This window comes from Peromyscus leucopus, chromosome 11, assembly GCF_004664715.2.
Source record: "Peromyscus leucopus breed LL Stock chromosome 11, UCI_PerLeu_2.1, whole genome shotgun sequence".
NCBI lineage: Eukaryota > Metazoa > Chordata > Mammalia > Rodentia > Cricetidae > Peromyscus > Peromyscus leucopus.
This window is the reverse complement of record NC_051072.1, coordinates 8,097,920-8,386,277: the sequence shown is the minus strand read 5'-3', so window position 1 is coordinate 8,386,277 and position 288,358 is coordinate 8,097,920. Positions and strand designations below refer to the sequence as shown.

The 288,358-nt window shown below is 46.4% G+C and overlaps 1 protein-coding gene and 1 non-coding gene across 2 annotated transcripts; one reads left to right on the top strand and one right to left on the bottom strand.

The window, feature by feature from the left end:
* Nucleotides 1-69,598: 69,598 nt before the first annotated feature.
* Nucleotides 69,599-283,065, top strand: Myo10 (myosin X). The gene is made up of 41 exons (XM_028868176.2): nt 69,599-70,052; nt 125,773-125,871; nt 164,061-164,219; nt 180,590-180,777; nt 189,014-189,148; nt 190,668-190,792; nt 191,711-191,724; nt 191,848-191,932; nt 193,031-193,134; nt 200,118-200,247; nt 203,915-204,033; nt 206,388-206,534; nt 206,715-206,815; nt 206,924-206,990; nt 207,514-207,606; nt 208,019-208,087; nt 209,398-209,480; nt 211,168-211,276; nt 213,224-213,304; nt 243,456-243,580; nt 243,712-243,826; nt 245,405-245,511; nt 246,880-247,107; nt 248,025-248,073; nt 248,707-249,603; nt 250,477-250,600; nt 253,394-253,637; nt 261,000-261,095; nt 263,564-263,657; nt 264,575-264,630; nt 267,070-267,212; nt 268,011-268,205; nt 269,289-269,446; nt 271,409-271,532; nt 272,323-272,620; nt 273,601-273,808; nt 274,565-274,701; nt 275,540-275,660; nt 276,095-276,547; nt 279,508-279,699; nt 281,612-283,065. The coding sequence occupies exons 1-41, from the start codon at nt 70,032-70,034 to the stop codon at nt 281,711-281,713; spliced, it is 6,195 nt and encodes a 2,064-aa protein (XP_028724009.1). The 5' UTR covers nt 69,599-70,031; the 3' UTR covers nt 281,714-283,065.
* Nucleotides 172,928-173,116, bottom strand: LOC114692465. The gene has a single exon (XR_003734421.1). It is a non-coding gene; the product is annotated as a U2 spliceosomal RNA (small nuclear RNA).
* Nucleotides 283,066-288,358: the final 5,293 nt, after the last annotated feature.

The following is a 288,358-nucleotide window of genomic DNA, read 5'->3' as shown; positions in this document are numbered from 1 at the left end:
AGATCACTTTTGTTTTAGTTGCTACTTCATGCCTGTTCTTAAGACAATACCATTGTCCTCTAGTCACTGGCAGAAATCTGATGCTGTCCTGAAAAAGTGGGACAGTCACAAGTCGGGCTCACCGAAGCAACACCTAAGGGCATATGGCTTCAGAGCTAACTGATTCCGAATAGCAATTAAAACACAGCACTGGCTCCCAGTCCAGGACCAGCATTGTTTCCAGGCTACTGATGTTGATGGGTCTTAAAGATACTGCTGCTCAGAATTGCTGAAAGAGAAAGTGGTAATTTGCTGGCCATTTCTTTCTCTTTAATGCAAAGACCCATTTGTGGAATGGAGACTACATTCCTAGGTAAGTCTAATTTTATTTTCAGCTTTTCATTATTTTTATTGTTTTAAGAATATGGTTGGCACTTGGGAGGCAGAGCCAGGCGGATCTCTGTGAGTTCAAGGCCAGCCTGGTCTACAGAGGGAGACTCAGGACAGGTATCAAAGCTACACAGAGAAACACTGTCTCGGGGGAAAAAAAAGAATATGGTTGATTTTGTTTTTTCTTCTGGTTTTCTTTGTTCTTGTTTTGAGACAGGGTCCCACTATGTAGCTTTGGCTGGCCTGGAACTCACTGTGTAGACCAGGCTGGTCTCAAACTTATAGACATTCATCTGTCTCTGCCTCCCCCATACCTAGCTTATTCTGTTTTATATTAGAAACAGCATCTCTTTACATAGCCCACACTGGCCTCATGATTCTCCTGTCTCAGCCTTTTGAGTACCAGGATCATAGACACTTGTCTCCATTCCTAACTTGATTTTTAAGTTTATAAGTTTAGCCATTGTAAGATTTGAAAAAAAATCTCTCATTGCTCAGGAAGGGAGCAGCAGACTATAAGCACAGGGAAGGCTGTCTCTTGCTCCTATTCTCCCAAGTCATCCCACCAGTGCTCATTTTAAAAGTTAACATCACAGTCACAGACAATGTAAATCATATCACCTTCCCCAGAGAACAAGCCTGCAGTCTATAAATGAAGGGAAACAGAAAGATCCACCGTGTTATCTTATCACTCAATTGAATGATTAAGTCTTGCCAGGTACCCGGAACATTGAGTCAATGACAGACCACATAAATGTTGGTGATCTCGTGGACTAAAGTGGGGCTGGGAAGTGTTTATCTCTTAGGGCCACTGTTGCTATCATAGCCTGATAGTGCAAGATATTACTCACATACCCATGGTGATGCTTGTGTTAACGGTCACACTGCCACCAGTCACATCAGACAATAGCAGATACAATTATATGGTGGGTAGTACTTGGCAATGATATTAAATGACCTACGCGTAACTACACTGTGCTGTTTTAGAGGGTCCCTTTTCTCCTCTTATTACAACAAATGCAAGGTAAGCCAGTATTCCATGTAACACTGGCAGCAGACAAATAGGACTGGTGGCTGTCATGTTCTTGATGGCATCGAAGTCCACACTGAGTCACTGACCCACACCATCTAGGTTTGTGTAAGTGTACCCCAAGATAGTCACATAATGACTAAATCACATAGTGACACATTTCTCCGGGCAGACCTCCGATATTAATAATTATATGTTCACCTCTCTTTGTTTCCTATTGCATTGACCACAGTCCAGAAAGGCTTCTTTCAGAGGACGCCATCAACTTGTCTTTGTCTCTGTATTCACTGAGACATATATATCTGGTGTGCTTGACCTCTGATCCATGAGTAGTGTGGTGTGTCCCAAATGCAGGATAAAGTGTCCCCTTTTCTGGGAGAAGGGTTAAGAGAAGCCATCAGGTTTGGAACTGGCTTGCTGACGATCCCTTCTCACAGAGCCAAGAGCAACAGCACTTCCTGGTATTTGCTTTTGGACTTCATCATCCAGACCAAATGAGGCAAAGGTCTTCTGGGGGGAAGAGGTAAAAGATGATAGGAGTAGACTCCCCACCAGTCTGACTGGATTAGAAGCCCACTTATCAGTTGGGCAAAAAATGCTGTGTTCAACAAACCCTCTTTCCAACAGGAAATGCATAGTTCAGAAAATAAAGCCATTCAGCATTCCTGACTCTGTAAATAGCTTCAGATATCATGAATGTTGGTCTGTGGAGACTAGAGGTCCAGAGGAGAAAGTCACCTGGGAGTCTCTTTCTTCTAGGAGTTAGAAGGTCTTGTGTCTTCATCCATGTTTATTATTCTATTATTCCTAATATCAAGAAAAACAGAATCAGTCAAGAAGAATGGAAAATAAGACAGCAGCATGTACACATGGTGGCAACTCACTCAGCTGTGAAGAAAACTGAAGTTATGAAATGCTCAAAGAGAATGGACAGATCTGGGAAGTACTATCTTAAGTTAGGTGCCCAGACCCAGAAAGATGCAAATTCTCTCTTCTATGCATATCTTAATTTTTAATATCTGTGTGTATGTAAATAAGGGGGTGTGAGAAGGAATATGGGATGTGACACCAGTTAGGAGGACACAAGAGGAAAACAAGGGTGTGGTATTGTGTTCCCCCAAATACTGTGCATGCTAATAAACTTATCTGGGGTCAGAGACAGAACAGCCACAATATTAAACGTAAAGGATAGGCAGTGGTAGCACACACCTTTAATCCTAGCATTCCAGAGGCAGAAATCCATGTGTTCAAGGATACAGCCAGGCATGGTGACTCATCACACCTTTAATCCCAGAAAGCAAGGCTTTAATCCCAGGGAGTGGTGGTAGAAAGCAGAAAGGTATATAAGGCGTGAGGACCAGAAACTAGCAGCATTTGGCTGGTTAAGCATTTTGGCTGGTTAAGCATTCAGGCTTCTAGCAGCAATTCACCTGAGAGCCATTCGGATATGAGGACACAGAAGCTTCCAGTCTGAGGAAACAAGATCAGCTGAGGAATTGGCAAGAGTGAGATAGCTGTGGCTTGTTCTGCTTCTCTGATCTACCAGCATTGACCCCCAATAACTGGCCTCAGGTTTGATTTTATTAATAAGACTCTCTAAGATTCATGCTACACAAGGGGTATTAAGTAAGTGGCAGGGGAGGGATTGTAACTAGAGTTTTCCTGCCTTGCCCACAGTCAGGACAAATCTTTGTCACCTGCCAGTCCCACAGGCACTCAGACCCAACCAAGTAAACACAGAGACTTATATTGCTTACAAACTGTATGGCTGTGGCAGGCTTCTTGCTAACTGTTCTTATAGCTTAAATTAATCCATTTCCATAAATCTATACTTTGCCACGTGGCTCGTGGCTTACCGGAGTCTTCACATACTGGTTGTCATGGCGGTGGCTGGCAGTGTCTCCCTCTGCCTTCCTATTCCAATTCTCTTCTCTGTTAGTCCCGCCTATACTGCCTGCCTGGCCACTGGCCAATCAATGTTTTATTTATTGACCAATCAGAGCAATTTAACATACAGACCATCCCACAGCAAGGGATAAGGACTTACATGACATGAAATTGAAAAGTGGGCTCCTGGGGGTTGGAGGCACAGGAGTGGGAGGAACAGTGAGATCTAATTATTTGTATACCGATAAAAAGTAAATTTAAGGGCTGGAGTGATGGCTCAGTGGTTAAGAGCACTAGCTGCTCTTCCAGAGGTCCTGAGTTCAATTCCCAGCACCACATGGTGGCTCACAACCATCTGTAATCAGATCTGATGCCCTCTTCTGGCCTGTAGGCATACATGCTATATACATAATAAATTAAAAAAAAAAAAAAAGTAAATTTAAAACGAAGCCTGCTGTCTCTAGGGTCAAGCTAGGCTTCACTGCTACCAGGCCCTGGTGGGGATGCTTCCTTGGACTATGATAGCCCCACCTGCTTCCTTCATGGTGTGAACCATCATCACACCCAAACCCTGCACGTACACCAAAGTCAGTCTCAAAGTGAGGGTAAAGCCCGCGTTAGAGGATTAGAGCATTGCCGAGAAAGTCCTGAGACAATTTGCCTCTCGGTGTGTTTTCCACTACATGAAGACACGGCAAGAAGGCAGCCACCTGCACAACACAAAGACCCACACCAGAAAGTGACCACGCTGAGGCCCTGATCTCAAGCTGCCAGCCAGGACACATACCGAGAAGGGCTGTGTGCTATCCGGTGGCATTACGACAGCTAAACTGACCAGTGTTGCTTTACAGGGAGCGGTTCAGAAATCTCTCTTCTTTGAGCATCGCCTGAAGGGTTTACAACACAGTCGCATTTACCAGGCGGACACTTCCGCCTAGCCATTTCCGGATCAAAAGCGTCTCTCGTAGCTAGGATACCCGGTGGGCCCGGATATCTCCGCCTAGCAAGTTCCGGGCCAAGGGGTCTCGCGTGATAAGGGTCCATGACATTGCATGGTCATGTAAGCGCGCAATGTGACCATGTGATCTACGCACACGCGTAGAGTAGTGACGTGACCTGGCCACGCCCCCAGCCGGTTTTAAAAGTCAAGCGCCATATTCCCCACTCTCCTCTTCTCCACACATGTGTCTCTCCCACAGGCCTGCACTCTCTGTCCCTTTATTTTCTAATAAACTCTTATAAGCGGATTCTGTCATGTTTCGTGACGTTTCCTTACAGGGTAAGAACACAACGCAGCCAGAAAACTAATATCGCCTGCTAGAGTCCCGGGCTCCAGGGGCAAAAGGACTTGCCACGCAGCTGGACTGACAGTCCTAGGCATGGGTCCTGAGAATAGACCAGTGAGACCGTTTGAAATGAAGGACCCCCACCATCATGGACTCTCTCATGCTCTCCTTCCTCGACATGTATAATTCAAACTTAAATTCTGGTTCCATTTCTCCCCCTCGCTTGATTTCTCTAGGCTTTTTTGTTTCATTTTCTGCATATAACATGTACCTTGCCAAAGTAAAATAAAGAAGGAAGGGGAACAATGTGTATAAAGCTGCTAGCACACAATTTGCCACATAATAGGAACACAAAAAGCCTAGCTAGTAGAGTTAAATTCTAGCGATTTCTAGCGACAAATCCCATGCCATGTTCCAAATTAGTATCCTTCCCCTGGAACAGTTCACCCACTCTCTTCCTGCTGCCCTTTTCCTAACTAACTTTGACCCACATTTCAGATCTGGGCATGCATCTCGCACGACACTTCCTTCTAGAAACTCAGGGTGTCTGTGACACTGATCTAGGTCCATGTAATAATTAACCCGATGTCTCTTGCCGACTGCTGAGTCTTCCCTCTTCCGTTACCCCACAGTAAACTCCACCAGCACTGAGACCGGAAGGTCTGAACGCTGCCCTGCCAGTGAGCAGAGTGTCCAGCCTGTTAGTGTCACAAGAGTGGGGATGTGAGTCGGTGAATAACTGAGCCAATTTCTAGTGAATCCTTGGCGCTTGTGCTTCTGTGTTCCAGCTGTCATTTCTGACCCCCTAAAATATTCAGGGGACCCCATTTTCCCCTTTGTGGACAAGACAGTTGATGGTGCCACTGGTCAACATGAATATTTGTTTATCTTAAGTCCGCCCAGTTTGTTTCCTTTGTATTTATAAAGGGTCCTGTGAATGTGACAAAGGAGCCACCGGAGAGTCCCGCACCAGCCCAGTGAGACAGCTGTGACTCCGGTCTGCGCCCTGGAGCGCACCAGGATGTTGTGACCAGCAAGCTTCCTCAAGGGTGGGGATTTTTCTCCACCGCCCTAGTTTGTCACATCTGAGTGTGACCAAAGGCCCGCCTTAGACTGTGGGGAAGGATTTTTTTTTTCCCTAAAAGTATACTTAGCTTTGTGAAAATAAACAGCATGAGTTCTGCTCCTCCCCCTTTCTCTGTATTTATTGGATTCCTTTCCCACTCTTATTCATTCTAACCGGGCATGGAGGCCCACATCTGGAACCCTAGCTAGCACTTGTGAAGCCTGAAGCAAGAAGATTGCTATGAGTTCAAGGCCAGCCTGAGGTATATAATGAGTTTCAGGCCATCCTGGGCTACAGAGTGAGACCCTGTCTGAACAAACAAATATTTGGGTGTGGGTATATGTACTGTTTTTTTTGCTTAGAACTGTAACAGCTATACACCAAACACCTGGTTATTTACCCTTCAAGAAATATAATATCCATTATAGAGTCAGCCTACAATGAAAAATAGCCCCCTTTACCTTTACCTACACAAAAAAAGTTACTCTGAAATCTTGCCTAGTAGAATTTAGTTAATACTATAGGAACAATGTAGGGGAGTGTATATATACTCGTTGAAAATTGTCTTTGGCAACTCAGCAGCAGACTAAATGTATAAACTTAATTGAGATTAAAAACTCATTAAGTCAGCCGAGCGGTGGTGGCGCACGCCTTTAATCCCAGCACTCGGGAGGCAGAGCCAGGCGGATCTCTGTGAGTTTGAGGCCAGCCTGGGCTACCAAGTGAGCTCCAGGAAAGGCGCAAAGCTACGCAGAGAAACCCTGTCTTGGAAAAAAAAAAAAAAAAAAAAAAAAAAAAAACTCATTAAGTCTCAGGTTACCCATCTATAAAATGAGGACAATAACTTAATTGATGTAAATCAACTCTGTTCCGTCCATAATTAATGGAGGTTAGCTATTACTATAATTGCCATTGCCCTAATCATTGCTAAAAGCCTACAGTTCAAAGGACAGAGTTCAAACAAAGAAGTGCTTAGGATTCACCCTTCAGTATGTAAGACCTTGCAGGGGTCTTGACTTTTTGACTCAATAGAACCCTGTCCATTGTTGAATACCAAATGATGAAGCTGTTCACAGTCCATAGTGAAAAACGACTTAACTGTGCAATGTTTAGCAAAAATCCCCAGGAGTGTGTAGGAATCCAATGACTAATGTACATCCACTGCTTGAAAACAACTCCCCAAATTGTTAGCACCTTGTTTCTGTATGATTTCAGATCAACAAATAAACTTGAATCTATAGGCATTGCTAGCTGATAAAGGTTGACTCTAGGCCTCAAGCATCGTGTTCTTACAAAACATTTTTAACTTTCCGTGGAAGGTGTGGCCCCTTGAAGCCACTTCACTGACCCCATGTTTTGGATTGACTGTAGCCAAAAGAAATTCCTAGGCATCTAGCCCCAAGCGACTATGTACACCTATGCTGGAAAGAACTGTCCCATGTCCTGAGCTCTGCAGGAGGAAAAGAACGAAGAAGAGACTTTGAAATGTTTGACCCCATTCCCTGATTCTTCTACAAAGCATGCAGTTGCTCTGTGGAATGAGTGTCTCTCGAGGGAATCCATACTCCATGCCTCCGTGTTATCTCCTGTCTCCCTTGTCTTACAAACGCATATTCCCTCTCTGAGGCCCAGCCCACGTGTAGCCTCCTGAAAGCCTTCCATACCCCTACATCTGGAATTACTTTCCTCACTCTTATTTCTGTTAAGCCTTTTGATAAAGTCTTCTGTTTTAAAACTTCCTGCAGTTAGACGTTTGCCAGGCCAAAACTCCAGACCAGTAGTATTCACATAAATATTTACTAACAAGCCTGTGACTCACCAACACTACTTTGTATTCCCTGGAAGCTAGCACAGTGCTGGACAATGGTAAGTTCTCGAGAACTCCCAGTTATTCTTACTTATTACCAGCAATCTCTTATTCAGGTTCAGTCCCCGGCACTACTAGGAAATAGAGAATAGGCTTGTCTTTGAGGCACTCTGTTTTCTGTACTCCCTGTTTCTCGAAGCATTTATACTTTCCAAGGCTCTTCCTGACAGTAAGGCCACTTCAACAAGCCAATGCAAATCAGATGTTCAGAATAAAGCTGGATGCTAACAGTTAAAGACACATACATTTAAAAGACAATGCCCATGCACCACATTGTATGGTCACAATAACTCAAGGACTTTCATATACTTCATGTATATCATTGAGGTAAATATATTGGTGCTTAGAGGTATCTCAAGTGTCTCAAGCCATATAGACTTCATTAGCAGTTATTTAGGCTGTAATGGCAGTACAATGATGTTTTCAAACTGGAATCCACAGTCAGATTTACAAACAACACAAGAGAATGCGTGTTCTCTCGGTGGAACCCTATTTAATCCTCTTGGGTTAAGCGACATTTCTAACACATCTGTAAAGCACATTGACCAAGATCCACAGTGTCCTAACAATTTGAAGCAAGTAGGCTTGCCTCTGATAGGCAAAAAACCCAGCTCACTGATAAGCTCCGGGTGCTTGTTAAATTTGATTTGATTTCAGACGGAGCTAGGGAACCCAATGCTTGTAAAAGTCAGCTGTGTTTATTTGCAAATCTTTTTCTCTAAGTTGGATTTTATTATCTTTATTACTGATTTAATTAAATCAATTAACTACTATGGAAATTAATGAAATATGAGTTGGAAAACAAGATAATCGGGTTTTTTGTTTGTTTGTTTGTATTTTTGTTTTTTGTTTTTCGAGACAGGGTTTCTCTGTGTATCTTTGCGTCTTTCCTGGGACTCACTTGGTAGCTCAGGCTGGCGTCGAACTCACAGAGATCCGCCTGGCTCTGCCTCCCGAGTGCTGGGATTAAAGGCGTGCGCCACCACCGCCCGGCTGATAATCGGGTTTTTTATGAAAACAGTTTTCATAAATAATTTACAGAAATAGAATAGAAGTGACTAACAATTTATCAAAACTAAATTTGAAAAAAAATAAATGAAACAATGGTGTCATAAGAGTCTAGAAGACATATTCTTTCATTAATACATCTTTAAATGCTGTCTCTGCCATAAATAAATTAAAGTCAGAGCTCATACGCCATACAGGAAATATATTACTCAAGAAAGTTAACACTGTACTCAATTAGTAGACTCAACCTTAAAAAATGGTTCTAGGATCTACATGAAAAAATTAGGGGTCCTGGGGATGTAGCTCAGAGACAGAGCACTTGCCCACCAACCACAAGGCCCTGACTTCAAGCCCCAGAACTGCCAAATAAACAATACGGTGAGAAAAGATTGCCTATGGAAACTACATGAACAGATTTTAGGTCAGAAGCCTTAGGAGAAAATGCATCCCTTGAAGGAGACGAGAGGCAGAGTCCTTGCCTTCCTGTCTCACTTCTTCACTTACAGGGACAGACCTTGGCTATGACGATCACATCAGAAGGGTGGTCCTGTCAACTACTCACACCTGTCCTTCCCCAGTGTCCATGAGGGTTCTTCTCTGGCTTCTTTTTTACTATTCATCCGTCTCTGTCTCTCTGTCTGTCTCTCTCTCTCTCATACACACACACCTCATTCTCAAACCCAAAAAAGGAAGACATGGCACAGTGGGACTTTCTAGTTACTGTATTTCTCTAACTCATGACTTAGCTGTTGCCACTTCATTCAAACAATTAAGAATGCTTTGGAGGGCTGGAGAGATGACTCAGCAATTAAGAGCACTGACTGTTCTTCCACAGGACCCTGGTTCAATTCCCAGCACCTACATGGTAGCTCAAAACTGTTTGTAACTCCAGTTCCAGGGGATCCGACCTACAGACATGCATGCAGGCAGAACACCAATGCACATAAAATAAAAATAAATTAAAAAAAAAAAGAATGCTTTGGAATTGAGGACCAAGACACAGGAAGCAGCAGAACCCGGTGGTTGAGAAAGGTGTGGTGGTATTGTGTTCCCCAAAATATTGTGTAGGTCTAATAAATTTATCTGGGGTCAGAGAACAGACAGCCACTAGATACAAAGGCTAGGAAATGGTGGCACTCACACCTTTAATCCTATCATTCCAGAGATAGAAATCCCTCTGGATCTCTGTGAGTTCAAGGCCACATTGGAAATAGCCAAGCATGATGACACATGCCTTTAATCCCAGAAAGCCAGCCTTTAATCCCAGGGAGTGGTGGTAGAAAGCAGAAAGATATATAAGGCATGAGGACCAGAAACTAGAAGATTTAGGCTGGTTAAGCATTCAGGCTTTTGAGCAGTAATTCAGCTGAGACCCATTCCGGATGAGCACTCAGAGGCCTCCAGTCTGGGGAGACAAGACCAGCTGAGGAACTGGCAAGGTGAGATAGCTGTGGCTTGTTCTGTCTCTCTGGTCTACCAGCATTGACCCCAATAACTGGCCTCAGGTTTGATTTTATTAATAAGAACTTTTAAGATTCCTGCTACAGAAAGGTAAACTGATTAATGGGAAGAGGAGAAGCTGATAAACAGAAAGTTAAAAAGAGGGGACCAGGCACACTCACACGCAATGGAATGGAAAGTGTGAGCGGCCAGGTGGAAGCCAAGAAAGGAAAGAGTACGACCTTTTGAAGATCCACTTCCATCAGTCTCCAAGTCTTGAAGAAGCAGGTATAAATGGATCCCAAATGACTACCACAGGCTCCCTCCAACCTCTTCAAACTCCTCATCTACTCTCATTAGGTCTGATTGAGGATTACCATACTTTGAAATGCCACAAATGTTTGAAAAGGACACAGCTCCATTCATTCAAGTAAGCACGAGAAAAGTCTCCACGAATAGAGTTTTTTTTTTGTTTTTTTTTTTTTTAATGGAAATAAAAGTAAGGGATTCTGGTCTGGGACAAGGCTGAGTTTAGCAGCTCATAGTTGGTGTTCTTGGCTGGCATGGCAGCAGGAGAATCACTAGCAACTCCCCCAAGTTCTCTCCATCCGTCCCCGTCTGAGCTGAGTCTTCCCACAGCTTTGGCACTGTGCTCTGCACAGAACTTTACCCATCAGTCTGCATCTAGGCAGTCTTCTGACTGCTTCGGTAATGTGCTTAGTGTTCCAGCACCATGCGCTGTTGGCCTGCTTCGTACAGGTTAGAGTTTTACAGTTTTTCCGAAATCAAAGCTGAAGTCACAAATTAAGATCCCAGCTGGATACAAACCAGAGTACCAAGCAAGTAGAACCAAGATCAACAGCTGGCCAGACTCAGTTCCAACCAGCCTAGAATCCTTTTTCTACTCCCATAAATCCAGCAAGTGACACATTTAAGGGAGAGGTGAGAGTTGGAAATCCCCTGAAGATAGCCGTCTCTCGTTTCTTTCTCTTGGGTAAAAGTTGCAGGTGGCATTTAGTGCTATTGTTGTGCATGATAGTGGACATGTCACCATGTCAGTAAAACCCGATAAAGGGAAAAGTGTCCTTCTGGTCAAGAGGATGGACAAAGTCAGAGAGCTAATATTACAGTTGAGTAGGTCAATAACCTGGCTAAGCAGCCGCCCCTCAGGAAGACAGGGCCCACCTTAAGCCATTTTAAAAAGATAGGAGGAATAATTAACCCTTTAAAGAGATAACCTACTCTTCCTTCCCAGAATCCCAGCCTTTGGTATAGCCAAGAGATTCTGTCTGGTCTACCCACCTTTGAAGTCCTGACAGAAAGGTATGACATGTCCTTTTTCTTCTTTTCTGTCTGGTTCTCTCAGCTGCAGGCCAGAGCCCGAAGTGTGCCTTTCTGGTACTTTGCGCTTTTTCACTCTCTCTAAGCTCTGCCTCCCATCATGTGTGACTTGACTTCTACCCCTGCTTAACTCAAATGACTTGCCTTTTCATCTTCTATCTCTGTCTTCCAAGCAGCTGAGATCTACAGCTTACTTGTTCTGGGGTTTTTCTTTTTAAACTCTAATAAAATTGCCCCCCCACACCCAGTTTTCATTTGAGTCCATTCTGAAATTACTTTATTAACAAGACAAAGAACCCAAAAAGGACCCTGGTTCCCTGGCAATATATGGTGACTTAGCCAGGACTCCCCAAGAACTCTAGTAACAGAGACATACATTCACATCCTGAATATGAGGGCTGAACTGGCCGAGGACCTAGGGTTGTTTCCAGCATCCACAGAGTGGCTCACAACCATTTGTAACTGCAGTTCCAGGGAACTGGATGCCCCCTAAGGGCCTCCACAGGTACCAGAGGCACACATGGGCATATACATATGTACAGGCAAACACTCACACACATAAAATAAAAATAAATCTTAAACAAATAAATCCTAACCATCCATCTTTGGGGAAATGGTTGGTTGTCTGTCTACGCCTGAGCTCCCTCTCATTGTATAACTCTCAGGCTTGGAGGCAGGTGGTGACTAGAAACTGTATTCCTACCCTCCCTCGTGTCTTAGAGACTGGAGTTTGGCAAAGAGTGTGGTGGAATGGTGTATGCCGCATCCTCCACAACTTGGTAAGCAGCTGTGAGTGCTCTCATCCCTCTCCTCAGTCTGCCGTCTTGACAGAGCTGAGCATAAGGACCACAGATGCTGCATAGGGAAGGCATATGGAGCCTGGACCTCTGCATCATTCTTGGAAGCATGTTATTCATCAATTAGGAATGTCTAATTTCCATTCTTCATTTGAATAGAAAATGAACTTACACTGTGGTTGAACCATTCTGTGTGTCAGGTCTGTTCGCTGGCGTTATTCTTTCTAAAACATCACTTCCTCTTTAAGCCAGGACACATTCCTGTCACTAATGGCACAAGCTTACATTGTGACCCTAAAAACAAATGTTCCTAGTGGGGAAATGTCTGTAAAAAGAAGCACTTTTTAATATGATAAAGGAGTATTTATTTTTAATACAAAACCACTCTGTCATTCCTAGAGAGTCATCCATTAGGCTCCAGAATGTTCTATAAAGCCCACAATTATTTTTTTCATTCTGATTATATATTTTCTTTTTCTTTTAACATAAACTTTTGTTGATTCTTTGAGAAGTTCACATTATGCACCCCAATCCCACTTACCTCCCAGTCACCCATATCTGCCCATCACCCTTGTAGCACCCCACAACTAAGGAAAATTTAAAAAATAAAAATATTAATTACAAAAAAAAACCTCAAAAAGCAAAATAAAAACAAACAAACAAAAAACACTTTGCTCCTCTGTCTTTCCTGCCTCTCCATCACCTCTTCATTTTTCTTAGTGGCATTGGGAGCTGCAGTGTGTCGTGTAGTATATCCTCTTTTTTGTTTGTTTGTTTGTTTGCTTGTTTTTTGTTTTTCGAGACAGGGTTTCTCTGGGTAGCTTTGGAGCCTTTCCTGGAACTCACTCTGTAGCCCAGGCTGGCCTCAAACTCACAGAGATCTACCTGCCTCTGTCTCCCGAGTGCTGGGATTAAAGGCGTGCGCTGCTAGTATACCCTTTTGTCCAAACAGCTTTGCTTGCAAATGTGTAATGAGTTGTTGGTCTGGTTCAAGGCCTCTGACTTCTGCTACATCATCAATACTGGACTTTCATTAAAACTCCTCTCCGATATCCTGCTGTTGCCCTGAATCATGGAGACTGCGGCTATGGTTCCCCAGACCAGTCCCTTCATGTGCTCCAGCACGTGGGAGATGAGGTAGATGTTGGAGTTGGCCAACTCAAAGCCCTGCTTGTGTGCCTGAGTGGTAGCTGAGTTGATCAGTCCAGCATCTACGACCACCCTCTTAGGCGAGCTCCCCCATGCCCGTGGTGAGAGATGGGGCCATCTCTCCGAGTAGAAGGGGCAGCTCTCCCATGCTGGGCAGGGCCAACTCTCTCGCAGCTGCCCACTCCTACGTCCCCCTCTCCGCTCCTTCCCATACTCAGCACAGTCCTCAGATTTCGACACACACACTGGCCACCCATAATTATTTTTAACCCATAACTTATTCTGAATCTTCCTTCAATTATTTACCATTGTCATCTCATACTGCTAGTAAATACTCTTGACAGTGAAATTTTAATGCATAGGTCCCAAAATTCCACAGTATTTTTTCTTTTTCCATATTTATATGTATGTGTGTTTGCCTACATGAGTTTAATCACAACACACGTATTCAGGAGTCTGAGGAGGATACCACATGTATCCAGGAGTCTGAGAAGGCATCACATGTATTCAGGAGTCTGAGAGGACACCACATGCATGCAGGAATCTGAGGAGAACTCCACCTGTACAGAGGAGTCTGGCAAGGGCAGAAGAGCGTGGAACTGCTATTACTGGAGGTTGTGACCCTCCATGTGGGTGCTGAAAACAAACTCCAGGTCCTCTGCAAGAGCTGTAAGGCGCTCTTAGGGGCTGAGCCATCTCTCCAGACCCCCTCAGCTTCTTTCTTTAGTAGCTTCCATTGCTCTATCATTGATACCAAATAAAGGGGTGAGCACTTGATCTGTCCATCACCAAGACATGATATTGTAACCATCCTTGTCTTCTTCCTTCTCCCTTTCTCATTTGCTGAATATGACTGTTAGCTTCATTTCTTGTTGCTGTAACAGGAAATCCTACAAAAAGAACTTAGAGGAGAAAAGGTTTGTTCAGTTCACAGTTCCAGATTACAGTCTGTCATCTCAGGGAAATCACAGTGCAAGGGCTTGAGAGAACTGGTCACATTACCCTGTTGTCAGAAAGAGAGAACAAGAAATACATACACAACAGTGCTTAGCTTAAGTCTGGGCCGGGCCCACAAAATGGTGCTACCTACATTCAGGGCAGAGTCTTCTCGTCTCAATCAACCCAATTAAGGAAATCCAATCTGATTTAGACAATTCCTCAGTGAGTCCCCCTTTCCAGATGGTTTTAGATTGTGCCAAGCTGATAGCTAAAACTAACCATTACAATCACTATGTTCTCCCCTCATGATTCTATCCCTTTGCCTGAATATTGTATCCACGTCCACAACAATAAATGAAGAAGTTCCTCTTTGTCATGCAGGGAAGACAATGAAGCAGGAGCACCACTGGAAGGATCCAGGATGTGTTAAAAGAAAAACCATCACAGATGCCAAAGAACCACAAAGCCAACTGAAAGAGCTCTTAATGGTCCAATCTGCAACAACTTAATAAATAAGATAGTATTAGATTATAATGCAAAGTAGAAAATAAAAGGCAGCATGTTCATACAGATAGTAGATGATGGATACACTAGATAGATGATGATGATGATGAAGATAGAAAGATAGATAGATAGATAGATAGATAGATAGATAGATAGATAGATAGATAGATGGATAGATGATAGATACATGATGATGGATGATAGATAGATAGATAATAGTAGATAGATAATAGATAGATAGATAGATAGATAGATAGATAGATAGATAGATAGATAGATAGATAGATAGATAGATAGAATGGGAAATATTTCCCATAGTCTCATTTATTTGAATACTTGATCTCCAGTATGTGGTGTTGTCTGGGGAGGTGTAGACTCTTGCTAGAGGAACCACATCAGTATGGGCAAGTTTTGAGATTTTTTTTATAGCCTGACCCTACTTCCTCACTGCTTCCTGTGTGTGAATGAACTGTGGTCTATTTGCTTCCTGATTGCCAGGCTAATCTCATGTTCCTGCTGCCATGCCTTCCCACCATGACAGGCTGTATCCTCTCTAGAACTGTAAGCCTAAATATTTTCTCCTGTACGTTGATTTTAGTTGTAGTATTTCAGCACTGCAACAGAAAAGCAATTAATGGAGAAAGAAAGAAAGAAAGAAAGAAAGAAAGAAAGAAAGAAAGAAAGAAAGAAAGAAAGAAAGGAAGGAAGGAAGGAAGGAAGGAAGGAAGGAAGGAAGGAAGGAAGGAAGGAAGGAAGAGAGGAAGGAAGAAAGAGAGGAAGGAAGAGAGGAAGGAAGCAAGGAAGGAAATAGGCGAATCTCCTAGGCAAATGATATCAAATAATTTATGGTTGCATTCCCCTCTTAAGGTAGTAGTATATAACTTCACTCCTTAAGTTAAGGTTACAAATAACTACAAGAGAGTATACTACGGAAGGGATTTCTATGTAGAAATCCATGTGTCTTCCCCATCTAGTCATCTATACGTCACTCAAACATCTGACTTCCCCGAGTCTGAGACACACTGCCTCAAGCAGATGATAAAGTTAACACCAGCAGAGAAGTCATGCTGATGGTATGTCCTCTTGATGTAATATGAGAAAAGTGGGGCTTGACTCCTGTGTTCTTCCTCTAACAACCCACAACTCCAATCTAATCAAGAGAAAATTATCAGGCCAAACCGAGTCGAGGGACAGTCTACCACACGGTTGACAGCAGTCCTTGACACTGTCAGAGCTGTCACAGAGAAGGTCTGAGGAGCCACGGCAGCTAGAGGGACGGTGGTCTCTGGACTGAGCTCCCCAAACAGAAAAGGACTGGAAAAACTCTAAAGAGATGTGAATAGAGCTTGGATGTTAGTTAATAATAGAGTGTCAATACTGGTTAATTAATTCTGATGCAGTTGTTACCATACTAGTGTAAGGTGTGATTAGTAAAGGGGAGTAGAGGAAAACTCCCAATATCATGCTTAAAACAATAAATCTGCTTAGGCACTAGATATCATATTTGTTCCAGCTACTTGGGAAGCTGGAGCAGAAGGATCATTTGAGCCCAGAAAATGACTGGATGGTTTTATTGATGCCTGAAGGCCAGAAAGGAAGTGCAAACAGTTTTTAAAAGCCTCCTGTTTCCAGCAGCACTGAGCAGTAGTCTAAAAATATTTGCTTCCTACCCTCCTGAGTGTCTCAGGTCCTCAGGTGAAAAAGAGGTGTGATAGATTCTGACCCCGTTTTGAGGTCTGACTGCTAACAGTTTTCCAATCCCAAGAGGCCACTTGCCTTCTCTGTCCTCTCTCTGGGCAAGTGATAAGATATCTCAAGTACTCCCTTCTTTGAACTTAAGGACAGTCCAGACAACACAAGCTCGGGACACTCAGGGAGACTCGCCCCGACTCGTCTCCTCTCCCTGCGGCTCAACCCACAGCAATTGCCTGAAATTGGCTCTGTTCTCCTGAGGAAGCCTCGGTATGCCAGCAGTAAACGTTCACGCCTCTTGGTACTCTTGTGGTGTGTCACCGGTAGCAGCTCTCCAGCCTGGTCTTGGGGAATGTGTCATGGTGACTGTAGCAGTGGTTCTCAACCTGTGGGTCGCAACCCCTTTGATGGCATATCGGATATCCTGCACCTCAGATATTTACATTATGATTCATAACAGTAACCAAAATACAGTTATGAAGTAGCAATGAAATAGTTTTATGGTTGGGGGGGCAGTCACCACAACATGAGGAACTGTACTGAAGGGTCGCAGCATTAGGAAGGTTGAGAACCCCTGCTCTATAGCATAACAGTAGAGGAAAATGTTTCTCCTCCTGCTCTCATAAGCCAAGTGCTCTGACCCAAATGTTTGTGTCCTTCAAAATTGACATGCTGAAATATAAACCCCCAAAGTCATGGTATTTGAATCTGGGTCTTTGAGGGTTGACAATCTTGAGGGGAACCCTTGTAAATGGGATTAGCGCTTATAAAGGACACCCAACAGCTGCCTTGAGCCTTCCACTGTAGAGTGACCATTACAAGACCTCATCTATGAAGAAAGGGTCTTCGCCAGATACCTAACCTGTCAATACGTTGATTTCTGAACCCCCAGTTCCAGGACTGAATGAAATCAATTCTTACCCAATAAGCTATCTAGTCTACAGTGTTTTGTCAGAATACCTCTAACAGACTAAGACATCAAGTTATTCCACTCATAATTAGTGCTCAGTTTCAAAGCTCACAGTGACAGGTGTGCCCTGCCCTTTAGAAAGAATAGAACCTTGTGCTCTACCTACCCACCTGGGTTCTTGCGGTGTATATACTCGGAACCAGAGTATATGTACAAGCCTCTTTCTGTCTGCTAAGAAACAAACATTGGGAGGGTCTTACAGGCTATGGATCCTTTACCAGCAATATCCGTCAGCTTGAAGACAACTCATCAGTCCTGAGGGAAAACACTCCCTAGGCTCTAACGATTGAAGAAAATGTGGGCAAAGAAAGGATCAGAACAGGCTTTGCCCTTAGGGCTCGTGAAACTGAACACAGCTGCAGTTTGAATTACCGGTGTGTACATTATTTAACGATGCTTTGGAACTGCTTGAGCTACAGGTGAAAAACAAGTTTAACGTTGTATTCTGGGGCATTTCCCTAACATGTGGGGGTGGGCGGAGGGGCATGTGTATGTGTTATCCTTAAAAGCCTGCTTGGAAAGCCTCAGTTAATATATCTCTGCTGAGGTAAAATTGGGACAAATATCTTCATTCTAGACCAGTATGGGAAGGGTACTCTGCCATTTAAACAGAATGTTTTCTCCTTCTTTCTGAGCTCTTCAATGCTTCTGTTTTCTACTGGTTTAAAAATAAAAGACATCATAATCTCTCCAGCAAAGAATTTCTATCAGAGTAAGAAAAGCATGAGGCCAGGGTGGCTCCGTGGAGATGATTTTATTATACAGTCATAAAAAACCACCACGTAACGCATTTAAGTTACATTCAAGTTCACTGTTAAGAGCAATATATAGTTGTCTTGTGCTGAGGTCAGACTAATCCCTATAATAAAGAAAAATGTGCTAAAAAAATAAAATTAAGAATGGAAAGGAGGACAATATTCCCCTTGTTGCTCCTTCTTCCCATTGGGACTGGTCCAGTGCGCACACCCGCTGCTTCCTGCTGGCATATTCCGGGGGTGGGAATCAATTCACTCTTTGTAGATATTAAGAAATCGTGGAAGCATTAAAAGGGGAAACACTCAATGCATCTAATGTAATTGGAGACAAAGGATTGAAGTGATGTAGAGGACGAGGGCAAGAGGAAAGCTGGTCAGGATCTGGGTTGATCAGTGTCTCATTGGTGGGACTGGGGGAGCCTGAGGTCAAAGCAGAGTCCACCCAGAAGCATTTGGCTACTCTTGTTTCTGAAGCTATTAACATTAATACCTCCAGCCAGATGCAAACAGCTGATTGCAATTAGGAATGAATTTCCAGGGGACGTCTAAAAAAATTCCTCAAATGCATGAGTGAGAGTGTGAGTGTGTGAGTGTGAGTGTGAGTGTGTGTGTGTGTGTGTGTGTGTGTGTGTGTGTGTGTGTGTGATATTTTTTCATCCTGCATACAGTGATTTAAAAACAAATTTTTTTTCTTTGCTCCTTAGGAAGAACAATCTCTACATACATGATGTCCTGAGGTACAAAGCTGGTTTAACTTCTGAATCATTTGAATTGTTCTCCGATGTACTTGATATTTGTGAATAAAATGGCGAGGGGCCTGGGGCTTTTGTTGGGTTAGGATATTTTACTGTTGTCTCTAGTTTTGTTCTGTTGCTTTTAATTTTAAGGGAACAATCAAAACATCTTGCTGAAGCTGTAAGCCTTAACTGTAAACTGTGCCTTGAAGTAAGTAGGTCACTGAAAATTCAAATGGTATCAGATGTAGTCTAGGATTTCAGTGTAGCAAGATTATCTTGTGTAATTGCTGTAAAAAAAATTTTTTTCTAAAAGCTTGGGAGACTGGAAATGTTTCTAAAGCTGTGCTATGACATAAATATCTTCTTCCTATGACAGGTGGTATTTATGGACATGCATTACCCCCTTCCAGGAAAACTGTATTCTAATAGGATTTGGGCCTTAAGGGTCATAAGTCCTATAGCAGCATGAGGCCACTGTTACTGTAGCTTCTCAGTCTGGGTCTGATTGTGCCTTTCTTAGAGGGACTGACTATACCACTGTGGTGGTTTGAATGAGAATTGGCCCCTGTAGGCTCACATAGTTGAATGTTTGGTTCCCAGGTGGTGGACTATTTAGAAGGATTAGGAGGTATGGCCTTGCTGGAGGAGGTATGTCACTAGGGATGGACTTTGAGTTTCAAAGTCTCACACCAGTTTCTCTCTCTCTCTCTCTCTCTCTCTCTCTCTCTCTCTCTCTCTCTCTCTCTGTCTCTCTCTCTCCATTATGCTGATAGGATGTCATCTCTCAGCTACTGCCCCAGCACCATGCCTGCCTGCCTGCTGCCACGCTCCCCACCATGATGGTCATGGATTAGCCCTCTGAAAATGTAAGTCAATCCCCAGTTAGATGCTTCCTTTCACAAGTTGCCTTAGTCATGGTCTCTTTTCAGGCCAGGAGTAACCCTAACCAGGACCGAAGTTAAGAAAGCAAGTAGCAACTGAAGGGAACTTTCTCTTTATAAAATTTCTCTAAAGAAAGATAGCCAGATGCAATAGCACATGCTTGCTATCCTAGCACTTGAGAGGATTAGACTAGAGGATCTGAGTTGAAGGTTTTCTTCAGCTACATAATGAGTTCAAAGATAGATTGAGCTACTGGAGACCTTGTCTCAAAAGGCCAAAAGAAAAGGAAGAGGAGGAGGACTGGAATATGGCCACAATATGACACTTGTGAAGGAATGCATCCATGCGTTGCATTTCATCAGTAGAGGCAAACAGACATTCCAGACACCCTTTACCTTCTGACAGAAGTGCACCATACCATCTAGACTTGAACTTGACCCTGATAAGCTTTGCTTTCTGCTAACACTGAGGATTGAAGCCAGAACTCAGCATGTGCTAGGCGAACACTCTATCTATACCTTCCCGTTTGCATAAGCTTTTCCATCTAACTAGATCGAAAATGCAATGTTACCCTGACACTACAGAGACAAAACCAACCAAGCCATCCATGAAAATCTCTATGAGGAAAGCAGCCATGTTACCCCAGCAAATAAAATACAAGGATTTTTTTTTTCAAGACGAAGAGGAAATCTTCAAAGATTAAGGGACAGTAAAGAGTCACATAAATCCATCATCCGGCATGATGTTATATTCATCCAGCTTCAAACAAACCAAGCAAACCAAACAGGCCCCACATGAGCCCACTGAAAACTGAGTCCATATTTGATAACTATTAAACAAGCTCTGGTGTTTGCTTTGGGTTTTAATAGTTGTATTTTGATCACATCATGAGGAATCTTCATCTTTCTGTGACACAGTTCCATACACAGATATATTTTGTTTACTTGTATTTTTAATTCTTGAAGACAAAGTCTCATGTAATTCAGGCTAGCTTCCAGTTTGCTGTGTAGCCAAGGATGCTCTTCCATCTCCCAAGTGCTGGGATTATAGACATGCGCCATCATTCTCCTTTTATGTGGTGCCTGGGATCTCTGTATGCACTAAGCGAGCACTCTACCATCTGGACTACATCTAATTTTTATTCTAAATAACACACCTGGTGTTTTCTAGGATTATTTTTTTCCAGGGGTGCTGACTTTTCCTCCCTTCCTTTGTTCATCCTTTAAACTGAGGTCCCCTCTATCACACCACGGTCATGCCTTACACCTGTCTTCAACTTTGCATCTTCATGTTGCGTGATAATCTCCTCAAGTGTTTCTACCACAGGGCTGAGCCCCATAGGATCAAGGATCACGCCTGTGCATGATACCTTCATATCTCCAAAGCCTGATGCTTGGTGAATCAATAAATAAGTGGACTGTAACCCAAGCGGTGTTTCCTGTTAGGCATGTTTATAGCAGCCATGAATTTTAAGCTCACTGTTGCAAATGAGAAATGGTTATTGATTCATAAGCAACCTAGCCACCATAGCAGCTTTTACACTCACTGTTTGGGCACATCTTCTTGAAAGGAGGCAACAATTAGTAATTAGAGATTGCTAGCTTTGTAGCTCGCCTCCTGCCCACCAGGCACTGTTATAAGCCCTTCATGTGTTTTAAATAGCATACCAGCCAGAAAACATGCAGAAAAAAATGCCACCTTGGGAAGATAAATAATAACCCATCAGGGTTATTTAAAGTGACCTCTAGATACTTAGTAGGATCAATCAAATTGCTTCACTCTTGAATCTATATGTTTTGCCTGGATGGCTAAAGAATGCCTTCTCAGGATGAGATCAGATGTGGCATTGACCCCATCCATGAGACATCCATCACAGACTGGGAACAAAACCAGATTCCCAATTTAGCTCCCTCTGTCCTGCCTTGTGACCCAGATGGGAACTCCTTCTTGTTTGGACTATCACAGTCAGCTAAGGTTAAGGAAACACAGCATTCCTTCCTCGCTTGAGGAATCTGAAGTTGGTCAAAGCAATTGCTGAACACGATACGCAACACAGAATGGCATAGACGTCAGTTGATCTGTACTTTCTGCTTTTTCTTCCAAGGCAAAAGGAGTCTGTCTGGTTCCAGGATTGTTGGCGAGCCCATTACTCAAGCCACAAATACTTCAAATATCCAATGACTCAGTGGCCTTCAACCACACTTTAAATAAAGGCCTTCTATCATGTTCTGCACATGTGTTCTGCTTCTAGTTGAGTCCTCTACAGATGCCAAGCTGCTAAAAGGCCCCTCATTACTTTCCGTAGAACTGTGTCCCAACAGTTATTTCCAAAAGATTATTGCCTATATGTTCTGGTGAAGTTCAAACAGCAGCCTTTCTGGTTTCGGTAACTACAAGCCTCGTACAGCTGATTCAAGCATGACTCATTTTCTGAGTCGTCCTTTGGAGGGTGTTTTTACGGCAGTACAATACACATCTGTAAATGCACTGTTTTAGTCATTTTGAGTGTATACGTCGGGTGATGCTAAATGAATTCAAATTGTTCTGAGGCCATCAACACCACCCACCCCGGGACACACTCATCCTCCCAAACTGAAACTTGTACTCCTAAACTGGAATCCCCTTTGTACCTACTCAGTCTCCAGCTATGATCTTCAATTTTCTTTCTCATGAAACTGTCTTTTGGATATTTTTAAGTTTTAATAAATATGATATGCACACTAGGGCTGCATATTGCTAAAACAAGGAAGTCTACTGTCTTATAACTAAAAACTTTCATTTTCAACTTCTGATTAGTAACTTTGTAAATGTTCCTTGCTCTCAATGATTCCTATTTATCCACTTGCCTATGACACGTCCTTAGGTGAGATTTTTTGGTTCTTAATAAATATATTGTTTTGTGTTTAATTGTACATATTTCAGTGCCGTGTCTTTTCTTGGACACTGTCATCCATGGCTAATTAAGCACTTTTAAGTTTAAGGTAGTCAATGGATTCCACATAGAAAAGCTTATGTATACTCACTTATACATGATGCTCCTTTCTACTGTTTAAAACAATGAATACAGTGTACAAAATAATGACTGTCATTACATCTCCCTACATGTCTATCTTTTTACCTTGCTCATATTCCTCTCCTCTACCCATCTTCTTTCCTTCCATTGTCCATCTCCCCACCAAGAGTCCCCCTTCTGCTTCCCAGGCACATCCATGTGTATGACTAGATTTCGTATATTGAACTTACATTCTACATATGAGAGAAGACATGAAGTATTTTGTTAGAGCATTCCTTGCCACCCTCGCACCACACCTCTCCCCACGCCAATGCCTCTGCACAGGCATACTGGAAAACAGGCAAAACGGTGACCCTCAGAAGAAAGCCACAAGCAAAACTTTAGTAAGTCAGAATGAGCAACCAGGGAAGCAGCATCTCAGTGTCTGAGGGGAAGGGCAGGGCAGAACCCTGCTCATTCTGAAGGCTAAGTAGGCAGGATGTGAAGTACAGCTGGCATGCCCCTGCCTTCGTGGCATGCCCAGATGCAGCCTACAAGTCCCAGTGGGCGAGGAAAGAAGTAGAACAGTTTAACACTGAGACTTTGGCCACCAAATTTCACAAGAAAAGTTGTTCCTTCTTCTCATTTAAACCGGGGAAATAGAGCTGGGGTAGTAAAATTTTCTTCCATTCCAAACCTCTCAGCTATAATAAAACTTCATTTTTCACCCAAGCTTACCAAGTGCTAGAGTTGGGAAATGAACTGTCTGCTCAAAAGATAAGTTAAGCCAGATATGGTAGTGCATGCCTTTATTCCATCCTTGGGGAGGCAGAGGTAGGCAATTCTCTGTGAGTTCGAGGCCAGCCTGGCCTACAATATTGATTTCCAGGCCAACCAGGGCTATGCAATGAGACTTTGTTTTAAAAAAGAAAAATTATTTGAGGGTTTGGAAAATAGCTGATGGATAGAATCATTGAGAACTGAGTCTCAATGAATGGACTAATCTCTTAGTAGTTCATCATTTCATGACGTTGGTGGGGTTACTTCGACTAGGTGGAAATTAAAATGAGGCCTAGTGGAGGAACTAGGTCACTTGGGTGATGCCTTAAAAGGACATTCCTGTCTACAGTGCACATCTCTGTCTTTCTCTCCCTTCCCCTCCCCCGTCCCAGCTCTCACCGAAGTCCATGAACACCAGAGCCAGTGACCATGGACTGAAACCACATGCAAACATAAAATTCTCCTCTTCTAAATGGGTTTTCTCAGGTGTTTGTCACGGTGACAAAAGTCTGATGCCATGGAAGGAATGAAGAAGTTTTCAAATGCCTCGTGGAATAAAGCAGCATTTATCATCATTTGTCGCTGGCTTTAGAAAACCGCTTCTCGTCCCGAGATCTCACTGGGGTGACAGAAAGCACACATGTAAACAACCTTCCCATTTTACTAAACAGTGCACTTCATTCAGTACAATGTAGATGTAATGCGTGGTGTGAGGGGGAAGAGGCCTCAAAGCACACCCGCGTATGCCCTGCTGCCTTATGGGTATTGCTCTATTTTATTTATTTTTTTAAAGATAGGGTATCAGTATGTAGACCTGACTGGCCTTAAACTCACAGAGATCTGGCTGCCTCTGCCCTCTGAGAGCTGGGGTTAATGGTGTGCCACCGTGTTCGATGGTCCTGCTCTCTTGAAATAAATGCTGAACATGAGGAAAAAAGAAATTTGGGCTTGACAGAAGTCAGAGGCTGGACACTAGGCATTTAACATCCCCATGTCCTTCTTTAAAAGGGAAAATTATATCCCAAGAATACTCCTGGTATGCTAATTAGCAATGAGCCCTTACAGGAACCATCTCTGCTTATTAGTCTACACTTAATTACTTTCTGAAGAGTAGGATTTAGCCCTGACATCTCTCATTCAGAAGGCTACATGCATCCTCCTGGGTAAAACATTCATCATTTGCTTCCAGGGTGAAACTATGTTACAATGCATGGCCCAGGGCTCTTAACAAGGGCAAAGGGATCATAATTTGCTGTGACTAACCCTTGAGGGCAGGGAAGAGAGTTTTGTGGAGTCTACAGACCCTTTGCCAGTGACAATCCAAAAAGCTACTGATTTTGAAAACCAATTAAACCAACAGGTTAATAGCAAATGTGTGCAGTGGACCCACCAAACACTTGCTGAATCTGAGGGGGGACAGTCACCACCAACTTAGGATTCTAAAAGGAACTGACGGAGGCAGGTGGTCACAATTTAGAGCCCTTCATCTATACCAACGGCTGGGAAGCCCAATTCAAACATTGTCCACCCTCAGAGTGGACACAGCTAGGCCACCTCACTCTCGGGGAACTGTTTTTTCCCCTTCCTTATCCTAACATCAAAAATGTGACCACAAAGAGAACACAACATCTTGAATCCTAAATGTCATTCCTCTGTGAGACCTAGTTCTCGCCCCAGCTGCAAAGTCCATCAGATCCCGATTTAGTAAGCTATTCTTTTGCAAGTCCCAGTAAACACCGTCAGAGACACAAACACGCAGTACAGGTAGTGAGAAAAACCTGCGGCCAAAAATATCACAAGCTCTCAACGGGCAAACTTCCTTTCTCCGGCTCTTTTCGGTACTTCAAGGACCCGTGTGCCGTTTGTCTGCCACACAAGGCACACTGAGAGGCCTTTTATGGAGCAGTGTCCTCTCGCTTTCCTGCTCTAACGACTGTGTGAGTGGCTGCAGGCTGTGCGTGGTGACCTGCGCCAACAACAAGGCCTTGTGGTTCAGGGACAACTGCCCATTAAGAGGAGGGGAAAGGTCACTGGAAAAGGAACTCTGCCCGTTTAGTGTCTTGCTCAGCAAGATGGAATGACTGCCCCATTCACCACAGAGAAACCAACGGTTACAGTTATTTATTGGAGAACGGGACTTGAACAGCTCGGGAGGGGAGGAGGATATCTCTGTGTTCTCCCTCCCCGCTATCTGGTAGTTCAGACTTTGCTTCCTTGTAAGAAGGAAAGGGACCTGTAATTGTCTCCCGGACCCTGGACATGTCCTTGGGATCTCCGGAGAGCCCCCAGCCGGAGCTGTGGGCTGAAAGGGATTTGTAAGGGAGCAAGGCCGGAGTTGTAAGGGCGTTTGTCAGGGTTCTGCTTATTTGAAGTGTTTGTGTTGGCGACTCTGAACAGCTGAGCCTCGCACGGAACAGGGCAGTTACAGGTGTAGCTGGCTACTTCCATCTACTCGTCTGATTTTCCTTTTTAATTCTAATGTCTCCGGGAACAGGGAATCAAACTGATTAATCTATATGGCCCCCAGGACACTGGAAAAACACCTGGACATAGGGTGCTCTGAATCAATCTTCCTCTTGTTCCATTTTTAAATATGCATTTATTTTAAGACAGAGTCTCGCTATTAGCCCTGGCTGTCCTTGAGCACTAGGATGTAAATCAATTTCAAGTTTTTGCTTTTCTTTCCCACCTTCTTCATTTCCCTTTTCCTCCCAGTTCCTAGTTCTTGCCTCTATTTTTTCTGTCACCCCTCAAGTCCCTCTGTTTTTATCAACTTCTTCTCCCTGTTTCCTTTCAATTTCTGTTTCCCAAAGTATCTGCCTTTGAGGATCCACCAAGGCTTTCAGAGCAGGGCTGACTAGAAGGAGGAGGAGGAAGCAGTGTTTTCTAGGGGATTTGAGGGGGGAAGGAATTTCCATCCAACAGGTCCAGGGCTGTTTCTGTGACTCAAAACAAAAGAGTGAAAAGGAGGGAATGAGACAGAGAAATAGAATTGTCTTGGAAAAGAAATATAATTCTGTTACAAGAGCCCCAGGATTCAGCTGGAACAGAGGACTCACTTCCCTCCATCCTGTTCTCCCTCACTGAGGGGAGGAAGAGGGGACCAGCTTATTGAAATAAGTGACAGGTCATACCCAGCTGCAGGAAATGAGCAAGCACATGAGGAAAAGTCCCTAAAATAAAAATGACAGATGGAACAGCTATATGCTAAACAGGAGCTACCAGCTCTCCAGGAAGGGTTCATTCATAAATCAGAAGCAATTTATGTTCATCGACAGAGCTTTCCATGTGTAACCAGTGCTGCTGGACACAAGAAAGGCAAGCAAAGGGACGTCTAAGAAATGATGCAACTGAGAAGGAAAATCAGGAACAGCCAAGAGGCCAGCAATCCACAGGTGCCTCATATGTAGAGAGATTTCCAACTGTCAGAAGAGATCGTATAATGAGAAACATCCTATAATGAGAAACATCATATTTATGTCAAGCAGCGGTATGATGTGCTGTCCAAGGAGGCAAATCTATTCCTCTTTTCTTTGGCTTGCAACAAAACCCATTCTCTCCTTGTGTCTTCCCACCCCAGAGCCGTCCCATGAATAGACAGCAGTGTGATGTCACCAACATCCGTCCTCCCGGCACCTCTCCACCACACATTGATGCAGTCACAGAGCTTAACGCAAGACCACATCCCCCAACCCCACCTCCACCCCCCACCTCCCACCCCCCCACCCCCGTCTGTACAGAAGCTGTCAGGAAAATCCATTTCAGGAGGCTTCACGTTCCCTTTCTCCAACTGCTGGAGTCACTGTGGTCACGTTGGATGCTGAGACCCCTCCCTTCATCTGCCTTTGAAGTAAGGCTGGCACCCAACGTGGGGCTTGAACCCATGACCCTGAGATTAAGAGTCTCATGTTCTACTGACTGAGCTGGAAGATAGCAGCGGCAGTGAAGGGTCAGGTTTTTAGCTCTTAGCTATTGCTCTGACCTCTTGGGCTTTCATCTTTGCATTGGCTCTGTGTTTCTTGTTTGATAAGACAGTTACTTCTACATTAGGCCCTGTAGGGCTCAGTGAAGTTGGAGACTGAGGAGAAAGGAAACAGGGCTGACTGGAGAGATGACATGTCTCCACGTCTTTTTCTCCTTCTTTAGTGAAGAAAGTGAGATAAATAAGTAAATAAATAATAGAAGGTCCTTTTCTGAAGTAATAGTATAAAATGACTTTTCTTGGCAAAATAAAAATAAAGACAAAATATGCCACATTTTCTAATCATTTTGCTTCTTTGCTCTAAGTATGTATTTACCCAAATCACTTTGGTGATAGGCTCATACTTCTCAATGCTTTTCTTCTAGGTAGAAGGTTGAAGTGTCACTTTTTCAAGTTTCTGAAATAAATGATGCCAGTTTCATAGGCTTTCATACAAAGCTTCCAAGGAAAGAATATACTCTCATTTATCCTGTCGTACCCTAGGCTGGTTTCTACTGCTCATGTTTCCTAAAGCCTTTTCTTATTGGCAACTCACGGGAAAAAGCTGGACACTCTCCAGGGGAAAACACTCTGCAATTGACGTGTAACTCATACTTTTCTTTTTAATAGTGAGAAGCAGAAAGAGAAGAGTCACTCAATGTGGCCACATTGGGAAGAGGTCCAGTGTGACCCCATTCCCCTCAATACGAACCCTGTCTGACCTCTGGGCCTTGGCATGAGGGTAGGGTGTAAACAGGAAGCATGAGACATTCAGAACTAAGCAGTCCTGATAAGGTGAGTCTTCCTGTCCTCTGCTGTCTGGGCTCCATGTCTCTTTTCCAGTGTCACCTGTACCTCACACTTTCTAAAAACTATGTCTCCAGAGCTGGAGAGATCACTTGCTGACTAAGAACATGTACTGCTCTTTAGAGGACCCAAGTTCTGTTCCTCCTGTAAATCCAGTTTCCAGGCTTTGATAACCTCTTCTGGCCTCCTTGGGTACTGCACTCATGTTCAAACACACACACACACACACACACACACACACACACACACACACACACACAAATTTTTACAGAAAATTTAAAACCGTGTCTCTTTTTTTTTTTAAATCAAAAAACAAACCAAAACCAAAAAGTGTTCTTTCAAAACCACTTTTTTTTTTAAGGAACTCCATGTTGCAATGGACGTAGCTAGCGCAGGGCCATTTTCCTTTTCAACATGTAAACCTGAGGTCCATGAGATGGCTCAGCAGCTAAAGACACTTTGCCCCCAAGCCTGGTAACTTGAGATTGATACCTAGAACTCACACGATGGGAGGAGAGAACTCTGACCTCCACATGATCTTGGCTCGCAAGCACAGACACACTAAACAAATAACAGGAAAAGATCAAAATCACTTCTTATTCTTAAAAAGAAAAATCAAAGGACTTTTATAGAGATGATTACTTTAAGCCTCTCAAAAAAAATTTGATGGGGTAAAGAATATAAAACTTGCTTCAAAGGGGCAACATTTGAGTTTTCTCTTCCACTCTTCCAGAACTGAGGAATGTGGAAGAAGAGACCACTGTCTTACTAGGAAACAAGCCAGGCTGGCCCACTGGAAAAGAACGACTCAGAAGGTTCACCTAAGAAACCCACTGAGGATGGCGGTGTGTCCCAAAGACTTTAGACTTACAAAACTCAGCCCATTGGCCTCCCACAGACTCTAGTTTCTTTATTGTCTGATCTCACACCTGCTTCCCCAATTCAAGGTCCTTCCTACCATCACGATTCTGGCTGTTCTGTATTTCCTTGTAACTTAAAGTGTGAGGCTTTCCCCATCTGTTCACTAGGCAATGTACCTATAGGGGGCAGGGGGGGATCTTGTAGAAAGTAGACCGAGACTCCTCTTTCTAACATACTCTCTCTCTTCCCCTGACTGAAAATAACCTCATCTATTCTTCCAATAATTTAGTCATCTAAGAACGAAGTTGAGTTAATATGCTTAAGTACTTGCGAACCTTGACTGAAAGGTCTAAGTTGGGGGGGGTGGAGTGGGGGGAGGAAACACAAGCACATCCTATAAACTGTTTCAACATCCATGTGGAGAGATTATGAGCAGGCAGAAAACAAAGGGGCCCTGTGATGGAGTTAAGGGACATATTGTGTTCGGAGCTACAACCGCCGAGCTGTTACAAAGGGTTCTTTAAATATTTCTGATGGGAATGAAATGAATTATGGCCAGCACAGGGAGGGAAGGAGGATGCAGAGGGCAGAGTGTCAGGTAAACGAAAATGGAGAATTTCCTTCTGGGCCGTTCCCACCTCACCTCCTCAATGGCTCCTTTTTCCCCTTTTTATTTATGACTTGGCAATAAACTGTCCTTCCTATCATTTACTTCTCACCTCAGCATAATCTACTTCAGAATTGTTCCTGTTCTGATCGCACTTGGATTTCATGCCTTACTGCTCTAAAGGCAGGAAAGTGCGATCTTCAGGTGCTGTGCTGGCAGACATTTTCATATTTCCTTCCTTCCTTCCTTCCTTCCTTCCTTCCTTCCTTCCTTCCTTCCTCCCTTCCTTCCTTCCTTTCTCCCTCCCTCCCTCGCTTCCTTCCCTCTCTCCTCTGCTGAGGAATAAACCAGGACCATGAGCATGCTTGGCTAATGGTCTACCACCAAGCCACATTCCCAATCCTACAGCTTCTACAGTTCAATAGAAATCCTCACATCTCATCACTCAATCATCCAATCACTGGGCTTTCAGAATCAGCCATACATCGGTGTCTGTGTGCAACAGGCTTGCTTTACTAGACACCCTAGAGTTGGACAGGCACCGTGTTGAATAACTGTAATTCCAACGCCCATGAATCAGAGCCAGGAGGGATATGACTTTAAGGATGGTCTGGGTTACCAAACAACAACAACAACAACAAAAATCCCCTGGAAATCAGTCCTTTCTGTGGGAATGTAGGCTGGGTGATAGTAAGGAAACTTTGAATTAGACGCTAGCACTTGCTTCTTTATTCAGATACCAATGTTATTAGTAATTGACATTTCACAAGCACCATCTGCCAGGCTTGCGTGACACCATTCACCTTCACCCAACAGCATTGGGGAAAACGAGCATCTTTTCTATGCCACAGAGGAGGAAACTGAGACCCTGAAGAAGCAGCCCACACATGCCACATCTATCTGACACCAGCTGCCCTTTCTCCGGCTCACAGCTCCCTCTTAGCTGGAAATACTAGAGGGAATCTGTGTCCTAGAAGGCAGTCTTCCGGTTCAACTTGAAGCAAGCGTTTGGTATGCTCAGCTAATTATAACTCTCCAGTATTCAGATTTTAAGATGACCAGGACTGTAGCAGGCTTTTCTTTTGGCCTGCCAACCAGTTCCCAAACCATGACTTATTATTAGTTACGAATGCTCGGCCTGATTTCATGCTCGTTTCTTGCTTGCTCCTATAACTCAACCTATTTCTCTTCATCTGTGCTTTGCCTCATATGGGCATTATACTTTTCTTTCTGTCTGTTTATCTTACTTTCCTGCCGTCTCCAGATCTGGCTGGCTGACAGCTGCCTGGCTTCTGGTCCCAGATGTCTCCCTCTCTTTGTCCTCTTTCTCTCCTCTTCTCTCCTACTCACTCTCTCTGCCCACCAGCCCCGCCTATCCCTTTCCTGCCCAGCTATTGGCTATTCAGCTTTCTGCTAGACCAGTCAAGTGCCTTAGGTAGGCAAGGTGAAACAAAGGCCACACATCTTTACATCATTAAACAAAGGCTGCAGAAACAAATGTAACACACTTTCACATAATTAAAGTAATATTCCACAGCATAAATGAAATGTAACACATCTTTGCCTAGGTGAAATAATATTCCACAACACAAGCCATTAGGCTTTTCTGGATTTTGCTAGTTTATGCCTGATATATTTATTTTGAACATGGAAAAGAAAAAGCTGTTTAAGATGTACACAGTGTCTTTTTTCTCTTTTTAAAGGGGCTAACAGCAGAATCGGGTGCAGAAAGTCCTGTAGACCCGCACATGCGCCAAGCCTCCTCTGGCCACACTCAGACTCATTAGCCCAGGGGTCATCAAGCCTCCTGCCGGGCAGCAAGCATTTTAGGCTTCCAGCCTTGAGGTCTCTGCCACTTTTATTTAACTGCACGTGTGGAGCCCAAAAGCAAGGGTAGACAATTTGAAAATGAACAAGCCTAGCTGTGATCCCAACAGTCTGGTTTTAAAAACAGCCCCAGGGCTCCATTCAATCCCTCTTTGACTCCACGTCTTTATAGTGAATACCCTTTGAAGTCTTCTTTGATACGCAACTTCCTAACCTGCAGTCTGTAGGCATCTGGAGTCTCTACATTGTCCTCTAAAGTCATTTGCAAGATTTTCTTTGGGCACATGTACTCCCGTGCGTGTGTGTGTGTGTGTGTGTGTGTGTGTGTGTGTGTGCGCGCGTGCGCGCACGCGCGCGCGCGTATGTGTGTGTGTTCACGTCAATATATTTGGACACAAGTGCCCATATGGGGCCAGAGGCTGACCTAGATGTTCTCCTTGGTTGCTCTCCACTTTGTTTACCGAGGTTCAGTCTCTCACTGGGTCTTGAGCTTGCCAATTGGTCCCATCTAGCTAACCAACTGGCCCCAGGGATCCCCTAATTCTACCTCCCTCCTTCCTGAGTGCTGGAATTACAGGCACGACACCATGCCCATGGGTGCTGGGAATCTGAATTCTGGTCCTCATACTTTCCACAAGTAAGCTTTATCCACTGAGCTATCCCCCTAGCCCAAAGTCTTTTTTCTTTTTTAATTTTTCTTACATTTACTTATTTATTGTATGGGTTCCAAGGCTGCATGGCAAGCTCCTTTATCCACTGAGCCATCTCACCAACCCCACAAAATCAGAATCTGTGGGTTGGTATTGATGATCCAAGCATGCACCAGGCAATTCCAAAATACAGTGAAGGCTAAGAGTCTTCTCTGCATCCTTTTCTCATTCCGGCATGGTCTCTGGTGCTTTGAAAGCACAGCAACCCAATGGCAGAGAGTTCTCCCAGCTCTAGCATTTCTTGGCTGTATCATCCCAGGAAAGCTGTTGAATCTCAAGCTTTATTTTTCTTGTTTGTACACTGAGGCTATCAAGACCCCTGTAAAGCAGTGGAAAGATGAGGTGAATGTGGTTCCCATGGGGGGCACAGGCACAACAGTGGCTGTTGTCAACATCATCCCCCTCACTTCCATGAAGATGATTCCTGCACATGGAGATGTTAGTACTTCCTCCAGTGGCCGGGCTATGCTGGTCCCAGTGATGGCGGTGATGCCTGTGAAGGATGCAGACTGAGGTTCCTTTTAGCTTAATGTCTGTGAGGATCTCGGGGGAACTTGTTAGCACATCAAGGCTGACTGTGCCTGAGGTGGGGCTTTCTGAGAGGCCGAATCTCTAACAAGCTCTTGGGGGACGAGACCCAGGACATGGTGTGGGGACCAGGACTAAATGGAAATGTTTTGCATGGAGGAACAGCTCTCTGAGTATTCCCTCGAGTGGCTTTGGGATGTGCAAAGGGCCAGGTCTGACCAGAGATCCTGGCTGAGAACCCCATGCTTACATAAATTCAACACCCAGCCTACTGATATCTGAGCTTCCCTTTCCCTGAATTTAGATGCATCTGCCTTTATTTGCACCCCAGGAAGAGCAGAAGACACATGATCATGCCCAAGGAGCCTCAGGCTGTGTCTACGGCTTTGGAGAAGCAGAAGCTCACTACCTCCTTGATGCTTCAGAAACTTCTTAGTTTTATCTTGATAATGCTGACAGCATTTCTCAGCAACAACCATGGTCATCTCCACCCTTCGAGCACTATCAGAGGGATGGTTGAATTTTGCCTGAGCACAAGCATCTAGCTTTACATACCAATCCATCTCTAAGTCAGGCATGAGGAGTTTCTGGGGGTACACATGGAGAGAATGGTGGATGCAGAAACATCACTGCCTATTTAGGGTTTCTTTCTTTCTTTCTTTTTTTTTTTTTTTTTTTTTTTTTTTTTTTTTTTTTTGGTTTTTCGAGACAGGGTTTCTCTGTGTAGTTCTGGTGCCTCTCCTGGATCTCGTTCTATAGACAGGCTGGCCTAGAACTCACAGAGATCCACCTGCCTCTGCCTCCCGAGTGCGGGACTAAAGGCATGCGCCACCACCACCCGGCTCCTACTTGTTTTCATTTCAAGATTGACTGAATCTGTGAACTCAGAATCTGAGTGTCAGTCAGATCCACTCAAGTCCACTGTGTGTAACTCTGCACTTGGTGCTGGTTGTGGGCAGAGAGCTCCTAGTCTTTTTTCTTTTTATATCTTTATGTTACTACAGCCATTTGTCAAGGGGTACATAGCTCTCAGGCTCCAAAAATCATTCACAACTCAGAGATCTCCCATTCCACCACCAGCTTGACCTGCAGCATCCAGGTCATGGCACACAGAAGAGCTCTCCATCTTGCTACATTTTAGTTTTTCCTCTTCAGTTCATGCACCGCTTACTGCATTATTTTTTCTGTCCCCAGAACACCTTGGACAATTCTCTTGCCGCTGAGCCATTGAGAATTCCTTCCAAGCTGCCTGGTGTGAACCTTCGGCCGAATCCAGTTCGGCTCATGGACAACTGTGTCAGCCCTTCCCCGTGGCCAGGCTGTGTTCAGGGAGTAAGAAAGGTGTTGCTGTCAGAGCTGGGACAGGGAAGGCAGGGAGGTCAGACGTGCACACAGTCCCCAAATCCGTATGGTAAAAAGAGTTCAAGGAACAGTCAGAACACCGAGAGCAATGCCAGACCCTGCTCCCAGGTTTCTACGCCTTCTGTAGGCGCCAATTTAAGCATGAAGATAAGCCTGCCACTTAGTGTCATCTACCTGTGAACTGTTCAGAAATGGACTCCTGGATCCCACTGCAACCTACCAAGTCACAATCGGCATTACACAGAGAAAGGGTCTGGAGAGTGTTGTGTTACCCAATATCAATTCTGTCCATTACTGACAAAGTGGCAAACTCCTAGTCCACAGGTTTCCAAAATGGCGCCAGGGTAATTACACCCCCCACCCCACCCCCAACCCCCCGGTGCTTAAGTGTGCAGGTATGGATTCCCTTGCACCTGCTTGGGCAAAACATCTCATACAGGCCATCTGGGATGCAGCTGAGGGATTTGCTGCTGCAGCAGGTATTGAAGGATTATTGGCTTTAGAGATAGTTTAGAAAACACATTTCCTGATCTCCACTTGCACACACACACACACACACACACACACACACACACACACACACACCAATCATTAGTTTTCTATTCCCCTAGCACCTTATCCTCCTTGGATTGTGGTGTTGGTGTGTATTCTGAAACTATTCTTTAAATTTATCATTTACGTGCCTGTGTGTGTTCTGAGAGGGACATGTGCCACAGCATGTGTGTGGAGGTCATGCTTTGGGAAGTCAGTTCTCTCCTTCCACATGGGATCCAGGAATAGAAATTCAGGTAGTCAGTTTTTGCACAGTGCATTAGTTTGGTTCTGTGGCTGGGGTAGAAATCAAACCCATAATCAAAAGCAACCTTAGGAAAATAGGATTTGTCTTTACCTTTCAGACGACAGTCCATCATGGGGAAAACAAGGGCGAGATCTCCAGGCAGGACCCTGGAGGCAGGAATTGAGGCAGAGACCATAGAGGATCACTGCTTTCTCAATACACCTCATGGCTTGCTCAGTTTGCCTTCTCAGTACACCCAGGACCACCTGCCCCGGGATGGCACCATCCACAGTGGACGGGCCTTCTCACGGGCTTGCCAACAGTCCGATGGAGGCAATTGCTCAGCTGACCCCTCTTCCCAGGTGACTCGAGTTTCTGTCGAGTCGACACAAACTAACCAACGCACACACAGCACTTCCTTTGACCTACGGAGCCATCGTGTTGGACCAGATTATTATCGGTTTTGGAGGTGTGTTCTTGCAAATTCATGATCCTCCTGCCTCTGCTTCTCTCCTGCTGGAACTAGAGGTGTGTACCACCCTAGCAAGCTGTAAATTTATGTCTTCCCACTTTGGCTTTCTTTAGAAGCCTGTGAGCTCTTCCCTTCTGATTTGCATGAGGTGCCAGGATCTCACAGTGCCTTCAGTCCAAGCACACCCCTGGGAGACAACGACCACCGTATGGCCAGTGGGTGTGAGCCCACGGGGCAGACCGAAGGCCAGGACAGATTAAAAACAAAAGTAGCCTCTTCGTTTAATGAGCAGTTTCTCGGTAAGAGTTTATGCTGAGTATGCAAATGGAGGCCCTTTCCTGTTGCTAGTTGAAACTGAAATGTGGCTTCATCTTCCACCTGGACATCTTCCTTCCCGAGACAGTCGTCGGAGCAGCGCGGGCCACCAGAGCCACCAGCTCCCTTCCCCCAGTTACTGCTACCTTCAGCTCAGTGGCCTTGCAGGCCATCCAGGGAAGGCGTGTCTCTATTTGACCTTCTGTGACAGCAAATTCCTCCAGCTAACCACAAGCTGCCTAGAGAAGTTATTTCCTTTGATTTTTTTTTCCCCTAAATTTTCTTTTTAACCAGTTACTCTCTTCCAGAGGAATGACGTTAGAGGAGAAATCAATACAGCTGTTTTATTGTTGGGGGCGAGGGACAAAAGTCATTTAAAAACACTTGCAGAATCTCTGGTCCAATTTTAATTTTCCTTTTCTTCCCCCTGAATGTAGAAATATGTGTCCATTTCACAAATTTTCTAAAAACGAAGAAACCAGGACCCGTAAGCAATATGCCTCTCACCACGGAGGGTGTTGTGGTTACTAGGGAAGATTTAGTGGCCGTTAGTATAAGGTCACATTAATCATGTTAGCGTTTTGGCATTAGTCAACGCTTTTGTCGTCTAAGCCACTAGTAGCCAGAATCAAATAAAGGTCCCTGCCATGTTCTGATGCCTGAATCATGACTGCCTCCCAGGCAGAAAAAGGAAGTGAGCAACAGGAAGAAGCCAAGACAGCTGCTGGAGCTCCACCAGCAAGAGAGAAAAAGTCAAGAAAATTCCATAAGGAAGTCTTACTCCTGCTGGGAAGATTTCCCCCTCTGGTTGTCTCTGGGACTGAGGAAGAAACTGGGGACAGGGGGCAGGTGGGGGGGGCGGGGGGGGGAAGCCATAGCAGGCATGAGCAATCTATCTCCCTTCCCTAACACCCGTGCATTTTCAAAAATTGTTGAGTTCTCCCTGCCCTCCCACCCTGTGCCCACAGCCAGACTCTCCTCTCTGGAGGAGATAGAGTTCATTAAATGGGTAACAGGAAAGAGCACTCACAGTGATGGGCTTTTTAATACGATGGATTTGTTTTTGATTGACACAGAATCGTTGTACGGATGTACGGAGTCCGGTGCGATAACCAGACACGCACTTGTGTTGTGCAGTGATCAAAGCCGGAATTCAGCATTCGCACCTGCAAGCCACGGCTCTTTCCCTAGGCCACACTCAGGAAATGCCAATGAGGACTTCAAAATGAGTTATTTTATGGGTGTGTGTGTGTGTGTGTGTGTGTGTGTGTGTGTGTGTGTGTGTTTGCATGCTTGTGATTGCCCTGTAGAGGCCAGAGATTTATGTCAGATGACTTCCTCTGTTGAGCTCCACCTTATTTTTTGAATCAAGGTCTCTCACAGAACCTGGAGCTCTGCATGTGACTAGACTGGCTGGCCAGCAAGCCCTCGGGATCACTCTGTGTCCGGTATCCCAGCACCGGGGTTATAGGCATGCACTACCACATCCAGCTTTTACAGAGGCACTGGGGATCTGAACCCATGTTCTCACACTTGGGCAGCAATCACTTTCTTAACACTTAAGAAACCGATGCCTTTGGACCTGAATACAACTTGACCTCAAACATCTATGTTTCCTATCCCTTCCCTCAGGACATTTCTCTTTTGCATTTCAACATTGCATTTCCTGTCAAACTATATGATCTCATTTCCTCCACCAAGGAGAGCTAACCTTTCCCCTGGATACCTAGTAAATTCTCAAAGTAGGTTTTCTTTCCTACTTTCTTTCTTTCCATCTTTTTTTAGAGCTGGGGATAAACCCCTGGGCTCTACTTCTGAGCTACATAGGCAGCCCTTCAGAATAATTTCATTGGCCCCTAATCAATGGGTTTAATCAGCTTAATAATATGTAATTTCTGCGACAACACATGGGCTTTTTTCCTGGCTCTAGATTCGGTTTTCCTTTACTTCTAAAATATTTTCTCCTGTAACATCTTCAAATGTTTTTTGTTGTTGTGTAGTTTTGTTTTTGTGTTTTTCCGCTTGCTTTTCAGTTCTCTGCTATTGGATATCTTATTTGCCTCATGCGTGTCCTCTAACCACCAACTCCTGCCAAATCAGTCTTAGAGACATGTGTGCTCCCTCTGCATTCAAAGTGATCCTCACAACCACATGGACCTCGTGTTCGCTAGGCAAGCCCTACCTCAGCATTGAAGCTAGCCATTCCACTCTGTTTGAGCCTGGTCTCTTCCTTCATTCACTCGCTGTTCCCACTGTTCATTTATCCACATATGTGTTTTCCTTGCCTTCGGTGGCCCTCTGTGCTAGATCTCTCTGTTTCAGTCAGTTGTTACTTAATTATGCTTTTGACCAACGTCTTCAGCCATCTCTGGAGTTATTGTAAAGCAGCCTAGCAAAGATGTGCAAAGCCAGGCCTCTGAGGTTGGACTGTTCAGGTCCATCTGCGACCTGCTGCTTCTGAGAGACCTGACCACAGTTGATCTACAAAATTAAGATAATAATACTTCACAGCATATGCATGGATAGAATGTGTAAACAACTTGAAACGATGCCTGGGACACATTAGACACTTGGTATGCTGTGATTACAACACAACGTGCCCGGGCAGTTGCTTGTTTGTTAGGTGGTCACCCACGTACGAGCAGTCCACATCTGTCTCTTTCGTGTTGTCGTTCCTCTTCTTTATGTGAAGTCCATTTGCTTAGTTGCTCTCCCATGCCTTGTGATTTCGCTGATGACTGATGTAGACAGCTCAGGTCTTTCATTTCTTCCCCCCCCCCCATAAGATCAAGAGAGTTTCTCTGGGCCTGTCTTCCTACCTGCTCACTAGATCCCTTTGGAGCTCCTGTCTGAGACATCAGGTTGTGGCAGGGAGACAGATGGGAGTAAAATGATGAGCTCTGTTGCGGCGGCGGATTCTGCTAGTCTGGGTCTATGCTGAATGGTTTGTCTCACTCTGCTGAGAATGTGGCCCATGTTCATGGAAGATGCCAGAGCACCATTATTTAGTAACGAGCCCTGAAAAACAGAGACAGGTGACACGGCCTTTATGTCCTGCTGAAATGTGGAATGGCTAAGCGGTGTATTAGGAACTTCTCTATTGCTGAGGCAAAACACCAAGACCAAGGCAACTTATGAAACAAGTCCTTTAACCGGGCTTACAGTTCCTGGTGGCAGAGCAAAGGCAGGGTGACAGCTCAGAACTCATGTCTTGATCCACGAATAAAAGGCACAAAGATACAGTGGGAGCCCAGCACGGTGTCGCACGCCTTTAATCCCAGCACTCGGGAGGCTGAGGCAGGTGGATCTCTGTGAGTTCAAGGCCAGCCTGGTCTACAGAGTGAGTTCCAGGAGAGCCAAGGCTACTTAAAAAAAAAAAAAAAAAAAAAAAACCCTGTCTTGAAAAAAAAATTTTAAAAATGAGGAAAAAGAAAAACAACAGCAAAATATACTGGGAATTGGGAATGGCTAGAGTCTTTTGAAACCTCACTCCAAGTGACACACCTCCTCCAAGGCCACCCTTTCCACTCTTTCCCAAACAATTCCACTAGTTGGGGACCAACTATTCAAACATATGAGTCCATGGGGGCCATTCTCATTCAAACCACAACAGTAGGATCTTTGTTCCTGCAACTTTTCTCTCATTTCCCCCTAGACCTACCCTTTCGCTGCCTTTCTCTCCAGACTTTGAAGGCTTGCTGAGCAAAGGTACAGCGGAGTCTCCTGTTCCTCTTCCGACCTCCAACCCCATTACGAAGGGAGTAGCGGGAGACTTGCCTCTCTCCTCGTTGGTCTGCTGTGACTTTCGTTTTCAATCTATTCCTTAACAAATCTACCAAGAGAAAGCTTCTGTGCTCTGAATTCACTGGGGCATTTTCCTAAGACCAGGCTGCAAAGCCCCTGCTGGAGTTGTTGTGGTACTCTGTGGTACAATCAGAGGATGCTTGCTCTTCAGTTCCCATCATCAATAACCATTGCAAGCAGGAGACAGTGGTGTATGCCTGTAATTCCACCACTCTGGAGGCTGAGGCAGGAGGATCAAGCAAGTTCAATACTAGCCTTGGCTATATAGTCAGACACTGTCTACAACAGAATACAAAGCACTAGGTGTCTTAAACACAACAGAAATTTATTCTCAAGTTTCTACAGCTAGAGGTTCAAGATTAGGATGCCAATATGAGTGAGTTCTAAGAAATTAGGTCAAGGCTTCCACCCTCATAAACCAACTATCTCCACGGAGGCCGCAACAACCAACAGCATCACATTATAAAATAGGACTTCAATATATGAATTTAGGGTGAGGGACAGCAAATACTCAATACATTCTAGTCATGGTCTCCAAGAATGCCCCGAGATCATCAGGATGAAATGGTATGTGATTTCCAGGAAGCAGCTCTCAGAACAGGGAGAAAGTTTTTGCCTCATGGAAATCTGGCAGCCTTCAAACTGAATCCCATCACGTTTAATCGACTCTGATGAATAAGTGCTTTCATCATCTATTGTACTACTTGAGATTTGATGGCGTTATCACTATGCTAAACTTCAAACTCAGGGTTTGGAGCAAAAATAAGGAACAGAAAGCTTTAGGAAATATTGTTTTCTAATAAAACAGAAACTGTTATCTAATACATTTTATCTGCCCTAAGTGTGAAAGGAAAGACAGGATAAATTAATCCCAGAGACCCTGGTGAAAATATGCAAAGGCCTAATCATTTGAGACTAGTCTTAGGTGCTTGCTGTGATGCCTGCCAGAATTGAACCGTTCTAGGCATTTCCCCAAAATCAACTCTGACAATGACTGATTCAATGTAATCAGTCATTAATTACATGTAATGACTGTAAATGATTATTTATTTTGCAGCTTCTGTGTAGAAGGCTCTGTGCTACTAGTCAATGCAAATGCAAAGAAGAAAACAACATGGTCTCTTGTCTTGGAAGGTTATGTGGTTAATTGGGGGAAGAAGTGATCAATTGAGAGTTTCTTGTCAATGCCACATATGCAATAATAAACACTTGGACAGAGCCCGGGGGGCCCACAAAGGGCGATGGGAAATCTGCATAGCCTTGCTTAGGAACTGTCACGTGTCCCTGGTAATACTGTACCAACAAAGATGGGCTGAGCATTGAAGGCAAAGCATGTTTGGAGGTGAGAAGGTGCCAGGGGGCACACGTGGGCCAGAACTAAGTGCTGTTTGTTGACGGCTTCATGAGTTATGTCTGTGAATGTGAGATACAGTATTAGTTAGGATAGGCCTGAGAACAAACCGTGAAAGATTTCCTCTGCCTTCAGAGAGACTCTCAAAGTCATCCCGTGTAAAAGGCAAGCAGTCAGGGAGCTAATGGCCTGCATCATCAAGTGATTAATACACCGAGGAGGAGGAGGAGATGTAACACTGAAGGGACCTTCTGGAGCTCTTGCAGTTTTTCAGATAACCGAAGAGAGAAATTCGAACTAAAGTTGTTGCAATTTTCCCTTGAAATAGAAGGTACATGGTGATCCTGCCAGCTCAGGGGAAACTGAACAGAGAACGCTCTTGCAAAGGAAAGATTCTCGGCTCTGTCTGGTACAGTATTGAAGTGTGAGCCCTTTTGGACCGGCAGCAGCTGGGATTTGGCCTGGGTCTCAGGAGTACTGCAACCTGCAGGAATGTAAGGAGTCCTCACCAAGGAGTGCATAAGCCGGAGACTTATTGTTACTTATTGTTTGCACAGATTTTTTTTCTCTTACACACTACATGCCAGGTGGCGTGCTGGTGAGAACATACAGGAAGTTAGAGATCTTAAGGGTGTCGTTTTTTGCAGAATGGTAGCATCTCCTGTATAAGAAGCAGAGGCGTGCCCTAGGGGTCTGGCTGAGGTTTGAGACTCTTAGGCTCCACTTCCATAAGGCTGGAACTGTGGCCAGCACTCCAGATGCTTAGGACACTGGTGGTGTCCCCAGAAATAATCTCTGTGGGTAGCCCAGGAAGATGGGGGTCAGTAACAGAGACTCCAAAGAGTAAGAGAAAAGAGGAAAGTCTTGAAAATTGTCAAGTCCCTTTTCTATATCTATCCCCAGACTTTAAGCTGTGTGACTGACTGTAGAATTTAAAAGCATATATGAGTGTCCATAGAATTCACTCGGAAAGCTCTGTCCTCCCATCCAATCGTCCGAACGCCTGCTAGTCTATGAAAAAAGTCCTGCTTGTGTCCTTCTGTAGCTTTTTCCCTGCCCAGCCTCTTCTCCGTGGAGTTCTCAGTGGGCACCTTCCTGCCTCTAGACCTTTGCACTGGCTCCTCCTCAGCCTTCTCCCTTGGACATGGGCTCTCACCCACTCATAGGCCAACCATGAGCTCCATTTTAGCACACCCCTGGCCACCTACAAGCATCCCATGGTATGGAATATTACACAAGAAAAGCGGTGGCAGGAACTTGAAAAAAAAATGTATCCAAATTTCCTACCCAACGCAAGGTTCTCTGGCAATGGGCTTGACTGGTGGTCACCCAGTGTCTTCGTGCCTCAGCCCAGCGTTAACTACACAGTCTGTGCTAGCGATGTATAGGTGTCCTTCTTGTCATGAGTCACCGGGAGTCACAAGGCCACCTGCTGATGAAGTCAGCGTTAGTGACCACATCCATGTCCACGAGACAGGTCACCTACAAAAGTCTGTTTCCTCTTGACTAAACAAAGCTTCCCTAGAGAACCAGTCTCCATTTCATTCTGTTTGCTTCTATAAACAAAAGATATGACAAAAAAGCTAGCTACTTTTTAAAAATCTCATCTTAGGTTTTTTTTAGATTTATTTATTTTTTAATATATATTGTGGGTGTTTTGCTTGCTTGTATGTCTGTGTGCCATGTGGTAACATGTGTATGCCTGGTGCCTGCAGAGGTCAGAAGAGATCATTGAATCTCCAGGAACTGGAGTTATAGACAGTTGTGAGCCACCATGTGGGTGCTGGGAATTGAACCCAGGGCCTCTGAAACAGCAAGTGCTTTGAACCACTGGGCCACCTCTGTCACCTCCATGCTAGGTTCTTATTGCTGCCAAATCAGATGGCAAAATGATTGGCTTAACAGAAATTTATGATAATTTAGTTCTGGGGGCTTTTCGGGTATGAAGTGGGTCTTAGCTAAAATCAGTGTGTCAGCAAGGCTAGACGGTTCTTTCACTCATCTCCAAAACATGGCATGTCAATTTCTTTTTCTCTCCCTCTTCCACAAGAAGATTATGAGCTCCCTCATTATCCATAGCACTCTTCACATCTCAGAATGTTTCAGTCAACCACAGTTGCAGCCTCCCTTTCGACATAGAAGGTAACATCCCAGGGGTATTAAGGCTTGGAGGCCACTGGTGGTCATTAGTCGGAACCTAGCACAGACATCCCAGTCAGGTCCCCAAGAGCGTCCATTGACTTTTTCACCAACCAACTCTGTAGTTGATGTGGCTTTCGCCATCAACTAAAACCTCACAAAGGCCAACCAAGTCTCATGACCACACCTGGAGGAAATAGACTCCTATAATGTGCTCAGGGGAGAGAACATTCATTCCTGATGAGACGGAAGTTAGATCCAGCAGGACAATTGCTCATGTGAAAAACACTTGTGAGGGATGACGGATGAAGTGTGCTCCTTTGCTGAGAGCTTTAGGAACTAATTTGAGACTGATTCTAGGCAACAGCGTTCAAATGAGAGCTTGCATGGGACTGAATCTATCCCTCTGGACCCCAGAGTGAACAGACTGGGCACCGAGGGGCCTAGATGACATGCTTGTGGGTAGGTAAGAAGTAAAATTATGTTGCTTCAGTCAACTGGATTTTGGGAGACTCCTTACCACCACACATCCTGCCTGATGCAAGCTGTCTTTGCAGATGAGTCAATGTTGGAGTTGGGGATTTAGGTCAGCGGTAGAGCACTTGCCTAGTAAGCACAAAGCCCTGGGTTCAGTCCTCAACTCTAGAAAGGAAAAAAAAAGTCAAAATAACAACAACAAAAAAAGACACTCCCCCGCAAAAAAAAAACCAAGGTAACTGGTCGGTAAGTATATGTTTAAATCTAAACGGGGCAGGGGATCAAAAAGGAATTCCTATAACATGAAAGCAGGAAGGGGGCCGACCTGAGAGATGGAAGGGGACCAGCAAGATAGGCAGATGGGGAGAGCAGTGTGGGAGGGACACAAATGATAAGAAAGTGCGGCATGTATGTATGTATGTATGTATGCATGTATGTATATATGTATAAAAGTGCTATAATGAAGCCCAAATTTGTATGCTAACTTAAAAAATTATACCAATAAAATCTTTGCATTTATTTTTTTATTAATTTCATCTATTTCATAGTGATCAAGATTTCAAGGCTATTATAATATCTAAGAATCTTGATTGATTCGTATTTTGTCATTTATAAATCTGGTAAGCCAAGGTTGGGGAGAAGGCTCCGCAGACCACAGTACATGCTGTGCTGACAGAGGACTTGAGTTTGGGTCCCAGCACCTACATCAAACACCTCAGAACTGCCTGTCAGGGGATCTGACGTCTTCTTCCAGCCTCCATGGGAGCCTGCACTCACATTTAAACATATTTTAAAGATAGTTCTGATAAAATTTCCTTATCAAAATTATTGATTCTCAAAAAAGGTTTATCAAGACAAGGTCAAATGCATTGATCACTTCAAATGTCTTCTCAGATTGATAGTGACCACAAAATAAAATTGTCATAACACACATTATCATCCAGCCTATGATTCTTCTTCTCAAGTGATAATGCACAGGGGTTTTCAAAGTACCTATTGAAGTTTGGCAGGATATTTCCATTATCTAGAGGCTCTGTATAGATCACTTTAGCATGCAACTCTACTCTTTTTGAATACAGGCTGATTCAGCGGTCAGTGTATCCTCTCACCGATGCCCCTGGATCATCTGACACGCCATCCTAAAACTCTGCAGGAGCCCATCAACTACCACTAACTTCTATTTTCTGAGACAACTGGAAACATCAGGTATTTCTAGACTCCTTCAGACTTGAGACAGCAAAAGGAAACACACTCAGCTTGAATACAACGATCCTGAGCAGAGGCAAAGAGCACTGGGCTTGTACTGAGCTGTATTTCCTTCTGGTTGTTCTGCCTTTCACAACTCAGAGGGCCTGGGGGACAGCTCAGAGGGAAGAGTGCTTGCTCTTTCAGCTTGAGGACCTGAGTTCAGATCCTCAGCGTACACATCAAAAGCTGCATGTACACCTGCAACCCCAACCCAGAGAGGCCAGAGATTGGAGCAGCACAGAGCCAGCTGGGGGATGTCGAGACCCTCGGAGAATCTCTGGGACTCATTGGTAGCCAGACCAGTCAAAACCAGTGAGCGCCAGGTTCAATGAGAGACCAGGTCTCAAGGAAGTAAAAAAAGAGCAACAGAAGAGGGCACTCAATGTCTCCCTCAGTCTCCACAGGTAACACACCCATGTATAGATACATCTCTATTTCTCTCTGTCTCTGTCTGTCCCTCTCTCTATCTCTGTCTGCTCCCTCCCCCCCCCCATACACCCCTAGTCTTCTTTGGGAAGAGAAAGAGGAAAGGCTCATCCAGAAGTCTACTTGCTAATCTTTTTTTTTTTTTTTTTTTTTTTTTTTTTTTTTTTGAGACAGGATTTCTCTGTGTAGCCCTGGGCGTCCAAGAACTCACTTCGTAGACCAGGCTGTGCTCAACCTCACAGAGTCTATCTCTGCCTCCCGAGTGCTGGAATTAAAGGTGTGTGCCACCACCATTCAGCTCATCCAAAAGTCCACTTGCTAATCTTAACCTCTAGGTAGTGAGTAAGTGAGGGTAATCCTTTGAGAGACTTAAATGGTTAAATGCAATAGACTCCGAAGCAAAGCACAGAGTTGAATTCAGTCTTTATCACTTTCAAGTTTGAGAGTTGGGATGACTTTTTCCACGGCTAATCCCTGGTGTCTTCTCTAATGTAGGATAGCTACAGGATCATCTTACACTGTCGTTGGAAAGACCAGAGACTCCGGAAATATTGTCCAAAGTGAAATAAGAGCATAATAAATATATTCACACCAAGTAAGAACCTCCATGTTCTTGTAGGACATGGAGACAGACCATCAATGAGTCAGTTTTCTGGTCAGTAGTACATGGAAACGGCTCATCTATTTCTTACCAGAGTGTTACGTAAAATCAATGAGGGGGGGGGAAGATAAAGAGTTAAGTCCGTCCGCTCCAGATGTTGCTTGCTGCCTGGGGAACGTGGCAGCAAATTCCTTGTGTGTGTTTGCTCGCCCTTGTGATCTTTCTCCCTAATGAGCAGCTTTGATTCAACAACTCAGGTCGTAAAGATCAGACACGTTTCGGTTTTATTTGTAAGTCTCACCTGAAAATTTCAGTGGATTGGAGATTAGGACCGGCAGATGTGAGGGAGCTAGGAAATGGCCCCTTTTCCTGTAACTCACCCTCCCTGGGGAGAGCCTGCTTTTCAAAGGAAAGACATACTTAGGATTCCAAACAGAAGAGGGGCAAAACCCCTTCAAAATCACCGGTCTAGGCAATGTTGGCAATGGAATACCTTTAAGGAAAATGGACTTTTAAAATCTGACAAGGGAATGAATATAAAACTACTGATTTTTGTGGGCTTGCTTAAATTTCCATAAAATATTTATGATAAGCAGTCTAAAAGCACCAGCCGTGATCATCGAGTCTATTTTTATTTTATTGATCGGTTAACCTAAATAAAATCTTCTTAGGTGCCCACAAGGCTGGCATTTGTGCTGATTTGGGGGTAGGGAAACATGTGTAATCTTTCATAGCTAGTAACATCAATGATATAGAGCCTATCGTTATTTTCACGGATGGATCCCCAGCTTTACTTTGTGGTCCTTTAGGTTTTTCTGGGAAAGGAACCCAGAGGGACTTGGCCTCCTCAGCTCTCCCTTTTCATTCTTTTTGCGTGGGATATCTGTCCTTCATTTGTTAAGAGAATGCCGGGACAGGACGTAATGAAAGCCCGGCTCTCTCCGCTCTTTCATCTTCATACTTATTTTCTGAAGTGCATTCCTTCACGAAATCGCAGTCCGCTCCGCCCTTCCTAAAATAACAGTGTGAGGCAGTGAGGTCTACCTCCACCCTCCCCTGTGACCCTAATTGCATGTAAGCCGGCTCTTGGACTATCTGAAAAGTCAGTGCTGTCAGAGCTGGCTACATAATTTATAGGGGCCAGTGCAAAATGAGAATGCGTGACCCCCTTGTTCCAAACATGGTGGCGGTGGCGGGAAGGGGGGGGGCGCGGGGAGGGGGGGGGATAGTATGGTTCGGAGAGTAAAAATAAAAAGCTTTCTCTCTCTTCCCTCCCTTGTCATACCATTTTTATTTGTCCCTTTGTCACTATGAGTAAAAATAGAGACTGTATTTTAAATTACTAGCAGAGATTTTACTATTCATCTTTGTACTGTGTAATGTCAATTTTAAATTATCAGAGCATTTAACCTTGAAGAATTTCCATATTCCATTCCCTGTACATGCATCATGCCTTTTTTGTTCTTATAAGGACAATGGAAATACTGCATAAAAACCCACTCAGCCATTCCACTTTCTTTCTTTTGGTTGTTGTTTGTTTTTTGAGACAGTCTCACTGTGTAGCCTTTGCTTGCCCGGAACTCACTTGAGACCAGGCTGGCTTTGAACTCACAGAAATCCTGCCTGCCTTTGCCTCCCCAGTGCTGGGATTAAAGGAGTTTATCATCATACTCAATTCAATGTGTTCGCTTCTTTTTTTTTTTTTTTTATTTGTCAAGACAGGGTTTCTCTGTAGCTTTGGAGCCTGTCCTGAAATAGACCAAGCTGGCCTTGAACTCACAGAGATCTGCCTGTCTCTGCCTCTGTAGTCTTGGGCTTAAAGGCATGCGCCACCACCACCCAGCTGCGCTCACTTCTTAATGTACACATTTTATTTATCTAGGATTAAGGAAAAGGAGCTATGCATGACCCATTTCCCCTTTCTTTCCATACCATCATTTTCTACACTTGTCATTGGCTAATACATATAAATAATAAAGGGGCCGGGTGTTGGTGGCGCACGCCTTTAATCCCAGCACTCGGGAGGCAGAGCCAGGTGGATCGCTGTGAGTTCGAGGCCAGCCTGGGCTACCAAGTGAGCTCCAGGAAAGGCGCAAAGCTACACAGAGAAACCCTGTCTCGAAAAACCAAAAAATAAATAAATAAATAAATAAATAAATAAATAAATAAATAAATAATAAAGGGTTTAGTGGATTTCTTTGGTTCTTTGAGTTGCTTTATTATTATCTATTTTATGTGTTTTGCCTGCATGTATGCCTGTGCGCCATGTGTATGCAGTGCCTATGGAGGCCAAAAGAGGGTGTTGGATCTCCTGCAACCGGAGTTACTAACCATTGGGGGAGCCTCCGCGGTGATCACTGGGTGGGTGATCTTAACTACTGAGCCATCTCTCCAGCCCCCTTTGAATTTCTTACAATGCCGTTCCTGAGGCTGGAGAGATGACTCTGCAGTTAAGAGTTTATCCTGCTCTTCCAGGGAATCTGAGTTCACCCCCACCCTGCTACATACATACTTTTTGAGAATATTATTGCTTCCTTTCTGCATTCCAGACAGACATGGTTTGAATGGAAGGACATCCTCTTGAGACACTGAACAGGCTTTCTTCATTCATTAGTAAACATAACATGCTTACCTTATACTCACTTGGAATTTCCCTGAAGGCTCTGCATCCTGTGTAAACTAGACCATACATGATAAGCGAATGGAAGGTCTGTTAAAACCCTGACTCCTCACTGGACATGGTAGCACATGCCTTTAATCCCAGCACTTGGAGGCAGAGGCAGGCTGATCTCTGTGAGTCCAGGGCCAGCCTGATTTACAGAGCGAGATCCAGGACAGCCAGGGCTACACGGAGAAACCCTGTCTCCAAAAACCAAAAACCAACCAACCAAACAAACAAACAAACAAACAAAAACATGACTCCTGCTCACATGGTCCATTGCCCCATCAGAATTCACTTGCAAAATTTAAGTTCAAAGATAAAACTATGCCAAATGTTAAGATGGTGGTAGGCAAGAATTAAGCCAAGCTTGAGAGACCCTATGAATCATACAAACTCAAGTCACATGCCCAAGAACGATTCTGGATGCTGTAATGTTGGTGTTCAGTGGCTGCTTGGTAAAACATCTTGACTATCACAGTTAGGCTGTAATAGCGAGTATGGAATGATGACCACACACCTACTCAGTTAAATTAATGTCCTTCTGTTGGGGATCATCTGTAACTTCCCACAATCTACTGGGAGACAAAAGAATCCATTAATTAAACATTTCAGCATTACAATTATGAACACTACACAACAATTTTGTGAGATGTACAGGAAGCAAAATCTAAGAGATTTATTGTGAATGTTCACAAGATTTTTTTTTTTTTTTTTTTTTTTTTGAGAGAGAGATTAGGTTTCTCTGTGTAGTTTTGGTAGCTTTCCTGGAACTTGCTTCATAAACCAAGCTGGCCTCAAACTCACAGAAACCTGCCTGCCTGTGCCTCCCGATTAAAGGTGTGTGCCACCACCACCCAGCCATAAGTTTCTTTTGACTTAGGCCTTTCTCACATTCACTCACTTTTTTTTTTTTTTTTTTTTTTTTTTTTTTGTTAATGTGCATTGGTGTTTTGCCATGGGTGTCAGGGCCCCCGGGAACTGGAATTACAGACGGTTGTGAGCTGCCATGTGGCTACTGGGAATTGAACCCAGATCCTCTGGAAGGGCAGTCAGTGCTCTAAACCACTGCACTGAGCCATCTCTCCAGCCCCTTCACTCACTTTCATACACACATGAATGTCCTTAGGAACCTGCTAACATATATTTTTAAGGAAGCTCCCCAGGTAGGATTTCCAGACAAGATGCCAGTGTTTCATGGAACATGCCCAAAGAAAACTGAAGGTCGATCGGGAGTTTGAATTGAACTGGGTGTCCTCAGCTTCTATTGGTCAAGTTTTCCAAGTCCATGCTTACCGGCTCCACTGCAGACATGCTGCTTATGAGCAACAAAGTGTCATGGAGCCATGCAGGAGTTCCTGAAAGATTTTGAGAAGCAGAGCTGAGAGGAGGCTGGCATGCTCTGCGAGAGCAGACATAAAAGACGTAGATTCTAACATCCCAGGAACTCCCCCGTAGCCAACAACACTGCCCTGCAGACATCTGTCTTTTGCTTCTCAGAGTCCCGTGAACCTTTCTTCTTCCTCCACATTGGCCCCTCAGCCTCAGGCTCCTTGGGGGGGAGGGGGGAGCAGATTCTGGTCTTGTGACACTCACAATCTCTGAGCATCATTTGGATTGAAACAACAAGCCAATCACCAACATAAACTTGGGTCAAAATTGAATATTAAATAGCTTGAATGAAGAAATGGTCACAAATTATACATTTGTAAAAGTTTATAATTTAGGAAGGCTGTATACTCCTTGTGCTGGTCAGTTATTTTCCCCCCATGAACTTGACACAAGCTAGAGTCCTTTAGGAAGAAGGAATCTCAACTTAGAGATTGTCACCATCAAGTCACCTGTAGATAAGTCTGTGGGGCATTTTCTTGAGTAGTGATTCATGTGAGAGGACACAGCTCACAATGGATGGTACTACCCCTGGGCAGGTGGTCCTGTGCGTTATAAGAAAAGGGGCCGAGCAAACCATGAGGAGCAAGCCAGCAAGCAGGTTCTCCTCCATGGCCTCTGATTCAATTCCTGCCTCCAGGTTCCTTCCTGCCTTGAGTTCCAGCCCTGACTTCACTTCATGGTATTTTATATATAACTTGCAAAGTGAAATAAACCTTTTTCTCCCCAGGTTGCTTTGGATCATAGTCTTTGTCACAGCACTAGAGAGGAAACTCCCGACACCCCTTGAGCATGTCTACCGAGAATAACTTGTCTGTGCTCACATTTTCTACGGAGATAGAAACGAAATTAGTCTGAACTCTAGCATGATCAGCTGAAAATTACATTTGACCATTGATAGCACAGAGGAGTTTGTCAACATCACAGGAATAAAAGCTAACACCTTGTACATTTTCAGGACTGATGGAAATTTTTGGAAGACTTCATTCACGTTTCTTGTATGCGTGACCTGTCAGATTTAGAAAAGCTTCCCAAACCTGCTTTGTTTTGAAACTAGTTCACTGCTTCTGGTACTGGGCACCATGGGCCCCAGAGGCCTTGACCTCCTGTTTCATTCCCAAGTCTACTTCCTGAGGGCATCTACCAAGCAGAAAGAGCCAAGGAAGCCATGGCTGCTCTCAGACTGTGAACAGTCCTTTCACTACAAATCCAAACTCCCCCGAACGTGGAAATACATCCCCTTTGTGATGGCTAATTTCATATTTCAACTTAGCTGGCCCACAGTGACCAGACGGTCAGACTTCATTGATGTTTCTGATAGGGCCTTTGGGGGTGAGATTTACATTTAAATATGTGGGCTTTGGTAAAAAGGAAGGCCTCCTCCCATAATGGGGTCCTCATCCAATCAGCTGAAGAGCTAACAAGGACAAATACTGACTCCATCCAAGCAAATAGGAATTCTGCCAGCAGACGCTCTTTGGACTCTACTGCAACTTTCCCCTCGGTCTGCAGCTTGCTGACCTACCTGGCGGAGTTTGAACTAGCTGCCTCCAGACTAAGGTAAGTCAGTTTCTATATCCATACCGTTACGGTTTGAACCTAGAAGGTTCCTTACTGTGGAAGGCTTGATCACAGCTGGGACCTTCTCTTTTGGAAGGTGCTCTAAACTTAGCAGAGCCACGGCTAGATGAAGTACTCACGGGAGGGAAATCCTTGGGCTCACTCTGCCAATGTTGTCTACTTGGTCCCTGCCCCTCCCACGCTGGGGATTAGGTCAGATATAGACATACTGTTGTGCTGCAGTACTAGACCCTGTAATTCCTTCTTGATCTTCTAGCCTCTAAAAAAAATTTTTTTAAAAAAAAAAAAAGTCTCTTAAATTACTCAATCTAGGACACTTAGTTATGGAGCTGTACCCCAAAGTCCCAGGAAAAATCTAAATAAAAATATTAACTTTAAGAACCTGTGGTTGGTTCAATTCTTGCATGAAACTACTTTGGATGTATACACCCTCATTCCAATGTCACAGTAATTCTCAACAGATGATCAACCTGTACGGGCACTCCATAGAACAGAATGTCAGGCCTTCAGTGAACAGAAGCTTATTTTTTCTGTAATTAAAACAAGAAGGTAAGCTGCTGTACCTGGCTGGTGGGGTGGGGGCTTCGAGTCTTTTGGATACCTCCAATTTTCTTTTTTAATATTTCCTGTTTTAATTTTTACAGATTTGTGAGTATTTTGCCACAGGTGTGTGTTAATATTCTGATCCCACCCTTTGGCGACACCCTATGCCCTGAGGTAAAAGCCTATTAAGGGAAAACTCCGCCCATTTCTCTCTCTTTTCTCTTCTAGCCTGCTTTCCTCCCACTAGGTGCCCACCTCTCTACTCCTCGTCTCCATCCCTCCCTCCCTCCCTCTCTCTCTCTGTCTCTGTCTCTCTCTTCTCCCCACCAAAAAAAAAAAAAAAAAAAACTCTTCACTGAGCGCTGTGTGCATGGCATCTCTGTCTCTCACTTGCCACGGGGCACCTTGGCTCCACCCGCCAGAACCTCCCGCCAGGACCACCAGCACATGTAAATCATAAAAATGTGTAAGTGCACCACGCACACGCCTGGTGCCCTCAGAAGCCAGAAGAGAGGATTGGATCCTCTGAAACTGGAGTTACGGGTGGTTGTGAGCCGCCATGAGGAAGCTGTGAGTCAAGCCACAGTCAAGAACAGCAAGCACTCTAAACCACTGAGCCATCTCTCCAGCCCAGGTCCCTTACTTTCTATCAAGCTGATCAGAATGAGTATAACAGAATAAAGGATGGAAGGAAAAAAAATAGACAATGCTAAGGACACACTTGCCCAGAGTTTGGTTATGACGAGACGCTGAGAAATGAAAGTACCTGGTCAGGAAAGCCAAGACCGAATTTGTTGTTTTATCACCAGTTCTGAGTCTGCACCTGAATCTACTGCTGTTTCAGCTACGGACTGCAGCTCTGCAATCACAGCCCACTGCTCAGGCAGGACTCAGTTTGTGTCCCACCAGAGCCACCTCTTGCCACTGCCTCCAAATGTAGTGTTTCACTAAATCTCTATTACTCTGTTTACAAATGAAGACCCAGGAGTCAGATGTTGGGGTGAAAACCTGCTAGCTCTGAGAGGCCGAGAAGCAGCCAGCTGACTGACCTTCCTCTTTAGCAGGCGACCCAGCCACCCCTAATCAAAAAAGACTGCCACACTCCAAGCCCCTCCCTACCACTTTCTGTGCATCTATCTTCCAGACTCCCTCTGACTCTCTATGACTACTTTCTGTCAACTAGTTGCTGGCTCCACCTCCTGACCCAGGGTTGATTTTATTTAATAAATCAGTCCCAGGGTTCAAAGTGTGATCAAATATCCTGCAATGTAAGTTCTATTTTAAGGAGACTCTGTTCCTGTCTGGATGCTGATACGATGGATCAGTTTAAAGGGAAAAGTGGTGATGATGGGGAAGGAAGCATGGATGCAAGAGTGTCTTGAGTCAAGAGGAAGACAAATGCCAACTAGAGCCTATAGTGCGTGACCTGAAGAAGGAGGGCCTTAGAGATGAAGAGAATGCCCAGCTTTGGGGGTGGGATCAGGAAACTGAACAAGGGACATGCTTAAGTTTGAGGGATTCATCTTGTTACAGTTTCTTACAGGGACTAAAGGAGGCACTACATCTCCACATTCAATAAAACTTTATGGGGTATTTTTACTGCAATTGATTTACTCTCAAGACTGTTGCACATTTCCACTGTCTGCTCTGCCACATTCTCCATGTTCAGAAGGTGCGTGCGTGAGAGAGAGAGAGAGAGAGAGAGAGAGAGAGAGAGAGAGAGAGAGAGAGAGAGAGAGAGAATGTGTGTATAGATGATCCCGGGTGGTATAAAACAGCAAGCTGAGCAAGGCATGGGAAGCAAGCTATTAAACAGCTTTCTTCCATGGTCTCTGCTTCTGTCTCTGCCTCCAGATTCCTGCCCTGACTTCCCCCAGGGGTGGACTGTGATCAGGGAGTGAAAGCCAAATAAACCCTTTCCTCCCCAAGTTGCCTTTGGTCGACATGTTTCATCCCAGCAATAGAAAGCAAATTCAGCCCTCACCACTCTCCCCACCCCTAACACACACACACACAGAGAGAGAGAGAGAGAGAGAGAGAGAGAGAGAGAGAGAGAGAGATACATACACACAGAGAGACAGATAAAAATATGTACGCACACATACACAAACACATAAAGGCACACACATGGACTTAACCAAAGTCCACCAGTTCAAAGTGTATATATATATATATATATATATATATATATATATATATATATATATATGCATGTGAAAGGATTCCTTATTCAGCATCTCAAGGTAAATGTACGTATTCATTATTTTCAAATCACTGTGACCAAAATTCCTAGCAGAAACAAGTTAAGGGAAAGGGTTGACTTTGAGTTACCATTTTTAAACATATCTCAGCCCATCACAGTGGGAAAAGCATGGCAGAGTGGTATGTTACCGGGCAGTGCCAGTTTGGGGTAGCCGTCTGCACCCAAAAGCAGGGAACCCAGGCTGGGCATGGGTGGAGCTGGGGTGTAAGGAAACCCTACAAAGGTGGATCCCTAGTGACTTATGTCATCAGCCTTAGCCTACCTCCTAAAAGCTCCACAACCTTCAAAACAGCACTGTTAGTGGGGGCGGGGGGGGGGGGGGGAGACCAAGCATTGGAAACAAAAGCCTGTGGGGAAACTTCCAGTTTGGAAGAACAGTGTGGTAAGGGCACTGTGACATTCAAGGTGAGGCCTGAGGTGGAAGCCCTACCCTGTGCTTCCTCAAGAGATCCACCGACTGTCACTCATGAATTCCTTCCTCTCCTCAAGTGTGTCACGGTTGTTTTTCATGCTTACCTCAAGGAACCCCTTTACTAATTGATAAGCTCCAAGTTGATAAGGATTGGATCCCCCGTTCGTGGGTATCCTCTGCCGATGCAATAAGCCAATCAGGCTGAAGTAGTAAGCCAAGGTTAATAAACAGAGCAAAGCTACTCCCAGGTGACTCCCGGAAAGGCAGGAGAGGAAATCACTTGGCAGGTCTGGCGACCACGTCTTAAATACCCTGTAGACGTGGTCTTGAGCAGCTCCGGGGGAGGGGCTGACCCTTGGCGGGCTTTCTGAGGGGCAAGGTCTGGAATGGACAGGTCCAGGGAGCTACTGCTTGGCGTGCTGAGGGCGGGGTTTGGAATTGCTCCCCTCCCCCCAGCTGGAGCTCTCCAACACTAATCCTAATCCATCATGTATAAATAACTCTGTCATCCTTCCCCCCATCTCCCCCCACAAATGGTCTATCCAGAAACATAGAATTATTATATTCCTAACATTAGAAATCCTGCAAGACTTGGTCAGGCTTTTCCCTGTATGTGCGATCCTCTGCACTTATCCAAACACCAGCTCAGAGACTGGGCGAGTTTTATGGCTGTTGCTTTCTGTTTAAAGTTCCCTCTTTGTCCTTGAGTAGTGATCAGCACGAGATGCTTGCTATGGGAAGGTGGAGTCCGAAGAAATCTAAACAGAAGTCTGTGCCTCAAAGAGAGAGCCGTTAAGTGACTGCAGGATTGTTCTAGACCAAGGCCGGTGGCCAGGATCAAAAAGAAGAGAGTTTGGGGAAGGGGCTGTGGTGGTTTGTGGGCGGCGCCCATGTTTCCCCAGGCTGGAGGCTGGAGGAAGAGCACCATCCACCAGGCCCCCATTCCCAGGCCTAAGGGAGGGAAGAAGGGACCCATGAACATGTCTTAACTATTGTCACACAGGAGAGAGAAGTTACCTGAGACATCGGAATACCCATTGTGTGTCCGTCACTCTCTTAGAATACCTACTGTGTGTCAGCACTGAAAGGTACCTCGTGAATCTCATCAAACAAGACCATGTAAAGCAAAGTTACCAGAGATTCGGTTGCAGAGCTGAAATGTCCCACTATGAATTTACATTGAGCTTCGTGGCCTTTGGTGAGCTAGTGAGTGAGTGTGTGAGTGAGACCACTGACGAACTAGCATTTGGGCAGTCAATCTGTTTCTTCCTGTAGGAAATGAGTAAAATGAAGACTATTCACTAGAAGATGCCAACATCCAACGCTGTAACACAAGCAAAGCGTTCGGAGCTCTCCCCAGCTCGGTCCTGGCGTCTGCTCACTCCCCTAGTCCTTGGTGGTAACAGTGGTGGTGAGGGTGCTGTGATCCACCTTGACAAAGATTCTCACTTGAGTATTTCAGTTAACAAGATGACCACTCCTCATTATTCCTCTCGTTTATGCCACAGTGACAGGGATCCTTCTGTGTGCTTGGGGACATGGCAGGAGATAAAATTGACACGCTCCTTGCCCTAAGATCAAGAACCCAACTTTTTGGAGGGAGATGGCAGACAGTAAGTTTAGACATACAGTAAACACATGTCCTGGATCAACAAATCTTTCTGAGGGGGGCGTTAAGTTGGTTATGAAGTCCATCTTAACAGCTGGTGTTGTCGGGTCTGCTACTACAACACTAAGGCGTCCATGTTCAACCTCTAAGTGAATGGCAATGGCGTGTCCCACTAACACTTCATTTCAATCAGCTTGGTGCTAGATTTTACCCACAGGCTACAGTTTGCTGATGAGTACAGACGGTCATTTCGATGAATGATAAGTACTGTGGATGAAATCAGGTGGGATTAACGTCTTACCTAAGGGCAGATGAGGTGGGCAGGTGAGCTAACATCTGTGTTGAGCTTCCAGAGAGTAGGTAAAGTGAATAAAGATGAGCGGACCTCGGAGAAATGCCGCACGACAAGGAAACATGTGCAAAGGCCCCAGCAATGTTAAACTCCATGGCTATTGCTCTCTAGTCAAAGAAGCTAGAGTAGTTGTGGAGTTGTGGCTGAGAGAGAGGTAGCAGGCTGGTCCTGTCAGGCTTTGTCAACCTCATGAACAGCTGGCACTCGATGCTAAGTGTGAGAGCGTGGCCTGGGAGGTGGAAGGGCCCCAAGTAAAGTATTGTTGTTGGTTTACTTGATTGTTCCTTTAGGACAAGTCTCATGCAGCTTAGGCTGGCCACCGATTTGCTGGTTCACGTTTTAAAGATCACTCTTGCTGTGGTGACAGGAACAGAGAATTGGCGGATGACACCGGCCAAGGAGACGAGGAGAGAGAACGCTTTGGATAGGTCTGCCTCCTGAGGCTAGAGCTGGGGGAGGCAACACCCATTTTCAGGGCTACTCAGGCAGGCTATCTGCTGATGCAAGTGTCCTGGCCAGGGAGCAGATGATGCTGTGGTAAGAAAGAATACTGGCGGTGAGAAAATACGGGCTTCGGAGAGAATAAGGGGGCTGGGTCTCTAGTGGCAACAGGAAATGATGCTAGTCAAGTTGCTTCTGTGCATCTCCCAAAGGGGTTTCCAGTTTCTGGCACCTTCTCACCTGATGTCACCTCATTTGTTAGTTGGGTCTGATCCTGGGCCTTGGAGAATGAATGCCAGGCTTGTCTCTCCCCAACCCTTCACCCAGAGGTTTGCAGTGCCCAGAATCCCTTATTTCCTTCCTTGCGCCATGAAAGCTGCAATACTCTGGACTGTAAGATAAACACTAGTTAACCTATAGGTTTACCAGTGTAAATATGCAAGCCACCTTATCTCCTCGTACACTAAGTACCCCGTGGAGAGCAGCCCTTCAGAAAATTCCTCACCCACCCTCCTCTCAGGCTCGCAGTCTGCTCCGTGCCTATCTCGTTAGAGCCCCGCCTTTCTTATCTTCCTCCTGCATTCCAAACTCTCTTCTTGAAGGCTCAGGTTAATCTCAACTCCTCCGTCATGCTCTAACCACCACTGTTAGATGGGAAGAGTCTTTCCGCTGCGGTGTCTTCAGTCTTAGACCCGTCAGTAATATCCTCACGTTCTTATTATTATTGCTGTTGTTTTGTGGTCCTGTGGATTGAGCCCATGTTTTCATGCATGCAAAGCAAGTACTCTACCAATCAAGCTATATTCCCGGTCTCAATCAAGTCTTTCTTTTTTTAGTGTTGGGATTTAGAGTCTCGTGTATTCCATGCTGGCTTTGAACTTACTTTGTTTCTTTCTTTTTCTTTTCTCTTCTTTTCTTTTCTATGTATAGGTATCATGCCTTCATGTGTGTCTATGCACCAATGTGTGCTTGGTGACTGCAGAGGCAGAAGAGGGTGTCCAGTTCCTGGAACTGGAGTTGCAGACTGTTGTGAGCCTCCGTGTGGGTACTAGGAACTAACCCTGAGTCCTCCGGAAGAGCAACCGGTGCTCTTAGTGTCTGAGCCATCTCTAGAGTCCCTAAAAGTCACTTAGTATTCAAGGATGGCCCTAGACTTCTGATTCTCCTGCCTCCACTTCCCAAGCATTGGAATTACAGTCTTGTGCTGCGAAGCCCCATCTATGTGGGGCTGGGGGTCTAACTCAGGGATCTGTGCATGCTACCCACCATTCCATCAACTGAGATAGACCCCAGCTCTCATTCTTTTTTACTGTGTGTATGAACCTCCTGAAACCGATATCCAAGTCTCTGTGTATTGCTTTATTTTCTGAGTCCTAATCCTCAAGAACAAGAACAAGGACTTATAAAATAGTCTTTGTGAAGAATGTGTGTTTATACTAATCTACGGGAGCAGATTGTTAAATTATCAGGAATTCTGTAAGCAAGTTGTTAACCACAGCCATTGTTCAAAGTTAAGTTGCGTAACTTTTAATTAGGTATATTCTATTAAAACAAAAGGTGGTAACTACTGAGAGCTCATTATTTTTAAATTGCCCTGGTTACCTTTACTAATTATCTGTGCAGTGGAGGCTATTTAGTCTATTGTAGCTCCCATGGTAGAAACCTCAATGGATAGGGTACTAACTGTGTGTGCATTTCCCCTCCACGTTTAGAGAACCACGTTGACATTTTAAACGGGTGAGGATATTGACCTCACAGGACCCACTGAATTCTGTAAACCAGGAGGGCAATTTTCTGTAGGGTTCACTTGTCTCATACCCACCTACTACTACTGATTGTAAACAGACTGGAATTTTAAAGCAGACATCCCTTGGTTGTTTCCGTTAAATCCACATGTGCACACTCAGCCTCACCCACTCACTGTTTGCTGCCTGTATTAGTCCATCCTCCATTACTATAGGAAAATACCCGAGACCGCGGAGGCTTACTGAGCTCACAGTGTTGGAAGCTGAAAAATGCAAACAGCCTGCGACCAGTCCTGGCTGTGTCGCATGTGATGGATGATATCATGACAGTTGCATGAGAGGAAGGGATCACACGTGGTGAGACAAGAAGCCAGAGCTCTGGTGCAGAGTTGAGGAGCCAGGGGACAGAAGCATCTGGACCTTGCTCTTTTATAACAGCCTTCCTGGGAGAGCTAAGCCGGCTGTCATGAGTACATTAACTCCTGTGAGGCCAGCGCTCTTGAGAATCAGTTACCTTGCACTGAGCTCCGCCTCTGAGCCCCTCCCTTGTGTTTGAGACCATCTTCCAATGTAGCCACTTTGGGGACCAAGTTCCAACACATTAGGTATTAGCGGGATGGACCACATCCGCATCAGACCAATACTCTGCTAAAATGCTTTTCGCACCATGGCTGGGATGTGCGTTTCTTTCTTCTGGCAGAGTTGTGGTTCAAATGTAGTTTTCTTTGAAATTTTCTTTCTGATTCACTTTGATGTGTTTGGTGAGGTTGCCAGAGCAAAGTGCCAGCAGGTTTTCATGGCTTAAATAACAGGATTATTTTTTCCCCCCGCAAGTTTAGAGGCTTAAAGCCCAGGTTTGGTTGGTCCCCAAGCTTTTTGCCTTGGTTAGCACATGGTACCTTTTCCTTGAGTCTTTGTATGACCTGCCTACTGTGTTCTGCATACTTGGTTCTCACTGGAGATTCAAATTCTTCTCTTTTTTAGCCGGACATGGTGGGACACCCCTCTATTCTCATCACTAAGAGGATGTCTGTGAGTTCTAAGATAGCCCGGTCTACAGCAAGTTCCAGGCTATCCAGGGCTGTAATAATGAAACCCTATCTAAAAATTTTTTTTCTTTCTATAAAATGACACAAATCAAACTGTATCAGGGCCCTCCCTATCACCTCTTTAAAACAGTTAATTGCCTCTTAAAAAGCCCTGATTGCAAATACAGTCTCAGTTTGAGGTTCTGTGGGTTAGACCTTGAACATACGAATTTTCAAAGATACAATTTAACCCATGACAGTATAACTTCATACATGCTTTCATCCCAGGAGTCTCCGCAGTCATTTTATCATCCTCTCTCATTCTACCGCTCCTCCCCTCTCTCTCTCTCTCTCTCTCTCTCTCTCTCTCTCTCTCTCTCTCCCTCTCTTGCTCTCTCTTTCTCCCCTATCCATCCCTCTTTCTCTGTAACTCCTAATGTGTGACACCAGAGTCACAAAGTAAGCATTTTCTTAACCAATAGAAACAAGAAGAAAAATGAGTATAGTTATTTCACAGAAGAAATATGCACTTTAGTCTTCTAAATAGCACTGTCTTTATGATTTTATAGGCATCACCCAAAGATCAGGAAATTGCAGAGGAGGATAAAGAATAAGTCTGGTTGTCTTTATCGTTGTCATCTATAACACCACTAGTCACTTTTGTTCTTTCAGAGCTTGTTACCCATTTAATATATGACAGGGAAGACACACACACACACAGTTGCTCCGTAATATCTTCTTAGTCCTTCTTTTAAGGAATGTTTTTTTTAGCTGAAGGAAAAATAACACAAATTAAATATGATTTTTTTGTTTTCTTTGCTACTGACAACTGAGTTCTCCTAATAAAAAATGAGAAAGTATAATTTAGAAGAACTAGAATCTTCCTTTAAAATCTGTATGTGTGCTTTGTGCTCTTGGTATCTTTCCTGTTGCTTCCTATTAGCCCAGGAACAGAGGCAAGGCCATATTGGAACATGTCAGAAAGTCCTAGGATGCAATGCCCCTAAGGGCCTTCTAGAAAAATCTATCCTTCCAGGTTTTTGTCTGGGATGAAAAATAAACATATATGTTTCAAGCTTCTTTATCAAACAAAACCCCTGTATAACAGATAGATGAAACACTATTTTATCACTTTTCTTTTACTTATTCATGTCCATAATTTTATTATTTTAGCTGCTAAATCATATGGATTAAAACTTTCTACAAAGGCAGATGCATGGTGGTGCAGGCCTTTAATTTCAGCAGAGATAGAGGCAGAGGCAGGAGAATCTTTGTGAGTTAAAGGCTGCCTGGTCTACATAATGAGTCCCAGGCCAGCTTGGGCTACAAAATGAGAGACCCTGTCTCAAAAAAGAAAAATTATTGCCTGGTTGAATTTATACACAATATCCAGGGCAGGTAAATCCAAGTAGAAAACAAATTTGTGGTATCTAGAGACTGAGGGTTTATGGAAATTAAAGTGCTGTATAGGCATTTGTTTTGGGGGTTATGAAAAACACTCCATAACTACATTGTGGTTATGTTTGCATGAGACTATGAATATATTAAATGCCACTGAGTTACACACATACGACCTGGTGTTCTGTAAATCTTGCTTCCTTATTATAGTATGGATATTAAGCATCCTCCCAACTCTGAAAAGACTCATGTGTTGAAGGCTCAGTCCCTGATTTGGCAGTATTCAGAGCTGATGGATCACAAGAGCTCTAGCCTTGTCAATGGATTAGTCTATTAGCCTAGGTCAGTGAACTCTGCAGAGGTGGTAGGAGGTAGAGGTGAGACCCACCTGGAGAAAGTAGGTCATTGAGGACATGCTCTGTAGTGACCTCCACCCCGCGGTCTCATGCATCCCAGGCCAGCTTCAAACTCATTACTTAGCTGACAGTGACCTTGGATTTCTGAGCTTGCCACTTCAACCTCTAAGTGGTGCTGAGATCAGTCCAGGGCTGTATGCGTGCTAGGCAAGCACACTTTCAACTGAGTATATGCTCAGCCCCGGGATGATATTTCTTGTTCCTGGTCTGTCCCTTTCCCCTCTTTATTTCCTGGTCACTGAGGTGAACAGCTTTGTTCCATCATCCCCTCCCTGCCATGATGTTTGCTTTGTCAGATGCCCATAGCAATACAGTCAATGACTGTAGGTTGATACCTCTGAAACCGTGAACCAAGACAAATTTTCCTTCTTTTGCACTGCTTTTCTCAACTATGTGGTCATATTAACAAGTCACTGATGAACACACTCCTCTTCTCATCAAATTTAGTCACAGATGCTTTGGACACTCTTCTGTAAAGAGGGTTTAGAGCCCCTGTTGGCCCCAGTTCAGGATCTGACCACTTACATGTGGTTAACATCATTTGACTTCTCTGCCACTTCTCAGAAAGTCTTCCAGGCTGGGCATGGTGGGGCACACCTTTAATCCCAGCACTCCCGAGGCAGAGGCGAGCCTCCTCTACAAAGCAAGTTCCAGGACAGCCAGAGCCACGTAATCGAGATAACTTGCCTCAAAAGGAAGAAAAGAAAGAAAAAAGTTTTTGGTGCATCCTGATGAAATTCCGAGACTGCCATTTCATGAAGAGACAGAGAGGGGTGTTCCAGCTGTTCCATGGAGGCTCCTTCCTTGTAGAGAACACCTTTGGATCACCAACCATTTGACTGCAGCCCCCAAGACTGAACTGGTAACAGACAAAACAAAGGCCAAGTCACACCACAAAGCTGTGTGAATAAGCCCACAGTGATATTCAGCGCTTAGCTTGGGTGGCTTGTTATTAAGAAGTAGCAACTACTCCGAAGGGTATGCTGCTGTATGCATTTGCCATTGTGTACTTAACCCCTCTGGGAGGCAGTCAGGCTGTGTCCAAGTTTTTAAATATTTCATCAACTCTGGTCTGGACATCCTTATAGAAACAACTCTGCAGTTCTCTGAATTTCCACCCTTGACACTCAACAGCAGCACACGTCATGGGAGCTTTCAGGAGGAAAAATCCAGACATGGTCTCAACTCGTTCAAGAAGCAAAATAAATGGTGGTATTTCCAGGCCAACCAACCTTATGAGAGGAAATGAGGCCTTTCCGGGTTCTAAGGAGCGCTTGCTTTAATTCAACCCAGTGATACGTGTCAGGAGTCATCACATTTCACACAAGGGTAGCCACCCTCGTGCTTTTCTGATGCAGCTCCTCAAGCCTTCCCTTTGGGTGTGTAGGGCCTATATAATATATTATATATATATAGTTTAAGATACATTACAGAGTTGATGTTGTGTATGGCCACTGCCTCCACCATGCCTTATACGGTTACCCTAACCTTTGGAATTGGATTCCTTGATTAAGCCTTGCGTACTGGGTATATCAGTCAGTAGGATGAAATGTATTTGGAGTAAGGGTGCTTTGGACATTCCTCATTGGGTTGAACAAGAGTCATAAGGTAGGATACTCTCAGTAGATGGAGATGGCCATCAATTGCTGTAGGGCAGATCTAAAGGATGCGTGACCTCCCTTCACGGTAACTACGGCTTTAACAAACACAAGGAAGTTGATAGAAGGTGATAATGGGGAGAGTGAAGAATAAAGTGTGACGCGAACCTGAGCCACTTGAATGCTTGAGCTGTGGGTTCAAGCATGGGCAGGCATCTTTTAGAAAGGAATGGTAGTTGAAGTGATGAGAACTGGTGGGAAGGACATTCGTTAGAAGCAGAGAGAAATTGTATGCTTGGAATTGATCCACTTTTGGAGAAGAGAGGAAGAAGAGCTTGCAAAAGGGCCAGGAAGAGGCTTGAGCATTTGTCCAGCATGCATGGGGCCCTCTGTTCCATCCCCAGCACCCCTGACAATAATGAGCTAACAGAGAGATAAGTCCAAGATCTAAGCGAGCAGACAAATGCAGTGTTGTAAGAGTTACAAAGGACTGGGCACATCGTATGTAGGGCCCAGGGCCAGATTAAAAGCAGGGCACTTTGTTTAAAAAAAAAAAATTACCAAGCACTTTAAGATAGCGACATCAAAGGGTAGGACGCTACAGCTAACTCTGCAGGTCGCACAGCTAGAAGTTGGCCCTGAAATTAAGAGACTAGAAAGTCTCAAAAGAAGGGCACATCAAAGAGGATGAGACTTGAAAACAGGGGCAGAGGACAAACGTCAGGCCACAGAGGACAGAAGTGTTGACAGCTTGCCAGATAGAGAGCAAACAGCAGGGGGAGGACTCTGTCCATCCACCTTACCGTAATAGAACATTGGAGGCTGGATAATGTGTAGAGGAGGACGTTTGCTTGGTTGGCGGTTCTGGTGTTTGAAGCATCCAAACAGTACGAGGCTGGCATATGGTGAGGAAAGCAGGATGGGAAGCAGTCATGCGTAAAAGACACCGAGCAGGTGGGGTAGCCCCAATTTATAATAACCTACTTTCAGGGGTGGGCAGTAATTCCCACCAACAGTGGAGCCTCTACAACAAACTGTTCCCAATTGACATTTGACTTGTTACATAGCCAAGGATGATCTTGAACTTATGATTTTCCTGTCTCTACTTACTGGGTGCCAGAATTACCAGTGTGTGCCTTCCCAAACAGCACTGCCAGCTGGGGACCAAGTGTTTAAATACTCGAAGCTGTAGATGCCATCACTGTTACATACAGTGGTCACTGTGTGTGTCTGTATGGAGGATGAGAAATGTCCCTTGGAGGTGCAGGTATTTGAACACATGGGCCCCAGTTGGTGGTGCTTGTGGGGAGGGGTGCAGCCATGCTGGAGGAGTTATGTAACTGAGGGCAGGCTTTAAGAGTTCATAGTGTCACCCCTTTCCAGTTCTCTCTCTCTCTCTTTGCTTCATGTTGTGAATAAAGATGTAATCTCTCAGCTTCCTGCTCTGGCTATCCACTGTTTTGCCTCTCTCTGCCATTAAGGATTCTCCGTCTAGAACTGTAAGCCCAAATAAACTTCCTTCTCTTATATTTTTGATTGTGAACCTAGCATTTAACTACTGAGTTATTCCTCCAACCCAGACTCTTCCTTCTCTAAGTTGCCTTGGTCACAGTATTTTACCACAGTGACAGGAAGTAACCAATACCCTTTGGTGTACAGGACACTAGGGCTCAAACCCAGGGCTTCATATGTGCTAGGCAAGCATCTTACCAGCTGAGCTACATTCTCAGGTTCTACTGCTTTTCAATACCATTCCATTATGGACCAAGCCTCCAACATAGGAACCTTTGGTAAGAACTAACCATAGCAAGGAACATAAAGAGAGACAGTTTAGTGATTCAGGGAATAATAATTGGGTTAAGGAGCAAGCGTCTTCAGGGTAGACACAATTATATTTGTTGGCCTGGGGAAAGAGCAAGAAAGATTGGAGGTACAAGAAAGGACCAAGTGAGAACTTGATGTTTAAAAAAGGTGACCTTTTTGTGAATAATAGCAGAGGTAAGAGATGATAGAATTTGGAAAGTCAGCCTGCAGCCATATTGGAATAATGGAAGACGGAGGAGGCATGAAGCCAGAACAAATCAAGGAGAAAACCATACAGACTTCCCAAGATTGTTATATGATGTACTATACTCAATGGGAACAGGCCAGGCATGAAAATAGAATCCACAGGTACCAGGCACACACATGATGCCTGGATGTATATGCAGGCAAAACACCTTGCACATAAAAATATTTAAAAGTTACAAATCCCCTTAATTTTCAATTTTTTTCCAAAGAGACAAAAAATTTAAGGACTCTGTTCTGTAAGTGAGCCAAAGGATGGCCTGCTACTTAGTTAAGCATGAGAAGAGTTTTAAATTGTGTCAGTTATTAACTTCTAATTTGTGTGAAAAAACCCTCCAGAACTTTCCCTTTCTCTAACTAGTAATTAAAGCATTAATGTGGAGCAATTAAGCATTGGGTATTTAATAAAAATAAAGATAGTGGAAATGACTCCACCTGCACACACATCCAGATAAGCATCAGCGGTAAGCGCACTAACAACAACAACCGAGAACTCCATTTGAATTTATGAAGGAAATTAAGACAACACATCTCAATTGAAAACACACACACACACACACACACACACACACACACACACACACACAGAGTGGGGAACAAGCAGGGCAAGATTATATTACTCAACTCAGGCATAGACTTATATAGCCTGCTTGAGCTAGGGAAAAATGATCCAGTTGATTGTCAAACAATTTTTTTCTCCAGTTGTGGATTAATATTTGCCAATAAGTAAGAAAGCCTCACTTTTGCCTTTGGGGTGTTTCATTTTACACCTTATTAGCCTGGCATAGCATCTTTGAATTCTGTGTAGGAGAGCTGAGAGCGAAGCTTGTCTCAGACTTGACGTTCTTGTGACTTTCATTGACAGAGGCAGGGATTGACCTTTAGCTTCGTCCGGTCAGTAGCACAGCCCCAAGAGGAAGTATTTAACAACTCAAATTAAAAACCACCCAACCAAACCAAGAAAGTAGCAAGAGTAGATATTCTTAGAAAGCTATTGATTTAAAGCACCTTCCTTTCTCTGTCAGTCTTGGAGGAGACCTTGGGAGTTTAACAGGACCTCTCAAGAAACCGATTCCATCCCAAAGGCTTGGAGCTACCCGGAATGCTTAGAATAACTTCGCTGTTTGTTCTGCAAACAGTCTTACTGCGAGGGTTTATCTTTCTACCTTCTTGAGAATGTGCATACAGACAGAAAATCTGACAGATTCTGCAAGAATTCTCCAGCCTCAGGAGGCTACCTGTGTACTCATTAAAATGCAGATTCCCAGGCACCCACTCTACCTCAGGGATTCAGGACCAGGCTTTTGTTCGCTTTGTGTTTTGTTTTTCTTTTATAACATTACCCTAGGCTGTTTGCATAAGTTGTTAAACACGTTTTAAAGACATACAACGATTGCATAAATTCAACTTCATATATGGGATCTGGTGCATAATTTTTCTACGTGAGTTAAGTAGGGGATGGTTATTAATCATATCTCAAGTGACAAGCACTAACAATATTTTTTATATGAGTTCAAACTATGAGCTGAGCATGATGTCTCATGTCTTTAGTCCCAATACTAGGAAGGCAGAGGCAAACAGATCCCTGTCTTTGAGGCCAATCTGGTCTATATAGTGAGTTCCAGGACAGCCAGGGTTAAATAAAAAAGATCTAGTCTCAACAAAACCCAAATAAAAAGCAAAAACTATGCATTCATATGGCTTCAGATTTCATATCATAAATGAACACCTTAAGGAATTTATTGTTCTGGTGTAGCATAAAGAATATTCATAACTGAATATAAAAGAATATTAAAATACATAAAAATGTGTACATGTGACCAGATTATCATTGTTCAACCAAAACAAAATGTTAAATCAGAATAAATGCAGAAGCAAATGTAATAACTCAATGTTTTCTATTAAACAAAAAAGGTGTAAGCAATACCATTTTATTTACTATAATTTTCATTTTTGACCACATAGCCGGTTTTCATGAACTGTGTTGTTTTAACATGTAGTTACTTTATTGTTGCTTTAAATTATAATAACAAACACAACAGCACTTTAAAAACAACAACACAAGCCTAGTGTTGGCCCATGTCTGTAATCCTAGTGCTCAGGAAGCTGAGGTTGGAGGATTGTGAGTTTGAAACAGGTCTGAACTACTTAGTTTGAACAACCGAGACTGGGGCAATGGCTCAGTTGGGTAGAGTGCTTGCCTAGCATGCACAAAATCCTGGGTTCTATCCCCAGCAATGCAAAAGCTGCACATGGGGCCCCAAACTTGGTAGATAGAGGCCTGAGAATCAGAAGTTCAAGGTCATCTCAAGCTACACAGCATTCTGGAATATCTTGGGATACTCAATGGAGATTCTGTCTTAAACAAAAATTAAAAGACTTTATTTTTTTTTTATTTTAAATTTGCAGAAAAGAGAAGGAAAAGTGCTGAGTGCCCATGCAGTTTGGTAGCCCCAGGCTCCTCCATTACCCACAGTTGTATTAGCATAGCACATCTGTTTCAGCTGATTAGCCAGTATTGGCTTGGATGGTGACATCTGAAAGGCCAGGGCCAAGGTTGCCCAACAAGTCTGGAGCAGGACTGACGCTGGGAACCAAGCCACACCCACACACTCCAACAAGCTCCCTAAATCATTTCTCTTGCAGAGATGTGTGCAGATTAATGCCTTAATAGCTTAATTATTCAGCTACACTTTCTGAACGCAGTTGGCGGCGAGACTCCTTTGACCAAGCACTTTGGTTGCTGCTGAGAATTGTTGATAATTTATCCTGGCTTGATCTTAGCTTTCCTTCATCCTCGTGTAAACCTGTGGAAGAAACCAATCACACAGCCCAGTATATGTATCATTAATTAGTTTATACCTCGACTGGTCCAAGTAGTGAGATGGGAGTAAGGATACTAACGCTAGTGAGCTGCTTTGGGTTACAAAGATGCTTCGATTTCCAAATGAGGAGTACAAGATGGTTCATTTCTTCAAGCATTTCATTCAGTCTTTGAGCACAATACTCTCTCCAAAAGTTTCCACTCTCCCCCAATTGCAGGTGGAGAGGACACCAAGAAAAAGTCCTAATGAGACTGGTCTTCTATCATCTGGAATAAACCTAAGAAGTGGGTACCTAACCAGGTGGGGTGCAGCTTGGGATGAAGAGGGCTGTCATTTCGCAGAAAGACTCCCCTGGAAGGAGTCTACTCTAGCTGCTAGTAGTTGGTGAATCCCTAGAATTTCTCAAACCAATTCATTGTTTGTTACCAGCCCGCTGCAGGGCCAGCTGTGGCTCCTGAGTCTGGCAACACCCAGCGAGTCAGTTCAAAGGGTTCAGGGTTCCGGTGCTTGGATGGCCTGGCCTTGCTAAACTGCTACAGAAGGAAACTCCCTCAGAGCTGTTGGGAGTTCTTTCCGCCAAGCAAGCACCACCTTTGAAGGGCCATCTGGATTCTTGCTAGGAAACAGATTCTTAGGAACCCCAGTCTGTGCTACAGATCCCCAGATTCCTGGCCATACTAAAGCTGGAGGAATTGCCTCGGTGGGAACCAGGACTGACACCCGGTAGAAGAGAGCATTCATCCCTCTCCCCTCCATCTGTTCTGTTTTCTTTACGTCCAAGGTTAGGTTTTTAAGGTGCTATAGGACACGTTCCCTTCCAGGGTACAAAACATTTCCCTGCCAAAAATTTATTTTAACCCGACTTGGAGCAGAGAAACTCGACACGGAAAGGCAGCTTCCAGAAGTTCGATTTCTCTCTGTTTTCCGCTTTCTGGCCAGGGATCGCTCACCGGCAAAGCCGAATTGATGAGACCCGCGTGGAGCAGGTTTCTGGAGCGGCTAACATTCACCGCCCTGGGGCCCCTCTCCCATCCCCCGTAACTATCTAGTCTTTATGGCCAGAGGGAAGAGTCAAATCCTCTAATGGCGCCTAGACAGGTGGCGAGAAGACCCAGGAGGAGCGCACGGCTGCCAAGGATTCTGCTGCCAAGGATTCCGAGCAAGTCTCAGTGGTAGCCAGGGACGGGCGAGCTGGCCCGGCACAAGGAAAGCGGAGGGCGGGGCTCCCGGGGGCGTGGCCCAGTATCCGGCAGGCGTGGTCTGGGTGGTAGTTGGGAGAGGGCAAGGCGTGTGGGAAGCCCGAGCCGGCTGTGGGCGGGGCTACACATGGGCGTGGTCAGAGCCCCGAGTAGAGGCGGGGTCTGGATGTAGTTGAGAGCGGGCCCTCAGTGCCGGCAGGTTGTCGGGGGCGGGGCGGGGCCGGTTCCAGAGTAGGCGTGGTCCTGTGTCGGGGGCGGGGCTTGCGGGCGGGGCGGGCGGAGCCCAGGGGAAAGCGAGACCCGGGAGCTAGCGCGAGCCGGCTGCGCCCGGGGCTGGAGTGCTCACCGTTGTTGGCGCGCTGGTGATCCGCAGTCCTCCGCTCGGGCCGTGCGCCCCCGGTGGAGCGCAGAGGGAGGCAGGCGCGTCGCCAGCCCCTTGCCGCCCTCCCCCAGCCCGGGAAGAATGTGCCAACAGCTGTTCTCCGCCCGCGAGCACTTCGCCCAGAAGTGAGGAACTTGGAGGAAGAAGAGACAAAGGCTGCGGTCGGGACGGAGGAGGTCCGAGACGCGGACAAAAGGTGCGGAGGGGCAGCAGCAGCGACCGGGGGATGGCAGCGCGGCGACTCCGCGGGCTGGAGTCGCCCCGAGGCGCGCCGTGACACACGCGTGGCTCCCCGGGACCTGCCGCTGCGCTGACTTCCGCGACTGGAGCCGCGCCGGGAAGGTGCGGGCGCCGGAACAATGGACAGCTTCTTCCCCGAGGTGAGTGGCGGAGAGGACCTGGCGGAGACCGGGACCCGGGCCGGCTCACCGCGCGCGCCCCGGCGCCTGCGCGTCCCGGGAGGGGAAACTTTTGTGGGAGTCTCCTGAAACCCCACTCCCTCCGCCGGCCCCGAGTCTCGGATGAGTAAGCCCAGGCAGGTTTGGGTTTGTCCTGCTCTCGCATGTCCCCGGGCGTGGGTGGCTAGCTGACACTCCGCGCCAGGTGAGTCCCCGGGCGCCGGGCGGGGGAGAGCTGCGGCCCGGGCGGCCCGGGTGCAGGAAACGCGGGTAAAAGGCACAGCCGGGACGCGCCTTTCTCCAAGAAAGGTCTGGTACTTCCTTTGCCGAACGTGCGGGCTTCCTGTGCAGGGGGCAGTGGCTTCCAGAGGAGCGGGCTAACGAAGTGTGAGCCGGGCCAGCAGAGCCCAAGCAATCACTGCTTGCCGATCCCCTTTGGGCCTTCAAGTCTGGGGTCGGTGCTCTACTACCGGCGCTCGGATAGAGCACGAGACCGAAAGATCCCGTATTTAATGCCATTCTTTGGCCGATCTTGAATTCAAGTTTAAATGTAATTCGTTTAAGGCAAACAAAGGTTATTTTAGAAGATGAAACCGATGCCCGTTTTAGGGTCTTTGAGGGCGGGACACCACAGATACTTGAGACGCGACTTGAAAGTTCCCTCTTCCCCTGGGATGGAGAGCCGCTCTGGTTTCTTGGCACCGATTCCTTTCTTGGTTGTGTTTATTTAATAAATTCTGTTTAAGTTTAGAGGTTTGAAGTGGCTCAGAGTAAACTTAGCTGACTTGAGGGAGGGAGACTGATGTGATTTTTTTTTTTTTTTGCTGAAAGCCAGGGCGATGTCTTGTGAATCCGGGACAGGTTTGGAATCTTCCAACAAATCAGAGTGGTGAGAGTTTGCCTCCGCATTAGCTAACTTGCTTTATCAGACTTAATTGACTATAGTGTTTCAAGGTCTGACGTTCACTTACTGTATTCTCAGACAGCCACTTCTAATGGCCACAGTGATGTATTGTGTAATGGTCGAATTGACTTTTTCCAAAGTGGTTGCCTCTGTCACCCTGAAAAGGCAGCCTGGAAAGAAATTAATCATCCATTACTTAGGAAGAAGAGAAATATGTAGAAAATTGTGACCCCCTTCGCGTTTCCTAATTCATGGGCTTTTGTTCCCTGCCTGTAGGGAGTCACTGGAACTTTTGAGGAGTTATTCTACAGCAGTAAATGACCGCTAGACTGTTTTTTTTTGTTTGTTTGTTTCTTTGTTTTGTTTTGTTTTTATCTATAAGAAAACTGAGGTTCTGTATCTAGGGCAAATAGTTCTTAACTTGGTGGTCTTTTGGAAAATTTGTAGGTAGTTGTTGAGGGATGACAAGCCTCCCTAAGCCTCAGGACCTCCGGAGTTCAAGGTCTCCCCTTGGGTAGAATTCTGCCCTCTAGTGCAAGTGCTGGAAACTTCATGATAACATGTCAGCAGTTCCTGCATCCCGGCTTCTAAGTTAGGGAACTTTGAAAGAACTCCAGGAACTCCTTTTTTTACCTTGGTTCTTTGTGGGGAGATCTCCATGACTCGGAATGATCTCGGAATAACGTTGAAGTTGTTTTCTTAGCAGTTACCTATTTCATTTTTCCTATTTCTAGTGAAGATTCTTAACCCAAAGATTAGTAAGTCAAGAATGTATTAGGGGATCCACAGCCCTGTCTCTTTCCTGCTGGTGAATGGTATTTTCTGGGAGTTAATTTTTTTTTTTTATTTGCTGGTGTGTTTATGTTATCCTGGTGATTTCTAGTCAGGCTTCAGCGTTCTGCCCCCCACATAAAGCAGCAGGGCAGCGAAAAAGCTTAAACAGTGGTGTAGCGATTGGAGACACACTCCTAACACAGACTCATTTGCTTTTAATGTCTTAGGACATCGTTTTGTTAACTGTTCTGTGAAGGTGTTCCCTTATCTTGTCAGACTAGAAAGTACAGAAATGATATAGTGTCCAAGGGCAGCCAGCTCCTGGGGTGTGTCCTCCTCACTGAGTAGTGTTCTGTTCTTTGCTGACTTTTCTCTGTGATTTAGAGACAAGGACTTGTTGCTTGTTAGCCAACAATTTGAAGCTCATGCTAACAACTGAGACATAAATAAACTGTAGGAGGCAGATAGTAAGGAGGCAGGCAGCGGGACTAGGTCTTTGCACATTGGGTACCCTTGACCTTGTGGGCCAGGCACTTCTTTGATGGAGGGGCTGTCCGAGCCCATAACAGAGAACAGCAGCATCTCTGGCCGGCACTCCCTCAATGCTTGTAGCCTTCCTCTCAGCTTGTGATACCCCAGAATGTATGCAGCTGTTCCTGAGGGCACTCCGGCCACAAAGCTACAGCCGCCCTGAGTGAAGCAGTTGCCTCCCGGTCCTAATTCCTGTGTGAGCTGCTTGTCTGCACTTGCCTGGTTTAACTGGGATCAAGCATCCAGCTAGGGGCCAGTGGCCAGGGGAGCTCGCGAGGCTTGTGCCAATCAGCTGACACTGCCACCTTCAAACTTCGCTCCGGGATTGGTGAGAGGGAGCGTGCCAAACTCCCCAGTCAAGTTCCAGCTTCTTCATGGCCTCCATTAAGTTTTTATGGCTCCTCTCGAGTTAATGGTGTGGGCTCACGCATAGGGAAGCTTGTTTTCTCAGCATTTCTTGCGAAGTTCTTAAAAAGCTGAGTTCGGGCGGAAACTAAGTTTTAGGTATGTCTGTAACCAGAAGCAATTAGGTACAATAAAATACACACACACACACACACACACACACACACACACACACACACACACCAGTAAATAGCAAAGGTTCAGCTGCAAAGTGACGAGACTTGTGCAAACATTTTGAGGTTTTCTGTGGGTTCTGTGCTCCTGGCCCCGGAACCGAGAGGGCTCTGCATGGACTCCAGCGGGACATCAGCCCTTTCCAAAAGTGCTGACCTCTGCTTCTTAGTTCAGGCATAGGTGTGGCATAGTGAGAGAACAAATACAAGACCTTGTGTGGATTAACAGCCAGACATAAATGGACACATTGATTTTTTTCATAACAAATATGTGGAAGTTGCATATACATAAATATAAATATAGGAAGCAGGTATTAATGTTTCAAGAGACAGCCTGTTAATGAAAATATGCTATTTATAGTCTGGTTCAATGTCTTAGAAGAAGTCTAGCCCCAGTGATGTTCAGACGACTAGAGGTGTAGTTTAGTGGTAAAGGTACTGAGTTTGAGGCTCAACACACTACACACACACACACACCACACAACACATATACCACACTACACACACACACACACCACACACACAGCACATACACACATATACCACACTACACACACACAGCACACACACACCACACACACAGCACATACGCACATATACCACACTACACACACACAGCCCACACATACACACACACACAGCATATACATATACCATACACACACAGCACACACATAAACCTCACACCCATATCACACACATACACACACACACACCATACACACACATGCACACACACTCCTGCTTAACTTGGGAAGGCACCATGGTTTCAGTTGTTAACTGAAGTTATTCAGAAGACATTTTAAGCTAGAAATAGACGTCCCCCCAGCTTCTTTCTTCCTCCCTCTGACTAGGGCAGTCTTTGTGTGTATGTGAGGGAGCTGGTGACATTTCCTGCTACAAGGAAGTGGACACCCTGGTATTTTCTGCCATCTGCTCCACACCTCATCAGTTCCTAATGAGTGCAGTGAGAGGTGCTGAGGACCTCTGTCCCACCACATCTTGAGGGCTCCGACATCTTTGGATGGCATTGGCTGGGTCCCCTGGACTTGTTTTACAGCGAGCTTCTCGTCTCTGGCCGTGTCTCCATAGTCCAGAAGAATTTCTATTGTCGTCTCTCCCACCCCACATCCGGGACAGCAAAGCTGTAGGAACAGCTGCAAGCGGACAGTTGTTGTAGCCCAGAGTACTGAGCTTCTGTCCAGGGGAGGCCAGGAAAGCCTGCCTCCCCCACGTCACGCGGCCTGATGTTCTAGCTGTCTCAAAACCAGGCAGAAGCTGGTCTGCGCCGGGTCTTCCGTGTTTAACCAGAGTGGTGCAGAGACAAGGCGGTGTTTGCTTTTCCAGCTCTGACCTCGTTAAGTGCTTCACCCGTGAGCAGGCGAACCTTGAACATGCTCCTCTGCTCTTGTGACTAGTAAGGTTCTTGTACCCTTTTTAACGAGTTTCAAAATTTTGGCTCCGGAGTGACTGATAACATATTTTTATGTTACAAGTTTGCAGGGGACTTCGAAGAGCAAGCCTCCAGTGAAGCCTGTGTGAGGCCTGGTACGGTTTCCCCTAGCCATGCCAGGGCCATGTAGAGGCGAATGAAAGCTTTGCATTCCTAGTATCCATCCAGCCTGCACCATCCACAGGATCAAAGCACTTGTGAGGTCCCTGTGGTTAGTAAGGCTTCCCGGGCTTTGACTGGTAGTAAGTGGGCGTCCTAGTGTCCGTCTGTCTTGCTTCATCGTTGGGCAAATGTGGGGTCAGATTTATAAAGCCCTACACGTGGTAGGTGGTGGATGTTAAAAGGTCAGTGTTCAGAGCTACACTTAGAAGTCAAAAACAAGGCTGAGGATGTAGCTCAGTTGGTAGAGTCCTTGCCTGACTTAGGTCCCCGGGACACTCAAAACAGGAAGTAGTGGCTTGTGCCTGCAGTCCACTCAGGAGGTGCGGACAGCAAAGTTAGAAGCCTAAGGTCATCCTCAACTTCACAGGTTTGAGGCCAGCCTGATGTGTGTGGAGGAGGAAGAGGAGGAGGAGGAGGAGGAGGAAGTGGCCCCTGGTGGTGAATAAATCCAGGTACACGTAGGTGGTTTTAAGGAAGGTCTGAGAGATGTGACCCAGATGGTTTTCTGGTCTGGTTGCATTGATTTGATTTGATCTCCCCTCCCCCGTCCCTTTAAACCTGATTACTTCTTGGAAATTCTGCACTTCCAGAATTCCATCTAGATGATAGCCTGTTCTTATAGCCCTTTTAGGGTGAGGCACAATTCTGCAGCTGGTGGTCAAGCTTTCTAATCTTGTGACCCTCTTCCAGATTTCTACCACATTGAGTTCTAACCTTCTGCTTGCTGCCCTGCATGCAACCCTGCTGCTCTTAGCTTGCCCCCCTGCATGCAACCCTGCGGCTCTTAGTTCTCTGCTGTTTGTGTGCAAATCGGGTGGCTGTCCTGCCTGCCCACTCCAGCAGGTCACCATCAAGCCAGCTTCCCACTCTCTCCCCTGGGCCTCTTTTCTCTCCTCTTGGTCTTTGGAGGAATTTGTTAACTGGTGGCTTTGTATGCTTTACATGACCTCCCCCTTCTCAAACGAGTGAACTGAACCTCGAGAGGTTAGATGTCTTACATAAAAATAAACTCTGCTGCCTCATGTACCTAGAAAAGAAAGTCCTCAAGGGTGGGGGTTGACCTTTGAGTAGCAGGTAGTGTCATCCTAAAGGCAGATTAAAAAATAAATAATTTTTTTTGTTTGTTTTAGGACAAAGGGAGAGATGAGGGGAGATGTTTCTAACATGTTAGTTTGTTGAAGATAATACTGAAGGCGGGTACTGTTTGTTCCAGACTTGCTGTGTGCCAGGCATGTTGTTGAGCTGTTAACATTTGCATGTTCATTTAATTCATATAACCCCGTGACCCTGACTCATTAATAGTGTGCACTCCATGGATGAAGAAAGTGAGGCAAAGAGAGAGGATAATTAACTGATTAACTGGCCTCGTGTCACACAGCTAGAAAGTGGACACAGTACGGTATTAATCCAGAGACACAGAAAGCCACGCATCAGTCTTTTCTGTCCCTTGGTCCCCTTTGTTTTAAGCTTGCTTTTTATCTTCTCGGCTGTCACTAAGTCATTTCTGAGTTGGGTAACAAGTGGTTCTCACCCTGGAAACATCCAAGACTCCATGGAGAATGTTAACCAGCATTTCAGCATGCCAATGTTTTTTATTTGCCTTGCTTTTTACATAGGGAAGACCAGTGCTTCTGTGTCCTTTAAGAGGCAGTTTCTGAAGGTGCTCATCCCAGCCTCAGGAGAGGTACAAGGTCATGTTAGGCACTGGGTACCTAGGCATCCCAGAAGTGTCTGGTCTATTAAAAATAAGGCAAGGTCGTTTGTTTCATGGTTTCTTACAGTTGCTGGAGTGACCATTGAAATGGTCTGATGGCATTTTCCCTCTTGAAAAACGATGCTGACCACAGTTCTGGTGTTTGTTCACAGAAGCTCTCTTTCCCTGGGTAGCTTGGCCCACTGCAGAGCTATCAGCTGGGAGGTTTCTCAGAGTACTCCATGGATTAAAAACAACACGCTTCTTGCTAAGAGCCGTTTTGAAAATGTGTCCCACGGGCCTCCAGTAAGAAACATGAATCTCCTATTCAACACTGGCTTCTCATGTCACATGACACCATACCACCTAACCTGAGAGTTCCAGGGAAGGTGCTGGAGTGTTCTGGTTGCAGAGGCCATGGGTCTGTGGAGATATATGTGGAGGAAAGGACTAACTTGCAATCTCTGCCTCAGTATATGCTTTTTAAAAAAATATTTTTATGTGTATAGGTGTTTTGCCTGCGTGCATGTCTGGGCACAGCATGTGTGCAGTACTCCCAGAGGCCAGAAGAGGACAATGGATCCCCCTGGAAGTGGAGTTACAGGCTTACAATTGTAAACCACCACGTGGGTACTGGCAACAGAACCCCGAGTCCTCAGGAAGAGCAGCAATACTCTTAACTGCTCAGCCTTCTCTCCAGCATGTGTCCACTCATCCCTCTTGGAGGTAGCTTCTTGGGTAGTCCCTACTGACTAGCTTGTCCCTGCTCGGCTAGCCTTGATATTAGCTGAGCATAGCCTTGAACTTCTGACCCTCTTGCCTCTAACTCCTCAACGCTAGGGTCACAGGTATGTAGTCATCACGTCACCACATCCAGTTTATGAAGGACTGGGGGTCTAGCTCCGTGCTTCCTGCATGTCAGGCCAGCACTCTATCTACCAAGTGAGCTGCGTCCGCAGCACCAGAAAGTTCTTTTATGAGTGTCAGTCTGGAGGAGGCTTGCTTTGCTGGGCCAGGCCATTATTCGTTACTGATGCCATCACAGAATTCACACCACAGTTCTTAGATTAAAAAGTGAATGGACTTGTGAGTGATAGATCAACTGATTGTATGGGGGGGGGAGGCTTCAAAATTTTTTAATTTAATTATATATGTCCTAACCAGTATTGCCATATTGTGAATTTTCACCACTTCTTAAAGCAAGCCCCTTTGTGCCCCCAGCCCTGCCCCTGCTCCCCTGAGAGAGAACCCAGGGCCTGTTGCTTACTAGGCAAACGCTCCACCACGGAGCTGTGTGCTCCAGCCCAGAGCAAGGATTTCTTATGTTGTTTCCATGCTTTTCAGTGCTGTAGAGAAAACTGAAGACAGGATGTAATCAGAAGAAAAGTCTGTCTGGAGACGAGATCATGACTTGATGTGCACAGCCAAGATAGTAGTATAGATAAGATTATGTTTGGAAGATTACACTTTCGAGAGTCCTCTCCTGTCTAGCCATATAAATTTAAAATTTTTTTAAAGATTTTTTTATTTTTATGACATTTAAAATGTTTCTTACTAGTTCCAAATTGATGATCTTCACCTCCCCTCCCTCAACTCTTCCTTAATTCACTCCCCACTTCCCTACGCACCCAACTTTGTGTCTTTTGTTGTTGTTGTTGTTGTTTTAATCTTTCAAGATCAATTTTGTGCTGCCCAGATACTCTTGGCTATGGTCTTCTGCTGGAGGGCGGTTGATTTTTCCAGGGTCGATTTTCTTTGAGAAAACTGTCTCTCGCTTTCCCAGAAGCTAACAGTTGTCAATAGCCCCTCGTCCAGGGGTGGGCTTGTGTGCCCATCCCCCCCCCCCCCCACGCTGGGATTTGGTCTGGCTTGGGCTTGCGCAAGTGTCGAGCATTGCTATTGGAACTGCTGTGAGCTCTTCTGTGCAGCTGCCCCCGCGTGTCCAGAAGATAATGTTTTCTTGTAGTCATCCACTGCCTCGGGCTACTACCCTCTTCCCCGCCCCCCCCCCCTTGCACTGAACCCTGAGCCTCGGGAGTCAGGTGCAGTCTATATGTTCCCTTTAGGGCATCTTGGCCAGTAGTGGGCCTCGCCCGGTGTTAATCACCATCTACTGTACATAGAAGCTTGTTATTAGATGAGTGTTGAGAGACGCATTGATCTGTGGGCATAATGATAAGTCATTAGGAGTCAGTTTAATACCATGTCCAGTGAGTAGCATCATAGTAGTAGGTTCTACCCTAGGGCCTAGGGCCTGTCTAGTCATAGCCTCTTAGCCTGTTAATGGGGCTAGGGATGGGTTTCATCCTGTGGAGTGGGACTCAGATACAATTAGAAAGCGCTTGGTAGGGCTGGAGGGATGGCTCAGTGGTTAAGATCACTGGCTGCTCTTACAGAGGACGAGGGTTTAATTCCCAGCACCCACATGGCAGCTCACAACCATCTGTAAGTCTAATTTTAGGCAACCCAGTGTCATCTTCTGGCCCCAGTGGGCACTGCACACACGTGGTACACATATATACATACAGGCAGATGAAACACCTGTGCACGTAAAATAAGACTTCATAAAAAGAGAAAGTGGTTGGTTATTCTCGTGCTGTTCGTGCCATCATTACACTGGTGGGCAGGTGTTTCCAGGCCAGGCACGGTTGTGGTTTGAAGGGTTCATCGCTGTATGTGATTGGTGAATACTTTCCTTCTCCAGGAACCTGCCTAACACTTTCCAGTACTATGAAAGCTAGTCCGTAGGGAAAAGCTTCCAGGTCTTGTACCAGCTTGATTTTTGCCATAAAGCATGTGATGTCTTCAGCACATGGGGTCTTACCATCAAGTTCTGGAGAGCTGCCAAGAGCAATGGCGACAGCTGTAATGTTTGGGGGCCAATGGGAAAACTCACTGGCCATCAACGGCAGAAGGTGTAGCTTATATCTGACACTGGGATTTTTATCTGTTAGCCTCTGGGACAGTGGTTCTCAGACTTTCTAATGCTGCGGCCTTTTAATACAATTCCTTATGTTATGGGGACCCCCAACCATAAAATTATTTCATTACTACTTCATAACTGTAATTTTGCTACTGTTATAAATTGTAATGTAGCCGGGCAGTGGTGGCGCACGCCTTTAATCCCAGGACTCGGGAGGCAAAGCCAGGCAGATCTCTGTGAATTCAAGGCCAGCCTGGGCTACAGAGTGAGTTCCAGAAAAGGTGCAAAGCTACACAGAGAAACCCTGTCTCAAAGGGCCAAATAAATAAATTGTAATGTAGATATATGATATGCAGAAAAGCTGATACACGACCCCTGTGGAAAGGTCATGACCCACAGGTTGAGAACCATATTCTAATGTCTGGAGGGGCATAGGAGAACTCCATTTAAACTTTTTGTTTATGTATGTAAAGCTTCTAAAGTAGCAGCTTTCCATATATAATTTTCAAAAGGTCTTTGGTGTTATTTATCTCGTCCTCTCCTCCCTGCTCCACCCTGTCTTCCACTTTCCCACCCCAATTGAACCTTCCTCTTCTATTATTACCTGTTAATCCTTTATGACAGTGCATTCTATCTCTGATGTTGTTTTTATTTGTTTGTTTGTTTGTTTCTCTGTATAGCCCTTGGCTGTCTTGGAACTCACTCTGTAGACCAGGCTGGCCTCATATCCTCTGCCTCCTGCGTGCTGGGATTAAAGGCATGCGCCACCACCACCCAGCTGTTTTTATTTTTATGAACAGTGTGTGTCTACATATGTGGATGCACACAGAGGCCAGAAGACGGTGCTGGGTCCCCTGGAGCTGGAATTATAATCAGTTGTGAGCTACTTGACGTGGGTGCTGGGAGCCAAACTCTGGAAGGGCAGCAGTCGCTCTAAACTGCTCTGCGGTCTCTCAGCCTCCTAAAACATTTTATTTATTTGAGTGTGTGCGTGTGCGTGTGCGTGTGCGTGTGCGTGTGCGTGTGCGTGTGTGTGTGTGTGTGTGTGTGTGTGTGTGTGTGTGGGAGAGAGAGAGAGAAAGAGAGAGAGAGAGAGAGAGCGCTGATGTACCAGAGCACATGTGTAGAGGTCAGGACAGCTTATGGAAGTTGATTCTCTCTTTCTCCCATGTGGGTCCCAAGGATTGAACTCAGGTGGACATGCTTGTCTGCAGGTACCTTTATGCACCAAATCATCTTGTAGGCCCATGCAAATGTTTTTTGAGACAGGGTTTCCCTGTGTAGCTTTGCGCCTTTCCTAGAACTCACTTGGTAGCCCAGGCTGGCCTCGAACTCACAGAGATCCGCCTGACTCTGCCTCCCGAGTGCTGGGATTAAAGGCGTGCGCCACCACCGCCCGGCCTTTGTTCTGATTTTTAAGGTATGTAAACACAAAAACAACCCCCCCCCAAAAAAAAAAACTTTTTTGTGCATTTCACCTGTAATTCCTTCTCCACAGAGGTAAAATTTTGTTTCTAATTATTAGAAAATGAAGCTTAAAATGGAATGAATGGCTAAATTCTCTTGTGAGTTTTTGGGAAGGTTTCATAATATTGTCAGGGACACTCCACTCGAAGTAACTGCCACCAGTGTAGATTTAAAGCTAATATTACGTTCTAGCAAAGACCAAGATTAGCATTTCTTTGATACTGTTGGTGTACTTGTCTGTTTTGACGATACATACAGCGCTCGGGAGTCCACAGCGCAGAGAGACCTTCCTAGGTATCAGGTCTAGCATAGTAGCACTGCCCATCCTTGTGGCGGGCACATCAATCCCATGGCCCTTGTCAGGATGTTGCTAGTTGTTGGCTGTCGTAACAGCACCGGAACCTTTTTTTGGGGTACCTGGCTCCTTACACGCTTGTCTGATTATTTCTCCAAGATGAAAATTTGCAGGCATGGGTGTGTGCGATCAAAGGGTTTACACAGGTTTGCTTGCACTCGCCGACTGCATCAGCTTAATGAAAAGTGTCAGTTCACCTGGTGGGAGGCACAGATGAACCACTGGCCTGATGTATTTATGAGCCGCGGGCTTTTGTAGCTCCTCATCAGAACCGATGAAATGCACAGGCAGTGTGGTGGGGGAAGTTAACACAGCATCCTGGATTTATGCTTCCCCATCTGGCTCCTTAGTTTTCCTCGATAGATCACCAGCAAGGCTGAGGATTGACACACCCTCCTCCCTATCTGGGCGTGGTTACTAGTGTTTATTTGAGGTCAAAGTTTCACAGGAACCAAGATATATATTTTCTGGGTATTTGTTTGAAGAATTACTTCTGTGGCCTTCTTTTAATTTTCTTTCCTTTGCCTTGTTCTATCTTTGGAGATAACCATAGGCAAGAGTTGTTCTGTGATTGCTGTTTTAATCTGGGGACTTAATGAACACACAGTAGGGGTGTGTGTGTGTGTGTGTGTGTGTGTGTGTGTGTGTGTGTGTGTGTGTGTATGTGTGTGTGTGTGTTGGGAGATCTAGGTGTGATTAAGCTCATTATTTATTAACTCAGAAAGTCTTTCCACAGACTCTGAAATCAAAGTGTTAAGACTTCCTACATCCCTAACAGAACCGCCATTGTCCTTTCCTGCAGCTTGCCTCTTGTCTATTTCCACCCACACTTTGTCCTGCAGATGTGACCACCAGGGACTTGGCAGGGTGAAGGCGGAGGACACCGGTCCTTGTCCTCACCTTGAGACCGGCCCTCATTTTACTACTGCATAAGGGAGGCGATGCTCTTAAAACCCGATTGTACACATGGCGAGCTAACAATCCCCAGAAACCAAACCAGACCCAGGGGTTGGATTCGACAGCTCTTTTGTCTTTCCTTGGATTTACTGGTACAGGCCAGAGCTAAGGGCCGACAAGGGCCGACAAGGTCCATCAAGGTCATTGGCCCTCTAGTAGTTTCCAGTCTCTGATTTCTGGGTGTATTCAAGTGTACTGCTTTTCGGGTCTTTCCAACCCTGGCCCTGTTGACATTGCTGGGGGTGGGGGGGCTGTCCATGCATAGCAGGGTGACTGACCTCTCAGTCACTGGGTGTCAGTATCTCCAACTCCCGCGTTGTGACAACCCACGTGTCCGGATATCAACCGGTGTACCCTGGCATCAAGGGACCACACCCCTGTGCCCTTTCTGTTCTGTTAACCGCAGTGGTGTGCCTCCATCCCGCCCCAGCCCTTCTCTTTCCTAGAGGCTTCTCGTGGCCCTGGGTGATGTGGAACAACCACATCTCTGTCGGTGCTGCAGTTTTTTTTCTGTGTGGGCTCTGGATCCGCCCTCCACTGCCAGCATTTGTCCACATTTGCAGCCGTTACTTGACCGTTTGAATCATGTCTCAAACTCCTATACAGCTGGAACCCCTGCCTCGGGCTTCGTCTGGTCCTCCCACGGGTCCCTTCACCAAGTGCCCTTTTACTTACATCCTATCCCTCAAGCATTAGGGAAATCTTGCTTATGCTGAGTAATTAACTGACAGTTGTTCTCTGTGTGAAAAAAAAAAAAGGGGGGCCACATTTTCTCAAAAGTCCCAGGGTGAGTAGATAAGTTGCATCCCAGGTCCTGTCTTTGTGTGCTTTGGAGTTTTATTCTGGTTTCTTTAAAAAGTAATTAAATACAGGTTTAGACTCTGCCCAGCTGGCTAGGAGTGTGGCTCAGTGGTAAATTGCTTGCTTGGCTGTGTCAGGCTCTGGGTTCAGGCCGTTTTGCTACAAAACACTTTCTATAAAATGCCTCAGGGTACAGGAGGCCCTTCCTCTTTCCTGTCCATTTCCCTGGGGGTGACCTTTTACATAACAATAGTTCAGTATCAAAACTGTAGCTCAGCATCAAAATAGTAGTTCAGTATCAGAACTGACATTGGTGTAGGCTGGGGACACCCAACTCGGGTTTTCCTGGTCTCGTAGACTCAAACTCCTGTGTGCACACATTTCTGCATCCGCTCTCAGCTTTTTCCCAGCGTGTGGTGAGTGCCTCACCACCCAGAGTCACCATAGAAACTGTTGGACAGTCTCTCGGGGACTCCTTATCATCCCTTTCTCATTTCCCTCCATCAGCCCATCTTCCATTCTATAATTTTGTCACTCAGGATTGTGGCATAAATGAATCCAGACGGAACAGCACGTAACCTTTTTGTTGTTTGGTTTTGACACGAGAGTCCCTTGTAGCCCAGGCTGACACTGAACTCATTACCTTGCTGTGTAGCCAAGGATGACCTTGAACTCCCAATCTTTCTGCCTCCATCTCCAAAATGCTGGGATTTACTTGTGTTGTGTCCCTGACACCAGCTAGGACGTCATCACTCTGTGCCCTTTGACACCCTGTCATGGTAGGCGTCTGCAGTTTGTCTGGATCAGTGTTGAGTGTGCGCTGTGTCCAAGACGGCTCTGAGAGAATTACTGTCATATTACTGTATTCTTGTCCCCTGGCTGTTCAGAGAGCACATTGTCCCCACTCTACACCTAAGTAGGTATTCTTGTGAAAGAACTATTTGATTTCTGACTTTATTTTTTCAAATAACTTTTTAAAAAATTAGATTTATTTTAGCTTAAACAATTAGCCGTGGTGTGTAACGTGTGTATAATGTGCCATGGTGCCAATGTGGAGGTCAGAGGGCGTCTCTGTGGAGTCAGTTCTTGCCTCCTACCTTTATGTGGGCACGGAACCTGGGTCATCAGGCTTGTACAGCAAGCACTTGTACCCACAGAGCCCATCTCTCTGGGCTTCTCAAATACTTCGAAGTCGATTTTCCTCCTAGAATTCTTGGTCATTGTTTTACACTGTAGAAATTCCTAGTATGACTGAAAATGAATTGTATTTAGTGATTATTTTAGATAGTGATATGATAGCACTCATCTGTGTGTAAATTATTTCATATAGGGAGAGTTCTGATCTGTAACTATGGTTCTTACTAAGATCAAGACTGGATGTGCATTTCTGTGATGCTTACGAATACATTTCTACTTTATTTTGAACATTTGCCAAACTAAATACTCTAACACTATTTAACCTTAGAGATGTTAGACAGTGTGAGCATTGGAAGCAGATTCTGAGTCTCTCAAACAGCAACGTACGCTGTTGCCTGTGGAAAGCCTACTGATGATCTCGCCCCATGCCCCCGGTTGGCATCAGCACTACCACGTACCCTGCTGTATAATAACAACCAAGACACTTGTCGACTGTTGATACAGGCGTTAGTCCCAAACCACTTTTTATATGTTTTAAATTTTGAAATTCAAGTGTATCTGCCGTAACATAAATAAACACTAGACTGTATCACAAAGAAAGAAAGAAAGAAAGAAAGAAAGAAAGAAAGAAAGAAAGAAAGAAAGAAAGAAAGAAAGAAAGAAAGAGAGAGAGAAAGAAAGAAATTCCTAGTATGAGTCTCTTCGACTGAGACAGGTGTATCATGACATAGTGAATCTGTGTGGCCGGGCTGTTGGGATTGGGTTCATCTGTTGTCACCGTCACAGCCTCAGAACACCCTTGTTCAACACACAGTAGCCAGTGAAGCAAAGGGACGCTGCAGTTTGCCAGACACGAGACATCGCGGGACCCAGGACAAAGTGCATCAAGACGTTTCTGTCCCATCAGTGCCACAGGAAGATGGAGACAGAACGGGCTTTCTTTAAACCGGGGCTCCAAGGACATCCATACCTCCTTGGGGTCAGGCGTGGTCCCGGTGGCAGGGAGGGCATTGCCCTGGTGACATGGTATGGCAAGAAAAACTGGAGCGTGTGACTGACCGTCTCCACCCAAGGACTTGCCACTCTGTTGGGAGCAATGGCTTCTGGGATTGTGTGCTCCACTGGGAACCTAGTCAGTTTGGGGGTAAGGTGCTGTGTGAGGTGACTTCTGGACAAGGGCTCTGGGTTGCGCTTGTCCTGCGTCTTGCCCGTATAGGAGGAAGGGCTGATGAGGGAGCCCACTGTGGAAACTGGGGGAGCAGCGCCCCTAGGCATTTCTTACTGATTAGAGGCTTCTCCTTACTGCCTCTTCCTACCGCTTCTGGATCATGCTTCGAGAAGAGCTGTGTTTGGTGCAGAAGAAAAAAAACCAAAAACTTGAAAGAGAGACAATCACACAAGAGAATGTACTTTTCAGTGTCTCAGGGGAGGGCCACCTGATTCTCGGGACAGGGCTGTCCCTGGGTTGCTCAGTCCTGTCCTGGGACTCTGACCCGCTGGCATTCCTTCCTGCGTGTTCTCGAGTCAGCTTGCTGTGGCCGCCTCCATGGAGACCTTCCCCCCCCCCCCCAGCTTCTTGCTTCCTTCTCCTTGTAATTGCAATGTGCAGAGAGATTGGCCCCGAGCCCTGGGAACACCCTGGATTCTGTCCTCACCACCAAAGCTGAGTGCCAAAGTCAAGGCAGAGAATTTCCCCACATGCTAATCTTCTATCTGGGTCACCCCTGACTTGTAAAGAGCATGTACCTGCCCCTGTTGGTTCCTCTGTGCATTCATGCGAGTTTTGGGTTCGAGCAGCAGGTAGGTGAGCTGGTGTCACTCGAGTGTCAAGGAGATGGAGACTTTTATTTAAGTCTGTCTACAGAGTTAAGTCTAATGTGCTTACTGGCTTGCGCCTCATGGCTTGGCTCAGCCTGCTTTCCTATAAAAACCAGAACCACCAGCCCAGGGATGGCACCACCCACCATGGGCTGAGACCTTCCTTATCGATCACTAGTTAAGAAAATACCCTATAGGCTTGTGGACAGCCCAGTCTTAGGGAGACTTTTCACAGCGGAGCCCCCAACCCGACCCCAATGACTAGCTTGTGTCTAGATGACATAAAATCAACCAGCGCAGAAAGCAGTGCTTATGGATATATGTCTGTGTGTATTCCTGCTTCCTGGCTTGAGGCAGTCACAGCTACTGGTAGTGAAGTCCCTCACGAAAGCTGTGCCTCCGAGGACTTTCGCTCAGGCCTCACTGCTTGTTGTAAAGATTAGGAGTCTTCAATAGGCAGCGCCTTGTGCTGCCCTGCCTGTAATTTTCTGAGAAGATAAAGTTCAGAAGGCGCCTCCCCGCTGTTTCCCACACATTTGTCTTGGTAGGCTGGGGTCATCAGAATACTGTTTTGACTGCCGTAAGATCTGTGGCACTAAAGGTGTAAGTCAGGGATCTTCCCAAAAGTTGGTGCCAAGTTCAACTTCAAGGCTCCGAAGGCCAGGCCAGACTGTAAATTTGGCGTTCGTTGCCTTCAGACTTGGAGACCCACTGAAAGTCTCCTGTTTCTCTCAGTGATGGAGCTTTTTCAGCTGTAACAATTTCCCTCTGGCCTTGGGGCAGATTTGCTAAGTTAACTTTCTGTGTGGTAGGTTCTAAAAACATGTGTGGTCAGGGCTCTCTTGCACAGGCCAGAGAACTCTTTTTATCTATAAAATATTTAAAAGCCTGGATCTGCTCCCTCCTCCAGCTTTTCATGTATCCAGGCTGGCCTCAAATTTGTGTGTAGTTTAGGATGACTTTGAACTCCTGACCACCCTGCCTCCATCTCCCAAGTGCTCGCATTATGGCTGTGCAGCCACATCTGGGGTATGTGGCACTATGGTAAGATTTCATACATGCAAGGCAGGCACTCTGTGAGCTAACCTACATCCCCAGCTTTATTATTTTTTTTTCCCTCAAGAGATGAGGAGAAGGAGAACATCAGGTAGATTATACCCTTGCTTATGAAATGAGGTTTGGGTTTTGACATTTAATATTTGGGGCTGTAAGCAAATCCGGTACTCTGTGCGTTTGTAAAGGGTAATACGTACAGTTGCCCTTCTCTCAAGCTCCCATTTTCCACTGTTTTACCATAAAAACATGAAACCACCAGCCATCAGTTCTGAGAACAATAGGGAACAGAAATGGTTTTAACTTGGCCCAACCGGGCTTCGGGCTGTGTGTGTGGTTTGTATGCATTTTGAGATAATGTGTGCTTTGAAACAGAAAAGTTCCTTTCAAGGAGTTAAGAGGGCTTTGAGTAGAATGAGACCTTGTCTTTATTTCCATTTTGTCTTTGAAATGTCAGAGAGGTCCCTTTTATTCCTCAATGCAGGCAGCAGTGTTGTGTGCCTTGGATCCACCGTCAAACGATGGGGTCAGAAACGTAACTCAGGCTGTTACATCATCAGAGTTTCTTAAAGCCCCCTCAGGCACCCAAGCTTCCACCAGACCCTGATGTGGAGCTCTGGAGCTGTTGTGGGGTGAGACGCTGTAGTAAGATAAGGTAGTCTGAGAATGGGGCCTGGCTCTGTGCATCCTGACTTCTTCAAAGATTCCTCCGGGTTGAAAGTGAATCATCTGTGGACGCCATCAAGAACATATGTGCTTCTCTACACAGAGCTGACGGGTCATATGAGGCTACCTCGGAAGAACCTATTGCCACCAACGGGAATGAGCGTGTCTCGAAACAAAGAGACAGCATAGACTTGCTGTTTGCTTGGTGGTGGAGATATCAGTGATAAACAACAATTCTGTCTGTGGTAGGTTACCACAGCAATTCTGTCTGTGATAGGTTACCATAGCAATTCTGTCTGTGATAGGTTAACATAGCAATTCTGTCTGTGATAGGTTAACATAGCAATTCTGTCTGTGATAGGCTAACATATAGCAATTCTGTGATAGGTTAACATAACAATTCTGCCTGTGATAGGTTAACATAGCAATTCTGTCTGTGATAGGCTAACATACAGCAATTCTGTGATAGGTTAGCATATAGCAATTCTGTCCATGATAGGTTAAGATAGCAATTCTGTCAGTCATAGGTTAACATAGCGATTCTGTCAGTGATAAGTTAACATAGCAATTCTGTCTGTGATAGGTTAACATGGCGATTCTGTAAGTGATAAGTTAATATACAGCAATTCTGGAGGTGATAGGTTTACATAGGCAAGATCAAAAAATTAGTTGCAGTAAAAGTTTTATGTGTTTTTAGGGAATATCCACAGAAGGCTCAGGTCATACTGACTTTAAGATCATCTTTTTCCTGGGCTTTTATTTGTATATTTCTGGTAAACTGCAGAGTCCCTGTGAGACCATGTGGGAACTGTGGTTTTTTTGAGGTTTTTTTTTTTTTTTTTTTTTGGAATCAGTTTGTAAATGTTGCTTCGATCTTCTGACCTGATGCTTCTTGTTGACTTTGTTGGGGATGTGGCACGAAGCTGTCTCTCTGACTTGAGGCCTGTAGTCTGTTCAGATCTTCCTCACCAGGGCTGGATAAAAGTTGATTTAAGGAAGTTTAGCAACTGTTTCAAGAAAACCATTTTTGGAAAATGATCCTTTGACCAATGTGAGATTTTTAAAAGATAACAGATGGCCTACATTTAAACAAACTTCTCAAAGATGAGCCTCAGTGAAGGCTGTGGTGCCTGGTAACTGCTCATCTTAAGGAGTGTAGATTTTATGGTTTGAAGAGAAATAGTCAGGGACTAGAGGGGCTGGCTTCGTGGGTAAGAGTACTTTGTAAACACAAGGACCGGAAGTTCACCTCGCCAGCACCTACATAAAAAGACAGGCATGGCTGTGCGTGCCTGTAACACGCTATTATCAGGCAGAGACCAGTGAGACCCCAAGAGCTCTCTGGCTAGGCAGTCTCGCCGAAATGGCAAGCTTCTGGTTCAGCGAGAAACTCTACCCCCAGGCCACGAGGCGGGAAGCCATAGAGGAACACCCGCTGTCCTTCTGTGGCCGGTGTGTGCCGTCTGCCCTCACACGCCTTGGAGGTTTCACAGCCTCCTAGTGTCTGCGCTCCTCCATCGCTTGCACTCTGGTGACTCCTGTTGCTCTTGGTCTCTGTTCTTTGGAAGCCTTTGGTAGCCCCTCGAGGATGCTGAGCTGGAGTCTCCTGCTCTTTGGGCAACTATTTCAGCCCAGCTGCAAGTCTCTTCCAGGCCTCCAAGGCGAGTCTGGAGCCTCTGAGTGACTGGGACTGTAACTCAATGATGGACAGCTTGTCTTCCGTGTCTGAGGCCCCCAATTCAACCCCCAATAATTGCCAGAAAAGGAAAGAATGGCAACAGAAAGGAAACCATTAAGGTCTCTTGAGTGTCCACAGCTGGACTGGATTCTCCTCCAGCACCCCCAAGAGTTTTGAAGCAGCCAAGATTGTCCGGCTGACCATCCCAAGAACTGGCTGCCTGACTTTGCAGCTCCTGCAGCCTTGGTGGAGATGGCAGGGACGAACTGGTGATTGTTGCCATCCAGGATGGTCCTTCATATGTGGGAGCAGCTTGTTCAGTCCAGACAGACTTTGCAAGCCTTGGCAACCACAGCAGCAGCGGCTCCTTATCCAGCCTTCCTCTGTCCTGGGTGACTACTTAGCCCTGCTCCTCAGAAACTGCCTTCATGGCCAGGGTGGGAGATGGGAGATTTGGGAGGAGCCTTGACAACTTATTTTCAATCAATCACCTCAACTGCCTATTCTACACAGCTGCCATCACAAAACAAAACAAAACAAAACAGGACTATTTCAGTAGAGAGTTAATATTCAGTTAGCAATGTCTTCAGCCAGCTTTTTGTATCGCTTAGCCTCTGCCTAGCCAACCTTAGGGTAGGTTGCGTCCTCTTGATCCGTCTCTGTTAGAAATGTGTTTTTGTGGATAATAGCAGTTCTCAGTCTGGAGCAATTCCCTGGGGAATTGGGCAATATCTGAAGACAGTTGTAATTGTTGGCACCAGTGTGGGAAAGGATTGCTGGTAGGTCTTGGGGTAAGAACCTCAGATGTGCAAAGCATCCCGGACCGTGCAGGACCACGCAGCAGCGTACACCTGCTTGTCCAAATGTCCCCTAAAGTCCCACTCTTTTCTCCATTGCCCCTCCCCCCTTCTCAATAAAAGCATCCTGCTGAAGCAATTTTTCATATTTTGGGGTGCGTGCGTGCGTGCGTTTGTGTATTATATAACTAGAGACTTTTGTTCGCTTTTATCTCACTATATAACTTCATGACTTGATATATTTATCAATCTATGGAATTCTCTTTATTCCCCAACTGATTTTTGTGATATTTGTGGGTGGTTGAGCTATACAGAATTATTTTTGTCTGGATCCGGAGGTCATGTTTGGGCACAGAGCATCACTAATCTGGCAAGTGTTTCTGAGGTGAACAAAGGCTGGCAGGGTGGCATCAGCGAGCCCCGTTCTTCTCACTAGGTTTGTTTTTTTTTTTTCTTGCTGTTGGCTTACTGTAATTAATCACCAAATGCTCAGTTAGCCATTTGAATGGGGCCAGGCAGCCATGTTGGCAGGCTCCACACCTCTGCTTTCCCACTTCTCTCAGATTTGATGAGGAAGTGCGTGAGTCTTCCTTCCGCTTCATTTTCGCCAGGCATGATGTTTTTATTGCCAGCCGCAGCAATGAATCACTTGGAAAGGCAGCTGACTCAGTAGGCAACAGTCTTGTTTGCTGAGAACAAGTGGAAGATGACTCCCAAGTTCACACCCTCAACCGCTTTCATCAAATCCTCAGGCAGGCGGGGACTGGAGCTGGAGCCTCTTCGGATTCCTAGTTTAGTTTGTGCCTTAGTGGGAGTTCTTCCTCTGCTTATCTCTGCCTGGTTCCCCTCCACCAGGAGAAGGTTGCAAGAACAATGACAATCTTATTTTTTAAAAAGGCTGTGTGTGTGTGTGTGTGTGTGTGTGTGTGTGTGTGTGTGCGCGCGCGCGCACTTGTGAGAGCCAAAAGAGGGCATCAGGTCTCCTGGAGCTTGAGTTACAGGCTATGAGCCACCTGACATGGGCACTGGGAATGGAACTCAGGTCCTCTGGAAGAGACGCAAGTGCTCTTAACCACTGATCCGTCCCTCCAGTCCCCTAATCTGATATTTATTGACTTTGGAAAGTGCTATAAACGAGATACCTTTTTAGATAAACTTTGGAATCACACATTTTGTATATTGTTTGTATAGTGTGTTAGTTTCTTGTCTGTTTCTGTGATAAACCCCCCTGACAAGAACAGCTTAGTGGAGAAAGGGTGGTTTTGGACCGACAGCTCCAGAGGGGTGGAGCCTGTCATGCTGAGGAGGGCGTGACTGCGGGAAGCTGCCTGGTCACATTGCATCTACACTGAGGGAGCGGAGGTGGCTAGGACATCAAACCTCAAAGCCCAGTCCCAGTGACATACTTCCTACAGCAAAGCTCCACCTCTAAAGGTTCGTGGAACCTTCCCAAACATCACCAGCAGCCAAGTGTTCAAACACATGAGCCTCTGGGTGTAGACAAATTGCTAAACAGTCTTATTAATAAACAAAAACAAAAAACAAAACCCAGAGCCAGATATTGGGGTTAAAACCAAGAGATCAGAAAAGCAGAAAGAAGCCAGCCACATTCTCACCACTTGGAGACCCTCAGCCAAAGAGAGACCTACTTCCTGTCTACCCACGCCTAATGCCTTTCTGTTCTGCCATCTCATTTCCTCTCTCCGCCCAGCTACATCACTTCCTCTTCCTGCCCGGCTCTGTCACTTCCTGTCTGTCTGTACAGACCTCCGGAACTTTATGGTTAGTGCTGGGATTAAAGGTATGTACCACCAGGCCTGGCTTTGTTCCCAGTATGGCCTTGAACTCACAGAGATCCAGATGGATCTCTCTCTCTGCCTTCCGAGTGATAGGATTAAAGGCCTGTGTTACCATTGCCTGACCTCTATGTTTACCGTAGTGGCTGGCTTTTTCCTGTGACCCTCAGATAAACTTTATTGGGGGGGTACACAGATAAAATATTGCCATTTGTGGGGGAATTTCTTCAGCCAGGACATCTTCACCTGGGCTGAGACTTAACACTCAAGGAACCACACAATGCACCCTGAAAGGAACACGTCCCAGGTATGTATTTACTAACTGGGTTAATCCAGGTTAGTGATAAGAAGTGGGGTGTGATTGGTCTGTGATTGCTTTGCTTCAGAGATCATGGCTTGTTACAGTTTGTGTTGATGGAAGTCAGTGTGAGTCACTGGTACCAGTGGAACCTCCGGTGGCCTCGGAGGCTAAGGAGGCAGTAGAAGCTTCGGGGGTTCTCACCTATTGCACTTACTGCATGAATGGGGGTGGGTTGGCAGCTGGGAATACCAAGCTCATTCCATTGGTGAACTGGTGTACCCTGTAAAGTCCCTCAAGTTGATGTAGAAACCACCTCTTAATAGGTAACAACAGTCAAAATTGAGGCCATTCATGAGGATCTGTTTGGTGCCATTCTGCATGCTATATCCTTTATATATATATATATATATATATATATATATATATATATATATATATATACTGAATATATATATTCAGTATCACTGAACCCTCTGCATGTCGGGCACCATTTTGTCCCCCATGGAGTTGAACAATCTGTGTTTCAGAGAATTTAAGTTCCTTGTCAGATCATACAGTTCTCTGAAAAATTTCTAGTCTCTTGGCTCCTCCAGAGCCTCTGTGTATATGTTCATTTCTCTGAGTTCTCACGACCAGCTGGATTATCAGTCCCAAGGACTGGTAGCACCCCTACATTGTCTGGGGCCTTTTCTTGTGCTCTAGAATCCCACCCTGGCTAGTGAGTCTAGTTCAAGGTTATTTTCCCGGCTTGGGTCCCAGCTGAGTCTGTGTTTTGTCTGGGACGTCTTCAAATAGCTGAGACTACTACACACTTCATTTACAAATAGGCAAGACAGAAACAATGGACTCAGCATAGAGAGCAGACACGCAGACCATAGTGATATGGATGGGCTGTGTGTTTTAGCCGTCACTGTAGCACCAATTGTTAGAAGGTCTTTTTAATAAAAACAAACCCGGAGCCAGGTATTGGGGTGAATGCTGAAAGATCAGAGAAGCAGAACAAGCCACAGCTAACCTCACCTCGCCAGTTCCTCAGCTGATCTCGTTTCCTCAAACTGGAAGCCTCTGTGTCCTCATCCGAATGGATCTCAGCTGAACTGCTGCTCAAAAGCTTAAAAGCTTAACCAGGCTCTAGTTCTGGTTTTCACGCCTTATATACCTTTCTGCTTCCTGCCATCACTTCCTGGGATTAAAGGCGTGGGTCACCATGCCTGGCTTTGAACTCACAGAGATCGGATGGATCTCTGCCTCCAGAATGCTGGGATTAAAGGTGTGTGTGCCACCATTTTCTGGCCTCTATGTCTGTCTAGTGGCTGTTCTGTTCTCTGATCCCAGATACATTATTAAGGTGCACAATATATTGGGGGACACAGTATCACCACACTTCACTGGTCCTAAGAGATGATGGTTTTGGGATATGCTGAGTGGCCTGTTAGCAGGCACTGTCTGGTAGAGACCTACCCATGCTGGCTATCAGGTTGTCCTGGGAATGGCCCCACCGGCTTAGTAGGTGTTCTGGGAAGATCTCAGGGCAGCCCTTGGGGAGGCTGTCTCAGGTTGGAATCACATGAGCTGGCAGTGAAACAAACAAAGGCTGCCTGGAGCAGCAGACACTGCCCGGCAGTGGGTGGGCTCTGCCAGCCTCTGCTGCCCACAAGTCACGTTTTGTTTTGTTTTGTTTTGTTTTGATTTTTTTGTCTACCTTTCCGTTGGGACCTTAGCAAGTACACCACCTTCAATGCGTGGTTCAGCCCCTGAGACCCCGCTGGAGCGTTAGGACACTGTTGTCAGTGACTGGCATTCCTTAGGTTGCTGGGTCCCTTCTTCCTGGAGGATTCCAAACTCACTAAGAGTGCTATGAGCTATCTGGTCCTATAAGAGGCACCAGCTATCTATCACCCATATGACCAGGATCATTCCAGCTATTCTGTTGTGTGGTGGCTCTCCTTCTGTTGTTGTTATTTAGAGGATTTTAGTGTGTGTGTGTGTGTATTTGTGGGTGACTATGGATGCCAGAAAAGGGTGCATTGCACAGGGGTTGCAGGCTGTTGCTAGCTACACGTGCTGAGAACCAAACTCAGGTCCGCTGCAGGAAAAGCAAATACTTTTCACTGCTAAGCCACCTCTGGAGCCGTCCCTTGTGAGTGCATGTGTGTTATGTGTGTACGTGTTCACATGTGTACAGGCATGTGGAGGCCAGAGGTCTATGTTGGGTCCCTTCTCTTGCCCTCCACCGTATTTTTTGAGACAGGGTCTCTTACTGAGTCTAGAACCTACCAACTGGCGAGGCTGGCTGGCCAGCTAGCGAGCGAGCTCCAGAGGTCTTCCCATGTCCCCTCCCCAGAGCTGGGACTACAGGTGTGCTCTGCTGCTGCTGCTCCCCCCAGACCCGAGTCCTCGTGCTTGCGGGGAGCCACTGCCCCAGCCCTAGTTCTGTCCTGTTTTGTACCGCTTCAGCGGCTGTTTCCAAACTTTTATCTTCGCCCTCTCCCACTGTGGAGCAAGACGTCCCTTTGTCCATGGTGTTTGGAACCCTGGTTCTTCCCTGCTGTGCACCTGAGCTTTGCTCCACACCTGTCCTCACAGCTGTAATTTGCAGGGGAGGTTGGGTTCCGTGTCTACACCCCAACACCATGTTGCACACCTGTCCACCCCCTTCAGAGTTGGCCTGAAGGGGACTACTCTATGCTGGACTGTGTTTCCTGGCACCTGAGGCTCTGGCCTTCTGCAGTCTGCTGCCAGCCTGGAGTCTCAGTGGTGGCATGAGTTCTTGTCACTCTGTAGCTGAGCATACAGCCTTTTTCAAAAGATAACCTCATGAACTTGAAAGGAAAGGGCGTCCAGTCTAGGGTAACACTTGGAATGCATAGCACAGCCATGGCTTTCGGGTGGCCGCTGTACAGGGGGAAGCTAATAGCTGCAGTCTACAATGTTCCCAGGCAGTTCCCGTCCAGCAGGCCTGGGCCCCCTCTGCAATCCCAAGGAACGCAGCAGCCCCTGCCTCGTGGCTAGTCAGAGAGACTTAACTAAGACTCAAGATTTGGGTATTTTTGCTCTGTGTGTGCATGCATGAGTATGTATGTGTGTAGTGTGTGTGTACATGTGTATGTGTAGACTCACTTGTTCATGTGAGTGCATATGGAGGTCAGAAGTCAGCAGCGAGGTCTTCTCTGGTGCTCTCTGCACCTTATTTATTGAGACAGGGCATCTTATTAACCCTGAGCTCACTGTTTCCGCCATCACTGTTCCCAGTGCTGGGGTTACAATGTCACTGAGCCAGGATCCCTCATCACAGCCTTCCCAGTGTCGGGGTTACAGTGTCACTGAGCCAGGGTCCCCCATCACTCTCCCCAGTGTTGGGGTTACAGTCTCACTGAGCCAGGGTCCCTCATCACAGCCTTCCCAGTGCCGGGGTTACAGTGTCACTGAGCCAGGGTCCCCCATCACTCTCCCCAGTGCTGGGCTTACAGGCATGAACTACCTACCACACCCAGCTTTTGTGTGGGTCCTGGTGATGTGAACTTGGGACCTTCTGCTTACCCATTGAACTGTATCCTTAGCACCCTTCCCCATTTAGATTTTAAGATAAACGGGCAAGAGTTTCAAGGGAATTTGCATAGCTTCTTGTGCTTCTCTGAGTTTTAACCCCTGTGCATCCTAAATGTAAAATGGTGTGCTTCATAACGGGGGAGACAGAGATGGTTTCCATTTGGGTCTGATGTTCATCAGTTAAGAAGGAAGTACTTTGAGAAGTGTAAAGCTCCCTTCTGGACAACTCCGTAAAAACCAAAGTGAGGGAGGCGCTCCCCCACCCCCTGTTTATTTGAGGAATAAACAGAATTTCCTTGTGTGGTTGGCAGGTGGCCAGAAAGCGTGCCTATGGCTCAGGAATCATCAAAAACAAACTAACGGAAAAAGCCTGACTTGCTGGAGGCTGAAATTAAATATCTAGGAGGGTGTGTGTGTGTGTGTGTGTGTGTGTGTGTGTGTGTGTTCATGAACACGTGCGCACGGTGGGGGCAGGCAGGCAGTTGAAGGGTGTCTGGAAGCTTTAACCCTTGGCACTATAAATAGAACACTTACTTGGCTGCCTCTCATACGGACTTTTGAGATGGAGTTGATCCTGCCATTTGGTCAGAATTAAGGTCTGACTCACTGTCCTGTACCCAAGACTGGCCCGCGTTTGTACCCACTTTCCTTTCGATGTGAGCCAAGCTTAATTAAAAGCAACACTTGACAAGTCCATTAAATCACTGAAACACTTCCCATCAAAACCTTACCGTGAATGGAGGCATTATACACAAAACAATGCCTTTTTAAAAGCCTGAAGTGAGACCCAGACTCTGCAAAGTGTTGGATTAGGAAGGGGGACAAATCCTGGCCCACACAAGCTGAACCAGCCGCCCGGGAGGGAGGGTGAGATGAGGTAGGCTGTGTGTGTGACAGGGAGCAGCGGGGACTGTGGCAAACTGACCTGGGGGAATCGGGGCTTGTGGCTGCCGGGCTTTCGAGGTTCCCAGAAGAGGAAGTCTCCCAAGCTGTGTAACACTAACAAGTAGTACAAAGGGTGGTGTTGGTCTTTAGTGACTGGGCCAGACAATATCTGGCTAGAATTTGCACTCCCTAGGTTGTGAAAAGTGGGACTTCATTTTGTATAGAAGAAGGGAACTGGCGTGGCTGGTTCTTGAGGTGCTTGTAGACTGCTCCCCAAACTTGTGTTCTCTGCTTGTGATCGGATGGGGGGGGTGTTTCTGAGCTTTAGGGTGGATCCCCATATTGTCTGGGTCTTTGACTCTTTTATGTTTCACGCAGGTAATCCGTGGATGGAAACCAGACGGCTTTGTTTTTGAAATGGAAATGTTGTATTTTCCTATTTTAAGAGTTTATAGCCTCCCTCCGTTTTCTAGGGATGGGAGGTTTCAGAGATTGTCACCTCCCCATCAAAGCTCACGGTGACTGCCCGCACATGAGCCCGAGGCCCAGCCTCCACGTGTGACTTAACAAGGACCATGGCTCCTGGTTTTATGTTTATTTCAGCCCTCACCTCAATATGGAGGAGTGTGAAGATTTTCTTGACCTGGCATGAGAGAACACTCAGAAGTCATTTTTATTGGCTTTAGTTTTCAGTGATTTAGCACTGTTCCATTTTTTCAATCAAAGATAGCAGAAATACATTTGTGTGTGCCTGTGCCGCCTGCTGGTCTGTGTGTGTGTGTGTGTGTGTGTGTGTGTGTGTGTGTGTATGTGTGTGTATGCCAGAGGACAGCCTTGGGTGGAGTTCCTTGGGCACCATCCACCTTTTAAATAAAAACAAACAAACAAACATAAAACCAATTGAGACAGGGTCTCTGGCTGTCTTGGCTATGCTGGGCGGCCACTGAGCTTCAGAAATCTGCCTGTCTGCCCCTTCCTGGCATTTGGATTAGAAGCACATGCTACCAAGTGCGGAGTGTTTTTGTTTGTTTGTTTGTTTGTTTGTTTGTTTTTGTTTGTTTTTTAAGGAGCTCTGGGAATGGAATTCGGGTGCTTGTGCTTACGCACTTTGCCGACTGAGCTGTTTCCCAGCCCTCGAGATAGGTTTTCAGCCTCCACTTCTCAGTAAAACCAAAGTTCCAAGAACGTGAAGTTGTATGGATCGGCACGTCCCTCATCCTGAGTTTTCCTTTCCTCCTCACTTCCTTCCCTCACCTCACTTCCTTCCCTCCTCACTTCCTCATCCTCACTTCCTTCCCTCCTCACTTCCTTCCCTCCTCACTTCCTTCCTCCTCACTTCCTTCCCTCCTCACTTCCTTCCCTCCTCACTTCCTTCCCTCCTCACTTCCTTCCTCCTCACTTCCTTCCCTGAAGCTCCCATGTGGAAATACCACAGCAGGGATTCCCAGTTTCCCAGGACAGTTAAACTGAACATCCGGACCAGAACCGGGTTGCTTACCTTCTTCCCCATTGAAGTCCTGCATTCTATGCGGGTTTTAAAGATGTCCCTGTCATCTTATGTAAGCATCACAATACAAACATTTTAGTGTCGTCCCACCGGTACTTTTGGATGTGGTAGCTCCAAGAGCTCGTTGAGGGATGCATGGGGATTGTCTCCCCGTGTAGGCTTTTTGGGTGTTTTCAACAGACCATTCTGACAGTGGCCTATCAGTGGTTAGTCTGACAGGCTCTTGGCCTTTGGTCCTCGCTGATATTCTTTCTTTCTGTACCTCCATGGGGCTTCTGGGACACCCCACTCTTCATGGATTCCTTGGCTGGCTCAGTCTCTGCTTGTCATTTGAGACACAGTAGCGTTGGGGACAGGGGCTTGTGTATCTGCTTTGCATCCTGCTGTGTCACTCAGTAGACAATACAGAGCAGAGACAGAGTTGTCTATAATGATGACACCTCTGCTGTCTTGCACGTCGGTGGCTTACCGTCTGTGAATTTGCTGGGGGCTTGAGGAGAAAGCAGAGGGGCCAGATGTGTCTCGGAAGGACTGAGAGGGGAGGCCCCGGGTCCTCTGGATAGGAGGGTGCGCAGAAGGGCCCTGTTCTAACTCACCAAGCCAGCGATGGTGGAGACTTCAAGATGGAGAGGAGAGGTCGGGACAGACCACAGGAAGGGGTTTGGGGTCGTGACGGCTTTTGACATCCAGTCCTGAGGAGTGAGTGATTTAAAGGGGGGTGTTGGTGGGTGTGGAGCAGCAGCCTTCTCCCCTTCAGGTCGCTGGGGCTGCTGGGAATGAATTACTGCCAGGGTGGTGTTTGTAGACACTTTGGTTTGGCTCAGCCAGCAGCCAGTGCTAGCCGGTGAGTACCGCCAGGATGGCTGGTAACGCTGCAAGAGAGCACTGTCAAGTGTTTCCTCACCCCACGTGTCGTCGGCAGGAAACACCCCTGCACTCGGGGGCTCCCATCCAGTCCTGGAGAACCTGCTGGTGTCTCCTTCCAGTGTGCAGTTTTGAGGGGTGGCCCTCGTATCCACCCCATTGTCCTCAAATCTGCCATTTATCAGGGCTCGCCTTGTTGGCATGCCTTCAGGGCCTGTGATTGGCTATGTGTGTGTGACATCATCACCTTCTTTGTAATCTCTTGTTTCTGATTAAGGACCTGACGATGGGCCCAGCCTAGTCTCGTGACACTCTTTCGTGTCTTTTTTCTTTGTTTCCCATGGACAGGAAGGTGGACTCCAGGGTTGCTGGGTTATAACAAATTTTGAACTCCAGCAGTCCCTGGCATACCTACACTGTCTGCATGTGGGTAGCACACAGATAATTCCACACAGATCGCCAGTGTCTGAAATCAGGACTTGACTTTCTTGGTTCTAATGAGAACAGAGTTTACTTTCTCTTTCTTTCTTTCTTTCTTTCTTTCTTTCTTTCTTTCTTTCTTTCTTTCTCTCTTTCTTTCTCTCTTTCTTTCTTTTTTTTTTTTTTTTTCAAGGCAGGGTTTGTGTAACATCTCTGGCTGTCCTGGGACTTGCTTCATAGACCAGGCTGGCCTGGAACTCACAGAGGTCCTCCTGCCTCTGCCTCCTGAGTGCTGGGATTAAAGGCGCGTGCCACCACCGCCTGGCCAGAGTTTGCTTTCTGAAGCAAACTACAAATCACTTTGTGCCGTTGGATTTGTGAGATCATGAACTATATTTGAACATGGGTTGCATCTCAGGTAGACATCTTTTTTTGTTTGGTAGACCCTAGAATGGAACTTTCTAGTTTTCCTGCACTTGTGTATCAGTGGGCATCTGTCATGGCCTATTGCCCCGGCCAGAGGCTCTTCATGAAGCGAGGCAGGAATTGGATTTCATGGGGCAGCTCTGGTTGCTGGGAGAGCAGCTGGCCTCATGGTTGGGTGACTGTTCCTTGGGTTTCTTCTTCACTCTGCTCTCCTGCTGCCCTGTTTCTGGAGAGCGACCATGGGGGTTGGGGGAGGACAGGTTTCCACGGCGTGGGAAAGCAGGGCTTCAAGGTCAGGGCGATTAGTGCCCTCAGTCACAACAGTAAGCTTTCAGAACGTGAGCAGACACTCGTAGGAGGTTGTGTCTGCACAGAGAATACATGGAGTCTCTCCTGGAGGTGTTTCTTGTAGAGGCTTCGGTGCCAAGTATGAGCACCGAAGGTTGTCGTCCTCTCTCCAGGAAGCAGATGTTTCCCCGACAGCCTTCAAGACGCATTGCGTCCCGCTGTGTGGGCCGTGTGTGTGTGTGTGTGTGTGTGTGTGTGTGTGTGTGTGTGTGTGTGTGTGTGTGTCTATGCAGGACTTAGCAGTGGCACTGGCCCGTGCTTTAGGTGGTTTTAGTCAGAATAACTCATCATTCCCGAATGTTCCCATCACTTCCAACCTGCCAGTTTCCAAGATGGGAGACCTCACCCCTTTTTAAGGAAGTTCCCTTTTCTGATAGTTCTGTCTGGACTCAACTTCTCTTTCCCTGTGCGCTCGATTGTGGCTACTTTCTCTAATGTCCAGCTTTGTTTCGAATGAAACTCATTGACAGCCTGCAGTTGGAACAGTCCTCCATGCCAGGCCCCGGGCTGTACTGATTTACTCTTACTCATTCCCTCGCCAGGCCTCCTGGCCGCTTTGTGGAGCATGGCTCATTCCTCTATTTTGTGAACTAGGAAACAGCAGCTCTGGAAAGCTGGGGGACGGTGAGCGAGTAGAGGGGCATTGTGTGTAGTTGTAAGGCTGGAGCTGCCTAGGCACACCATTAATTTTATGGTACATAAATTATGCATCAATAAAACCATTTTAAAAAAAAAGTAAGAAAGAAAAGGAACCCCAAACCTGTTCTACCACCTGTTAGCCCTGGGACCTTGGGCAAGTTTTTGAACGTCTCAGCCTTGGTTCCCACATCTGTAAAATGGGAGTATATAATGACTCACTGGGTGTTGTTAATGGGAGAGCAGTGGCCAGCTCCAGGCTCATTCTGTCTGCTTGCACTTGGTGCCATTCCCATAGTGACCCAGCCAGTAGGGGACGGGAGCCGGAGCAGCAATGCCAAGTCATTGCCGTTGAATTCTCTGCCCTTCTGGCTGTGGCCCAGTGCCTGGCTGGTCACGAGGATTAGATAAATATTTGTAGAATGAATGAACACGTTGTGGTTTGGGAATTTTAGGTGGTGGTTTTCCAGGCAAAAAGAATTTGTTGAAAGGTAAGAACATACCTTGGGACGCATGAAAGACACAGAACACCACCAGGTCAGGGCTCTGGAGAGCACCACTGCCTGCCTCAGCGTGGGCCGAGAAAGCAAACAGCTCCTCACATCAGTCACTTTCAGAGAGCCCGTGCCTGCCCCTGTGGAAAATGTGGCTTCATGATGGTCTGGCTCGGGAAAGCAGCAGCAGGGTGGGAATTCTTAGAGCCCTCTGTGAGACATCTGGTCTACCGTGGGGACAGCACATGTGTGATTCAGGTGTTGTGCTTGGCTCCTGGCTGCTCCGGCGTGGAACTCCTGAGAAGCCTCAGGCTTTGGCAGAGAACCCAAGGGTGCTCCTATCACTTTTCTTACTGGTGTCCGTAGATATGAACTCTAGAAACAGGTGAGTCTTCTCATCTGTTTAAATGTTGGGAAAGAGAGTTGAACACAAAGATTGAGTTCATTGCGGGTAGGGTGTGGCTGGCAGAAGTCAATCTTCTGGCCAGGTGGCAATGTGGGTGGAGATACATCCGCTGTGTTCTTGGATCTTTGCTCTGAATCCTCCTTTCCTTTCCCATCTGTGCCTTCCTGGTGCCAGGCATCACAGTGAGCCAGGAGAGGGGGATGAATAAGCTGTGGTGGTCTAGCAGGCAGCTATGATGTTCATTTATTCATTCGCAGACTGATTTTTGCCATCAAGGAACACAAGTGCAGGGGGAAGTTGTCTTAACTTTCTCTTTTTGTGATAAAACACCATGGCCAAGGTAACCTATACAAGAAAATGTTTTGTATGGCAGCTCACGGTTCCAGAGGATTAGAAGCCATGACCAACATGGTGGGGCGTGTGGCAGCAGGGAGGCAGGCATGGCTGAGAGCTACATCTGCTCCACAAGCACCGGGAGAATAAACGTGGTTGGCGATAGCATGCGGGCTTTGCCAGTGATACCTCCTCCAACAAGGCTACATCTCCTAATCCTTCCCAGACAGTTCCACCAACTCTAGGGTGAGCATTCAAGTAAGAGCTCTTGGGGCCATTCTCATTCAAACCACCAGAGCAGTCTCGACTGAGTCAGCTGGCCTAGTCTGTGGGAATGGGGGAGATGTGCAGGTATACGCTGGAGGGGTCCACTGGCCTGTGAGCAGAGCAGCATGCTGAGGCTTGGTCTAGGCCAGAGTGAAACATGCTCAGCCTGGGTGAGACCCAAGGGAAGGGACGAGAAGGGTGCCCGAGAAAAGGGCCAGATCATGGCTGTTGGTCTGTCGGATGCCCCAAGAAGGGAGTTCCTTTTACTGTAGCTGAAGGTTTTCTCTCGTCCTGCCTGGCTCCTGAGGCCCCGAGTTCCCACAGCTTCTCGGACCCAAATAAACACACAGAGGCTTATGTCATTTTTAAACTATGGCCATGGCAGCCTTCTCACTAGCTAGCTCTTACATCTTAAATTAACCCATTTCTGTAAGTCTATCCTTTGCCATGTGGCTTGTGGCTTACCGGTACTTTTACATCTTGTTTCTCCTGGCGGCGGTTAGTGGCGTCTGTTCTGCTCTGCCTTCCTCTCTCTCTAGTCGGAATGGCCTGCCTCACCTTATTCTGCCTCATCATTGGCCAAACAGCTTTATTTATCAAACAATCAGAGCAACACATATTCACAGCATACAGAATGACATCACCCATCATTTTACCATGAAAAAAAAAAGCTCAGTCAGGAGGGGCCAGAGTGGCATGCATTTAAGGTGCATGAGGTCAGGGGGAACTGGACGTGAGACGTTAAAAACAGTTAAACTGGCTGGGATCCTTGTCACCTCGGGTTCAGTCCCCTGGCTTTTGAACAGCCGAGTTTCTCCCTGCTTGCCTCCCTGTCAGTTTTGGGGGTGGGGATAACATACGAGATGTTGTGTCCCCAACCTCCAGATTCCCCCGTATTCTAGGTTCCGGAGTGGGTTCTTTTTCTTTTCCTTGGACACATGGCAGAGTCTAACCGGTAGACGCTCCAATCGAGACACACATGTCCCGCAGCCCACCATGAAGTCCACAGAGTGTCTGCTCCTTCCCCATCACGTGAAAACCCTGGGCCTGACTGGGAGCAGGAACGGGCAATTTCGAGGTGGAAGTACACATTCGGCTGCCCGCTGCGGAATTGCCTAGTGTTACTTGTAGCTCTGAACTACCGGTTACCTGTGTAATTAAGAGTTCAAGAGTTTAGAAGACACGGGTGCTGCGGAAATTGCCCGAGTTTTCACTGTCGCAAACACATGCTTTTCCTCCTCTGTTGGTCAGTAATGTTGCAGGCAGTGGAAATGCCAAGTTTCTCTCTGGTGGGTCAGCCATGTTCCGTGTGCGTGGAGAGTTCATGTGAGTCCACAATTCTGATTTACCTAATCCTTTTTTTTATTATTATTATTTATTCCAGAGGGGAAGAAAGAGATTCTTCTGCCTCTCCCTCCTAGTGAATGTTGCAGAGAAGTAGGCCAGGGTGGTGCATGTGACACAGGGGAATTAATTAATTAATTGATTAATTAATTAATTAATTAATTCACATGTTGCCCGCTGTCACTGGGCCATTTTGTGCATGTTACCCTAAATGGGGTCAGACAAGCAGCAGGGTGAGAGCACATCTGTTCTTTATCTTTGTTCATACACCATTCTTGCTCACACTTACAGGTCTAAAGTCTAGACGTGCACCATCAAGTCCTTCAGCCACTGGCCACATGTGGCTCTTGAGTACTTAGACTGTGGATACTCTAAATGAAGATGTGCAGATCTAACATACCACTTTTTTTTTTTTTTGTGAAACAGGGTTTCTCTGTGTAGTTTTGTGTCTTTCCTGGAACTTTCTTTGTAGACCAGGCTGACCTCGAACTCACAGAGATCCGCCTGCCTCTGCCTCCCGAGTGCAGGGATTAAAGGTGTGTGCCACCACTGCCCGGCCTTACATACCACTTTTTAAGAATGGGTATGGGAAAGAAGTGTATGTTTTGTTTTGTTTTTTTTATATTGATGACATCCTGGAACTGTAACGATTTGGATTGATTAGTGCCCTGCTTTTCTTTTTATTGCTATGATAAACACTCAGACCAGAAGCAACTTGGGGAGGAAAGGGTTTCCGTCAGCTTACAGTTTACAGTCCATCACTAAGGGACAGGGCAGGAACTCAAGGCAGGGACCTGGAGGCAGGAAGTGAAGCAGAGGCCATGGAGGGGTGCTGCTTACTGGTTTGTGCTCTTTTGCACCCTGCTCTCTTGTTCCACTAAGACCACCTACACAGGAGTTGCAGACACCACCCACAGTGAGCTGGGCCCCCCACATCAGGAAGAGAGATGCCCCACAGACTGGCCTACAGGCCAATTTGATTGGAGGCATTTTCTTATTGGCAGTTCCTTCTCAGATGACCCGGGTCTGTGTCAAGCAGACAAAAAACTAACCAGAACATTGGGTTAATGGTATGTGTCCACATTTCTCTTTGTGTCTGTCTCTGCAATTATTTGAGTGTGTTTAAGCATGGGGTGACAACTTGGGTATCTTCCTCAGTTTCTTTCCATCATATTGGAGTTTTTTTATTTTTTAATTTTGAGACAGGATCTCTCAGTTTTTACTCAGAGCATGTCAGTTTGGCGAGGCTGGTTACCTAAAAAGCACCAAAGAGGCCGGGCGGTGGTGGCGCACACCTTTAGTCCCAGCACTCGGGAGGCAGAGGCAGGTGGATCTCTGTGAGTTCGAGGCCAGCCTGGTCTCCAAAGCGAGTTCCAGGAAAGGTGCAAAGCTACACAGAGAAACCCTGTCTCGAAAAACCAAAAAACAAACAAACAAACAAAAAAGCACCAAAGAGAGAGTTCTTGTCTCTTGCCTCACCAGTGCCAGAATTACAAACAGTCCAAAACACCTGGCTTTTTTTTTTTTTTTTTTTTAAATGGGTGCTGGGATTTGAACTCAGGAGTTTATGCTTTCCTGTAACTTTTTTTTTAAAAAAAAAAATGTGACTCACATTTAAACATTATATTCATGGCTTCAGCTGTGAACTTAAGGGGCAGATGAGAAGCGTTCCTATGGAACTGGCTACCACTGAAGGACAGCCGAAGCTCCTGAAAACTTTATCTCCTGAGTCAGGCCCGACAAGCTCTTGCTGTTTCCTGCCACTGCCCTGCACACACACAGCCTCCTGGGGGATTTCACTTTCCTTGCCTGCCAGCAGTGTGTCCCAGAATGTCCTCTTATCTGCCATCTGTGGTCGATGACAGGAGGGTGTGGATGCTGCCGGGCCGGCTTTCTCAGAGCAAGGCGGAGTTCCGATTAGACTCAGCAGACCTTTTTATCAGACTTCTTCACTGCTGGCTCACACACATTTGGTGAGGTTGGTGATGACGGTTCTGAATTCTGGGTGAGCTGCCTGGGCAGAATTTGCCATGGCATGTTTTTTTTCTCGTGTACCTGCATTCTTTAGAGTTTAAAATGTGTTGTGTGTAGTGGGCAGTGAATATTCACATGAAGAAGTGTGCATGCGGAGGCCAGAGGTCAGCCTTAAGTGTCCTCCTCAGTGGCTTCTCTGCCCATCCCCCACCCCTCTTTCTCTCTTTTCTTTTCTTTTTTTTTTTAAGGCAGAATCTCTCACTGACCCTGGAGGCCTGCTGTTGGCTGGACTACCTGGCCAATGAGACTCGGAGGTCCTGCCTTTCTAGAACTAGGATCAAAGCCTTTGTCTTCTTGCCTAACTTTTCACCCGGGCACGGAGTATCTGGTCCCCATGCTCACACTGTTAGCACTTTATATCCAAGCCCCTAGCATACGTGCAAAAACCAGCACCACCAAAAACAAAAAAAACAAAACAAAACAAAAAAAAAACTCCTTAGGGTCCTTCTGTTCTTCTTCTTTTAAGATTTATTTGTTTATTTTTATATTATGTGTGTGTGTTTGCCAGCTTGCATATACGTGAATTATATGGGTACCTTAGTCGCTACGGAAGCCTGAAGAAGGCTTGGAGTCGTATTTACGGAGAGTTGTACGCTACCGTGTGGGGGGTGGGAACTGAACGCTGGTCCTCTGGAAGAGCAGCCAGTGCTCTCAACTAACTGCTGAGCTGCCGTCTCTCCAGCCCATTTTTGCTCTTTTCCAGGGACTGAGAAGTTTGTACCCTGTTGGCTCTGTTATTCAAAAATGAGGCTAGACCTCCTCCCTTGAACAGGCAGATCTCTCAGAAGATTCGTCGTCGTAGCCTACAAGCAGGATATGGAGATGTGTGGGTGTTTTGGTAGGTGCTTGTTGACAAACCTTGGTGATATTCGTACGGAAAACAAAGGCATTCACACGGTGCAGCTGAAGCGATCCTCCAGCTTCCGATCCGGAGGGAGAGCATGCAGCATGGTGCATTGTATGGGAGAATCAAGGTTCCTTGTCAATGACTAGCCGAGGTGTGGGCCTCACAGATCGCAGTCCCTGTAGAGATGCTTGCGTCAAGAGGGCATCTACTGATGTTGGAGAGTGGGATGTTAGGGTACTCTCTGTGTGTGTCTGTGCAGTGCAGAGCCCCTGAATCACACTAATGAGGAACATTTCCTTGTGAACAGTAGTAGACTCAGTTTCTTACTTCTTTTTGGGCTGGGGCTACCGAGGCATTGAAAGAAAGATTTATTTGTCTGTGAACAGAGATAGAAGGGAGCCAAACCCCACCTTCTGTCTGGAGCCCTCACTTGCGATAACTAACCTACTCCCTAGATAAGGCCATTAATCCATTCATGAGACCCAGCCCTCATGACCTAACGCCTGCCAGAGACCCCACCTCTCAAAACGGTGGCATGGGGGGGGCCTTAGCCTCCAGGCCAGGGACTTTGGACACACGGAAGCCATGTTTTGTCAAGCCGCTTGGTTACATGCGCTTCTGTGGTCACTTCTAAAATACATTTGAAATAACATATTTTACACTGACCTTTCAACTCAGTAATTTCAAAGCAAGAAATTGGATTGCAAATTGGACTGCAATTGCAAACTTGGACTGCAATGAGCGTTCATTATAGAGGCAAATTATAACTGCGGAGGTGTAGACTAGGATTTCACAGTCAGTTCCTCAGGAGAAGTGAGTTCCACCCCGTGGGCAGAATATTTGTGTCCCTTGGTTCCTCGCTGGCTTTGTGTGGCGCTGAGGCTTTTCCCTCTGGGGCCAACTGTTTAACATCGTGGCTTTGTGCCCTGTGGTCTATGTTCAAGCTGAGAGCTGCCGTTTGCTTCTTGTGATGTTTTCCTAGTCAGACTATGTTTGAGGGTCGCTGTGCTGTCTAGTTCTACGTCTGCTTTACACAGCCATACTCATTCAAGGGGAGGGACCCTCAACTGAGAAAATGCCTATAAGACTGAGCTGTAGGCAAGCCTGTCGGGCTTTTCCTTAATTAGTGATTGATAGGGGAAGGCCCAGCCCATTCTGGATGGTACCACACCCTAGACTAGTGGTGCTGGGTTCTATAAAAAAAAATGCAGGCTGAGCAAGCCACAGGGAGCACGTCAGTAAGCAGCACCCCATCCATGGCTTCTACATCAGCTCCTGTCTCCAGTTTGACTTTTCTGCCATGGCTCTCCTCAGTGGACTGATTCATGATCTGGAAGCCAAATAAACCCTTCCTTCCCCAAGTTGCTTTTAGTCATGGTGTTTTTTGTTTTTTGTTTTTTGTTTTTTTTTTTTTTGTTTTGTTTTTTGATACAGGGTTTCTCTACGTAGCTTTGCGCCTTTCCTGGAGCTCACTTGGTAGCCCAGGCTGGCCTCGAACTCACAGAGATCCACCTGGCTCTGCCTCCTGAGTGCAGGGATTAAAGGCGTGCGCCGCCGCCGCCGCCGCCGCCGCCGCCGCCGCCGCCGCCGCCGCCGCCACCACCACTGGCTAGTCATGGTGTTTTATCACAGCCATAAACCCTTACTTTATACAGTCACTTAATCGGTGAATTTGCATACCCTAAGGGAAAGAAGCCCTCCTTCAGTTCCCAGCTGGAAGACCCACCTTGTTCCAGTCAGACCAACCCCAGCCACGGGCCAGGCACTGAAGACACCCAGCCCTTACACTGATTTTTTTTTTTTTATGTCTCCACTTGGTCCTTGGGCACTACCAACACTAAAGTGTGGTTTGACTCTGCTGTGAAGGCAAACATGAAAACCTCCATCCTGTGCGAGTGGATGGGAAGCTTGCTGGCTGCTGGTGACCGTGGCCTGAGTCACTAGCTGCCTTGGCTTGTAGTTTGTTTTTTTTTTAGTCATGCCTGTGAACGGAAGACAGGGCTCAACTTTTCAGAGAAGGGGGAGCGGAGTTTGCACATGAGCAACCGGCAGCCGGGACCGCCACTTGCAGTGACTTTTAGGAATAGCATCCTGATCTGAGGGAGCGGTTTACACGTTTACTCACCTGTGCCCGACGTCCAGCTGCCGAGGTACAGGGCCGTGTGTATGAGGGATGGCGGTCGAGGGAGCTTAGATGTGGCTGTCATGGTTTATGAAGGTTGGGGTCTCTGGAGTGTAGCCTAGGGAATTGCTCTGGGTGATATACAGTGCCTCTGTGGAGTACCAGCTGCATCCTAGGTGTAGCCCGTCGGTCCTTCTTACATCGGGGCATCAGGTGGTGAGCAGCTTCCTGCATAAGAGGGGGAAGTTGAGGCCTTTGTTTTGGACTAGGGTCATTTGGGTCCACATAGAGCACTGGTTCTCAACCTTCCTAATGCTGCAACCCTTTAATATAGTTAGTTCCTCATGTTGTGGTGACTCCCAGTCATAAAACTATCACGTTGCTATTTCGTAACTGTAATTTTGTTACTGTTACGAATCATAATGTAATTATCTAATGCGCAGGATAGCTGATACGCGACGCACAGGTTGAGAAATGCTGGCATAGAGCCTGTCATCCTGGGGGGGCTAAGAACGAAGCTGGTGAGGACTGGAGGAGCCAGGAAGAGAGAGCTGCCTTTCCTAGCGTTCAGGACTCAGAGCCTCATGTGCCTGCTCCGGAAGGGGCGTTGCTGGCTCTGTTTGGCAGCGTCAGACTGAGCTCACCTAGCTTGGCGCATTCTCCACGTCCAGCTCAGTGGTGTCTGGACTGAGCCTCGGCTTAGTCACACACTAATCCGCACACACTAAGTCAGCAGGTGACCTTGCCGCCTTCCGAGTGTGGAGTGACTGAGAACCACTGAAACTGAGCTGGAAGTCAACACTGGCCCTTCAGGATGATGTGGCTGCTCTGTGCCTCTGTGCCGTGTCTTGTAAATGCAATCGGAAAAAAAAAAAAAGCCAAAGTGCACGGTATTGTTTGTGGACGTCATTTGTCCACATTTCATTGGCACCGGGGGTGATCTGAGTCCTTAGCGGCTTCCAGAGCTGGTCTGGTGAGGTGTCTTAGACTGTTTGTTCCTGGGCTGGACAAAGGTGAATGCCTCCATTGTTGAGCTGTGTGGTGCTGTTAATAGTTTATGGATGGTGATTAAGGGGAGCTGTGTAAGCCAATTTACAGGCTGTCTCGACCTAGGTTGACACTTTGCAGAAAGTTGGACCTTTCAGCCCCAGGCTTCCGGCTTACCCATAGAGACTTGGCCCCTTCAGCTGCCCCAGAACCTGCTCCTGGCAGGCTGCCTCCTTGCTCCTGTGTGTGTGTCTGTCTGTCTGTCTGTGTGTCTCACTGTCATACACATGCTGGACTCTGGTACTCTGAATACATTTCCCAAATTATTTCTCGTGGCATGAAGTTTAAATTCATCTCATTGGAGCGCCTCAGACTCTGCATCACTGAACAAAATCTCCAATTGTTCCCTCATCCCCATTCTCAGGCTGCTTATTTTAGCCCCATGCTCCTGGGAGGGAGATTGTATTTATTTCCCCGTTTCTGACTCCTGGAGCTTTATGTATGCAGGGATTCATGCTGAAGTTGTGGTAAAGGCAGCATCCTTAAAGGCAGTTTGACATGACATGATGTTCAGGACTGAGTCATCATTGAAAACTCATGGTCCTGGTCTCTTCTTTTCTAGTGCTAAAATAAAGTGCCTGAGACCAGGTAATTTGTAAAGAGTAACTAACATTCACTAGGTCAAAGTTCTGAAGGTAAGTCAATGGGACGGTTGGTGAGGGCCTCTTCTTCATAACCTGACTGGGGACATGATCTAGAGAGTCGGAGCAAGGCATCTAGAGAGCTCCATAACAAAGCCACTTCTTCCCACCTGCTCACCCTCTTACCCAGGTGGGACCAAGTTTCCAGTATTTGGCATTTAGGGAATACATTCAGGTCACCGAGACTGCACAACAATCTAACCACGACACCCCTAACCATCGCTAACTGAAGGACGTTCTGCAAGTGCCTAACCAGTGGTCCTCAAAACTGCCAAGGCCACCAAACAAAGATCTGAGAAACTGAACTAGAACTAGGGACATGCAACACGAGACACAATGTCCTGGAGAGGCTCTGAGATAGGAAAAGGGCACTGGGAAAACTGATGAAATCCACATAGATTGTAGCATCGAGAGCCTCGTGGTTCTCAGTGCTGTTGTGACAGAGGATGTGTGTGTGTGTGTGTGTGTGTGTGTGTGTGTGTGTGTGTGTTTGTGTGGGTGGGGTATAAACAGGGACTTCTTGTATTGTCTTTGGTACTCCTTAATATGTTCTCAAACTTTCTAAAATGAAACATTTACTTAGAAGGAACATCATGCCTGTGTGCTCCGCCCCCCCCAACACCCCACTGTTTTGCTGGTTTGTGAAGGGGTGTCTGTGTGATCTCAGTCCTGTCTCTGAGTATTCACCAACTGGTGGAAAGGCCCCGTCAGTGAGAATGGTTGGTCTCGATCTTAGTTAGGGTTGCTATTGCTGTGAAGAGACACCATGACCACAGCAACTCTTATAAAGGAAAGCATTTCACTGGGGCTGGCTTAACAGTTTCATTCAGTTTGTCCGTTATCATCATGGCGGGACATGGTGGCGTGCAGGCAGACATGGTGCTGGAGAAGGAGCTGAGAGTCCTACATCTTGACCTGAAGGCAGCAGAAGGAAGAGACTGTGCACTGGGCATAGCTTGAGCATTTAAGACCTCAAAGCCTACTCCCACAGCGACACACCTACTCCAACAAGGCCACACCCACTCCAACAAGGCCACACCCACTCCAACAAGGCCACACCTACTCCAACAAGGCCACACCTACTCCAACAAGGCCACACCTACTCCAACAAGGCCACACCTACTCCAACAAAGCCACACCCACTCCAACAAGGCCACACCCACTCCAACAAGGCCACACCTACTCCAATAAGGCCACACCTCCTCCAAGGCCACACCTACTCCAACAAAGCCACACCTACTCCAACAAGGCCACACCCACTCCCACAAGGCCACACCTACTCCAACAAGGCCACACCTACTCCAATAAGGCCACACCTCCTAATAGTGCCACTCCCTATGGCCAAGCTTTCAAACACAGGAGTCTATGGGGGCCATTTCTATTCAGACCACTGGGTCTCCTGTTTCCATTCTCAGAAGTGAAGTGGCAGAATATTTTTCGTTATTGTTTTGGTGCTGGAGAAAGGACCAGGATCTTGTACATGCTAAGCACATGACTACTCAGCTATATCATCAGCTTCATACTTTTTATTTTAATTTTTAAAGATTTAAATCATACCATAGCATTTAATTGTTTTATTTGTATGAGTGCTCACTCCCACGTGGCAAGACACAGGGATGGAGGCCAGAGGAGAGTTTATGGGAGTCAGTTCTCTTCTACTTGTAGGTCCTGGGGATTGAACTCGGGTTGTCAGGCTTGCTGGCAGTCACCTTTACTTCTGAGTCATCCCACGGGCTCCGGCTCCTGCCTGCTTAAACAGGAGTATCACATGGTTTCCACATCTCAGGACACCAAAGAGAAGAGGAAATACGGAAAGTAATGGGGATGGATTTTCATGCAGGAGTGACATACATTTATTTAAATAAAATCTTGGCTGGTACCAAGAGGAACAAACGCAGACGCTGATGTCATGGAGGTGCGTGTTGCCCCCTGCTGGGGCTGCCCTCCCCCCTGCCCCTGTTCCTGATGGATTATTTTTAAATGACTAAGTTATTTTTAAATGCCTCATAACTGGCGGCAGGTGAAGTTGTATTTCTGGTGGTTTGGAGGGAAAGTCGGAATGTGTGGTTAGGTAAATGAGGCCTGTATGGTCTCCTGTCCTTCACAAGGCTTTTAGAAAGAGGTTAAATTAAACCAGTGAGACTGCAGAGAGCCACCTGGGTGTGACTCGAGAAGGTGCCAGGAGCAGGACCCGAATATAGACATTGCCTTGTGGGATAGGAGGAGCCCGCAGAGCAGAAGCTCACCAGCTCTCTCCTGTGGGCATGCTCCTGGTGACTTAAGGCTCACATCACACAAGTGAGCTGTTCCCTTGTTTGGTGGAGTGTCCTGAAGTGATTACTACTTGTCCTTAGCTACATGTGTGAATTGCTTTCCAGATGTCTTCTGAAGGTTAGGTTGTTGATATGGGATGGTGATAACTAATGCATTCTCTGCTTTTAGTTATCGCAAAGGCTGTCTTGAGGCAGAGAATAAATTCGTTCAGACAGGAGGCTGCCAGTTTGTTTTTCTCCACACTCATTCTCTCCTCCCTGCCCGCTCCCTTCCTGCCTCCCTCAGTCCCCTTCTCTGCCTGCCTCCTTCCCAGTCCCCTTCTCTTTCTTTGTCCTTATTATTTGCCATCCAGGTCACATATCATGCCCATTTAATGTAGAAATTCAGTGGCTTTTAATGTCTGCATGAGACTCTACAGCCATCACCATCATCTGTTTCATAAGATTTTGTACATTCCAGAAATGATGTACTATACCTCCTAATGTCCTTCTTACCCATGTCCCGGGTAACCATCAATCTGCCTTTTGTCTGTATGGATTGTTTTGATGAAATCCTGGATGTGTTCTGGCTACCATCTACCTTTAAAAAAAAATACCTCCTGAGCATTTCATGTGAGTGAACTTGCATGATACAAACAGTAGGTGTTCCTTTGTGACCACAGCCTTTCACTTCCCATCATGCTTTCCAACTCACCCACGCTGTCCACTCTTCATTGCTGAGTAACTTTTCATTCATGGCTACACCACATTAAAAACCCTCTTCCACTAGGTCTCTTTCTCCTTTCGGTTCATGAACAATGCGGCTGGGAGCATTTGGATGAGTTTCTGTGGACATGCCCCCTTTCACACTTTCAGGGGTGTGTGCCTAGGAATGGATCCCTGGGCAGTGTGGGAATGTCACGCTTCACATTTGAGGGCCTCACAGACTTTCCCCCAGCAGTGCATCCTTTCAGAATGTGCTTCTGGCACTGTGCAGGGTTCTGATTCCTCCGCATTTTCACCGTGGTGTTGTGCAGGGTTTTTTTTGTTTATTTAAATGGAACTAGATAATCTTTTATGTACTTGTAATTCAGGACTGATGGTTTCGTGACAAACATTAGCTGTTGGTGAAGTCCAGGAGAGTTCTGGAAAGAAGTTTATTAATGTGTGAAACTGGAGGGAGAAGGAGCTGTTCTCAGTGTGCCTGCTTCCCACTGTTCTTCAGGGTCATTGGCTTTTATGAAGTAACAAGCCCTGTTCTTAGTAAGTTTGTATATAATTTTTTTTCTAAAGGTGGATGGTATCCAGAACACAACCAGGACTTCATTAAGATACTCTTATCAGTTTTGTTTATTTGTAGTTCTTTTTGGAGGAAAAAAAAAGTGTTCTTGTCAAGACTGGGAAAGGCCTGTGAATTAGGAAATAAGATACGGGCCATCTGTCACCATGATCCACAGGACTGATCCACACGGTCCAGGACTGTCTACTGGTCCACAGATCCACGCGATCTGCACTGCCTTTGCAGGCCTCTGCTGCTACGTCTTCTGCATCTGGAATGTTCTTCCCTTAAAGAGGCGGTTCCCCTGATTTTAGAGAGTTTATGGAATTGGGCTAGTTTTGTTTGGTTGGTTTTGAGGATTTGCTTTTCCCTCTGTGTCTCTGTGCGAGTCTGCACTCTTGAGTCAGGGTGCCTGCAGAGGCCAGAAGAAGGCATCTGGGTCTCCTGGCGCTGCTCAACATGGGTGCTGGGAGCAGAACGGGGGTCCTCTGTAAGAGCAACAAGTGATCTTGACTGGTGAGCCCTCTCTCCAGCCCCTGGCACAGCTTTAGACAGTTTGTGAGATCCACGTGCCCTCCCTCATCTTGTCTACCTATTTCTCTTTCTGGTCTGGATCACTTGACCGTTCCTTATGTAATTGTTCACTAAGGAGCAGAGCCTGGAGAGGGAAGGTGCTGGATGGGGAATGAGGTGAATCCCTGTCCTGTTCAGAAAAGGGGATTTATGCCCTGTCACATCTTTCCTGGTTGCTGATTCCTGGTAGGGAAAGTTCAAGGATGGATGGCTAGGCTGGTGGGAAGAGCTGGGAAGCTAGACCTGCTTCCAGATAGAGGGAAGAACGGCAGGTGTGTCCGCGCATAGCTTACAGAGAAGTTGGGGTGACTTGCTTTCCTCCTCCACTTCTTGCACGGTCCTGTTTCTGCAGGTTTACAGGGAGGCCCAGTAATTTGGACAAATGTGTTTTCTTTCGGCATCTACTTGTTTCTGGGATTTTTTTTTCTTGTCTCTGTAGTTCAAAAGAGTACCTGGACTGGTGTTTTTAAGGAATTATGAAGACGGTGAGGGAAATAAGATATAAAAAGCAGGGCTGACTTGGCCTGTGGGGACCGGGACCCAGCAGCCATGGGAAGAAACCATTTACAGCGTCACACACCCCAGACTAGACTTCTTGCCATGCGGCTTCCTTTTTTGTGGTTTGGATTTTGATTGGGAGTGTGGGAAGCCTTTGTGTTGTTACCGGGGGAACACTGAGTGTAGGGTAGTTTATTGGTAATAACAGACCTTCTACTGTTCTTTACTGCCCCCTCCTTTCCCACCTGCTTCTCTTCGTACATTGCCTGTTGCCATCTTCGTGAAAGCGACTTCTTCTTTTTTTTTTTTTTTTTTGGTTTTTCGAGACAGGGTTTCTCTGTGTAGCTTTGCGCCTTTCCTGGAACTCACTTGGTAGCCCAGGCTGGCCTCGAACTCACAGAGATCCGCCTGCCTCTGCCTCCCGAGTGCTGGGATTAAAGGCGTGCGCCACCACCGCCCGGCTGAAAGCGACTTCTTCTGATCGTGGTGATAGAGTTTGTTACAATTGGGAAGAAGGGAATGCCACGTGACCCTTGTGTACTAGAGAGAGCTCGGATGGACCAGGCTTGGGGGAAAGAGAACTGTGTGATAAGGAGTGCAGGCAGACCTGACTCATTGTCAACCGTACTGTGGGTGCTGGATAACTTTTTGTCAGCCAGTCGTAATCTAGAGTCACCGGGGAGGAGGGAATGTCAATTGAGAGTTGCCTCAATCAGATTGGCCCCTAGACAATGTCTCTGAGGGATGATCTTGAACAGTGATTAATGTGGGAGGGTCCAGCCCACTGTGAACAGTTCTGTCTATAGGCAGGCGGATCTAAGCCAGCGAGGCAGCCAATCGACTGCCTTCCTCCATGGTTTCCGCTCCGGGTTCTTCCCTCAAACTTTTGCCCTGACTTCCCTCAGTGATGAACTATTACCTGGAAATATAAACCAAATAAACCTCACCACGAGAGCACTGGTACTACATATGTGCACTACTGTGGTCCTGTTCACGTGGGTTCTAGGAATTCAAACTCAGGTTTTCATGTGTGTGGCAAGTGCTTACCTACTCAGCCATTTCTCTGGGAGCTGCATACCTTGGTTTTTAAGTGGCTTTCTGATTTGTTTGTGGAACACTGCCCTCTGGGGTGTTGGGTTTTGAATGAGCTGATGTAGCTGACTTCTTACAGAAATGTACAGGTGGGCCAACGGAATGTCTGTCACCTGTGAAGGTGCTTCCTGCTAAACTTGAGGACCTGTGTTTCATTCTCTGGTCACACATGGCAGAAGAAAAGAATCAACTTCTTTGAATCATTCTCTGGCCTCCACATGGCACAAGATGGCACATGGCCCGTGCGCGCGCATGCATACACACACACACACACACACACACACACACACACACACACACACACACTTAATAGAAAAATGTAATGTTTAGTAGTGTAACAATGCTATGAAGGATTTCTGTGGGCCAATCTGGAAAGTAACCAACACCTCTAGCATAGTTTCTGAGGAAGGGAATGAGATTATGTCTATGGTATAATTTTTTTTAAATGTTTCTATATATTTTTTTGAGAATTTCATATAGTATATTTTGATTATATTATTTTTCCTTCCCCAACTCCTCCCGTATCCTCCTCACCTTCCTACCCACGCAAACTTCATGTTCTTTCTCTCTCTTTAAAACACACACACACACACACACACACACACACACACACCATGGAGTATGATTTGTATTAACTTCTGTGCATGGGGCTTGCCCTGGAGTGTGGTTGGTTGATATGCATAGTATCACTACATTGGAGAAAACTGATTTTTCCCCCCTCTCCCAGCATCTATCAATTTCAAATAGCTTCTTGATTGGGGGTAGAACTCTGAGCCAGCCCCCACCTCCTCCATGCAGGGATTTTGTCTGACTCACATTTGTACAGGTTTTGAGCATGCTGCCAGTCTCTGCGTTCCCGTGTGCCTTGGCTCCGTGGTGTCTGGGAAACGAGTTTCCGTGAAGTCATCCGTAACCTCTGGCTCTTACAGTCTTTCTGTGTAAACTGTTTAAACTCCAGGCGTGTGATATAGTCATCCCATTCAGGGATGGTCAAAGTCTCTCACTCTCCATATGCTCCAGTTGTGGATCTCTGTGTTAGATCCCATTTACTACAAGAAAAATCTCCTCTGGTGAGGGCTGAATGACGGGCTGATCTATGGGTATGGTAATATGTCACTAAGAGTCTTGTCACTGTTCATTTAGCAGAACGATAGTCATAGGTTTTCCCCTTGGGCCTGTGACCTATCGCGTGTCACATTTTTGGCTTTATTAACAGTGTCGTGTTCCGTGTCATGAAGTGGGCCTTAAGTCCGAGCAAAACGTGCTTGGAATCTCCTCTCACATCTGGGCCACTTTTGTGCTGGTGGCCATGTCTTGAGGAGGGTTGTCATTGTACCTCACAGGGTTTGTAGTTGGATGGGATTGATGATGACTTTCCCCTCCCCTAGCCTGTTAGAGCTCCTTACACCTCGAGGGATGCGAGCCAGTGGGGGGAGCCACTTCCAGTGGAGTCCCAGCGGTGTCTCTCTGTGTTCTGTATAACAGCTGTTGCCCAAATAGAAAACCAGCTCCTGTCATTGCTCTCCACCACCACCACCACCAACAACAACAACAACATCAAAAGTACACACTTGGGATTCTGGAACCATTTATTTCCAACAGTAGCAGCCATAGGCTCCCAAAGTTCTCTCGCTCGACCCTCTCTTTATTGCAGTGTTCGCCAAAGTAGAGAGCATGGGCCGCTACCTTGGCCCAATGCTTGACTTTGATCTCTCCCTGGGCTTGAGTCAGAAGCCATCCATGTGTCATTCCGAGCTAGAACATCCTTGGGCCAAGTGGAGACTTTCCCCTTTGAATCTCAGTCAGTTGTTTACAGATGATTAGCAGCCTCGGGTTCAAAGCCTACAGCCCCGAGAAAGGGAAGTGAGTCAGTAGGGGCTTTGGTGGGACTGCACCTCAACTTGCTTTCTAGATGATGTCGAGGGCAGGTGAAGGCCACTGCTGTGTTGGACACCTGCGTGTTCAGGCCCAGGAGAACTTTGAGGAGAGCTTTTGCAGTAATTTTTATCCTGTTTCTAGGCCCCCAGTAGTATAGAACATGGCCTTCTCATGGGAGGAGGTGTCCACTGGAACGTTCTCTTGCAATTCCAATCTCTGGCTCCTGGCCCTATGGTGCATTTTTTTCCCCCCATACTCATTTGGGATGAATGCTTAGACCCTTTGCTCTGCTCTTCATTCTCACTTAAGCCAAGCCTGAACTTTCTGAGTTTTACATTGGGGTTTGCAAGCATTTGAGAATTGAATTGGGCTGAGCGGTAGTGGCCTTTCAGCCCAGCAGAGACAGGTGAATCTTTTTGAGTTCAAGGCCAGCCTAGCCTATGGAGCAAGTTCTAGGATAGCCGGAACTACACAGTGAAAGCTTGTCTTGAGGGAAGGAGGGTGGGAGGGAGGGAGGGAGAGAGAGAGAGAGAGAGAGAGAGAGAGAGAGAGAGAGAGAGAGAGAGAGAGAGAGAGAGAGAGAGAGATGAATTGGCCCCTGAAGTTACAGACTCCAGTGCCTGTGCCGTGGCTGTGCAGTTCCAGCCACCCTTGTACAGATATTACAAAGTAGGTCTCCATTAAAATCAAACCCGAGCTAAGCTGCACACCAGCAGAGCCCGCCGTGAGAAGAGGGGAGGGAAACGGGAATATCCCCTAGGCACCCCCAAACGGTCGCCCCCGTAGCCCTTCCCCTGTGTTTGTCACGTTTTGCATTGGGCTACAGCAGAGTGTGTGCACCCCGTGTGTGCACCCCGCCTCCGCGCTCCCGGAAACTGGATCTGCTCCAGCTGTGCTTTACCTGGTTTCTTGCTTCGTGAGCTTGTTGAAGTCCACAGACTTGAGACAACGGAGTCCTCTTCCGGTGAATTAGGTCGGCCGGTGGCAGTGAGCTATCGAAACTCAACATTTCACCAGGGCTGTGAAGTTTTGACCCTAGAATGGTTTCTCAAGCAGGGCAGCTCCTTGACAACAAAGAATTATCCAGTTCAAGATATAAGTAGCGCCAGCAGTGCGGAATCTGTAGGAGAAGGTTGGTGTCGCCAAAGTCTTGTGTCCCTTGATGTGGGTGTGAGTAACGAGAGACTGAAAAACGAAGCACCTGCTGTATTCTAAAGGGATCTGTCCCAGGAGATGTGCGTGGATGGGACTGTAACCCGGGAGAGAATGCGCTGTTTCAAGCCAGGGTGCTACTACGCATTATCAAGATCCAGTTTCTGGAATCCATTAGGAACAAGGATCCCCATCATCTCCCCACCCCACCCCATCCCCAGCCAGGCTTCTCCACCCTGTAAGCCAGACTGTTGCAAGCAAAAAGAGGAAACCTTTGGTTGCTGAACTGTTTATACGTTTGAATATTCATATTAATTTATCCTATCCATTCTAAAGTTACATGAGTGTGTGGCCGAGGATGGCCTGGAACGTCTCACCCTCCTTCCTCCATGTCTCCAGCAGTGGAGTTACGGGTGTTTTACTTACTTACTTTTCTTTTTTGGACAAAACACCCGGTCCAAAACAACTTCTAAGTACGTAAGGGTTCATTTGGAGCTCTGTGTTCCACGGGCAGAGTAGTAAAGCAGGAAGCATGGCTGTGTTAGGTATTGTAGCTGGAGATGAAGGCTCACATCTCTAGCCACAAAGCCTAAGCAGAGACACAGGGTTGGCAAGTCTTTTTGAAAGCTCGGGAGCCCAGCCTCAGTGATGTACTTTCTCCAGCAAGGCCACACCTCCTAATCCTCCCCAAGCACCCACCAAGTGGGGACCGTGTATTCACGTGCCCAAGACTTGTATGGGCATCTCGTTCAAATCACCACAGCCGCACAAGGCACCGTGCCCATTCTACATGGTGCTGAGGCATCCAGATTTTGTGTGTGTGTGTGGGGGGGTAGACAAGGACTCTATCAGCTGAGGTACCTCGTCAGCCCTTTTCTGAGTTCTTCAAGAAAAAAGAACAAAAACACACCCCACATCAGAAAGCAATTGCAATTGTGTCTTGGAAGTTGCTAGGGACTCCTCATCTGGGTGCCTTACCTAGCCCAGGTGAGGGTACAGGGACAGACACCCCGGCCTGGCTCTGAGACCCACGTGTGTGCTTGGCTTAGCGTGTTCTCTGTGCAGTGCATCTGTGGTTAGAACAAATGTTAAATTTATTCCTTTCTGGAAGGAAAGTAATTTTTAAAGTCAAGAGAAATAAAACCTTTTCAAGGACAGCAGTAGGTCAAAATCTTAGGGATGCTATTCTCTTCCTTAGGGATTAAGAATTTGGGGCCAAAGGACTTTTATTATTTCAGGCTTTGTTCTATTACCTCATCTTGCCCCAAGGGTGGGAAGGAGCCTTAGACAATGCAGAATGAAAAGGCATGGCCAGGTAGGTCCAGTAAAACTTATTGCCTAGGGAGCTGCTACTGCAGTTCCCCAGGTGGTGAGCTGGGGGTAGTGACTGAGCACACTGCACTCAGCCTTGGGTGGCGTGGGGTAGTCTCCTGGGTTCCCCTGCCCCAGGCTTTGCTAAGGCAGAGGAGGGCCTAAATGAATTCACCATGAGTTCTTCAGAGTTTCAATGTGTAACATATGGTCTTTATACTCAATCATTAGGGGTTTTCTTTTTGGTATGTGGCTTGATTCCTCCATTGCTTAATTGTAGAGATGAGTTTGGTTTTTTTCTACTGTAGAATGGTTAGGAATATTTATGTGCCAGTGGGAAGTATTCAAGCTGGCAAATTGATTTTTTTTTTTTTAAACAAGCTTGAATTATTTGAAATGCTGAAGGCAGATGCACAGCTGAATGATCTTTGGTGGATCCGTACAACCGTGCAGGACACAGTTCCATTTACCTTCAGTGTCTGTGATTTACCCTTTCCAGAAATTCTGTGACAGGGAAGCCTACTATATGTAATTCTTGTTGTTTGGCCTTTTTTCACTCCCCACAATGTTCCTGAGACCCATCCTTGTTGAAGAAACCATTGAACCTATCAGGGATGTTGTTTCTCTTACTACGGAGGAGTCGTGTACAAACTTGCCATGCTTTCTCTGTCCCTACTCTCATTGATAGACATCTGAATTCTTTTCAGTGCTTGGCTGCTGGAAGTAATCCTGCTGTAAATACGTGCCCATGAGGCTTCGGCTGCGTCACATGTCCCGGGGCTGTGATAAAATGCCCAACAAGAACAACTCCGGAGAAGGAAGGGTTGGCGGTGGCTCACAGTTCAAGGGCGCAGTCCCTCATGGTGGGGGAAAGCATGGCGCAAGGAACTTGAGGCAGCTGGTTACATTGTATCTGCAGTCAGGAAGCTGAGAATAATGAAGACTCAGTACACTATTTATACTAGGACCCAATCCAAGGGCATGATGCCATCTTCCTTTAGGCTGGGCCTTCTGTCAAGATCTTCTAATCAAGATAACCACTCATAGGTGTGCCTAGGGCCTGCCTTCTGGCTGATTCTAGGTCCTGTCAGATTACTAGTCAATATCAACTATCACAGACTTGTTTAATATTTTCCTTCTCTGGAGGTTAGAATATCTTAGAGTTTTTCTTTTCCTTTCTCTGTCAGTGTCTAGGGCTTGGATGGCTGGAGTATGTGTGTAGTAAGACTTTGCTCATGTTTTTTTTTAAGAGGTTGCCCAACTGTCTTACAAAGTAGATGTACGTTCCATTATTCTAGGTTCTCTGCATCTTCACCAGCATTTGGCAGAGTGTTTTGTATTCTGTCCCGGAAATCACTGGCCACTGAAAATGGAATTCCTATAAACCCCACTTCTGAAAAAGGGGATTGTGTCACTTGCCTTTCTGCAGGATTGTTCCGAAGATCAAAGGAGATGCAAAGTTATATGCAAGTGCTTTGTGTTGCCTGAACGTTACTGGCTATTATGTTCTCAAAAGTTTTTAGCTGTTAAATTTAATGCTCAAATATCCATCTCAGATTTTAAGAGGAAAATGTGTCTGAGCTTTAATGAAATGTATATGTTAGGATTCAACATGTTCCGCTTGCTTATAAAGGCAATTGTTACTCAAATTGTGAGCTTTCTCCATATGGTAGGTTGCCTGTATTGTGTATTAAATTATCAGCCTTATTTAACAATGTCAGACTATAATAGTTTACATATGGTGGGCAAAGTTTTCTTCCCCGCTCAGATTTGGATGGTCTGGTAAATGTCCGCTTGTGAACTTATTAAATCCAAGTGCTTGTGGGTGGCCTCTTCTGGACCCGGGCATGTGCGTCCTCTCTAATGCAATGGAAGCAGGAAGATTGGGGACTCCAGGGAAACCACCGGGATCAATCTGTGCAACAATATCCATTTCAGAGTTTCAGTTTGCAGTGTGGATTCTGTGAAAGTCCTGGGTTTATACATTTTCCAAGAACAAAGAGTGTTTTTGAATGTATTTTCTTTCTTCCCCGTGGCAGATAACTGCTTGGTACAGATCAAGGGCAACTGGCAGGCTCTGAGTTTGAAATCTCACTGAGGTTCCTTATCTGCAACACTTCACACCTGTTGAAAAGACCTTTGGTCACAGAGCTAAGCCATGTGTTTGCTCTGGTAGCGTGTAGTGAGTGTCAACAAAGAGCTGTGGAGAGCTTTTATGGGAGAGGGTAAAGAGACCTAAGACAGGACTCTAAGGCTAAGAAACTGCCCACAGAGTCAACATGTGTTCCTTGTGGCCTCTGGGAGTTTATAGTAACCCAGGTCTCGAGTGGTTTGTGTGTGTGTGTGTGTGTGTGTGTGTGTGTGTGTGTGTGTGTGTGTGTACAGGGCTGTGTGCATGTGTGTAGAGGCCAATGGTCAGTGTTGGGTGTCTTCCTCAATCACTCTCCACTTTTTTTTTCTTCTGAGACAGTCTTTCACGCCTAAAGCTCATCAACTACTTTACACCAGCCGGCCAGCAAGCCCCGGGGCGCTTCCTGTCTCCACTGCCCCTGCACTGGGGTTAAAGTTGCATGCCACTGTGCCTGGCTTTTTACATGCATCCTGGGGTTCTAAACTCAGGCTGTCTGGCTTGCACGGCAAGGACTTTACCAACTCAACCATCTCCCCAATTCCCTGAGCTAAGTTTATGTTAATTTGGTAACGTATAATAAGATACTTCATTCTTACTAAATGGACAAAGTTAGTCAACTAGGATTATGGACCCGTGAGTTTCTATTCGTTGACAATCAATGCAGGTGAGACTCATGACAGGCACTCATGATTCTGGGATGAACATGAAAATTAACTATTGTTTCATATTTTAACCTTAGTGAAAAATTTCACTGTGTATAGTCTTGGAGATGTGTGTGTTCATCTGTGTGGGCATATGTGTGTTTGTGAATGTTTATGCACATGTGTGTACATGTCTACATGCATATGCGTGCATATGTGCATGTGTGCATATGTGTGTGTGTATTTACATGTATGGATATGTGCATGTATGTTTGGAGGTCTTCCAAAACTTTCAAGCATTGCAGTCTCTAACACACAAATTAAAAAGAATGAGTAAAGTCATTCAGGCACTTGGAAGCCCTTTCCTAAAATTTTGTGGTTAGGGAACGGAGTGACATTTGAGAGAACAGTCTTAGTGGATGTCTGAGGTAAATGTTCTTCTTGGAAGCAGCTGTTTGCTAGTAAAGAAATCAGGGCAGACAGGGCTGGTGTCATTCTTTCCGTGTGTCCCAGTGTCTCAGCCCCAAGTGGGGAGTCAGAGGGGCGTGACAGGCCTGAGGGGAAAAGGAAGTTGGCCCAGCTGGCACGTGTGTTCTTTAAATAGTCCTCGGCATTTAAGTGAGCACTTCGTATTGGTGTTTGATGCCGTTTCCACCCTTCCCGTGGAGGACTCCAGTCCCCTGTGGGTGATGGTAACCAACCATGGATGGAACAAACCACCTGAAACTAGCGGCATGCGCAGAAAGAGGGAGGGCCTTACGTAGGGTCATCGCCTGGGCCCCGGCAGTCACGAAGCTCACTGGAGAATCCAGTGTGGCAGTCAGGCACATGGGGAGGGGACTTTGTCACTCTTATGTCCTCTGGTCACCTTGATCTCAAAAATGCTTGAATCTCCTGAACATGTGGCCCCTTCTCACGGGGACCTCTGGGTTTAGCTTGACAGGCCAAGCTGACGTACCAGGGGCCCTGAAAACAGAGGTCACAGCAAAGACTTCTGGTCCTCCTCTCTGTGAAGGGAAGAAATACGTCAAACTTACATCTTTCAGATTTCCCTTTTTAGGAATGAGAGAGAGAGAGAGATAAGTCATATGTGTGTTAAACAAATAACTTCCCACTTAAAGTAATCCCTTTATTTATTTTAATTGCTGAAGGATAATTTCTGAATGGATTTGGTATATGATTTTTTTTTCTTGACCAGAGTAATACATTTGTTTCGTCTGTGGGGGAGGTTTTTTTTTAATTAATTATTTAGTTTAATAGACAAAATCCCCACCCCAGCCCACTGCCCTTCCCCCTCCTCCTCCCTCATTCCTGTTGGCCCCTTTCTATTCCCTAAATGGTTTTTCTTTTGACTTCATCTCACACATGCACAACTTATTTTAAGGAGACAACTAGCACCAATTCGAAGTGGAAAAGTTGTTGCGTTAGAAATTTGAACAGTTGGGGCTGAAGAGATAGCTCAGTGGTTAAAAGCATACACTGTTCCTGGTAGAGGACCCAAGTTCAGTTCCCAACACCTACTTCCGGAGGCTCACAACCTTCCCTGTATCCACAGCTCCAGGGGAGCTGACCCCTTCTTCCCGCCTTTGAGGGCACATGCACTCAAGTGCACATAACTCTGCACATACACATGTAATTAAAAATAGAATACAATTTTTTAAAAAGAAGAAGTAGAAATTGGAAGGGGTCATTGGTGACCTCCCTGGGCCACTGCTTAAGCCACTGGTCATTTGTTTGGCAGGGCAATAAAAAAATGGAAGCGAGATCATTGTTTAAAAGTGTAAAAAAAGCCGGGCGGTGGTGGCACACGCCTTTAATCCCAGCACTCGGGAGGCAGAGGCAGGTGGATCTCTGTGAGTTCAAGGCCAGCCTGGTCTACCAAGTGAGTTCCAGGAAAGGCGCAAAGCTACACAGAGAAACCCTGTCTCGAAAAACCAAAAAAAAAAAAAAAAAAAAAAAAAAAAAAGTGTAAAAAAGAAGCACGTTCAGCGTTTAAGCATAAGCTCCACAGGCTGTAGTCATTTGGGTTGCAGCCTTTTAGGTGTCCAGTGAGTTCCCAGCAAAGTTGCCACCAAAGACTAAGTTTATTGGGAAATGTAGTCCCTCTTGAAGATTCCTGTTGACCTGTGAACTTTAGTGCAAATAGTGCCAGTGGAGTGGGCTGATGTTCCTTAAGCAGACACACGTGTGTGAAGCATGACCTGGGAAGGTGGGAGGCGCCAGGTAAACACTGAGATAATGGCCTGGCTTAAAATGTGGCCCCTGAAGCCTCCTTTCCAGGTTCAAGTCTGCGCAGTCTTAGCGTGTTGGGCAAGGTACTTGTCTGTAAGCCTCAGTTTCCCCTTCTGTGATGTAGAGGTGATGATAATTCCTGCCTCCTGGGTGCCAAGAGCCAAATCTGAGTGTGCCATGTGCACAGTAGGGACATGGGACGCCATCTTCTCCGCTCTGTCTGCCTGGGGGGACTTGTCACACCCAGGGATGGAAGAAGGTTGTAGATAAGCTCTCAAAGGTAACTTCTTTGCTTGTGAGAGAAAGACATTTGCTTTTCATTCAGATTAGTCGTAAAATGTTACTTATTTATATTTTTCATATGTGTGGGTGTTGAGCCTGAATATTTGTGCACCGTGTGTCTGGTGCCCACAGAGACCAGAAGAGGGTATCAGATCCCCTGGAACAAGAGGTTGTGAACTCCACCTGAGTGCAGAGAATTGAACCTGGGTCCTCTGGAAGAGCAGCCAGTGCTCTTAGGTGTTGAGCCCTCTCTCCAGGCCCTACATTGACTTTTTAAAGATCAATGTAGGAGTCATGGTGATTTTGAGAGTGATGGTTTGTGACAGAATACCGTTTGAACTCATAATTCGTTTTGTTTTCTTCCCAGGGAACACGGGTCTGGCTGAGAGAAAATGGCCAGCATTTTCCAAGTACTGTAAATTCCTGTGCAGAAGGCGTCGTGGTCTTCCAGACAGACTATGGGCAGGTGAGAACAAGTCCCTGTTGCTTCCTGGAGTCTACGCTCCACTCTCTCACCCATGGGCACTTGTACTTCCCCTACACAGGCATACCCTTGGACAGACACATGGACTGACTCTCTCGTTGATTTTCCTAAGTGATACATCAGAGCTCGGAAGGACATGGCATTTGGAATGTGTACCTTGTGTATGATGGGTATGACACCATCCTTGCAAAGGAGAACAGCGAGAGCCCCAGCTAGTGAGGGGTAGAAGGACACAGCAGTTGCTGACTTCCCTTCCGGGGTGTCTTTTCCACCTCAAGGATAGCTAGGAATGCGACCCACCACGGTATTGAGATTTTAGCTGATGCTGTGATAGGGTTGGTTCCCAGCATTTTTCTAACTTGACTGCGTGGTTCTTGAATGTGAACTTTACAGATGACGTTGTGGGACGTGCCTGGGAGAATCTATAAGCAGCATTCGAAGGATTGATGTTTAATGATTGCTTTTCCTGTCCTTGACGTCGTGAAACCCTTAAACTTCCAGAGTGTCTCGTGTGTGATCGGAATAGCAAGACCAGACACCATAGACGGTTGCGTTGAAAAACAACAGCAACCCTTTCTCACAGTTCTTCAGGCTCAAAGGTTCAAGGTCAAGGCCTGGAGAGGGTACTACTTCCTGGTTCGCTCTGGTCTGCCTTGTTGCGTCTTCAGGTGGGGGGAGGACTGAGACAGTGCTCTTAACTCTCTTTCATAGGGACAATAATCTCATCCTGAGGACTCCACTCTTACCGCACTAAGGCCCCACCTACTGATGCCCTTACAGTGGAGTTAAGATTCAAATGTATGGATTGGGGTAGGGGGCATGCACTAGCACTCAGCCTCTAGTTTACCACAGAATGAAGTACTGGCATGCTCGTCAAGAGCCTAGGGTACTGGTGTTCTGGTCACTCTCAGAGCCCTGACCTGTGTGGCTTGGGGATCAACTTGACTGGGGTGATGGGGAGTGGAGGAAGACAGACAGACATACAGAAAAGCTGGGATGGACGTGTTCCATGGGCTCTGATGGAGATGCACCTGCAGCAGCCAGGAAACTCAGCATTGACCTAGGAGGCAGGTTAGCTAATCTGGGTAGGGGCATCAGTCTCAGGCCGCAGTCATCCTTGAGGAGGAAGCTATGGGTTGATTCTTTCTGCTCGCTCTCAACATCAGAACTGGGACCAGTTCCCCTGAGCCCTGGGGCTGAGGTGGTGGGGTGCTTGGCTTGGCGGTGCCCATGTCACAACACACGTCCACTCAGGGCTTCATCTGCTCCCCAGAGAGTTAAAACTTGAAGTAACAGCGGCCATAAGTTGGGTGGAAGGTTAGTTAGTTCTCTGCGGTCTAAGGCGGAAGGACTGCCTGGCCAGTCTAACCTTCACAGGGATTGCCCACTTAGAGAACCTGTCTGGAATCCTAGATTTGTAAGCCGTCGTGACATTGGGCCGTTTTCTAGTCTGTTTACGTCTCATTTGGAGTCTCAGGTGGGCCATTGTTTACCAGGTAGATCTGGGGACCTGGGAAAGGGGTAAAGATGCCACATAGCTAACAGCCCAGTTTCCTTGTGTCCCCGCCAGCCTCTGGTGATGCGTTGTGATCTGTCAGCTAAGAACTAAGGCAACGAACCCTACAGGGATGAAGGGACATCTCTGAAAGCTTACTCTACCTGACAGGACCAGGCAGGGCTTTCCTGTCTCACCGGTACTGTCTAGCTTCCCCTCCCGCTTGCCCCAGATCACTGCTCAGTCCCTTTCAGGCCCTGTGAGCTCTTCTCTAGAGGATGGGAAAAGGGAAACCAGTATTTAAACAGCATGCCATGAGCACCACTATGTTCTTCTCTAAAAGCACAGTAACATAAATTTTATTAGCATTCTTTTCTTGTTCAGTTTTGTTTTAATTCCAAATCTGCTTTTTTAAAAAAAAAACTTAAAAAAATAAAATCATGATGAAAACACATACCATGGGCTGGAAAGATGGCTCAGTGGTTAAGAACACTTGCTGCTCTTCGGGGGACCAGAATTTGAATCCCAGTACTCATGTAAGGTGACTCACCAGCACCCCTAACTCCAGCCCCAGGGAATCCAGTGCCCTCTTCTGGCCCCTGAGCACCCCTCCACACATGGTATGCACACACACAGAAACACACATGTACAAATAAATAAAAATAAAGCATATGACATTAGCCTATAAAGGCATCTTAGCCGCTCTCCATTGTATGCTCCAGCAGTTTCATAGATTCACACTCCTGTGGCCTGTCTTCAGAGCCTTTCCTCTCACAGCATTGACCCTCCAGATGCCCCCAAATGCACACACAAACCCCTCCTTCCCATACCCAGTCCTCAGTAAGTAGCTTTACTTCTTTTGTCTCTGATTTTGATGAATACTTCATGTAAGTGGCATCCTGTAGCATCTGTCCTGAGACTGGCTTCTCCCACCCAGCACATTGTCCTTCCTGTCGTCTTTCTAGTCCCTACTCACTTGTGTGGCAGCTGCTCCCAACAGGACAACTCTGCCTTTCAGTACTGTTGCTGTGAGTTGTCACAATCTGGGTCACGTAAATCCTCTGTTGGCCCTGATGGCTAGGTGGCGGCTCTCAGTGGCTAGCTAGTAGAATGGATGACCAGTTCACTCTTAACAGTATTTATAGAGTTGCAGGCTTAGGAAGGACTGAACCAGAATGATGTATACCTAAATTAAAAAACAACACAGAATCCTGACCTCTAAATCTTCAGTTGGTTCTTGAATATATCATTTATGTTATCCAGTCTGTCACTCCAAATATAACACATATAATTAGCTTGGTGATTTGTGTAGGAATTGCAGGGTTCCCAGTATGGGAAAAGTGAGGCAGGACTCCAAGAACGGGTTCAGGCTAGGGCTAAGAACCAACAGAGGCTTCCGAAGCATCATACACCCTGGTAGCCCAAGCGCTCCACCTCCAACCGCAAACACAAAACAGAGCAAACGGCAGCTGGAGAAGGCTGTAAACTCTCAAAGCCCGCTCCCCAGTGACACGCTCACCCCAGTGACATGCTCCCCGCAAAAGGTTCCACAGGGTCCCCTACGTGACATTACCAACTGGGAAGAAGTATGTGAAAGACCCGAGCCTGGGTTGGGGGCATTTCCCGTTCACACCACACCAGTGTTCTTCGATAGCAATCTCTGGACCGTTTTGTAAGAGGATATGTCACAAAGCGTCACCGTTTCTGTTTTTCAGAGCGCAGACATAGCTGAGATCACTCCCTGCGAGAGGGTACCTGCTCACCCTGAGCTTTGTCTTTTCCAGAACGTTCAGGAGGTGTGCTGGCAATTGCAGGAGCACCCTCCAGGGAAGTGTAGAATTGAGAAATGCGTTCTCAATTAGATTTCCACTAGGGGAGATCGAAACATCGTATCATCTTTGTCTAGAAAATGTCTAATTTCATTGCTCTGAAATATCCTACAGTGGTATCAACTTACCTAATTGCATTTTAAGGAGTTATTTGTTGTTGGATTTGCTTCAGTCAACTTCATCAAGGCTATGACAAGGATTACAATGATTTTCCGTCTGAATTCTTTTTCTCCTGGGTCTTCTAAGATATTTACTGGTGGGGGATATAATTACCCCAAGTCTACAAGTCACTGCCCTCTTTCATCTCTCTTTCTGTTTATTTCCAACAAGTATGATTAGATTTGATTTAAAAGACTATTCTCACTTTATTACACCACCAGGAAAAGCCACTGGGGTCTTTGAGTTGTCTCTGCTCCCTGACAAAGACTTCTTCCCATCACACTGATTACTGATAATCATCCCCATCCCCCACTTAAAGTCAGCTCTAACCTGGCTGTTTGACCTTCTAGATTGGCCTGCTATGGGCCTAATTCTGTGCAACCAATGACTGAGCAAATCAGCAGAGTGACCTTTCATTCCAGGCTTCTTTGTCTTTTGGTTTTGGGTTTTCTTTCCACCCCAACTACTTTCCTGTTGCTCCACCCCTCCTGAAACTCTTCTGTCTTCCTCTCGTGTATAAACGTCTGACGTCCTTTGAACTTTTTTGTGAACATGAGTAGCTTTTGACCTCCTCACTTGTGCTCCTCAGCGAAGTGTCTGTGCACACTCCTGCCTCCCGGAGAGATCTCCCCCAGGCCTGTGGAAGGTTGGACCCAAGCCGTGAGGCAGCCCGTAGTATGTCATCTATCCGAGCTAGCCCTGCAGGTCCCTGGGAACTGCACAACTGGAACTCGGCGGCTTTGATTCTAGGTGGTCAGAAGCCATAAGGGACTGTGCAGGTCTCTGACACTGAAGCTGAGCTGTCATCTCCGAAACTCAGGGACATCCACGCCTTTGACAGCCAGGAGTCTGCATTCCAGGCTCCACACGCTAGGCCAGCTGTCCAGCAGCGCAGCTGTCTTCTTGGTGGAGTCTGCAGCATGAGAGAATGAGACGTCGTGGACCAGCTCCTCTTACTGTTGGGATGGGAAGTAGAGAGCGGCGGTAGCTGGTGTACCCGCCCTCCCCGCACCCCAGGGAGCCTGAGAAGAACTGCAGGGTGTTGAATTGTGGGGCCAGGGGGAGGCTTGCAAGGAACTAGCTTACCTTATGAAGATGGAGGAAAAGGAGTTTAGGAACGACATCTGTGCTATCAAATTAAAATTGTTAAATTGCATCATTAGGATGGCATGACTCTAAAATCCAAATGCTAGACAAAGAGGTAAGATTCAGATGCAATTCTCTGGCTTTATAGTTTTAAAGGTTGTGTGTGTATGTGTGTGTAAAGTCAGTGAGAAGACATCTTACAGGAATTAGTTCTCTTTTCCACCTTATCAGTCCTGGGGCTCGAACTCAGGTAGTCCTTATGGCTGAGCCTTCTCACCAACCCAATGTTCTCAGTCTTAAAAGACCACAGACAGCAGAAGCAAGAGCAGCATGTTCAAGAATCATGGGATGGGGAGTGCACCATGTAAGTTCTACCCAGGAAGTCTGTAGATCATCCACATGCATTCAAGGGTCAGAATGAGATAACAACATGGCGGGGAGTCTTCTTTTGAGGGAAGTATTTCATGGGATAGACTCCAGCAACATATAAGCTGTATTCTTCATTTCCTGGAGGGAGGATCATTAGTGGGTATTGAGTTTTATTCTAAATCTTTCTTTCAAAGTCTGTAATACTAGAACCCGAGGGTTATTGATCTATGAACTTGAGCAGCCCCATTGAAACAAGAGCTATTTCCAGTGACAAACACTTTCAGTCATGTTATTGTGCCAAGGCATGGGGGAGTGCCCAGTGCTGGAGCTCCCAGCTTGCCAAGGGCACAGCATCCTTCCTGTTTCCTTGTCCATTTCCATTGGCTGGGCCTCCCTGATTGCTGGGATTGCTTTCCCCATTTGCTGAACTGGATTTAGGTTGAGTGGATTTGGAATCCCATTACTTCTGGTCCTTGTCTTCCAGGACAAGATTTTGCCCTCCTAGTCTAGCTCCATGTGTCTGAGCATCTGGACCCCTCTGTCTGGCCTCCTAGTGAGAAAGAAGGTGATGAGGTCTCTGATAGCAGCATTTACTGGTCTCAGTGAAAACTGGGTAGAATATAGACACATTAAAGAGAAAACAAGTGGCTTCTACCTTGAGTCAGGGCTTTTTTTTTTTTTTTTTTTTTTTTTTTTTTTTTTTTTTTTTTTTTTTTTGGCTGCCTATCCTTCCTTGGACATACTTGATTTTTTTTTTTTTTTGGGGGGGGGAGGGGAGGAGGCCGGACACTTCCTATCTTTCCTTGGAATTACTGGTTGATTTTTTTTTTCCTGTGACCTGCTTTTCCTTTATAGATCCACTGAATACACCTCTTCTCCTCACGCCTAGGGCTTGGTCTTTTTATCTGGACTCGGGCATTCCTCTAACCTGTACCCCTCATCTTTGCTCACTTCTAGGATTTGGTCTGTACTTCCAGTAGCGGGGTCTTCTTGCTCCTGGGGAGGTCTGTTGTACACACAGCCCTTTCCTGTGGCCACAGTCTCCTGGCCTTCAGGGCTGGTGCTTCGGCACAAAGAGAAAGGGCCGATGTCTGCTGACAACGACCTCCAGTGTTGTGTTCAGTCTGAGGGTTAACTTAGGAAATGAAGTTGCTCCTATTTGAAAGTAACTGGGGTATTGTCTTGTATTCTTGCTACCCACGGATGTTGAAATCATCAGTCAAACAATGATAGAGGCCGCTTAGACCAAGCTGTAATTTACAGCTGATAGAGATGCAACAGGCAACCAACCGAATCAAACCTGGATTTTGTATATGAATATTTAAATAGGCAATATTTCTTTGTTATGCATATCGGCTTGTGAGAAATAACCAACTAAGACGGGAATCAGACACAGCCTCACTGAATGCTGTGTGAGATTTCAGTAGACTAAGTAGAAAAACTTGGTTAAATTCAGGAGGTTATCTGTTTGCGAATGAGTTGCATTCCATTCCAGAAATTAATTTATAAGCCTGTTATTTGGAACAAGATTTTCCAAAGACTCGTGGTGTCCATGGCTAATTGATTATCCAGTCTATCCACAAAGACCTGTTCTGGAATCTATAATGCACCAGAAGGCGGGATGATGCTAGTCCTCTATTGCCTGCTTCTGGCGCTAACCATCTTCAGTTCCATCCCAGGATGCCTCAGTGGTGACTGGAGAGAGTCCCATTCTTCCCCTGATTGCCGTCCCTCCCGCAGGTAGAGGCAGGAAGAAAAGGAGTCACCTGTGCTAAACTGTGTGCTTCTCGTGGTTGGTAAGGATGAGGCCTCGTTAGGATTGGCATTGCATGTGGGTGAAAGGAAGTGATATTTGCCTAGCGATGTGGTCCTTCTTGCCAGGCCCACAGTGGTGCATTCCGATCTGTTCATGCTGTTTCACTCCCGAGCTGGCCAGCTTTCCTGTTTCTTCTGCTGTTGCTCTGCTGAAATACAGTGGGGGTGAGTCTTCCTGCCTCAGTTAATGCGATCAAGACAAACCTCCACAACCATGCCCAGAGTCTCCACGTGATTCTAGATCCTGTTAGTGGATGGTTGACATGGACCAGCACACGCAGCATGGGTTAACGATCTGAGAGTTGACCTTCCCTAGTCTAGGCGCACACCCATGCCAGCCGAGGTGGTAGGGCTGTCGCCCCCAGGCAGTGCTAATCCTGATGAGGCCTCCGCTTGCTCCTGACACCCTCCCTGTCTCCTCTTTTTCTCTCTTCGCTAGAACGTGTGTGTGTGTGTGTGTGTGTGTGTGTGTGTGTGTGTGTGTGTGTGTCTGAGGGTTTTGCCCGCATGTGTATATATGTATATGGTGCCCGTGGAGGTCAGAAGAAGGCTTCCTGTCCCTGGAACTGGAGTTACAAATGGCTGTGAGCAGCCAGGTGGGTACTGAGAATAGAACCCAGGTCCTGTGTCAGAGCAGCCAATGCTCTTAACCTCTGAACTCTTTCTCCAGTCCCCTCTCTTTGTTTACCCTTTCTGATCAGTCCATTGGCAGGAGCTAATGCCATGTCTGCAGCTGGTGTTACAGTTCCCACTCTCCGACATCTCCTGTGTCCCCTCGATTCTCCGTTGAACGGTGCTTACCCGGCCATCAGCGGTAGTCGGTTGAGTCAGACTGATGCTTCTGAGAGCAGTTTTCCCTCTGCTTGCCTCAAGGAGAGAGGGAGAAGTTTGGGGCCAGATGAAAGGGCCAGGCCTTGAAGCTGCCCAGCAAAGAAGAGCTCTAGGGGTTTGAGGATGAGGGCGGTGCCTTCTAAAAGGGCCTTGTTCCTGTAGTTCTGGTGTTGAAATTCTAACCGCCCGTGTGATGATTTCTGGAGCTGAGGTCTTTAGGAGTCTTAAATAGGAATTAGTGTCCCTAGGAATGAGGCCCACATGAGCTTCCTTGTCCCTCCCACCATGTTAGGGCACAGGAAAAAAAAAAAAAAAGCAGTATCTATAACACAAAAAGCAGTCCTCACCAGATGTGGCAGCTGCCACCACCTTAATGTTTACATTTCAGCTTCTAGCATAGTAAGAAATACGGTTCCATTGTTGACAAGGCTTCAGACATGGTCATTTGTCGTAGCAGCTTGAAAAGACAGAGGCTGGCTGGCTGGTTTCTTACCCTTCCCAGTGCAGGCTGGATGGATTGCAGGGGGAGTGTCGGGCTGCCGAGGTGAAGCGAGCGAGGAACTCATGCCTCCCGGATGCCCATCCCGCGGCTTTCTCAAGGACACGTTCCACTGGACTCGAGCCTTTATTTTAAACCATGCGATTGCGCTGCTCTTGCCAACGTTACAGGCATCTAGGAAGTCAAACTGCAGGCCACTTCCGAGGGACTGACCTTCCTAAAGTCTCTGGAAGCTCAGTCTATCGGCTTTTGTGGCCGTCGAGGCTGTATATATCATTGTACACAAATTAAGTCTTGAGTTTTTAAAAACTGTGGCATCTAGCCCTTTTGAGTGCAGCTGTTTGTACTGAAGCGACACATGCCTGGGGGACAGCATTACAGAACTTAATGCTCGCCTAATCACTCCCATGTTCGACCGAACAGGAGCGGCAAGCCCGGCCCTCATCCACACCCCCATTTTGAACAGCCTAGAAGTTGAGAATGTCTTTCAGATTTTTGAATGTTTGGAAGAAGTCAAAAGAAGAATACTTAATGTCATGCAATTATGTGGAATTGAGGCTTAATACAGTTATATTGGAACAGGATGCCGGCCACTCCTTGGCTTGTGGTCGGCAAGGGCGTTCCCACTGCCGCGGGGCTGGGGCAGAGCTTCAAGGCCTGAAGCATTTGGCCCACTGGCTCATTGCAGGAAACCTTTGCCAGCCTCATCTCGAAGATCGTGTTTTACGGTTGCTTCTGATACAATGATATTTGGGTTCCAGGGGCCTTCCAGTGGTCCCAGCCTGGAACACACGGGGATCACTCAAGGGAGTGAGCTAAATGAGATTCTGGCCCACTGAGCTATTCCCATTGGCCGGCCGGCCTGCATGTGAAGCCAGGGATCTGTTTGAGTCCAGGACTGCCAACCAGCTTGAGTCGACCTATGAACTCTAGACTGCTAGTACGTCCAGTCATTGTGAAGTCTCCAGCTTTCTTTTTATTCTTTTGAGGGAAAAATGCCTTGGTCAAGAGGGTAAAGGTGACTTGAGGCAACACTCATGTTCCTTGGTCTGGGGACATGGCTTAGTGATTAAAGGCCCTGATACCAAGCTGGACACCCCAAAGTTGATCCCTGTGACCACACAGTAGGAGAGAACCCATTCTTGCAAGTTGTCCTCTGACCGACCTGTGTGGACTGTGGTGCCCTTGCACACACACATTACATAAAATTTAATCAATCAAACAAACAAAAACCACCTCCCCTTTCCTCTGACCCAGTGCTCTCAAAACTGAATGAGAATCAGAATTTCATGGGACACTATGGGCCCACTGGGTCCTGGGCCTCCACTGACAGTTTCTGATTCAACAAGTCGCCAGTGGCACCTGAATACTTGCTTTCTGACAGGTCCCAGAGCCATGGATACTGCTGATCTGGAAGCCGTGCTTTGGAACCACATGGCAGGTTGTGGCTTTGGTACCACCCCGCTTCTCTCTTCTTTTTCAGATCCAGGTTCTAGATAAAAATGACGGGCATCATCTTCCTACCAAAAGCGTGTTCCCTGAAAACAAAGGTGGTCACTCTCCCAGGTGAAAGTTCTCTTCAACTGCTACAGCTTCAAAGGAACCGATCTTGAACAGTGTTGGTCTAGACATCAGTTTTTAAGGTTAATACCTGCCAGGGACCTAGTCTGGAGCCTTCCCCCATTCCCCGGGGCTGGGTGGAGAGCCTCTCTCAGTAATAGCAAGAGTGGGAGAAGTCTGTGGAGTCTGTATTCCAGCCTAACACACGTCCATGGAGCATTGATGCCTCGGTGGAGTATTTACGAATCAGGCCAATTGTGCTTATAAACCCCCATGAGTTGCTGCATAAACCCTGACCCTTGTGCTCATTATTATTATGAAAGAGCGGTTCAGTGGTTAGCTCACTGATTGCCACGTGAGGCTAATTCATAGTCCTCGTTTTTCAAGGGAGGTGTGAAAGCCTGAGACGGTTTCTCTTTTTGGAAGCTGCTGTCAGAAGGCCTGTAGTTAGCTCTCTGTCAGATAGACTCTTCTGGCTTTGCACAGTTGATTTTGAGGCAGCATCTTACAATGCAGCCCAAGCTGGCCTCCAGTCTCTGAGTCTCATCCTCTCAAGGGCTGGCTTACAGGTGTGCGGATGCACTCATCTCCTCCTTCACACCAGCTGTCGTCAGAGAGCAGTAGGGGAAGTGAGAGGAGGTGAGAGAGATGATGCCCTGCCTCCAGAGTGGGGCTCATTCCGTTCTCTTAGTCTATCCCAGGCCCAGCTCCCATCAGCACTCAGGATCTTGGTGAACAAGATCAACCCCCACCCACTCACCCGATCCTTGCCTTAGGTCAAGAGTTCTGCACTGTGGGATCAGATCCCCTCCCCTCTTGCTCGAGTGATTCGCTGGTACTTTCCAAACACTTGGAGAAATGGCTCCTTTTTTAGAAATTTATTTATGTATTTTACGTCCCACCCTCAGCCTCCCCTCCCGCTTCCCCTCTCTTGCTCCCCTCAACCCACCCTTCCTCTGTAATCCCTCAGAAAGGCGCAGCCCTCCCGTGTTTGGCCATGGGTCTCTGAATCTGCCCCCATTAGTCACTGGATGAAGGCTCTCCAATGACAGCCTGGGAAGTCACCAATCCGATCATAGAGGATGGCCAGGTCAGGTTGTGTATCCATTGCTGGGGCCATCCTTGTAGACTTGTGGGCGTTTCCCTTGCCCAGGCTTCTTTCTACCTGGCTCCTTCGTCTCCTTTCCAGTCATCTCTCAGCACTGTCCCCCTGCGCCCATCCCCCAACCTGTTCCCTCAAGTTCCCATGCCCACCTGCCCCCAGTCCAACCAGGAGATCGCTATTTCCCCCTCCCATGGAAATCTGCATCCACTCATGGGGCCCTTCTTGTTTCCTTGTCTCTCTGGGTCTGTGGACTGTAGCCTGGGTATCCTTTACTTTACAGCTACTGTCTACTTATGAGTGAGTACAGACCATGTTTGTCTTTCTGGGTCTGGGTTACCTCACTCAGGATGATTTTTTTTCTAGTTCCATCCATTTGCCTTCAAGTTTCCTGATGTCATTGTTTTTAACAACTGAGTAATACTCCATTGTGTAAATGTACCACATTTTCTTTATCCATTCCTTGGTTGAGGGACATCTGGGTTGTTTCCAGGTTCTGGCTATTATTGATAAAGAGGCTATGAACATAGTTGAGCAAGAGTCCTTGTGGTATGATTGAGTACCCTTTGGGTATATGCCCAAGAGTGGTATCGCTGGGTCTTGAGGTAGATTGATTCCCAATTTTCTGAAAAACTGCCATATTGATTTTCAAAGAAATGGCTCCTTTTGAAGAGGACTTTCTTTAGAATTTGGTTTTAAAATACCCCTGTGCATACATTTTTCACAAGCTTGTTTAAGATGAGATGTCTGCAGTTTGCACTGTGGTTGGTGTGTTAGGTGATTTTGATTATACTAAGTGGGTTTCTGAGCGAAAAGAGAGTAGCCCCAAAGGGCCTTTTATACAAAGACGGTAGAGCAGGCTTGTGCAATCTCACATAAAACTTCAGCCCTGCATTTCTAAGTTCAGCACGTAGTCTGTGTTAGAAGTTCCAAATGCAGAAGCTTCGTTTTAGGGACTGAAGTCCTTCTTTAACGGAGCTTCTGTTTGGATGTGCCAAGTGGTTCGTGGAGTGATTTTGCAATAATTAATGTCATTTCTGAGTCTTCCAGAGAGAGTAACAGGGTAGCTCACCCTCGAGAATTGAGCAACTATTTCAGCCTCCTGGAATGATCCTCTGCTCTGAAATGCATCCATCTCTCTGCCTAGGCAGAGTTCATGGTCTTCTGCTTCAAGCATCTGCTTTTGCTCTTGCAAACAGAGCTAATGACAGATGCAAACTGGCTGAGCCCAGACAGTCACTCCTGTGACAATGGGTTGGAACATATGCTGTCCTGTTTCAGGAAGCTTTTGTAACAAAGAACTCGAAAGGGACCACGCCTCCAAGAAGTGCTGCCAGTTTGCCTTTGTAGAGGGCAAATCTTGTCCAATTAGCCCAATTTCTGTCGTCAGCAGTGGTACCAGGGAGGTTGACCTTGCTGCTCTTTCAATGAGAGCACCCTCCCAAATGTATCTGAACATATCTCATTTAAAATAGTCATAAAATGTATTTATAATAAAAACTTGAACATAGCTCATTTTGAACATTTATTCTCACTTGTCTCTTTTTTCTGTACCAGAAGTCCTTAATCGCTCCTTGGAAAATTGTAATCCACCCTGGCTGACATTTGCTGGAGGGAGCACTATCAAGCTTGGGTGTCAGCATCTAAAACTCCAGACATATTTTCGGTGCCCCGTTTGGGACATTCTTTGCAGAGATGTAAACACCACAGAGAAAAGAAGCCCTATCGGCCGAGGAAAGGCATGCTCACGTTATTCGTTGTCGGCTCATTGCTAGCTCAGACGGAGATCTTAAAATAGTTTGCAGATGTTACTTTTAGGAAAAAGAGCAAAATGTGGCTAAAGCCACATTTTAGCACCTAGGGTTTGACTCATTAATAATGGTCGTAAGTTTGAGCTATGTTCTGACATGGAGAAGAATCGCTTATTGTTTTAATCTTTGTATAAGAGAGAGCTGTGCATGTGGATGTGTGGCATGTGTGCATGTATGTATGCAGGTGTACATGCTCCTGGGCACAGGGAGGCCAGAGGATGATAGTCTGTCCTTCTCCGCCACTCTCCAGCATATTCCCTGGACACTGGGTCCCTCACTGAACCCTAATCTAGGCTGGTGACCAGCAAACCCCAATGATCCTCCTGGCTCCATCTCACACACACAGCCCTGGGGTTACAGACCATAATTTCTAGGAATTTGTGCTCAGGCTTATGCAGCAAGCACTTTTACCTGCTCAGCTATCTCCTTAGTTCCTTCTTTCTTTCTTTCTTTCTTTCTTTCTTTCTTTCTTTCTTTCTTGCTTGCTTGCTTGCTTGCTTGCTTTAACTAAAGAGCTTTATTGAAATATGACCCACTTCCCATATAATTCACCCACTTAAAAACTTATTATAATTCAGCCGGGCGGTGGTGGCACATGCCTTTAATCCCAGCACTCGGGAGGCAGAGGCAGGTGGATCTCTGTGAGTTCGAGGCCAGCCTGGTCTACAGAGCAAGATCCAGGAAAGGCGCAAAGCTACACAGAGAAACCCTGTCTCAAAAAAAAAAAAAAACATTATAATTCAGTGGCTTTTAATATATTTAAAGAGTTGTGTCCTTATCACTTCAGGAAATTTTTGAACATTTTCATAATGGGGGTGGGGGGTGAGGGGTGGGGGTGGGGGGGGAGAGAGAGAGAGAGAGAGAGAGAGAGAGAGAGAGAGAGAGAGAGAATGAGAATGAGAATGAGAATGAGAATGAGAATGAGAATGAGAATGAGAATGAGAATGAGAATGAGAATGCCTCCGGATGTCATCCTCCACTCTCCGGTCCCAGGGAGCCTCTTTCCAGAGCTCTGCACCCTCTGGAGATTTTACTTGCACGTAGTCACACAATATTCAGTCCTTTGTGTCTGGCTTCTTTCACTTGGCTTAATATTTTCCAGGCTCATCCGTGTTGGAGTGTTTGCTAGGAACTTCATTCCTTTTACGGTTGAATAATATCCCATTGTATAGCAGTGTCTCATATTAAACAGTCTTTTAAACTTCAGAAGACCAAAAAAAAAAAAAAAAAAAAAGGAGGTGGAGAATGGCTATTCCATATACGTCCAGTTTCTGCAGCCTTCGTTCACCACAGGTCTCACATATTTTAACATTTTAAAGGCAAGTTTGACAAGATCATTGTTGTGGTTAAGAGAATAGTAAGAGCAATCTCACATGCTTTCAAAGGAAGTTTAGATTTCTCTAGGAAACCTTGTGTAGTCTTTTCTTGTGTTTTGGTTTGGTTTGGTTTGGTTTTGAGACAGCCTCACTGTGCAGCCCGGGCTGGCCTGGAACTCACTAGGCTGGAACTTGACCAGGCTGGCCTTGAACTTGCAGCTGTCCTCTTGCCTCTGCCTCCCAAATGCAGTATATAGTCTCATATCTGAAAATGGCAACGCTTTCTCCTCCTTCTCAGATGACTGAAAGGCCAGTAAGGCCTAGAAGGTGGGTTTTGTGGGAGAAGCCCGGCAAATGCGTGAGGAGAGCTAGGTGGTTTGTTGAAAAGGCTTGATGTGAACACTGTCTGTCGCTCAGTGTGGGGAGTGGACTCTTTCCTGCTGGGAAGAGAGGTGTTAACCCTGGAGAAGAGGGGCGGACACTCAAGGAAGACTGATGATGCTCAGGATCTCAAGGGCAGTGTACAGAGCGTGCCGGCAGCAAATGGTGTGACAGCCTCTGAGAATGAGCAGCTGGCTTCCTTCCTGTCCTGGCAGATACTGAAGCCACAGATAGTACATCAAGGGTTGCCAGGGACCCTTCTCCTGCCGCTTCTGCCCAAGCAGGGGAGGTTGCCGCTTGTAACTCTTCTTCTACAGGAGAGCACGGCTCTCTCCTTGACCTGCAGAGTGTATTGGTTACTTTTCTGTTGCGATGATAAAACCCCAGGACTGAGGCAGCTTACGGAGGGAGTTTATTTGGACTGACAGACAGGGAAGGATGGCAGCAAGTGGCAGGCCTGGTGCCTGGAGCAGGAAGTTAAGAGCTCACGTCCTTACTGGCACGCATTAAGCAGGAAGAGAGGGAACAGGAAGTGGAGTGAGCCTATAAACACTCAAAGTCCACCCCCAGCAAGACTTACAGCCTTACATTCTCCCTATGACCTCTTCACATCACACCATAACTGAGGACCAGACATTCCAACAGCCTATGGGGCACGTTCTCCTTCAAACCACCACACAGTGACCCCTGCATGTTGCTTTACATTAATTGGCTAATGTAGCATATAGTAATTTTTTAAATCTAGGCTCCAGGGCCTGATTAAAGCACAAACACTAGGATGAGGATTTGGATCCCAGAGCTATATGAGTGCTAAGAGGGCATGGCAGCCCACCTGTAATTACACCTTGGGAAGGCAGAGGAGAAGGCTATGGAGAATAGCTGTAATGCAAGTTCTGGGTTCGATCAAGAGTCCCTTCCTCAAAAAAACAACCTGGAAGAGAGATCAAGGATGACACCAATATCAGCCTCAGGCTTCCACATGCACATGTACACACATGCACACACACATGTGCCCCCACACATGTGAGCACACACAACCAACATCTGGATACCTCTATATTTATTATAAACACCAAGTTACAGTTCTCAGACTCGAGTAGTGTCAAAGGGTTACTGGACTACAGTAATGAAATGCTGTGTGTAGAAGGGATTCCAGAGTCTCTTCAGCCCGATTCTCTGCTGGGAGCTCATTTTGAGCCTCATAGCAACCATGTGACCAGCAATCACGTGATCTGCCTTTCGAGTTTTAGAATGTCATTCATAAGCATCTGTCGTTTTCCTTTTTCTTATTACATCAACAATTTCAGATCTGAGGACCTGGCTTTCCAGTGTCAACTGAGCTAGGTAGATCGGGTGATGTTCCTAAGGCCTCTTCTCTGGGTTTGATTGTAATTTTTTTTCTTAAGAAATATAAAATAATGCTGAGGGATACCACCAACAACATCACCAGAAACCAGTGACCGCTCTTCCGTTCTCTCCTGAAAGACTTCAGTTCCGAAGTGTGAAGTAGGCTTCCTGTAGAAATAGATGTCCCAGCCAGGCAGTGGTGGCGCACACCTTTAATCCCAGCACTCAGGGAGGCAGAGCCAGGCAGATCTCTGTGAGTTCAAGGCCAGCCTGGGCTACCAAGTGAGTCCCAGGAAAGGAGCAAAGCTACACAGAGAGAAACCCTGTCTTGAAAAACAAACAAAAAAAGGAAATCGATGTCTCATGCGAGCTGTGCTTTTACTGAACTTAAAAGACAGATGAAACCTTTGCCCTCTGCTTCCCCACTTACTATTTCAGATCATCGGTCGCCTTAAGCCCTGGGATTTGGGGCATCCGCTGAATTTACCTATGCTTGGCCTGCCTCCTCGGATTCTCCCGGCCAGTGTCTGTCTCAGGTCTCACATCTGTAACCAACTATGTACTTGATTCTTCCTTCAGGAATTCTTTTTTTTTAAAAAAAAAAAAAAAAACACTATGTGAGCAGCCAGAGGTTGACAGGTTGGATCTACTGTGTGAGGCCAATATAAATAAGAAATAGGTTTGTACGCGTAAGGTGGTTCATTGGTGAAGGCATTTTCCCCACTGGGCTAGGCGGGATGGACCCCAGGGATGCTAATGTAGAGGCCAATTAACTTCTTGCTTGCCTAAAAGCATTCCTCTTTGGTCTTAGAGAAATTCTGTATCTAAAGTAGCCGTGAGGATCAGACGCGCTGAGTAAACAGTTGAAATGTCAGCCTCCTCAGTTACTCTGGGTAAAGAAAATCTAAGCCATCTGGACTTTCTGTGCCTTTATTATGCTGCCTCTAAAGACAGCAAAAGAGCCTTTGTTTTTTGGGTCAAAGCAGATGTGCTCAGCCTGCCATCTTAATTTCTTTTGTATGGTTTGGCGTATATTTCAGCTGCTTGGAAATGTTGAAAAGGTTTCAAACCAAATTGGGGAAGAACAAAATAAATTGATTTTTTTTTTCATGACTGAGTTTAACAGTTCAAATATTTTGTGAACAAGTATCTTCTGAAATAAGTACATTTATTTAATACCATTTTTGATGTTGCTCCAAATTTATCGTTAATCAGTCTTTGGGCCAGATGTTTAACGTATGTCTGAGTTGTACTACTAGGCGTTGGTTTAGCATGTGTAAGAGAAGAATGCCCAACTGGTAGAGAATTTTGATATTAATGTTATGTGGAGGAACGTCTGTGAGTGAATGTGTGCTTCTAATTCTGCCTTACTTTTTTTGGCTAACACGTGCTTCTTTTTTTTTTTTTTTTAAGTTAAGATTTATTTATTTTTGTATTATGAGTGCTCTATCTGCATGTATGACTTTATGCCAGAAGAGGGCATCAGATCCCACTAGAGATGGGTGTGAGCCACCATGTGGGTGCTGGGAATTGAACTCGGGACCTCTGGAAGAGCAGTCCGTGATCTTAGCCACTGAGCAGTCTCTCCAGCCCCATTCACACATGCTTTTACAGGTCAAGTATTGGGAGACTGCATGGGTAAGAACTGTATCGCTAATAATGTGCGGTTCGAATTGGCTTTCGTGGGAACCCGTTTCCCTTAAAGCTGTGCCACCCTTTGCATTGATTTTTGTCCTCTGTGGAAAAGCCATTATGTCACTTAAAGGAGGGCTTGAACATCTGTTGTCCAGAACAGGGTAGTGTGCAAGGACCACTAAATACCTGTACCGTGCAGGTGATGGACGGAAACTTTTGGTCTTTTTTTTTTTCAGCTATTAAAATGGAAGGCAAAATATACTGATTCAAATGCAGGCTTAATTGGTGCTTTTTTATGGAGTGTTATTTTTTGCCTTCCTGGGTGGTATTTGTAAATGACTCTAATGTACTTGGCAGAACTGAAGAGGACTTAGTTAGCAGTGATGGCATCAGGGACCTGCAGTGTCAGGATAGTGCTAATAGGTACCCTGACCTCATTGGCTGGTTTTTCTGTCCATCACTGCTAAGGATCAATTCCAAGGTTTTAAGCTGGGTGTGGTGGCATATGCCTAGAATCCTGTTACTCAAGATCTTGAGTTCAAGGCCAATTTGGACTATGCATCTAGAAATGCTATGTCTTAAAAAAAAAAAAAAAAAGCTAAAAATAAAAACAAAAACCAGAGGTTTCACTGACAGCGTCCACAGACACTAGTGTTTCATAGAAAACACGAGCTCTAAACGCTTTGGGGAGAATTGGGAGGGATGGCTTAAATTAAAGGCTATGTGTGTGTGTGTGTGTTGTTGTCAAGAAATTAAGAACTGAGCCAGGCTGTAGTGGCACACGCCTTTAATCCCAGCACTCGGGAGGCAGAGCCAGGCGGATCTCTATAAATTCGAGGCCAGCCCAGCCTGGTCTACAGAGCGAGATCCAGAACAGGCACCAAAACTACACTGAGAAACCCTGTCTCAAGAAAAACCAAAAAAAAAAAAAGAAAGAAAGAAAGAAAGAAGGAAGGAAGGAAGGAAGGAAGGAAGGAAGGAAGGAAGGAAGGAAGGAAGGAAGGAAGGAAGGAAGGAAGGAAAGAAAGAAAGAAAGAAGGAAAGAGAAGAAAAGAAAAAGAAATTAAGAACTGAGAGGCAGGAGGATCTCTGTGAGTTCAAGGCCAGCCTTGTCTACAAAGCAAGTTCCAGGACAGCCAGGGCTATTATATAGAGAAACCTCGTCTTAAAAAACAAACAAACAAACAACAACAACAACAACAAAAAAAAAACAAAATTAACAACTGCATTTACTCTTAGTGTCTCCAGTAAGTAAAGAAAAGTGTTCAGGTCCTTTGTAAGCATGCTTCTTGGATAGCAAAAGAAAAGTACTTTGTGATTGTGAATTAACACTCATTAAATACACTGCTCACTTTGGGAAATCCTGGATCATCCTCTATGCTGTGTCCTTCCTTCTTGATGGTAGCTGTTTACATTCCTGTCCTCAGTGCTCGCCAAGTGGCACCAACTTGTTTTCTCTGGGTTACGTATATTTTACCGCTGTTCAGGAACTCTGAATTGTCTGGTTTTGAGTCTGAAATGGGAAGGTTATACTTTCCAGGCTGACGAGAGAAATAAGGACTGTGCCTGGTGTACTTAACACGTGTCTATCATCCGGAGGCAAACCTGGTTGCAGTAACCGTGGTCTGGCTTTTCAATACGAGCCACACTGATGATGCAGCTGTGTGTGGCTCCTCTGAGCTACTTTTAAGGACAGAGAACCAAGGTAATACAAGTGTTGGAAGCCAGTCCAAGGAAGATGGTGCTTCTTCTTGATGACCCAGAACTGGGAGAATTCATTCATTCACTTATTTGTTTACTTACTTACTTACTTACTTACTTACTTGTGGCAGTAGACTCCATGGAGCCAGGAGTCAGTCTTGGTGCTAGGGTGTGGAAGAGAAGGAATGAAAGGGACCTAGCAGGTCTGTTCTAGTACATTCTGTCTCACACCCAGCAGTGATTGTCACCCTTGAATGACTTTAGGGTGGTTTTTAATGTTGCAGAAAAGCTTGGCGTGAAGGAAATGTCATCCAGATCCTGTTTGGTCTTACAGTACTTACCAGTCAGCATTGGATGTTTTTTTAGCACCTAGGTGCTGTCCCCCAGCGGTCCCAGCATTTCAGATTCCTCCATCCAGAAATTCTAGGAGAGCAACACAGGCCGGCCCCATCTTTTATTTCGTTAGACCAGGGCATTTAATAACCGCCGTTACTGTTTTGCTTACCAGCGACAACACCACATACCCCAACAGCAGTACCATAGTCTCCAAGTGAAGGACAGTCTTTCAGATGGAAGTCATTAAGCCCTATGTGTAACGCCGCCATCTTACAGCTGAGCACTGAAAATCTGCCTCAGTTCAGGACGTGGAAATCCTGCAGATAATTCACCAGGAGGCATCTATTACCCATCTGCGCAAAGTATCTCAGGGAAGTGTCTACTTGGGTGGCCCCCACTTTAAATATTCTCACTCCTTTGCTGGAAGATGAAGTTTTGATCGTGTTAGCACATTTTTTTAATTTTTGTTATATATATACACACACACACACACACACACACACACACATACATACATACATACATACTTTTGTATGTGTGTGTGTGTAGGTAGGCATGTGGCAGCATACATGTGTGGGTGAGTCTGGGGTAAGGGATCCATAATTGGGGGTCTTCTTTTGCCGCTTCATCTCACTTTTTGAGACAGTCTCTCACTAAGCCTGGAGTTCCTTGATTGGCTCCACAGGCTAGCCGGTGACTCCAGGGAACTGCCGGTATTCCCCACTCCCAGCTCTGAGGTTACAAACGCATGCTGCCGTTTCCAGCTTCCACATGGGCGCTGTGGATCCAGTCATGTCCTCATGCTTCCCTAGCAGGTGTTTTACTGACTGAACCATCTCTCTAAGCATATTAACATTTCATGTTGAATCACCAATTATTGTTGTTACTGAGATAATTAAAGTCAGTCACATTTGAGAAAATAAATAGGTGAGATTATTTTGAATTTCTTCATTTGAATAAAATCTAAGTGGGTAGTTTTTAGAGGCAATGTAGGAGTGGTAAACAGAAATCCTTTTATTTCTTAACTGTTCTGTGAAAATTTTAAAGTCTGGACACCTTGATTTAAAAACCATTGCTTGGGATTGGAGAGATGGCTCAGTGGTTAAGAGCACTTGCTGTCCTTGCAGAGGACTCGAGTTCAGTTTGTAGTACCCACATCAGGTAGCTCCCGACTGCCTGTGACTTCAGCCCCCGGTGATCCAACATCCTCTTCTGGCCTCCAGGGGTACGTGCACATATGTGGTGCACAGACTTATGTGTTGGCACTCACATACATATCAGATAGATAGATAGATAGATAGATAGATAGATAGATAGATAGATAGATATAGGTGGGCATGTAGATAGATAGATAGATAGATAGATAGATAGATAGATAGATAGATCTTTAAAAACAAAACAAAACTCTTAAAATCAGTTGATCAAATCCACATTGGGATAAAGACCTAATTCAAAGGAAAAAGAAGAGTGGATAACTTTTCTTTGGAATGCTAAGTGTGGTGGTAGATCCCTGTGAACATAGCCATGGGGAGAATGAGGCAGGAGAATTGAAAGTTGAGTGCTAGACTGTACCTACCTGGCACTCAGAAAAGAAAATGGCGTGGGGGAGGATGGTTCAGCAGGTAAAGGCATGTGCTATGCAGATAGGACAGCCCACGTTCAGGTCCCTGGCACAAAAGGAAGAAGTTGGTACGGCTCCGGGTGTACCTGTGATGTTCCTGCTGTGGCTGGGAGAGACAGGAGGAGAGCTGGGGTTTGCTGCTTGACTAGGTGAAAAATGGTGAGCTCCTGGCTCAAAGAGGAAAAACACTGGAAAGAAAATGATTTTCTGGCATTACGACTTGAGAGAAGAACTCTGGAGATCCTTGGAGAGCAGTGCATAGGAGAATGGTGAATTCCCCAGGTTTATTTGGGCGACAGTGAGCTGATGATTTGCTGAGGGAGTGGGGAGGCCCCACCCATGCCCACTTTCCCCATTTCTGTCGCTGTGCTTGTTGGGCTAAGTTAAAATGAAGTAACACGGGTTAAGTGTTTGAAGTTCTTATGTAATTGCATAATTAGTATTTGTTGATGTCCTCGCTTAACCTCCCCAGGTTAACGCGTACGAAGTAATTTGATTCTATTAATAAACTTTCGAGGACCCAGAAGCTTCTTGGTGAAGCATTAACTTTCCATTTCCCATGACTGCTTCACCTCGTGACTGGGTACTGGATATGCCCTGCCAATCCTTAATGCAGTTATAAAACCTGTTTGATTTTAACTCGGCTTTTGGTAATAGGTAGGCCAGAGCGATCTTCTCAGTATCAGTTAATAATTTAAACAAAGCCAGTGGGTGGTGGGCGGCTGAGGACAGCTCAGGAGAGCTCCTGTCCTAGCATTCACCTCAGATGGCTTACAGCCTCCTGAAATTCCAGCTCCAGGGCATCCAGCAGTCTCTTCTGGACTCCTTGGGCACATATACACAGGTGACATATAAATACATAAAATAAATAAATAGATGGTCAGGACCTTATGGACCCCAGCAGATAAAGAACCACTTAAAATGGGAAAGCAGATCCAGAGGCAGCCCAGTTGACCTCAGATTGGCACGCCTTCATAGGTAGTTGCCTGTCCTTTATTCTGCCTGCCACGTATATTACCTTGGGCAAGTGACTTCAACTAGCTGGTCCTCACATATTTCATTTATAAAACTGACATAGGAATAGCACCTCCCCAGAGGGCTGGTTGCCAGATGTAACATAGGTTCTTGGCAAGTCATACTGATTAGAGGTGTTGCCATGGTTTATGTGTCTCTCTGTGCATATAGATAACGTATGTTCACATACATATCAGACCAAGTCATGGTCTGAATGTGAAGCCAGGTGAGGTGTACACTTTAAGATGGCACCTGTGGAAGCTCAGTGCTGGATTGTTAGCTGGACATGGTTCTGGCTGGCTAGCAGGCCTGTCGGGGAGTGTGTGGGTGACTGTGCGGCCTGGGCTCAGTGTATTATTAGCAGGGCACGCAGAATCAGAATGTAAAGCAACATTCCCAAGGGTATGCCCCCCCGTGATGGCGTTTTGATTGTAGCTGTGGTCTGACAGTGAGCAGACGTCTCATCTCAGTGGCAGCCCGTGATCTGCAGTCCTCAGGCCTGCGTGTCGTGAGCACTTGCATGCGGGCAGCTTTGTGAGCCAGGGAAGGGCGGTACTCCAGCCACCCTTACAGGTCTAGGAAGGGCAGGTCTGCCAGTGCGGTGACACTTGTGAGGCGTTCGCCCTAGTGACAGGGCTGCAACCAGAGCCAAGAACAAGGAGAAATGGACACCCTGCAGAGTTTTCCTGTCTGCCTGGCGTCCAGGTCTTGGCCTTGTAGTAGTGGGCACTTTGAGTCATCCGTATCCGTCTCTGCCCCTGCTTTTGATGCATCCACTTTACCATTTCTCAAGTCTTAGTCTCCTTGGCTCTTTGCGCATTCCAGGGGACAGGGGACAGAATCAACACACCAAACAAAAGAGCTCTTAGCGAAGTCAGGCCAGGAGATGAGCTAACCCCTGTCACAAGACTCAGAAATTACAGTTATTTCAACTCGGATAAGCCCAGGGGCATGCCGTCTAAAATGTTCTCTTCTGTACAAAGGGTTTTCTATGAAGTGATCTGTCGGGAGGCTTTGCTGTGTGCTGTGAAGCCAAGAGCACACTGGCCACCTGCTCCTCTGCTTCTCACGTAATGTGATGCCCACACTCCCTCCCCTCCCTCCCACCACGATGAGTCTCATGCTTTAATTATGATTGAGTCCTTCTTGTCTAGTGATCAGATACTGTCTGAATCTCAGCAGAAAAGATCGTGGTTGTCCCCTAATGCCGGGAACTTAAGCTAGTGTATGTTTAAGAGAAAAAAAAAAAATCTCTAGCTCTCTGGAGTCAGGGATAATGAGGCCAGGACAAAGAGATCATAGACTTTATATTAGACACACTGACAAAGCTTATTAATGAGAAACTGCATGAGAAAAGTTGGCGTAGAAATCAGCTCCCATTGTTAAGAGTTCAAATAGAACTGGACTTTGCTGAAGGAGCCTGACTTCGTTATTGGTGTCCTGCCCATAAAGCCTGCTTCATTTGATGGTCTGTGGAGCCCGGGAGACATGCCTGCCTTCTCCATCTGGGAGAAATGGCAGAAGTTAAATATTTGCAAATGAAAGTTTCTCTCCAGCCTGGCTGTTTGATGCATACCCTAGCATAATTTACAAGGTATTACATGTATGCAGACAGATTCTGGTGTTCTGAAGTAAAAGATGTTTAAGATTTTGTAAGTCTAGGAAACCTTCCATGGAATTTTGGCCTGCTTAACAGAGTTGTCGTTTGGTTAGTAACTTGTTCTGACCTTTGTACGGAAATGCTATGTCCATCTTAATGGACTTAGCTCAGCTCACGAAATAATTTTCCACAATGTCTCAGCTCTTCCATATAGTAAATAGGATATTTACAGCTTCAGTAGTGGACTCATTTGAAAACGTGGGTGGTGGTTGACTCTTTTCTTTTTCTGAAGTGGTCTTTGGGATCATGTAAGTGTCATCTGAATATTTACACCCTTCTCTTGAGTCGCTCTCCCTCATATGTTGGCTTGACTTTTAGTGAAGACTATTCATTTAAAATACGGGTTTATAGCTTGCCTCTTATTGCCCTCTACTTGTGATTTCGGCGTCCGCTTTGAAGACATGTATGTCTTTACATGCTTCATGTGTTCACAGTGTGCCACTAGTAGCCATGCTTCTGGCCGGGAGTACTGAAAATGGTGATTCTTTTCAGGAGGCCTGAGCAGAGAAGGAGTCCAGTGTTGCAGAGTCGTCAGCAGCTGGATAGGTGGGCTCAGTGTTGCAGAGTCATCAACAGCTGGATAGGTGGGCTCAGTGTTGCAGAGTCATCAACAGCTGGATAGGTGGGCTCAGTGTTGCAGAGTGGTCAGCAGCTGGATAGGTGGGCTCAGTGTTGCAGATAGTCAGCAGCTGGATAGGTGGGCTCTCGGGTGTTGGTCCTTCTTGTTTCCATTGGTTAGTGGCTGACCCGACTGGGGATGGTCAAGACGGCATTTACCCCTTCCTGTTCCCATTTGCACAAGTCTGCTCATCGTTTGCTTGGCTCCTCTTGTGCCTATTTTGTTCTGACTGCCTAGCCTCTCTCCAGCCCCTCTTTAAAGATTTTATTTTTATTTATTGTGTATACAGAAGAGGGCGCCAGATCTCATTACAGATGGTTGTGAGCCACCATGTGGTTGCTGGGAATTGAACTCAGGACCTCTGGAAGGAATTGAACTCAGGACCTCTGGAAGAGCAGTCAGTGCTCTCAACCTCTGAGCTATCTCTCCCGCCCCCCAGCCCCTCTTTAAATAAGTCGTATTTTGATATAAAGCCTATTTCATAGAATTTACCAGTTAAAATGTGTCGTTCAGCAGGTTTTTAATTTCCAGAGTTATATAGTCATCAGCGCAGGCAATTTTATAGCATTCTTGGGGCTTTTAAAAATTAGGTCTCTCAATGCAAATCAAAACGACTCTGAGATACCACCTTACACCTGTTAGAATGGCTACGATCAAAAACACCAATGACAACCAGTGTTGGAGAGGATGTAGAGCAAAGGGAACACTCCTCCACTGTTGGTGGGAATGTAAATTTGTACAACCACTGTGGAAAACAGTATGGCGGTTTCTCAGAAAATTAGGAATCGAACTACCTCAAGACCCAGCCATCCCACTCCTGGGCATATACCCAAGGAATGCTGATTCATACCATAAAGATACATGCTCAGCTATGTTCATAGTAGCACTATTTGTAATAGCCAGAACCTGGAAACAACCTAGATGCCCGTCAACGGAAGAATGGATGAAAAAAATGTGGTACATATACACAATGGAGTACTACTCAGCAGAGAAAAACAATGAAAGCATGAAATTTGCAGGCAAATGGATGGAACTAGAAAAAATCATCCTGAGTGAGGTAACCCAAACCCAGAAAGACAGTTATGGTATGTACTCACTCATTGGTGGATTCTAGATATAAAATAGAGAACAATCAGACCACAACCCATAGAACCATAGAGGCTATAAATATAGCATGGAGGTCCCTAGGACGACTGTGGCTTATAATAAATTTCAGTTTTACTCAATTATTGAAAAAAATAGCCAAATGAATGGAAACACATGAACTATGAACCAAAGACTGAGGGGCCCCCAGCTGGATCAGGCCCTCTGAATAGGTGAGACAGTTGATTGGCTTGATCAGTTTGGGAGGCATCTAGGCAGTGGGACCAAGTCCTGTGCTCATTGCATGAGTTGGCTGTTTGAAACCTGGAGCTTATGCAGGGACACTTGGCTCAGTCTGGGAGGAAGGGACTGGACCTGCCTGGACTGAGTCTACCAGGTTGATTGCAGTCCTCGGGGGAGGACTTGTCCTGGAGGAGGTGGGAATGGAGGGTGGGCTGGGGGTAAGGGGAGGGGGTGGGAGGGGGGAGAATAGGGGAACCCATGGCTGATATGTAGAACTGAATGGTATTGTAAAATAAAAAATAAATATCACAAAAAAAAGAAGATAAAAAAAATTAGGTCTCTCTGTGTGGGTGTGCACACATGCATGCAGATGCCCAAGCAGGCCAGAAGACGTCCAAGCCCTTGAAGCGGGAGTTGCAGGTGGTTGAGAGCCACCCAACCGGGATGCTGATAACTGAACTCAGGGTCCTCTGCATGAGCAATGGGGGCTCCTAACCTCTGAGCCATCTCCCCAGCCCCATGTTACAACATTTTCACGATGTGGAAAGGAAAACTTCCGTTGTCTTCCGCAGTCTCTCGTCTGCCCACCCCAGCCTGGCAGTCATGCCTGTTCTTTCTTTCTCTGGGTTCACGTGCTTGAGACGCTTCAGATAAATGGAGTCATGTCACACATGGCAGTCCGCATCTTCCCTCCTCCATGTTGCATGGTGTGTTCAGGGTTCGTCCAGGCTGTAGTGTGCGTGAGCCTGTCATTCACAGCTGAGTGGCATGCCATTGTGTCACCCTGAAGTTTTTTCTACCTTTTGGCTAATAATTGGGTACAAATATTTGTTTTGTGTGCATGTATATTCAGGGTATCTGTACCTAGAAATGGAATTGCCGGGGTCGTATGGCAACTCTGCTTGACCTTTGAAGAACTGCCAGAGACGGCTGGGAGTGTGATGCGGGTTTTCCTCTTTCTTCCGTAGCGTTGTGGTGGTGGCCACGTCACTGCGTGCATTTTTGTCACACTCTTTCCTCACCTCCGTCTGGACATGCTCTCCTGTGTGGGCGCGGCCACGGAGGCACCGGTGCTGGTCATGTGAAGAGGTGAAGGTAGAGCCGTGTGGGGCAGTGCTGAGGACTGGGGGTGGAACAGCGCCCCCAGAGGTGATGCCAGGGACCGCAGCAGGAGAGCAGGGGCATCTATGGTTCGCGATGTTTGCACCAGACGGGGAGGGGCCCCTCCCTGGGCCTGGGGACCAATGAGAGTACACTTCTTTTCTTCCGCCCCGCCTTTTGACCCTTTTGTTACAAAACCCAGATATGAAGATGTGCGGTTATAAAGGAGGGAAGCTCCGTGACGATGGAAGCGCTGTAAAGATGCTGTTGACAAGCACAGCCATGCTCATCCCTCCTGAGCTCTCTAAGGAAGGCTCTACTTAGATTTGCCCTGGGTTCTCTGAGCAGATACTCCGACTCTTAGTCTTTGGCCCGTATTCCCAGGACAGAATGCACAGGGCTTTTCCATCTTTGTTTCCGTAGACATTTACAGACATTGCCTGCCTCTGCCTCCCGGGTGCTAGGATTAAAGGTGTGCACCACCACGCCTTTAGGTTACAAACAGCGGTTCCCTGCTGAGGTGCAGAGTCTCTTGTCTTTGTTTCTTTTCTTTTGAGGCAGGTGGATGTAGCCCTGGCTGTCCTGGAACACACTCTGTAGACCAGGCTGGCCTCAAACTCAGAGGTCTGCCTGCCTCTGCCTCTGTGTGCTGGGAGTGAAGGTGTGCACCCCTCCTCTGAATAGTCTCTTTTCTTTTAGTTTGCTGTTGCTACAAATACCAGGAAAACTGTCTCAGCTCATGGTATTAACTTTTCTTTCTTTTGTTTTTGTTTGCCGAGACAGGGTTTCTCTCTGTAGCCTTGGCTGCCCTGGAACTCTCAGTGTAGACCAGGCTGGCTTTAAAATCAGAAATCCACCCGCCTCTGCCTCCCCAGTGCTGGGATTAAGGTGTGCACAGTCATGCCCAGCTTAACTTTTCTTATGTTATTGAAAATGCTTCTATTTTTAAGAGGACTTCACTTTAATGGTGTGTCCCCCCCCCCCTAGTAACCACCCCCCCCCCCCGACACTGCCTTTTCCTCCTCTTTTCAGTGAGTCCAAGTAGTGTTTTTCTGATCTTTCTATAGATGCCCTGGACAGGGTAGGGCCAGTTCATGGGGACACCGTGGGAAGAGAATTCTCTCAAGTTCCAAGTTTTTATGCTTTGTTTCTGGCCTTGCGAGCTTTTAGTTCTTGTGCCATAAGTTTGAGCCAAGTGAACCTGTGGCCGGCCCCTCTCTTGTACATATTTTAACAAACAAAACAGCCAAAAACGACTTGTGGGTTTTGCCTAGAATCTGGAATCAATCTGACTCTTTTTTTTTCTTCTGGATTATTACATACCTTTCATGTTGTCTCTTCCTTGCCGCTTAGAAACATGTTCCTTTGACAAGGGCACGTAGGAAAAAGCATTAGTGCTTAAACTAGTATTCAAAAAAAAAAAAGTGATCTTGACTGGTTTAAAACTTGGGGTTGGGGGCTGGAGAGATGGCTCAGCAGTTAAGAGCACTGGCTCCTCTTCCAGAGGACTTGGGTTCAGTCCTTAGCACCCACACGGCAGCTCACAACTGTCTGTAACTCCAGCTCCAGGGGATCTGACACCTTCACGTAGACACACAAGCAGGCAAAACACCGATGCTCATAAAATAAAAATCAGCTCAGATGTCCCCTTTCCACTTAATTAATGAGCAACCACATCGCGGTCTTCATTTTTTGACAGATTTATTTTATTTATGTGTCTCTCTGTGTATGGGTACCCATGGAGGCCAGAAGAGGGCATCAGGTCACCTGGAGCTGGAGTTACAGGTGGCTGTGAGCCACCCAGTGAGGACAGCAAGAACTATGCCTGGGTCTTCTGCAAGGTCATCAAGTGCCCTTAACGCTCAAGTCATCCCTCCAACCTCTACCTCTCCCCTTTACTCAGTTTGAGACAATTTCAAGGCGAGCAGTGGCTGAGGAATGATCCACAGCTCAGCCTCTGGAGTCAGGTTTGGTCATCAAATGCCAGTCCTCATCATATGATCAGAAGGCCAGTGATGGGTGGCTGATGTTCTTCCCATTAGCAGGCAGTTACTAAGTAACCAGAGTGATACTGGATGAAGCAATGAGGAGGAGCCAGGGGGTTCCCACGCATTCCAGTCAAGGATGGTCCCAGCACCACGGCCTGACTGCTCTGACCACCACACATGCATCTTGCCCCACTTCCGCCTTGGTTTTAGGCAGCCCTGGATTATCATCCTTTGCCCCATGACCTAAAAGCCTTGTTATCCCCGTCACTAGGTTACCAGACAGAGATAAGAAAGGTGAGAAATAACACCTGGGTGGTGAGTGTCACAAGAGGCTTTTGTCTGGGTGTTGGACCTGCTTGGAGGGTGAATCGCTGGGCAGGCCTCGGCAGGAAAGGAAGGTCTGAAGTCCTGTTTCAAAGGGACAGTTACTTTGCTTTAGTTGGAGATGGCCTGGCAGAAGCATCCAGAGCCTTAGGAAGGTGCTGAAGAGGAGCCACATTAAGGAATCGAGACTTTAACTTGGAAGCCACTGGAGCGGACCGTGAAGGAATGTCAGCCTGGGAATGGTGGTGATCAGATTACATTACTGAGAACAGCCACTTGGTCAGCTCAGACCTTTTGCTTCCTGGGGTGCCCAGGACTCTGACGCCTCTCTAACCACACTCCGTTCTTACACCAGAGTTCAGGCTTCTGATGACCCCTGTGTCACAGACGATAATGAGCCTGGGGATTAAAGTGACCACTGCCGGGCCACTCCCGTGGGGTTCTGTACACCCAAACTCCCTCTAGCTCACACTTGAGCAGCCCCTGTTTCATAAGGAGGAATGATTGCAGTAGCTTCTGCGTTGGGCAATACCAACCAAAGCTGCCTCTGGAAATACGCTTTGACTGTTGGTTAGAAACAGTGAGGCTAAGCTGTTGGGGAAGTGCTGCTAAAAACACAGCACAAAGTTTATGGACATGTATGTGTATATATTTTCATAGGTATATATATATATATATATATATATATATATATATATATATATATATATATATATATATATATGGGGGCGGCAGAGGGGTTCTGGTAGGATCAATTCTCCCGTCCCCAGGCTTGCAAAGTAGACATGGGGGGCTAGCTAAGGGATGTAGGTCATCAGGTTGCTGGCTCAGAGGGTGCAGCAAAGGAGTCCTCCCCGAGAAAGAGTAAGAAAGTCCACATGGGCACAGAGGAGCTCCGCTGTGCCTGTTGGGATCTGGGTTTATGGGTGTGTGCCACCATAACCAGATTTAGTTTCTTTATAATTAAACTTTGTTTTGATGTAAGTTTCCATCCACACTCATTTGTAAGCAATTACAGAGAAAGCTCCCAGGAACCATTTGGCTCGTCTCCTCCCCAGAGGAGAACTGAGCTGACCCGGGGAACGGGGCACAGCAGGACATTGAGACCTGGAGGTGTACCAGGGCATTCCGCAGGGCCCAGGCACCCACCCCTCAGCCCCTCAGCTGCCCTTCACTGCCAACTCACTGCCCTCCTGCTGGCCCCTCCTTAAGCTCTTGAAGTCCCAGTCTGTTCTTTGTGCAGCGTAATTCGGTTATTTCAGGGGTGTCCGAGACGGAGCATCACATGGCACAGAATATTCCCAGGCTGCCTTTTTTCACCTTCAGCTATCATGAATAGAGCTGCTGTAAGCATTTATGTGTGAGTGTTTTGTGCAAACAGAAGTTTTCATTTATCTAGAATCAGCGCCCAAGTTGCTAGTGAGTGTGCCTGCTTTTAAAATGTAAACTTAGCCGGGCAGTGGTGGCGCACGCCTTTAATCCCAGCACTCAGGAGGCAGAGGCAGGCGGATCTCTGTGAATTCGAGGCCAGCCTGGGCTACAGAGTGAGTTCCAGGAAAGGTGCAAAGCTACACAGAGAAACCCTGTCTCGAAAAACCAAAAAATAAAATGTAAACTTAGTATTATAGCATGTGGTTGTGGAGTACAGTTGCTCCATGGATTTGTTTTAGCATAGTTCTGTAATAAGGAAAACGTTATCATACAGCAATTTTTGTCTTTACACACAGTTCTACAGTGGGAGGAGACCGGCCTGAAGCGGGCCTGTAGATTCTCTCTAGAAATTATTAGCATTTTCTTTTACGAGTGTCAAGTAGTGTAGTTCAGTACGTCAGAGGAATGGGTGCCGGGGCATCGAAGGTGGTCCATAGGCACAGGAACACAGTCAGTGGGGGGGTTAACTGGTAACTCTGTGGCACAGGTGGAAAATTATGATTAATTGTATATTTCAAAGTAGTGAGGAGAAGGGATTTTGAATATTAGCAACACTAAGAAACGGTAAGAGTTTGGGGTTACCCTGATCTGGCTGGTGTGCTTGATAAATGCATACTGATGCCTTATTTGTGCACCTCAAAAAGATATAGTCATTATCGTCCACTTAAAAAATTCAAAAGAAATCTGTACACAAGTCTCTTAATTTTTTTTTTAAAAGGCACTCTCTAACCTTATATATAAATTCAGTTTGGGGTGCTGGCTTTCCCTAAAATATAAATATGCTGATATGGGGGGAGAGGGTCACGATTCATTCTAACTATTGCTGTACAGATTCACTCCTAAAGTCTAAGAGAGGATGGATCAGCATATGGCTTTCTGATTGACGAACATACGAGTTGTCACGTGGCCCTGCATCTCCAGCCGCAGGTGTATGGCTCACAGATTAGCTTCCTGGGTAGTAGTGATTTCTCAGACACCTGATCCTGTCCACCTGTCTGCAAACCATCATCAGAAAGCCTTCAGACGTGAGGTTATCATCCGTAGCTGAGCAGCGTCCTGTCCTTGTGTGTTGTGTGTGTCCTCATTGATAATTAGTGTGGTGTGTGTGTGAATGTGTTGTGTGTGTCCTCATTGATAATTAGGGTGGTGTGTGAATGTGCTGTGTGTGTCCTCATTGATAATTAGGGTAGTGTGTGAATGTGCTGTGTGTGTCCTCACTGATATTTAGGGTGGTGTGTGAGTGTGCTGTGTGTGTGTCCTCATGGATATTTAGGGTGGTGTGTGAATTGTGGCTAGTAGAGGAGGGCAGAGGGGCGACTGTTTATGTCAATCACATCTAGAAGGGATTAAGGAAATTGCTTTCCTGTGGAGATTCTAGAATGGTTGGTTTCATTGGATGTTAATTTGTAGTAAAAATTGTCTTCTTTCTCATTTCTACAGAAACAGTCTCTGTCACTTTTTATATTAGAGTCTCTTCCCTCCGTGCTCTCAGTCACTGCAGGTCCTAAGCCAACCACCGAGGCAGGGCATAAGGACCCTTCAGAGCCCCGTTCTTTATTGCTGATGCCTGTCTCAGCCTCACTCACCTTGAGGGTTGCCCTATGCCAGCCCTCTCACGGGTGTCTGCTGGCCACTTGTCCACCATCAGCTTCACGTGCTTCCTTCCCATACTGGGAAATGCCCCGGTACAGCTGCTCATGGGTTTAGGTTGCCTGCTTCACTTTCCTTTCTCTCCGTGGATTGCCAGTTCTGGGGGGGGGGTGTCACTGTTTAAGTCACCAGCATCTTCTCAGGGTAGACCTCACCCGGGAAAATCAGGGCAGGAACCTAGAGGCAGGGACTGATGCTAAGACAGTTGGGGACTACTGCCCACTAGTTTGCTTCTCCTTGCTTGCTCAGCCTGCTCTGTTATGCACCCCTGGGATGGTACACCCAGGGATGGTACCACCCACAGTGGGACGGGCCCTCTCACATCAGTCATTAAGTAAGGAAATGCCCCCACAGACTTGCCTACAGTCCAGTTTTATAGAGGCATTTTCTCAACTCAGATTCCCTCCTCCCAGATATGACTAGGTTTGTGTCATGTTGACAAAAACCCACCAACATGATGATGATGACGATGATGATAATGGTGATGATGATGGTAATGATGATGGTGGTGGTGATGATGATGAGATCCTTGTTGCTTATAATGAAAGGAATCTGTTAATATCACTCTCTACTATAAAAACTTCCACATAAGCCTGGAGAGCCATGTTCATGTGATATCCACACTATTCTAAGATTAAAAACAACTTGATTAAAGGTACAAGCCTTTAATCCAGGCAGTGGTGGCACATACCTTTAATCCCAGCATTCAGGAGGCTCAGGCAGGTGGAACTCTGTTTGAGGCCAGTCTGGTCTACATAGTGAGTTCCAGGACAGCCAGAACTTCATAGAATAACTGTATCTCAAAACCTTTTGCATTGGCTCTGGCTTTTTGTCATCAGTTTTTTTGGGGTGTCTGCATAGACATCTGGTCATGGAGATGTTGGGACACTTCTCCATCCAGGTGGCTCTGCCTTGGTACTCACGCTGGGTCATAGTTTGTGTGTTCACATCAGTCCTGGCCTCTAACCTGGTCCTCTTCTCCCCCACGCTATAATAAGCACACATGTTTCCAGACATTGTCAAATGACCCTTGAGAGGAATACTGAGATCTGCTGCTTTAAAAGAAATTCCAGGCTATTATGAGATGAAGTTGCCATGATCCATTCATCCTATGTTGATGATGGTAGGATTTTTTTTAATTCCCTTCAATTGGAAAAGGTAGGCTTTGTGGCTGATGTCTCCTAAAGACATCAGTAAAAGGAGTCTATTAAAATTATTCTGCACTATAAAATGGCCACAAAAGCTTGGGAAGAGGTGTTCTATGATATCTGTACTACTTTAAGCTTAAAAATAAAGGGCCCAATTAATTTTTGTCTGGTCACTATGTGCCATGTCTTCTCTACTTGCATACTGGTTTTTTAATCATGTTGATTGGTTTCTTGTGTCCCACTCTCTTGGCAGCCTGGTTGTCTCATGACCATTGGTTTGTATTTCTTCTTCTGGGCTATTTTGTTCCAAGGCTCCATTTCCTCTTAGTTGATTTCCTATCTATTCATCTTCCCCATTTGTTTTATTTCTCTTTTTTTTTTAATCCTTACAGTTATTTATTTATTGTTTGTGTGTTTGTGTGTGCGTGCATGCATGCGTGCGTGCGTGCGTGCGTGCGTGCGTGTGCGTGTGCGTGCGTGCGTGCGTGCGTGCGTGCGTGTGTGTGTGTGTGCGTGTGTGTGTGTGTAGAGGTCATAGGACAACTTGGAGAGTTGCCTTTTCCCTTCTGCCATTACATCCTCGTGGCTGGCTGTCTGAACACTGCCTGAGTCCCCAGGATCACACTCAGGGCAGCTGATTGCTGACCCCGTTTTGTGTTTATTAGTCACACCACCTTCTCCCAATGTTTACTTTATTGATGTAACTCAGTTTTTTTTTTCTGACTTCTTTTAGAAAAACATCTTATTATTAATATTGTGACACCCCCATCCCCCGTTCTTCCAGAAACCGCTCTGGAAGAAAAGGTCTTATAGAAAGAACTATATCATTTAAACTTACAATTTTGTTTTTTTGTTGTTTAGGAAGAGTCTCCAAAACCAATACCCGATTAATTGCTGTATATAAAAATGGCTTTTGATAGTTCAAAAAATACCGAGGGCCTGGGAGATGGCTCAGTCAGTAAAATGCCTATTGCGTAAACATGAAGACCCGAGTTCAGATCCCCAGCACCCACTGAAAAGTTGTACATGGTGCGTGCATCTGTAATTCTATCCCTGGGGTCAGACGGACAGATGAGATGGATCCCAAGGCTTGCCTGCTGGCTAGTCTAAACAATCAGTGAAGTCCAGATTTCATGAGAAAGAACATAAAAGAAAAATGAGCAAGAGTGGAAGACACACTGAAGCCATCTTCTTATGTCCCCACATGCATGTGTACCCACACAGATGTGCACACAATTTAAAGAAATTCTTGAATGACATAGTGGGTCAGTCATTGATTTGAAATCCTCCCAAATTAAATCAGCTCTTTATCCATCCAGTAATACATTCAGACAACGCAGTGCAAGGAGTAGGCTCTGTCCCTCACCCCCTTGGGGCTTCTTGTATGATGTTTACCTATCAGCAAGGCTGTCCCAAAGCATCTGACCTAAAGCAACTCTTTTTTTTGTATCTCTTGGCCCCTTTCTGTTCCCTTGTGCCTTTATAGACATCAGAGGTACTGTATATCTACTTGTATTAGTTTTCTCAAGAAGCAACTTAAGGGAAGAGGGTTTGTGTTGGGCTCACTGTACTGGGGCAGGTCCATCATGGAAGGGGCAACATGATGGCAGAATCATGATGTCACATGACATGCACAGTCAGGAAACAGAGAGACGTGAATGCTGGTGCTCAGCTCCCTTTCTCCTTATGCAGTCTAGAACCCGAGCCCAGGGAGCGTGTGCCACCCCTTACGGTGTGTCTTCCCACTGTGCTTTACCCCTGTGGAAACTCTCACAGTGGTCCGTCCCCCATTCTGGACCCCATAGAGTTGATAGTCAAGATCAACTGTCAGTCTTGTGCATTTGTTGACTTTGCCTGAGTTGGGATGTAAAATCTGTCCCCACTGCCTGTTACACACCAGGAAAAAAAATTCCTTGAATGGATTTTCTGAATTTCTAAGTTTATCGGACAGCTCTGTGGCTGGATCCTGGTCTAGGAACTTTGCCAGTGATAATCCGTCCCTGGATAGGCAGTGGTCCTCACCTTTCCCTCCAAGGTCCGCTCTGGACCACTGCACTTCTTTCCTTTGAAACACTCGTGGCTTTGAGCATCTGCCACACGCTATCTCAACAAATGAACTTCTTACGTATTCACAGCTCCTTTTAATTCTGTAACAGTTATCTCCCTCTGATTCTCTTATTCCTGAGGTCATGAGAAAGAATCATTCTATATCCTCTGGCTTTTCGCACTCCTGGAATGGGTATTCGTCTGTATTCTGTCTGCCATAGGCTGCTGGAAACACGAAGAAGTCAGTGGTAGGGGGCTTTATGAATAGTTTGAGGCCATTTTGTTTTTTAGGTTTTTGCTTTGTTTTTTGTTTTTCCCTGAGACTGTGCCTAGCTCTCATCTCTCATATGGGCTCACACAGTGCCTTGCTTTTCCCAATGAAATAAAAAGAGACAAGGAAGTATTTACATTTGACATGAAGATGTAGTCATTAATAAATATGTATATAGGTATGTGTGACTATTAAAAATGTATGTTATTTCTAGAAAGCAAAATCAATATAACACATAAAATTTTAATATTTAAATGATGTCTGCCTTCAGATTCTGGGATGCTTAGCGTATGCAGAGTGACGAGCTTTAGGAAAGAGATGTCTGCACTGGACAGGATCTGATGCTGGTTGGGCGGGAGGGCCTGGGGTAGGAACTGGTTGTGCTGGCTTGGAGACTGTCTTCTTTTCTGAAAGAGCTTTGGAGGTGACTTGTATTGAACTCGGAGGACTTTTGAGGCTGCAGAGTCTGGAGCAGTTTCTCAGAGCTTCTTTGAACTGATACTTGAAGGTCTGAAGGCAAGACGTCCTGAAAGGCAACACAAAATCCTCCTGTCCGCTCCTCAGCTGAGCAAGAGTTGGCCAGGCTAGGCAAGTTCTACCTTGCATCCTCATCAGCCTTCACTGTAGAGTGCCCTGTCCACCTGGGGTGTTTCTGGAACACCTACCTGGATTGACATCCCGGAGGGAAGCAAGCTAGTGGAAGGGCAGAGTGCTTTTCTAGGTTGTTCCAAGACTACATCCATTGCTGGCACATGTTGCTTGGATTTTCTTCCTTGGTGGTTATGACTTGGGCATGTGTTTCTTGTCTCTGGAATGGCCTTGTGAAAACAGCCTTCAGGGTTCTTTTCCTGGATGTGGCTCACCCCATTTTTACCCCCTTAGCATCCGCAGGTTTCTGTCCAGCTCATGGTGCTCCCGTAGCAGGGTGGGCCCCTCCACCACCTGAGGTAGGGAAACTGGGCTCCCTCCTCGGGTGAATGTCTGCCAGACAGCGTCTGGGGAGAGTGGTTCTTCCTCAGGAGGGAAGGGTGTGTCCCTGTACTGGCCTGGGGAAGTTTCTCAGGGCTGGTTTGGACCAACTTTCTCGGTACATCTGGCATAAGTACCACTATTGAAGTTTATTTTTTTCTCTAGAAAAATAAAGCATGCCATTTATACCAAAACCATTGGGTTGGCGTTTTTGTAGTTTCCAGTGTAAGAATGTACCGTTTGTTGCAATGTAGACAGCTGGTTGATATTAAATTTAAAATCCCAAATCAAAAACTTCTTCAAACACGGCAGAAATGGCTTCATGTGCATGCGTATGTACATATGTGTGTGTGAAGGTTGTACGTTTCTCATGTTATTTATATTCTTTTTAAAATAACCTTTTGGCAGCTTTGTTTTATTTAAAGGAAGCTTGCATGGTTTAAAATCTATTGACTAGTAGGGGTTGAGAAAGTAGCTGAGTGGTAGAGCCCTTGCTAGACCTTGGGTTTGATTCCCATACTGCAAAACCAGACCCAAACTATGAATGCATAAATGAGGATATGGACGCCATAGTAGAATCACTTTCATCTGTGCATTTATGTGTAAAGCAGGTTGAACTCGGTCAACAAACAGACCACCATAAGTTGCTGTGGTTAATTCTGTGATCGCTTGCAGTAGCTTCAGAAATATGTGCTGACCCCAATAATGAGCCGTATAGTATTGGTGTCATTTGACATATACGCTACTCTACCTATGTATCACTCATTACTCTTGTTTGGAAGTATAAGGTATATCATCTGATAAAGAGCACATGCATGTCACATGTCTTGATGGAGAGGGAATACTGGTTACATTTTCTAAATATTGATGTAGTGATTTATGGCCGTCTTGTAGCGGATGGAGGGAATATTTACTTGATTGATACTTAATCAGTATAACTTAATATAACACTTAACGAACTTGGCTATGAAGCTTTGAGGTTACCAGATGATCCAGAATAAAGCTGTAGGGAGACCAAGCTCCTGTCTTAAAAAACACCTAGTCTGTTTGTTTATTTATTTATATTAAATTGTTTTGCCGGGCGGTGGTGATACCCATCACTTAGAAGGCAGAGAGGCAGGTGGATCCCTGTGAGCTCGAGGCCAGCCTGGTCTACAGAGTGAGTTTCAGGACAGCCAGTGCTATGCAGAAAAACCTTGTCTTGAAAAAAAAAAATGTTTTTTAGATTAATGTTTTTATTTTATTTTGCCTGCCTGTATGTATGTATACCACCTTGTGCTGGTAGCCTTGGAGTTCCGAAGAGGGCATCAGATCTCCTGGGACTAGAGTTGCGGATGGTTGGAAGTGTCTGTGCGGGTTCTGAAAACCAAACCTGGGTCCTCCACAAGAGCAAGAAGTGCTCTTAACCACTGAACCATTTCACCAGCCCATGCTTAGTTCCCTGATTTATACCCATTAAAGAATGGTGTAGAGGAATGAAATATGAATTTAAAGTTACTATGAGTCCCCAAGGATGATTGACACTTGACATATAATGTCTTCTAAAGTTTACTAGCAGCTGTCAAAATAATTTCTTCCTTTAGAAAATATATAGATGCCATAAAGAAGATAAAAAAAAAAATGCGTTTCTAAAATGTCGACTGTTTGTACTGAGGTTGTTTTGCCAGTCTGGGCACCTCTGAAGAAGTCGTCTACTGAAGACTAAACAGTGAAATTCATTCTCACCCTCAGGTGTTCACCTACAAGCAGAGCACAATCACCCACCAAAAGGTGACCGCCATGCACCCCATGAATGAGGAGGGCGTGGATGACATGGCCTCCCTGACCGAGCTCCACGGAGGCTCCATCATGTACAACTTATTCCAGCGATACAAGAGGAATCAGATATACGTAAGTTCCGCCTGCAGTTCCTCAGGGGGAGAGGTGTGTGTAGCTCAGTGTGCTGGCCCAACCTTCACGAGCTCGGTTATCCATCCCCAGCACGCTACCCCCCATACACAGAGGCCCCTCAGGTTGGAGTGTTCTGGTTTTTTTTTCTCCCACTTCCAAAGAATATGTCCTGCCGTTCGAGTGCCTCTCATTGATTTCTGAAAAATCTATGTTTTGTAAAGTTTTGCCAAGTTAGAAACTTGAGAGAAAAAAGCAGGTTCTCCTCTTCCTGTTGAGGGGTCCTCTGCGGTTTGAAGTGACTCACCCTCTTGCTTCTTGTGCAGACACACCTTGTGTCTTGGTGCTAAGTGTTCTTTGGTGGCAAAGAAATCATATAGGATCCTTTACCTTCCTCAACCAAGGACATGCCAGTACCCCCCATCAAAGCTAGGGTCCATCCTGGGGTGCTATTGGCCTTCATGGAAGGCCTTTCCGAGTTTCCAGGGCTCCTCTTTGCTGTTCTCCGTGGAGACATGCAGATACAAAGCCTTTGTGGACCCTTTTCCTCGCTGCTTTCATGGAGTGGGATTCAACCTATATGATAAGTAGTATGGAATATAAGAATGAAAAAGTAACATGGACAGTTCATTTTTAGGCTGCAGAGATGGGGCAGCAGTCAGAAGTGCGTGTTGGTCTTTGAGAGGGACCCAGGTTCAGTTGCTGGCACCCAGGTCAGTCAGTTCACATGGGGATTGACGCCCTCTTCTGGACGCCGAGGGCACCTGCACTCACATGTGCAGGTGCTTAGATACAGACCCGTACATATGCACATAACTAAAAATAAGATAAATCTTAAGAAATTCATTTCTCTAATAGCTTTCTGCAATTGAAATACAGACACTGCGCTCACATTTGCACATACTCAGATACAGACATGTACGTATACACGTAACTGAAAATAAAATAAATCTTAAGAAATTCATTTCTATAACAACTTTTTGAAATTGAAAAACAGACATTATCCTACTGATCAAGATCAATTGCCCTACACGTGTCATCCCCTTTTCTGTCTGTCTGTCTGTCTGTTAGCAAGTTTTTAAAAAGTAAAAATGGGGGCAGCTGCTTAGACATTTTTTTGTGTCAAATTCAATTTCATGTCATTTTCTTTTGAAAACTAATATAATAATACTATTGAAATTCTTGGACTATAGTAATTTTTGTGCCATAGGAGTTATGCTTGACGCTGCCAATGTTTCTGGAATCCTGGTTATTGTAATTTTCTTATTGTTATGGTTTTGATCTTTGAATGGTGTTGACAGAAGCGTGTGTGGTCTTCATTGTCTGTGCTTAGGTGGAGGAAGGGGTAAGATACAGGAGAAACTAGAGACACGTGGGTGTAATGCTCAATTGTCTTTAGTGTGAAGAAAGGTTTGTTTGTTTGCCTTCCTTTACACTGTGGAAGCGCCTTTGTTTGGTCTTGTTTTTCAAGATAGGGTTTCTCTGTGTAGCTTTTGGAACCTGTCCGGAACTCACTTTGTAGACCAGGCTGGCCTCGAACTCACAGAGATCCGCCTGCCTCTGCCTCCCGAATGCTGGGATTAAAGGTGTGCGCCACCACCGCCGCCCAGGGAAAGTGTCATTTTTGCCAGGTTGACTCTCAGACAGCCCTGCAAAGAGGAACCCAGTTGCATCCCAGTCCCCTGACTATGAGTCTTCAGATTGCAGTGTTTTCCGTATGTCCCTCAGAAGAGGTGGCATTCATACAAGTTTGTGTAAAAGTAGCCACATTATTTGTGCTCTGCACACACAGGCGGTGTGCATTCATTCTTTTCTTGTCAACAGTGAGTTGAGAGCACGCATGCCAGCCACTGCCCCGTGTGTTTTCATTTTTAACACTGAGATCTGTCACACACTTGCTAGGTTTTCTAACGACTTACGTTGCCTTTTTTGACCCAAGGATGCCGGCAAACACCTAGTAATTGTGCAGTAAACATTTGAAAGGTGAATGCCATGCACATTACAAATAGTCTGTTCTAACTGATACTAGAACATGAAGCTTGGATTTTTTTTTTAATTTTTTAATGTAATATGCTTCTTGCACTTATTTCTGAACTCATGCTCTTCTGTTATAAGAAAATAGATGGACATTCTTATTACACATTTTCAGCAGATAAGAAAGTAGGTCAGTAGGTCAATCCTATCCCAGGACTTTTAAAAGCAGAGCCTTCTAAAAAAGATTTTTTTTTTTTATTCTGTTCTCTCTTTTCATGATAATAATGTTAAACCTGATAGCTAAATTGCCCAGTAAATCTTTGAATAAGATCTTGGTCCTGTTTTTTAACGTAAAGTTCTTTTCCATCTCTTTTGAGGGAAAAGTACACGGTTGTTTCGTACGGAACTTGCAGTAAAATTAGTTAGTTATGCCCCAGTGCGTTTTCTTTTTGAGATGTTCTTAACTGTCTTATTGCCCAGGAAGGACACACCGTGACTTTGTCATTTGCTGTCCTGTTGGCGGGAGGTACAGTCCCTGTGAATGCTCCAATGGAATCAAACTGCTCACAGTCAAAAAAGCCACCACTTCGTCTGTGTCTCAGCTCTGTGTAATGCCTGTTTAGATCTTAACACGTTTAGGGGGGATTCTCTGAATTTTGCTAAGGGTGTTGTCTTAATTTTCTCTTTTGGATGTAACACAGTGCCATAATTATGCTCAATCAAAACAGCTCATCTATCTAGTTACAGTGTGTAGACGTGATGGATAAAAGCCGTCTCACAAGCTGAAATAAAGGTATCTGCAGGCCTGCACTCCTTTCTGGGGGCTCTAGGGGTATCCATTTCCTGTTCATTCCCCTTGCCAGCAGAATTCAGTCATGTGCAGTTGTAGACAGAATCTGTTCTTTATTCCTGACTGGCATCTGGAAGGAATTCCCAGCTTCCAGAGCCCCCTACATTCCTTGTTACCATAGTTTGTAGCTTATAAATCCTTCTGTGGCTTCATGTTTTTCCTCTGGTCACATGGTTATTCTCTCTCTCTCTCTCTCTCTCTCTCTCTCTCTCTCTCTCTCTCTCTCTCTCTCTCTCTCTCTCCACCCCCCCTTCCAGGAAAGGTGACAGTTTTTAAATGTCATGATTAGATCAGAGCCAGGGAGCCAGGAGATAGCTCAATCGGTGATATGCTCGCTGAGTAAGCATAAGGACCCTAGTAAAAGCCGGCCTGCAACTGTTAACACCAATGCTGGGTGGGAGAGCAGACAGACAGATCCCTGAGGAGTGATTAGCAACCAGCCCAACTGAGTCAGCAACTCCTGGGTTCTCAAAGGCAGAGTGAAAAGTGATTTAAGAAGACAGCTGACATCAACCTCTGGCCTCCTCAAGTGCATACATACATGTGCATATGCCCCTGCCTGTGTGCATACATGAACACACACATACATATACACCCCATGATTTTTTTCTTTTTTTTCTTTTTTTTTTTTTTTTGGTTTTTTGAGACAGGGTTTCTCTGTGTAGCTTTGCACCTTTCCCGGAACTCACTTGGTAGCCCAGGCTGGCCTCGAACTCACAGAGATCCGCCTGGCTCTGCCTCCCGAGTGCTACACCCTATGATTTTATTATAAAATTAAACCAAATCAAATCAGCAGAACCCCTTGGTAATGTGCCTAGCTCCATTCACAGTCATACCTATGGAGTCTCGTCACTACAGATATTTAATCACAGTTTCTAGGGATGAGTGTGGGTCTGGTTCTTTGCGGAGGAACTGGTGTTCTGCCTTCCATTAATGAAAAGGGACTCCTGGTAGTAGGCTCCATTCACGCCGATGTCCTGCCGTGGCTTTCTGCTCTGAGTTGGTAGGAAAGACCACCTCCAGCAAAGAAGTCTGCTGTTGTCTGCTCTCTGCTCACATGGAATTTATCCAGAGAAAACTTGTTTTTCCTACCATTTACCATCCACTGTGGAAAAGGTAAAGAATATCTTGAAAAACAAAAGGCTTGAGACAAATGAGCATTGAGCCCCATTTTTCTTCACAAGCCCCTTCAGCTCCACATGGCTAATTTAATCTTTCAGAATTTTCCGTTTTTATAAATTGTTTTTGTAAAGGTCAGCTATCATAGCCCTCTTTTTGTTAGAGCTGTTTTGAAATAGAATAATATGAGGCTTCAGAAACTTTAACTGTTGTATTTTCTTATCCAACTTACTCATCTCATACCAACAAGTTTTGATTTAGAAGGCTCCCGCCTGGAACTTGGCACCACGTTCAGGGGCATTTGGAAGATGTTTAGAGCATGTCCCTGGCCTCAGCCTGCAGTTTCGCAGGAAAGAAAACCCAGAGCTAACTGACAGCATGCACACTGAGCAACTAAAGGTCAACCCTCACCGAGGGACAGAGGATGTGAGTGCAACACAGTCTTCATTCGAACCCTGTCGCTGGAGCCTCCAACACGACCTGTGTCCCTTAACTCCTCCTGTGGGAGGGTGTATCCCTGCCCTGGGAAAAGAGAAGCTGAGCAGCATTCTTCTCTGGGAGTGTCTGCAGGCCCCAGGGCTCTGTTCCGCCACTGGCATGTTTGACTCCATGACCTTCCTGAATCAGCTCCATTCTTCCTGACATTGCCCCTTTGCACGCCCTGATTTAGACTCGAATACTGGATTCCTTTCCTGGAACTCCAGGCCCTTCTGTGTCAAGGGCCTTACCTCATCTGCCTTCTCATCCTCTCCTGTTCTTCACTGTAGCTCCTCACTGTGGCCCTGGCTTCCACTCTGGGCCTCCTTGACATATGCCTACTAGTCTTCACTGATGGTCCTTGGGTGGGGGTGGCGGTGGGGGTCTGAGGAGGGCCTCTCCTCCTTGGTCCCATCCCTTCCCACCTCCTGATGAGAACTGATGAACATATCCCACAAAGATGAAAGTTTGGTTGTATGTGAGGGCCTCACTAAAAGGAGAGCAAGTTAGACTGTGACTCTAGAACCAGGTGTTTGCTGGGAAATTAGCGGGGATAGACATCCAAGGTTAGAAAACCCTAAAGCATTTGTTTTCAACTGAATAACTGTCTCTCTGGAATATTTGACAGTATCTGAAGACATTCTTATTAATTATTATAGGTAAGTTGAGAAATGCTAATGATCTCTAGCCACTCAAGGCCCTTGAATGCTTCCTACCAACCTATGCAGCCTCTACCACAGGGGATTATCTGCCCAACTTGTCACAAGATTGGGGACCCCCACCCCCACCATGCTGATTTGGAAAGTGTGCAGTTGATGGCATAGAGTCCACATTACCTCTATTAAAAGTTTATAAAAAGTGACTTTCCCTGGACAGTTGATAGGGATCTGATCTGCCAGCCAAGAGTGTTTGAATAATTCAGCCTTGAAGAGACGGGGATTTTAGACCAGCATAGAGATGGAATTAAGGCCTTAGGTAACAAGCAGACAAGAGAGCGAAGGAAGCATTCCCAGCTTGTGAAGCATGATGGCAGGGAAGCCTGACACCAAGTGTTGGCAGCCCCTCAAGGAGACGAGAAAGGGTTTGTGGGTTCTGGAGGCCTGTCCCACTTGTCCCTGGAGTCTGGATCATCTCAGATTGTCTTAGCATCTGAACAGTGTTGACTGGAGCGGATGAGTTTCCCCTGATTCTGGCAGCAAGCTCCGTGTCCAAGTGCAGGCGGGGACTGCCAGCTCGGTGGTGTGGCAGCTTTGCCTGCTGCCAGAGGGAGGAGACGCACATTCCCTCCGTTACAGCATCTGTCAGTTCTGAGTTAGTGTTCCGGAGGAGACTCCTCTCCCAGCCACTAAGGAATGGCTCCAGACCACATCACTGGAGCCATAGGGAGCCTGCATTTATGGTGTTGAGGAGGGCCCCAGAGGAGGCCTTGTGTGTGTGTGTGTGTGTGTGTGTATGTGTGTGTGTGTGTGTGTGTGTTCCGCCCAGTTTGTTGGTCTTGCTGAACAAACAGCAGCAGAGATCAGGATCAAAGGAGCTGGCTGAAGAGTCAGATTGTGTCTGAAGATACATGTTCTGTGAGCAGGGAAGACGCTCTACTCCCCATTCATTTTTAGCTCTTTCAAAAATAGCCCTTCTTGGTTTAGGTGGTATTTCAGCTCCAATATGTAAAGGTGTGCATCGTTCCTGAGTTACTTTTGAAGCTTGCTTCTGGAAGAAAAAGGCACTAATAGAGAAGTTCTGGCCAGTCAGTGGCCTTGTTGATTTCGGCAGACAGTGAGTGACGTGGCGTTCGCCTCCGGGAAACCATGAGTGATGTGAATGAAGATGGACATGTCCTGTCGTGGAGGTTTCTGTTTGGGGCACACCATAACCAAAATTTGTGTTCCAAAGCAGAGCTTTTAGTTTGCTTCTGTCTATTGTCAAAGCCAGTATCAAAAATCTCTACTTGCCACAGATTTCAGGAGGGCCTAGAGCTTGGACGTTTAGTCGGGTTTGGCATGTGGCACACACCAGAAACAGCTGTGTGGTTTGGTTTGTGAGGAGGCTCTTGTTTTCTGACTGTTTTTTTTTTTTCACCCTTACTTGAAATCAAGATTTGTGTTGCCAAGATGTAATTGTAACCATCGGGCTGGTTCTGTGTATTCCCAAAATTTACTCAACTGTGCCCTCAAGTCTCCACTGTCCACATCCGCACACGGTGGCGGCAGCTATGGCCGCAGTTAGGACCTGTGTTTCTGTGATGTTCCGCACACACTCTGACTTGCCTTTGGTTCAGACTCCTTTCAACAGGAAGAGAATTTGAAACATAAATTCCTTCCCAGGAAATGGGGACACTGCAACTTCTAAACCTGGGTACTGAGTTTCAGGGATGTTAGTGTCTTTTAAAAACGTGTTTAACATTTAACGTTTTGTTGTTGTTGTTGTTGTTGTTGTTGAAAAGTGTTTTCACGTTTTGCAACCAGACCATGGCAAATGGTTTTCCTACACAGAAGGACTGAGCAAAGAGCACCCTTGGACAGAACGAAAGCATGGGTATGTCGAGGAGGGTGTTTGCAATGGATGTCCGCAGCACATCCATATCAATTTAGCCCTGCCGGACTGCCGGGCTCTGTGCTGGGCTCCCGAGTTGCAGAATTCCTCTTGTTCACAGTAACCTTTGTGGAAAGATTGCGTAAGTGGAAGGCACTTAATTGACTGGTGAGGACAGACATTAGCAAACCATTGACTGCAGCTCCGGGAGACAGTGAGCGAGCTGAAAACACTGAGACCAGTGCCTGAGCATCAGGATGAGGAGGCAGCAGAGAGTGTTCCTCAGCCTCGATGCTGGCTGCACGAGTTTGGAGCATTTGTGGGGACGTTTGGCTAAGGAGGAAAGCAGCTCCCGTGGCAGCATTTGAGTGTGCACAAAGACACACTTGAGGCACTTATCCACTGCAGGCCATTCAAAACACTGGAACAAAGGCCACAAACCCCTGATCAGGACGGTGCCCAAGACCAGAGTTAATGAACTTCATTGAACTCCTGAGAAACGATGGCAGAAGCTAGACACGAGTTGTGGGGGCAACAAAATTTTGGCCTAACACTAGAAGGTAACAGATCTGGGAGAAGAGTTGACCAGTAAACCAAACTGGAAATGGTGATGTCTTCATTATAGAGAGTCAGGGAAGCAGAATCCAATTCTGTAGTCACATTAGCTGGCAGGGAGGCTGCATTTACTTTTTAAAAAATTATAAATTTTGTTTATTTAATTTATTATGAATCTCCTATTCTCTCTTTCCCTTCCTCTCCCTCTCTTTCTCTCTCCCTCTCTCTCTCCCTCCCTCCCTCCTTCCTTCCCTCCCTCTCTCTCTGTGTCTGTCTGTCTGTCTGTCTATCTCTGTGTGTGTGTGTGTGTGTGTGTTCATGCACATGCATGCCATCATGCCATGGTGCACATGTGACAGGCAGAGGACAGCTTGTAGGAGTTGATTGTCTCCGCCATGGTCCTGGGGATGGAACACAGGTCACTAGGTTTGGTGACAAGTGCCTTTTTTCCTGTGCCATCTTGTTGGCTCTAAGACTCTGACTTTCTATAAGATCACTGGTTGCCATTTGGCTAGGTCTGGTGCCGTTGTCGAGGTGCAGCTCTGTGGGAGGAGACAGGTGCTCAGGAGAGGCTAGCCTCGTCGTCCAGGTTGGATCTGAGCCATCTGTGGGGCATCCGCAGGAAGAGATGCGGCAGCCCATTGAGGAAATGAGTCTCAAGCTGAAGTCCACGCAAGGTAAAGATTTAGAAAGTGAACCACCGCCATATTGAACTGGGATGACAGACAAGAGGAGAGGGAGAGATGGTGGGTGGAAAATAAATCTGAAAGAAGTGATTTCCTCCTCTTGACAGCTTCTGCCTTCAGGAAAATAGCCCATAGCACAAACTGTAGATAACCAGTTTCTCTGGTATGTTTCGGCCTACTTGACCTCTGCCACAGGTGAAGAGAGTTGTTAGCGGTGACAATAATAAACGCCTCTGACTCATGGAGCGCTTCCGGATAGTAATCATGTATGGTAATGGAGGGGGGCCAGGCTATAGCTGATCAGAATCTTGGTCTAGAGATGTTAAGCCATGGATCAGGGAGCGTGGCACTAGAGCTGAGGACCAGGTGTTTGCGCTTCTCTAGACCCTGCTGTCCAGATTAGCTGCTCCATTGGGGAAATTCTGACATCCCACATGGCTACCTCCATGTCTATAACTCAGTGCAGCTAAAACCTGTGGGTCCTGCAAGATTTTTTAAATTATACTTGATTTTACTGTAAGATGGGGAATACCCTTCCTAGAGCTACTACATTACCGAGCCAATGTGTGGAGTGGACATAACAAGCTACTCCATTTTCCTTCTCTAAAAATACACTTAATATATCATTCTTAGATACAGGGGTGCATCCGATATAAAACTGACAAGAACAGTGACTCCACTTGATCTCAGTCAGAAGGCCAAGAAGTTATGTGCATGACTAAAAAAAAGATAAAAACAAAACACTTTATTAAGATATACAACATGGTGTTTTGACATACACTATGAAATCAAATTAAATTTTTGATGGGTTAGATATAGGTACATTCTGTTTTTGCAAGCCCTGAATTTTGATAGATTTGGTGTTGAAGAAACACAATGAGTTTCTCTTAGCATTTTTAGGCGACATGTGCAGAGGGCTGTTCCGAATTATTAAAATGGGCAAGGAAGTATGTCTTTCAGGGTAAGCTATGTGGAACTCTCCCTGGCAAGAAAGTTTACATGCTTCAAAAATAGGATGCATTTTCTATTTCTGAACAGCCATAAAAATGACTGTGTTGTGTAGTGCTGTGGAATGCTTTGGAATCCAGCATGCAGAAGCCGGCACCTGCGTGTGTCCGGCCTTAAGCTGCAGAGTCATCATGGCCATTTTTGGAGCAGTAATAATACCTTTTTATAGAGTGCAGACTGATCAAAGCTCGCCAGCCATGCTGCTTCGCAGCTGTTAGGGTCTTTACAGTGCTGGGCCCTTCCGCCCCACTGGGTAGCACATGCCGGCCCCTTGTCCTGTTCTCCCCTTCTCCCTCCACCTGCCACTTTGACTTTAGCTCCCTGTTGCATTTCTCTGACTGATTACTGACCTTCTAAAGACACAGCCTGGGTTTCAGAGACAAAATCACTTTTGCAAAGGGTGGCCTCCTTAACTGGGGAGCCGTCTTTGACCATGATTATTTTGGGCTGGGTTTCAAACACTGTGACTTGTTGTTATTTGGGTAGGCTATTGTGAACAATGGCTGGAGTGGTTGTTTCTAAATACACTTCCATTGTGAGGTTCAGAAGTGTGCTTTGGTACCTACACTGGCACAGACAGTTAAAGTTTTATTAAACTTTAGTCCTTCTGTGCACTGAAGCCATTGTTCTGAGAAGGCGGTCACATATCACTGAATGGTGGGGATGATGTCTGAGAAAGGATCCAGGCAGTTTGGTGATTACGTGGACATCAGCGAGTGCGCTAACAGAGTGAGAGCACCGTGAAGCCCCTCTTGTATAAACACTCCTTTCCTTGACCCAAGTGTTCTGTAGTTGAGTAGGGTGTTATGTGGCCTTTTCAGAGGTGGTATGAAAGGAGACTGGGAATCATGGAGAAACGGCTTGTGGAGGTTGAATCCAAGTATGGTGAGGCCCTGAGCAAGGCAGTATCTTGGATGAATTCTAGATGTAAGTCAAAAAGAGCACACAAAACAGGGACTCTGGCTGAGCTGAGCTCTGTGTGTTGGCGGTAGAGACCATTGCTGTTAATCCACAGTGTGGTATCTGTCAAAACCTGATTCCCATCCTTACTCCTACTGACCCACCAAGGAACTGTAGAGGCGCCATCTTCATGTCATGGAAGACGTTAAAGTGGCGGCCTCTTCCTGCCTACATGGAAGGGTCTTGTTTAGCAACTAAAGGCTGATGATATGCATAGATAGCCCTCTTTGCCTGGTGTCTTAGTTACTATTGCTATGAAGAGAGACCGTAACCAAGACAAGCCCTAGAAAGCATTTAGCTGGGGCTTGCTTACAGCTTCAAAGGATTAGTCCATTGTCATCGTGGCAGGGAGTGTGGTGTAGATAGGCAGGCATGCTGCTGCAGAGAGGTACCTGAGAGCTTTACATCCTAATCTGCAGGCAACGGGCAGAGAGGTAGAGAGGGAGGGAGCTAGGAGACAGACAGACAGACTGAGACTCAACCTGTTGTGGGTTTTTGAAACCTCCAAGCCTACTCCCAGTAACACACCTCCTCCAGTAAGGCCACACCTCCTTCAACAAGGCCACACCCCCTAGTCCTTCTAAACAGTTCAACAACCAGGGGCTGAGCATTTGAGCCTATGGTGGGGTGGGGGTGCATTCTCTTTCAAACCGCCACACCTAGAATCATGAAATGTCAGCTAAAGTTGTTTGGGGAAAAATGTAGGCTTACGATTCATCTAAAGTCCTGTAACAAAGAACACTGTCATGGTGCCACAAGCCTATCATCCTAGCACTTGGGAAGCTGAGGAGGGATAATAAGGCCAGCCTCAGCTACAGGAGAACTTGTGTCTTAAAAAAGAAGAAAAATTCCTATGGCAAAGGGAAAGTTTTTGGGCCCTGGAATCCGTTAAAAGCAGCGCTGTGGTATTGATGGTGATAAGTGAAAATAGTAAACCTCTTGTATTCAGGTTGGAAGAGCTGTATCCACCCTGTATACCAACAAGGGTATTGTAAAGCAGACATTTGTTCTGTCGATACTGGGAACCAAACCCAATCCTCTAACATGTCAAGCAAGTACTCTACCACTGAACTACATCCCCCAGCTCCAACTGCTTGGTTTTTAATAATCAGGTTACAGCTCCACTTGATGTCATTTCCCCGACAGGGAGATGTATCCCAAACTGTATTAGGGCAGGAAAATTCAACTGCTAGGCTGGGCAGAAGCTATAAAAGTGCACGGAGTGTGAAAGGCCAACACATATCTTAGAGTGGGCAGCCTCTAAGGCACTCACAGTTTCACTAATAATTTACCTTAAAAGGTACAAAGGTGGTTGATTTTTGTAGCACTGGAGATCAGACTCAGGACTTAATACACCTAAGCAGGGCTCTGCCTCTGAGTTAAGTCCCCGGCCCCAAAAGATGAGAAGTTTTCAACATACTGAAATGTATGTCTAAAATGAAAAGTAAGAGAACAACTCCGTTTGGTATCATCCATTATCTGCTTTCTGCAATAAAGCTCTCCTGTTGGCAGACCACTTTCGGCCCCCCAAGTCATCCCTCAGACATAGCCCTTCATTCCACAGGCCATCACCTGTGGCACCATTCTCCAGTGGAGCCATCGGGGTCCTCTGGCAGCATTGACCTCAAGGGCCTGCAATGATTTCAGCATAGATTGGCAGGTCATCTACCTTGTCCACTGTGGGCATCGTGTGTGTGGACGCGGAGCTTGGCCGAGACCAAAACTCCTCAGGGATAGGTTAAATCAGCTACTCCCCGGTGTTTGAGGACACAAAGGCACATGCTGAAGACTTCAGCAGTTTCCTTCCAGGCTGTGGAAAAATCAAGGTTTCGGGGCAAGAATTATACCTCTCAGCCATGTTTTTATGACTTTGAAGTTCTCGATAGCCTGGCCACTCACGAAGCGAGCGGTAACTGAGCAGAGCACCCTCCCTGTGTCCCAAGAGCCGGATGTGAAGGTCAGAGTGGCTTTAGGAGATGTGCACGGTCACTGGAGATGCTGTGACATTAGGCAGTTAGTCTTGTCCTTAAACCCACAGCAGCCCTGATGGCCTTGTCTTCTGTCTATATCACGGACTCTAGAGAATCTTGGTTAAGGTGACTATTGGCATCCATGGCTTCCTCTCTCCTGAAAGGTGGTGGCTTCGCGAAGGAGTCTTGAGATGTCTCTAGAATGGTGTTAGTGAGCTTCAGGTCACGGGCTAGCTGTAGTTGGTGGCCCTGGGTGGTAGTGGCCACGTCAGTGGGGAAAGGAATCATAGTGCTTTTCATGAAGTTTGACAAGTATGGCCGCTGAGATATACCACACATTTCCAAGCTCTGTGGACTGCCTTCAAGCAGAATAGCTGTTGCCAGAAGTACCCAGCTTCCTTTGACCCCAGGAAGCACTGTCATTGGGTGGGAACAGCATGTGGACCCAGCCTTTCGGGCTGTGTGTAACCAGCACAGTTGCCAGACTGATCGTTGGGAACTATTTCACTGGGCAAGTCCAGCCTGAATTACTGCAAAAAAGACCATTTTGGCTGCTCTGTCTCTACCATTGCTAATGAAGGTCATTATGTCTCTTGTTTACAGAGCAATCACGCTATCCATGCTCTCAGAATGAGCCATATCCCAAAGGATGCTGTGTGATTTAGAGGCTCCCCAGTCATAAAAGGGGAACATGGCTTTGAGGCTGCAGCAGAAATAAGCACTTTGTTTTTAAGCAAGCTTGCAGAAAAGAGCATTGAGAATGACTGATAGTTTTAGAAACAAGGGTGGGGATGGGAAGATGGAAGTGCCTGCTTTGCAAGGAAGAGATCTCAGGTTCGGGTCCCAGCACCATCATAAAAATCTAGGTGTGGTAGCACTTGTCTTAACCCTACTCCTGAGGTGGAGGGAGGCGGACTCCCGGAGGAGCTCACTGCTGGCCAGCCTAGCTGAATCAGTGAGGTCAAGGTTCAGTACGGGATCTGGTCGCAGAGGGATGGAGAGTGGTGCAGTGGAGAAGAGCACCTGCTGCTCTTCCAGAGGACCAGATCCCAAGTGCATGTCAGATCGCGCACAAATGCCTGTAACCGCAGCTCCCGCAGATCCAGTGACCTCTTCTGGCCTCTACAAGCAATACAAGCAACCCACACATGTTGCATACACACACACACACACACACACACACACACACACACACACACACACATTTTAAAGTAAGATACCAGGCATCAACCTCTGGCCTTCATAGGTATGCATGGGAGGGAGGGAGGGAGGGAGGGAGGGAGGGAGGGAGGGAGGGAGGGAGGGTAGACGGCTCAGAATTTTACAACACCATACAAATGTTATGAATAGACATGCAGAATAACCAAGACATGATATATCATTTTAACAAATAGTCTCATTAATGATAGGTATACAACTTTACACCAAATTAAGTGAATCCGATGTGGAAATCTACTGAAGGCAGTACTGGTGGCTATCATATTCTACCTGTCCCAGGCCCAGCTCATGTGCCCATCTAAGCCGTTATGTTGATGGCATGTAGTAGCTCCTCTGCTGGCACATTTGGCTTTCTAAAGAGTGATGGCATTGACCGTTGACCTCTGTTGATGTGAGTGAAAAAGTATCGCACAGTGAAAGAATGAATGCTTTTGATTGATGATTAACAGCATTAAAAAACAGCACTAAGGGCAGAAAGGAGACAGACGGACAAAATGGAGCCTGGGTATCTCCTCCATAGAGACTAACACGTGAAAAGGGACCAGAATGCCTGCGTGTCACCCTTCTCCCCCCGCAGTGGGAGGAGTGGCTTCTGTCTTTCTTTCTGGCTCAATTTTCCCTACAGAGATGTGACAAAGAGAAGTGGACTTTCTGGGACATCTGTATTTCCAAAGACCTGCACATTTACGTAGAAAATGACATTAATTTGTCTGATTGAGGTGAACTTTATTTAACATAAAGTTGGTCACGTGAAGTCTATGAACCAGTGAGACACGGTGCATTTAGGATGTTGAGCAGCGCCCACTTTAATCTAGTCCCCAAATATCTATATCACCTCAAACGGATACCTGGTACTGATGAACCGTTACCACCCGCAGGGAGTTCTTTTCAACCCTGATCCTCCTGTTTCTGTGGCCTTGCCTATTCCGGAAGTGTCTGGTGTTTCCAAGCTGGTATACTTTCAAACCCTCTACATTGGTATATAAGCGCTGCATTCCTTTTCTGTGCCTAGAGATTTTTCCGTTGTATGGCTATACCACAGCCTTCTCACGTTTTGATCTGAAGGTAGGCATTTAGGTTTCATACCCTTTGGCTGTGTGGATAATGTTGCTTTCAATATGGGTGTGCAAATGTTTGAAGATCTGCTTTCCATTCTTTTTGGTTATAAACCTAAGAGTGCAATTACCATGGTAATGCCATTCAGGTTTTTAATCTCTTTTTGGTTCAGACTAGTTCCCCAACCTAGCCTTTCTTACGTTTAAAAAGTTGCTCTGAACATACATTACTTTGCCTGGTGTTCTTGGCAGTTACTGTGAATATAAATCACTACAAATTATTATAATGAGGTACAGATGTTCTCAGAATGTTTGGACTTTCTGTCTACCTTTGCTGCCCCCCTACCCTGTAGGGTTGCCGTACTTTAACGAATGTGGTAACGGAAGGTTCTAGCGTTAGGTGCCTGGATTCAGATCTCACCTCTACCACTTACTGACTCCGTGGCTGTTGTCAGAATTTTCTCCTCACTCCCTAGTTTCTTCACCTGAATAAGAAAAATAGGTGTAGTGGGGCTGCGTGCCTCCCAGTCATTGTGAATTCTGAAGGGGTTAGGCCTGCGTATGGCGTGCCCCAGCTGCCATGACAGAACCCCACAACACAACTCGTACTTCGTGGTTCCGGAGACCAGGGGTCTAGGCACAAAGTGGTCAGCAAGTGTGACAGGTTCTTTCTGCCTTTTTCCACTGGCCTGCTTCCAAGTGTGCGTGCCTGGGCTCTCGGCCCGTTTTTTATGAAGACACCAGGCAGAATTGGATTCAGATGCCCCCTAGGAGCCTGGGTTTAAATTGGTCACCCTTTCAAGGCCCAGTCTTCAAGGGCAGGTGCTATTTTTAGGTACTGTGGGCCAGGGCTTGGACACATGGGAAATGGAGAAGGACACACGGGCCCTGGTAAAGTCGCAGCAAGTGTGCCCCCTAGGAGGCGGGAGGTGTCTGCAGGATGCTGCTTCCTTGTGTTGACTTACTGCCTTGGCTGTGTGTGACTCCGGGAAAGCTGGGGAACCTAGATGCAGAAATGCCAATGATGAAGTCCCTGGGGAGGGAGCCCATAGCTTTAAGTTGTGGTAAGTAGCTTGTGCTCTACTGCTGGCCGGGAGGGGGAGGGGCGGCTGAGTAATTTCCGCCCAGATGTTGGCTGAGAAAGGTGATGTTCCCAGGCATGGATGCCCCTAACAAGTTAGATGGCACGTCATGAGGTATTGCAGCATTTCCTAAACAGTCTCCTCATCATGCTTAGAAACCTGTGGCTGCACAGCGAGGTGTGATGGTGCATGCTTTTAATTCCACCACTCGGGAGGCAATGACAGGCGGATCTCTTGGGTTCGAGGCCAGCCTGGTCTACTGAGCAAGTTCCAGGACAGCCAGGACTACATAGAGACTTATTTTTGAAAAACACCCTAAAAAGTGACTGACAGCCCCTAACATGGGGTTTGCCCCTGGGATAGTTATTTTAACATCCCCAGTGCTGTGGACCGTGCGTCCATAGCAGGTGACCTCCACGAGTTTCCCCACACCCAAACTGCGTTCCCCACACTCAGTAGTACCGTCTTCCCTCCCTACCCCACCCCCTCCCTGCCCGTTTTTTTCTATTTTTTGCCTTTGTCACCTGCTGTTTCATAACAGCCACTGGTGGAGGAAGGGTACCGGAACTGCCTGGGCTTTGTGCCAGGAAAGGATTGCGGCCGGGGAGGTCACCTGGGAACAGGGATTTGGTCTGGGCTCATCGCCATCCTCATTCGCTGTTAACCTTTCCCAGAAAGCCTGCTCTGAACCGGCTCGGCGCACCTGCGCAGTGACAGGATTAGGGCGTAGGGCCGGCCGGCGTGGGCCATGGGCACCGAGGCCCGGTGAGACTCTCATTTCCCTGGGTCGGTCCAGGTCCCTGTGCAGAGTGCAGAGCAGGTGAGGTGTGATCCGAGCCTGGCTCACCGCCCCCCGGTAACGCTGCCCGGTCCTTCCCCTCTGCTTGCAGACCTACATCGGCTCCATCATCGCCTCCGTGAACCCCTATCAGCCCATCGCCGGCCTGTACGAGCGCGCCACCATGGAGCTGTACAGCAGGTGCCATCTGGGCGAGCTCCCGCCGCACATCTTCGCCATCGCCAACGAGTGCTACCGCTGCCTGTGGAAGCGCTATGACAACCAGTGCATCCTCATCAGGTGAGCCAGGGGCGGAGAGGTGGGTGTAAGGGGGAGGCCCGACGGTCCCCAGCCCAGCGCAAACCTGCAAGCGCCGCTGGTGGGATAGGAGCCCTCCAACCCCCTGGCTCCTGCTGAGGACACTCAGAAGACACATGGAGCTCGCAGATGGACTGTGCCGGGTTGCGTTTTTGCCCCACCTAGGCCCTCCACTCATTCATTTGTTCGACCATCGTTTATACATTCCCGTTTTCTTTTCCTTCCTCCCAATTTTCCTGAATTATTCTTCAGGCTATTTCGTGGATAAAGCACGGTCAGTCTGCTTATTTAAAGATAGATGGCTGTTTCATATTTGAAATATTTTACGTATTTTAGAACGCTAGTCATGATGCTCAAGTATTTGAACAAGACTGCCTTTTTCTCTGCTATGATAGAAATCACCCTAGATAACAAAGTCCTGATTTTAAGAATTTTTTTTTATATAATGTGATGCCCCCAAACCAGTGGTTCTCAACCTGTAGGTTGTGACCCCTTTTAGGATGGCTGGCCCTTTCATATGGTTCACCTAAGACCTTCAGAAAACATGATTCATAACAGTAGCAAAATTACAGTTATGAAATAGCCGGGCAGTGGTGGCACACATCTTTAATCCCAGCACTTAGGAGGCAGAGGCAAGGCGGGTCTCTGTGAGTTCAAGGCCAGCCTAGTCTATAGAACAAGTTCCAGGACAGGCTCTAAAACCACACAGAGAAACCCTGTCTCGAAAACAAGCAAACAAAACAAAACAAAAATATTATGGTTTGGGGTCACCATAACATGAGGGAATATATTAAAGATCACAGAATTAGGAAGCTTGAGACCCACTGTCCTACAGTTTACCTCTGAATTAGGTGGAGAAAGAGAGATTGCTCTGCCTATGTTAAGAGAATGGTACAAGGACATGTTTATTTAAAGTCATTCTGTGTTAGCTATGACATGCCTGTTTGAGCCAAGTCTCACTTTGCGTCTTTGGTTGTCTCTGAGACAGGATGTTCCTGTGTCGCTCACATGGGTGTCCAACTCACACACGCCCTTCCTTCTGCCTTGTCCTCCCAAGTGCTGGGATTCCTTGTGTGTCCGTCAACCAACATTCCCAGCTCTTACTTACTGGGAAACTAACCTACTAGGATCCTATACCATAAAAACCTTTCCCACTAAGAACCACATTTTAAGAAGAACTGGAGTACGGTTTGTTGTTTTTTTTTTTTAATAATTTTCTTAAATTTTATCGTTAACGAATACAAATTGGCCCACAGCATACATCCTGGTGGCATCCCATTAGAACTTATTGTTTGTACTGGGAGCCTGTTCCGGGGGGGATCAGCATGGCCTGGGTGATGTCCAACACAGATATGATGAATGTGCTCAGGTTTCCATGGAGTATCAAAGCATTTCATTCATTTATCCCTCCAGGCATCCATTCATTCATAGGACATGACTGCTGCTGAGGAGTGACAGCCCACGGAGCTGCTGTTGTGAATGACTTTGACAGCTGCTTTACATGGCTTTCTAGCCCCAGCTTGTGGGAAAAAAAAAAAAACATTCTATTATTTCAAGAGGCAGGAAAGTGGAAAGGACAGTTTGGGTTTGGGGGAGGGCAGTAGATAGACAGCCCCAGGATTTCCAGTTCCGTGAAAGTAAGACACAGGAGACAGATGGAGAGCCGTATGTCACTTTTAGACTTCAAGCCAATCAAGCTGGCCAAAACTGTAGCCCCATGTTACACAGACAGACCACCTGGTCATGGATGCAGCCAGGTAATAGGGGGGCTTCATCACCATGGGAGAGCAATTCCCAGATGGTAAAGGTTGGATCTGGGACTGAGCAGAGCATGCCCTACCCCCATCTCCTCTCCCCAGACCAGAGAAACTCTTCCTGTCAGGGGGAGGGGTTCCGGTGGAGGTTCTCCCACAGACCCCAGGCAAAGCAATGGAGAGTGTGCCTGAAGACATTTGAGATGTGTTCATACTGTCATATAATGGCTAACGTGTTTTTACAGGATTATGGTGTATTGTTCACTGTGCCAGGCTTGAAGGCATGGGACCCTTTTGGAGGCTTTGATGTGGTCACTCTATAATGACCATTGCAGGCGCCACACAGTTTTCATACTGCAGGATCTGCCCATTATACTTGTTGAAAGTTTCCCTGCTTTTTGCCCAACTGGAAATTACATGCACATGACTGACTGAGCTAATTTCCCCTCCCCCAAAGCGTGTGGAGAGATGGACTCTGTTCTCTTCGTCAGTATAGTACTTAACGTGCAAGGCTGTAGCAGTAACTTGGACAGAACTGTCAGGGTATTCAGTAATTCAAGCAGGGATCGTGCTGATTCAAAGCTAAGCAAAGTGAAGCTACCCACTTTGTGCAGAAATAGCTTTAAAGAATAGCATGCCTAATAAAGTAACTTGACCTGCGGCGCAAGTACCATGTGAGATTGTAGTTTGGGTTTTGCCCTTTTAAGTCAGGGTCTATGCATGTAGCCCAAGCTAACCTTGGACTCAGGATGCATGAATCTCAGTCTGCTGAGGGCTAGGATTAGAAATGTGCTACTGGCTGGGTGATGGTGGTGCACGCCTCTAATCCTGGCACTTAGGTGGCAGAGGCAGGCAGATCTCTGAGTTCAAGGCCAGCTTGGTCTACAGAGTAAGTTCCAGGACAGCTAGGGTTATCCAGAGAAAACTCTGCCTCAAAAAATGTAAATAAATAAGTATATGAATAAATAAGAGAAAAAGGAAAGAAAGAAGGAAGGAGAGAGAGAGAGAGAGGGAGGGAGGGAGAGAGAGAAAGAAAGAAAGAGAGAAAGAAGGGAAGAAAATAAGCAGCTTGATTATGGATATTTTTAAGGTAACTTTCTAGATTTTTTTTTAAAGATTTGTTTATTTTGTATACAGTGTTCTGCCTGCATGTATGACTGCAGGCCAGAAGAGGGCACCAGATCTCATTACAGATGGTTGTGAGCCACCATGTGGTTGCTGGGAACTGAACTCAGGACCTCTGGAAGAACATCCAGTGCTCTTAACCTCTAAGCCATCTTTCTAGCCCCACCCCCCCTCCTTTTTTTAAAGAAAGGCTGTCCTGGAACTCATTGTGTAGACAGGCTGTCCTCGAATTCACAGAGATACACCTACTCTTGCTTCCTGAGTGCTGGGATTAAAGGTGTGCACCACCATACCCTACTCTAGAAATTTTAACGTTTAGAATTTGAAGTCATTTTAGCACATGAGGATACTGTTCTGAGATTAGCAGGAAGCAGAACATACCATAATATCAAATTGTGCTTCACAGTTAGGTACTGAGATACTTGGTACTGATAAGTGCTTGCCTTGTTACTTTGGGGGACAGTGGTGGATGAGAACATGACTGGGACAACACTTGCTAGACCAGAACAGTTGGGGGAAAATCAGTGCCGTCATCATGCAGGTATGATAAAGCAGAAGACGGTGGTGTTTTTATCCACAGGCTGGGGAGTGAGCACCAAACAGGCAGTTCCCAGCATGCACGCCTTCCATCCCAGCACTGGGAGGCAGAAGCAGGGAGTTCCTCCTCCTCTTCTCCTCTTTCTCCCCCTCCTCTTTCTTCCCCTCTCCCTCCTTCTCTTCCTTCTTTTTCTCTTCCTCCTCCTCTTCCTCCTTCTCCTCTTCCTCCTCCTCTTCCTCCTGTTCCTTTTCCTTCTCCTCCTCTTCAGGGGAGGTGTGGAAATTAAGAGAACAAGAAATTTTAAAGCTAAGTTGCAGGACACAGGCATCAGTTTGGTTTTCTTGGGCCTGCTCTGCCCCCTGGTGGATGACATGTGTCTTTCTAGTCTCACAATATTCTCTCACGCTATTGACATTAAAATCAGAGGATATTCGATTCCTAGCCCTCCACATTATCAAGCAAATAGAAAAGGAGCCTGTTTGAAACCTGACAGGGTCTAGTGGTTCAGCCTTGGCTGACATCCCCAGCTGGCTGTGGTTGCGCCAGGCCTTTAGAGTTCCGTTCTATACCTCTTTGATCTCCATTTCAAGATTGTTCTGCTCCTAAACTACATTTTTGAAAAATTAATTTTTAAAAAACGTATGTGTGCTGGGCAGTGGTGTCACATGCCTTTAATCCCAGCACTCGGGAGGCAGAGCCAGGTGGATCTCTGTGAGTTCGAGGCTAGCCTGGGCTACAGAATGAGTCCCAGGAAAGGCGCAAAGCCACACAGAGAAACCCTGTCCAAAAATAAAGATAAAAAGCACATATGTGTGTGTGTGTGCTGTGCCTGCATGAGTTAATGTGCACCACATGCATGCATGCCTAAGGATACCGGAAGGCATTGGCTCCCCTGTATCTGGAGTTATAGGCTGGTGTGAGCTGTCAGATGTGAGTGTTGGGAACCCACCCAAGGTCCTCACAAGAGCAACAAGTGCTCCTAACTGCTGAGCTGTCTCTCCAACCTCTTAAACTCTGTTTTTATTTTACCTTTTAATGGACACACCTTTGTTTCTTGAAGTGTGTCTCGATGAGTGCTTGAGCCAAGTTTGTGTATTGGGTCAGAAAAGGACCACATGGCACAGGGAATAAGTTGTGATTCACATTAAAAAACAGATGAAGGGCATAGGTATGGGAAGATCTAGGGAAATGAACTACATGGAGAAAGCGCCTATCTTTATAAGCCTCCGAGAACCTTTTCTGTGGAGAAAATGAGGCTTGGACCTGGTAAGCGAATGACTGCGGAGACTTGAACTTTAGTCTCTGCTCCCACAGAGTGGTGCTTCCTGCTGCAGTCATTATGTAAGGACTTTGTTTAACTTGCTAAGACCTTTGGACTTAATCCTTTAGACACTAGGACGCTTCTTCACTTGGCTACCAACTAGGAAATGATAGAAATTAGATTTGGTCTGATTTATATTTTGTGAGAATTGTATGGTTTTTGGAATGCATGTGGTTCTGTAGCATGCTTGGCCAGCAGCTACAAAAGGGCCAGAGAGCTTCCATTTTGGGTTCTGCGATCTGCTCCGTAGTGCCTGAGCGTCTCCGTGTGCAAACAGATGAGAGGGCAGAGAGATAAGGTGTAAGGACCAGACACCGTCGACACATGCATGGACCTAGAACACTGCCAGCACCAATGTGTCCTGTGAGCAGACCGACCGGCCGGCATCCCCATGCATGGAGAGTCTGTGCATGCCGGTACCCTCTCCTGCAGGGGCCCGGCTCGCTTCCCTGTTGCTTTCCAGGACACATGGTGTCCAGCATCTTTGAGCCTCACCGCCCCTGGTTCTTGACGTCTCCTTTATGATAATTTGGCATCATGACTCAGGAATCACTAGTGTGTTACATGTTGCGGGTGTACATTTGGTTCTGTGGCTAATTGAGTCACCCTGGTTTCCCCTCAAGCTGACTCATTCTTTTTTGAAGCACAGTCTACCTGGTATTTCTCCTTCTCTGACCCTATCGTTTCTTCTATCTTCTCTCCTCCACCTTTTTCCCCCTCAGAGTTTCCTTGGTCCCCCAGCACCCCAGTTCCACCTCAGCAACTTCTCCAAGTCCTCAGGTATCATACCGCCATATCTCATGGGTACCTCCAGGGTTGGGTTCTGAACGCTCATCATTTTCTCTCCAAAATATGTTCCTCCTCCTACCTTTCTCAGCCTGATTCTCCAGCTGCCCTCTCCCAAGACTGAGGTCTGGAAGCCACTCTGTTCTGGAAGGTTTCTGTTTACCTATTTGTCTGTCTGTCTGTTTTTGAGTCAAGTATGCTAATCTTAAGTATACAGTTTGGTGAATTTTGACAGATGTGGAAACTGTTGGCAACACCCAGGTCATCATACTGGTAAGCTCACTGGTACCCAGATCATTCCTGAGCCTCTGTCACTGACTGAACCCCCAAACTGGATCTGCCAGGGATCCTGTGCATGCTCCCTCCAGTCCAATGAATTCCCCCTCTACCTCTGTGTGTCAGAGGATGAAAACTTGGGTTTAAGGAACCTTGTCTATTTCAATCACGGAATTTTCCATTAGTTTTTCTTGGCTTTTATTTGCTTGATTTTAGTCAGGGTCTTGTGTAGCCATCAGCCTTGGCAAAGATGACTTTGAACTTCTGATTCTTCTGCTTCTACCTCCTGAGTGCTAGGATTGTAGGTATGTACCACCATACCTGCATTATGTGGTGCTGGGAATGAAACTCAGGGCTTTCTGCATGCCAGGCAGGCACTCTATCCAATGAGCCACACCCTCAGTTCTGCCTTTTGTTTTTAAAATTCAATCAGCGGTACCTGTCAGTTCAATGTGTACCTGTTAAGACATGAGGAGTCATTTGGCTGTTTCCTTGGACCTTTCTCCCCTAGCTTGTGCTCTACTCAGTCTTAAACAACTTCAGTGCCAGCCTTACACTAAGCAATAGGCTGTGCCTGGGCCAGGTGTACAAAGAGGGCTGTTAAGATGATTCCCATTACCAATGAAAGATAACTCAACCCAAACTGGCTTGACTCACACATTCTATTATCTCAAGCACCATTAAGCAGGACAGTTTCTGGGTTCTTAGACTCAGTTGCCCTAAGTAGGCTTATTTCTGGGTTCCTTGGGTTTTGCTTTTTTAATCACACAGTAGGTGTGGGTTTGTGGGTATTTGTTCTCTGCAGGAAGAACACATTTCTCCCTGTCTCTGTTTTGTGTGGAGACCGTGCCAGGACCCCCAGACCCATTGCCATAATGCTTTTTTAAAAATCTGGAATGATGATATCTCCTATGCTCAACCTTAATGCTTACAAAGAGGATGAGGTGCCTGTGGTGGGCCTGGACCAACAGATGTTCCCTGAGTGCCCAAGACACCCAGCTTGACTTCAGGGATGTCTTATCACTTGAGTCACTTCTTCTTTTTATGAAATGTGCTTAATCATTCACCATGTTCCCAGTAGCATCCCTGTCTCCTTAGGGTGCCCCAGAACATGGACCCAGGGACTCCTGTCCGACTTCCACCAAGCACTTCCACCCTGCTGCCTCTGTTGGCGTCTGTTGGGCTCTTTCTTACTTGCCCTTTGCTTCTGCTTTCCTTGGAAGTTTCGCTTCTTGCTTCTTCGATCATCCCCCACGCTACTCGCTGAACACTTACCCAAACTAGACGGGGCGCTCACCTCCAGATCTCTTTTGTGCTTTTCCGTCCCCTCTCTAGTTGTATCTCATGTACACAGGATCTGAGCAGCCACAAGCTAGGTAACAGCTAAGCCTGGCGATGGATGGCTGGAGCCGATCTTGCTGAAGGGACCCTTCAGCCCTTCTAGAGTATTCTCTCAAGGGCTTTGCTCTTTAAGGTGACCTTAATGGACCCAGCTCACTCACCAGCCCTGGGCGGCATCATCCAGTACCACCTTGCCTGGCTTCTGTGCTTCTGCTTCATTATTATCTTACCCAGAATCCTCCTGTTTTCTCTGTGGGAGTTTGCCAGACTCTTAAGGCACAGGGGAGGCATCCTTTGAGTCCCCCATCGGCCTCCTCTGTCTGAAATGCTCTGTTCACTTTCCCTTAGCTGTTACTAATGCACAACATCCACAGGACTTTGGAATCAGACACCCTAGTGTTCAGATCTGACCCAGGCCTTCAGCCCTTGCCTCTTTCCCTTGCAGAATCGCTGGGAGGATAGTCACGTAGTGTGGGTTTCATCCTTTCATGACACTGGTGGTTTCATTCTTGAGCTCATTCACCCACCTGCACTGTTTCCCACGCAAGCACCTGCTACTGTGCCCATTCATTTAACACCCACCCTCCTGGAGCCCAGTGAGCAGGCGGTGTTGGAGTGCTGGGGATGTGCTTGGGAACAAGACAAAATCAAGATTCCTGCACAGGCAGAGCTTCCCATCTTTGAAAGGCACCGTCTAGCTCCGAGTCCAGCATAAGAAGCAGCATGTAGGAGGCCGGAAGTGGACCGGCCTGCAGGAGAAAGAGCTTCGGCTCAAGTTCTTTAGCCACATTGACTATGCGAGTGTCAGCGGAGGGCATGCATACGCGACAGCAGACGTGGAGGTCAGAGGGCAACTTGTGGGAGTCGGTTTTCTCTCTGTGTGTGCCCGAGAGTGAAGTCAGGTCATCAGGCTCGGTGGCAAGCACCCTGAGCCATGAGCCTTCTTCCTGGCCTGGCAACAGGGATTTTGATCTCTGCTCTCCCTGGTGTTAATGGTGATTTGTTTTAAGGACGGCAGTTGTTTCCAGAATACTTGTCTTTCCTTAGAAACCCAAACCTGTGCGGTTTGTCTTTCAGTGGTGAAAGTGGGGCCGGGAAAACGGAAAGCACCAAGCTGATCCTCAAGTTCCTGTCCGTCATCAGCCAGCATTCTTTGGACCTGTCCTTACAGGAGAAGACATCCTGTGTGGAGCAAGCCATCCTCCAGAGCAGGTATCACATTGGTTTTCTTCCTTCCAAGTGATAGGGTTTGCTTTTCTTTAAGAATGGAGTAGCTAAAGTTCGTCTATTTCTCTTCCTGGCTTGCCTGTCAGGATTCCTCAAGAGATCTCTGCTGCAAACCTTTCATCCCAGCCTGGGAGGCAGAGGCAGGCAGATCTCTGTGAGTTCAAGGCCAGCTTGACTTACATAGAGAGTTCCATAGAGATGACTTAGTGGGCCTTTGTCTCACCTCCCAACCCCCACCACTGACACCTCCCCCCCCAAAATAAACAGTCTTAATATGTACCCAGCACTTTCTGGAACCTTCAGCAACACCTGCTTTGGCCGAAGCAGTTCCTGGACCCTCCTTTCCAGTTGGGCCATTCAGGCTGATATACCACGAGGTTTTGAGAAGCAGTCTGTCTTCAGCTGCCCGATTGCAAAGGACTCCAGTGCATACTAACCCAACTGCCATATGCAGTGAGCTAGCTTAGCCTTTATAACGAGGAAGGTGCTGTCCATGTGAGCAGAGTGCATCTTCTCAGCCTCACCCAGAACAGATCAGCAGTAGTGATCCTTGGAACCCTGACTGAGGGCTGCGAGGCCGGGTGTCATCTACAGACAACTAACTTGGAATCTGATTTGTGCCTGGTAGGGTGGTAGAATTAGTGGGACATTACAGAATCCCAGATACAGAAAGCTGTCTCAGGCTCAGCAACCTGCAGCCCTAATACAGTTTCCCGCAGCTTCTTTAATTGGGCTTACAGCTCAGTGGTAGAATGCTTGCTTAGCATATTCAAGATCTGGGGTACCAGGTACACACTCTCCACCCACATTCTTTTTTAATTGCAGTTAAATACTTATACCTTTAATTTCTAACCATCCCCTCACATACAGCTCAGGAGCAATGGTCATCACCATCCATTTTCAGACCTCTGCCTCTGCCTCCTGCAGCCTCCTTCGTAAATAATTTTCTTGGGACCCTGCCCTGCTCACTTGTGTTGTTTCTGGCTGCTTTTAAATGACGGTGCCAACGCTGAGGAGTTTCAGCAGGGACCACATGCTCTGCAAAGCCTAAAACACTCTCTGGTCCTTTGCAGAACTTCCTGTGACACACTTGGTCTATCCTGACTCCATCTTACGGTTGGAGCTCATCCAGAATGTAAAATAAATTATCTCCAGGCCGTGCAGCCGATGAGTGAAATGTCCAGAATTGAGGGCTCTCCAGCTCCTATATGTGAGCCTGGGTTCTTGTGTGCAACTCCTGGGCTGTGTGTATCCGCCACGTTCACTTGTGCAGAGCTGAGCCACGTGGTCCCCTTAGCTATGTGGCTTCCTCTTGAAGTGCAGCCATCTCCTTCTTCTCATTAAAGGGGATGTTCAGGAAAGCCCACTTCAGCAAATGCTCAGAAAAGCCGGCTCCTCTTTAAATAAACGGAGTCAGGCTGGGCCCCGCTGCACAGATTTATGCGGTCTGTGAGTTTGAGCATTTGCCCTGGTTAACGCCCTGCCGTCCCTCCTCTGTTCACAGCCCCATCATGGAAGCTTTCGGCAACGCGAAGACAGTATACAACAACAACTCCAGTCGCTTTGGGAAGTTTGTGCAACTGAACATCTGTCAGAAGGGAAATATCCAGGGTGGAAGAATTGTAGATTGTATCCTGCTTCGTTTCACATTCATCTTTGCGCTTGGCTCTATCAGTCAGTGGACACTTGGCTCACTTGTTATAAGGGCCCCCAAAGAGTGTGAAGTACTTGTTAACGCTAGTTCAGGCTCATTTTTGCTTTAATATTCGTGCATTTGTCCTGTTTAATGATTATTCTAAAAGATAAATGGCCATTTTTCCTATGGAAATATCACATATTATGCCTGTAGTCTAGCTTCATCATTTAATAATCTGTTTTCTGTTGCTGTGATGGAATGCCTGAACGGGTACTTGATAAAGAGAGGGGGGGGGTTGCCCTTTTTTCTTCTTCTCGATAGCTTTGTCTTAGCTCACAGTTTGGGGGAGCTGGAAGTCCAAGGTCAGTCATTTTTTTCAGACTCTGGTCCAAGCCTTCCTAGCTCTGTTGGAGCATGATGGATGGTGTCATGGAGCATGTGTGAGAGATCACATGACAGGAGGTAAGAGGAAGAGAGAACCAGGATGGCTAGACTCCATCCTTGACTATTCTCAAGAAGCTGACATGCCTATGAGATCAGCATTAACGTAACTTTAGTAACCTTGACCTAGCCACCTCCCACTGGGTCCCACCTCAGGTAAGGGTTCTGCCACCCTCATAGCATAGACCAAGGACTCCGTGCAGGGCCTTTGGGGCTACATTCAAGCCATGTCTACCCCGCAGCAGTCACCAAGCACTAGCCGTTTGCTGTAGTGGGTCCCATCATTTGGCACATACACGGGCATTATGTCATTGGAGCTGAATTTAGGTGAAGGGGGCTTTGCTTTGTTTGATGTCCTTCGGCACCAGTGGCAGCAATATCAGCGGACCGGGGAGCCATTACCCAAAGTCACGACTAACCTCCCGCCGTGTCTGTTTTCTTCCTTGACTTGCCTTACTTTTCACATGAAGATTTATTAGAAAAAGTAAGTAACTGTGATTCAATTCACAGTTTTCCTATGATGACAATTTTTGAGAGATTGTTTTTGTATTAAATGGTAAAAACATTTTTTTTATATACATAATAGAAATTTGGTTTCTCTCTACAGAACCGAGTAGTGAGGCAAAATCCTGGGGAGAGGAATTATCACATATTCTATGCACTGCTGGCAGGGCTGGAACAGAGAGAGAGAGGTGAGTGATGCACGGCCACAGAGACAAGCGGGTGGCAGCTTGTGGTCCATTTCAAACACATTGGGGATGGGGCGGGCAGCACAGGAACATCTCTGACTTCCACCGAGTGCAATAAAATGTGTGCTGTGAGAGTACAAAAGATGTTTTGATCCGAGGGTCAAAACAGCAAAGGGAGAAAATCAAACTGTTTGTAATTAGTCCATTTTTAATTTGATGGGTACTTGTGAGAAATATGTAATGTAACATAATCAGCTTTATTTCAGTGTGTGTGTGTGTGTGTGTGTGTGTGTGTGTGTGTGTGTGCATAGAGGCCAGAAGTTGACTCCAGTGGCTCTCCACCTTACCTACTGAGACAGGCTCACTCACTGAACCTAGAGTTTGCTACTGACACTGTGGTGGTTGACCAGTTAGCTCTGGGATCACAAGGTCACTATTCCACATGGCTTTGTATGTGTGTTCTGGGCATTGAACAGTGGTTGACCAGTTGGCCCTGGGATCACAAGGTCACTATTCCACATGGCTTTGTATGTGTGTTCTGGGCATTGAACAGTGGTTGACCAGTTGGCCCTGGGATCACAAGGTCACTATTCCACATGGTTTTGTATGTGTGTTCTGGACATTGAATTTGAGCTGCTTGACTAAGCCATCTCCATGGCCTACAGCTGTACTTTTGAAACATACCTAAGTAAAATTTCTAAAAGTTCATTTTTCTCTTTTGGTCTTACAAGAGAATGAACCTAGAACTTATGCGTCTTAAGCAAGTCCTTTTCCACCTAACCATCTCTAACACTGAATGTGTGACTTTTAAAAGAAAATAATATAGCAATACCCTCATTAATTTGTTTTTTCTGATCCTGCTTAATTTAATTGGTTGTTTTTAATTTGCCTGGATTGTTAAAAGGTAGCTTTATTAACATCTTAGTGTGTGGTCATTTGGGGTATGGAATTATGTGTGTATTTTAGTTATTGAAACCACAATACAGTCTCCTGCATTCTCAAGTAAGTACATAAGTATGTAAATTACAGTGATTGCTTCTAACTTTGGTCAGCCAAGGCCAGCTGAGTACTGATGTCCTATCTTTCTTTGTCTTTCTGTAGAAGAATTTTATTTATCTTTGCCAGAGAACTACCATTACTTGAATCAATCTGGATGTATAGAGGACAAGACAATCAGTGACCAAGAATCCTTCAGACAAGTTATTGTAAGTTACTTTTTTTAATCTTCTCCTCATAAGAGTATGGATTCATTTTTGTTTTCAAAAAATAATTATTTTTTTAATGAAAACAGACATGATTACATTTGAAGAACATATAAGAATAGTTATTTCTTGCCCCTGTTAATCACTGGGAAGCCTGCTTTCCAGGCTGGAAGGGAATCCCAGGAGTCCTTTGCAAGTGGTGAGTGACTCTGTCAATCAGGACAGGTGCATGACTCCCTTGGAACGGCATGTTCAGAGCCTGTGCTCTCATTTCCTCAAAACAAACGCCCAAAAACCCAGGGCTTTGCACCCTAGCAATAGTTCTCTGTTTTGAGGTGGCAGGTAGGGTTTCTTTTGGAAAACAGATTCATCATGGGCCAAGGTCACCACTGGGTCGTCACCCAGTCCCTGTAGTCTCTCCATTGGAATTAGTTCTGGTTGCATGGACAGTGCTGATCTTGACCCTGGTCATGGCAGCAACAGTCGCTAACATCTCTCAGTTCCCACAAGGGCTTTGGACAGGGTGACTGCACTAAAAATAAGCCTGGTCACCACACACCGTTAACAGCCTGCCTGACTGAGTGTGCCTGGCCATCGCATCACGGTGGGCCCACGTCTTTGCCAGAGTCCTCAGCTTTAGGACACAGTACCTGTAGGGTTTGACTCACCTTTAACCATAATCATGTATAAATACAGTTGACACGAGTGTGGGCATCCCTGTGTACCCACTACCCATGGACTCGTATTTAAATGTCAGCAGAGGGGAAAGCAATGTTTTTCAGTGTACTTAATGTATTCAGGCCTTTTGTGTTGCCAATTCCTAAACAATATAGCATAATAGTATATATAGTATATATGTATATATATATATATATATATATTTGTAGTATATATGTATATATACTACAATATATACATATGTAGTATATATGTATATATACATAATAGTATATATGTATATATATATTTGTGTAGATATGTGTGTGTATACTGTATTGGGCATTATAAGTAATTTGGAGATCATTTAAAGTATATAGAGAATGTACATAGGCCATGTATACATATTTATAAGGGACTTGAGCATTCTCAGACTGTAATGCCTACAGGGGAGCCTGGAACCAATCCACTGTGCATACATACCAAGGCATGCTTACACTTACTTTCTTGAACTTCACATGGACTCAGCTCTGCTCTTAATGGCCCTGTCAGGTCATTAGAATGGTGTCTTCTGGGAGACTACAGAGCCAGTGAACAGCCTGCCTTTACCCATACATTACAGAGCTGGTATACAAGTATACAGATCCCAGACAGAGCCGCCAGCCAGCTCCGTCCTGCTTTCAAGGCACTTTAGCCTTGTCTTTGTAAGTCATTCGAAGGTCAGAAACTGATTATTCAGTGTGTGGTGTCTTCACCAGTAGGGTCTCACCATCCAGTTCCAGTATGTAACCAAGAGCAACAGTAGTGTCCTCTAGTTCTGGGGACCCCTGAGGTCTTGCTTCCTGAGAAGTGACATACAAGGAGGAATACCATGTGATTTCAAAATGCCTATCAATCACACATAAATTCTCATCCCGTGTATATAATCTGGATCAAAGTTGGAAATGGAATTCAAGCTTCATGTGATGGTTCATGCCTGCGATCCCAGCACTTCGGTGGCTGAGACAGAAGGATTGCTGTGAGTTTAAGGTCGGCCTAACATGTAGAAAGACAAAAATAAATAAATAAACGAAGCAAAAAGGGGGGAAATGAAATTCAAAGCAGACGAGGCAGGAATGTGACCATCTTTCCTTTCTATTAAAAGGCACACAAATGTGCAGAGTGATTGAGCTGTCTCTCATTGTCTCTGTGTGTGTCTCTCTGTGTGCACACAAATGTGCAGAGCAGTGCAGGGTGATTGCGCTGTCTCTCAGTGTCTCTGTATGTGTCTCTCTCAGTCTCTGTTCCGTCTTTGTGTCTGACACTAGCCCCGTCACTATTCCATCTGCCCTCAGTTAGAGAAATCAAACCTGGGTCTGCACATATACCAGGCCTCTGAGCTTCACCCCGCTGAAGACATCACTCTTTGGTGTATACACCTTGGAGGGAAAGGATTTGTCTTGGCAGTTGGATTTTGTGAAGTGTTCTTTAAAGTACCATCAGCCCCCATATCTCTGAGACCCTCGTGTCTGAAGATAACCAGACTCAGATAGAAAATGCTTTTAAAAAGAGGAAAACAGGTTGCGTCTACAAAAGCAATATGACGTAAGATCCGCTGCTTTACAGCATATGCCTTGAGTTTGGTGTTATAGGTAATCTAGAGGTGGTTTAAGTCTGCAGGGGGGGCAGGCACAATGGCAAAGGCCTGGGATCCCAGCACTGCAGAGGTTAAAGCAGGATAACTGATGCAGATTTAGTGCCAGCCTGGGTTGCTTTGTGAGTTCAAGGCCAGCCTGGGATCCATACCACACTATAAATAAAGTGTGCAGGATGACTGAACAGGTCCTCTGCAAATGCTACACAATTTTATATACAGAACTGGATTAAACTTCTGGGCTCCTGGCACTCCTCGCAGGTACAACTGTGTTCTAAGTGGTCTTTCTTCTTTCTGTTACGGTCACACACTTTTCCCACTACACAGCCTTCTTCTCACAGTTCATCTCTTACTGTCTTTGTTGAAGAAGCATGTGTGGAAATTATCACTCATCCTCATTCTTGATGAATTGAGGGAAAGAATAGACAGTTATCTAGTCTAGTCTTGCCGCAGGCCTGCCCATTCCCAGAGAGCTGTGGCCACCAGGGTGCATTGCCTGGGAAGACCGTGGATGCTGTTCCTCTCCATTCCTCTTGGGGCACCATTTCCCCACACAAAACAGTTCCTTTCCGTGGGCTCCAAGTCAGCTTAGGGAGCTTGTTAATCCCTGTGTTTAAGCTTTATGGTTACATTGAAAAAGCAAGTGTTGGCATTTGAAGTTTGATCTTATGATGAAATGATATATTATGTAAGAAGGCAGGGTAATTTATATATGAAATCAGCATAATGTTCCTGACTAGTGTATTCTAGTCACACAGTCTCTTTATGGACATCCTTGTAGATCTGTAAGTGTTCAATTCACAACTACTCATTAGTGTTGGCCCACCAGAAGTATTAATGAAAAATTAGCTGATCTTTACTAAGATCATAAATGTGACATTTTGCTATTATTATTTAACCATTTAATTTTATTCTACAAGTTCTAAGCACGGCTTTTAAAAAAAAGTTACAACTTTGATGGAGGAGGAGGAAAAATATTCCTTCCTGGAAACAGCAAGATTTCCCTCTTCTCAAACTGATTGGGAGACATTTGAGATTCTTTATTATGCACGAAGATGAAACCCCTTATAGCAAGTGAAACCCGTCGTCAGGTATAACGTTTAGAAATGCTGAAAAAATTGTTTCTTATATAAGAAATGAGGGCAGGAGGCAGCAATATGCATTACATGTATATAGAATCCCTTTATTTTAAAAAAGAAATTACTTTATATATCATATACAAATAGCCATTGTAAGAGGATAAAAAAAATATTGAAGCAAAAGTATGTTCCAAAAGTGTTACTTTACATGGTGCAACTCTATGATTTTATTTTATCCTATACCATTCTCTGAATGCTATGTTTTCATAATGAACATGCTATCTTTGCCATGATTATATGATTATTATTTGGAAGGACACCTGCTTTTCCTCGGACCATAGGCTATGAATATATGCTCAATGTCATAGCCAGTTTTAATATAGCTTTCAAAACTGGGCCATAAATGTTTCAGCTGAGATGAAAAGCTATTTCAAGTCAGAAGTAACAACTAATTTATTTTACTGCCTCCATCTGGCCCACCAGGATGGTGGCTGACGGAATGTGTGTGAAGTAGCAAGAGACTTTGATGCGTGTTGGCCTGTTTGTTCTCTTCACAAATACTGGATGTTTACAGCATCCTTGGCTGTGGACCACCGCTAAGATTTGCAGACTTCAGAGACCGCATGTACCCAGGGGTTTTGAGTGGTGTGTGGCCATAGTTATATATCTGCAAATTCATTCTGTATGAATCAGGTTGTGTTAACTTTTCAAACGATTTTTTTTTTCTCTCTTCCAATCTTGGAAAACTTGGGGGTTGTTGATGTAGAGAACAGGGAAAGGGTTGGGAATGTTGCTGATTTTTTAGAATCTTTGCCTGGCATGCACAGAGCCCCAGGTTCCATCCCAGTACCACAACTTTGTATCTAACGGTGCTGAGGCAAGGGGAAGTTTTCAGAATGAGGAGGATTACAGAGGTGTTTTTGCAATCATGATCCCTTTTGCAGGGATGCACAGCAAGGGCATCAGAGAGAGGCAGTGACTGGTGATAAGCAGAGATCCTTGGATGTCTGTGGGGACACTGTGGTGCTGGCCGAGCTTCTGCAGAGACTCCTCTTGTCGGGCATCTATCGGGAAGAGCTCTTCCTTCATGCCTTTTCGACTTTATTTAACCGGTTGCAACTTGACACGAATAACTCCACTTTGATTCCAACAGCCTTCGGTCAACATAAGCTATGTCGTACATGAGATAATTTCATTTAACACGTATGAATCATTATATAACACATCACTACCAAAGTACTTCCTTGTCACTGCTTAAGCTCCCAGCAGCCTCCTTTCCCACCCTTTCAAGAATACCACGGTTCAGGGATCTGCCAGGGTCCCTGTGCTTTCTGAGAGGGTCACTTACCTCTAGTTGCTACTGTGACACAATTGTTTCTAATGTGACGATCTGCTGCTTCAGAATCTAGCGCCACATATCACCACCCCACCCCCCATATCACATTCACAGGCATCTGTTTATGTGCTTAATAGAAACTTTTATTTAAAAAAAAAAACAACCCTCTGTGTAACTCCGTACCCATTTTGTAACTAAGTTGGTATTTAGCAATTCCAAGCCAAGCCATACTGAGAACTTCCCAGGACTTTTATTTCAGTCTCGAGCCATATTATTGAGATAATAAAATAATTATAATAGCCTTAAACAGTGGCTATTCTCACCAGAGGGAATGAGAATGAGACACTGCTTAGTAAAACAATGATAAAAAGAACAGCAAGAAACAGAAGTTATTGCTAGGAGTTTTAAGGCACATGCCCATGCTGGTGATAATTGTTGGGGCTATTAAATTTTCCTGTGATTAATTCAATTACACCAGAACCATAGTCTAATTTACTAATCATTTAGAGTTAGACTCAAAAAGAAAGAAGTTAACAATTCATTAGTATAGTGAACATATTAACTCTGTCCCATTTCATATTTTCATATGTTACCTTTGAATGTATTTTAAGAAGTTATCCAAGTTGTGTGTGTGTGTGTGTGTGTGCGCGTGTGCGCGCGCACGCACGCGCGTGTGTCTACCCTTATACACATGCACAATTGCATGGAGTGCAGCCACATACCTGTCATCGTGTGCACGTAGAGCTCAGAGAACATCTTGTATCAGTCTGCAACTTCCACTTTGTTTGAGATGATCTCTTGTCAGCTCACAGTATTCTAGGGGATTCTCTTTATACCCCTTCATCGTTACCCCAACGCATTGGACCTGCAGATTGCTTTACTGCATCCAGCTTTCACATGAGTTCTGGTGATCTTGCATGGCAGGTGCACTACCCACTGAGCCAACTCCCCAGACCTGACAATTTTGTTTCATGAACTGTGTATTGATACGTTTTCACTTGATAGAAACTGCCTGCTACCGTTCACATACATTTTTAAATCTTATTTACTTTTCGTGCTTTAGAGCCCAGGTAAGTGATTCTGTTGTTTTAACTTCAGCGCAGTGGCTGTGCCTTAATCTACTGCTGTTTCAGCCAGCAATTGCAACTCCACCATTACCGGCCTGCTTCTCTAGCAGCGGACTGGCCACGTAGGCCACAGCCTGGCAGGAATCCTATTCCTGCAGGCACGGGCTCTGTCACTACTGCTACAGGTAGCTTTAACTAAATCTCTATCGTTCTATTTCTCAATAAGACTCAAGAGTCAAAGGCTGGGGTGAAAACCTGCTAGCTCAGAGAGGCTGGCTTGCAGTTAGCTAACCTTCTCTCCTTGCTCCTTCTGCTTCACCAGATCAGAAAATACTGGGCCACTCCAAACCCCACCCTGCTACTTCCTGTGTCTCTCTATCTCTCCGGGATGCCCTCTGATGCTCTATGATAACTGTTTGTCAACTAGTTGCTAACTCAGCCTCCTGACTCAAGGTTAATTTTGTTTAATTAACACAAATGCAAACTCGGGGTTCACAGTGTGATCCAGTATCCCCCAACATGACTCCGTGAAGATGTTCTGTTTCTGTGGTCCTTATGGGAACTGGCTAATGGGAACAAATGCATTGTTTTCTTTGGAATTTTGAGATAGATGATGTCCTGCTATGTGACCCAGGCTAGTCTTGAATTTATGGTAATTGACCTTCTCTGGCCTCCTAGATTCTAGGGTTACAGGCATGCACTGCCATGATGGTTTTTGGCTTAGAAAATATCTATACACTCATAGAAAGAAAGCAAAATTCACTTTTGCACAGCATAGGTACTTTGTAATTATTTTGCTCATTTCTGACTTGATTTTCAACTTTGTTTTAAAAGTCTTGAAACTGAAAAATGATTATTTCTTTGCTCTCCCTTGCATATTATCCCCCTGCCTCCAGTTTATGTAAAGAGAGCCGTGATCATTGTGCTTTTGTATTGGAGGAGAGAAGCCTTTTGTTGACCTTGTGATAACCGTGATTTCTAGGAAGCTGTTTAGTAATGGAAGCAGGAAGCTGCCTGTATCACAGACGTGTGGTCCTGTATTGGTTGGATTCTCAGCGTTCTTCATTTCTGCCATTTTTGTTTTTAACATGCGGTGTTGTTAGAGTCAGTGGTTATGCGTCATGTTTTTTGTTTGTTTGTTTGTTTGTTCTTGTCTTTAGAAGCATACCTACTACTTTAACTTCGTCACAAACGCAGTTTTTGTTCTCTTCCAGACGGCAATGGACGTCATGCAGTTCAGCAAGGAGGAAGTCCGGGAGGTTCTGAGGTTGCTGGCTGGGATACTGCATCTCGGCAACATCGAATTTATCACTGCTGGAGGGGCGCAGGTTTCCTTCAAAACAGGTGAGACCAAGCCGGCCACCCACCCCCACCCCTGTCCCCACCCCCACTCCCTCCCCTGGTCCCCTTCAGTGTTTCCTCATAAGAGACTAGGCCCAGAAACTTGAGGCATTATCCTCCAAAGCCATGTTTGTTTGTTTGTTTGTTTTTGAGACAGGGTTTCTCTGTATAGTCCTGGCTGTCCTGGAACTCACTCTGTAGACCAAGCTGGCCTTGAACTCAGAGATCCACCTGCCTCTGCCTCCTGAGTACTGAGCATGTGCCACCACCGCCAGGCTGACTTGTGGTCCTTTACAGAAAGTTTTCTGGTGCCAGAATAGAGCTACAGACTTCCCCTCTCTTTGAAGCTGGGGCTTGAACCCATGGTCTCACCCACTCTGCCATGCTAAACACATGTCCACTACTGAGCCACATCCAGCTCAGGAGGTTGGAGCGTCACCTGTGTGATGTGAAGTGTCAGGGTGAGAGTCAAAGCCTGTGGAAAGTTCCTGAACTGGGGCTGGCATCTGTTCTTATTCTTACTAAGAAGGGAAATGGGCCAAATAAGTAGAAATCTGAGCAACAAGTACTTAATATAGGGAAAATGTTGAGTCAGGCAGTGGCCTGCTTTGTCTTAGTTTTCAGAGTTTTCCAACTGTGGTGCCTAGTGACAGTCTGGGTTCATAGCCCAGTTCTGCCAGGACTGGTTCCTCCTGTTCCTTATCCCTTTGCACTTATGACTTCCTCCTGGTAGAGTACCTCAGGGTTTGTTGTCTACATGCAATGCCAGTTGAGGTACTTTTAAATGTATATACATATATATGTACACACACACACACACACACACACACACACACACATATATATATATATATATATATATATATATATAGAGAGAGAGAGAGAGAGAGAGAGAGAGAGAGAGAGATTTTGAGAAGTTTTCTGATGGAAGCAATAAATGGTGTTGCAGAATCTGGAAACTGGATGTGTCTGGGACCAAAGTGTCTCTCTGGGAACTCCTTCCGTGGTCAGTGTTTATCAAGTGTTTTGACCCCACCTAATTCTTTTCAGTGCCCTAGAAGCCTGAGAGCCTTTGTTTAGAGTTGGAGAGAGAAATGATTTAGAGATTTAAGAGACTGGTGGCTTTTTGAGAGGACCTGCCTTCTGTAACTCAGGTTCTAAAGGACCTAGTGCCATCTTCTGGCCTCCTCGGGCAATGCAAATGTACACAAATATACGTACAGGCAAAACACTTTAGAGAATATGTGTGTGTGTATGTATAAAATCTTTTTTTTTTCTTCTTTTGCTTTTCAAATCAAGGTTTCTCTGTGTAACAGCCCTGGCTGTCCTGGAATTCTCTTTGTAGACCAGGCTGGCCTTGAACTCACAGAAACCTGTCTGCCTCTGCCTTTGGATACTGGCATTAAAGGGGTACGCCACCACACCTTACATATATATTCTTTTTTTTTTTTTTTTTTTTTTTTTTTTGGTTTTTCGAGACAGGGTTTCTCTGTGTAGCTTTGCGCCTTTCCTGGGACTCACTTGGTAGCCCAGGCTGGCCTCGAACTCACAGAGATCCGCCTGGCTCTGCCTCCCGAGTGCTGGGATTAAAGGCGTGTGCCACCACCGCCCGGCGCATATATATTCTTAAAACAGCCTTTATTTATGTGGGCAGTGCATGTTCACATCTACCGCAGTAGAAATTATGGTTATGGGTTGGGTATGGTAGTACAGCCCTGATGATGCCACCATACAGGAGGCTGAGACAGGAGGATGGGGAGTTGCCGGTCAGCCTAGGCTACAGAACAAGCCCATAGCCAAGCTAGGCAACCTAGCAAGACCATGTCTCAACAACAAAGAGAAACCCTGAGGAACATAAAACATTTCTTTATTGTCTGAGTTGGGAGTGTGACTCAGTCAAGTGTTTGCTCGCTCTGCAGGCATGAAGACCTGGGTTCAGAACCTTGTAGAAGTTGGGGGGGTTATCTGTAACCCTGCCCTGGGAGAGACAGACGAGGTACAGACACATGTGGATCCCTGGAGCTCCTTGACCAGCTGGTCTGGCCAAATCAGTGAGGTCTGGCTTCAGTGAGAAACCCTCAAAAAATAAGGTGGAGAGTGATTAAGAAAGACACTCTGTCAACCTCTGGCTTCTACCTGCATGCACACACCCATATGAACATAATATGTACTGCACACATGTATTAATTCACTTAATAACAATACATGAACCATACGGAAATAAATCTATTTTTGTTTCCCCAAATAGAAAAAAGGTCAGGGAGAAGAGTTCGATTATTCCATCATCCATTTTACCTTTTAGCCATTTTTTTAAACTTTTCTTGTATTATTATCATTATTTTAATTGAATATAATCACATCATTTTCCCTTTTCCTCTCTCTAATTCCTCCCACCCTCTCACTCCTTCTCAGATCCATAGTCCTTTTCACCTCAGTGTATAACTACAACAAGCTGAATCCATGTAGTGTTGCTTGTATGTATGTGATTTCAGGGATGACCCTTGGTATAGGATAATCAATTAAGGGACTCGTCCCTGGGGAAGACTGATTCTCCTGTTGTTCTTCATCTAGGGGAGAGGACTCGTGAGATTGTCCTTGTTCAAGTCTTAGTTTGGTAGCCATATTGTTGAGTATCATGGATAAAACTTCCTTGTCATTTCTAGGAGATGCAATCTCACAACAGATTTCCTGGTCCTCTATCTCTTACAATCTTTCCGGCCCCCTTTCCCTAACCTTCCCTGAGCTTTAGGTGTATAGTTGTGTTGTAGATATCTCCATTGCCTTTGGGGACCCCATGATCATTGTTCCCAGAATTTTGACCAGTTGTGCTTTTCTGTAATGGCCTCTGTCTGTAGTGACTTTTGTTGTTTTGTTTTGTTTTTTGTTTGTTTGTTTGTTTTGAGGACAGGGATTCTCTGTCTATCTTTGGAGCTCTGGGGACCAGGCTGGCCTCTAACTCACAGAGATCCAACTGCCTCTGCCTCATGGAGTGCTGGAATTAAAGGCGTGCACCACCACCACCCATCCAGAGCAACTTTCTTTAGTGTCGTACATCATAAAAGACAGTTGATTTTCTGTCCCTTTTAAATTTTTATATATTCTTATTTATGTGTATCTATGTGCACCTGCTTGTCTGTAGGTTACCAGTGTGAGTGTGGGTTCCTTCAGTCTAGATGGTTGTGACCCACCTACTGTAGGTGGGTACTAGGAATCAAACCCAGGTCCTCTGCAAGAGCAGCAAGTACTCTTTTAACTGCTGAGCCATTTCTCCAGCCCCAACAACTTGTAACTGCTTTTAAATTCAGTTTGCTAAGATGCCCCGTGTCTTGTAACCTCTTAAAAAACCGTTTTGTTCTGGTGAGAGAACTGTCATGGCAAAGCCAGTTGCCCTTGAGTGCTACCAGTGAAAATGTGGCAGACCTCTTCGTCTCATGGTCACCTGCCATCCCTTTACCCAGGCCCTGGGTCCTTCCACTCTCCTAACCTGGGATGGCTGAGGGAGTTCTCAGCTTAGCCATGAGCTGTGTCCGTCAGCCCCGCCTGAGGAGTTGTGGACGGTCCTCCGCTTTCTGGTGTTGCCGTGTGTGGTTGGATTCGAACCCAGCTGAGGTCCAGCATCTGGTGTGTTTGAGGGGTCTGGGTTCACCTGTGCCTCCTTCTTCACTTTCAGCTTTGGGTAGGTCTGCGGAGTTACTTGGGCTGGACCCAACACAGCTCACAGATGCTCTGACCCAGAGATCCATGTTCCTCAGGGGAGAAGAGATCCTGACGCCTCTCAGCGTTCAGCAGGTATGCCACTGAAACTTGTCTCAAATGACTTCCTGGGGGCTCCTGATCCGCGGCTTGCTTTGCTTTATGTGACCACAATGAAACGACTGACTCATAGGCAAAATATAAAGGATACCCAAGCCCGGGAAACAGATGGAATTGGTTTGTGAGTGACAGGCCAGCGTAGTTCTGATGAGCTCGGGTCTGGTGTGCACCGACTGAGGCCGAGTCTTGATCCTTCCATTTAAGACGGTCTGTTCTTGGGAAATGTGTTCACTATGCCTCGGTTCCTTAAGTCAAGGATATGCCTAATTCATAGGACCCTTATGAAGATAAAAATAGCAAATACTTGGCGTAACTACTTAGCATCTGCTGCAGAGTAAGCATTCAATAAAAATAAGCCATGAGTTATTGCCCTCACTGTACTCGAAGACAGCAAAGCCGTGTGTTATTTGTTTTTGCCTCTGCTGCTGCCTTGAACCAGTTTACACTGACTGGCCCTTCTAATCTTCCTTCTCAATTTTTGTATTACACTGATTGATTGATTTGTGTTTGTGCCTTGTGCCCATGTATGGGAAACAGAGAACAAGTCGTGGGAGTTGGTTTTCTCCTTCCAACATGTGGTTCCTGGGGATTGACAAAGGTCATCGGGCTTAGTGCCAAAGAAAAACTGTCCCCACTGAGCTGTCTTACTCACCCCTTCTATCTGTCTGTCTGTCTATCTAGCTACCTGTCTACCTGTCTATCTGCCTGCCTGCCCACCCACCCGCACATCCGTCCGTCTGTCGTGTCTTTCTTCTCCTCCTCCTCCTTCTTCTTCTTCCTCTCTCTCTGTCTCTCTGTCTCTGTCTATCTCTCTGTGTCTCTGTCTGTCTCTGTCTCTCTCTCTCTCTGCCTCTCTCTCTCTCTCTCTCTCTCTCTCTCTCTCTCTCTCTCTCTCTCGATAGGGTCTCACTGTGTAGCCCTGACTGACCTAGAATGCTCTGTGTAGCCCAGGCAGGCCTTGAATGCATAGAGATCTGCTTGCCTCTGCCTCTTTTGTGTTGGAAGACATACTTTAACATATCTGGCCTAATCTTTTCTAAATAAAAATGTTATCCCATAACAAAAAAAAAAAAAAAAAAAAAAAAAAAAAAAAAAAAAAAAAAAAAAAAAAAAAAACCTTTATGGGTAAAAAATTTAAAAATGAAAAGAAAATAGTATAACATGAATTCTAATATGGTCTTGTAATAAAAAACCTTGAGCTACATATTGGATTAAATGCTAAAAGATCAGAGAAATAAAGGAATAAGCCACTGCCACTTCTTACCTCTAGGACTCCTCAGCCTAAAAAGCCCTCTTATTTCCTGTCTCCTCACACTTTATATACCTTTCTCTGTCCAGCCATTAAAGGCCTGTGTGCTGGGGGCTGGACAGGTGGCTCAGAGGTTAAGAGCACTGGCCACTCTTCCAGAGGTCCTGAGTTGAATTCCTAATCATCACATGGTGGCTCACAACCATCTACAATGAGATCTGGTGCCCTCTTCTGGCCTGCATACAGAACACTATATACATAATAAATAAAAGATCTTTAAAAAAAAAAAAAAAAAAAAAAAAAAGGCCTGTGTGCGTCCCAAGTACTGCACACTGCCTGGCTCTGTTTCTCTTCTAGACTGAGTCAATCTCATGTAGTCCAGAGTGACTTTGAACTCACAGAGATCCAGACAGATCTCTGTCTCCCGAGTGCTAGGATTAAAGGTGTGTGCCACCACTGCCTGGCATCTGTGTTTAATCTAGTGCTTGCTCTATTCTCTGATCTTCAGGCAAATTTTATTAGGGTACACAATATGTCACCACAAAATAATTTTAATGATAGGTCTTAATATTTTAAACCTGATATAACATTTATTAATGTCCATGTATACAGATTAGGACCCCTTTGTATAAATGGACATGTGAAGTTGTGTTTGGAAGGCAGGTGTTTATGAATGGACATGTGAAGTTGAGTTTGGAAGGCAGGTGTTTATGAATGGACGTGTGAAGTTGAGTTTGGAAAGCAGGTGTTTATGAATGGACATGTGAAGTTGAGTTTGGAAGGCAGGTGTTTATGAATGGACATGTGCAGTTGAGTTTGGAAGGCAGGTGTTTATGAATGGACATGTGAAGTTGAGTTTGGAAGGCAGGTGTTTATGAATGGACATGTGAAGTTGTATTTGGAAGGCAGGTGTTTATGGGAGTTCTTGGTGAATGGGTCTGTCCTTTCTTTGGCTGCCTGTCTCCCTGGGTGACACTGATTCACTTGTCTGTGAAGACCAAGTCCTCCCGCAAAGCACTGTGTCCCCCAGTGGGATGGGACAAGTTGGTTATGCCTCCTGCCATGGTCTTTCCTCCTCCAGGCAGTGGATAGCAGAGACTCCTTGGCCATGGCACTTTATGCACGCTGCTTCGAGTGGGTAATCAAGAAGATCAACAGCCGGATCAAGGGCAAAGAAGACTTCAAATCGATTGGCATCCTTGACATCTTTGGATTTGAAAACTTCGAGGTACGCCTGCAGAGACCGGGACGGGCGCCTTCTGTTTGGAAGCTGCTCTGAAACGCTTTTCTTAAAGCAGCCATGGATGTTTTTCCCTGTAGACCTTTCTTCTCTCTTCTGCCCCTTGTTCACTTTTCTGGGTACCCTCAAGAGCCCTGAAGAACTTACTCACTGTATCTCCACCCTCAGGTTAACCACTTTGAACAGTTCAATATCAACTATGCAAACGAGAAGCTTCAGGAATACTTCAACAAACATATTTTTTCTTTAGAACAACTGGAATATAGCAGGTAAGCACTTCAGGATTCCACTTCAAAATCTTATTTTTTTTATCAGCAAATAAGTTAGTATGAAGGTGTATCTTGATTTCACATGGCCCCTTTTTCTTCTTCCCCCAGAGAAGGGTTGGTGTGGGAAGATATTGACTGGATAGACAATGGAGAATGCCTAGACTTGATTGAGAAGGTAATGGGTAGTGGAAGAATGAATGGTTGCAGTCCCCAGGGTGTCCAGCTGAGCTGATTCATATTTATGGGAACAAAATAACTTGTGCAAACATGCACATCAAAGATGTGAATGTTTAGAACACAATGGGCCATTTGGAAACCTGAACGTGAATGCACCGTGAGGTTGGATTTAAATACTTGGCTGCTTCCAGGCTATTGTCTCACTGAACTCGATATTTTAGAATCAACAGTGTGTGTGTGAACTGGCCTCACTTAGATGTGAAGGACCTGCAAATCCTTGTCTGCATCACACGTAGGCCTGCCAGGTGTAAAAGTTTATCCGTAGTGTTTCAGTGTGTCCCATTTTTGAAAACACGCCTGGCATTTCACTGCTTTTCTTTGTGTTTCATTCTGAATTTTCAGCCCCAGAGAACACAGTGATGTTTCTTTTTTAAGCCTCTGACTGGGTCGGAACTCTGAAGTGGTTTGAAAGACAGACATTCCACACTTAATTCATTCAACCTTTGTCTCTCCTCTTGTAGAAACTTGGCCTCCTTGCCTTGATCAATGAAGAGAGCCATTTTCCTCAAGCCACAGACAGCACCTTGTTGGAGAAGTTGCACAATCAACACGCTGTATGTCAAAAGCAGCCTTTTGTGTCTGAGCCGCAGAGCTGAGCATTGGGATGCCGAGTGGGGGGCCCAGCGCTGCTGGCTCTGCTATGCCTCCCACGTTTAATGTGCAGTGTCCCCGAAATCGAAGCTTTTCTCCTCCCTTACTTCCTGTATTGAAAAAAGTTAGCTTTGGGGGAGCTGGAAAGAGTAGGCCCGAGTTTATTTCCTAAGTGGACAACTGAAATGTTCAGTCTATTGTCGTGACACAGTTGAGAGCAATGGTTATGGAGTCCATCCCTTGCCATCTGCCAAAACTCTGATGGTCTGTGGCTAGCTTTGGCACAACTGTTGCCTTGCGTTCAACGTGGATTTCTCAAGAAGTCGAAGGAAATCAATGAGTAAAATAAGGCTTTTGTGTCTTTTTTTACATTAGAATAACCACTTTTATGTGAAACCCCGAGTTGCGGTCAACAACTTTGGAGTGAAACACTATGCTGGAGAGGTAATAATTTCTTCAGACGTTATTGAGGGCTGGGATGTGGCTCAGTTGCCGCTGCACTTACTAGGGATATGGAAAACCCTGAGTTTCATGCCGAGTACCACATAAACCAGACATGGTGAAGCACGCCTGAAGGGTGGTGGGAGCAGGAAGATCAGAAGTTAAAGGTCACGGCCGTGCCAAAATACAATTCTCACCTCAAAGGGGCAAGAGGAAGTCTTATTCCGCAGCCAACTATGAACGACCATACCTGGGAAGACAGGTGTAGGTTACCCCACACATCATGTTCGATGTGGTGGTAACATTTTCATGAAATTTTATAGTAATGGAACAGAGAAAATCATGAGTCAAGACTCACTTCAAATACATTGATGGGGACACCAGGTAGGTAGTAGGTACAGCAAAGAAAGCAGAGTGCCTCAGCTACAGGCCTCAGGTGCTCAGAGGACATTCATAGCTTTCCGGTTGGTGGGAGTTAGTGGCCTGTTGAATTAAGGTTTCATTGGATGGTCACAGGACATTAAGTCACACACAGAGGAGGATAATGGCTATTCAAGAGGCCAAGATAGCCCAAGATAATTTGTAATTAGGCCCCCTACCTACGGCATTCCAAACTGTCCACAGCCATTAAGTTCCACTTAACCTGTGTAGAATGGTCAAGCCAGGTACATTGTTGTGGTTTCTGGGAGTCTCATCCACAATCAGAACTTCAAGGTCATTCTTGCCTATAGAGGAAAGCATGTGGTCAGCCTGGACTGCATTAGCCCAACAGAAACAAACAAACAAACAAACAAATAAAACAAGGTATTTATTAGTATTTGCCCACTTGGTGCTCACAAGACGTAGTTGTTTGAGAAGCCAGGTACAACTTTGTTAAAATGATTGCTTTTCATTAAGTCTAGCTTTTACAGAATTTGCCAGCTTGGTATGGTGGCATCTGCCTGTAATCTCAGAACTCGGGAGGATCCTGAGTTTGAGTGAGTCTTTGCCCCATACTGAGATCTTGTACCCAAAGAGTTAAGAGTAGTTGATCATGGGCTGGAGAGATGCCTCAGAGGTTAAGAGCACTGCTTGTTCCTCCAAAGGTCCTGAGTTCAATTCCCAGCATCCATATGGTGGCTCACAATCATCCGTAATGAGATCTGGTGCCATCTTCTGGCCTGTAGGTATACATGTGCACTGTATACATAATAAATAAATAAATAAATAAATAAATAAATAAATAAATAAATAAATAAATAGAGTAATTGATCATAACTTGAAACTAATTTATTGAGAGTATAACACTTTCTCTTATTTTGTTTTTAAACAAGGTGCAGTATGATGTCCGAGGCATCCTGGAAAAGAACAGGGACACCTTTAGGGATGACCTTCTCAACCTGCTGAGGGAGAGCAGGTAGGTGGGGTCTCCTCCAGGCAGTCATTAGCAAGCAGATTACCATTTGTGTGAATGCAGAGCAGACTTCTATTGTGGAAGCAGTGACTTAGCTTCTTCTCCAGACAACATTTCATCAATGACCTAAGGGCTGTCATATAGTAAGTAGCAAGAACTACCACTCAATGAGGCAGAAACCCCAGCAAACCCATGAGTTAGGCACTCCCATCAATTGTGTGACAGGCAAGGCAACTGAGGCTGGCAGCAGTTAAGTCATTGCTGAGGATGGTATCTCAGCTAGAGCCAGAGGCTGAGCTTAGCTCTCAAGTATGTTTGACTCAGAAACCTGATCTTGACCAGTCCAGCCTGATTTCCCCACTACAATCACTGAGCTGTTTTAATTTCGAGTCACGTTTTATAGGATCCTGTTTCTCATTGTTGGGAGATGTCAAGAAAATTAAGCAAGTGTTAATGCAACCAGAATTATAAACGTATTGCACATTCATTTATTCATTCATTCAGGAATTGTAAATGCACACCACGGAGAGTTAAGGAAAACATATAGAAAACTGAATGGTTAGCTTAGCTATTTGTATCTATTAAGCCAGGAAGTTCCCTATTGTCCAGCGACTTGGTGAAAGAGAAAGATTTGAGACAAAGCCCTTTCTTGTTGACTTTCCAAACCTTTGGGGCGGGGAATCTAGCATGAATATATACAGAAATAAACTTTTAATACCTAAGGAAGGAAGTAGACAATTGTTAAAACGCTATGCTATTTCTCAGTGTAAATACCAGGTGGTCATCCTGTCGCTTAGCCAGCCATGAATTGGGGTGAAGGGAGCCAGGCTGTTCTCCGAATATGAAGTGTTTGATCTTTAAGTTTCTGTTCTCTCATGTGAAAATGCACTGCTTAAGCTATTATCAGCTGTTTCTATTTGTAGATGAGTTTTCAGACCTGTGGAAAATACAGGATGCTGGGAAAAGGCCACAGCATGTTACCTGTCAAAGCGGTCTCGGCTATTAGCTTTAAAAGAATACATTTAAATATAAGCTGCCCATTGGTTTGAAGTGGACAAGCTTTGTTGTGGTGAAGAGCTCATAGGCTGGATAGCCACAGACCAGAGTCACTGGCTATCTCTGTCCTAGTTTTAAAAGGAGTGCCAGGACATGAACAGAATTTTTTCCTTGTCATTATTCCCTAAGCAATGACATGTTACCTATTTATGGAGAATGCCTGTTGTGTTATCCCTGTAAATAATCCAGACATGGTTTGGTGTATGGGAGGATGTGTGTAGGTTCCACGAATACACTGCCCTATCCTAAAATGGGGACTTGATCATTTGGGGCATTGCTTTCGATGGGAGGTTCTAGAAGCTGTCTGTCCCCTGTACATCCCGAGAGGCAGCTCTGTCACTTCGTGCAGAGGAAAAGTGAAGGCTCCAGAGGAGTTTAGGTGAGTCTCCAGACAGGCCTATTCCTCAGGGAGACCCCACCCTAGGCCACTGTTTTTCAGTCTGCAGGGTCAGGTGCTCCTCGGGCTGCCTCAAGCCGCCGGGCACTGGTTGGCTGAATCTTTAGTAGGCTGTTACAGCTCAGTGTCTCAGTGTACTATGCTAATTATCATTGCAGAAATGCACTGTAATTACACTGACCAGGCACCTGACGATCGTGTGTGCACACCTCACAGCCCTGCTCTTCCTTCGCACAGGTTTGACTTCATCTATGACCTCTTTGAACATGTCTCAAGCCGCAACAACCAGGACACCCTGAAATGTGGAAGCAAACACCGGCGGCCCACGGTCAGCTCACAGTTCAAGGTCAGTCTGCATCACTGGCTTGCTTGCATGAATCCGTCGTTCTTGGGATCCAAAGAACGGAGGCAGGAGTAGGTTGTACGTGGGGTATACCAGGAGACTGGACCTTGTTTCTGTTACATCACATATCTGAGGCAGGCAGAGTTTCACAGGTATGCATCTTGGGGGTTGAAGACATAGCTCAGTAGTTGAGTACTTGCCTTTTTTTAAAAAAATCATGCTTGAGGACCTTGGTTCCATTTCCAACACTTAAAAAAGAAGAAGAAGAAGCTGGACGGTGGTAGCCCCCACCTTTAATCCCAGCGCTCAGGAGGCAGAGGCAGGAGGATCTCTGTGAGTTCGAGGCCAGCCTGGCCTGTAGAGCAAGATCCAGGACAGCCAGAGCTACACAGAGAAACCCTGTCTTGGGGGTGGGGGGGAGGTATATAATATCAATATTTCGACTTTCCTTTAAATTTTATAAATTAAATTAGCAAAATGATTTGTAGTATTTTTTCTTTCTAGTAGCATGACAATCTTATAATCACCAATGTCATTAAAGTAGAAATATTTCATTCCTTCAAATCTTTTTATTTTGAGACATAGTGAGAAGGACTGTGTAGGCATGCAAATGTTCAAAAACATTTGGATATTACTATTTACAACATATCTAATAGCTTATTGTTCTGATAGTTTATCACAAGAAGAACCTGGAACATTTAATGTATCTATAAAAGAGATGCATATACAGATCAATGTACAAGAGAATTTGAAATGTGTACATAGAACATTGAAATATTTAAAAAGGTATATATATGTGTGTATATGTAAAATACACGTAAATGTACTAATATATGTATTTTCACACAATGCATGAGAACATCTTTAATTAAAAAAGGGAAAGCCATTTAATTCTAAACTGCTGAACTAGCGCATCTTGCCAGGCGGTGGTGGCATACATACATTTTAATCCCTAGCACTTGGGCAGGCAGATCTCTGTGAGTTAAAGGCTAGCCTGTTCTACAGAGTGAGTTCCAGGACAGCCAGGGCTACACAGAGAAACCCTGTCTCCAAAAAAAAAAAAGAAGAAGAGAAAAAGAAAAGAAATAACATATCTCCTTTAGAAGGCTTATTTTGTCTTCCTGAATCATCATTATGGTATTTAACATCTCATGGGAAAATAGGGTGTATTCTTCCCACGTCTAGTATTTTTTTTCCCATATATATCATACAGTATCATACCTGGGGATAATGACCATTCTATATCTAAATAACAGTGATGCCAGTTACCCACATTCAAGGGAAATCAAGAACACCAGCATTTTGGATGTGCAAGCATTTTGGATGTGCAAGCATTTTCAGTCATTTGGAAGTACAGCCTATGGCGACCACCACCCCCTCCTTTAATCATCTATTTGTCCTTAAGCGAAAATCTTGACTGAAGGGGCAATGGCATCCTGTCAGTCAGCAGGCACTGATGAAATCCGCCCTGTGAGGGTGCGCACCAGGATGCACAGGGTTGTGCTGCTGGAGACTGAGGGGAGGGAGGTGCACTTCAGCGTGCCTCAGTGTCCAGTCCTGGGACTGTCGCATGAAGTGCAGGCTTCACACAGAAAAGATGTGGTAATGCCAGCTCCCATCTGGTAAATACTTACTCTGGGCCAGTTACTGGAACAACCACATCCATTGCATCCATTGTTGTGCCCACTCTCACGTCACCCTGGAGTACACGTCATCATTTCCACTTTAAAGATGTGGGACTGAGGTCTGGGGAAGTAGATATCCACTAGGCCCCACAGGGGAATGAAGCAAGGACTTGAGTTGGAGCTACATGTGTCACGCTCTAGACTAAATATTTAAGTGAGATCTTTTGCCTTGTTTTGTGTTATGGTGAGATAGTTTAAAATGGAAAGCTCTCATTTTTATTTTTTATTTTATTCTGACAAAACCCTGTCCTCTTCCTCCTGACAGGACTCCCTGCATTCCTTAATGGCAACTCTAAGCTCCTCTAATCCCTTCTTTGTTCGATGCCTCAAGCCCAACACTCAGAAGGTAAGGCTTCTGAAGGACCAGCCTGGGCTCTCCTCAAGGACAGCCTCCCAAAGCGGCTACCCTTAGATTTGGTTTTTCCAAAGTCCTTTCATCATAGATGGTTAGAAATGGATATGATGTTCTTGTTACCTGATGGTAAGTGAGAAATCCTTCGTCCTCGGAGCCTGTGGGTCAGCTTTTGAGTGAGGCCATCAGGATTTAGGAAATACTACTTTGAAAGGAGATGTTGTAAAGCCTACATATTTTCTTTATTATTTGGTTTAAAATGTTTGGACCCAGATCCAAAATGCAGATAAGAAAAAACATTTAGTATGCTTTTCTGTTGTACCTGTTTTGGGTTTTGTTTTTTTTTTTAAGTTTTTTTTTTTTTTTTTTAGTTTTGTTGTTAAATACTCTGAGAAGGTTATAAACTAAGTATATTTTATCTTTTAAATTTAAAAGAAAATGTTGATTTTCTTATTTTATTTTATGTGTATGGGTCTTTTGCCTACATTTATGTCTGTATACCACAAGAGTGCCTGGTGCCCTCAGAGGTCAGAAGAGGACATCTGATCCCCTGGAACTGGAGGGACGGAGGGTTATGAGCCACCATGTGTATGCTTGGAATGGATCATGGGTCCTCTGAAAGAAGGACAATTACTCTTAACCCCTGAACTATCTCTCCAGACCTATCTTCAGTCCTTTAATAACAAGATGACTTAAGGGTTGATTTTGAAAATATCGTGACTTAATTAGAAGCAGTTTTAAAAAGATAAGCTGCTTCACCAAGAGAAATAGGTGTGGGCAATTATTGAATTCAGAGGTAAATGGAAAACTCGCCACAAATGTGTGGGTGTTTTGGGGGTTTTATTTGTTTTCTTTTTTGAGATAGAGTCTCATGTACTCCATTCTGTCCTTGAACTCACTGTGTAGCTGAGACTGGCCTTGAACTTCTAATGCCTCTTCCTCCTGAAGGCTGGGATTATAGGTGTGTGCATCATACCCAGTTTTGTGCGGTCCTAGGGACTGAACCCAGGGCCTCCTGCATGCTAGACAACTGACATACACCCTGAGCCCATACAAAATGTTAATGAGGTAATTGTCATTTGGAGAGCAAGCCTCTTAGGAACCCTTCTTTTGAGAGAGACTTACACCACCACCACCACCACCCCCGTAGTAATTTCTAGAACTCTGTCATGTGGAAGAATAGAAAAGATGAAGATGAGAAATCTGACCTGGCCTTTGTCCCCTTAGAACTTGGGTCTTACGGTCCCAGCTCTGCAGCTGCTGCTAACAGTAGTCTCCTGATTGTTTGACGTTGGGCTCTGCCTTAACGTTGTGTTGACTCCACAGTCACAGACGTGCTCTTGTGTGTTCTGGCAGGAGTGACCCAATCTGCCATGTTTTCCTTCTGTGCAGTAGGGCTAATAATGTCACATCTCGTCCTTGGAGCCTGTCATCTTTTTCTCAGTTGGAGTCCTGGGAACATGGGTGCCCATTAGATTTCTGGTGCGCCACAGTTTAATCGAACCGCTTCCTTCTATGAGACATGCCCGGGCAACTCTATCAGTGTTAGCATCTCAGATTTGCTGAAATGGGAATGTGCCCTGATGTTGACTTTTTAAAGACAGAAATGTCATTCTGAAAAAATTCCATCCTTGATGATTTCTGTTGTTGGATGGCACAAAGTTCATTTTTCCTTCAGACTATACTATAAAAGCTTAAAGCCTATCTGTAGCCAGAATTGGAGAAATTACTTCTTCTTTCCTTGTTTTTTTTTTGTACATGCTGAGATTTGATTGTACCCAATTACTTTGAATTTTGTACTTTACAAAGTGAGCCAACTCGACTCTGTGTTTACCTTGGCTCTTGGCCTTGTGTGCTCCTGACTTACTGCAGACACTAATTAGTCACATGCCATGGGATGGTTTGTGAAAAATATCGTGGTGCCATTTTACAGGCTCTAGACTATGAAGGCCCGGACACAAGAGCCAGCTTGTCTCTGACCTAAAACGTAGGTGTGGTTTATGAGTGAAAAGGATGCTAATTAGAATATGGAGAGACCGAGCAATGCTGTGAGTGGCATTCATTCAGTTCCATCAGGATACTGTTCTGTTCCTGCCTCTCGTGTCCTATGACACATAGAACACCAACTTGGACTTTCTCACGAAAGTTTGTAGTCCAAAGATAGATCCAGAAATTTTCACACGGATTCTGGCCTCCCCTCTCTACAGGATCTGAGGGGAGGAATGAGGTCAGTTCATTATGGGAGACTGGAGGTGTATTCAAATATCTGAGGATGTGTTCACGTATCCCCGGGATGGAGATGATGGGCGATTTGGACAGATTCTCGAGTTTTAATACTGGTTCTGTGGCCAACAAAGACGACCACAGTTCTGTGAAGTTGTCAGCTGGAGAGCCGGATTAGAATTGAAAGGGAGCTGCTGTGGAAGTCACACAGTGACCAGGTGTGGGAGGCCACACAGCGTATGTCTGGGGGCCAACAGCCTTCCCTGCCGCCACCAATTGGTTAGACCCCAGGATAGTCATTCAAGTGTGAAGAATCTGGGATCCTCTGTGGCTTTGTGACTTGCATGTTGTTGCTATGCTGTTGGCTGCCCCCACCCCCTCCCTGGTGTGTGTGTGTGTGTGTGTGTGTGTGTGTGTGTGTGTGTGTGTGTGTGTGTGGTGTTGTTGGTTCTCTCTCTCTCCCCTATCCTTCCCTGCACCACCACCCCAGTATGTGTATGTTGTGGGGGGTAGAGGGGGCAGCTAAGAAAACCTCCTCCTAAATTGTCTGCAGTCTGCCCTGGGCTTGGGACTGCCTGGGAGGGTGTAGCCCTCCCCTGAGTTTAGACATTCATAGTTCACAGGTGTACCCCCTGGGTTGTATTTAGATGATGATGCGCCTTGTTTCAGCTTCCTTCTGCTGGGATACAGTAGGGTGTAGCAATTGCTGACCAAAAACTGCCCTGCGACCAGGGAGACTTCTGGATTGAAGGCAAACCTGCTGGGCCTCCTCTGAATCTCTCCCCGAGGGCATCCCCCCGGCCTGTGATCTCTCCCTGCCCAGTACTTTAGCGTGTGAGATCTCATCAAAAAGGGCTCTCATTAACATTCCTCAGAAAAGCCTGAGGATATTCTGAAGAGAATTAAAGAAGGGGACAGACTGATGAGTATCTGGGAGGCCATCCCACTGTGAGAACGAGTCTGCAGTTCCAGGAAACCGAGGTGAAGTTGGGGGCACTGCCCACAACATCAGCCAGGCCTGACTGCCATGCCTCATTCCTCTGTCAGGCGTTTGGGATGATGAGGGCCTAGATTTAAGGAGGGAAGCACTATGGATTCCAGAACATTTCTGTCCAAGTTTTAATAATATAATACTAGTTTCAAAAACTTGTTTTCCTCACAAAAGTCAAGACAGAAATGGCATCTGTAATATGGATGAGCCTTGCCGTTATTAACATTGTGGTTCACCTCAACTGTCTATCAAGTGGTCAAGACAGAAATGGCATCTGTAATATGGATGAGCCTTGCCGTATTAGCATTGTGGTTCACCTCAACTGTCTCTGTCAAGTGACCCCTTCTCATATTTGATACCCCCAGCTTTCCAGTCATACCAGGGCTCTTTCACAAACCCTTCTCCATCTGTGGGTTGGTGCTTCCTACTCAAATATTGAGATCTCTGCATGGTATATATGGACATTCTGGAACCCTATCTTCCATGGCTGGGCAAGGACGTATGGGCGGCAGATCTGCCCACAGCAAAGAGTGAAGCAGACAGGTTAAACATTGGAGCTTAATATTTGAATTACTCCTTCTGGACTTATACATCACTGTTCAGTCCAAACATTATCTAGTATCTTTATCAAATCTAAGATTCCTTAAGTATGAAGTGCAGAGTTTTTCTGTCATTGCAGGTAGAATAAAAATTAGCAAGGATGCCTGCTTTTCCACGCAGACACAACGCTTGCCCTCGACTTTTTTGCCATTCCTTTACAAAGTGCATGAAATGAAGATCATTCCTCTACCAGGTACATACCCTGCCCCTCAGCCCCCAGGCTTTTGGATTCAGTGACTTTAATTCTCCGGTGATCTGTAGCGATTTTTATCTTGCTTTGCTAGTGCCGGGGATTAAACCCAAGGCCTCACGCATGCTAGGCTCCAGCCCTGCAGCCTAGTGTTGTAACCGCACCGGAAGGGACAAGAGGAGTTGGATGATTAGCTAGCTGCTGCACAGTTTGTGAAGGTCGTAGAAGGCTGTGTTGAGATTCATGCACACCAGGCAGGAGGCTGCACTGTGGGACTGTTAATATGAGAGGACAGCAGTTAGATAACATCTGATCAGACACATCTAGATGATGTGTGCATTGATAAAGTATGAAATGGCCTGCTGTGGATATTGCTCTATATAAATAAAACACTGATGGCCAGTGACCAGGCAGGAAGTAGGTTACCAGGCAGGAAGTAGGTGGGACAAGGAGAGAGGAGAATTCTGGGAAGCGGAAGGCTGAGAGGGGAGACACTGCAGCCACTGCCAGGACAAGCAGCATGTAAAGACTCTGGTAAGCCACCAGCCACGTGGCAAGGTTTAGATTTATAAAAATGGGTTAATTTAAGATAAAAGAACAGTTATCAAGAAGCCTGCCACGGCCATATAGTTTATAAGTGATATAAGTGTCTGAGTGATTATTTTATACGTGGATTGTGGGACTGCGGGGGCTTGGGGAACCTGGAGAGAAGCTCTCCAGCAACAATGGCCGCATACCTTTAATCCAAGTTGAGGTAGGTAGATTTCTGTGAATTTGAGGTCAACCAAAGGCTACAATATAGTGAAACCCTGACTCAAAAAAAAAAAAAAAATTATGAAACATAACCTGTCTTCCCTGGACTAGTATCTTTCTTTGTGCATTTGTGTGAGTATATACAAGTGTGTATGTGGTGAGCTCACTAGTATATGTGGTGTGCACTCACTCCCTTGTGGAGAGCAAAAGAAGACATGCTGTATCACTCTACCTTATTCTTTTTGAGATACCGTTTTACTAAACCTGGTTGGCCAGCTTTCAGAAAGCCCAAGAGATATTCCTGTTCCATCTCTGGACGCCCTGCTCCACGCACTGAGGTCTCCGGCATACTGTGACCAAGCTAGCTGCTTAACAGGTGTGGGGGTCAGAACTCAAGGCCGCGTGCCTGCCCGGCACACACAATTAACCTACCGAGCCATCTTGCCAGCTCTGGTTATCTCCTTTAAATGTCACTCAAGGGGCCATCGGGATGGGTGAGCAGGTGTAGGCCCTTGCCACCAAGCCTGATAGATAACCTGAGTTTGACCCCCAGAGTCCACGTGGTTGCGGGGAGAGAGCTGCCTCCTTTGGGACTGGGACTAGTTTCTGCTGGCCACGTCTCTCACTAAGTCACCCGTCCCTCAGCTCCCGTTGCCTGTGGCCACTGGGTCACTCATCCTCTGTGCCCAGGACTCTGAGGGTTGACCCCGAGTGACCCCGTCGCTCTGGATGCACAGGGTTCTGGTCTAACACATTCAGATGCACCCTGGCCCGCTGTCTGAAAGGGAGATTGCATCACTGCTGGGCACAGAAGCCCCACAAGCCATGGGAGGAGGAAATAGAACCCCGTCCAAGGTGTATGTCTAGGCGTTGCTTAAGCCTTCCTCTCCAAGCCTTGCGTTTCCTGGCGATGACGACTTTCTCACCTCCAGACTGTATGTTTTGACAACATCCACATGGATGGGTGGTTATACGTGCTTCATTTGGGTGTGCAGACGTAAAACAGCTGCATAGTACCGTGTGAAGTATTCCACGCCTGCCTTACATTTGTGATGGAGAATATACTCACTATTTACAGCTTTTATTCTGACATGCTTAAAAGACTTCTGACCAAGGGACCGCCCTTCAGGGAGGCAGGTTTACCTGAAGCCGTGCTAACGAGGTGGGAGGCATAACTTGCCCTTTAATGAGGTGATGTACTTTTTCTGCCCCCTAGAACACTGCGCTCCCTCACAGAGCTGCAGACTGGTAGCTTAAGTCTGCTGCTTTTCCGAGTGACTCAGGTCAGAACTGTTTCTTTTCTTCTGTCTCTTTCCTAAGTGTGCTTTTCCTGATGCTTTGGCCTGCACTCTTTCTCCGAAGCCCCATGCCAGCTTAACTCTGCTCTCTCCCCCGCCCCCTCCTCTTCCTCCTGCTCCTGGCAGCAGGATTTGCACCCTGCCTGCTCCAGGGTCTTCCCCTAAGTACTAGTGAAATTGTCTTTCAGCTTCCATTTGAGTCCATTCTTAAATTCTTTAATTATCAATACTTAGAACCCTAAAAGGGGCATGGCGGCAGCGGCGGCTGTGGTGGTTACACACACCTTTAGTTGCAGCGCTCAGGAGGCAGAGGCAGGCGGATCTCTGTGAGTTCAAGGTCAGCCTGGTCTACAGAGCCAGTTCCAGGACAGCAAGTACTACACAGAGAAACCCTGTCTCAAAAACACAAACAAAGAACTCTAAAAGGGGACCCCAATTTTCACAGTGTCACTAATGTATCAAAATTCTTTAATGTTGACGTTTGGCTTAAATTGTTATGAATATCTTTTTCAAGAAATATCTTATAAGATTAGTTGTGATGACCTGGCTGAGGTGTTAGCTTTCTATGGAACACAAATAAACATGAATGATTTTTTTTGTATTATACAGAAAAAATTATGTGCAGAATGAAAGTGTGGGGATTTTGTAGATTTATGTAGACAGCCAACTCTTCTAACTAACTATAGGTAAAGTGTGGTCTTTAGAGGTGGTTCCATTTCCTCTGTGTACTTACTGGAACATAAACACCCACATCAGTAACTAACCTTCAATAATTCCATTTTTCTGATTGCCTCCAATATTCCTGACTGGCTTGGCCCATCTCCCCCAGCTAAGACACATTTCTAGAGCTTTCTTTTTGCTTAGAGAATATCTCATACAAAAGAGCTGTGAAAAGGCAGCTTTACCTTTTGAGGAAATTTTGGTAAAAGGAACCATTTAATGCAACCATTCTTCTCCCCAAACAAAACAATACAGTAAACCCCTCAGTGGTCACTTCAGCCCTGTTTACCAAGTTGTCATGGCAACGATTCAGCTGCCCTCTGTAAAGACCTAGATAAATAGCTGTAAATGAAACTCAGCTCAAAAAAAGAAAAAAGAAAAAAGAAAGAAACTCAGCTCAAGTGAAGAGTGTTGTTCTCTGGGTGGGTTTTCCCAGATCACAGCTAAAAAGACTCGAGGTTTTTGCCCTTGGGCATCTTCATCTTGAAATGTATATCTATATAATCTTTGAACATTTAGACTCTCTGGACTCTTACACGAATTTGCGTATTTGTCGGTGTGCAGACGGTGGCTCCCTCATTTGTGCCTACAGTCAAAAGTGTCATCAGCAATTCCTATCACGCCAGCCTTGGGAGGCTGGGCTTCTTTGAGTAGAATCAGGAATGAATTAAGCAGGCACAGCCCCAGACACCACATAAAAGGCAAGCTTCAGATAGCAAGGACTGTCTGTCAACTTAGATGCTCTTGGGCCCTTCCTCTGGAGGTTGGAGATGCAGCTGTTCGCAGTGGACGAACCCTGAAGGGAGGGGAAGAAAACCCAAGGTAGGGTTTTGTTCTGTCTTGTTTTTCCTGCTTTGGGATTCTGCCTAAAAGTTTCGTCTACTTTGTAAAGGTTGCTGTAGTGTAAAACTGTGTGAGGAAACACCAAAGGAGTGGATTTGGTTGCCTCTGAGCACCAAACTGTTGGGTCCCTAAACAGTGGGGGAGGTGCTGGTTTGGACTGCACAGGTTTGAAATATTAATAATCCTTTGTAAAAGTGAAGGATATTAATCTGTTTATCAGCTGAGGCATTGATTGTGTGATCTACTTTTGATAAGACGCCAAGCATTTAAAGAAAAACACATTGTGAATGAGTTGAAGAGGAAACTTAGTAATGGTCTTTTGTTTGAAGTGTTTCTCCCCAGAAGCTTATTACTACCGTCTTCTAGTTTTTTTCGTGTCTTGTGCTGTGCGGAAACTTTAAAAGAAGTCTGCACAAGAGTTAACTTTTCCTAAACTTTCCTTTTACGTTCTACAAGTGTGGAGATGTGAGAAGTTAGGTGAATTAACTGATCTGTTGGATAATGTGAGCTCTTTTTACACACACACACACACACACACACACACACACACACACACACACACACACAAACATTGCTACCATCCTGGAGAAATAGGAGGAAGTACAAGCACATTTAGCTGCAGGTCTCCAAAGGGAAACGTCCCCTAAGAAAGAACTCTCGGAGAGTGAATTGCTAATCTTTGCCAGCGCCGAGAGGGTGGGATGGGTTAGGCTGATCCCATTCAGTTGCTAAGTGAGTCCTGGGAGGGATTAAATGTTTTCAATATGAAGGTGGTCTTTCAAATTAAATAGAGCAACATTTGAAAGCAATGAATTATAATGGTCTGCCAGCTACTTGGCTAAATCTACTTTTTGTTGAAATAAGCATCTAGAAATAGTCAAAGCCTCTTGTGAGTCTGTGATTCTCTCAGGGGCTTACTCCCTCTGTGTGGAGAGGTATCCTGTCAAGCACCTGGACCACTGTGTCTGCATCTCTCACTACCCATATGTTGTTCTGTCTAGTGGGCCAGTATTTGTCTCTCCGCTGGCCCTCATGGCGGGTCAAAGGTTGTACAAAGGAAGGTTATTGCTGCTCACTGTGAAGGAACAGCTGTAGACGGGGCACCTGCTCCATCTCCTGGCCGCAGCCCTCCAGTAGTCTTTATCTTATCCTGCTAAACTTCCGGAATATTGTCCAATCCGATGGGAGACCTGCTGGCACCTGAGGAGCCTGCCCGGACACTTGGCTGTCACTGACAGATTTTTTTTTTCCTTTTGGTAGTCTCTTAGCATATGAAACCCTACATTAGCATGCTCATCGGCAACCCCCACAGTGTGTGACTTCCATTCCTGACTGCTCTGGTACTTCCCAGCTCACTCAGCTGTACAAAGAGCGTTGTTCTTCCCGAGTCTCCATTTTCATTCTCCCCTCTTTCTTTCCAAGCCCTCCATCCTCTTCCTCTGTCCTTCTCTTTGGTGATTCCCCAGCAGATGAAGACCTGTGGGTGGGATCTTGAGAGGCACACTAGGACTGGGTCCAGGCTCTAAGCCCCATCAAGCTCCCCTTGACGTGTAGACTGTCTGCCTTAGCTTCCTTCACCTGCTCTGCGCTCTTCGCCGCCATGCTGTGCTCCCTGATTTCACCCAGGGGTGAGTGGGGGCGGGGTCCTTGCTCTCAGGCTAGCTTCTTCCCTCAACTGAGAAACACGGAACAAAAAATGGTAAGAGCCGTACCAACAGCATTTGCCTCCGCCCTTAACAGTGTGAAGAAAGTGTTTATTGATTTCTACATATGTGGAAGTTATCGGTAAACTTTTTTCTTTATTCACTCATAATTTCACTACCCAAATGCCATCCTGTTTACGCTTGAATGCATATATACTGCTCCCCCCCCCCCCCCCGTCCCTGTTCCTGGGGACTAAACAGGATCTGGAATGCCCTGTCCATCTGAGCGACATTTCCAGTTCCTTTATCATATTTTTAGTTTGAGACAGGGTTCTTAGCCAAACTGACCTTAAACTTCCTTTGTAGACTAGACAGACTTCAAAAGACTTTTCAGTCCCCCTTGGCCTTGCTCCAAAGTAGTTGGAATGATAGGTAGGTACCACCCACCCAGCTATGGTTACTCTCTCTAAACTGGCGTCATCATCTTAACTTTGTACATTTTTTTTTCAGCCTAATTTGATTTTTTGAGACAAGGTTTCTCTGTGTAACAGCCCTAGCAGTTCTGGAACTAGCTTGGTAGACCAGGCTGACCTAACAAAGATCCACCTGACTCTGCCTCCAGAGTGGTGGGATTAAAGATGTGCGCCACCACTGCCAGCCTGGGCCACCACCACCCGCCCGTCATGAAGCATTCTCATAACTGTGGGATTCTGTCAATGGCTGTGTGTGTGTGTGTGTGTGTGTGTGTGTGCGCGCGCGCGCGTGCGCGCTACTGCATGAACCCAGGGCCTTCCCTGAACCATAGGAATGAAAGGGATTGCTTTATAAAATGTTCTGTGTCTCCAGCCCTCATTGGCAGTACTTGAAAGTCAGATTTCTGTTACTGGATCATTTCTCTTGTTGCAAACATCACTACTGTATTATTCTCATGTGCAGGTACTGCCTTAATATTTGGAAGTTGTTGGGTTTTTTTTTTTTTTTCTAAATCTTAGTTTATACATGGTTATGGCTATATCTGTAAATGTATACATGTGGCTGAGTTGCTGTTCATTGACGCCAACTACAAATCAAGAAATAGGTAGCCTTAAAATATAAAGAGCCTTTACAGACTATGATGGATGCTTTAGAGAAACTAAGAAAGCACAAACAAGAAATGTGCCAGAAGTAGTCAATTGAAATGATCTGACTTTTTTTTTTTTTTTAATTAGGTTTTGTGAGGCAGGTTTTCTCCGTGTAGTTTTGGTGCCTGTCCTGGATCTCTGTAGACCAGGCTGGCCTCAAACTCACAGAGATCCGCCTGGCTCTGCCTCCCCAGTGGTGGGATTAACAGCATGCGCCACCCCCTCCCAGTTGATCTGACATTCTTAATAGGATATTTGGGAAACTTCAAATTAAAATGTGGTAATTTTTTCAGAGTGAAGATTGGATTTTATTTTATTTTATTGGAGATGGTCTTTCTATATTGCTCTGGCAGCCATGGAACTCACTATGTAGACTGAGCTACCCTGGTACTCACAGAGATCCACCTGCCTCTGCCTGGGATTAAAGGTGTGCGCCACCAGGCCTGGCGTATATTAATTTTAATTGAACCCTTTTTCTGGCCCGCTTTGATATATACAGTTATACACACATACATAAATACACCTTGACAGAGATAGGCAGACTGACATGTCTACCTTCTTTTCAAGAGAGAAAAAAAGAGGTGAGGAGCCTGGGCTGGGCCATCCCCTTGAGCAAGCTTCTTTTTTCACTGCTGAATATTTAACTAGGCTGAGGCTGTGGGATCAAAGCCTTTCGTGGCACCCTTCTGAAAGCTTCCTGCCCCGTGCTCTGCCCTCCTTCCTGGTCTCCACCCCACCCCCAGGCAAGGGGCACCGCTAGGCTAACTACTAACTGCCACTCCTTCCCGCCCTCTCACCAGCCTCCCCACCCCCACGCCAGGCTCTTGACTGGCTCCTCTAGGAGAAGGCCAGGCCTTGGGCTCTGCCCCCACCTGCCTGTTCCAGCCTCTAGATCCAGGCTCCTTTCTCCAGAAGCGCCTGGCTGGTGAGTACCTGCCCCCTTTCCACCATATCTTTCCAGCCTGAAGCTCCACATTTGAGTTTCACAGTCACCTTAATTTTGTAACCCACTTTTTTGGTTGCAGTTGCCTGGATTTTCCGGTTCTGTGCAGCCTGGCTCTTTGAAGTGAAATATTTCCGTGATTTAATTTCACATCCTTTCCCTCCCTCCCTGTCCACTTCTCATATGGAAGATACTTCTTTTCACCATTTTCTTTTTTATCAGATTAAGGCAGAGATTGCCACACTCGGCCCTGCTGACAGGTGGACTGGGCAGTTGAGAGTAGTTGTGGTCTAGCCTGTTCTTTGCAAGAGACTCAGCAGTGGTCATGGCCCCTACTCAGTAGATACAGGTTGTAGCCCCCCAGTGTCTCTAGATGAACCTCCGCATCGGGGCATTAGAACTGTTTATTGCTTTTTACTCTTGTATTATTATTATTTGCTCTCAGGGAGATGGCACCCACATGTTAACTTTTTCTATCAAATTCGATATTGCTTTTAACCTCGTGGTTACTCTTAGAAAGCTGTATCACTTATAATCTTCGAGTCCTGGCGTTAAATGGCATGGTTTTAGTAAGCTGTATTCAGACTTTGAAAATGTTGGGGGGGCCTTTAGACCAGTGTGTTGCACACCGTTGTGTGGTGGCTGTGCACTGTCTACCCCTCAGATGAATGGTTGCCCTAGTTTCAGCCCTCTGAAAGGATGCAGCCGCTCATTAAAGCGTGCCAGATGCTGCTCTGGTCGGCCTTGGGCTTGAAAGGGAATACTTTTAACTTTGGAATTACACGGCGATAGTCTTAGCATCTGCCTCTCGGAAATGGAAGAGAAGTGGCCCTGTTACAGGCATTGCTACTTCCTCCTGCTCCCAACCCTTATGGGGTGAAAAATCCACCAGAAAACATGTTGCCTTGGCTTTTTTTTTTTTTTTTTAAGATCTCTTTAAATAAAGCAAAAAAAAAAAAAAAAAAGAGGCAAGGTAATGCTACGCTTAATAAACATAGGTAGCTGAGATTTCACCTCTTGGCGTAGGCAAAGGAACAGAAGTTTGTGTCTTTGAGATGTGTACAGATACTGACTTCTTTTAAGGCAGCCTGGACTTAGAAACAGATCTTGCAATATTTACATAGAAGACTAAAAAGATTTGCTACACCACAGGAAGTCCATGGGATCAAGGAAACCCAATACGAATCATTGTCTTACATTAATTGTGCCCAGAGGAAGTTTGGAAAGAAAAATTAGCTTCAGTTTGTTGTTTGTTTGTTTGTTTGTTTTCTGTTCTTCCTTTGGTCTCCGTCTGAAATGTGGGTCCGTCACTTGATTCGAGGATTGGATTACATAATTTCAGCAGCGCCCAGGCTAGTTGGTTTACACTGGACCACAGGTGCACACAGTTGCAAAGCTCTGAGTCTTCAGTCAGCGGTAGCTTGCAAATTAGGGAAATGAGGTCCTGTGGAGGTAGGTGGAAGAACAGGTTGGACCTGGTCATGATGTCATTTGACTCTGATTTCCAGGCTTCTCGCACAGCCTGTTAGGACTCAGGCGGGAGTACCAGAGGAACAAAGAGGGTCCTGCAAAGCCATGCACGCCACTGGCCACCTCTTAGAGCAGCCTGCAGCCCTGTAGCCTGAGGGAGCGGGCTCCTACTGCACCTGCTATCTGGGACAAGCCAGCCGCAGTTCATGGTCGACATCATCTCCGGGTCTGCCAACGTCGTCCGTGGGGTGAAAGCTTTTCCTTTCGCGTGCTCAGCTGAGAAAAGCAGCTACAGTACAATGGCTACTTGTTCCGTGTAGCGCACTCCCACGGCCTGCTCACAGCCTGCTTCTCTTTCTTGTTACAACATGTTGCTATAAGGTATTTGAATGACTGAGAAGGTGATTTGGGAATATTCAAAAGACCTTGAGCAGCTGACCTGGAGGCACAGCTGGTTTAGGTGCACCAGGATTTTGTTGTCTTAGTGTTGTTTTTCTTTCTTCCTTTTCATTGTTCAGGTCTCATGGTAGACACACAGCCATAGTCCAAACCATCCACTCTCTTTTTGGGGGATGGGGGCAGACCTGCGAGGACTTTTTAGAGTGTTCCCCATCATATGATGTGTCAAACTTGGTTTACCTTTGTGACCTTCCATGATTTGGTCCTGCCAATCAGAATTTCGGCTTTATCCTGCAGAAAGCCCTGCCGGTGTGGTGACTCCATAGCAGCCCCTTGGACGAGGACTGTATTGCCACACCTTATGGGACCAATGGCACAGGCTTGCATAGTTCTCAAAGAACAAGTTAGCTGTGCTGTTGGCCCAGTGAGAAAGGTCACCTTTCCTCTAGACAACCCATGGCTAACAGAATGACAAAATGGTTCATTCTCCAAACATCCCCAGAGGACACTTACAGGTGAATGCCACCCACCTGTAGCCAGCTCTGGGTCTTACCTATATAATCTGAGTGCTCACTTTGTCATTGATGGTTCGAAGATGAGTTTTACCCACTTTAGGGAGGACCTGAGGATTACCTGTGAACGCGTCTGTCTGTAAAACTCCTCGTCCACGCACTGGCCCCATGTCGCCACTGATGGTCACTGTGACTGACAACCCACCATTGTCCTTTCCATCACTCCGGGACAAAGTGACACACGTGTGTTGCTAGAGGACGCTGGTGCTGTCTGGCAGGTCAGGAAAAGAGGGCTCATTTTCTAAACTTTTCACTATCTCCCCAAGTAGAATTTGTGAAAAGACAATTGGAAGGGCCAGTTCAGAACACTGCAAACTATTCTCTAAACGCAAGCTGGGGCATACTTGGTGAAAGGTAAAGTGGATCATGATGGGAATAAGAGATGGTATTCCAGGGTCAGGTGAGCAGAAGGAAGGTTGTCTGGCTGGAAGTCTGACTGCTGTGTCTTGGGTTCAGGGAAATTCACTCCACCACCACCACTACAACCATATACACATAAAAATTTTTTAATCCCTTTTACTGTTATTGCTGCTTTCTTATTATGTGTGAGTGTGTCTGACTGTGTGAATGAGGACCTAGGACCTTGAGTCCGCTGGGCTAAGTACTTTGCCACTCAGTTACATCCCCGGGCACTCTTAGTTTGAGTATTTTGCATAGTCTAAAAACTTTTCTCCAAGAGGGGTGATGGCACACACCTTTAATCCCAGGACTAGGGAGGCAGAAGCAGTTGGATCTCTTGAGTTCAAAGCCAACCTGGTCTATGGAGTGAGTTCATGGATAGCCAGGACTACACAGAGAAATCCTGTCTCAAAACAACAAACCAAAAATCTTTTGTTGGTACCAAGCTCTTTGATACAAATCTTCAGGTTTTACTGGTTGATAGAAAAATAACTGGCCAAAGAAGCTGGCAGCGTGGTGCCTCATCCATTGGGCACTTCTCTGGAAGCTGCGGTCTGGAAATGGGAGGGGACACCCAGATTTTAAGCAATTGGAATTAGGTCACTCGGAAAGCTAGACTGGCATGCTACCAGGCTGAGGGCTCCAGTCGTCCCTAGATCCTCGCTCTGCTGCACCAGGAGCCTAGTGTGCATAGAGTCCTGGTGAATGCCCCAGCCGCGGATGGCAGGAACCTGGCTTCTGAGTGTCTTTTTGGCCTCTTGTTTCCTAGCAACTTGTAACTGCTCACTCAGTGTAACATACTGTGTGATGCTTCTAATTTATACTTAACAGACATTAACAGATAGGCTAAACAGATACTGTGGGCTGGCTAATTTCCCACCATGACTTGCAAACAGCTACTTTAATACATGACTGAGCAGAAGAGGAGACTCCTAGGACACGGCGCTCACCCCTGCTCCCTCCCACCCAGCCTGCCGTCCCACTGGACAGTGTGATTTATTTATCTCGGGCTTGCCAATGTGTTTCCACCCTTCTCAGCACACTGCATTGAGCAATCGTCAAAGAAAATGCTCCGTTTGGTTTCCTTTCTCTCCCAGTATTGTGCATGTGTTCATGAGTATTTATAAATCACCTATATTCGTTACTGAAGTTTTTTCTTCGCTATGCATTTTTATGCAAATTAAGGTGCTTCATCTTGGTTCATCCCGGTGAAGGGGGTGATGTCTCAAGACTGTTTTAGCTCCGCCATGAGTCTGAGGACATCTGCATTCTCCCAGGTGACCGCTCTGCTTGGTGACTAGATGTTTGGTTTGACTTTTTCTAAGTTGCTGTTTTCATCTTTCTTTAGACAATTTAGACTTCTTAGCTCCGATGTATGTGTGTGTATGTGTGTGTGTGTGGTCTGTCTGTCTGTATCTGTGTCTTAAATATCTACAGAGCAAGAATCCATGTACACTTATTCTCCTGGTTATCATCTATATGATAATTTGTATGATGGCTACCACAATACATCATATCTGCCATGAGTGCAGCATTATGAAACTGTCCACCCAGAGCAAGCATTCCAGATCTCACTTTGACAGTCTTCCGGGTCTGGACGTGGAGGAATGTCGACCTGCTAGTTCCTGCATTCCCTAATTCCTGCCTTTTTCTAGCTCCGAGTCTTGATTGCATTGCACGGCCATAACCTTGGGGCTTGATAAGTGACGCAGTGAGCGCTCTACCTATTCGGCATTCTAATGAAGGGCGTGGGCGTCCCGGCCAGCAGAGGGGAACAGCTGGTCTCCTCATTTGTATTTCTCAGCATGACTTCTCAGAGTGAGTCTGAATAGAGGGGGCTGTGACCTGTTCCTCGGGAGAAACGGTAGAACAATGGAATCGAGGGAGACTGCAGTTTGGTTTCAGAGGATGAAAACCTTCCATTTGGTTCTTTAGATAAGAAGGCAACAGATTATACCCAAAGCTGCTGCTCTCTGAGGGTCCCCAGATGGCATCTAGACAGAGGCCTGGACCTTCGGTCAGCTCCTCCTGAGCCTTGGTCAGATTGGAATAAACCTTATTCTTTCCCATCCTCTTCCTCGGGGTCTTTTTGAGTTTTGACTTTTCTGAAATGGAGTCTCACCCTCCTGGAATTTTCTACATAGTCCTGGCAGGCCTCGAACTTGTGACGATGTAGTCTTCTTGCTTAGCCTTCTCGGGCTAGGATTGAGATGTGTTCCACCACACCTGGCCTCCTCTTGTGTGATTCTGAGACTCATGGGGCACCACCTTTTTGGATTCTTTTTGGTGCTGGGGTGGAACTTGAGAAGTGGCTTAGCTTAAGACTGCCTCTGAATAGCTGGAGAACTGGGTGACCGGGTTTCCCGCCAGGGTGACTTTCAGGCCAGGGCCTGCCTCTTACACTTCTGGGCAACAGTCGGTTATATTTTACCACATGTGATTCCAATCTCCCTGCCATGCAAAGGGTCCAGCTGTGCATGAGTAGCCCGTGAATGCAACCTGTCCGGGTCCTTGAGGATGCTAACTGCAGGTCACCACCACGCTACACCCCAGCCCATATCTTAGTGGATGCTCAAGTTCTACTGTTTAACTCCCTGCACCCCGTTTTACTTTCTAAAACTTCTAATCTTCCAAATCTGCGGTCTCCTCCCTGCAGAATGTATGGACGGCCTTCATTCGGCCACACAGGCTTCACCGTCCTTCTCTTAAGGTCTTCAGGAGCCCCTTGGAGATCTTCACTATTTCTTTGCCTCAGTTAATGTTCTGGTCACCATGATCATTTTTTTTTTTTCTGATGGCAGCATAGCTTTCATATGAAAAATTGAGCTTTGAAATCCTGTGTCCACCTTGGAGTGCTCAGTAAGGGGCCACAGCCTCCTGGGTCAGGGAGGAAATGGTGAGCCCGTGCCGTCCTGCCGGCCCCAACCTCGTCTTGACATGCACTCTGATCGGCCCCGTTCCCCGTCACAGCAGCCTTCCTCCCTGACTCCCCCACACCTTCCCACACCTGAGCTTCCACAGCACATGAGCTCACCTCATAACTCGGCAAGGTTTGAGAGCATCTGTTCCCGAACCCACACAACCCACCTGTAACCTACAGGAGCGGCATCTCCACCTCCCTCCCCCGGGTCCTCACTACACTCGTGAGTACTGTTTTCCCACAACTCCCACCCCAGGGAACTTGGGCACGTGGCCACTGCTGAGGAAGCCATCCTGGTGATTCTCACCGAGGCAGGGAACTCTGGTCCCTCCTCCTCTCGGACTCCGAGCGCCTACCTCTGAACTTGGCAGTCTGTCTGGCTTACCATGGAGGGTCCGCTTGTGTTGCCACACTCACCTCTGCTCCACACTGTCTTTCTTGCCTTGAGCATGTTTTTGGCATTTAGGGTTCATCACTGGGGACAGTCTTCCTATCTGGAAGAACCCTCTTCTCCTCTGTAAGACCTCTGTCTACACCAGCAGCCTAGAGAAGTGCAGCGTACAGTACCCCTCTGTCTTCTTCCGCATAAACTCCAGATCTAGAAGACAGATGGTAACTGCCAACGGTGACCTGTGCACTTGATGTGCTTAGAGGTTCCTTCGTAGCAAGGGTTTGTTTGGAGCTTCCACAGTGCCGGGGTTTCCAGGTAGCCAGCCTGTCTGTAATTCCTTGTGTTTGCAAAATGGCTGCCAAGCTGGCAACTGTCACATACTCTGAGACCATCATGCAAAAATTCTGTCATTGAGGTTCGTCTGACCAAAACAAAGGCCATGTCTTCTAGAGTAAACATTCATCCTTGAAAGGGTCAGAGCTGAACCCTGAGAGCCTTCGACCTGGGAGCCCTCCCATTACTAGGAAGGAAATCTTTCCTTGGGGTCCTTTAAGTGGGTTTGTCCACATCTCCCTAACCCTAAACGCCACTGGGTTTTAGGTCTGGGACTGGGTATTATGGCTGAGCCTCCCTCTGCAGGAGGCTGGGACAGTGAGTATCTGGCACTGTCCAGTTGAATGATTCTGTTTTGCATGATGGTGTAGCATGCTCTCGCCTCAGAACAGCTGCCCTGAGTACAGTCGTGGTCCTTAGCAAGGCTGGCCACGGGCCACCTAGAGAGCAGTGTTGAGAGAAGAACACGATGGAAAAATGGAAGGATTGTCCACTTCTTTATAAGCTAGAGAACTTTTTAAACAGCAACGCAACCCCACCTGTGAGTAGACATTTTACACCCACAACTTCAAGGAAAGATTTAAGTTAAGATGCCTTCCTGTCCATCACCCTGGCAGTGATAAACAGAAAGGGAAGGTGTCCAGTGCCTTGTGCAGGATGTCGGGGTTAAACGCAGGAAGGATAGATGTGTGTACACTATGATGAAGATCCACCTCATAGGCATCACCTGGGGTCAGCACTGGTAACTGTAACTTCTAGACTAGCACTTTCCCAGTTCCATGGTAAAGGGTAGGGTTCTGTTGATATTTGTTGTTGTTATTGTTACATTATTTTTAAATTATTTGTTTTGTGTGTGCAGGGCACAAGGCAGAGACCGTGGAGGAATCCCTTCTCTGCTTTCCCCACGTGGGTCCTGGGGACGGAACTCAGGTCATCAGGCTCAGCAGCAAGCGTCTCTACCTGCTGAGCTGTCTTAGCAGCCCTGAAAGGGCAGGGGTTTGTTTTGTTTTTTTGTTTTTTAAGATTTATTTATTATGTATACAGTGTTCTGTCTGCATGTATCCCTGCAGGCCAGAAGAGGGCACCAGATCTCATTACAGATGGTTGTGAGCCGCCATGTGGTTGCTGGGAATTGAACTCAGGACCTTTAGGAAGAGCAAGCAGTGCTCTTAACCTCTGAGCCATCTCTCCATCCCCGGCAGTTTTAACTTCCTTTTGCTGACTCAGTATTGGTCAGCACATTTGACAAATACAGTAAACATAATGCCACATGTCAGCCCTTGTGAAAGCTCCTAAAGCTTGCCATCCTTCTGGCAAGTATCCCCTTAGGGACTGCTGCCCCTCAGGGACCCAGTTTTCATCTGAGGAAGCGCCCAGGACTCAGAACTGCCTGGTCGTGTGGCCTCAGGCTAGGAACTCACCGTGTTCAATGTAAAATGGAGTTTAAAAAAAAAAAAAAGCTGTCCTGCCCACTGGCCTGAACAAGACTCCTGGGGATTTCTTCCAGGTCATGAACATCCATGGCGTGTGACAGTCCATACCACAGTTAGTTGCTCTTTTATTTTAATTCAGGAAGAAAATGGTAGCATTCCTTTTATGATCGGTGCTTAATGTCACCCCCACCCCCATTCAGCAAGCCGGGGGGGCTGGTCCTATGGGATCACAACATTGTCTTTCTGCACATTCAGGGGAAACTCCATGCCTTGCTGAGGGAGCCACAGGCTGGCATGAAGACTGGCACCTTGCCATGGAGTGTGCAAGGAACGGGCAGGGGAGGGGTCCATCCGCGTTGCAGTGTGGAGATGGGAAAGCAGGAAGCTCATCCCTGGGCAGTGTGAAGCACAAAGCCCCGGAGAAGGGAAGGAAGTCGACAATAGGTTCAGGGGGGCTGATGGAAGCAGGAAGCTGGAAGCGTGGAGGCTGGGCTTGCATTCTCCTGCCTCAGGGAAACAGCTGAGCGAAGGTTCACTGTGTGTGGTTTTCAGGCTCTGTTCGGGGACTGGAAAGACGTACGTGACCGGGATACAATAGCAGCTAAGGTCTGAATGTGTGACTGTCCCGTGGGTACAATGAGAGAGGAAGGCCTGTTCCAACACTGGTCAGCCTAGTCCTTCCAAGCACTTACGGTCCCGTGTGCGCGCCCCATCCTGGCCTGCCCGGCTTGGCTTCGGTCTACACTTCCGCGTGGTTCTCACCGCAGCTGTAGGCACGGACGGCGCTGTGTTCACGGGTTTCTCTTTTGAGAGTTAATGGTGTTGTGTTTTAGAAACTAAAAGCAGAATTGTTGGGAAAACGTCCATGTTTGAGAAACACTCTCCGTCTTGAAAGATCTCTCACGTGGTCTGTTTGAAGCTGGAGGAAATTCCTCATACCTGGTGTCTCGTAGGCTCTGCTGTTTTTGCTGGTTAATGGTCTTACCCCAGCCTTCTTCCTCATTGTCAGATCAGAACATCTGGTGAGACTGTATGTCTGAGAGTTTCTCTAAATGTAGAAGCCTGGGTTAGACTGGTAGAAATTACTCTCCAGGACCAAACGCAAGTAGAATGGTTTTAAGCTTGTTGGTTTCCTACCCTGTGAACCTGTGGATGCATAACGTGAGCTGTGTATAGAACTTTCCAACAACCGTATTTAAAAAGTACAAAGAAAATTAATTTTTTAAAAAGATTTATTTGTTTATTATGTATATAGCATGTGTGGCTGCAGGCCAGAAGAGGGCACCAGATCTCATTACAGATGGTTGTGAGTCATCATGTGGTTGCTGGGAATTGAACTCAGGACCTCTGGAAGAGTAGTCAGTGCTCTTAACCTCCGAGCCATCTCTCCAGCCCCGAAAATTAATTTTATAAGGATGATTTTTAATAGGATGTTTAGCTTCCTGCATCCTGAGCTCTACCCCTGAACTATACAAAGGCCCCAGCCATGACCTTTGTCCTTTAACTCAGAAATCAGCGCTCTGTGTGTGTGTGTGTGTGTGTGTGTGTGTGTGTGTGTGTGATGATCAGTGCAGTGCTGATGTAAAAGCTGGCCACAGGAAGACATTGGGCAGCCTTTCTTTCTCTTCTGTATTTATTATGTATACATTACAGATGCTTGTGAGCCACCATGTGGTTGCTGGGAATTGAACTCCGGACCCCTGGAAGAGCAGCCAGTGCTCTCAACCACTGAGCCATCTCTCCACCCCTTGGGTAGCCTTTCTGTCTCTCTGCCTTATCTTGAGACAGTTTCCCACTGAACCTGGAGCCTCACAGGGCACTAGTAAGCTCGGTGAGCCTCCTGGTCCCCCACCCCTCAGCACCGAGGTTCCAGGTGCACTTACATATACCCAGTTTGTGTACGTAGGTGCTGGGGATTTGAACAAAGGTCCCCATGCTTCCCCGCCTTTGTATTCCAATAAAACTTGATACAAACAGGCTCTACTTTGGCAGCCCCTGCTCTAATTAAACTCACTGCATTTTAATCCTCAGATTGGATTTCTATTTTGGGCTACTCCTAAAATAGCTGTTGTTATGAAGTCCATTCAGGAATATCAGGAGATAAACTCTACTGTTGCATATTGAATACTTGGATGCTTCGGGAACGCCCCATCCCCTTTCTGAACTTACGCCCCGCAAGTATGGCTAGCTATAGGGCCTTAGCAGTCACTCTGCCTGACTTGGCAGGCATGCGCTCTGCTACCCTTCATGTAAAACGGAGATAGCAGTGATGCCTAGTGCACAGAATTGCTAACATTGATGCCTGGGCACCCAATCCCCGGGACATGTTTTTGGCCTCACTGCTTGCACGGATGCTGTTGCTGTTAGTTTTGTGATGTTAGTTCAGTGTTGACTACCCTTGCCCTTCTAAATGCAAACCAATCCAGGTACCGGAACAGAAGAGGGTCTGCTTGACCAGCAACCCACAGAGGACGGCCGTGGCACTCATACGGTGTCACTTTAGACTTGATCTTTCCCATCAAAGAGAGAGACACTGCAGTCTAGGAGAGGGTCAACAGGATCTGTCCAGGTTCTGTATTAAATGACCTTCATGGCTCTGCTTCTCCGCCTTCATTTCAGTGTGAGCAGCCCTGGGGTGGGGGAGAGAATAGAGATAGGCAAATGATTCCTTAAATGTGAAGCATTTTGGAAGTTGTGAAATAGCATTTCCCAGCTGGTCATCCCTTTGTGCCTTCTATCACAAACTTCACTTCCTCACCATGGGCTCATGAATCACATGGATTGTGAAATCCCCCAGAGAGCGGAGGGGAGGAGGGTTGACCCACACGGAGTGGGATGTGGCCGCGTCTGAGAACATCTCCAGTGGGGGAGGTGAGCTTCACCTGAGGCGAAGACAAGTGCATTTGCTAGCTGAGAAGCAACTAGAATTATCTGTAATGCGGGAAAATATAGGTGTGTGTCCTTCGTTGTAAAGGGAGATTGGAGCCCTGTTTCAGGATCCTTGAGTGTGAAGCCGCAGCCTTCGTCTTCATTATATCTTTGTTTTCCTTTCCCATCAAGACGCCCAGATTTTTGTGGCTCTGGAGAACGCTTCGCACGGGGGTTTCCTGTGCTCCGGTACTAACTGTCCTGCACCCAATAGGTGTGGCTTCCGAGGCTGTCCTTGGCGAGTGAGGAATTCCCATGGGCTGTAACCTCCCACAGCTCTGCTTGGGCATATCTGTGCTCTGTGGCTTTCTGTTCTCACCTGGGGCGATTGCCCCTCCCTCCGTGGTGGGGAAATGAACCACTTCTTTCCTCCCTCCCCCCAGTTGTAAAAATTAGCAAGTACACAACAGCTGTATGAAACGCTGTCAGCCCCGGAGTGAGGATGGCAGCCGTAAATAGAAAAGCTTGCGGCTTACTGAGCCAGCCTTTGCTTGTTGCCCGTCTAGAGGCAGGAATACCAAGATCAAGAAGACTGTATTGGTGACCTTGGCTTTTAGTGTAACCTAACTTCCCGGCGGTATAGTCTTACTGAATCTCTAACTTCTTAAGTTTGAAGAAAGAATGTCAAAAGATAGGCTGGTTTATCACTTGAGTAGGATGTGTGTACAGTTGAGGAGGACGGATGGCGTTCTGTCCGACAGCGGTAGCACTTGACTGCAGGTCAGCAGGGCAGATGTTGTGACTCTGGGATGCTTTGTTTGGCTTTCTGTGGCCACGTGTGCTCCAGGCGACACCTGGGTCTCCAGAGCCAGACCTCACTGTCCTTTACATTCTCAGCAGTCAGATCCCAAGAGCCATCTAGGCTGGACCAGGCAGGGCTAGCCTGCTGTGCTTCCTCCAGAGGCTGGCTTCCCTTGGGGCTCAGTCTGGGTGAGGCTTTTCATGACTCTTTTCAACTGACGAAAAGTGTCGTGTTTACATGATCTCATAAATGATCTCCAAAAGAGGAAGAAATGTTTCATTTTGGAAATAGATTATAATCTATCAGGAGCAGAGCTTAGGAGGACAGCTCAGCTCATCTAGGAGAGGGGGTAGAGGCCCAGGAGGACGGCTCAGCGGCTCAGGAGTTAGAGAAGGAGGCAGAGGCCCAGGAGGAGGGCTCAGCGGGTCAGGAGTTAGAGAAGGAGGCAGAGGCCCAGGAGGACGGCTCAGCGGGTCAGGAGTTAGAGAAGGAGGCAGAGGCCCAGGAGGACGGCTCAGCGAGTCAGGTGCCTGACGTGGCAGGAGGATGTGAGTTCCGTCTCTAGAAGCAACTTAGGAAGCCGAGCATGGTGGCACTTGCTTGTATTCTCAGCACTAGAAAAGAAGCAGCAGGGGGAATCCCTGACGCCCTGGCTAACAGTCTAGCCTGGTCAGTCCCCTGCGGGTCCCAGTGAGAGGCCCTGCCTCAGAAAATAAGGTGGACACCTCCTGAGAAATGGCAGCTGAGATGGCCCTCTGGACTGCACATCCATACACCCAGACCACAAGTGAGTAGACAGGTAGATGAGAGACAACGGGTGAAGTGTCCGAAGATGGTATACTCACTCCGTTTTCTTTGATGTGCTGTGTACAGATGGGATCTCTTTTTACCATAGGCGGATGGGGTACATACTTCCTGTTGGGTGATGTGGACGACCCCAGGCTGGGTGACATTCGGGGATGATCTGATTTAGAAGTTATCAGTCGTTCATTTCTGTCTAGGTATTTTGCCTTCTTATTTCATTTTGAAGAAAGGATTTTTTTCCTCATTTTTTTTTACACTTTCTAAGAGATGTTTCTATTTTTTTTTTCTTCCTTATTTGACTGAACTCCTTAAGCATAAGTTAAAACTATGTTTTGCCAGGTGTTGGTGGCACACGCCTTTAATCCCAGCACTCGGGAGGCAGAGGCAGGCGGATCTCTGTGAGTTCGAGGCCAGCCTGGGCTACCAAGTGAGTTCCAGGAAAGGCGCAAAGCTACACAGAGAAACCCTGTCTCGAAAAACCAAAAAAAAAAAAAAAAAAAAAAAAAAAACTGTTTCATCCTGTCTAGGGTGTGCAGACTTTCTCTTGCCTTCACCCCTTAGGCGCTTTTAAAAGCCTCGGTGCCTGCTGGGCCTTTAACATACTTCCTCACGTTACATTCCCAGCCTCCTCTCTGCTGCACTGAATTTTAGGTAGGGTCCTACTACCCAGCCCAGGCTGGTCCTACCTTCAATATCCCCACCCCCACCACACACACACCCCCACCTCCCACCCCAGCTTTACATTATAGGTGTACACTACACTACCTGGACCTTTATTAGTAGTTATTTTATTTGGGCTTTGTTGTTTTATCTCTGAGACAAGGTCACACTTGCTTAAAAGCCCTTGCTGGCCTGGAACTCACTATGTAGAGCAGGCTGACCTTGAAGACCAGGCTGACCTTGAGCCTGTTTGATCTTTCTGCCTCAGTCTCCCCAGTAAGTACAGGCATGCACCATGACCCGCCAGTTCAGGCACCAACCACATGATTGACTTGCTGAAAGCACATATTTCAGTGGTTTTTAAATTTTTCACAGGTGTGCAGCTATCACCAAAGTCAACATTTGGACCATATTCACCCACTCAAAGAGAATCTCCCTTTGTCTCTCCCCACGTCCCCTCTGCTGGGTGGTCCGCAGCTCCTTCATTAATCCACTTCCTGTTTCTAGATGGTTTCATCTGAATTGAACCATAGAAAGTGTGATCTTTTGTGATGGTCTCTTTCACTTAGCATGATCGTATTGTAACGTGTTAGTAGCTCATTCCTTTTAATGGCCACATTATATTCCATGATGGAATCTGTACAGTCAGCCCTTTGTATCCTGGAGTTCCTCAGCTGTGGATGTAGGGGCTGGAGAGATGGCTCAGTAGTTAAGAGCACTTGCTGTTCTTGCAGAGGACCTGCGTTCAGGTACCTGAACCCATAAGAGACTGCTCACAACTGCCTGTTACTACTGTTCCAGGGGACCCAACAGCCTCCTCTGGCCTGTGGGGCGTGGCATGCAAGCACATGGTGCACATATCTACATGCGGATAAAACACTCATACACATGAAGTAAAATAAATAAATCTTTAAAAAAAAAAACAATGGTGGACAGTGCCTGAGGCCCAATACTTAAAGTTGTCCTATGGCATCTACTCACATATGTACATGTGCATATATTCCTCATACATGTATGTACCTGCACAGTCATGAACACACACAAGATGTACTATTCCAGAATGTCTTTAAAGATGCGCTGTTATCTGTGTGGTTGTTTCCTTCTTTAGTGCAGTCTGATTTATTTTCCCTTCCCTTTCTCCTCAGCGCGTGTCTCCCTGCACGCACACCTGCTTTTGCTCACGTGTGTGTGTCTCTGTCTTGCCATGTGGCCTTCCACGGGTACTTGCCGGAAGGGGCTGCTGATCACACATTTCTGGAGTCTTTTCAATGATCCCAGCATCAATGGCTGGTTCCTTCCGCCTTCCCCTCTGAAGGTGCCGACGCCCTCCCCATGGTGGGTGATGACGGCCTTAGTGTTTTCTTGCCAACAAGGTTGTCCTTTTATCACAAAGGTCCACACCCCGCTTCTCCTTTGGAACCCCATAACTGTTCCATCTTGACTGTTAGGTCCTTCCTCAGCCTAGGTCTCTTCCCTGCATCCCGTCCCTGCCCCATACAAAAACCAGACCATGGAGGGCAGGTTTTTTTTTTTAACCCCGATCCTTTGTTTGTTCTCTTCCCTCCATTACAGCTAACCTTCCTCTTCCCCACCCTTTGTGACCCTGGACTCTGGTTCAAGTCCATGTGCTGCCTGGGGCTCCTCAGCTTTTCTCCCTACCATTTTGTGTCTTTTTAGAACAATGATTTTGTTGTTGTTGTCTTTGACGATTTCTTACACATGCATGCAGCGTATCTTGATCATATCACCTCTTCCCTTCTCCTACCTTGGTTTGATCTTTTCAAAACATGAGTCCGGTTAGTGTTGTCTGCGTGCATGCAGAGGTAGGAGCTTATAATGGAGCATGACCAACCTCCCGGGGCCACATACGAGAAGAAAGTTGACTCCCCCTTTTCCGGGAGCTACCGACTGCCAGTAAGTAGCTTCTCAGTTAGGGTAGGGTCTCCGTCCTTGTTGACTGGCTTGCTGTGCACAAGCAGGCACATCTGCTGTAAGTCATGCGTAGGGAAGCCAGGCCACGCCCATAGCATTTTTCAGCGCTCCTCCCCATCCCGTGACTCTAGCGTTGCTTTCTCTCCCCTGCTCTGTGTTATTTGGGAGCCTTGGAAGGGGGGATTGATGTAGCTGCATCATTTAGGACCGAGCACCCAGCAGCCTCTTCTTATTTGACCAGTGAGGAGCATGTGTTAACTGCTGCTCACTGCTAAGGAAGACCAAAGCTGAGGGCAGCACTAACTTACTAAACAAACATTTAGAAGGCACTTTGACCACGTGACCATTGAGCAAAACAATCGTAGTAGCCCCCCTCCCCTTCCTCCACCTCCCAGGGCCTATGACCTTCCCAGCCTTGGACTTTTGCGTTCATACGTCAGGCATGAATTCCCTCCTGAGGAGCAGGCCTCAAATCTAATCAGAAAGTGGTTAGTTACCCCCAGTAATGGCACTAATGAACCAGTAGGCACATCTTGATGAGTCAGACCGTTCTTGTCTCTTTCTACGGTAGACTTTCTGTTGTACTGCATGGTTGTGTGTGTGGCGCCTGTGTGTATATGTGCATTCACCAGTGTGCATATGTGGAGGACACAAGTTGACTTCAGATAACTTCTAGTGCTCTCTACCTTGTTTTTCTTCAGATTATTTATGCATTTACAAACGGGGCATACAGGTACATGGCTGGAATCAATTCTCTTCTACTGTGTGTGTTCCTTGTATCAAATCCCAGTGCAAGCACCTTTATCTACTGAGCCACCTCAGGGGCCCACTGCCTTGCTTTTTTAGACAAAGCCTCCCACGGAAGCTGGAGCTCTTTGGGCTAGACTGACTCGCAAGTGAGTCCCTAAGATCTGCCTGTATATGCCTCCCAGCATCGGGGTCATCGGGGTCACAGAAGTGTCACTGTGCCCAGCTTTTAGGTGGGGTGTATTTACTCACTGACCATCTCCCCTGCCCGAGGCGATTTTTGACACACCGAACACCCTCCCAAACTTCAGAAACCTCGAGAACAAAATTTAGCCCCGACTTGTGAATCTTCTGCAAGCATGGATCACAAAAATCTTGCACATACCCGGCGTTTCATAACTGTTCACTAAGTAATTTAGCTGGGGCGGCTGTGATTGCCTGGAGTTAGAACTGCTTCTTCCACAAATCTGGTCTATTTGTCCTCATCAAAACCTCGCTTTTGGTGCTCCGCAGGCAGCTTTTGTTGGGGTGCAGGCTCAGCCCGGAGAACCGGTTACCGGTGAGGACTAGCAAGCATTAGGCAGGCTTTGAAAAGCAGAATGCTCCTTGTCCAGTCTCCAGCTGTGACATCTTTGAAAGTTAAATTCACCAGAAAAGGAAGTTACCCACTGAAAAGAGAAACACCAATGGAAAGCCGGCCCTGCCCCCTCGTGACCACGTCGGCGGGTTGCCCAGGGCGACAGTCGGCCTATAGAGCCCCCTTCCCCCTGGTTAAATTACTGGGATGGGGCAGAAACACAATGGCTGTGGGAGTCTGCAAAAAAAAAAAAAAAAAAAAAAAAAAAAGCAACAGCTCCTGACGTCCCTCACTCCCCTCACTGCTGTATCGAATCCTAGAACCACACCACACTAATTAGCCCGGAGTGGAAAGGGTTGTCATGGTGACCGGGCACTTTTTAAAGCCCAGGAATGGTGTTCATTATTGTTCCAAGTCCTTAGCTGTGGGGAAAAGGTCAGGGTGGCAGTTGTTTTCCATATGAAGTTTGGCCGGAGAGCCTAACCGAAGGTGGAATGTCCCTCGGAGACGCAGGAAGATGGTGAGTGCCGGTCCGGGTTCAGAGGGGCGGCCCCTGGAGCCAGAGCTTTCAGAATGCTTTAATAACCTGGGTGCCCGGCTAAGGAACTATGCGGAGGGCCAGAATGTGGGTCAGGCACAGCGGTAGCTGCAGGGCGAGCAGTAATTCTCACTTCTTGGACCCTCATGCCGGTTAAAAGTTTCTCTGCTTCCACTGAATTTATTAACAAAACTGAGGACGTCTAACACTTCATTTATGAAAATTATATTCACTTTGTAAATCATTCTGTAAATCTTCGTAGATCATTACTGCTCAGGTTCTGTTTCTCAATCTATAGAGCTAAAAGCGTCATAGCCAAATGCTTCCAGAACCGCTCCGTACCCTCACACTCTCGTTCTTTAAACCAGAGGTACAGCGTAAAGGGGGTCATGGATGATTTGGTTTTCAGCACCTTCTGCTTTTCTTACTAAAGGAGAGTTCAGACGCATAGACTAAAATCCGAGTCACTGGTCTCTGGCTGCCTGCCCTAATTTGTTGGCTCCCCTCTGTTAGAATACTGCTAAGTAAAGACAACCTGACCACAGTGTTTGTGGAAGACATTCTTGAGAGAAGTCTGCCTGCTGGAGATGAGGTTGGCTGTTCCATCAGAGGGATTTGTAGTGTGTGTGATTTAGTGTGTGTGTGTGTGTGTGTGTGTGTGTGTGTGTGTGTGTACGTATACACGCTGATGTTATTTTAATTTTAGTTTTTGAAGCTGCAGAATAACCTGACTTTAAAAGCTTACTTTTGGGTTCATGACTAGTTGTATTTTTTTTAAGGGTCAGAGAGGAAGCCACTTTGTGGTTTTTTTGTTTTTTTTTTTTTGTTTGTTTGGTTTTTTTTTTTTTTTTTTTTTGCCTTTTCCACAGTATGGCTCTTTTTTTAATTATTCTTTTATTAGACTTCTATAGAATAACAGCATACAAATTAATTAAAGGGAACAGGGGCCTGGATGAGATGAACGAATCACCATCCAAAAAGCTGCAAGTGGGAAATGACCCGCTTTGCTTTCCCCTGAAAAAGCATTGTTCCAGCGCCGGTGCCAGCTGGCCGCTGGCAGACGAGCAGACTCAGAGGAGGTGTTTTGGCTTGGCTTCCTGTCTCAGCCGAGTGTCCTTGGGCTCACTGCTGGTGGAACTCCCGGTGCAATAAGTGGGGTACCAGGCTAGCACAAACTTTGAATCTCGTCTCTTTTATCCTCTGGCATTCATTTTTAACCCCCACCTTGCCGTGTGTGTGTGTGTGTGTGTGTGTGTGTGTGTGTGTGTGTGTGTGTATGTGTGTATGTGTGTGTCCATGTGTGCTCCTCATTGATAATTCTATTTTTTTAGCTAAGAAAATACCTCGTTATCCTTAAATAGAAGTTTAATAGACAGAGCAATATTTACATGACATTGTAGACTTTTGAAAATGGTTATTAGGGGACTGGAGAGATGACTCAGAGGTTAAGAGCACCGACTGCTCTTCCAGAGGTCCTGAGTTCAATTCCCAGCACCCACATGGTGGCTCACAACCATCTGTAATGACATCTGGTGCCCTCTTCTGTATATATAATAAATAAATAAATCTTTTTTAAAAAAAGAAAAAGAAAAAGGTTATTAAAGTGGTAACCAGTCAGCTTTGAGGTATATTTGTGACATGATCAAATGTTTGAACATGTATATTGATATTTTAAGGGATTGTTGGTATTTTTCAAGAGGTAATAATGGTATGTTAGTTATGCTAAACAAATATATGCTGAAATATTTACTAATGAAATTAAACGGGCAAAATATGAGGGAGACAGTAATCAGGCTGGTGGGCACAACAGGATTGGCTGGGACTGGGGGAGTAGCTGACGGATCCACAGGCATTCTTTTTTTATTGTACATTTTGTGTAGGTTCTGAATGACTGTGTGTCCCTAAAACGCCAGTGAGGGTAGCTTTATTAGTGCTGTGTCCTCTAACCAACGTTATCCCATTGTTCACGATTTAGATGCCAGACCAGTTTGATCAGGCCGTTGTGTTAAACCAGCTGCGCTACTCTGGGATGCTGGAGACTGTGAGGATTCGAAAAGCAGGATATGCTGTCCGAAGACCCTTTCAGGATTTTTACAAAAGGCAAGAAAGAGCTAAAGGGATTCTTCCTTTCCTCATTCTCCCCCACCCCATCTCTCCCCTACCCCCCCCCCAAAAGGGATTGGAGAGAGCAAATGGCACAAGGTAACACCACCACGCACCCTCTACTGCAGATACAAAGTGCTAATGCGGAACCTGGCTCTGCCCGAGGACATCCGAGGGAAGTGCACGGTGCTCCTGCAGCTCTACGATGCCTCCAACAGCCAGTGGCAGCTGGGGAAGACCAAGGTACGGGGGCAGGAGCACCCGCTATGCCAGCCCGGGGACTGGTGATATCCACCAGGGGTAGCGTTCCCAGACACCGCTAAGTGGTTGTGATTAACATCCTAATGATTCATGTGTGTGTGTGTGGGGAGAGAGAGAGAGAGAGAGAGAGAGAGAGAGAGAGAGGGGAGCGTGTGAATATACCAGGCAGTCAAGAATGCTGGCTAAATGAGACCCTTGTGTTGTGAATCTACAAGGCAGCTCCCGCTCCTCCGAAGCGAAGCCCCAAGGCCCTCCCGCTCTAATCTGAATGCCATGTGTGCTGTCCATAGCCGCTCCTGTGTGGCAGACCAGCAGACAGTGTGACGCCCTCAAGGCCACCGAAACCTCCGCCAAGAACGAGAAAAGTAGTAAAACCCACGTTTGGCCATGCTGCTGTGGCAGAGGTCCCTAGCGCCTTGTCCAGAGGAGAGCTAGTGCCTTCTTCACTGGGAGAGAGCGAGCCTTCACGTCTTCATCTTTTCAGAACAGGGATGCCATGCCCAGTGCTCACATCAGATGCAGCTAACCTGACCAGTGTTAGATTAAGGGGACCGTAGACCAAAGTGGGCCTGGAAAGACCTGGAGGTTATTCACTCCGGAACCTGGTGTATTTGTAGCCGCTCAACCGACACGCTTCATTTCCAACCTCAAACTCTGTTCTCAGAATTGCCGGGGATGGGGAAAGGGCACTTGAATTGAACTCAGAACCTCATACGTACTATCTGCCAGGCACTCACTCTACCACTAAACTGCATCCCAGATCCCAAAATTTCTTCCTCACTCCCGTGTTTAAAAAAAAAAGATTTATCTTGTTTTTAATTACGTGTATGGGTGTGGGTATGGGTGTCTGTGGAGGCCAGAAGAAGATGTAGGATCCTGGGCCTGGTAGTTATGGGTAACTGTGAACCACTTGATGCGGAACCAAACTTAGTCCACTGGAAGAACAGCTAGTATTCTTAACCACTGGGTCATCTCTCCAGTGCCCAGAGCTGCCTGGTTGGTGTCAGTACTTTTTTTGTACGTGTAAACCTTTGAAGCAAAGAGCCTCTGGTGGTAATTCCTTAGCAGGCATCGAGAGAAGGTGGGTTCCCACAAGACAGAAAAATCGTTGTATCTGAGGACTTTTCCTGGATTCATCCCTTTGTCTTTCCTCTTCCTGTGCCAATCTGTGTCTCTGGTCACTCAGATTCAGTCTAGTACCAATGCTGGTCTGTGAGCTAGTGTGCCCTGCCCACAATGACGAGACATTAGGAAGGAACTTCAGTGGCACTTTGGACTGTGCCTTTATGTTGTTGACTGGAGTAAAAACAACAGAAGGAGGAGTGTAGTGGACTTTCTGTCTAACCTTTTTTGTCTTGCTTATCACATACCCTTCCTTATTAGATTTTAGAATATTGGTCTGTGGTAAGGGAGCTGCGTAAAATGCACTAGCCTTATTGTAGGAATTTGCAACAGATATCAGTAGAGAGGTACAGGTGAAGTCCCCAAAAGACAGCCCTGACTCGGAGATGCCTTTGTCTACAACCATGTTCTCCTGACACACACCTCCTTCGTGGGCAGGTCTTCCTTCGGGAATCCTTGGAGCAGAAACTGGAGAAGAGGCGGGAAGAGGAACTTAACCGCGCAGCCATGGTGATCCGAGCACACATTTTAGGCTACTTGGCACGGTGAGAACCACACCTTGGGAAGGGGCATGAAGCTCCTGAAGGGCTGTGATCCCCAGCGGGGTGGTTTGTGGGAGCGGAGAGGTACCCGAGGTCAGATAAGTGGCCCCAGCAGTAACCTCGTAAGCCTGACCTGGGCAGAACATAGGTCACCTCGTGCTTCTGCTGCTAGCTTAGAAGTCTCACGCCTGCCTCTGCTGCTTCTCCTGATGCTCCTGGAATTTGGCATTGCTACCCGAGTGTGTCCCTTATCTGAAATGCTTGGGCTTTGGAGTTTTCATATTAGAATATCTGCCTGGCCCCTACTGAATGACTGTCAGAAATTCAAAAATACTCCAGAATCTGATTTTTTTTCCCTGTGTGGAATATTGACCTCCCCTCCCATACTTGTTCATCCATGCTATGCATTTGTTCTGCCTGTGAGCTACATCCCTAGCCCCAGGAATCTGAAAATCTCTTTATTTCATTTTATATGTATGGGTGTGTTGCCTATATGTATGTCCTGGTGCCATGTGCCTGCAGATGGGTGTGAGCTGCCGTGGGGGTGCTAGGAATCGAACCCTGGTCCTCTGGAAGAGCAGCCTGTGCTCGTAACCATCAAACCATCTCTCCAGCGATAGAATGTGAAATTTTCTAAGCATTGTATTAGCATCCAAGAAATTGCAGATTTGAGGTTTGGGGATGCAGAATTCTCAACTTGCATCACTTTGTCCAGAGACCCCTTCTCTAGTTGCTTAGAAAATGATATGAGCCATGGTTGGCTTGGCACTCACAGTGCAGGTCAGGTTGGCCTCCAAGTCCAAGATTTGTCCACCTGGGCTTCTGCTGCCCAAGTGCTGAAATTAAAAACGTGTGCTACCTGCCTTCAATCCCAGCACTCGGGAAGCAGAGGCTGGCGGAGCTCTGAGTTCGAGGCCAGCAGGGCTACGACATGCGATGCTAACTCTGACTCGCAGTCATTTGGTAGGGTGTGCTCTGCAGGCCACATGAAACCCTAAGTATTCCGTTTTCTGAAGCACGCGGCTATCCTGCAGGAGACTTTGGTTTTCTCGCTTTCACATGAACAGTAGAATATATTGGATCTTCTTTGGCTGTGTTTACCCAGCTTGTGCCAGACTGCTCAAAGTTGGTGTTAGGGTTGCTTGTTTATTTAGCCAAGATAATGATAGGATTCTGACTTGTTTGTTTGTTTGTTATTATTCTTTTGTTTTTCTTCTCTTTTGTTTGGGCCCAAATTTCCTCCTCTGTCTGCCAGTCTCCCTAACGAGAGTACGGGTCCAAATCCGGGTCCTCTCCTTTTGTCTTCTCTGAGGGTAAGCTCATTTGAATAGCTCACAGCCTCATTATCTGTGCGGCCAATCTCATTTGCAGAAAGCAATATAGAAAGGTCCTTTGTGGTGTGGTGACGATACAGAAGAATTACAGAGCCTTCCTCGTGAGGAAGAGATTTCTGCATCTGAGGAAGGCGGCCATCGTGTTCCAGAAGCAACTCAGAGGCCAGCTGGCTCGCAGGCTTTACAGGCAGCTGTTGGCTGAGAAACAAGAGCGGGAGGAGAGGAAGAGGCGGGAGGAAGAGAGGAAGAGAGAGGAAGAAGAAAGGTATGTGCTGGCTTGGGTGAAACATGAGGGAGGATGCACCGGGAATGGCATCTTTTGGGGCCTGTCGTGAGTTCCCAGGGGACCTGGGGAACTCCCTGTGAAACAATAGTTCTCGGCAGCACAGAAGAGCCCGTTCTGTGAATGTTTCTCTCTCTTTTGGTTTTTTAATCTTTTTTTTTTTTTTTGCCTTTTCTTTCTCTCTTTTTTTTTTTTTTTAAGATTTATTATGTATATAGTGTCCTGCCTACAAGCCAGAAGAGGGCACCAGATCCCATTATAGATGGCTGTGAGCCATCATGTGGTTGCTGGGAATTGAACTCAGAACCTCTGGAAGTGTAGTCAGTGCAGTGCTCTTAACCTCTGAGCCATCCCTCCAGCCCCCGAATGTTTCTCTTTATACACAGAATAAGTATACCCATCCTTCCACGTGTGTGTGTGTGTGTGTGTGTGTGTGTGTGTGTGTGTGTGCGCGCGCGCGCGCACAGACAAGCGTATATGTAGGTGCATGGATGTGGAGGCCAGATGTTGAAGCCTGGTGGCTTCCTCGGTTGCTCTGCCATCACTGAACCTGGAGCTTACTGATTTGGGCGGGCTGCCTGACCAGCGAGCTCCATGGTGCCACGTGTTTGCTTTTCCAACACTGGAATCACAGATATATACCGCTGTGCTTCGCATGGGTGCAGAAGACCTGAACTCGGGACCTCAGGCTTGTACAGCAACTACCTTCCAGACCGAGCCGGCTCCCCAACCCTCCTCTGGTTATTTAACTGGCAGAGGTCTTTGGGCTGAGCGCGTAGCCCGGCAGTCAGAGTGCTGGCTTTGTATACAAGTCCCAGCACTGTCAAAACGTTAGACCCACTGAGAAGCAGTTTCAGAGATGGTGACTTCCACCCGCTCTTTTTCCTTTCTGTTTTTAGAGAGAGAGAGCGAGCACAAAGAGAAGCTGACCTCCTCCGTGCCCAGCAGGTGAGGAACACTGCTACATTTGGGGCTCTTTATGTCCTTCCCTCCTGCTTCAAACCTCGACCCTGGGATCCAGAATGGAAATCAAGTAGGAGGTTGTGGAAGAACAGGCTGCAGAGATGTGGCTGGTACACTTCCTCGCCCATCACGGTGGTGCAGAGCTCAAAGAGCGCCTCGAGATCTCAGTGTGAATCATAGTCTGGTATCGTAGTATGTAAATCACACTGTGGTACCACATAATGTCTTTGTGGTAAGGTAACACCGTGGTAGTGTCCTCAGGATGCCATCACGTTCTGGGCTGTTTCCAAGGCTTGGTTTCTCCTGAGGTTTCTCGGTGACCACGTGTCCATCTCACTGTGTCCTTACGCCATGGTTGACCCTTGATGTCTATTTTCCTGTGTCTGTCTCCCACTCTCTTTCATAAGGATACTGTTCATATTGGATGCAGGCTCACCTCACTGACCCCACAACTCATTTTAACTTAATCCCCTGATTACAAGCCCCGGGTCTGACCACAGCCATATCCTGATGTGCTGGGACTAGGACTTCAACGTGTCAGTTGGGGGGTGGGGCCCTAGTTCAGTGTGTGAAAAGGAGGCGGGTGCTTATTCTAAACCCACCTTTCCCCGTGTCCAGGAGGAGGAAGCAAGGAGACAGCAGGAACTTGAAGCCCTGCAGAAGAGCCAGACGGAAGCGGACGCGACCCGGGAGCTGGAAAAGCAGAGGGAGAACAAGCAGGTGGAGGAGATCCTCCGTCTGGAGAAGGAAATCGAGGATCTGCAGCGCATGAAGGAGCGGCAGGAGCTGTCCTTGACCGAGGCCTCCCTGCAGAAGCTGCAGCAGCTGCGGGATGAGGAGCTGCGCAGGCTGGAGGACGAGGCCTGTCGCGCCGCCCAGGAGTTCCTGGAGTCCCTCAACTTCGACGAGATTGACGAGTGCGTCCGCAACATCGAGCGCTCCCTGTCCGTGGGGAGCGAGGTGTCGGGTGGGCTCAGTGAACTGGCAGAGACCCCCGCCGCCGCCGCCGGAGAGAAGCCCAGCTTCAACTTCAGCCAGCCCTACCCCGAGGAGGAGGTGGACGAGGGTTTCGAGGCCGACGATGACGCCTTCAAGGACTCCCCCAACCCCAGCGAGCACGGCCACTCGGACCAGCGGACCAGCGGCATCCGGACCAGCGATGACTCCTCGGAGGAGGACCCCTACATGAACTACACGGTGGTGCCCACCAGCCCCAGTGCCGACAGCACGGTGTTGCTCGCCGCCTCCGGGCAGGACTCCGCCAGCCTGCACAACTCCTCCAGCGGGGAGTCCACCTACTGCATGCCCCAAAACAGCGGCGGGGACCTGCCCTCCCCCGACGGCGATTACGACTATGACCAGGACGATTATGAGGATGGTGCCATCACCTCCGGCAGCAGCGTGACTTTCTCCAACTCGTACGGGAGCCAGTGGTCCCCAGACTACAGGTATTCCGTGGGAACCTACAACAGTTCGGGAGCCTACCGGTTCAGCTCGGAAGGGGCACAGTCATCCGTGAGTATCCGCCGCCGTCTTGTCCCTAAGAGCGGAAGCATTCCACCGTCTACCACACCCCTAGAGATTTCAGTCATGTTCTTGAAGATATTCTTAAACCCCCTTCTCACGCTAGTGGAAATGGGGTCAGGGCAAAACCGACCTGCGTCCAAGCCGTGAGGAAACTGGCATTTTAAATAAGGCTCAGCTTGGCCTTTCTCAGCCATACCTGGCCTCAGCTGGCCCCAGAACCCCCGATATTGAACTTGATAGTCCATGCTACGCAGTGTATTTCATATGATCTTAATAAGGGAGGAATGTGCCGGGCGGTGTTGGTCCCAGCACTCAGGAGGCAGAGGCAGGTGGATCTCTGTGAGTTCAAGGCCAGCCTGGTCTACAGAGTGAGTTCCAGGACAGGCTCCAAAGCTACACAGAGAAACCCTGTCTCGAAGCACACACTGTCCCACCCCCCCAAAGAAAAAGAACAGAAAAAGGAGGAATTTTTTTTTCATTTTCTGGCTTTTGGGTTTTGTTTATTTTGAAATTTTCTTAGGTCTTTTTCTTTTTGTTGCGCATTAAATGCTGCCTTTACTTTCTCAGACTTGGCCATGTTTTTGGCTCCTGCACGGCTCGGTTAAAATGATGCTTAAGCATCTTCTCTTTAGCATGGAGTCTTTGGGCTGAAGTCGGTCTGTGTTGTAGATATCGGGTCAGCTCACTGCTTGACCCTGCATCTGTAGGGTCCTCTGTCTCTGAATTCCTCGGGTGGCCACAGCGACTGTGACGTCCTGGATCAGGAGTGCTCCCCGGTCGGGTTGATGGTTAACCCGCGTTTCCATTGCTTGCTTCCCGGGCTCTGCTTACCATCGCCTCCCCTTCTGTCTCCCCGTCCAGTTTGAAGATAGCGAAGAGGACTTTGACTCCAGGTTTGACACGGACGACGAGCTCTCCTACCGGCGAGACTCTGTGTATAGCTGCGTCACACTGCCCTATTTCCACAGCTTTCTGTACATGAAAGGTACGGCCCGCAGCCGCGCCCCCTCGGCCTGGGTTGGGGGTAGAGTTACGAAAGATCATTCCACACAGGTCCCTCACCTCGGCCATGTGCCACTTAGGTGAATGAAGCACACTGGGTCGGGTTGGGGCAGTGTGGCAGCTACTGCCATGATGAGCGTGTGTGGCCTTGACCCCTCTGAACCGCTTCCGGGTGATAGGGCAAAGAGTTTGCAAACACGCAGTGTCCACTTTTAGTCCCACTCTTCACCTGTTCCCCTCGTTCTCGCTCACGGGCAAGCACACGTGACCTCGGTCACTGCTGGCAGACCCTGGGACCCATTCTAGTGATAACCCAAGTCCCCATCCCACCTCCACGTACACAAGACCTGGAGGGATGTGGTGAATGCTGCGGGGACACGGCCTGCATAAGCTGCTCACCCCACCCACGTCATGATGAGACTCTTTGGCATCTCTTCCGGTTGCTTTTCAATATCAGAAGTGCTGCCCTTCAATACTGAGCATTAAAAAACCTTGAGGCCCCTGCCATTTAGGAAGTGGTTTTAATTTGGGTCTTGTGTTTGTGCTTGGATCATGTGTGGCGCTGGATCCTCTTGGGGTCCAGCGTGGTGAGAAACTGTAGTCATGGCCAGGATTTGCTGGAGGATTTATAGAGATGGTAGAGGGGGAACCCGGTTGTTTCTTGTAGGGTCCTGGGCTGGGAGGGTGCGGGGGGGGGGGGGGGGGGGAGTCTAGAGCATGGAGCTTGGGCAGGATAGCAGAAACACTCATCTGTAGGTGCTGTCCTTAATTCTGCAAGCCTTTTCTCTCTCTGCCTTCTCTGTCAGCAAGTATCTTGTTATTTCCAGCCATTCTCTTCACTTCCCACGCACACATGTATGTGTTTGTGTGTCCATCTGTCTGTCTGCCTGCCTACCTACCTGCCTGCTCCCTTCTCTAAAACATAAGTTTTATTTATGTTCAGTTATATTTGTGAGCCAAATATGGAGAAAAGCTCATACATTTCCTACTAGGTTTAGTTTAGAGAAGACTTTTCTGTTGTCTGATGTCACTGCTGGGAAAGACAAATGCCGGGAAATTCTTCAGACACTTAGCACTCGGTGCTGACAAGGCAAGGCAGTCTCAAGAACATGGTGGCCCGCGCAAGACCTGAACACAGTGGACAGCAGGAGGCACAGAGGGGAATCTCATAGGACCCATTCCTCTAAGCAAAGAACTGCAGGACATGAATGAATGCCGAGAACAGGAGAGGCCGTCTTCTCCAGGGAAGAGCCTCGCTATTGATTATCCGAGGCCCAGTGGTCACCCTGAAATCATACGCGCGCAATCAGATGTTCTGAGCAGAAGAGCAGCTGCAGAGAAGGCCGATGCAGTGGCCGCTGTTGACGTATTTGACCAACTTTATCACTTAAAGATAATGCAACAACAGAACAGCCTTGTTTTTCTCTGGGCCCGTCTTGAAAGATGAAGTTTAAAGTCAGCAATCAAAACAATCACAGTGTTTCATTGTGAGAGTCCGGGGCAGATCTGCTGTGGGGAGACAGCTCTCTGTCTTCTTGGCTTTGTCACACGCAGTCTCAGCCAGCGGAGTGGAGGACTTTGGAATGGCCGAGGAGGAAGCGTGGCTGGGTGTTTTAGTGAGGAGGGGGGAGCTGTCTCGGTTGACCATTCACTCAGGAAAAGGCCCGTTGTTAGATTTGTTTTCTGGCTGAAAGGGAATGCGTTGTTGTTTGGGCTTGAAGTCTCCATGTTGAGTGTCCCTCGTGTCTGTCATGGTTTGATCACAAGGAAATAGCATGAGCAGTCTTGGAGTGAGCTACAGAAATAGATTATGTTCTCCCAGGTACTGTTTTAAGAAGACTTCTGAGTGAGGGTAGTAATATCTCAGATATCTGGGGGCGCATCTGGCTACCAAGGTCCCCTCACCCTATGAAAGATAACGTGTGTATTCTTCTCACGTTATCTCGGTTAAAAGACATTCTCCCCCAGGTGTGGTGGCATGCAGTGTTATTTCAGCTGCTCAGAGGGCTGAAGCAGGAATACAGCCGTGGCATCTGAGACCCCATCTCAAAATAAAGTATAAAAAGTGGAGTGGGATATACGAGCTTGCTTAGCATGCTTGAGTCCCTGGGTTAGTCCTCAGTACCCCAAAACAAGACTGGAGGGCGAGAAGGCACCCAGGTTAGCCCCAGTTCCACCTGGACTTTCTCTGTTTTCTGGTCTGACACATCACTCTACACCCCTGCTCATTGTAGTCTCGGCCTTTTGCCTTTTATCTATAATCCCTTTTCAGATGATGATGTTTTTCTAGGAGAAGATGTGTTGCCAAAACACAGTATTTTCATATTCTCTGGAAGTGAGACTTCATGAGGAGTTTTAGAACTGGCAATGCCTGTTCATTCCTACATCTGCCAAGTAAGGGAGACTGACCTCTCCGGGGCACCTGGAGGAGATCTCGGTCTGTACATGTAGAGAAGGTTCCTGCTCACGGCTCTGTAGTCATTCCCGGGTAGAGCATCAGTCATTGACTGCTTCTGTGTGAGCTGCTTAAGGAGATTTCTCAGCGGCCTCAGGAGGGGCCATTTTGTCTGTCAGGGAGGAACAACACTGTTGGATGACACAGCCCTGCTGCTGGGTCACCTTCTGTGCCCTGAACAGAAGCCCCCCCACCCCTCCACTCTGGAAGGGTCTGTGGGAGCTCGGTCAGCTGAGGCAAGGTTCAGGACGGGCTGTGGCTTTCGTCACATGGTTCCATTGACTCTGTTAACCCTTTCCCTGCCCTTTCTTGGGGGAACAGGTGGCTTGATGAACTCCTGGAAGCGCCGCTGGTGCGTCCTCAAAGACGAGACCTTCCTGTGGTTCCGCTCCAAGCAGGAAGCCCTCAAGCAAGGCTGGCTGCATAAGAAAGGTGGCGGCTCGTCCACGTTGTCCCGGAGGAACTGGAAGAGGCGCTGGTTTGTCCTCCGCCAGTCCAAGCTCATGTACTTTGAAAACGACAGCGAGGAGAAGCTCAAGGGCACCGTGGAGGTCCGGACAGCCAAGTACGTTCCTGCAGCGTGGCTTCTCGATCATACCGATGGCCACGTTTTTGTTTGTGAGAGTGTGTGTGTGTGTCTGTCTGTCTGTCTGTAAACCGGACAGCAGTGGAGGATGCCCCGCCTCGGAAGCTTCCTTTTAGAGACGGAGTCTGTCACTGAGGTCTGGAGCTTGCCAAATAGGTTAGGCTGGCCGGCCAGCACCCCCCAGGGATGCTCCTGTCTCTGCTGCCCCGTGCTGAGATTGCTAATACGTGCCGACACACTCAGCTCCCCCACTCCCCACCACCCCCAACTAGCGAGGAGAAGGAAACGCTTTTAAAAAGCAAGGTGACAGTAGAGACACGGAAATACACTGTCAAGGTGACAGCGGCCGCACGAGGGGTCTTTATGGGGCTTAAAGGAAAACTAGGCCATAGTTAGGGGTGTAAAGTGGCAGCTCTCTATTATGATTGACATACTTTAGTTATGTAACCTTTACTGTGTATGCCCTTTCCCATAATGCACTGGGTTTTAATCACATGCATGCTCTATTATATACAGGCATAAGGTGGTAAATAGGACACTCCCTAAATGTTCTCTTACAGGACACAGTTTGCTTGACTGTACATGGACCCCAAGTGACGTCAGGCCTGATGGGCTCTTTTCCCCTTGTGCGCAGCTGTAACTGGAGTATGGCGGACTAGAAGCTGTTCACATTTGGTGGTAGTTAAGGGGAGGAGACATTTATTCCATTGTTTAGAGTAGGATATGCATGTAGGTAAACGCAGGTAGGGGTCCTGAGTTAGCAACAGGTTGTTGGATGCATTGTAAGGAGCCGGGTATGTGTGCATAGTACATGCAGGTGAGGGTCCTAAGCTGCCACGTGTGTTAGTAGAACTGGGTTTAGACTATACACGCCATCCCATCACACCCAGATTTTGTAAGTTTGTTTTGGGGCTTGAACCTAGGTCTTTGAGCTTGCATAGCAAGTACTTTACAGACTGAACTGTCTCACGAACCCATGAGTTCTTTGCATAAGTACTCTGACGGTCTTAACTCACTTTAGTAGGTTAAATTGTAAAGAACTGGGAAACGAGACTCAATCTCTGAATAATTTATGTTTCTGTGGTTGCAATTACACTCAGATATTGGTTTTCACTCGGAAGATAGAGCCTTGGACATACGTCCTCAGGAAATGTAGTGGTGTGTATGCAGAAAGAGTTGGCTCGAATAAAGCCAGGTACAGTGCACATCTCTGAACTCAGCTCTGGGAAGGCTTAGGTAGGAAAATTGAATTTGAGGCCAGCCTGGTCTACTAGAGAGTTTGGGGGCAGAGTGACCTATATGGTAAGACCCTCTTTTATAATAAACTGGGAAAAAATAAAGATGTGAATGTAAGGTAATTGGAGCTCTCCTGTGGGTCAGCCTGCCCCCTGCTATTTCCTCCCCACTCTGGCTGTCATCCAAGAGCTGAATGGAGAGCTGATTGGCGAGTGTGTTTTGAAATGAATCATTTATCTTCTGTCTGTGATGTGCTTACTAGCTCCTCACCTGCGAGTCCCCGCAGTGGAAGAACAGAGCTGGGATTGGAATTCCACACAACCTTCTTTCCTGCCAATAATCCCTTTTAGAAACAAGGCTCTGGCTGGTCAACGGACTATTATTGTTAAAATTTAATGTTTTTAGAAAGTTGTTGGGGCTTGGGGGCAGCTGTTTTTCTTGGTTAACTAGGTACTAAGCATTAAAAAAAATAATTGTCTGGGAATAACCTGTACCCGTGCTGCTTTACATTGGGCAACCATGAGTATTTGGGAGAGTGGCAGAATGAGCTTTGAGAGATGAGTTAACCCCGGAAGTCACAAGGCTTTGAAAAGGGAAGATTGCTTCCCATGAGTCAGCATCAGCAACTTAGAGAAATTACTCATGAGAATGTGCAAAGTAAAATGCGGAAGAGCTTTTATGTATTTGATTTTAGGACCAGTAATAAAGAACAGCCAGCAAACTTTAGGGTCTTTCCAGGCTGTTCTTTGGGGGTTCCTCAGGAGCAAGGTTAGGTTTGGGGCAGTTTGGGTCTATAGAGGTCATTCACAGTCCAGATCACACGTCACTGTCAGCTGTGGGTCCTGTGTGCCATGGTACTCCACTCTGTTCGTCCCATAGATAAGAGTGAGGCCACAGGAATGCTGGGAGTCTGAGAGAAAGGTCGGGGGGCCCTCCCCAGATGAAAGTAGCATACAGGTGGCCCTCCATAGCCAAGGTTTCCACATCTGCAGACTCAACCAGGCGCGGATCACAATTATCCAGGAAAACATACGTCTACCCTGAACGCACAGGTACAGACCTGTCCCTGGTTACTGCCTACACAGTGTGTAGCAGCAGCGTCCACACTGCACTGAGTGTTACTGGTCAACTAGAGATGTGAAGTGTAGGAGAGGACACTCAGGTCGTATGCACATGTGAGGAACCTCAGCGGCTGCATGGGCTAGTATGTGAGGCGGGTCCTGGAGCCTCAGATATCAAGGGACAGTGTTGTGTCCCTTTGTCTCTCCACCTGCTCTCTGCTTCCTAGTGTAGGTCTGTTGTCCAGGCACTCTCTCATGCCCCATGGTACAGGGGAGTCCCAGGCATTTTGACTTCCTTGGTGGTGAGTGAAGGTGTAGCGCATTAAAATTTGTTTTTCCATTTTAAAGTGTTTTACTTATACACACAAATAGAGGTGATAACACAATCCATGTCCTTACCCAGCCAGCTTCAGTGCCCTCCAACCATGCACAAGGGTGTGTCGTACCTAACCACGCTGACCCAGAGCATTCTGCTGAAGCAAGTCACTGGCGTCATTTCCTGAAAATATGTTAGTGTGCTCCTAAGGATTCTTTGGGGAATATAATCCATTTACATCATATTTAGCATCACCTCCTAACATAGTAGATTCCAGCCATGGTCTGAGTTTCCCACATTCGCCTCATCAGTGTGGGGAGGAGTGGTCTATTGGTTTTCTTGCTTGTGGAGGTTCTTTCTGCTAATCAGAATCCAATAAGGTCTGTGCCCCGGGCTTGTCCAACCTTGCTATTTCAAGTGGGAAGACCTGCTTTGTGTGTGTGTGTGTGTGTGTGTGTGTGTGTAAAATGATGTTTTGCCTGCATGAGGGTGTCAGGCACGCTAGAACTAGAGTTACAGTTGTGAGCTGCCATGTGGGTGCTGGGAATCGAACCCAGGTCCTGTGGAAGAACAGCCAGTGCTCTTAGCCACTGAGCTGTCTCTCCAGCCCTTTGTCCAACCTTTTGACACTGCAGTACAACACTGTACACACTCAAGAGCTGCAAAGTAAAAAAAAAAAAAAAACAGTAGAAACCCTCGTACTGTTTTTAGTACATTTAGGCCACATTCACTGCCCTCCTGGACCACATGAGCCTGGGCATGGGTTGGCCATGTCTGATTGGCTTTAGATCACACGTATCTTCTGGCTCATAGATTCCTGTCACCTCTGCCCCTGCTTTCATGTGCAGCTAGAATCAAAGACTGTCTCACTTAGGACCAGTCTCCAGCCTCACTGGTGGTCCCATGCAGATGTTTAGCTGAGCCTATTCTTCACCCCCAGAGTCTCAGTGAGTTAGTCCTTGTGCCTCCGGGGTGATCAAGTGAGTCCTTTTCTCCCTAACAGTGTTTCAGAATTGATGGCATCTGTTTCTATTTGAAGAATGATTGATTATAAAGTAAATATATTAATTCTTGAGGGGTTACAAAAGTTTTGCTACAGTCATCTGTAGGGTATTGTTTCTGGAATGTCTTCCTCCCCCTACCCAAGCCCCCCAACACACACATCAGGAATATCAAAATCTGTGTGTAAATGCCCAGGCTGTATGTGAAATGGTATGGTGTTTGTATATAACCTACTTCCTTCCCTATATGACAAATCATCTCTAGATTCCTCATAAAAACTAGTACAATATGAATGTTATATAAATATTTAGGAAATATTGATAAAACCTATATGCTAAAACCTTTATGTGTTCAGTTCAGGATTAATTTTTTTTTCTGAATATTTTCAATCTGGTATTGATTGAATCACACACGAGGAACCCACAAATACAGATTGTACTCATCTATTGCCTGAAGTATTTCTATAAAGAAAACATTTCCTAAACAGGAGGTGGTTATCCTGAACTCCTCTTTGTATAGTACACACTAGCTAAATGCTCGTCTCCCCTTCTGTCCTCCAGTTTCCAGGAAAATGAGTAGCTTCCTTTGCATTGTCCAGCAGTGATGGCTGTATTGTTTTTGGTTTTTCCAAGTATCCTTATGTGCTCCTGGGTTTAACAGATGTAGGGGGTTCCAGCCACTGTACCTCTACTGGATTCCCACAGTGGCTCCATCTGGACCAGCAGTAGCCTCCATGTAGTCCTTGGTCTGTTTCATGTAGTCCCAGCCATTTCTGAGCTCCTCCTAGTTTTCTGATGTAACAGGGTGTTCTCGGCTCTCTTTGTAAGATCGAGTCTATCTATAGAAGGCCTTTGCTTTACTATTTCCCACTTCAGCCTTTGGGGAAGCCCTGAATTGGAGCCCAGCTACATTGTAGCCCTGACAACATCTCTGCCCCCTCTACTTCAGAGAAGCATTTATGTTCCCTGGGCCCTGCCCATGTTCCTGAACATTCCTGGGATTCCAGGTGCAGAGCTGTGAGAGCTGGCCATAGAGTCTAAAGCCCCATTTACACATGGGGGATCTGAGCTCGCGAGAGGGAAATTGGTTCCTCCGAGAGTCAGTATTCCTGCATCCTTCTTCTGCCTAACAGGACCTGTGCTGGTCGGGTTTTGTCAACTTGACACTTGAGCCAGGGTCATTTGGGGAAAGGCCTTTTGCTTGCAGTGACGTAGGGGAGCCTAAAGCACTGTGGGCAGTGCCAGCCCTGAGCAGGGTGGTCCTGAGTGACATCAGAAAGCGGGCTAAACAAGCCATGGGGAGCAAGCCAGGAAGCAGCACTCCTCCATGGCCTCTGCTGCAGTTCCTGCCTTGACTTCCCTCGGTGGTGGACTGTGATCAGGAAGTGTAAGCCAAGTAGACCCTTCCTCCCTGGGTTACTCTTGGTCATGGTGTTCGTCCCTTCAATAGAGAGAAAATACGATAGTGTCCATCAGGAGGCCCACTGGGTCACCCCTCTGTCCCTGTAGAGGGGGCATCACAGACCGCTCTGTGGGCTCTTGTGTCCCTCAAATTTTATTATTTTTATATTTATTATTTATTTATTATTATTTATTATTTATGTATTATTATGGTATGAGTATGTGTGCCGTGTGTGGGTGATATGCCACGGCACATGTGTGGAAGGCAGAGGGCAACTTTGTGCCAGATGTTGACCTCTGCTCTTCTTGAGCAGCAAGAGCTATTCACTACTGAGCCGTCTTCTGGCCCAAAGCGTATTTGTGTTTCAGTGAGACTAGCAATATGGTCCCACCGTAATTACTGTTTCTAGCCTGTTAGAATTTCAGCTTTGTTGATAGGAAAGAAATGTTTGCTGTGAGCAAATTCACTGCTTCGGGTATCAAAGCAACTGGCCCTCTCCTCAAGACCATCCTGACATCCAGTGCGTTATCGACTCTGGCGTGTTCTCCCCTGATTTAGTTAGCCTGTCCCCATCCTGTGTCTCTGATATTAATTAGGGCATGTCCAGGGGAGATCAAGATGACACCAAATCCTCCGGAGCTTCTGATGGAGGCGGTGTTGGGGAGGGTGTGACAGGTACCGGCCAGGCCTCAACCTGTGATAGGCAGCTGCAGTTCTCTCTGCTGTAATAAATACCCACAGCTGGGTGATGTCCAGTGAACCAAATTTATGTTGCTCATGATCTAAACGCCAAGAAGCCAGGATTAAGAGGACGCATCTTACTGTGTCCTCTGTGGCTGAAAGACAAGCATGCCTTCAGAGGGGAGCAAGGACTGTACCAGGTAGCACATGGCCTGAATCTTTACTGTAAGGTGGAGGCAGGAGACTCGCCCATTTGAGGCCAGCCTGGCTGTCTAATGAGACCCTAGCTCCATAAAAATACTAAGGTGATGTAGCCCAGTGGTAGAGTGCTTGTCCAGCATGCACACGGCCTCGGTTCAATTCCAGAACTACACAAAGGGGTGGGGGTGGATTAGAGAAACAGAAGAAGGAAAAGAAAAACAAAACAAAATAATTTCCAGCCCCAAGAACCTTAACCCCTTCGCAGTGGTGGAGTCTCCTAGCCAGCTCTCCCCTTCTTCAGAGCCCTGCCTGTAAATCCCACTTTGAGCGCATATCCAACACAGGAGCTTGGGAGTGGCCTCCTGAAGCCACGGCTGCTGAGATCAGCTAGGGAAAGAGCCACACTGCACTAGGCTGCCTTCTGAGTTTCCTCCTGTTGTAGATCAGAGATGGGGGCCAGAGGGAGGCTTTTTCTGGGCCTTGAGCATAGTCAGATGTTGGGTGTCCTCTGTGATAAGAGATTCCTGCAAAGAGATGTTAGGGAAACACCCCACCACCCTCATCCCTAACCCCACTGCAGACCCAGTGTTAGGAGCACAGAGGAGTCTGGCTCCCCCTAGAGGTCACTAATAGAAAGGCTGGTGACAATGTGCTCCATTGGTCTGGTCCCTTGTTTTCATGTTTTTATGATTTCAGTTACCTGTGATCAAATAACACCAACTAGAAAATTTCATATTTAGAGGGGGAGAAATAGAGAGAATGGCCACCTTCCTTTGTTTTGGGGTATTGCATTTGTTCTGTTCTGTTATTGATTACCCTTGCTGTGTCTAATTTACGAAGTAAGCGTTCCAGTTCAGTTGCTTGTATGGGTTGTATGTCCCCAATCTGAAAATCCAAAATCTGAAATTCTCCGAACTTTGAATGCTGCTATGATGCCTCATGTAGAGAATTCCACTCTGACCACACATGATGGGTTATAGTCAAAATTCAGGCATGTGGAAAACAATGTATAAAATTGGCATTCAGGAAGCTGGAGCATAACCCCATAGCATGCCCTCTGCTTGGCATAAAATAAATGCCTTCAGGCTATATGTATATGAAACATAAATGCATCCCATGTTTAGATTTAGGTCCCAGTGTGAAATATAAAACACTTGGTCTCAGGTGTTCTGGGCCAGAGACATTCAACACTATGAGGGGGATGTGGGGGTGGGGTATCCCACAGTGTATGTGAGGTTTACTACTGTCTGCAGCCTCAGGTGTCTCCTTAGGAGTCTCAGAAGAAATCTCCCATGAATAAGGAGGGCCATGGTATATAACTTCTAAAGCAACACTTTCCAACTTGGTCATTAATTTTGTAAAATGGCCTTTCTCAGTTATGCCTGAGAGTTCTGCATCCTTGATTGCAAACCAATTCCCATTTGCCCCCTTTGTGTCTCGCAGGGAGATCATAGACAACACAAGCAAGGAGAATGGGATCGACATCATCATGGCCGACAGGACTTTCCATCTCATCGCGGAATCCCCAGAAGATGCCAGGTGAGGTCTGCGGGATAGGCGTCCTTCTCCCTGCGGCCTCCCCTGAGCTCAGAGCAAGCCCCATGCGAATACTCTTTGTTCTGTCGCCTTTAAAGGGGTTTTAGTTCTCTATCAGGACAGTTGAGCAGGCATAGGAGATGTATGCTCTGTCTCTTGGGGTATATCTTGCCTTAGAAAATGTGTTCAGGTGCAGCAGTTTCACGCTTTTCCAGCCTCAGATGCCGTCTGGTACAAACAGCACCTTTGAAAGCCCTCCCTGCGGGTGTTTCTGAGCTTCGGAAGTAAAGGATTTGTACGGAGATGTAAAGAGCAGTCGTTAGCCATCATCCGCGTGATGAGTGGTGACACTGCTGTGGCATGCCGAGGATTTGCAAGTCTCTACCTTGAAGGAGTCAGTGGACAGGCTGTTAACATAGCCATATTGCAGGCAATGTGTACTCACTTGGCTCTCGGTCAGTCCTGTGGGGTGGGTGTCATTTATACTTTGCAGACTGACTGACAGACAGGAAAAGGCAAACCCAGACTGTAATAGAATATGAGCTCAGTTCTGTTGAATGGACGCATTACCCCCCCCCCACACACACACACACACACACTCCCTGCATTTCTTTCTGAAGGGGCTCAGATCTCTGGCTGAGGTGAGGGGGAAATGGAGTCACTTGTTGGCTGGTGCACGCTGCCTGTCTTTGGACCATGAGTTTCCTTACTGGAGCACTGAGCATCGGGAGGAGACAGAGCTCGGGGAAAGTGACCTTTGCTCTTCAGTGAGACACATCACGTGGCCATGTAGTGTCTAGGACACATCTGGGGGCCTTTGTGGGACTCCAGGATTCTGGTGGAGATGGTTGTTGTCTTTTCTGAGCAGTGCTAGGTGGTGATCTCTGAGGATGGCGGCAAGGGGCTTCTGCTCCTCAGTGCTGAGCCCGGAAGTCATCAGAACCTCCTGCTGGCTTCTCAGACCCGTCCCTCACTCCCTCCTGCCTGCCCTTTGAGTGTCTTTAGGTTGATAGAACACCACGGCGGCCACGTGAAGAGCAAAGACACCAGAGAGGGATTCTTCCCAAGGGAGCAAACTGTAGCTCTGGCTGGACTCATAAATTATAGCCCAAACTGGAAAAAACAAGCGACCCTGAAATTACAGCCCTCACATTCTTCTGTCTGGGGCTCCTAGAGACCACATGCGGCTCTCTGAGGTCCAGGGACGGCCCACAGGTTCTCAGCCGAGTCACAGGCCAGTCGTCTGGCAGATGCTCTTTCTGTTTTGTGCCATGATGAACCTGCTAAATTTAACGTTTGGAATGTTCTAGTCAAAACCTTTTCCCCTGACCAATGGAAGACATTTAGAAAACAAAATCGCTGTATAGATTTAAAGTGATACATGATTCATAGGAAATTTTGTTAATTGTGGGAGTATATAATAGAAATCGAAAGCAGGACGGTTTTGTTCTTTGTGTTATGTGTGTGAGTGTGTGTGCGTATGTATGTATGTGATTCGTATGGCATACATCTTGAATTACGTATGTTACAGTGTTTGCTTTAGGGGATCTTTCTGAGGTTATAGAGCCCTGACTGCAGGGTGTGCCTTCTGGTCAAAGAAGGATGGAGCAAGGCCCCATGGGAGGTCTTGCTTTGCTTTGTTTTCTCCAAGAGTCTGCAGTATTGAGAGTGTTTTCCAAGTTTCTCCGTCAGGGATTTTAGGAAGAAGGTTTTGGTGTTTGCTGTAAATAATTCACACAACTAGCTTTCTGTGGGGATGTTATTTTTTCACTTAACTATTCCATTGCATACCAAGTCTTTCTTCTGTCCCTGCTTAGTAGTGGTGTGTGTTTATTAAGACACAAGAACAGCCTTGAGAAGGGGTGCCTTGGCTTTTCTCTTCCACGCGGTGTTTGTGTAATCAGCGCTGTCCGTCTGTCTGTCTCTCTGTTCCAGGTCTTTTTCTTTCTGTGTGTTCCTGGTTCTAGCAGGACTTTTGTTGTGCTTGGGTTTTTCTGAAATTGATTTCTCTTTTCACGGTCTTTCTGATTGTGAGGAGGCTAGAAGTAAGAAAGCTTGGTTGAAATAAAGATGGAAGAATTTTTGCCAAAATCATTTTGACTTAGGCACCTGCTTTAATTTCCACCTCCCTTGTGGTTTTATTCACTTGGGTGGAAGTCCTGGCAGCCACAGAAAGCCCCTGGTCCCCGGAGTACAAATACAGATGTCAAGCACTTGGTCTGAGGCGGTTTCTCCTCCATTGTTGACTTTCTTTCCTTTGGTAGGTGTCCTTTAGGACATGAGTGTAGTACTCAGTGATGCCTGAAGTTGGCAGGGAGTTCGGCTGGTTTGTTTTTTAACTTTGCTTATGATAGTATGCAAGATAGATAGAGCTGCTCCAAGGAGATGTCTTGTGGGCAGGAAACATGGAAAAGCATTGTTTTGCCCCTCCGAGCTTGGCCACCCGTGACCCTTGGCCTTTCTCTCCACAGCCAATGGTTCAGCGTGCTGAGTCAGGTCCACTCATCCACAGACCAGGAGATCAGAGAGATGCACGATGAGCAGGCGAACCCCCAGAATGCGGTGGTGAGTGAACACTGACGGGGGCGGGGTGCCCAGAGGTGGCAATGGGAAAGAACTTAGGCTAGGCAAGAGGGTGGGACTGGATATGTCTAGGTAATCTTTTATAAGTAAAAGAATAATGATTAAAGAGAAAAACAGGACTATTCAAAATCTTCAATTCTGTTTAAAATCTTGCATAGAAAAGAACAAGTTACAGATGAGTTCGGCTACATTCCACATCTTCCACCTGAAATCTTAAAAAAAAATCACAATTTTCATAATATTACAGAAGATGTGTTTATTTTATTTTATTTTATTTTTTAGCTATATGAGGTTTTTTATAATACAGGTTTTTTTTTTAAATGTGTTTATTTTTAATTGTGTTTAGGAGGCTGGGTGTGTGGGTGTGTGTGTGTGTGTGTGTGTGTGTGTGTGTGTGTGTGTGTGTGTGTTGCAGTTGCCCTCGGAGGGCAGAAGAGGACATCAGATCCCCCTAGAGCTGGAGTTCCAGAAGAAGGTCAACCACCCAGTGTGGGTGCTGAGAACTAAGTTCTACTCCTCTGCAAGACTGGCATGCTCTCTTAACCACTGAGCCCAGACAGCTTTAAAACCCAAGGTTTCTTTGCAGAGTAATTTTTTTCAGTTAACAAAGGATCATAGCCTAAATCAGTAAATTGACACTATTGAGAAGTTGATGAGTAGTCTTCAGTAAAAATATTTTGAGAACAAGAAGGACTGACTGATGGCATAGTGTTTTGAGGCGTGGACTGTAGCCCCTGCCCATCTAGAGACTGACAGAACTCTTAAATAATTGTCATCTTGCAGCTCACCTAGAAGGCATTTATTTGCCTTGTTTCCTCGGGAGTTATAATCTAGGGATGCCATGGGATGTCATTCAGCTCTGGTACCCGCCTCACTGTCACCTTTTTGATCCTTTCCAGGGCACACTGGATGTGGGACTGATTGACTCTGTATGTGCTTCCGACAGCCCTGATAGGTAAGCTCTGATAGGGACACGGGACAGAGACACAGAACACCTGCAACTCCTCTCAGGTGGCCTTGCCGATGCACATAGGCTATGTATGAAACCTTAGCAACCACCTCATCCAGAGTCATTCCAAGAAGGGACTTGGGGTTTGCTAAGGCAAAGGAGAAGCAAGATCTTGACAGTCCATTTTCAAATGCCAGCTGCAACACAAGAAGAGGGTGATGTTTGTGTGAGGATCTACATGGGATAGCTTTTCTTCGTGGGTTTTTTTGTTTTTGTTTTTGTTGTTGTTTTTGAGACGGGGCCTGACTATGTTAGCCCAGGCTGGAGTCAAGTTTGGGACAGTTCTTGTGTCTCAGCCTCCCAAGTTCTAGGACCACATGTGTGAGCCACCATACCTAACAGTCATGAAATTCTTTGCTAAATAGCAAGAAAATGGCTATTTAGGAAAATGGTACTCCAGCAAAAGGAGTTTGTAGTGTTCCTTTCTCTGAAAATTAAGAATGACCTTGATGATTTATTCGTGTGAAATAGATATAACAGATGTAAATCCAACCATGAGCCTTGTCCTTGACATTTCTGCTTTCCCTGTTTTGACCTTCAAGGCCAACCATCTTCAGGTTGACTTGGTTGACGGCTTGTCTGTTGCTGCTGCTTGTAAATTCCTTTTTTTTTTTTTGGTCTTGGCAGACTTGGTTGTTCTAGGGCCAGAGTCAGAATTAAAGCTGACTGCTGCCATGTTAAGTAAGATCGCCAGAAAGGAAATATGAGGGTGCTAAACCTTATAATAATAATATCTGCTAGGCAGAGGGAGAGCTCTGGAGTCCTCGTTACCTACTCTGGGGCCCTTGGGAGATGGGATGGGGATCTTCTGTCTCCAGAAATCAGCCAACACCACCTTCAGCCTGGCTCAGAAGTGTTTAACTCCCATGTGGTCAGTCACCAGAGTCCAGCTTCTTCATGTTTACTTAAGTTCTGCCTTACTAAGCTTTCTTCTTTACAAGCCCACTGCCCAGCAAGCCTGGCAAGGTGTCTTAGTCAGGGTCTCTATTGCTGGTAAAGAGACACCACGACCACCCAACTCTTATAAAGGAAACACATTTCATTGGGGTGGCTCACTTACAGTTCCGAGGTCCAGTCCATTATCATCGTGGCAGGAAGCAAGGCAAGCGTGGTGCTAGAGAAAGAACTGAGTAGAGCGTTCTTACACCTTAGACTAAGTTGTTGACTTACGGGCAGCAGGAAGTGGTCTGAGACACTGGGCGTGGCTTGAGCATATATGAGACCTCAAAGCCCGCCTCCACAGTGACACACTTCCTCTAACAAGACTATACCTTCTCTAACAAAGCCACACCTCCTAATAGTGCCACTTCCTTTGGGGGCCATTTCTTTTCAAACCACTGCAGATGGCCTGTACTGAAAACTTTACATTCTGCTACTCTGTTTCTCACCTTTCTTCCTTCCCAGTTACAGTTTGGGGGGTTTGTTTGTTTTATTTTCATTTGGTCTGGGTTTTTTTTTCTTTCCGAGACAAGTTTTCTCTGTGTATTCCTACCTGTCCAGGATCTCGCTCTGTAGCCGAGGCTGGCCTCGACTCACAGAGATCCGCCTGCCTCTGCCTCCCAAGTGCTGGGATTAAAGGCGTGTGCCATGACTGCCACTACCACCCCCCAGCTCAGCACAGTTTTAAGGGACCTCTGGCCACAGGCAGACAGTCTGGTTAACCTTTTTTTCTTGAACTCTGGTAGTGCTTTGCTACAGTAAATATTGAAAGCTCCCAAGAGAGGAGAATTCAGGCAGTAGTGTAAGCAGCTAGATGAAGGAATTGGTGTGTGCATAATCCCCTGAGCGGTTCTGAGCACTGGCAGACGGGAGTTGAGGGACCAAGTAAGTTTCCATTATCATTTTATCCCTGTCTGGGAAATGAGCCCTTGTGGAGTGGCTTTGAAACCATGGACCCAAGTAGCGTTCTGTACCAGGCCCAGTCAGGGACGTAAGATGTTCCATCGACACCTACTTGCTAATCCTCCTCCATTACCACTGTCTGGAATTTCATTCTCCACCACAGAAATACTATCCAAGGCTATATCCAGAGGCAAGAAGAAATTGGTTTTGGAGATGCATTTAAAAAAAAAAAAAAAACCATGGTTACCTTATTTTGCCTTCTCAGAACTAGTTTCTTCGGAAAGTCTAGGGGAAGAGATATTTTCCCTCTCAGGACTTCTGGATGAGTGTGTTGCTCCAAGTTTGACGGTTGATGATGCATAAAATAAATGCCACAGAAATATGAGCAAGGTTTGCCTTAAGATGAACTGTAAATAGCATCCCAGTGTCTCCCAGGGACCCCTGCACCAGGGCAAAGGCCGGGAAGCCTTGGTGCCGTCAGAGGTGATGCCGGCCCTGGATCTAAGAGGCTCCCCTTATTTTTCTTGCCCTGTCTCTTCTCAGACCCAACTCGTTCGTGATCATCACAGCCAACCGGGTGCTCCACTGCAACGCGGACACGCCGGAGGAAATGCACCACTGGATAACGCTGCTGCAGAGATCCAAGGGGGACACCAGGGTGGAGGGCCAGGAGTTCATCGTGAGAGGTGCCTGCCGGCTGTCTTTTCTTGTCTTCCTGAGTCAGGCTCTATTGGTGAAATTGTTAAGGCCACTCCCCGGAGTTAAAAGGGAGGTTTATTGTGGGGTAACTTACAAGTGAAGAGATAGGTCACAGGGTCTGGGAAGGTGTGGCGCAGTCCAGCGGTGTTCTCTGGAGAACTCTGCTCGGTCTACCTCCAGCGTCCAGGGTCCAGGAACCAAGAGAGTGGCGCATCCAGATCTTGGGTCTTCAGGGTCCTCTCTCGGCCCGCCTTGTAGGCGTGACAGTTACCGAAGCCTCAATGGGGGTTGGAACTTCCAGATCAAAGCTGGAATGGCTACCCACTACAAGGCTCTCTTAGTGAACCATCAGTGCAGCTGGGCCAGACGGCCCCTGAGGGCCAGGGAGTCCTCCTGTGTAGGATGGGCGGGTGCACGCTGCTGTGACCAGGCCCTTCACACGGTGCTGGGACTCCAAGCTCAGGGTCCCACGCTTATGCATCATTCACTATGTGGCATCTCCTCGGCCTTAAACAGCTTCTCCGAGTTACTTGGTCTGAAGAGTTTGGGGGAAAAAAACCGATTATGGCCATTTTCTAACCAATAAATAGAAATGCAGCCTATATTTAAATTTTTACAGATATAAATGATACCGTGGCACTTAGTGTTTTGAGTCACATTTGTGTTTTCGGTGCTAGGGCTGGGTCCCAGGGCCTCAAGTATGTCCCCAAAGCACTCTACTGCTGATCTTTACCACCAGCCCCTCATGATAGTCTTCTGACTGACCCTTGAACCTTCCTTTCCAGGGTGGTTGCATAAAGAAGTAAAGAACAGTCCGAAGATGTCCTCACTGAAACTGAAGAAGCGGTGGTTCGTACTGACCCACAATTCCCTGGATTACTACAAGAGCTCAGAGAAGAACGCCCTGAAACTAGGCACTCTGGTCCTCAACAGCCTGTGCTCTGTTGTGCCCCCCGACGAGAAGATATTCAAGGAGACAGGTACCCAAGGCCCCGGGCTGAAGCACAGCCAGGCTCAAAACGCAGGGTGACAAATCGCAGAAGGCCAGGGCTTGTTCCAGTGAAGAAGTGAGATTTCTACCTAGTGGATTTTGGCTTCAAAATACAAAGGAAATTCTGTTTTTGATCCATGTCCTGAGACTGGCTGTGGTTGGTTCTAAATGCTTTGTATTTGAAGCTATAGCGAAGCCAGTTTGATCTTCAGGGATGCAGAAAGAGTCTGACAAAAATATGGAAAGACTTTCAGACTCATCAGATTTTAGCCTAGTGCATAAGAAACAGCTGCGTAGGCAGGCAGGGCCGCTGTGGTTTCCCCCCTAAGTTGTGGTACTACAAGAGTTTCTGAAAGATTGCTTTTTCTTGATTTCTGCCCCTGGTTGTGATTTTTTTTTTTTTTTTTTTTGGTTTTTTTTTTTTTTTTTTTTTTTTTTTTTTTTTTTTTTTTTTTTGGTTTTTTTCAAGACAGGGCTTTGCGCCTTTCCTGGATCTCACTCTGTAGACCAGGCTGGCCTCGAACTCACAGAGATCCGCCTGCCTCTGCCTCCCGAGTGCTAGGATTAAAGCCGTGTACCACCACCGCCTGGCTGATTTGGGGCTTTTTAAAATACAGTTGCTCCTTTTGTGTCAGATGTGGGTGATAATGGTACACCCCTTGTCCCAGCATGCGGTCTCTAGCAGCTTTCTCTGCTGAGGGGAGGGGCTGAGGAAGGGAAGAGGAGAAAGAAGCAGGAGGTGAGAGGAATGTCCGGATAAGCTGCACATTGGCACTTTTGTGCCAGTCCCCAGAACAGGGCATTAGCCGGCACCCACTCATTCAAGTATTTACCTTGGGCTCCTTGTTTTAGTATTTGTCTTCTCTTGACTTCCAGCTCCACAGTGCTGGGGACACTGTTTTCTGTCTGTCCCTGGGTGCCTAGTGCCAGGCACAGCACGTGTAGATCTCCAGTGTTTACTGAGTTAAATCACTGATTAAGACTTCCGTTCCCGTGGGGCTGGCCGGGGCACCAGGACAAGCCTTGGTCCCTGAGGGCGAAGCTGACACATGTGTGCTGCACTGCCTTGCAGGTTACTGGAATGTCACCGTCTATGGGCGCAAACACTGTTACCGACTCTACACCAAACTGCTCAACGAGGCCACTCGGTGGTCGAGTGCCATTCAAAACGTGACTGATACCAAGGCTCCCATCGACACGCCCACCCAGCAGCTGATCCAGGATATTAAGGTGAGAAGAGAAGCCCGGGAACTCCTCATGATGGCTTCCCTTGGCCAAAAAGACTCAGGATTTCATCGGCTCAGTTTTCACTAGTGCTTGCGTAATTTTTCAGTTGAGAGTCTGAATGAGATTCTAAGTGAAATTTTACATTGAAAATGTTTTGTCTCTATAGAGGTGTTAGAATTTGGCACTCTGTATATAGACAGAAGATTGTGTGTGAGCTGGGTTAGGGATCAACCAAGCCATCTGAGGTTCACCTCAGCCCCAGCTGGGGACCTCTTAGAAGTAACAGTAACTCACTTCTCACTACTCAGTTCTAGGCCACAGAAGTAGATTCACAAAGAGCCCAGATTGGAGGACTGGTAATATGGCTTAGTGTTTGTTGATGTGTACAGGGCCCTGGGTTCAGTTTCTGCCTGACAGAAAACAAAGCGCCCTGGTTGGTCTAGAACATGTGGGATCCCGTCGACTACCTCCAAATAGCCACAAACAACAGATCTCATTGACGTCATAAAGTTGCCGATCCCTCTTGTAAGCTTAGTTGTTGAGTAAACTGTGTGTTGTTTACTAACAATTAACCAGCTGCCACAAACCTGGCTCGCAGTCCTGTGGACCCCGTGGAGCTGGGGAGGGTCTACTCTGTCCGTAGCTGTAATTTCCTACCCAGATCAAGTGGCTTCCTGATTCCAGTGTGGTATATAATCTGGAAGTTTGAGACCAAACTACAGAAAATCCATTATTCTCCAATACACCCAAACTTCCTATAGACCTAGGGCCCTAGGTACAAATAATCTCATTTTTAGTCTTAGAAATATTTTAAGCTTCCTCTGAGAGGGGAGGTGGTTTTGGTTTTGTTTGTGTGTGTGTGAGTGTGTATGGGATAGGGGGTTGACATGTCAGCCCCACATTCTCATCAAAGCTGTATCATCTGTTATTTATTCTCTAATTGTCGCAAATTCAGACATTCAAAGAATAAATAGAATTTTCCAGATATAAAGTGCTTAAGAAATGAGACAAGTTACTCTAATTAACTAGAAAATTTAAGTCATTGATTTTCCCCCCCAACCTGCAATGGAATGTTGTTGAAAAGATTTCCCGCTGGAAATGAAATTGCTGTGGAAGAATGACTCAGGGCCTGTCTGCAGCCCCGCTGTTGATTTAGTGACGTGGCTGCCTTCCCACCCCAGGGTAGCTTGTGAAGAGTGTCCGCACAGGATGTAATCCTGTGAGAAGATCTCTTCAATTTAGGGCAGGCCCGAGGAGGACGTACGTGTCCCTGTGTGTCGCTGTCGAGCGCAGCGGGAACACAGGGAAGGGCTGGCAGGATGGGCTGTTGAAGTGCACTCGCTGCTGGCACAGAGAGCCAGTTTCCATTCCAAACCCCCATATTGGTTAGTTCACGGCCACCTCTAACTCTGGGTCCAAAGACTATGATGCCCTCGTCTGGCCTCCACAGGCCCACACATAACTATAAAGAAAATCTTTAAAAGAGAGTAAAGTACCAAAAAATAATTCAAGCCGCACTGGTGATGCACGCCTGTAATCCCAACAGTAGGAAGGCTGAGGCAGGAGGATTGTCGTGAGTTGTAGGCTAGCCTAGATTAGATCCTGTCTCAAGAATCAAAATATAAAGTCTACCAAAAAATGTTTTTTAAATGAATTATAGTTGAAGATTGATGACAAATCACAAAGAAAATTAATTTTTGAGTATGTGTGTACAATCTCCAGAGGTGGGAAGTTTTAATAATGTAGGGGAAATGCACTTAAAATAGAGACTGAGTTTTGAAGGTGTTTTTGAGGTCTGTGTTCAAATGCAGATTGGATTCACTTTGGCTGAAAATGGTCAACACTAGATTTCCCATAACTTGTAAAAGATGTTCCTGTGTGGGGAAGCATGGTTGGATTTGCTAAGTGTGTGCGCTTTTCCCACCCAGCCTCTTGCTCTTATTAACTGGGAGCTTCCCTTTGCAGGAGAACTGCCTGAACTCCGATGTGGTGGAGCAGATTTACAAGCGGAACCCGATCCTTCGATACACACATCACCCCCTGCACTCCCCGCTCCTGCCTCTTCCCTACGGGGACATAAACCTCAACTGTGAGTTCGGAGAGCCCTCAGGATCCCCGGAGCCTGTGGTTCTGTTCTTCCTGTGAACTTCGGCTCTAACACAGAAAGAAGCGTGGCTTACTTGGAGTTCCTAGGTCATCGCAGACAGGAAAGAGTCAGTAAAAACATACTGAAGTAAAGATTCAAAGGGACATCAGAGAATGCCAGCGCTCTCCATGAACTCAGAATAGACAACGCCTGCTTTACAGTGGTGTGGGGTGTACACATTCACCCCTTCCACCCTTAATTCTCAGTACAGTGCCCAGCTAATTGTATGTGTCTTCCTTCATCATGAAATGGCTTCGTAGCACGATGTTGCTCAGCAGCAGCTCACGCCAAGTTCGTAGCAAATCTGAGCTACCTGAGGCAAAAGCTACCTACGGCTTTTAGAATTTATGGTTTAAAGTTTATGGTGTTTAGTTGCAGTTAATGCATTTTTGACTTACAGTATTTTTACGTTGTCGTGGATTAACGGGATGTAACCGCATTTTAAGTCAAGGTCAAGAGGTCCTCGACAATATTACATTCTAAGTGAGGAAGCTGCCCAGCCAGAGTTCAGGTTTTGAGTGAGCATTCTATGTACTAAACTTTGAGCGGCCTGGCAGCAGGGTAGCTCTCCCTCCCATCTGTGTTTCCCTGCTGTGCTCAGCTGATTTGAACGCACAGGGGAGAGGGTGGACACGGCATTAGAGAGTGGCTGTTGGCCCCCCCACGTCATTCCTTCCTTCTTTTATACTTTCCTCCAGCCCCTTGAGTGATGCTGTCCGTTTTCTTTTCCTAGTACTCAAAGACAAAGGCTACACAACCCTCCAGGACGAGGCCATCAAGATATTCAACTCCCTGCAGCAACTGGAGTCCATGTCCGACCCCATCCCCATCATCCAGGGCATCCTGCAGACGGGGCATGACCTGCGGCCTCTGCGGGACGAGCTGTACTGCCAGCTCATCAAGCAGACCAATAAGGTGCCCCATCCCGGCAGTGTGGGCAACCTTTACAGCTGGCAGATCCTGACCTGCCTCAGCTGTACCTTCCTGCCCAGCCGAGGAATCCTCAAGTACCTCAAGTTCCACTTGAAAAGGTAAAGCACCAGGCAAGGGGGGAGACTTTTGAAAGAGGCCGAGCAGAGCTTGGGGCACAATGGCTGGGTTCCAACACTGAACACTGTAGGCCAGGGACCTCCAGCCAGACCCATAGGTCCCTGAGCAAGCTGGTATGACCGAGGTGTCCTTTCTCCCTTGAAGCTGCACGAAGCTCTGTAGGGAACCAAGCCACTATGGGTGTAGCACCCCAATATATTCATGCTGGGTACATTCAATTACCACCACTCTCTATATAGAAAACCCCAACTGGGATACTTTATTTATATATATCCTGACTGCGTTCTTAATAGATTTTATTCTGAGGTGGACAGCATGAGCTTATGGGATATATTTAGGTAATAAAGTGATTACACGGTGGATCTGAGGAGTGGTATATCTGTCATCTCATTGTTTTGGGTGTAGCAGAAGCAGACATAATCTCATTTCGCTTAACTCTGGAAAAAAAACAAAACAATGTTTAAAGCTGGACATGGTGTCTTATTCCAGCAATCTCAGCACTTAGAAGGCTGAGGCAGGAGGACCAAGAGTTCAAGGCCGGCCTGGGCTACAGAGTGACCCCACACCCCCACACCCCAGCTCAACAAAACAAAAGGTTGGGCACACCTTTATTACCAGCACTGCAGGAGGCAGAGGCAGGTGGATCTCTTTGAGTTTCAGGCTGTGGTGTTTTTATAAGCCAGCATGAAGCATCATCGTGTCAGGTATCAGTGCTGCCTAGGGAGCTGGCAGCAGAGGACTCCTAAACAGTGGTTCTTACTTTCCCACGTTTGAAGTAAACCCAGTAAACGCACGCAGGGAAAGCTGGACCTAGCCAGGAAGATGCTGCAGTTCGCGCATGTCACCACTAGGAGGCAGCCTCCCTGCCGATCTCTGCGGCCGAACCTTTCCCACAGCCCAGCTCCTTCCAGCCAGCCAAGCCTCAATCTACAGCTCACACTTCTTCACCTTTGTCTCCTAGGATACGGGAACAGTTCCCAGGAACCGAGATGGAAAAATATGCCCTCTTTATCTACGAATCTCTTAAGAAAACCAAATGCAGAGAGTTTGTGCCTTCCCGAGATGAAATTGAAGCTCTGATCCACCGGCAGGAAATGACGTCCACAGTGTATTGCCATGGCGGAGGTTCCTGCAAGATCACCATCAACTCACACACCACAGCTGGAGAGGTAGGGGTGCTGGGTGCACACCTGTCCGTCCGTCCGTCCACCCGCGGCCCCAGGGGCGAGCATAACCACACGGGTGTTTTATGCTCGGCGTATCTGCACAACAGACCAGGGAGTAAACAGAGCCAGCCGCCAGCCGCAAGCGTACAGATAGAGGTAAAGGTGCAGTTACATGTGTGTGAAAAGGCAGAGCTCCTCTCAAGCCCGTGTCTGAGGCGCAGTCCCACCCGACGTCTCCACAGATCTGCTGCAGAGGAAACACTGTGGGAAGGGTGCGTCAGGTCGCCTGGGCCACAGGGTGTTGAGAACGCCACATCCAGTGAACCCATTTTCCCTGGTGCTAGCCCAGTGAAAGCTGGGGTCCTGGTAGTACTGCAGATGAGGCTTTGAGAGCCTTTTTGAATGGGAGAATCATCAGTACAAATCACTATTGTTTCTCAAGGTTTATCAATAAATCAAATAAAACAGGGGACTTAGGGATTTCATTCGCACATACTCCCCCTGGGGTGGGGCAGGGGTGTGCTTTTTTGGGAGGGGGGGGCGGGGGCGGTGAGCAAGAAGAAAGGACAAGCTAACTTTACCAAGAGTGTTAGAGAAAAACAGTACACGTTAGGCCCTGGGGCCAGCACGCAGTCAACAGTTTCGGGAGGCTGTGTGGACCGTCTCCTGCCGGCAGCCCTCTCGGAGTTTACAAAGTTGGATGGATGTCAAGCGCACGCGGCCTCTGAGATGAGGGCCTCCTCATCCTATGTCTTCCAGGTGGTGGAGAAGCTGATCCGGGGCCTCGCCATGGAGGACAGCAGGAACATGTTTGCCTTGTTCGAGTACAATGGACACGTGGACAAGGCCATTGAAAGCCGGACCATCGTAGCTGATGTTCTGGCCAAGTTTGAGAAGTAAGTCCCTCCTCCTCAGAGCGCTGAAAGAACACTGGACGCTCCCTGTTTGGCCTCGTAGGTTTGCTTTAGTGGCGTTGTACCTGTGTTAATCTATTTACCTTTTCCTCTCTGCCGTCTGTGCGTCCCGACTCACAGACAAAGCCATGGTCTCAGTGTTAGCTCATCCTCAGCTCTTCACCCCCATTCTGTCTCTCCCAGCCCCTGTTCACTGTGTCTTAAGAACTTAGGTTTTCAGTTCTCACTGATAGATAAGCTTTGAAATGAGGCCGGTGGACCCAGGCCAACACCCTGGCTCTGGAAACTGCCCCCTCAGTGTCCACAGTATGAAGTGTCCCTTCAGCGGTCCATCCATCCTTGATCTCTGACTTAGATTCCCTAACCCAGAAGAGATGCTCGGCGTCCGAAGGCAGCCCACTGAATAGTCACGGCAGTCTGAACTAAGAAAACTCAATTGAGACTTCTCATGAACAAGTAGCATTTCTGTGAATTAAGCACAGATTCGATGGTGCCAGTTCCAATGGGACCCTCAGTGAGTCCCGGCCAGCAGGCTTTGCCTGAAGGCTGTCTCTTTGTTTCTTGAAGTTGGACCGGGCTGGAAGCGTGTGTCTTCCCCCTGGTTAAAGTCCTGAGGAACTCGGACACGCGCCGTCTCGCTGTTTTGTGTGAGTGCCTGTCCCGTATGTCGTCGTCTCTCCCCACACCATGCCACTACCACCCTAGACAGGGTGCCTGTGTCCTCAGAGTGGGCTGCACGCAGAACCAGCCCTCTGTGGGCCGCCAGCGAGCGGGCCCCTTTCCAGTTCCACTCTGAGTCTTTTGTGGCTTCTGTCTGTAGGCTAGCTGCCACGTCGGAAGCTGGGGACTCGCCGTGGAAATTTTACTTCAAACTTTATTGCTTCCTGGACACCGACAGCGTGCCAAAAGACAGCGTGGAGTTTGCGTTTATGTTTGAACAGGTAAGAGGAACTTCGAGAAAGAGATCCCTTTGTGTGAGGCAGGAGCGAACGAAGCCCGTTGCTATGCCAAATAAATGAACTGCTCAGGTCCTCCAGGCCCAGCAGTAGGTTTACCAGCAAGGAAAAGCTAGCTGCTCGTTCCGTAGAGTGAAACCCTGCACACTTGGTTTAGACATCACTGCCGAGAGGCCGTAGGGATGAAAGATATTCCAGGGCTGGGTGATACCTGTGAAGGGGAGGAATTTGGCTTGAAAGCGGTGGGCTGTCCTCTGCTGGAGAGAGATCCAACTGGAAAGCGGTGGGCTGGGCCCTGCTGGGGTGGAATTCAGCTCAAAGCAAGGCTGGGGTGCAGGCCGTGGGGCCTGAGTGAGCCGGCCTTGGGCCTTCCTGTGGTACTCGGCAGTTAGCTGACCACAGCTTCCACCACCTTTCAGGCCCACGAAGCCGTCATCCATGGCCACCACCCAGCCCCTGAAGAAAACCTCCAAGTGCTGGCTGCCTTGAGACTGCAGTACCTGCAGGGGGATTACACCCTGCACACCTCAGTGCCACCCCTCGAGGAGGTTTACTCTCTGCAGAGACTCAAAGCGCGCATCAGTCAGTCGACCAAAACCTTCACCCCGTACGAACGCCTGGAGAAGAGGCGGACCAGCTTCCTGGAGGGGACACTGAGGCGCAGCTTCCGGACCGGGGCAGTGGTCCGGCAGAAAGTGGAGGAGGAGCAGATGTTGGACATGTGGATTAAGGAAGAAGTCGGCTCTGCTCGGGCCAGCATCATTGACAAATGGAAGAAATTGCAGGGAATGAACCAGGAACAAGCCATGGCCAAGTATATGGCCTTGATCAAGGAGTGGCCTGGCTATGGATCAACACTCTTTGATGTGGAGGTGAGAGCAGGCTGCTGTAATGTCCCATCGGGAGCAGACGGGTGCTGTGTCCTGACCGAACTGGTCGGAACCTGAACCTGGCGCAGGTTCATGGGGTGGGAGGGGGCGTCACGAGGGATCTGTTGGCTCTGTGCCCTCTGGTTCTTACCATTAACATCCTCTTCTCCCTAAGGTGTTTTGTGTTGATTTATCTCCTTGTTTTTAACTTTATTCGTGTGTTGTGTTTATTTAGTGTGTGTGTGTGTGTGTGTGTGTGTGTGTGTGTGTGTGTGTGTGTGTGTGTGTAGCATGCGCGGATGAGGATAACTTAGAAGTCAGCTCTATCCTTCCACTGTGTGAGCTCCAGGGATTGAACTGAGGTTGTCAGGCCTGGAGGCAAGCTCCTTTACCCACTGAACCATTGCTGTCTCCCCTCAAAGGTCTTTTTTCTCTTCATTTGTAGCAAATGTTTCTATGATAGGGTCCCCACTGGGATGCCCTCCGTCTGTGTGTTTGGCTGGCTGGCTGGCTGGATTTCTGTTGTTGAGGTAGATTAGCGTCTAGCCCAGCTGGCTGCCAGCTTGCTCTGTAGATGACCTTGAACCTCTTTCTGCACCCCAAGTGTCAGGATTACAAGACTACCACACCAGGCCTTAAATGTCTCTCGTTTTAAATAATGTACACTTTTTTTTTTTAATTTTAGCTATTGGTCTAATTTTTAAAATACTTATTGAAGTCTGCATTTTTGAAATTCTTGTTTTTAGACTTATATACACACTTAGAAACTTTATACAAGTACTCCTCATCCAAAATACTTGAAAATTTCTCCAATTAACAGTTTTTCCCGATTTTAGAATTTTCACACCAACTTTATACTTGAGCATCCCTGGTCTGATAATCCAAAATTTAAAATATTTCAAAAGTGATGTCACTCCATCTCCCCACCCATATTTTTCCAGACAGGGTCTCACTAAGTAATTCTGGCTGGCCTGGCCCTAACTCTGTGAACCAGGCTTGCCTCAGACTGGCAGAGATTACCTCCCAAGAGCTGAGATGGAAGGCAAAATCCAACTTCTTTTTGTTGTTGTTGTTGGTGGTGGTGGTTTTCCAAGACAGAGTTTCTCTCTATGTAGCCTTAGCTGTGTAGACCAGGCTGGCCTCGAACTCGGATTCACCTGCCTCTGCCTCCCAAGTGCTGGGATTAAAGGTGTGCGCCACACCTGCCTGGCAGCAAAATCCAACTTTTAAAATATGTTTACTTTTTCTTTTGTATTCTGTGGATGAAACCCAGGGCCTTGTGCATACAAGGCAAGTACTCCACCACCGAGCTGCATCCCTCGTGGCCGCTCCAAATACTTTGTACTCAATGATGTTGCAGGTTTCAGAACATTTCCAACTGCAGATAAACAGGTTAGAAATGCTGAGCGTGCTCATGCTTTGTCAGTTCCCCCTGACGTCTGCTGGAAGGAACACCACCTGAGAAAGTGGAATTTACCGCTGCCTCACCCAATACTCACTCCTGAGCTCATTTAAGACCGCTGACTGAAAGGAAATGTTCAGCGGTGCAGAACAGAGGGATGCCTGTCAAACTGGCCCTGCGTGTCAGATCCTACCACCTCCATTGTGTATGGAGGGTTTAGTCAGTGCCAGAGACCACAAGGCCTGCAAAGCCTGAGACATTGCCTCCCTCTTAACGGGCGAGTTTCCCAGCCCCCTGGGCCCCCCCCCCCCCCACAGATGAGCTTCTGGATTTCTTTTAAAGATGTATTTATTATGTATAGTATTCTGCCTGCATGTTTTGTCTGCAGGCCAGAAGAGGGCACCAGATCTCGTTACAGATGGTTGTGAGACACCATGTGGTTGCTGGGAATTGAACTCAGGACTTTTGGAAGAGCAGCCAGTGCTCTTAACCGCTGAGCCATCTCTCCAGCCTTGCTTCTAGATTTCTTACTGCTACAGCAATTGGTCTTGATGACTTTTAATCGAAGTTTATAAAAATCTAAATACTGATTACGTATTCCAAAATACTTTAATTGCTTCTGGTAGGATGTTGTCCTAGGTGTGGTAGGTTGGTTGATAGGGTTATGTTTGTTCTGATGCAGCAGTCCTCAGCCTGTGGGTCATGACCGCTTTGGGGATCAAACAACCCTTTCACAGGGTTCGTCTAAGATCATCAGAAAACACGGATGTTTACATTAATTCATAACAGTAGGAAAATTACAGTTATGAAGTAGTAACAAAAATGATTTTATGGCTGGCGGTCACCATAACATGAGGAACTGTATTAAAGGGTCGCAGCATTAGGTTGAGAACCACTGTCTGATTTATAAATAAGGCTCTTTGTGCCCTATACATGCTCTCTTCTATGTACGTGAATCTACAGCACCCGTTTATGCTCTGGTTCCTGTCATTCCAGTGTTGATATTCCTACCCACGATCTTGTTCTCCCATCGCTCTATGCGAGCAAGTCTGTAGTTAGGGCCAGTGAACTGAACACATCGCCGCTTCTTGTGGAGAGACATCAACACACAATGATTGGGAGAATTTGTCTCTCTGGTCCTAGATAAACCAGTCCAGACAGGATGGGGACAGACCTAGAAACAGAAGAACAGAGTTGTCTTGCCCAGAGTGGCTGGCTGTTCTGGTCGGTTGCTGGCCCAGCCTGTGTGTTCCTTGTTTTCGTCTGTGAGGCTGATTCAGGTGCCTCTAAGAGAAGAGCTAATCCAAGATGATGAAGAAGTAGGCCATCAGAGCAAGACATGACCAGTTGGTTTTCTGCAAATCCTAAAGTTGGTTACCCAGTCAAAAAGCAGTCAGGGTGTGCACTGCGGTACAAATTCTTCTGTTTCTATGCTGGCGTGTTGACTTTGGTCAGTATCGCCTGCCAGGCCTTGGCCTCGGTGCCTGCCCTGTGGCTTCTAGGATGCGTCCTGGCCTTCCTTAGCCAACGTGCGCTCACACTGACTCTCTTGCCCCTGCAGTGCAAGGAAGGCGGCTTTCCCCAGGAACTCTGGCTGGGCGTCAGCGCCGACGCCGTGTCCGTCTACAAGCGTGGGGAGGGCAGACCGTTAGAAGTCTTCCAGTACGAGCACATCCTCTCTTTCGGGGCACCGCTGGCCAACACCTACAAGATCGTGGTCGATGAGCGGGAACTGCTCTTTGAAACGAGTGAGGTAAGAGGCGGCGGCAGGGTAGACGGGATTCGTTCAGGGTCTCGGTGACAGGGGAGAGCAGCGCGCCATCTGCTGGCCGCTCTGAAGAGACTCACTCACTCCAGGGTTCTTACATATGGAGCACACGTTTGGTGGGCCATTCCTCCGCTGAAGCCGAAGTCGGATAGCTCCAGATTTCCCTTGTCCATACAGTACAGAATTTTGTTTCTTTTGCAAGTGGCTCAGGAAGGGAAGAGAAGGGAAGTGACCCAGTGACGAAACAGACTGTTGGCAGGGACACCTTGCAGAGAATAGGAGATTAAAGCAAAGAACCATAGCAGAGTCCACTCTGGAAGCTGGAAGAGATGGCTCAGCAGCTAAGAGCACTTGTTGCTTGCGCAGAGGACCCTGGTTCAATCCTAGCACCACTCGGTGGTCCACAACCATCCCCTCAGGCACCGGTCACACACGTGGTGCACAAACATGCATGCAAGCAAAACAGTGGTGCACAAACGTGCATGCAAGCAAAACAGTGGTGCATAAACATGCATGCAAATAAAACAGTGGTGCACGAACATGCATGCAAGCAAAACAGTGGTGCACAAACGTGCATGCAAGCAAAACACTCACGCATAAAATAAAACAATATATGTGTGTGTGGGTGTGACAGACAGACAGACTATACTCCAGTGACATCCACAGAACAGGGGAACCTGAGAGGCCTCCCACCTGGCCATAGTCAATGGATCCCAAAATCACACTCAGAAAAGCCACTGAATACATGTGCTAGCAACTCCAAACCTGAGCAACTGCAATAATAAAAGAAGCAGCCACCTGAGACCTCCACAAAGGGTGCTGCTACCTACCAGGAAGGAGTGGTGAAGGGGAATGAATTGTTTGCTGCCCACCATGGTAGGCAGGAGGGCATTCTCGGCGCTGGGGGAAGGGAGGTGAAGGGTGAGGTTGAGTGGGTTGTTGAGGAAAGTGTTCAGAGAGAGGAAAGAGCTCAAGACTCGGTGACAGGGGAGGGTCCTCTTGCTGGGGTGTGGCATTTAGTTGAATCCCATGGAAAGTGGGAACCTACCGTGAAATCCGGGATTGTGAAAGACACCTACGACAGTGGCTTTACCAATGTCAGTATGGGATGAGATTGAAAGGGCAGAAGGAGAAATAGAAACCTGTTAGGATGCCTTTAGTCCCAGCACTCGGGAGACAGAGGCAGGCGGATCTCTGTGAGTTCGAGGCCAGCCTGGGCTACAGAGTGAGTTCCAGGAAAGGTGCAAAGCTACACAGAGAAACTCTGTCTCAAAAAACAAAACAGAACAAAAATATGCCTTTGTATGGTCCAGGCTGAGAGGACAGATTGGCCAGAGAAGGGGAGAGAGGGATAGCCTCGTTGGAAGATGCTAGAGAAGGAGCCTGGCTTGGGAGTGTCTGTTTGCAATGGAAGTGAGCTGGGCATCTGTAGCTGGCCATAGCTCTATCCTGGCCCCCAAGGCTCCCTTCTGTTTCTTCAGCTGCTTCCAAATGAACGGACTGGAATTAGCTACTGCGGCCTATAAAGGCTGATGTGGTCTCCACATTTCACCATTTTCAGTGAGGCTAGCAGTCCAAATCCGAATGCTGCAAAGTGGTGTACTAGTGATGTACTAATGTCCAAAGGCAGGCGTCATGCACCAAATAAAATCACTGTTTTCTGTACAGGAGCCACCAGGTGGTGCATGCTGTATTTAGAAAAGCTCCGCTTCACTCCCTCTGGCTAGGAATGGTCAGCTCAGCTCTTGTCTCCCTGTGAGTCTGGAGCCCGGACTGAGCATAGGAAGAAATTCCTCTTCGTGCATGGAGGACTGTCAGAAGATGTGTGCTTAGCTAGGTTCTTGGACCTGGTAGAGACACGTGACCATGTGTGTGTGGGTTCTGCTCTTCCCGGCAGGTGGTGGATGTGGCCAAGCTCATGAAAGCCTACATCAGCATGATCGTGAAGAAGCGCTACAGCACCACCCGCTCCGTGAGCAGCCAGGGCAGCTCCAGGTGAAGAAGGCGAGCAAGCCGTGTGTCTTTCCAGTCTGAATGTGCCGCTCTCTGCCTAGGCCAGTGCCAGGTCCTGACCCAGCTTTGGGAACCAGTCGTCAGTGGGAGGAGTTTCCGGGACTCCTTTCGGCCCATCAACTTCAGTGATCGTGTCTTAAGCTGTCCACCTTAACAGTCTGCACAATTTCTAAAGCTTTAGTACTCGTAGATACTTGCCTTAAAAAAAAAAAAGAAAGGGGAGAAAACCACGCTGCCACCAAAGCAGCCAGAAGTGCCTTAACTTGCAGAATCGACCCTAATCGACCTTAACTGTGCTACTGAGGGGAAGCACTTTCTCCTTCCGGGGGAGTATGCAGAGCTTGGAAACAGGGCATCGATCCATTGATTGTGCACTAACCTCCCAGCCTGATTTCCTGACTGTGAGGGAAGGTGAGGGAGTGGGGAGGGGAGACAGAGCGGAAGGGGACAGTGTGCTGTAGTCGGAGCGCTGCTGGCAGCCTTCCTCACGGACGTGTATTAACATTTGGCTTTGTTTCATTTAAGTGTCTGTGCTTGCCCGTGCATGCGTACATTCACACACTCAACACTTTAATCATCGTTTCGTGAGCATTAAACACAAAGGGAAGAGGACGTGCAATGGTGTAAACAGTCTGTCTGTATATTTTAATAGTTCAGAGTTTTAGTCTCCAAGGTGGTTTTATTCACAGATCAGAATTCTGGATGTTCCTGTCTTTGCTGTATTTTGGAAAGAGACATTTTTGACTCAGTTTCGTTTTACATGTAGCAAGGGCTGCGACCTGTGACTGCTGTATTACTAACAGGTTCGCAGCCCACAAAGATAACTGTATTTATAAACAAACCACTCTTCAACTGCTGGTCCCCCCATGCTGGTTTTAGAGCCACATGAAGTTGTTTTGGAGTCGTTGATTTCTAAAAGTGAAAAATTCTGTTGTTTTCTTTGAAGGGGAGCTTTGTGTCAGCACTCTAGATTGCAGACACAGCCATGTTGAAAATGGGGGGAAGCTACTGTATCCTAACGCTGTAACCCTCAAGCAGACCTCCAAAGGACCCTGACATGAATGCTAAAGCCAAGACTTTAATGAAATTCACACCTTATTTCGTCCCTAGTTCAAATGGTGGCCTGAACACAGCGCCTGTAAATAACAGCGTTTATGACCAGAAGAAAAAGAATCTGGACTTGGACTTTTATTTTTATATGGAAAAATTATAAAGGTGGGCCAGATGAGTCTACTCACAAAGAAAAATTGAATTTGCCTTATCCCTTACAGACAGCGTGTAAGTGAAAGTGGTGATTGTTGGCTCACAACGTCTGACAATAAAAGATATTAGCTAACATGCCGTGTTTGCTTTACTTAGATAGCTCCAAATAACCGGGTGAGTGGGGGGGGGGGCAGATTACTTTTGCATATTTGCTTTTAGATTTTTTTAAATTTTACTATATCAAGTTACATAAGGTCGCTTTTATAAAAACATTTAATATACACAAGTCTGTATCATGTCACTTGTGTTTATGCCGCTGTGGTCACAATAATAAGGATGTGGGACCAACCTAGCTGTCCAACAACAGATGAGTGGACGGCTAACCTGCAGCAGGGATACACAAAGGAACTTGATTCAGCCATAAAGATAAATAAAATTTGTGAAGAAAAAAAAAGTCAGTAGAACACAGGCTCAAAGACATAAGCATAGCATGTTCTCTCTGACACGCACATCCTAGCTTCTAATTTTTATATATGTACATTTATGTAGATATGTGTGGAGGCAAAACAAAACAGAAGGGAGCCCACAAGAAAGGGGGAAAGGAAGAGGCCTTAGGCAGGACTGGAAAGAGCAAGAGAACAGATGTTGTAAGACTTGAAAGGCGGGCGGGGGGGGGGGGGGGCTGGAGGTTAAGAGCACTGACTGTTCTTCCAAAGGTCTTGAGTTCAGTTCCCAGCAACCACACGGTGACCCACAACCATCTGTAGTGAGATCTGGTGCCCTCTTCTGGCCTGCAGGGATGTGTGCAGACAGAACACTGTATACATAATAAATAAATAAATCTTTAAAAAAAAAAGACTTGAAGGGGTAGTACAAGTGGTGAGAGGTGTCTTGGGGAGTCAATTAAATTAGCATGGAAAAAGCAAATGATATTTCCAAGGTGTAGAATCCATTACTAGTTTTCCCGTGTCCCACCTGGCCACGTGGTTGGGACAAATCTCTCCCAACTACGTCCCCAGCCTCTTGGTCCCAAGTAAACACACAGAGACTTATATTACTTATAAACTGTATGGTCTATGGGTCAGGCTCCTTGATAGCTAGCTCTTATAACTTAACTCAACCCATTTCTATTAATCTATATGTTGCCACATGGCTGTGGCATTACTGGTCTGCTGGCATCTCATTGCTCCTTGGGCAGTGGGCTGGTGACTCTGCCCTTCTCTCTGTCTCTGCTCGGATTTCCCACCTGGCTCTAAGCTTTCTTGCCATAGGCCAAAACAGCTTTTTTTAGTATCCAATGGAAGCCACATATATTCACAGCATACAGAAAGACATCCCATAGCACATGGCATCTCTCCTTTCACAGGTGGGTCCTAGGGGTTTCATTCTGATCATCAATTCTGGAGGCCATGCCCTTACCCAATGTGCTACTTCACCAGCCCTGTCCCTAGCTTTTATTTTCAAAGGACACATCTCATCTCATCTGAGTAATAAACAGTATCTGTGCTAGGGTTTATCAATTGGATACGTAAGCAGGGTCTATGAATATCAAGAAACCTGGGCATTTGCTTGGTGGGTGCCTGTTGCTAAATTATTCTTATTATCCCCTCATAGAATAAAAAGGTAATTTTAAAAATTAATATTGCCTAGAAGTATGATCTCTTACAGATTCATGGTATGGCTTCACATTGAAGAAATTTAACTGGCCTTCTAGTTAGAAAAGGAAAACCCCAAAGTTCAACACCATAACAAATTAATTAATCCTAATTTATTAAGTGTGTGCTGTTACATTACTGTTTGATTTTTAAAAAAGCAAAACATCAACACTACTTCAGCGGAATTTGCAAAGGAAACAGAATTATGTTAAGCTACTTAGAGCCTAGCTGAAAACACAGTGTCTAAACATAATAAGACAATTGTGACAGCCAAAGTCTGTGGGCCATCTGCATATGTGCTGAAGGGTTCTGGGGGGAAAAGTGTGATGAGGAAAGTCAGAGAACTTTGAGCCAAAACGATGCAGATCTGTGATACTGACTGTGAAGATGGACCAGTACGGTGGAACAAGCATCTAGAAAATTCACAAGACAAACACAGCCAGGATAACTAAGGTGATTCCTTCACTCACTTCTTGGTGTCCTTCATTCCATTGTCTCTTTTTGATGTGTTCACCACATATGTGTCAGGCTTAGTACCAAACATATCATCTTCATCTGTCATCACAGAGGCCACAACGCAAGTTCTGATTTAGAGTGAGGGATACTGAGGTTTAGAAATGAAACTATTTAACTTGCTGTAAGTTAGCTTTGCTGTATAACAAATCATGCCCAACATCAATGGCTGTATTAATTGCTCTTTGAATTGTTGTGATGAAACATCTGGCCAAAAAAAAGGTTTATTCTGGTTCATAGTTTGAAGGTATGATTCATCATGATGGGGAAAATGCATGGTGCTAGAGCATGAGGCTTGATCACATGATATCTACAGTCAGTAGGCAGAGAGAGATAAATGTTGATGCTCAGCTGGGTTTTGTTTGTTTGTTTGTTTTTAATACAGTCCAGTATTACAGGCCAAGGAGTGTTATCGTCCATATATAGTGTTGGTCTTTCCACCTCAATTAACCTAATCAAGAAGGTCCCTCACTGACATGCCCAGATGCCGTCAAATTGACAATCAGTATAAAACCCTCACGATGGCTAAAGGAAACACCAGTGGTCCTCAACTTTCCTAATGCTGTGGCCCTTTAATACAGTTCCTCTTGTTGTGGTGACCCCCACCCATAACATTACTTTCGTTGTTACTTCATAACTGATTTTGCTACTGTTATGAACCTTAATGTAAATATCATGTTTTCAATGGTCTTAGTCTACCCCTATGTAAGGGTCGTTGTGTCCCCAAGGTTGAGACCCATAAGTTAAGAACCATTACTATAGAGGTTGTTAATAAGAGCTGGGCCACCTCATGCTGCCTCATGTCTCTTCAGTAAACTTCTAGTAAAAGTGGGTCTTTTCTCGGTTTTTCTCTTGTTTAATCCTCAGAAGAGATGACTGACCTGTAGTCAGAAAGTTTCTCCAGTCCTACCAAGCCCCCACAGTCCTGCAGCCCGCTTATAAAATAATCATTATAACTGCTCAGCCATTAGCTCAGGCTTATTACTGACTAGCTCTTACACTTAAATTAACCCATAATTCTTATTTATGTTTAGCCATGTGGCTTGATACTTTTTCTCAGTTCTGCCTTGTTATCTTGCTTCCTCTGTGTCTGTCTGGTGACTCCTGACTCTGCTCTTCCTCTTCCCAGAATTCTCGTCTGCTTAACCCACCTATACTTCAGACCTGGCTACTGGCCAATCAGTGTTTTATTTATCAACCAATCAGAACAACACATTCACAGCATACAGAGTGACATCCCACAGCACTGACCTCTCTTCCATCTAGTGTTTCTTCCAGTTTACAAAGCATTTGGCAAGGTCTCTAGAAACCCAACCAGACAGGCAAGGCCTTTGGAAACTTATATTCAAAAATTTCAGATTGCTACTTCCTCCACGTTCTTTTAGTCAAACAAAAGTGATGCTGTGGGGTAACCAAGAGGTGGGGAAATTATATCCAAAAGGAAGATATATTCTGTATCTGACAGGAAGTTGCTATAAAGTCACTCAGCAAGAGGGGGGAGGAATTGTGGCCAGGTTTGTCGTTTACTACACATACTGCAAATCACAGCATTTTGACAGACAGATTGCAGAACTGGGTTCCTCTGAAGTCTTGCTCTTCCTCACAAAGTACACTAAGTGGAAACGTGTTCTCCATTCTCCCGTACGTTCCCATATGGCCACATCCACTCTAGATGGCATGATCTATCTATCGCCATCCTATCATCAGCTTCCTGTCGTTAGGCACAGTTCTCATGGAAGCCTACATGATACCCCATGTAGTGTCTCCTCTTCCAGTGTCTCCTCCTAGTCATCTCTTGTTTGTCTTGACGCCTCCCTATTATTTTCCCTTTACCCATAACAACATGGTTGGGGCTTTATGTCTTCTCTCTTGGAGCTGCACATATGTGCCAGACTGCTAACCACTCTCCAGTAATCCATCACCCTCTCCTTTTACCATGCAGTAATGAATTACACAGACTTTCCCTGCACAGAGGAATGTGTTTCCCAGGTTCATTTGCAGTTCTGTGCAGGTGGCAGTTTTAAATCAAGTTGCAGATTCTTGATACCTCTCAGTCAAGAGGTGAAATCTAATTCTCACAAGAATGTGCAAGCCACAGTGGTTACTCCTAATGAATAGAGTGGTGTGTAAAAGGATCCTGCATGGCTGAGAAGCCCAGGCCATAAAAAGGGATTCCTTTGTCTGCTTTTTCTCTTGGGTTACCATACTCTGAGAAGGCATGAGTCTCACCAGTCTGAAGCTGCTGCCATAGACATATGTGTGTATACATGTATATATGTCTATGTGTTTATATATCCATATATATGGACCCACATGGCAAAGAGATGCCCAAACCACCCCAGACTAGCCATCTGAAGCTGCTTGTTACCCCAGTTCCAATCATAAGATACCTCCCTGACTCTATCTTTCAGCTGCTCTAGTTCCTGTTGTAGGAAGCTTGCTCTGCTGGGATCTGTCCAGCTGCAGTTTCATGAGCAAAATCAACAACGATTTAAGTTTGGAGTGGTTGGTTTCACAACACGAGATAGCCGGGACCTGTGCCAGTGCTAGACAGTGGGTGCCGTCACAACAGCTTGTCTGTGGCCTTGGGACTAAGCAGTGTTAAAGGTCCCACCTTAGGAAAGCGTGCTAGAGGAAACTGAGATAGTTACCAGAGCCCTGGTGCCCTCTGGATGGGTGATGACGAGGACTTGAAGAAAAGTGAGGAAAACATTACTGAAGATAGACCCAAGGGTGTCTTTGTGATTCGGCAGAAAATCTATCAACACTGCTGACTCTGGTCATTCACACTCCAGAGAAGGTGTTGAAGATGCACTTGACTTCTTTTTCCTGCTCATAGTACAAAGATACTGCTAAACAGAAAGGATCCAATTTGTGAAGCAGCTACTCACTCAGCTGGTCATCTTGGATTCCTCTCTTAAACTTAGAATGAATGAAGAAAGAGAATTAGATAAAAAAAAAAAAATTAACAGGTAGTGATATACGCCTTTAATCCCAGCACTTGGGAGGCAGAGGCAGGTGGATATCTCTGAGTTTGAGGTCAGTCTGGTCAACACAGGAAGGTCCAGTTTTGTTTAAGTGATTCCAGGTAGCATTTGTGATGGTGTAAGAACATTTACTATCTGAGAGGACATCTAAAAGGAATGTCGAATTCTCTGGTGTGAAAGCCCCAAACTGCTTTGTGATACAGTCTGAGCTGATCTGTAAGCTGATTTACATACACAGTGGAAGCAGAAGTACTACAGAATGGCAGATAATCA

What these genes read in the sequence shown, in the direction of transcription:
- Myo10 (XM_028868176.2), top strand. Translation starts at nt 70,032, where the DNA reads ATGGACAGCTTCTTCCCCGAG. An exon ending in CGGTCAGCTCACAGTTCAAG is followed by an intron (nt 211,277 to 213,223) that starts GTCAGTCTGCAT and finishes TCCTCCTGACAG; the next exon opens with GACTCCCTGCATTCCTTAAT. An exon ending in GAATCCCCAGAAGATGCCAG is followed by an intron (nt 261,096 to 263,563) that starts GTGAGGTCTGCG and finishes TTCTCTCCACAG; the next exon opens with CCAATGGTTCAGCGTGCTGA.